The sequence below is a fragment of the Natator depressus genome, chromosome 14, assembly GCF_965152275.1.
Source record: "Natator depressus isolate rNatDep1 chromosome 14, rNatDep2.hap1, whole genome shotgun sequence".
In the NCBI taxonomy this organism is placed as follows: domain Eukaryota; kingdom Metazoa; phylum Chordata; order Testudines; family Cheloniidae; genus Natator; species Natator depressus.
The window spans coordinates 34309542-34544741 of NC_134247.1; the positions used below are offsets into that span (position 1 = coordinate 34309542).

At 46.8% G+C, this 235200-nt stretch overlaps 5 protein-coding genes and 1 long non-coding RNA gene across 7 annotated transcripts in view; 3 read left to right on the top strand and 3 right to left on the bottom strand.

The window, feature by feature from the left end:
- Positions 1-13250, top strand: part of LOC141998735 (zinc finger protein 620-like) — a 22124-nt gene extending 8874 nt beyond the window's left edge. The window contains exons 1-4 of one of the 2 annotated variants that reach the window (XM_074971724.1): positions 7921-8368; positions 9810-9936; positions 11027-11140; positions 11511-13250. In XM_074971724.1, the coding sequence (XP_074827825.1) occupies positions 8171-8368; positions 9810-9936; positions 11027-11140; positions 11511-12154 (1083 nt within the window). In that variant the 5' untranslated portion in view covers positions 7921-8170 and the 3' untranslated portion in view covers positions 12155-13250. Of the gene's footprint in view, positions 1-72; positions 566-7920; positions 8369-9809; positions 9937-11026; positions 11141-11510 lie in introns of those variants that run through there. The other variant, XM_074971723.1, reaches the window with a different exon arrangement.
- A 36452-nt stretch (positions 13251-49702) lies between these two features.
- On the bottom strand, positions 49703-79805 carry LOC141998855 (uncharacterized). The gene is made up of 9 exons (XM_074971828.1): positions 79604-79805; positions 76950-77036; positions 75400-75633; positions 74527-74549; positions 73656-73768; positions 73321-73353; positions 72419-72532; positions 70511-71306; positions 49703-50438 (listed from the first exon to the last, which is right to left on the bottom strand). The coding sequence occupies exons 2-9, from the start codon at positions 77031-77033 to the stop codon at positions 49703-49705; spliced, it is 2133 nt and encodes a 710-aa protein (XP_074827929.1). The 5' UTR covers positions 77034-77036; positions 79604-79805.
- On the bottom strand, positions 50443-58242 carry LOC141998774 (uncharacterized). The gene is made up of 3 exons (XR_012641921.1): positions 58112-58242; positions 50947-51147; positions 50443-50640 (listed from the first exon to the last, which is right to left on the bottom strand). It is a non-coding gene; the product is annotated as an uncharacterized LOC141998774 (long non-coding RNA).
- A 5915-nt stretch (positions 79806-85720) lies between the features above and the next one.
- Positions 85721-216841, top strand: LOC141998856 (uncharacterized). The gene is given in 11 exon segments (XM_074971829.1): positions 85721-85824; positions 86128-87694; positions 97070-97236; positions 104904-104992; positions 110471-110597; positions 111955-112068; positions 112494-113271; positions 215110-215290; positions 215293-215417; positions 215419-216124; positions 216836-216841. Coding segments are annotated over 11 exon segments (3939 nt in total). The 5' UTR covers positions 85721-85745.
- LOC141998761 (butyrophilin subfamily 1 member A1-like) lies at positions 142826-204140 on the top strand. The gene is made up of 11 exons (XM_074971762.1): positions 142826-142957; positions 152589-152687; positions 153217-153327; positions 164232-164579; positions 185535-185816; positions 186692-186808; positions 189541-189561; positions 192200-192220; positions 194023-194043; positions 194156-194182; positions 203390-204140. Exons 3-11 carry the CDS (start codon positions 153228-153230, stop codon positions 203923-203925), a joined length of 1473 nt encoding a protein of 490 aa, XP_074827863.1. The 5' UTR covers positions 142826-142957; positions 152589-152687; positions 153217-153227; the 3' UTR covers positions 203926-204140.
- Positions 216842-228762: 11921 nt separating the features above from the next.
- LOC141998706 (uncharacterized) overlaps positions 228763-235200 on the bottom strand; it is an 11637-nt gene continuing 5199 nt past the window's right edge. The window contains exon 5 of the mRNA XM_074971665.1: positions 228763-234917. Coding sequence (XP_074827766.1) covers positions 233425-234917 — 1493 coding nt within the window. The 3' untranslated portion in view covers positions 228763-233424. The remainder of the gene's footprint in view (positions 234918-235200) is intronic.

The following is a 235200-nucleotide window of genomic DNA, read 5'->3' on the forward strand; positions in this document are numbered from 1 at the left end:
ATTTAGGCTTGTTTCACCCTTTCCTTGGCATTGGAAATGACTCCTGACTGGATTCTCTCCCTGTCCCAGCAGGTGACTGGATGGTGAGTGAGAATGAGGAGGAGAATCCCCTGCAGAAAGCTCATAAACAAGTGGAGTTGCATGGAATGCTATTGGGAAGATCCACAGTGGATGCTCCTGCACAGGGAGAAGCTGGTGGGAGTCAGCTTGGATCAAAGGGGAAGAAGGAAAACCATGCAGGGAAGGGACAGAGCAAATCCACTCCCCATGAGGGTGGTTCCAGAGACGTTCACAAAATCACGGTCCAGCAGACCGGAGAGACACCAAAAATATGCCAGTACTGCGGGAAAATCTTCAGCTGCAACTCACACCTCACTAGACACCAGAGAACCCACACGGGGGAGAGACCCTATGAATGCCCCGTCTGTGGGAAAAGCTTCGGTCAGAGCTCGCACCTGATTGTACATGAGAGGATCCACACGGGCCAGAGACCCTTCAAGTGCGACGAATGCGAGAAAAGCTTCAATAGCAGCACGCGCCTCGTTGGACATCAGAGACGCCATAGGAAGAAGAAACTCTCTAAATTCCCTCTGTTGGCTAGAGCAAATACCGTATTTCCCAATTCCTTGAGTATCCAGCTACCTCTCTCTGGGGTCAGGGGGCAGCTGCAGGTGCCTCTGGTCTGCTCAGTGAATCTCTGGGTCTGCCTCCAGTAGTAAACCCCAGGCTGTGGAGAAACCCCGATCAGTTTTTCCTCATTGCTGCACTGCCAGCCAGGTGCGGGTAGAGGAAAGAAGAACCCAGCTCCCCTAGCAACTCCTCTCCCTGGACTCAAATCCCTTTCCACTAACCAATTCCTTGAACTAAGCCACCTTTCTCACACCAGAGACCTGTCTCTACACCCTCTACTGGGTCTTAGGCTGCCCCCTCCCCCTTATTGGAGCTATTTCTGGTGGGGTGGGTGTCCCAGAGGCCCTTCCCTTGCAGACTGTGGGAGGAAACCAGGGAGATCAAATGCTGGGGATTTAAGGTCAGAAGGGACCATCATGATCACTTAGTCTGACCTCCTGAATATTGCAGGCCACAGAACCACCCCTCTAACAGTCCCCTAACCTCTGGCTGAGTTACTGCAGTCCTCAAATCATTCTTCAATCCTTCAAGTTACAGAGAATCCACCATTTACATTAGTTTAAATCTGCAAGTGACCCATGCCCCACGCTGCAGAGGAAGGCAAAGCCCTCGCAGGGTCTCTGCCAATCTGATCCCAGGGGGAAATTCCTTTCTGACTCTAAATAGGGCAATCAGTTTGACCCTGAGCATGTGGGCAAGACCTACCAGCCAGACACCTGGGGAAGAATTCTCTGAAATAAGTCCGTCCTCCCCATCTAGTGTCCTATAACCGGTTGGAGATGTTTGCTGCTAGCAGTCACAGATCAGTGATGTACCATTGTAGGCAGGCTCATCATACCATCCCCTCCATTAACTTATCAAGCTCAGTCTTGAAGCCAGTAAGGTTTTTGCCCCCACTTGGAAGGCTGTTTGAGAACTTCACTCCTCTGGTGGTTAGAAGCCTTCATCTAATTTCAAGCCTAAATTTGTTGATGGCCAATTTATATCTATTTGTTCTTCTGTCCACATTGGTGCTTAACTTAAATAACTCCTCTCCCTCCCTGGTGTTTAGCCCTCTGATGTATTTATAGAAAGCAATCATATCTCCCCTCAGCCTTCATTGGGTTAGGCTGCTAAAGCCGTGCTCTCTGAATCTCTTCTCATAAGGTAGGTTTTCCATTCCTCAGATCATCCTAGCTGCCCTTGTCTGCACCTGGTCCAGTTTGAATTCATCTTTCTTAAACATGGGAGACCAGAATAGCACACAGAATTCCAGATGAAGTCTTGCCAGTGTCTTGTATAAGGGTACAAACACTTCCCTGTCTCTACTGGAAATACCTCACGTGGGGCATCCTAGGACTGCATTAGCCTTTTCCGTGTCACATTGGTGAGTCATAGTCATTCTGTGATCAACCAATACACCCAGGTCATTCTCCTCCGCTATCACTTCCAAGTGATAAGAGGGATGAAGTGTAGAGGAAACAATGTTTTTGAGCAAAAGGAAGATAGTAGGTGGGCAGAGGGATTTGAATCAGCCAATGATAAGGGGCTGAGACTGGAAAACACTCTACGCTAGTTGGTTATAGCTCTTTATTGCAGAGAGGAACTTTGGGCAGCATGAAGAGAACAAGGGAAGGTACTTTGTGCCAGGCAGCACAGGGACTGCAGTTAGTCTGCAGTGATCAGACAACCCCTGAAGCTGTCAAGTAGACTCTTCTCTCCGAATTCAGAGTTGCAGCCCTGACCAGTTTGCTGTTTCTGATGTTCAGCTGAGACCACATCAGAGCACAGTGAACTAAAAGGGTAACTTATGAATAACCTGGGGCTCTACCTAACTGGGAATCTTCCAGAGAAATTGGAGATCAACTTTAAAGTCAACAAATGAAATTTCAACAAATGAAATCTGCAGCGGGTGGAAGCGGAGGACTTTGGCTTAGGTATTTCCTCTGAAATAAATATAAGTTATTTCAATAAGAGCAATTATTCTGATTCCTCTGAATATCTATTTTCAGAATGGCTGTTGGTCACAGTCACTGCCAGTCAGAACTTCTCATTGTCCTCTTGGAGGACTACAGCTTTTGCTGACTAGGCTGCAGAGAAGCTGTGGCTGTGAGAACATGCTGGTGATGGGATGTGGTAAACGAGGTTATTGTTTCTTTGCTGTACGGAGCCTCTTTCAGGTGAACCCTTTGTTCCCTCTCCCAGAACAATCCTGAGATCACGTTTCGTCATGCCTCTTGGGGTGAATAAAATTTGTGTATTTAGAAACTGTTTGCAGTCTGATTCCCCCCCACTCCCCATTCCTCCTCTCCACTTGTATACTCTGCTGCTCTCATTACAGTGACACCCAGCTCCTCTTCTCCCCTCACGTGCTGGCTTTTCTTTCATCGTGCCTATGCTTCCCCCACCTCTCAGACCACCCCAACCCCTCCCCCCCTACACACACACTCTCTCTCTCTCTCTCTTTTTTCTGGGCCTAAAATACTCCTCCACACCTTTGCCACTTCCTGCCTTGACTGCTGCAGCCTCTTCTCACTACCTTCCCTTCCCCTAAGCTCAAATTCCAGTTCTTGGTCCTGCTTGTACCCCAGTTTTCACATCCTACTGCTCTTTGTTCCCTTGTGACAGTGTTGCGGCAAGACTAAGCAGGGCGGAGACCCCTAGGCACTCACTGCAGGCCCCCAGCCCTTGAGTTCCTCCTGCCAGTTGCACTCCAGTGGTGTATGGTCTACACTTGGGAACTGCAAAGGCAGCTGCCTACTTACTGTGTGTGAAGGGACTGGTCAGGGATTTTGCAGGGAGCCAAAGGGGCATATCCTTGAGGATCCTTGCAGGGTGTATGTGACAGTCAGTCAGGCCCTAGCTGAGGAAACCACTTCTCAGCCTGGATGGGAGACAAATAACTTCATTCTCAGGCCGCCAGGGGGTGACTGGGAGGCAGGACTCCTAGGTTCTATTCCCAGCTGTTCCACTGTCCCTCTAACTTAATCTCAAGGGGAAAGAGCTCCACCCTTTCCCCCCCCAGCCACATCTCTCATCCCACACCTCTCCAGCTCTGGATCTACACTAGTCTTGGGCACTCCCAGAAACATGATGAGAAAACCTCCCCATGCAGGACCTTCCTGCCTGCCAGCCAGGCTGATGGCTCCTTAATGGGAACCTTGAGAACCCAGCTGTCCTGGGATTGTGGTGGGAGGGGATGGATATAAAGAGCTTCATGGAGGTGGGAGTCCAATGGGATGGGGGTTGTCTGGAGAATCCTGACAATAAAAGGGACATGAGAACCTAGCCAAAGAAAGGCTGCTGGGAGCCCTGCATCACATTTCTCTCTGGCTTAGTTTACACACAGCTAAATTGCTACAGATTACAAAGGGGGTTGCACTAATATAAACTAAGGGCTTGTTCATGGGTGAAACAGTGGGGAATAGTTACTCTGTAATAGCTCTCTGTGTTGACAATTTCATTGTTAACCACAGGGGGAGTTAATCATAGAATAGTAGGGTTGGAAGATACCTCAGGAGGTCATCTAGTCCAACCCCCTGCTCGAAGCAGGACCAACACCAACTAAATCATCCCAGCCAGGGCTTTGTCAAGCCGGGCCTTAAAAACCTCTAAGGACGGAGATTCCACCACCTCCCTAGGTAACCCATTCCAGTGCTTCACCACCCTCCTAGTGAAAAAGTGTTTCTTAATATCCATCCTAGACCTCCCCCACTGCAACTTGAGACCATTGCTTGTGAAATAGCAATCATCCGTTAAATTCACACCCAGGCTTACTTTGCAAGAGAAACTGGAATGATTAAAACAAAACTATATGGCACAAAACAAATGAATTAAAAACTGGCTAACAGACAGGTTTCAGAATTGTAAATGGGAAACCATCACTGAGCAGGTGTGTGTATAGGGGGACCCTGCAGGGATCAGCTCTTGGCCCTACCTACTTCACATTTTCATCAGCAAGCTGGGAGAAAACCAAAAAGTATCACCCATAAAGTTTGCAGATTGCAAAGGGTGGGAGGGAATCACGAAGAGGACAGGTTGCTGACAGAGAGCAGTCTGAGTCACTTGGTGAGCTGGGCACAAGCAAACAATTTATGGTTTAATATGGCCAAATGCAGAGTTATGAATCTAGAACCAAAAACTGTAGGCCACACTTGCAGGATGGGGCGCTGTCTCGTGGAAAGCAGGAACTCTGAAAAAAGACTTGTGGGACTGGTGGATGATCAGCTGAACCTGCGCTCCCAGGGCAAAGCTGTGGCCAAAAGGGCTGATGTGATCCTTGGATGCACAAACGGGAATATCCAAGAAGAATAGGGAAGTTATGTTACCTCTGTATTTGGCTGTGGCATGACCATTGCTGCACACTATTGTGTTCAGACAATGATTAAAGGACTGGAAAACAAGCTGTACAGGGACAGAGTGAGCTTCTGGGGTCGATTTTACTTTGCAAAGGGAAGGTTAAGGGGTGTCTTGCTTATAGTCTATAGGTACCTACGTGGACAACAGAAATGTGATACAGGAGGGCTCTTCATTCTGGCGAACAAAGGCATAAGCAAGTTCTAATGTCTGGAAGTTGAAGCCAAATGCAGACAAGAAATAAGGTGCAATTGTTTAACACTAAGGATTATTAACCAGTGGAAAAAGTTACTAATTTTTAAATCAAGATTGGATATTTTTGGGAACCATATGAACTAGTTCAAGCAGGAATTAATTCAAGGAAGTTCTATGGCTTGTGTTATAGAGGAGGTGGGAATAGGTAATCACAATTGTCCCTCCTGGCCATGTAATGGATGAATCTATGCAAAGCTTCCCCATAGAGACAAGCCCTGGCCTAAACCTATTTGGAAATCAATGTAGAACTTGTCTGCACAGGAAGTAAATATAGCATCCTTCTCTGTGAATGACCATAGTCATAAAGGGGTTTAATGTGCTTTAACACCTGTAGCTAACTGGATTTAATTTCCCCTCTAGACAAGCCCTGAGAGTTAAGTCAGTGCGATTTATGTGTGTAGACCAGTTCTGTGCCTGTCTCTGTCTTGTTTAGGGCTGCCCTTTTGGTTGGACTATTCCAGGAGGTTTAATTACGTGACATAATCTTTACTGAATGATGACTCTTCAGGTCCTGGAGACTCCAGGGCAATGCTGGAGGCTTGACACCTCTGGCTCTGGTTCGTTTTGTTGCTACCACCAGAGGGCCCACGGTTAAAAGAGGGGAAGCTGGACTCATTTTCTTGCTTTCTGTCTCTGCTGAACTTCCTAGGTCAGTTGTTGCTGCTGCTTCCTTCCCTTGTTGTGACTGGGAGCCGGGGCTGAGCAACTGCTGCAAAGGGCTCTGTGCGGGGAGAGCCCTGCATTAACGCCGCTCTGGGCCCAGCCGGGGGGACTTTCTGCGGGGGCTGGAGCCAGCCCCTGGGGCAGCTCCGGGCTCTGCCGACACCAGCCCCGGAGCCGGAGCCTGCAGGTGAGGGGAGAGACCCGGGGAAAGGGCTGGGGCCGGGCAGGAAAGTGACTCTGCGCAAACAGCCCAGGGAGGCTCAGATCTCGCAACCCCTGGGAAGCTGCTGGGTGAGAGAAATACCAGGGAAAGGGGGAGCCTTGCGGGTTCTGTATTTTAATAATCTAGCCCCTTAGACAAGCCAGGAGGGGCCACTTCCCTCTGCAGGGGTGGGTAAATCTCCCCAGGATCCCAGTGCAGAGAGGGATGGGTTCGCTGCGTCCCCCCCCTCCCCCCCCACATTTGTCATCTGCGCAAAGTGACTCTCACGGGCTCTAGATAACTGTGGGACAAGAGGCTCCTGGAGAAATATTTGTGCAGCCAAGGCGGGGGTGAGAGAGAGAGAAGCTTTGGGGCTCACCAGAAGCTCTTCTTCAGGGTTGGGAATGAACTCGGAGCATCACAGCTAAATACAAGGTGGAAGGGATTGTTTCATGTAAGTAGTTAACACCTATACAGATATACACAGAACTACGTACGCTAAACAGCCTACTCCATCTAGGGTGACCAGAGCTCCCGATTTTATAGGGACAGTCCCAATATTTGGGGCTTTGTCTTATATAGACACTTATTACCCCAACCCCCCATCCTGATTTGTCACCCTTGCTGTCTGGTCACCCTAGCCCCACCTTGTATTTAGCTGTGAGTAAGTTTCCCAGACCTGGAGCAGAGCTCTGGGTGAGCCCGGAAAGCTTATCTCTCTCCCCAACAGAAGCTGGTCCAATAAAAGATATTCCCTCCCCCACCTTGTCTCTCTACTATCCTGGGACCGACACAGCTACAACCCCACTGTTTCATTAACTAGGTCTCTATTTGATGCTCTCATGATATGTGATCTTTTTTTAAAAAAAATCTTTTCCTGGGAAGAGAGAGGCCTTTCAGATTTCATCCAAAACGGGCCATACTGTGAGTGCATCACCCTTCCCAACAGCATTTTATTAGTGTAAATAAATCGTTCGAATCAAGCCTTAATGTAGGCCACACTTGCAGGATGGTGCGCTGTCTCGTGGGAAGCAGGGATTCTGAAAAAAGACTTGTGGGACTGGTGGATAATCAGCTGAACCTGCGCTCCCAGGGCAAAGCTGTGGCCAAAAGGGCTGATGTGATCCTTGGATGCACAAACGGGAATATCCAGGAAGAACAGGGAAGTTATGTTACCTCTGTATTTGGCTGTGGCATGACCATTGCTGCACACTATTGTGTTCAGACAATGATTAAAGGACTGGAAAACAAGCTGCACAGGGACAGAGTGAGCTTCTGGGGTCGATTTTACTTTGCAAAGGGAAGTTTAAGGGGTGTCTTGCTCATAGTCTATAGGTACCTACATGGACAACAGAAATGTGATACAGAGGGCTCTTCATTCTGGCGAACAAAGGCATAAACAAGTTCTGTCTGGAAGTTGAAGCCAAATGCAGACAAGAAATAAGGTGCAATTGTTTAACACTAAGGATTATTAACCAGTGGAAAAAGTTACTAATTTTTAAATCAAGATTGGATATTTTTGGAAACCATAGGATGCAATTTCTGTAAGATTTCCCTTTCATCCTTCAAAAGCTGCCTCCCCATCTGTCCCTTGCCTTCGTCCAGGCTGGCAGTTTCGCAAGGCTAAAAAACCAGAAATTGTTGCAAGAACTCACAGGCCAGAATTCACGCCTTCCTTGGCATGGTGTTTTGAAAGAGAAGCAAAAACCATGGGCATAATGGCAACGTTTCCAGCTGGGTGTAAAATCTGAGCTCGGGGGGGGGGGGGTGATGGGAAGGGGCAGCAGGAGCAATGAATGGGGAGGGAGACTCCCAGCTCCCAAACCTGCCCAGCTCCATTCACTGCAGCACTCCTGGGCAGACTGACTTTCCTGGGGACAAGGAGAGAGGAAAAAGCAGTTCTTGCCTCTGCCTGCGCCCCCTGCCTGCTGAGGGAACATGGTGCCCTCAGGAATCCTCCAAAACAAGCATCTCCTTTGATTCGGCTCATTTCTAGCATTTGGTTCACAGACTCGGATACTGGGAGGTTTAAAGATGTCTCAGTCCTGCTAGGAGGGGCCAGGTCTGTGCTGTAATAAAGTGACTATGGACTTTCCCAGCTTTGCAGAGTCAGAACCTCTGTGTGCAGGAGACAAACCTGGGGGGAGTCAAGGTGTGAAGTGGACTAAAACCCCCTCTGACGCCTCCCCAATCACCTCTCTCCCTGGCAGGCTGCAGAATAACATCCGTCCAGTCCAGCCACGTCTTCCCAGAAGCGAAATGGCTTTAGCACAGCGTATTCAGGTAGGGGATTTTTCAGGGAGCTGCTGCAGGGTTTGTGCTGGACGGGGAGGGAGCAGGGCATACACAGGAGTAGGGAGTGGGAGGTGGGGTTAGAGTGTGACAAACCTGCTGGGACTCTAGAGAACAGGGGGAATTCCCCCGTCTGTGGACCAGGAATCAAGCTGCGTGTCCAGGCACTGAAGAACGTATCGGACTCCTGCTAGCCACAGCCCTGAGCTTCCTAGCCAGAGGTTGATACAAAGAGGAAAGGGGGCAACCAACCCTTCTTCCCATGTTCAGCTGCTGGAATTCCTCCTGGGAAGCTGTCCATGGACAGTACTCATGGGCTCCATTTCCAGGATCTGTCTCTTATCTAGTAGCCACACGATGAGGTCTGAAGCAGTCTGCATGGGGAACTCTGCTATCCAATCCCTTCCCTTTCAGTTCTGGGGCGTTTCTGCCTCCCCCCCCCCCCATGAATAACTCTCGTGTAGCTTCTGCTCCTGCTCGGAGTTTCACAGTGGGCAGCAGCAACAGCAGACCATTTCTGATGCGTTTCTCAGATGCTCACAGCTCTGAAGGGCAGCCTGGAACTGGCCAGCAGCAATTACTCCGGAGCTGCCTATCGGCAGACTAGGAAAAGCAGCACAGCAGCATCTGGGGACGCAGGCCAAATCATTTCTTATCTTCCAGACTGGCTGGGAAGAGCATTCATCGTCATGATGCCCTGGCTCTCTGAAGCCCTGTCTGTTTTCGGGAACCCTGTTGCACTGGTGAGGGCAGTGCCGGAGGTTCCCATGTATGCCACGGTGGCTTGTGTGGCTCCTTGAGCAAGGTTTTAATTCCATTTTCATATCCGTCTCTTGCTACGGTGTGTGTCTGTGTGGTGGACCCGGTAAACTCCCACACCACATGCAGATCTCTGCCGCTTGAGCTAAAGTAACTCCATTAGCTTGTGAGGGCAGTAGCCTATTGCATTTTTGAGGGCCAGCTGCCAGAGGGGTGTATCTAATGTATTGGCCCAGCGGGTTGCAATAGCAGGCACAGATAGAAATCTGATCTATTGGACCAGTAGCAGGCACAGGTAGAAATTCAAATGATGCTAGTGAGTTTCTCAGGCTCTGCAGAACAACTCTGCAATGAACAAAGTTCTCTTTAGCTTTCTGCTGCTACTAGGGAAGCTCTGAGCAGTGCAGAGGGGCCAAAGCCGGCTGTCTCCTGGGCAGAAACACGGCAGCATCCGACCCCCCTTCATAATCCTCCTCTCAGCCGGACAGGCTGGGAGCTTCGCTTCCCTCTGAAACGAGAGCTTTAATTCTGCAGCTGTGCCTCTCGCTTGGCAGGGAAAGGGCTCTGCTCTCTGGGGCCGAGGTGGATTTTTCCAGCTCTACCTGTGACTGAGCTGGTGGGACTCTGGCTGGGGCAGCAGGTTGTGAGCGGGGGACTCTTGTTGTTGATACAGATGCCGGTGACCTTCGAGGAGGTGGCTGTGTATTTCTCTGAGGGGGAATGGGCTCTGCTGGACCTGGGTCAGCGAGCCCTCTACAGGGATGTCATGCAGGAGAACTATGAGAACGTGACCTCACTGGGTAAGGATTCCTGTCTCCTAGGCGTGTTGAAATTTGAACTTTGCATCGCCTGAATTGACCTCTGCTCACAGTTCTTCCCGGTCTCTTAGATTTCAGTGGGATCAGCCCCACAGCTCCCTTTTTATCTGGACTTTACATTCTCTAGGGCAGGACTGTCTTTGTCTGTGCAGTGCCCAGCATAAAGGGGCCCTGGGCCTTGCTGAGGTCTCTAGGCACTATAGCAATCCAAGTCATCAACCGAGGATTTAGCAGCTATAATTACAGTGCACACTAACTCCCAGGCCTTCTCCGCACTCTGCCGGATTTTAATACTCCCTCTGACTCACCAGGTTCCCTACCTACTCCAGCGTTCTTGCCTGACCTCTTCATACCCCGGAACTGCTGCATTTGGTGACACCGCTGCTCCCTCCCACCCCTTAAGGCACTGAATCCTGCTCGCTTGTGCACACTGGTCCCAGCTTCCCTCTGACTCTCCCCAGGGCCCTCGCTGTCAGCGAGAAGGGGATCGTGGGTGGAGTCTCTGCTCTCTGGGACACAGAGCTGCCCTCTCTTGTCTTTTAGGAACCTCTTTTGAGGAGTCTCTCGCTGGCTTTGTTCACAGCAATAGATAGTCTTGGGACCAGTCTATCCCCCCCCCCCCCCCCCCGTGCCATAGAGCCATGATTGCAGGCTGTGAGGGGCACTTTGGTACAAGAGGTGGGGCTGGCGGCTGGGCATGCTCTGTTAGAGCCCTGCACCCGTTCAATTCGGGTCCCTCACTAATTGCTCATGGCTCAGAATAATTGCAATAACCAATCATGGTTTGCAGGAGCCCAAAAGTCTGTTAATTACGCTTCCCCAGCCCATATGGATATGGGGGAAGGCTGGGTAGCAGCGGAGGGAGACCCTAGAGGGGATTCCTGGTTGGTGGGGTATTAAAAAGGAACCACCTCTGAATATTTGACTGTATTCGTTAGCGGTGTCCTGTGGCTTTGAAAAGATGGCTCTGGAATTATACTGTTTTAACTGCGCTAGAACGTTACATTTGAACCTTTGTTACCCAAATGTGTAATTCACCCTCCTCTTACAAGGTTAATTTTCCCTGGAGCAGGATTTCTGATGTCCAGACCTGACTTGATCTGTCAGCTGGAACAAGGGGAAGAGACATGGGTCCCAGATCTCCAGGGCTCGGAGAAAAGGGGGATCCGGAGAGGTGCCTGCACAGGTGAGGATTTGGTTCAACTGACGTGTAAACTGTCCATCTGCGAAGGAAACAGCTGGGATTCCCACTTAGGCCCTCTGAACTCCTCCAGTTTTGCCTCATTGTGAACCAGATCAGGAGGCTAGCCAGCAAGTCGTCCGCTGTCATTCCCACCCATTCTAACTGACACCTGGCAGTAGCTCCTTCCCCTGGAGTGTTCACATGGGATATGAGAGTGGAGTCGGTTCACTCTTCCCTTATCGGAGGAAGGGTTTAGGGGGATTTGGACCCTAATATTTCAATTTCCCCAATAGCTATTTTGGTTTGTTTCTGAGTTTGCTTTCCCCCGGCACAGGGACTGACTCCGGTCTGGATTCTCTCCTTACCCCAACAGGTGACGAGATGTTGTGTAAGAATGAGGAGGAGAATCCTCAGCAGGAAGGGCCTGCGCAAGTGAAATTGTATGGGAGGGTATTGGGAGGATCCGGAGGAAATGTTCCTGCACAGGGAGAAATTGGTGGGAGTCAGAATGGATCAAAGAGGCAAAAGGAAAAGGACTCAGGGAAGGGACAAAGTAAATCCACTTCCCATGAGGGTGGTTCCAGAGACAGCAACAAAACCACAGTTCAGCAGACCGGAGAGACGCAGAAAATATGCATAGACTGCGGGAAAATCTTCAGTTGCATCTCGCACCTCATTAGACACCAGAGAACCCACACAGGGGAGAGACCCTTTAAATGCCCCGATTGCGGGAAAGGCTTCGGTCGGAGCTCGCACCTGGTTGTACATGAGCGGATCCACACGGGAGAGAGACCGTACAAGTGCGACGAATGCGAGAAAAGCTTCAATCAGAGCCCACACCTTATTAGACACCAGAAACTCCACCTGATGGACAGACGCTGTAAATTACCTGCCTGGGGTGGAGTGAATGCTGCATTTCCCAATTCCTTGAGTATCCAGCTGCCTATCGCTGGGATCAGGGGGCAGCTGCAGGTGCCTCCAGGCTGCTCAGTGAATCTCTGGCTCTGCCTCCTGTAGCAAACCACAGGCAGCGGAGAAGCCCCGATCAGTTTTTCCTCATTGCTGTGCTGCCAGGCCCCTCTGCCACTTGCCAGCCAGGTGGTGGTCAGGGAAAGAAGAACCCAACTCCCCTAGACACTCATCTCCCTGGACTCAAATCCCTTTCCACTAACCAATTTCTTGAGCTAAGCCACCTTTCTCAGGGCAGAGACCTGTCTCTGCACCATCCTCTGGGACGTAGGCTGTGCCTCCCCCACTTACTGGCGTTCATGTGGGGTGGGTGCCCCAGAGGCCCTTCCCTTGCAGACTTTGGGAGAAAACCAGGGAGATCAAATGTTCGGGGGACTAGGAGAGGAAGAATGGGCAGGGAACGGGTTGCTGGGAGTTTGAATCAGCTGACTGAATTAGCAAGTGATCAAGTGCTGAGACGGGACAACTCTGCACTAGTTGGCCAGAGCTCATTGCTGCAAAGAGGAACACCAGCTCGAAGGAAAGGAACAAGGTTTTGTGTACCAGGATCATGGTTACTGTCTGCAATGAACTTCCCACCCCGTGAGCCACCAGCAGCTCTGAGACCAGCACTCAGGCACTTCAGTCGGTCAGTGCAGAGTCGCAGCCCCTAAGGGTCAATTTCTGATGTTGGGTTAAAATGACCTCAGAGCACCCTGGTAACTCAAGAATTACAGGGCGGGGGGGTTCCTCACTGGGAATCTTCGAGAGAAATTAGAGACCAGTCATTTCCTATGTGTATTTGGGGTTTGCAACAAGCAGTGGATGAGTGGGTGTTGGGAAAGGAATGTGTGACTTATATTTATCTCTGGGGAAATCATTCGGGTATTTAACAGTAATTATTCCAGTTCTTCAGAATGTCTAAAATTAGAGTGACTAGTATGGGTCACTGACAGTCCAGATCTTTGTCCTTCTTAAACGAGTGGAGTAGGGCTCAGTGAGGGGTCCTGCTGTGATGCCACTCTGCTCACTGGGGAATGGGATTGATTCTTTGATGCCCATTGCCCATTTCAGGTAACATTTCACCCCATCTGCGCTAGTTATTCCCTCTCCCTGAACTATCTCTCTGTTGCACCTCTTTATTTCTATTTTGGTAAATAAAACCTGCACATACAGACGCTGTCTGGAATCCTCTGTGTTTTGTTTTTCACTGAGAGACCCTGCCATTCACGCTGATTTGAGAGAGGGGCCTGGGCTGCAGCGACATCGCCTCTGGGATGCACACCCAGCTCCTCTCTGCCTTTCTACCTCATGTGCTGCGGGTGCTTGCCTGGGAATCTCAGCAGCCTGCCTTCCCTCCCAGCCTGGGGGCTCAAACACTTCTCCTCCACCGCCTGCCTTGGCAGCTGCAGCCTCCTTCCTCTCCCCTGTGTTTTTTCCCCCACCTCAGATCCCAGCTCCTGGGCCTCTCCTTAGAAGCCCTGCCTGTACCTCTGCTGTCATTTCCAGCTGCTCCCTTTTTGCTCGGCCTGAGTTCACCTTGTATTGTGGTGCCAGCAGGAGCAAACAGCACAGAGCCCAGCAGGTGGTTACCATAAAGATAACCCAGCAGGGATCCAGACCTCTGAGGTCCCCCTGCTGAGAGGGTCATGACAGTGCACTCTGCATGGACCTGTCCACGGGGACCACTACCAGGACACAAGGCAGCAGCCCAGCCAGATGCCCCGTTGCTAGTACATTATTCCTGCACCCCAGCAATGGCCCTGGCTAGGAGCTGATTCCTGGGGCAATTCAAGTGACAGGTTAATCTCTAAGGCCCTGAATGGTTTGGGTCCTGCTTTCCTCAGAGCTCCTCCTCTCTCCACATGCCATTGCGCCAGCTGAGACAACAGAGCTCATATCTACTAGGTGTACCTAGGAAGGGGACTCCCTGCAGGGCGTGCTCAGCAATGGAGGGCTCAGATTCTGGAATTGGCTTCTTGCGGCCCAACAGAGTCCCTGTCCCTGATGGTTAGGTTCCATGCCAGGCCCGTGTTGTCTCCCCAGCGGCTGGGCAGCGAGGGTGTTGATGGGGCACTGATCAGCTCTGAGGGGAGGTCACGCAGCACTCGCAGTTTGAAGGATTCAGCTCTTCATATTTTAGTCTCCCAAACAGTTCTTCTAGTTTTCACCCTCTGAATCCCCTTTTACTCTTCCCCTTTCTGAGGTTCCCTTTCTCCCTAGCACAGGGACTGACATGTCTGGATTGTCCCTTTCATTCAAACAGATGACAAGTCAGGGAATGAGGAGGAGAATTCTCTAGTTACACCACAGAGATCCAAAGGGAAAGTTTCCAAGAGTCTTGAGCAGGTGAAGGGCAAAGTCTGTGAGAGCCAGCGCAGGTCAGAGAGGCTACAAAAAAAGCAGTCAGGGAACAGACGGGGTCAGTTCTCTCCTAAGGGGACAGGTGACACACACCATGACAGCAAACACCACAGATGAGGAAGGTGAAAATCTTATGTGTTGAATGTGGGAAAAACTTCAGCAGGAGGTCAGCCCTCTTCAGACCCAACCGAATCCACACAGGAGAAACCCCACCAGTGCCCTTACTGCAGGAAAAGCTATGGTGTCCACTCAAGCCTCATTGTCCACCAGAGAATCCACACGGGTGAGAGTTCGAAAGCAGCTTCAGGACCAGCATGACCCTCACTAAACACCAGAAAACCCACACAGGAGAGAAACCGTACATCTGCTCAAGTGCAGGAAAAACCTCTGGGCAAACTCAACCCTCACTATCCATTGGTGATTCCATACAAGAGGGAAGCCCTACAAATGCCCCAACTGCAGGAAAGGCCTCAGGGACAGCTCGCTGACACTGAGCATCGGAGGAGAAATTGTGTCAGAGTCCTGTCTAGGGCTGGCTGGAAGGAACGATAGAGCTGTTGATTCCCCACAAATATCAGTAATGTTCAGCTCTCAAGTGTCTGCCTGGGAGACGGCAGAAGCTGACCTGTAAACTGATTGCTAGACCGAGAGGTTCATCAAACCCCATGCAGAGGAAGAGAAGTCCCAATTGACACTTGGCTGCACAGCTGCTGAGTTTTTCTGTTTCCTGCCAACCTTTCCATGGGAGGAGAGAGAAGGGGCCTTCCCATTGTGCTCTCTGCACTGAAACTCCTTTCAGTGTTTCTAAGCTCTCTTACCTGCCTCTCGGGGTCTTCTTTTCTGAAGAATCCTCAGAGTCCAGGACACAGGGGTCTTCCTCTTGGTCCATGTGGCAGATGGGGTCTGATTTGGGTCTTAGGGATTCTGCTCATCAGAAGGAAACGGGTGAGATCAGTGGGCTAGGTCGCCATTCAGCATTTCCCACAAGAGAGCAACCCATAACGTCACACCCAGCCCCTTTCTCTGCAGGGAGGACATCTGATCCTCACAGATGGGGAACATGTTCATGAGACCCCGTGGGAAAGCCTAGTGCCTGCAGGGAGAGGTGCCGTGTGTCTCCTGGAGTAAACTCATGGATCCCCAGCAGCTTATTATCTGAGAGCAGATAAGCTGCTTGTCACAACACCGCAGAGGGGCCAGCGACCCCAGGGATGGAACCAGAGGCACCAGAGTGTGGGGGGGGCATGACCCTCCCACTTCTTACTGGCTGAAAGGGTGAGTGAGCAGGGGCAGGGTGCAGAGAAGAGCGAGCGGGGGACGGTGTCGCAGAAGCAGAACCTCGGGAGAAAAGGTGGTGCTAGGGTGGGATCTCTGGGGCGTGGAGGGTGGGGGCGGGGCCACAGTTCGGGCACCATTGGCCCCCCCCCACACTTTTAGGAAGCTTCCACCGCCCCTAAATGGAACCAGCCCCAGACAGGGGACAGAGGGAGTCACTCTCTTTTGAAACCCTGGGGATGTCCAGATTAACACTGAGTCCTGAGTTTCCGTCCCAGTGGGATGAGGTGTGGAGGTGACCCTCTCTCTCACACAGGGCCTAGGACCCGCAAGTGCTGATCACCCCAGATATCTAAGGGGCAGGGGCTGTAGGATCCTGGAGCTGAAGCTGACCTGCAGAGACCACCCAGATCCTAACACCCAAGGGGACAGGGATACTTACTCTGCGAGGTCACAGTCTCCTAATTCTCCTGCATGACTAGATGACCTCCTGAGGTCCCTTTCAACCCTGATATTCTGTGAGTCTATGACGTCCCTGTGGAGGGCTCTCTAACAGGATCCAGCAGAACCCCCTGCCCCTCGGTAAAATACACAGCCACCTCCTCGAAGGTCACCAGTCCCTGACACAGCCAGAGTCCCCCTCTCAGAACCTGCTGCCCCCGCCACAGTCCCACCAGCTCACTCACAGACATCTCTGCTCCAATCTCAACTGCATTATGCTTTTCAATGGCACTTTTCCATCCTGTGATCCCTGGGATAGACTGACCTCCCAGTAATTCCTCTCCCTTCCCACTCAGACCTATTGCTTTCTCCCTGTTGTTATCCCATTGCCAGTGCCCAGTCAGGTATCTAACACGGTCGAAAACACTCTACGCTAACAAATGAATTCAGCCTTGAGTTCCCAGTGCTGTTGGTTCTCCAGCCTCTTTCCTCAAGAGCTGAGTAGCCACAGAGAGAAATAATTTTTTACTTGATAACATTAGAAGTATCCGGAAGGGTCTCACAGGGGCCTAAGTCAAATACTATTTAATATTTTCATTAACGACTTGGCTAATGACGTGGACACTATGCTTATAAAAACTACAGATGAAACCAAGCTGGGAGGGGTTGAAAGCACTTTGGAGGCCAGAATTAGAATTCAAAACGACCTCGATAAATTGCAGAATTGGTGTGAAATCAACAAGATGAAATTAAATAAAGACAAATGCACCATAGTACTCTTAGAAAGGAAAAATCAAATGAGCAAATACAAAAGGGGGAATACCTGGCCAGGCATTAGTACTGAAGAAAAGCATACAGGAGCTATAGTGGATCCCAAGCTGAACAGGCTGCAACAATGTGAAGCCGTTGTGAAAAAGACTAGTATCATTCTTGGGTGAATGAACAGGAGTGTCGTATGTAAGACACCGGAGCTAACTGTTCCACTCTCCTCTGCACCCGTGAGGCCTCAGCTGGAGTACTGTGTCCAGTTTTTAGCATCACACTCTAAGAAAGATGTGGACAAACTGAAAAGAGACCAGAGGAGAGCAAAACAAATGATAAAAGGTTCAGAAAACCTGACCTATGAAGAAAGGTTAAATAACCTGGGCATGTTTAGACATGAGAAAAGAAGACTGAGGGGGGACCTGATAACAGTCTTCAAATATGTTAACTGTTGTTATAAAAAGGACGGTGATCAGTTGTTCTCCTTGTCCACTGAAGGTAGGACAAGAAGTAATGGGCTTAATCTGCAGCAAGGGAGATTGAGATTAGACATTAGGAAAACCTTGCTAAACTATAAGGATAGTTAAATTCTGAAAGAGGTTACCTGGTGAGGTTGTGGAATCCCCATCACCAGAGGTTTTTAAGAACAGGTTGGATAAACACCTGTCAGGAACAGTAACGTATACTTGGGCCTGCCTCGGCACAGGGGGCTGGAGTAGATGACCTCTCAAGATCCCTTCCAGCCCTATATTTCTGTGATTCTATGACTGGTCATTTATTTCTTAGGAGTGGTAAGAGAATCTATCCATTCTGTGGTGGTGATCTTTCGTGATATTTAGTGTGATGAAGCAAGAAACTTCTAACCAGCACAGCAAGGGTTAAAGAAAACCTGTGGGCCCAGCTAGCCCCATCCTGCTATACCTGCAGCCAATGCCAGGCCTGGAGGGGGGATAAAAGAAGGGAGCTTGGCTCAGTTCAGGGCTGACTGGGGAAGAGACAGGAGTGAGTTGTCTCCCTGCCTGAAGAGATGGCACACTGGCTCCCCAACCAAGGGAGGCTGTGGAGGAACCTCCAGCCTGGGAAGTAACTGGCTGAGTGAACCCCAGAGACATTGTGTGGCTCAACCTCACCAGTTTGTGGCTGTCCTGCCTGAAGGAGTCTGGGACCACAGCGAGGTTCTGTCTGCACTCCAGAGGGAATCCTGTGGGAAGCAAGCTGCCTGGTAGATTGGACTAGAGGGGCCATGCTGCAAACTGAATGGACTGGTAATAAGTAGCCCAGGACAGTGCCTTCTCCCTGCCGGGAGGGACACCAACCCCACTGTTCAGGGTTTGACATACAGGGCTCTGGGCTGGGACCTGGTGAAGATGGAGGGCCTGGATCCCCCTATCCTCCACCCAAGCTTAAAGGCTGAGGCTACTCAGCCAGCAGGGGGCTGAGATATAGTGGATATAGTGTATTTAGATTTCAGAAAGCTTTTGACAAGGTCCCTCATCAAAGGCTCTTAAGCAAACTAAACTGTCATGGGATAAGAGGGAAGGTTCTCTCATGGACTGGTAACTTGTTAAAAGAGAGGAAACAAAGGGTAGAAATAAACCATCAGTTTTCAGAATGGAGAGCAGTAAATAGTGGTGTCCCCCAGGAGTCTGTACTGGGACCAGTACTGTTCAATGCATTCATAAATGATCTGGAAAAAGGGGTAAACAGTGAGGTGTCAAAATTTGCAGCTGATACAAAACTACTCAAGATAGTTAAGTCCAAAGCAGACTGTGAAGAGCTTCAAAGAGATCTCACAAAACTGGGTGACTGGGCAACAAAATGGCAGATGAAATTCAATGTTGATAAATGCAAAGTAATGCACATTGGAAAACATTATCTCAACTATACATATAAAATGATGGGGTCTAAGTTAGCCATTACCACTCAAGAGAGAGATCTTGGAGTCATTGAGTGAATGTTTTCAGAGAACTGTACACAATGTGCAGCGGCAGTCAAAAAAGCAAACAGAATGTTGGGAATCATTAAGAAAGGGATAGATAATAAGACAGAAAAGATCATATTGCCTCTATATAAATGCATGGTACACCTGCATCTTGAATACTGCGTGCAGATGTGGTCGCCCCATCTCAAAAAAGATATATTGGAATTGGAAAAGGTTCAGAAAAGGCCAACAAAAACTATTAGGAGTATGGAACAGCTTCCATATGAGGCGTGATTAATAAGACTGTGACTTTTCATCTTGGAAAAGAGATGACTAAGGGGGGACATGATCGAGGTCTATAAAATAATGACTGGTGTGGAGAAAGTAGATAAGGAAGTGTTGTTTATTCCTTCTCATAACACAAGAACTAGGGATCACCAAATGAAATTGATAGGCAGCAGATTTAAAACAAACAAAAGGAAGTATTTTTTCACAAAATGCACAGTCAACCTGTGGAACTCCTTGCCAGAGGATGTTGTGAAGGCCAAGACTATAACAGGGTTCAAAAAAGAACTAGATAAGGTAGTGGAGGATTGATCCCATCAATGGCTATTAGCCAGGATGGGCAGGGATGGTGTCCCTAGCCTCTGTTTTCCAGAAGCTGGGAATGAGCGGCAGAGGATGGATCACTTGATGATCACCTGTTCTGTTCATTCCCTCTGGGGCACCTGGCATTGGCCACTGTTGAAAGACGAATACTGGGCTAGATGGACCTTTGGTCTGACCCCAATATCGCGGTTCTTATGTTCTTATGTAACCACTAGGCTGCCCAGTCACCCAAGCCCTGTTCTAGTCAGTAACAGTATTTTTTGTAATTAAAAACTTAGTAACTGATAAATTACTAATTAAAAACATTAAGTCTAACTACTTGCTGTACAATTATGGGAAATTACTAAATAATTCACATACTTAGTAGGGCAGTCAAAAGATTAATTGTGATTTAAAACAATTAATTGCAATTAATCACAGTTTTAATTGCACTGTTAAACAATAACAGAATACCAATTTAAATTTATTATAAATATTTTTGGATGTTTTTCTACATTTTCAAAAAAATACTGATTTAAATTACAATGCAGAATACAAAGTGTAGAGTGCCCACTTTATATTTTTTATTACAAATATTTGCACGGTAAAAAATAAATGAAAGAGTGCAATATACAAGTCAAAGTATGAAGGGGCATACAAATGTTTAGCATATCTGGCATGTAAATACGTTGCAATGCTGGCTAAAAAAGTGTCACACGAACACCTCACTTTCAGAGGACATCGTAAAGAAGTAGCAGGCAGCATTATCTCACATAAATGTAAACAAACTTGTTTGTCTTGGCGATAGGCTGAACAAGAAGTAGGACTGAGTGGACTTGCAGGCTCTAAAGTTTTACATTGTTGGGTTTTTTTGTGTGCAGTTATGTAGAAAAATAATTCTTTAGTTGTAACTTGCACTTTCATGATAAGAGGTTGCACTTCAGTACTTGTATGAGGTGAACTGAAAAACACTATTTCTTTTGTTTCTTTTTTATAGTGCAAATATTTGTAATAAAAAATAAGAATATAAAGTGCTGTACTCTTTGTATTCTGTTGTAATTGAAATCAATATATTTGAAAATGTAGAAAAACATCCAAAAATATTTATAATTTAAATTAGTGTTCTATTGTTTAACAGTACAATTAAAACTGCAATTAATCATGACTAATTTTTTAATCGAGTTAATTTGTTTCAAGTTAATTGCTTGAGTTAACTGCGATTGACAGCCCTAATTCCAACTGAGTTGTGGTAAAAATGAGAAAGTAAGCAATTTTTCAGTAATTGTGTGCTGTGACACTTTTGTACTTTTATGTCTGATTGTGTAAGCAAGTAGTTTTTAAATGAGGTAAAACGTAGGGTTACACAAGACAAATCAGACTCCTGAAAGGGGTACAGTGATCTGGAAAGGCTGAGAGCCACTGCTGTAGGCCTTAGGGAGTGCAAACCATTAGCACAGGTCATACTTTAAGATACTATGGACAATACCAACCCATCTAAATTAAAAAGGTTTACACAAAAGATGTAAAGGGCTGTGACTGAAACCAGGAATTGCCAGGTGAGGAGAACACACAGCTACATGTTTTACAACAGGGATCAGAACAGGAACAACTGGAACTAGTCTGATCCACTCAAAGATTTCTCTGCCCTAGCCAGGATCTCCAATCCTGTCATTTTCTGGGCAGACATCTGCATGGAACACCACTCCAAACACTACAGCCCTAAGGAAAGGGTAACTCTGGTTGTAAGTGCATGGAATAATTTCAGCTCCTTTCACTCTAATCCATCAGAAATTGTTTGCCATGGGTCAAGGCAAGGGAGAGGGTGGGGGATGCAATTTCTAAGGCATTTGTGACACCCTTCACATAGTGCAGCCCCCACCTTCCCTCAGCTCTGGTCTGAGGGATGCAAATTCTGAAGGATGAAAGATTTCAGAAATTGCATCTCCCTCCTGCTTTCCACCATGGTGCGGCAAGATGGTGTCTCAATTTTTGGCTGGTATCTTTGGCTCACCAGATAAGTCCTTCTCCTCCCAAACGAAGAGAGAATTTGGTATCCACTATTCAGCTCTAAAAGTTGTAAGACCTCATTTATATTTTAGAAGATATTCCACCATATTTAGACCATCTCTTTGATCCCAATTAGATTCCCGTGGGGATCCTTTTAAACCCTGGCACCTCTCCTAAGTCTCACAGGGCTCTCTTAATAACTCTCAGACAGCAACCTCCTCCATTGTTATTGACATAGGTGGGCAAATGATTCTCAATCTGAGAGGAAACTCAGGTAAGGACTTAGAGCAAACATTTCCCTTCCAAAACCAAAAGTTCTTGCAGTTTTAAAGGGGGACAAGAAACAAAAACAATCAGAGGATTGTATATCAATTAGATAAATACAAAGTATTATTTCCCACCTGCTTGCCATTCACACAGGGAGCCCCACATGATGCTACTTTAACAGGAATAAGGAGGGGATGGAAGAGCCAGAATATTCCAGAAATGTCCATCTCCTGTTGCTGGCAAAGAATAGCCAATATGTTCCCAGAAGCAGCCATGGCTCAGCACTGGGGGAATGAAAACCCCCACGGAGACCATTTGTCCTGAACTTTTAGGATCTCTCAGGGTGAAAGTGGTCATGAGAACGTGAGGGGTTAATATACAGGAATATAGGATTGTTATAAGTGATGGAGGTTTTCAGCCACAATAAAACAATCCATCAGGGTCTGACCAGCTGCCTTGTTAACAGCTGGGAGACACCGTACCCCGAAATGGGGAAGCACCTGTTTTTGATGTTTGTTAAATATTGAGCCAGTAGCTTTCATCAGGAAACATGTCGATTTTAGGAGGTAAAAGGGGAAACAATTTGATTCTCTAATGTAAGCGGGGAAAGTTGATCAATGGGGAGTTTAACTCCCCCCCCCCCCCAACCAGGTGGTGCCACAGGACAAGAGTTTCCCTCCAAAATAAGAAATTGCTTCTGTTAAAAAAATGTGGAAAACACTAAAATCTGAGGACGTTTTATAGCACTACTTGTAAATTAGATGGAAAATAGAAAATCAATTGAGATTTTATAATTAAAAACCAGCAGAAAGAAGGGGCAAAATCTACGGGGGTCAATGTTCAGTAGCTAGAGGTGACAATGGGTGAAATCAGAGAGGATTTGAAATCCATAGTAGAGGGTTGGATTAGATAGAAAGTGGCACCATATGAGGAGATTTTATACCAGTGTTTATACAAGTATCAAAATGCTTGGTACAAGTGTTTGATACATGACACAAAATCTGAGGAGATAGAATATTAGTAACGGAAAATAAGAGTGTCCCCATCAGCCACAGACATTCACTTTTCATGGCCTCTCTTTTGGGCCTGCCATGCCCTGTCATTGACAGAGAACAGCCAGTCACCCCATTCCCTCTTCAGAGCTGTCTGCATCTCAATACGGACGGGAGCAAGTCCCATACCATTCATCTGTCACAAGTATTTGAGACCCTTTGGGGTGAAAGCAGTGATGGGAATGTGAAGGGTTAATCCGGTGGGATTGTTATAAGCAATGGGAATTTGTGGCAACTCCGGGAACTGGGATAGGGACCCAGACAGGAACAGAACAACCCCCAGTGGAAGGATCACCTATAACCCCTCATTCTGCTCTATCTACAAAGCAGTCTGCAAAGGGGAGGAAAATTTGATTCTCAGATGTGAGGGGGAAAGTTGATCATTGGGGAGTTCAACCCCTGGCTTCGTTCCCCATGTCTGTTCCCATTGGGGGAATTTAATCACACACCCCTCACATTCCCCATCTGGGATAATGACTCAGTTTCCTTCAAAACCAGGAGAAGCTGCTGTATTCCAAAAGGGTGATTAGAAAAATAAAAATCGGAGAGAGTTTTATATCAATACTGGATGATTAGAGACAAAATTGAAAACTGTGAGGGAATTTTATCATAATATATTTATCATAATGAGAGAGAAAGGAGCAAAATCAAAGGAGAAATGTATATCCTATTTGATAATTAGGTCAAAATGAGGCAAAATCTGAGAGGATTTTATATAAATATTTGATCATTAGTGGGGGGAAAGGGATAAAGCAAAGCAGAATTTATATTAGTATTTGATAATTAGTACTTGATAATCAGGCCAAAAAAATTAAATGGAGCAGTTTTCTATCAAAAATGCAGATTTGTCAAAATCAAAATGTTTTCTGGGAATGTGTCAATTTCAATTAATTTTTGATGGAAAAAGTCAAAATGTTTCATTTTAATGTTTTTGTTTCATTTTAATAATACTGAAACATTTTTATTCCAGATTTTTCATTTCAATCCATTTAGATTTTTACATCTGATTGAGATACTAATTGTAACATATTATATTTCACATAGGTGCCATTTTTATATTTTAACTGGGCCAACTTGTCAGGCTCTACTTGAACTCCCCAGCTGATCAATTCCAAATGTTCAGGTAATGTTCTAGTCATCCATGGGCAGAAGAACCCTATTATTAATTTTGGTGAAAACAGAAAAAACTGGAAGGGGAAAAGCTGAGGACCTAGGGAGCCCCCTTTTCCCTGGTTAGCACAGCCACAGAGCTTCAAGCACCTCTGTAATTCTCTGGCTGATGGCAGACATTATCACCTTCCAGCATAACAATACACCATCTCATCTCTGACCCCTCTGGCTATAGTTTTAACATGTCAATACCCTGAATGACAAAAGGGTGGGAAGGAAGGAGGGAACTTGGGGGGATTAGGAGCATGCAAACAGCCCACGTGGTGGGAGGGGGGAGGAGGGTAATGGGGCTCCCTGGTATGGCAGGAGTGGGGAATGGGGCACAAAGAACCATTAGCAGGGGGGACATTGGGGGACCAAGGTATGCGAGGAAAGGAGGGCATGTGGGAAGGGGGTGCACATGCAGCTGCTGGCCTGAAGGAGGGGGTGGAATTGGGGACCCTGGTATGGGAGAAAGGGATGGAGGGCAGACAGAACCCCTGGGAGGGGGGAGCTTGGGGGACCCTGGTATGAGGAGGATGGGGAAGAGCCCCAGCCATGAGGGAGGGGATGGGGGGTTTTGCAGGGAGTTCCTGAAATACAGGCGGATGGGAGGGTGGCAGACAATGAGCTGGTGGGTGGGGGAATATGGAGGGTTTCAGGGAGCCCAGTTTGTGCAATAAGCTCAGTCTACAGAAGCTGTAAAGGAGTTACATGAGAACATAAGACTGGCCAGACAACTGAGTCAGATCAAAGGTCCATCTAGCCCAGTATCCTGTCTTCCAGCAGTGGCCAATGCCAGGTGCCCCAGAGGGAATGAACAGAACAGGCAATCATGAATTATAATGGAGGTAGGTTTGCAGTTGGTATGTTGCCAATTTATTTAAAAATGTAGGATAGTGTGTGCAGTTTTAATGGGATGCTCATGGATGCTGGTCAGAGCTGAGGCCGCAATATCTGCTGGTTGTTGCCGTGCAGAGCTATAATTTCATTCTTGCAAACATGCACCTGTTTAACTTTCTGCACGTTATTCCCACTGAAATCAATATGATTACTCAGAAGCTTGAAGTGAAACGTCTGGAAGATCAAGACTCATATTTGTAGTAATGGGAATACGAACTTTGAGGAGCATGCCTAAGGATTTAGTTTTCTGCCTGGGTGGTGTTTGCTTTTCTCTGTTTCACATTTGCCTGGGGGTTGCATATAGGTTAACAAAACAAACTTCATTATAATGTAGTTGTTTTATTTTTGAATGTATGTGGATTTGCTTTTCAGGCTGATCCAGAGGTGCTGTTAATGTGTAAATGATTTATTAGATTTTTCAGAAAGCATTTTGGGTCCGGTTTAGTTTCTGAGAATATAAAAGACTTGTATTCACTTGGGGGTCAGTTAAGTTTGTTAGGGAGGTACCCAAGGGGATTGTGTTGAAATATTCAATTCTGTGCACTTGGGGAGAACAGTGGGCCAAGTTTTCCAAGAGGCTACTGACTCTGCTTTCCTTAATTTATGGGTACCTACCCTGAAACATCTTGGGCCTCGTTTCAGAAAGGCTGAGCTGCTACAACTCCTAATGAAATCTGTGGCAATTCAACACTCCCTGAGAATCAGGCCTGTGGTGTCACAAGTCAGACACCCCAAAACTGAGGCATTCAAAGTCAGTGGAAACTTCTGAAAATGGGTGCAAACCCATACTTTCCTCTCTGAACATCACCTTTGAAAGCATCTTGGAGAACATCAGATGGGAATTTCTACTGTACAAAAGAAAATAAAAGAAAATAAATAAAATTAAAACCTTTACAGCTTTTTCTTATTCAAACAAATAATTAGCTAAAAACATATTTTTCCCCTGTTGCAGGTCACATTTAAAAATTCATAGTGCATAGATTCACTGGTTTATCTAAGCTACAGCTCAGCAGCTGTCCAGATTAGGCAGTAGGATCTGGTCATAAGAACATGAGAACGGCCATACTGGGTCAGACCAAAAGTCCACCTAGCCCAGTAACCTGTTTTCCGACAGTGGCCAATGCCAGGTGCCCCAGAGGGCATGAACAGAACAGGTAAATCATCAAGTGACCCATCCCCTGTTGCACCTGTCTGGGTCAAAGAATTTGGTTTCTGATAAACCTCTAAATTAAGGAATACAAATTTAAAAGCACCTAAATCACTCAGGAGGCAAGTCCTATTGACTTTCAACGGGATTTAAGATCTTAAATCACTGATGCATCCGATGAAGTGAGCTGTAGCTCACGAAAGCTCATGCTCAAATAAATTTGTTAGTCTCTAAGGTGCCACAAGTACTCCTTTTCTTTTTGAGGCACTAATCTGACCCAATCAGACTAATAAATAAATTGCTGATGGGGAAGGGGAAAGCGCTAACATAAGAGGTTAATATGTATCCATTTTTGTATTAAATTTGAAAGGCCTTTTCTACTCTGCAAAAAAAAACCCAAAACATTATTTTTAAAGCTATTATAAAGTTGTGTGATTGTATAAAAATATAAACAACTGTTTTAATGGACTTTTTTGAAGCACAAATATTCTAAAAATAGCTTAACATTCAACATGGCCTGGCCCTGCATGTGGCTAGAACCCTCCATATGGAATAATCATAAGCACATAAGAATGGCAATACTGGGTCAGACCAACGGTTCATCTAGCCTAGTATCCTGTCTTCCAACAGTGGCTAATGCCAGGTGCCCCAGAGGGAATGAACAGAACTGTGATTATCAAATTATCCATCCCCTAAAAGAAAAGGAGTACTTGTGGCACCTGTTACCCATTCCCAGCTTCTGGCAAAGAGAGGCTAGGGACACTTGAAAGCATGGTTTTGAATCCCTGTCCATCCTGGCTAGTAGCTGTTGATGGACTATCCTCCATGAACTTATCTAGTTCTTTTTTGAACTCTATTATAGTCTTGGCCTTCACAACATCCTCTGGCAAGGAGTTCCACAGGTTGTCTGTGCCTTGTGTGAAGAAATACTTCTATTTTATTTGTTTTAAACCTGCTGCCTATTAAAATCAGTTTGCTCAGATTAGCAAAAATATTGAGAACCTCTTCCAAGGGACACGCATGGATCATTTCAGGAGGTGTCCATCACATTATTACAGGGAGAAGAGTTTCTTTCAAAATGTTCATAGAAACACAAACAGTCCTAGTCCTTTTAGACCTGTCAAACTCCTGGAACAAACACATCCTTGTCAGGATTTTAATACTGGGGAGGTTTACCCCATCACTGCAGAGTCTGAGGGGAGGTTTGCAAGGGGGCTAGACTTTTAAATGATGAATGAACCCCACCGCTCCCCTCTTTCTGTTAGTCCCCTAAGCGCACAAAGACCGTTCAATCTATCACCTTTCACACCATTTCTCACCTCGCCCTCTCCACCTCTGTCTCGTTTTCCCCTCTTCCTTCCTCGCAACACCTGTGGGAACTGTTCTCAGCCCCTGCAGCCTCTCCTCTCACCTGCACCTCCAGTCTGCATCCTGGAAGGAAAGAGCAGCCGCTTCACTGGTGCTCCTGCAGCTCAGATCCCAGTCCCACAGGTGCATTAATAACAAAGGGGACAGAGTTTTTTCCCAGGGGCTGCAAGAGCTGAGACTCCCGGGGCCCTTTGTGCAGAGTCACTTTCCTGCCCAGCCCAGCCAGCACTTCCCCCAGGTCTCTCTCAACTACCTGCAGTCTCCGGCTGAGGAGTTGGAGCCAGGGGTTGGTTCCAGCCACCGCCGAAAGTCTCCCGGGCTAGGCACAGAGGGGGTTTAGTGCAGGTCTCTCCCGGGCACAGACCCCGCTGGGGAGCAGCAGCGGCTCAGCCCAGGCTCCCGGCTCGCAGGGGCAGCTTGGACCTGCATAGTGTATATGATCCCTTTGTTCTTTATTATTCCCCCTTTCCTATTCCCCTCCTTGAGCTGCAAACTCTCTGCTGCTCCAGCCCCTTCCTGTGCCCCTCGATACCAACCCGCGCTACAACAACTCCCTGGGACCGGGGACTTCCTCAGTCTGCAACATGGAACTAGAACCCAGGCGTCCTGATTCCCAGATCCCAGCCCCCTCCCCGCGCCTCCCCCACTCCGACTCTCCCCCTCACAGCCTGGGATCAGACAGCTCCATTCACCAGGTGTCACGAACACCGCTGACAGGGAAGTGCCGGAGGCACCAGCCAATCCCCGCCAGGGGTGGAGCCACCCCCTCCATGTCCCACCGCAGCCTCCCCCTGCCCCCAGGCCAAGGAGTCCTTTGTAGTGGCAGAGGAGTCATGGCCCAGTGGCTGGGAACCCAGCTTGGAGCATGCAGGACGTGCACACCTGTCCTGGGGGCCTGCTGGGGCATTTCAGTGGGCTGGGCTGTGGGGCAGGTGCAAGGGTCAGAATCAGGAATTGCTCCTTTGCTGTCACTGAGCAGGCTGCATGGATCTGAGCTGTGCTCTTTAACATCTGCTGAAACCCCTGCCCTCACTCGCCATCCCCAGATCTGTTCCCTGCTGTAAACTGGAGCTAATCTGTGCCCAAAACAAAACAGCCCGCAGCGGGGTCAAACAGGTGAAGGGAGGGGAAAGGAGAGAAAGACAATTGGGCACAGAGTGCAGGAGTGGGATTTAGAAAGGGGGGAATGCACTGCCAGACAGGGAAACCCTGGGATAGGGAGGGGTAAGTTACCACGAGTGGGGTGAGCCATGTGCAGTGGTTGTCAGAATAAGGTGTGGACTGGCAGGGGGGCTTGTGTTCCTCACTGGATGGTCCAATTCAGCACCCTCTTCCCAGGGTTATGGTGTTAAAGGTGCAGTGTGGCCCAAAGCCCAGATACAGCTGCTCTTCTCTGCCTGAACTGATGTACTGAGCTGACAAAAGAGACGGGATACAGAAGAAGTTTAGATGCCATCCTAAATATGTTCATCGTTATCATGGTTTTGGTGTTTAAAAGAATTCCTTGTCAGTTTACATAGGTGGAATGTGCCCATGCACATAGCCTCATAGTAGCTCACAGATTTGTCTTATCTGTAGCTCTGCTCCATTTCCTGTAACCCTCTGGAAATGTCCTTTCACTCCATTTATTTTTAAAACACTATTTTTAGGACTCATTGCCCTTAGCACATCATCATTTACCTTGTTTAACGGTGAACAGACAGATGTCGGGCTACTTAATGTATGGTTTTAATAGCATACAAAAACGGAAAATAATAATCAATGCTAGTGGATAACCAATCACATGCCATAGTGTTTTGTAATATAAAATATCCCATTATTGTGATTTTGTAATTTACAATTGTTATTTCAATTTTTTTGTTTTTATTTTCTCTATAGCACACATTTATTCTTTGTTATTATGTAACGTCAGGGGTGTCTGATTTCCTGAGTTGCCATAAAAACTTCTATTTCTTTGGATCTACCAATGAGGACAGATTTCCTTAATCATTATTTTGCCTCTCTCCAGCACTCAGGTAACTTCCAACATAGACAGAGCCTTATTCCCGAATAGGAGTGTCCACCCAGGTAGTTATTCCAGTATAACAACGTCATTATTGGTATAGTTATAGCTGTATGATTCCCTGTACAGAAAAGCCCTAAGACTATGCAGCATGAAGTTACGACAGATGTTAAATGCATCATTATATTCTTAGTGAGATGTTAATTTTGACACTGCTAGTCTGCGTAGCCACCAAATCTCCTTCACCATCTGAGGTATTTGCACATGAATGTCTACAGCCCTCCATTTGTGTCTTTTGTGGGAGTGTCCTGGAAAATGAGCTAAAGCATTTAAAACTTCCCCTCCCTTCCCTTTTGTTAGAGAGGATGTTTTATCAGGGGCAATTTCAGCCAGCTAATATTATAATAAATGGTTTAAAGTTACCATTTCAGGACAAGTAGTTCTGTCTCTCTGCTCTTCTCTGGTCAGCACAACTTTCATGATCAGGATGATGAAAGCCCAATACTGTTATGGTAGATCCTGGTGTGCAAGCAAAGGGTGGTTGCAGCCATCCTGGTGATGCTCACCTATTGCAATTTACCCACCCTACCTAGCTGTACAGTGACTCCCTCGCCGTATATATATATAAAGGGGTGTCACCCTCATTAACCCATTATTCCAGGTTTGGTGATCTCAGCTGCAAAGATTGCCTCTGTTGTGGTTCTAGGATTAATTCATAAGAACATAAGAACCGCGATATTGGGGTCAGACCAAAGGTCCATCTAGTCCAGTATCCTGTCTTCTGACAGTGGCCAATGCCAGGTGCCCCAGAGGGAATGAACAGAACAGGTGATCATCAAGTGATCCATCCTCTGCCGCTCATTCCCAGCTTCTGGAAAACAGAGGCTAGGGACACCATCCCTGCCCATCCTGGCTAATAGCCATTGATGGGATCAATCCTCCACTACCTTATCTAGTTCTTTTTTGAACCCTGTTATAGTCTTGGCCTTCACAACATCCTCTGGCAAGGAGTTCCACAGGTTGACTGTGCATTGTGTGAAAAAATACTTCCTTTTGTTTGTTTTAAACCTGCTGCCTATTAATTTCATTTGATGGCCCTTAGTTCTTGTGATATGAGAAGGAATAAACAACACTTCCTTATCTACTTTCTCCACACCAGTCATGATTTTATAGACCTCTATCATATCCCCCCTTAGTCATCGCTTTTCCAAACTCAAAAGTCCCCGTCTTATTAATCTCTCCTCATAAGAAAGCCGTTCCATACCCCTAATCATTTTTGTTGCCTTTTCTGAACCTTTTCCAATTCCAATATATCTTTTTTGAGATGGGTGACCACATCTGCATGCAGTATTCAAGATGTGGGTGTACCATGGCTTTATATAGAGGCAATATGATATTTTCTGTCTTATTATCCATCCCTTTCTTAATGATTCCCAAAATTCTGCTGGTTTTTTGACTGCCGCTGCACATTGAGTGGATGTTTTCAGAGAACTATCCACAATGACTCCAAGATCTCTTTCTTGAGTGGTAACAGCTAATTTAGACCCCATCGTTTTATATGTATAGTTGGGATTATGTTTTCCAATGTGCATTACTTTTCATTTATCAACATTGAATTTCATCTGCCACTTTGTTGCCCAGTCACCCAGTTTTGAGAGATCCTTTTGTAGCTCTTCGCAGTCTGCCTTGGACTTAATTATCTTGAGTAATTTTGTATCTGCAAATTTTGCCACCTCACCATTTACCCCCTTTTCCAGATAATTTATGAATATGTTAAATAAGACTGGTCCTAGTACAGACCCCTGGGGGACACCACTATTTACCTCTCTCCATTCTGAAAACTGACCATTTATTCCTACCCTGTTTCCTATCTTTTAACCAGTTACCAGTCCATGAAAGAACCTTCCCTCTTATCCCATGACAGCTTACTTTGCTTAAGAGCCTTTGATAAGGGACCTTGTTAAAGGCTTTCTGAAAATCGAAGTGAGCTGTAGCTCACGAAAGCTCATGCTCAAATAAATTGGTTAGTCTCTAAGGTGCCACAAGTACTCCTTTTCTTTTTGTAAATACATTATATCCACTGGATCCCCCTTGTCCACATGCTTGTTGACACCTTTAAAGAATTCTAGTATATTGGTGAGGCATGATTTCCCTTTACAAAAACCACATTGACTATTCCCCAACAAATTATGTTCATCTACGTGTCTGACAATTTTGTTCTTTATTATAGTTTCAACCAGTTTGCCTGGTTCTGAAGTCAGGCTTACTGGCCTCTAATTGCCGGGGTCACCTCTGGAGCCCTTTTTAAAAATTGGTGTCACATTAGCTATCCTCCAGTCATCGGGTACAGAAGCTAATTTAAATGATAGGTTACAGACAACAGTTGGTAGTCCTGCAATTTAACATTTGAGTTCCTTCAGAACTCTTGGGTGAATACCAACTGGTCCTGGTGACTTACTACTGTTTAGTTATCAATTTGTTCCAAAACCTCCTGTAATGACACCTCAATCTGTGACAGTTCCTCATATTTGTCACCTAAAAAAAGAATGGCTCAGTTTTGGGAATCTCCCTCACATCCTCAGCCATGACGACCAATGCAAAGAATTCATTTAGTTTCTCCGCAATGGCCTTATCATCCCTGAGTGCTTCTTTAGCATCTCCATCGGCCAGTGGCCCCACTGGTTGTTTCGCCGGCTTCCTACTTCTGATATATTTAAAAAAAATCTTGCTATTACTTTTGGAGTCTTTGGTTGGCGGTTCTTCAAATTCTTCTTTGGCCTCCCTCATTGTATTTTTACACTTCATTTGCCAGAGTTTATGCTCCTTTCTATTCTCCTCATTAGGATTTAACTTCCACTTCTTAAAGGATGCCTTTTTGCCTCTCACTGCTTCTTTTACTTTGTTGTTTAGCCACGGTGGCTCTTTTTTGGTTCTCTTATTATGTTTTCTAATTTGGGGTATACATTTAAGTTGAGCCTCTGTTATGGTGTCTTTAAAAAGTTTCCATGCAGCTTGGAGGGATTTTACTTTTGGTGCTGTACCTTTTAATTTCTGTTTAACTAACCTCCTCATTTTGTGTAGTTCCCCTTTCTGAAATTAAATGCTACAGTGTTGGGCCACTGTGGTGTTTTCCCCACTACAGGGATGTTAAATTTAATTATATTATGGTCACTATTACCAAGCGGTCCAGCTATATTCATCTCTTGGACCTGATCCTGTGCTCCATTTAGGACTGAGCCCTGGTCTACACTAGGACTTTAGGTCGAATTTAGCAGCATTAAATTGATGTAAACCTGCACCCATCCACACGATGAAGCCCTTTATTTCGACTTAAAGGGCTCTTAAAATCGATTTCCTTACTCCACCCCTGACAAGTGGATTAGCGCTTAAATCGGCCTTGCCGGGTTGAATTTGGGGTACTGTGGACACAATTTGACGGTATTGGCCTCCGGGAGCTATCCCAGAGTACTCCATTTTGACCGCTCTGGACAGCACTCTCAACTCAGATGCACTGGCCAGGTAGACAGGAAAAGAACCGCGAACTTTTGAATCTCATTTCCTGTTTGGCCAGCGTGGCAAGCTGCAGGTGACCATGCAGAGCTCATCAGCAGAGGTGACCATGATGGAGTCTCAGAATTGCAAAAGAGCTCCAGCATGGACCGAACGGGAGGTACGGGATCTGATCGCTGTATGGGGAGAGGAATCCGTGCTATCAGAACTCCGTTCCAGTTTTCGAAATGCCAAAACCTTTGTCAAAATCTCCCAGGGCATGAAGGACAGAGGCCATAACAGGGACCCGAAGCAGTGCCGCATGAAACTGACGGAGCTGAGGCAAGCCTACCAGAAAACCAGAGAGGCGAACGGCCGCTCCGGGTCAGAGCCCCAAACATGCCGCTTCTATGATGAGCTGCATGCCATTTTAGGGGGTTCAGCCACCACTATCCCAGCCATGTTGTTTGACTCCTTCAATGGAGATGGAGGCAATACGGAAGCAGGTTTTGGGGACGAAGAAGATAATGATGATGATGATGAGGTTGTAGATAGCTCACAGCAAGCAAGCGGAGAAACCGGTTTTCCCGACAGCCAGGAACTGTTTCTCACCCTGGACCTGGAGCCAGTACCCCCCGAACCCACCCAAGGCTGCCTCCTGGATCCAGCAGGTGGAGAAGGGACCTCCGGTGTGTGTACCTTTTAAAATACTATACATGGTTTAAAAGCAAGCATGTGAAAGGATTACTTTGCCCTGGCATTCGCGGCTCTCCTGGATATACTCCCAAAGCCTTTGCAAAAGGTTTCTGGGGAGGGCAGACTTATTGCGTCCTTCATGGTAGGACACTTTACCACTCCAGGCCAGTAACACATACTTGGGAATCATTGTACAACAAAGCATTGCAGTGTATGTTTGCTGGCGTTCAAACAACATCCGTTCTTTATCTCTCTGTGTTATTCTCAGGAGAGTGAGATATAATCCATGGTCACCTGGTTGAAATAGGGTGCTTTTCTTCAGGGGACACTCAGAGGAGCCCATTCCTGCTGGGCTGTTTGCCTGCAGCTGAACAGAAATGTTCCCCGCTGTTAGCCACAGGGAGGGGGAGGGTTGAGGGGGTAGCCACGCGGTGGGGGGAGGCAAAATGCGACCTTGTAACGAAAGCACATGTGCTATGTATGTAATGTTAACAGCAAGGTTTACCCTGAAAGAGTGTAGCCAGTGTTTTATAAAATGTGTCTTTTTAAATACCGCTGTCCCTTTTTTTTTCTCCACCAGCTGCATGTGTTTCAATGATCACAGGATCTTCTCCTTCCCAGAGGCTAGTGAAGATTAGAAAGAAAAAAAAATGCACTCGAGATGAAATGTTCTCCGAGCTCATGCTGTCCTCCCACACTGACAGAGCACAGACAAATGCGTGGAGGCAAATAATGTCAGACTGCAGGAAAGCACAAAACGACCGGGAGGAGAGGTGGCAGGCTGAAGAGAGTAAGTGGCGGGCTGAAGAGAGGGCTGAAGCTCGAATGTGGCGGCAGCGTGATGAGAGGAGGCAGGATTCAATGCTGAGGCTGCTGGAGGACCAAACCAGTATGCTCCAGTGTATGGCTGAGCTGCAGCAAAGGCAGCTGGAGCACAGACTGCCACTACAGCCCCTGTGTAACCAACCACCCTCCTCCCCAAGGTCCATAGCCTCCACACCCAGACGCCCAAGAACGCGGTGGGGGGGCCACCGGCCAACCAGCCACTCCGCCACAGAGGATTGCCCCAAAAAAAGAAGGCTGGCATTCAATAAATTTTAAAGTTGTAAACTTTTAAAGTGCTGTGTGGCATTTTCCTTCCCTCCTCCACCACCCCTCCTGGGCTACCTTGGTAGTCATCCCCCTATTTGTGTGATGAATGAATAAAGAATGCATGAATGTGAAGCAACAATGACTTTATTGCCTCTGCAAGCAGTGATCGAAGGGAGGAGGGGAGGGTGGTTAGCTTACAGGGAAGTAGAGTGAACCAAGGGGCGGGGGGTTTCATCAAGGAGAAACAAACAGAACTTTCACACCGTAGCCTGGCCAGTCATGAAACTGGTTTTCAAAGCTTCTCTGATGCGTACCGCGCCCTCCTGTGCTCTTCTAACCGCCCTGGTGTCTGGCTGCGCGTAACCAGAAGCCAGGCGATTTGCCTCAACCTCCCACCCCGTCTCCCCCTTACTCTCACAGATATTGTGGAGCACACAGCAAGCAGTAATAACAGTGGGAATATTGGTTTCACTGAGGTCTAAGCGAGTCAGTAAACTGCGCCAGCGTGCCTTTAAATGTCCAAATGCACATTCTACCACCATTCTGCACTTGCTCAGCCTGTAATTGAACAGCTCCTGACTACTGTCCAGGCTGCCTGTGTACGGCTTCATGAGCCATGGCATTAAGGGGTAGGCTGGGTCCCCAAGGATACATATAGGCATTTCAACATCCCCAACAGTTATTTTCTGGTCTGGGAATAAAGTCCCTTCTTGCAGCTTTTGAAACAGACCAGAGTTCCTGCAGATGCGAGCGTCATGTACCTTTCCCGGCCATCGCACGTTGATGTTGGTGAAACGTCCCTTGTGATCCACCAGAGCTTGCAGCACTATTGAAAAGTACCCCTTGCGGTTTATGTACTCGCCGGCTTGGTGCTCCGGTGCCAAGATAGGGATATGGGTTCCGTCTATGGCCCCACCACAGTTAGGGAATCCCATTGCAGCAAAGCCATCCACTATGACCTGCACATTTCCCAGGGTCACTACCCTTGATATCAGCAGATCTTTGATTGCGTGGGCTACTTGCATCACAGCAGCCCCCACAGTAGATTTGCCCACTCCAAATTGATTCCCGACTGACCGGTAGCTGTCTGGCGTTGCAAGCTTCCACAGGGCTATCGCCACTCACTTCTCAACTGTGAGGGCTGCTCTCATCTTGGTATTCATGCGCTTCAGGGCAGGGGAAAGCAAGTCACAAAGTTCCATGAAAGTGCCCTTACGCATGCGAAAGTTTCGCAGCCACTGGGAATCGTCCCAGACCTGCAACACTATGCGGTCCCACCAGTCTGTGCTTGTTTCCCGAGCCCAGAATCGGCGTTCCACAGCATGAATCTGCCCCATTAGCACCATGATGCATGCATTGGCAGGGCCCATGCTTTCAGAGAAATCTGTGTCCATGTCCTGATCACTCACGTGACCGCGCTGACGTCGCCTCTTCGCCTGGTATCGCTTTGCCAGGTTCTGGTGCTGCATATACTGCTGGATAATGCGTGTGGTGTTTAATGTGCTCCTAATTGCCAAAGTGAGCTGAGCGGCCTCCATGCTTGCCTTGGTATGGCGTCCGCACAGAAAAAAGGCGCGGAATGATTGTCTGCCGTTGCTCTGACGGAGGGAGGGGCGACTGACGACACGGCTTACAGGGTTGGCTTCAGGGAGCTAAAATCAACAAAGGGGGTGGCTTTACATCAAGGAGTATTTCATGCAGGACTTCACGGAGGGTTCCAATAAGAAATGGTGCACCTAAGTTATTGTTCTTATTGGAACAAGGAGGTTAGCCTGGCCTCTGATTGATACATGGCTAGATTTACCTCGCTGCACCTTCTCTGTGAGTGACTGCAGTGTGACCTAGAGGAATGAGTCCCCTAGACAGGGGAGGAGGCAAATGAGTACAAAACAAATCTGGTCTATTTCTTGTTTTGATCCACTCCATCTATCTTTTACATCTTTGGCTGGCAGCAGACGGTGCAGAAGGACTGCATGCCATCCACATCTCATGGCTGCTCGGCAGAAGACGGTACAATAGGACTGCTAGCAATCCATATTGCCTGCCTGCTCACCATAAGATGGTTCAATAGGACTGACTGCCGGACTTAAGAGAATGACCTGGTCAAGTCACTAAAAATTTAGTCCCTGCGCCCATGTCTGCCCAGGTGCTCCCAGCCGACGTGGCCAGGAGCACCTTGGACATGACGAGGACGGCTACCAGTCGTATTGTACCATCTGCTGCCACAAGGCAATGGGTTGCTGCTACTGTGTAGCAATGCAGTACCGCGTCTGCCAGCACCCAGGAGACATACGGTGACGGTTACCTGAGCGGGCTCCATGCTTGCGGTGGTATGGCGTCCGCACAGGTAACTCAGGAAAAAAGGCGCGAAACGATTGTCTGCCCTTGCTTTCACGGAGGGAGGGAGGGAGGGAAGGGGGGCCTGACGATATGTACCCAGAACCACCCGCGACAATGTTTTAGCCCAATCAGGCATTGGGATCTCAACCCAGAATTCCAATGGGCAGCGGAGACTGTGGGAACTGTGGGATAGCTACCCACAGTGCAACACTCCGGAAGTCGACTCTAGCCTCGGTACTGTGGAAGCACTCCGCCGAGTTAATGCACTTAATGCACTTCTGTGGGGACACACACACTCGAATATATAAAACCGATTTCTAAAAAACCGACTTCTATAAATTCGACCTTATTCCGTAGTGTAGACATACCCTAAATCAAGAATTGCCTCTCCTCTGGTGGGTTCCAGGACTAGCTGCTCCAAGAAGCAGTCATTTAAGGTGTCAAGAAACTTTATCTCTGCATCCTGTCCTGTGGTGACAGGTACCCAGTCAATATGGGGATAGTTGAAATCCCCCATTATTACTGAGATTTTTACTTTCATAGCCTCTCTAAACTCCTTGAGCATTTCACAGTCACTATCACCATCCTGGTCAGGTGGTCTGTAATATATCCCTACTGCTATATTCTTATTATTCAAGTATGGAATTACTATCCATAGAAACTCTATGGTACAATTTGATTCATTTAAAATTTTTTCTTCATTTGATTCTACACTTTCTTTCACATATAGTGCCACTCTCCCACCAGCACAACCTGTTCTGTCCTTCTGATATATTTCGTACCCTGGTATTACTGTGTCCCACTGGTTATCCTCATTCCACCAAGTTTCTGTGATGCCTATTATATCAACATCCTCATTTAATACGAGGCACTCTAGTTCACCCATCTTATTATTTAGACTTCAAGCACTGGTATATAAGCACTTTAAAAACTTGTCGCTTTTTAGCTGTCTGCCATTACATGATGTAATTGAATGGGACTTTTTTTCTTTTGCCTGTTTCTCATCAGATCCTACTGTGGCCCTGCCCCCGCTCAGCCTCTTCCCCCTGAAACCCTGCTCCTGCTTGGTCTCTTCCCCCTGAAGCCCCACACGGGAGGGAGGGGGTGGAGAGGAGCATCCACTGGTAAAACTAAAAGTCAACGCCCATGCTACTGGGCACCCCATGGCTAGTGCCCAATTTTCTGATTGCAGGCGCTAATTGTTAGAGGGAATGTTGGTTGGGGGAGGGCTGGGTATGTTTGGAACTGGAGTTGTGGGCTGCGTCTCCACTCCTTCTAGTAGTCCCTCTTTTCCTGTGGACAATCTACCGCTGCCCGCTCTCCAGTCTGCCTCAGTGTAGCTTTAAAAAGCCCTGCCATGGGTATCAGTGAGTCCTAGGCACCTGCAGGGCAGGATTGGGCTGTGAAATCCGGCAGCTGTGAGGCTGGTAGTGATGGCTTGTAAAAACCACACCCCCCTGCTTCGTTCAGGTGGCACTGCAAGAGCCTAGCTATAAAAAGAGAGAGAGGAAGCCAATGAGCAGACCCAAAAAGAGAAGCTGCTGGTAGGTGCCCAGTGTCCACCCCTCTGAGATTTGCCCAGGAGGAGGGTTTGCCTGAGTGCATAGCAACCATAGGGCCCATGCTGCCGGGTGGGTCTGAGCCAGGAAACCATCTGCGTTAGAGCCCAGGGAGGGCAGGGCCAGACACGTGCTGTGTAATGTGAAGCCCCTTGGGCTGCTGTGCAGATGAGTGCCTGTCCTCATATTGGCCTGGAGAGACCCCTGCCCAAGAGCTGTTCTGATATTACAAAAAGAAAAGGAGTACTTGTGGCACCTTAGAGACTAACCAATTTATTTGAGCATGAGCTTTCATGAGCTACAGCTCACTTCATCGGATGCATACTGTGGAAAGTGTAGAAGATCTTTAAAAGATAAAGATAAAAAGATCTTCTACACTTTCGACAGTATGCATCCGATGAAGTGAGCTGTAGCTCACAAAAGCTTATGCTCAAATAAATTGGTTAGTCTCTAAGGTGCCACAAGTACTCCTTTTCTTTTTGCGAATACAGACTAACACGGCTGTTACTCTGAAATCTGATATTACAATGACCAGAGTTATGCTGTAACATGTAGAGGGGAGATGGGGCGAGAGGAGCGGAAATGTGGCCTGGTTGATTGGAGAGTTTGGATCAGCACAAGTTGACGAGGTTTGGGGGAGAAAAGTCCTTTCTGTTGCCAATATACCAGATCTTGCTGCTCACCTCTCCTCTAAGCCCACCATCCTTCCTGGTCTAAGGGCTGATCTACACACAGATTTTGCACCAGTATAAGTATGTGGGTTAGGTGTGTGTGTGATGTCAACCAAAATAGTTATACCACTAGTGGAGAGGCTAACAGAGGGAGTTTGCCTGGGATCTGTCTGAGTGGAGGTATGCTAAGTGCTGCATTACGGGGGCTGTGTTGGTGAGTATCTGAGTGTCTGTTGCGGGGACAGTTTGTCAGTTTGACCATGTGCTTGATTGTTTGAAAAGTGTGAATTGGGAGTGCTTTGTTCCAGGTGAGCCTTGAGTGGGCCTGACTGTTATAAAAAGCCAGTCAGCTGTGAACAGCAGAGTGGCGAACAGCAGAGTGGCGAACAATGGAGATGCTAACAGAGGGAGTTTGCCTGGGTGTTCGCCTGGAGAGAGCCCACTGAGGCTTTCATCTTGCAGGCTTCTCTGAGTAGTTACTACAGCTCCTGAGGAAGCTCATAGAAGGAAGGTAATATGGATGGTGAGCGTTCAGCTGTTGTGACCTGCACTGGATGTGCCATGTTTATCTTTCTTCCACAGGACAGAAGCGACTTTGTCTGTACAAAGTGCAAGCTAGTCTCCATATTGGAAGAGAAGGTTCAAGGTCTGGAGAAACAAGTATCGACCCTGCGTTGCATAAGAGAAACTGAAGATTTCCTGGACAGACGTCAGGATATGCTTCTACGGGCACAATGTTCTGAAGATTCAGAGCAGGCTGCACAGTGAGGACAGAAGGACGGTGAAGAAATTTGGCAGCATGTGACCTCCAGAAGAAGAAAGGGGAGCGTCCATGTATCAGCAATTCAGATACAGGTAAGCAACCGTTTTCATGTTCTCTCCACAGGTACTAATGTGGAGAGTGGACTAGATGATGCATCTGAGGAAAGGGAACAGAAGGAGACTCCATTGATTGGAAGGCATGAGATGCACTGTCCTAGGGATGGGGGTTCCATGACCACCACTCCCAAGAGAAGGAGGCGGGTGGTGGTGGTCGGGGACTTCCTCCTCAGGGGTATTGAGTCATCCATCTGCCACCCCAACCGGGAAAACCGAGAAGTATGCTGCTTGCCAGGAGCTAGGATTCACAATGTGACGGAGAGACTGCCGAGACTCATCAAGCCCTCGGATCGCTACCCCTTCCTGCTTCTCCACGTGGGCACCAATGATACTGCCAAGAATGACCTTGAGCAGATCACTGTAGACTACGTGGCTCTGGGAAGAAGGATAAAGGAGTTTGAGGCCCAAGTGGTGTTCTCGTCCATCCTCCCTGGGGAAGGAAAAGGCTCAGGTAGAGACCTTCGAATCGTGGAAGTCAACGAATGGCTACGCAGGTGATGTCGGAGAGAAGGCTTTGGTTTCTTTGACCATGGGATGGTGTTCCAAGAAGGAATAGTGCTAGGCAGAGATGGGCTCCACCTAATGAAGAGAGGGAAGAGCATCTTCGCAAGCAGGCTGGCTAACCTAGTGAGGAGGGCTTTAAACTAGGTTCACCAGGGGAAGGAGACCAAAGCCCTGAGGTAAGTGGGGAAGTGGGATACCGGGAGGAAGCATGAGCTGGAGAGTGCGAGAGGGGAGGGCTCCTGCCTCATACTGAGAAAGAGGGACGATCGGCGAGTTATCTTAAGTGCCTATACACAAATGCAAGAAGACTGGGAAACAAGCAGGGAGAACTAGAAGTCCTGGCACACTCAAGGAATTATGATGTGACTGGAATAACAGAGACTTGGTGGGATAACTCACATGACTGGAGTACTGTCATGGATGGATATAAACTGCTCAGGAAGGACTGGCAGGGCAGAAAAGGTGGGGGAGTTGCATTGTATGTAAGAGAGCAGTATGACTGCTCAGAGCTCTGGTATGAAACTGCAGAAAAACCTGAGTGTCTCTGGATTAAGTTTAGAAGTGTGAGCAACAAGGATGATGTCATGGTGGGAGTCTGCTATAGACCACCGGACCAGGGGGATGAGGTGGATGAGGCTTTCTTCCGGCAACTAACAGAAGTTACTAGATCACAGGCCCTGGTTCTCATGGGAGACTTCAATCACCCTGATATCTGCTGGGAGAGCAATACAGCGGTGCACAGACAATCCAGGAAGTTTTTGGAAAGTGTAGGGGACAATTTCCTGGTGCAAGTGCTGGAGGAACCAACTAGGGCAGAGCTCTTCTTGACCTGCTGCTCACAAACTGGGAAGAATTAGTAGGGGAAGTAAAAGTGGATGGGCATCTGGGAGGCAGTGACCATGAGGTGGTCGAGTTCAGGATCCTGACACAGGGAAGAAAGGAGAGCAGCAGAATATGGACCATGGACTTCAGAAAAGCAGACTCTGACAACCTCAGGGAACTGATGGGCAGGATCCCCTGGGAGAATAACATGAGGGGGAAAGGAGTCCAAGAGAGCTAGCTGTATTGTAAAGAATCCTTATTGAGGTTTCAGGGACAAACCATCCCGACGTATAGAAAGAATAGTAAATATGGCAGGCGACCAGCTTGGCTTAACAGTGAAATCCTTGCTGATTTAAACACAAAAAAGCAGCTTACAAGAAGTGGAAGATTGGACAAATGACCAGGGAATATAAAAATATTGCTCGGGCATGCAGGAGTGAAATCAGGAAGGCCAAAACACACCTAGAGTTGCAGCTAGCAAGAGATGTTACAAGTAACAAGAAGGGTTTCTTCAGGTATGTTAGCAACAAGAAGAAAGTCAAGGAAAGTGTGGGCCCCTTACTGAATGAGGGAGGCAACCTAGTGACAGAGGATGTGGAAAAAGCTAATGTACTCAATGCTTTTTTTGCCTCTGTCTTCACGAACAAGGTCAGCTCCCAGACTACTGCACTGGGCAGCACAGCATGGGGAGGAGGTGACCAGCCCTCTGTGGAGAAAGAAGTGGTTCGGGACTATTTAGAAAAGCTGGACGTGCACAAGTCCATGGGGCCGGATGCGCTGCATCTGAGAGTTCTAAAGGAGTTGGCGGATGTGATTGCAGAGCTATTTGCCATTATCTTTGAAAACTCTTGGCGATCGGGGGAGGTCCTGGATGACTGGAAAAAGGGAAATGTAGTTCCCATCTTTAAAAAAGGGAAGAAGGAGGATCCTGGGAACTACAGGCCAGTCAGCCTCACCTCAGTCCCTGGAAAAATCATGGAGCAGTTCCTCAAGGAATCAATTCTGAAGCACTTAGACGAGAGGAAAGTGATCAGGAACAGTCAGCATGGATTCACCAAGGGAAGGTCATGCCTGACTAATCTAATTGCCTTCTATGATGAGATAACTGGCTCTGTGGATGAGGGGAAAGCAGTGGACGTGTTATTCCTTGACTTTAGCAAAGCTTTTGACACCGTCTCCCACAGTATTCTTGCCAGCAAGTTAAAGAAGTATGGGCTGGATGAATGGACTATAAGGTGGATAGAAAGTTGGCTATATTGTCGGGCTCAATGGGTAGTGATCAATGGCTCCATGTCTAGTTGGCAGCCGGTATCAAGGGGAGTGCCCCAAGGGTCGGTCCTGGGGCCGGTTTTGTTCAATATCTTCATAAATGATGCGGAGGATGGTGTGGATTGCATCCTCAGCAAGTTTGCAGATGACACTAAACGGGGAGGAGAGGTAGATACGCTGGAGGGTGGGGATAGGATACAGAGAGACCTAGATAAATTAGAGGACTGGGCCAAAAGAAATCTGATGAGGTTCAACAAGGACAAGTGCAGAGTCCTGCACTTAGGACGGAAGAACCCCATGCACCGCTACAGACTAGGGACCGAATGGCTCGGCAGCAGTTCTGCAGAAAAGGACCTAGGGGTGACAGTGGACGAGAAGCTGGTTATGAGTCAACAGTGTGCCCTTGTTGCCAAGAAGGCCAATGGCATTTTGGGATGTATATGTAGAGGCATTGCCAGCAGATCGAGGGACATGATCGTTCCCCTCTATTCAACATTGGTGAGGCCTCATCTGGAGTAGTGTGTCCAGTTTTGGGCCCCACACTACAAGAAGGATGTGGAAAAATTGGAAAGAGTCCAGCGGAGGGCAACAAAAATGATTAGGGGACTGGAACACATGAGTTATGAGGAGAGGCTGAGGGAACTGGGTTTGTTTAGTCTGTGGAAGAGAAGAACGAAGGGGGATTTGATAGCTGCTTTCAACTACCTGAAAGGGGGTTCCAAAGAGGATGGATCTAGACTGTTCTCAATGGTAGCTGATGACAAAACAAGGAGTAATGGTCTCAAGTTGCAGTGGGGGAGATTTAGGTTGGATATTAGGAAAAACTTTTTCATTAGGAGGGTGGTGAAACACTGGAATGCGTTACCTAGGGCGGTGGTGGAATGTCCTTCCTTAGATATTTTTAAGGTCAGGCTTGACAAAGCCCTGGCTGGGATGATTTAGTTGGGGATTGGTCCTTCTTTGAGTAGGGGTTGGACTAGATGACCTCCTGAGGTCCTTTCCAACCCTGATATTCTATGATTCTATGATTCAATTTTTTGTGACACACTGAGTTTGAGTTTGTCCTGCATTTGCCTCCTTAGCACCTCCTTGTGTATTGTTAGTTTAATGCGCTCCTGACTGCTCCAGTTAGTTTCCAACTGAGAAGATTGACCCCCTGCATGTGAAATTTAGGCTGTCCTATTCTCATAACCCCTTCTCTCACTGGAATGTGGCCCAATAGTCCATAAAACCAAACTTACAACTTTATCTCAGTCACACAGCCAACAGTTTTTACTGCCCTCTTTTGCTCATGGGACTGGAAAGATCTCTGAGAAGATAACTTGGATCTCTTGGCTTGGAGATATAAAAACAGGCCAAAGTCTTAACACCAAGGCTGTGTCCACCAATTCCCTATGTGGGGCGGGAGGGAGTGCAACACAGACATTTGACTCTCCATAACCATGTTCACATCTGTTGGAATTTCACACACACATACACACACACCAATGGAAGGGGACTGGGTCAAAATCATGGAAGTCTATGCATGGAATATTCCTCAGATATGTAATTCACTCTCATCTCACCTGTTAACTTTCCCTAGGAATAGGTTTTCAGATTCTTAAACCCAGCATAATCATCCCACAGACACATGAGGAATCTAAAATGAGTTAGAAACCATCAACGTATGAAGGAAAGAGCTGGGATCCCCCTCCCGCAAAAACCCATGAGCTTCTCTAGGTTTGCTTCATTTCCCAAGGTCAGGACTGTGGCCAGCAGGTGTCATATCCTCTTAGAAGACATCACTCATGGCTTCCCACCCACCCTGATAGATACCTTCTCCCTGGGAGTTCAGGTGGGATCTGGAGGCAGAAATTGGTCCCCTTCTCTCTCTCCTCTGGGGAAAGAGTTGAGAGAAAGATGTTGATTCAATTCCAGATTTTTTAAATCTCCCATTAGTTATTGTGTTTTCCTCCCCCGCCCCCACCCTTCCCCAACCTTTCTGAGGTTCCCGGCACAGGGAACGACTCCTGTCTGGATTCTCTCTCAAACCCAGAAGGCGAGAAGGGACAATGAGTGAGAACACAGAGGAAAATCCTAAGCGGGAAAGCCCTGAGCAAGTGGAACGACATGGGGCATTGTGGAGAAGACCCACTTGTGAGTGTCAATGCAAGGAAGCATCAGACCCCCCCCCCCGCCCCCACAGGGAAGAATTGGTGCAAATCCACTCACTTTGAGGAAGTTTCAAGGACCTTCAGGAAATCATGGATCAGCAGAGAGAAAGAAAAAAATGTACCAAGTGTCAGAAACAAAATCACTCAGAGCTCAACCCTTCTTTGATATCAGAGACACCACATGGGAGAGACTCCCTATATTAAAAACATATGAATGGACAGACTGGGTCAGATCAATGGCCCATCTGCCCAGTATCCTGTATTCCAACAGTGGCCAATGCAGGTGCCCCAGAGGGAATGAACAGAGCAGGGAAATTATCAAGTGATCCATCATCTGTCATCTAGTCTCAGCTGTCCTGGCAGTTAGAGGTGTAGGGACACCCAGAGTATGGGGTTGTGCCATTGATGGACCTATCCTCCAAGAACTTAATTATTTTTTGAACCCAGTTATACTTTTGGCCTTCACAACATCCCCTGGCAATGAGTGCCAAGGGTTGCCTATGTGTTGTGTGAAGAAGTACTTCCTTTTGTTTGTTTTAAACATGCAGTCTATTAATTTCATTGGGTGATCCCTAGTTCTTGTGTTATGAGAAAGGGTAAATAACACTTCCTTATTTGCTTTCTCCACACCAGTCATGATTTTACAGACCTCTATCATATCCTCCCTTAGACGCCTCTTTTCCAAGCTGAACAGTCCTAGTCTTACTAATCTCTCCTCATATGGAAGTTGTTCCATACCCCTAATAATTTCTGTTGCCCTTCTCTGTACCTTTTCCAATTCTAATATGTCTGTTTTGAGATGGGGCGACCAGAACTACATGCCATATTCAAGCTGTGGGCGTACCATGGATTTATGTAGTGGCATTAGGATATTTTCTCTTCTATTTTCTATCCCTTTTCTAATGGTTCCTGGACTGTGGTGAAAGCATCAATCAGAGCTCAAACTTTACTAACTTTAATGAAATCCACAGTAGAGCAAGAGAGGAACAGATAGACCTGTATCTGTGTGCATGCCCAGAGGTGGAAACATGGGCACCACGGGAAATTTTAGTGCAAAAACATAGGGGCCAATAGAGTTACAGCTTCACACTGCGAGAACCTTTCACCACTGCGTCCCCTCTGCCGGAGCTGCACACCACGGTGAGAAGTGCGGATGCAGCCTACCTTTCATTGTGGTGTGTAGCAATATGCATAGTACCTGTACTGTACACGCCACCATAAGAGAGCCTCAGTTGTCTTGTTTCTTCTGTTTCCTTTCTTGAATGAGATGAGATGAAAAGGCTCAGTTCAGATGAGAGTGCTAAGAGCTGGTATTTCAACTCAGAGAGATCTGACTTACCAAATTTCAGGCCAATCTGGCTATTTTTATTTATTTTAGAGAAGGGGCAAAAATGGGAATTATTATACACACTCAGTGGCTTTGTAAAGTGTAACCTATAAACCAGTGGTTCTTAACCTGGGGTGCATGCACCCCCTGGGGGTGCGAGATGCCCTTTCTGGGGGTGCGAGACATGCCAGATTTTTTTAGAAAGTAAATCATCGAAAACACACATTAAGCACAGGCACGTAACTACTTTGTTTTATCAAACTTATGTATTTATTAACATTATACATTTAACAACTACTGTAATATACAAACAAAAAATATATCTAGGTTTAAAGAACTGACCTACTTCAATGATTTTTGATAAGGGGTGCGAGAACATATTTTGAGAACCAAAGGGTGCAGGCTGCAGTAAAAGTTAAGAACCACTGCTATAAACCCTTATAAAGAGACTTTGCTGGCAGCCCCATCTTGCCCCATTAAATAAATATGTTTACTCAGGTTCTCACTAGATAAAGGACTCTGGCCTCTGGGGAACTCAGCTCATTTTATTCCTCCTTATTCAAGGCAAGAAAAACACAAATAAAGTATTGCCCAGAAGCCAGTTCAGAACATTGCATTTTGAACTGAAAAATTATAAGGACTAAATGAGAGAAAAGAAATTATTATAGGACAAATGACAATTTGTAAGACTAAAAACCAAATTAGCTGGTGCTATATCCAGACAAAGCAAAATAATAATAATAAATAAATAAATAAAAATCAGAGTATCTGACCAAACAACCTTCAGGAAATAGAAAAACCTCAATTAATAGTTTCCAAGGCCAGAAGGGACCATTGTGGTCATCTAGACTGACCTGACTAACACAGGCCAGAGACCGTTCCTGAATTAATTCCTGTTTGAACTAAAGCAGATCTTTTAGAAAAACAACCAATCTTGATTTAAACATTTCAAGTGATGGAGAATCCATCAGAACCCTTGGTAAATTGTTCCAACAGCTGATCACCCTTGCTGTTAAAAATGTGTGCCTCATTTCCAGTCTGAATTTGTCTAGCTTCAACTTCCAGCCATTGGATCCTGGTATACCTTTGATAATAGATAACCCTTTGCTCAATCTTGTGGCTTTTCTCTGAACCCTCTTTCATTTTATCAACATTCTTCTTGAATTGTGGACACCAGAACTGGACGTGGTATTCCAGCAGCAGTTGCATTAGTGCCAAATAGAGAGGTAATAAAACCTTCCTACTCCTCCTCCTCAAGATTCCCCTGTTTACACCTCCATGGATCACATTCGCACATTTGGCCAGCATTGCACTGGGTGGGTATAAGCTCTTATATGTGTCTCTTTGGTGATTTGCACATTTTAAATGAGAAGGTACAAAAAACAAAAAACAACAAAAGTTCTTAAGAACAATGTAGAGCACTGTGAGAATAACTTGAAATGAGACAGGCTATTTAGCACCTCTAAGTGTGGGACCAATATAAATGAGATGCTCAGAGACTAACTGAGCTGGGGAACAGTGTTCAACAACATTCAGAAGCTAGTGCTGCTGGGCATCAGGTGGGATTCCCACTGCCCACAAAGGTTTCTCTAGGTCTCCCATGTATGGCACCATGGAGATCAGCCTTTCTGAATGGTGCTTTCTCAATTCTCACCCAGTCCATTTGGGACTCCTGTCAGGAAAATGAAGGACCTGTGGGTGACAGCAGATGCTGGGCTCCCTGATGGAGAAGCCCCTTGTTCCCCAGCATGTTGGTTTCTTCAAGCTCTTCCATCTACAGGCTGAGCTCAAGCAGGTGACAGCGTAAAGGTACTTAGGTGTTGCAATGCCTAACCCCTGGGTGCCCCACCACCCAGTGACATGCTCAGCCCTGGTTCCCAGGCTCCTCCAGGTGTTGAGCAGGGAGAGGTAGAGGCAGAGGCCTAAGGAAGGAATCATCAGAAACCGGGCAAGCTGAGCAGAGAGCCACCTAAGCTAGGCAAGAGTGAGATGAAGAGGAAAGGGGTGACATTCCCTAACTCTGATTGATCTGGATCTTGTGCATCTGAGAGGGAACTCACTCCACTCCGAATTCTCAGCCATGAAACCCTCTCCTGGAGTTAAGCACCTGAGCTAGGTCAGCTGCTTAACATGCACTGGCGGGGAAGGGGGAAGGAGAGAGACACAACCTCAGTACATCCAGTAGTCCCCTGGGTTTAAGTACTTGCTCTGCCTCATTTAGAGCAGGATCTTGAACCCATATCCAAGATGGGTCTTCCTCTGTGGACCAATGAATATTTAATGATTTATACACAGTGGCACAACTCTAACAGGAGCGATGGGGAGAGCCGTAGCCCCCTGGTTAGGGCACTCATGTGGGAAACCTGGGTTCAAGTCCCTGCTCCCGATCACAGCAGGGCTTTGAATTTGGGTCTCCCACCTCCTATGTGAGTGTCCTAATTGCTAGGGGAGACACACAAAAGTCACAACCTGGCTGCCTTTTGGTATTGGGTCTTGGGTGTTTGCTCTGAGAATGCCAATGGAATTGGGTCATGCTGGCGAGATAAATGGTGGGAACATCTCGTCTGAGAATCCCATTTCATAGCCACTGGGGCTTTAGCTTTGGCATGGGCTTTGAGCATCAGTGCATAGCCAACTTTGTTCATTCCCCCCAGCAGAAACCGAGGTGCCTGTGGGGTTTGGTGGCAGCTCAGCAGTGGTTTTGAAAATGTCAGTGGTAGCTAACGAGGGTTTTAGGTGCCTAAATATTTTTGTGTCTCTGGCCTCAAGTGGGCCCTAGAAGGAGGCAATCTCACCCCTTCAGAGTTACCCACTCTTGGCACACATCCAGTGATTCCAATTATGGGCACTTCCATCCATTCCTGAAATCCATCAGCTTGTTGCTGTGCCAACCGGGGGCCTCACCCCAAAGACCCCTCCCCCCCATCAAAGTTCTTCTAGTTCAAACACATCCAGTTCAGTACCAGTCTGTCTATCTCCAACTTCTTCTCACTTCATAACCAGTCAGGCTGGACTTTGGTTCCCTGTCACCTTCGTTGAGCAACTAACACCAGCTTCTGCACAGCATCTCCTAGTGTTAGATTCCTCTCCCAGTCACCCTGTTGTCTGAGGAATTAAAGGAGTGGAGCAGGCATCAAAGTTTTTGGGACATCCCTCCCACAGGAAATGGATCCATATAAGTCATGGAGCCCAGCCAGATGTCGCGGTGTATGGAGACGCAGGGACAAGTCTACAGAGTGAGTGAAAGGCCTGAACTAAGTAGTCTTCCCTCCGTCTCTCTGGCTTCATGGATGAGGAATAGGACATGGGAAAGGAGAGCACCCAAGTCCAAGGAGACTTAGCTAATGGGACTCTTTCTCTCCTATTCTCCCAGACATTGTCAGGAGGCAGAAGAACCCAGCAACTCGGCAGCAAGGAGCTGATTAGTCATCTCCTTCTTTGCCTGGGGTTTGTAGGCCAGGCAGAGTCAGAGGTCACTGGTCAGCATGGGGTTGGCTGCTGCTGGCTTGCTCCTGGACAGATATTTGACTGTATCCTGACAATATTTGTGGGATTGGGCAAATGCATTACTCATTTTGGCCAACCTGACTGAGGGCCCGTGGACAATTTCTTTTTCGCATGTGTTCTCCGGTGTTTTGTGAGTCCTGTGCTGGATCTGAAGCTTTTCCCACACTCAGGGCATTTATAAGGTTTCTCTCCTGTATGGAGTCTCCGATGGATAGTGAGAGTTGAGCTGGCCCGGAAGCATTTCCCACACTCAAAGCATTTATAGGGTTTCTCTCCCGTATGGATTCTTTGATGTCTAATGAGGGTCCTGCTGTCTCTGAAGCTTCTTCCGCAGTTGCGGCATACATGAGCTTCATGTCCCATGTGGGTTCTCTGATGGACGACAAGGGCTGAATGAACAGTGTAGCTTTTCCCACACTCAGGGCTTTGATGAGGTTTCACTGACAGGTGTTTCTTTTGATGCTTTTGGAGGGATTCACTCCTGATGAAGGTTTCCACGCTGTCAGGGCATTGGTAGGCTCTCTCCCCACTGTGGATTTTGCGATGCTTATTGAGGGACTTGTTTGCAATGAAGGCTTTCTCACAGTCAGGGCATTTATAGGGTCTCTCCCCCGTGTGCATTCTCTTATGGCTAATGAGGCTTGAGTTGGAGATGAAGCCTTTCCCGCAATCGGGACATCTATAGGGTCTCTCTCCTGTGTGGGTTCTCCGGTGTCTAAGGAGGGATGAGCTACTACAGAAGCTTTTCTCACACTCGATACATACATGTTTTCTCTGTGCCATCTGTATTCCCTGCTGGCTCTTAATGTTGTGGTTTTTGTGACCTTCCCCACTGTGAGTGGATTGAACCCATTTCTTCTCTGGGTGGTTTCGTTGTGGCCTCTCTGGTCTGTCTTGACTCTCACAGGCTAGAGAGACATCCCCTTCTGATCTTCCCGACGACATCTCACCACCTTCCCATTGAGGATCCTCCTCCTCCTTCTCACTCATCATCCCATCACCTGCTGGGACAGAGAGAGAATCCAGACAGGAGTCATTCCCTGTGCTGAGGGGAAGGGAGGAAAGGGAACCTCAGAAATGGGGGAACAAACAAAATAACTGCTGGGAAGATTGAAAAATTAGGAGGCAATTTTCCCCATCCCCAACTCTTTCACCAGAGGAAAGAGAGGAGGGGACCAATTCTGCCTTCACATCCCATCTGAATACCCAGGGGGAGGAAACTACAGCCAAGTCTCAGTCAGGAGGGGTGGGAAGCCATGAGTGACGTATGCCATAAGAATACGGCACCTGATGGGCACAAGCCTGACCTGAGTGAGATGAGGAAGAAGTGGAGGAGCTCACGGGGCCTTTGTCATAATCCCACCATTTTCCTTTCCTCAGCCATTGTTTGAGAATGGGTCTAACGGGTTCTTCCTCTGAGCTTTCCTCGGAGCTCTGGATATCTGGGACCCAGGCTTCTTCTCCTTGTTCTAGCTGAGCAAGCAACTCAGGTTGGTAAATCGGAGATCCTGCTTGGGGGAAAGAAACAGGTGACAACAGCGTGAAGCACAGATTTGCAGAGTGTTTGATACAGAGAATGTGCTGTGATTTTTTCAAACCTAACCTCTTCTTAAAAAAATAAAATCCTCTGCCCACCCACCTGACTGCTCAAAGCCACAGGACCCTCTGCTAAGAGTGAGGATTTAACTCTTCATGTCTCTTCTGGGAACTCACACAGCCAGATGCCCATCATCAAAGGGGTTCCTAAGTTACATAGAAAACAGCTCCATCTCCCTGGATCTGCTCCTTAAAAGCAGAGAGGGGCCTGGTGACTGTGAGAGAATAGTAAAGAGGTTCAGGGCCAGTGAACACAGTCCTTGCCCTGAAAAGTTTGCTATCTAGACAGGGATCAAGGAGTGAGTGTAACAAACAACAAGGGAGAGGGGAGGTTGTGGGAGGGTTACAATGAATAGAACAGGCAGTGACCCACACTAGCAACACCCATGGCCTAAATGAAAATAGTCACATTTTTTAACAAAAGCAACCTCTGTTTAGGAACAAAGTATGTAGGTTACACTGGCAGGATGGGGGACTGTATCACGGGAAGCAGTGACTTTGAAAAGGACTTAGGGGTCATGGCAGATAATCAGCTGAATGTGATATCCCAGTGCAATGCTATGGCTAAAAGGGTTAGAATGATCCTTGGATGTATAAAAGAGGGATATCAAGGAGGATGGGGAATTTATACAGAGTTGATGCGACCATTACTGGACATTGTGTTCAGTTCTGGCATCCACCCTTCAAGCAGGGTGATGAAAAAAATTAGAAAGGTTTCAGAAAAGACCCGTGAGAATGATTCAAGGTCTGGAAAACCTCTCATACTGAGAGAATTAAGAAACTCAAATTGTTTATTTTATCCAAGAGAAGGTTAAGAGGTGACTTGGTCATGGCCTAGAAGCACCAACTGAAGGAGGAGATTTCTGATAACAGAGGGGTTTTCAATCTAGCAAACAAAGGCAGAATAAGGTCCAAGGGCTGGAAGCTGCACTAGAGAAATTTGGATTAGAAATAAGATACAATCTTTTTTTAACAGTGAGGATGATTAACCATTGGAACAACTGGCCAAGGGATGAGGCAGATTCTCCATTTCTTTAGATCCAGATTGGATGTCTCTTTAAAAATGATTTGCTCCAGCCCAATCAGTAGTTATGGACTTAAGTGGATGAAATTCTCTGGCCTGTATTATGCAGAAGGTTGGACTAGATGATCATAGTGGTCCCTTGTTGTCTTAATATCCATGAAAATCTGTGTCCATTTTTGAAATAATCTTTCTTTCTTTCTTTCTTTCTTTCTTTCTTTCTTTCTTTCTTTCTTTCTTTCTTTCTTTCTTTCTTTCTTTCTTTCTTAACCTCAGCCTATTTCTATTATTTTGATAGTAAAGTCTCTGACTCTAATTCCTTGGGAAAAGGACAATGGAAATTCCTCAGGAAAATAAAAATTGGACCATGTCACTCAAAGGTCTAAGTCTAAAATTAACCTGTTCAGGAAAGACGGAAGAAGCTGAACAAGGATACCCAGAGTGAGTTACAGCTGCAGGGAAAAGAGGAAGGTAGCAGAAAAGAAGAATGAACTAATGTACCCAAAGAGGCTAAGGAGACTAATGTGAGATTTTACAAAGCTACCAGGTCAAAAAGGAGCACTGGACAAGTCAGATCCATTAACAAATGGAGGGTAAGGAAATGAATAATGACTCATAGATGACCAGGCACTAAACTTTATAATGGCCCTCTCCAGCAAGTAAAATATGGAGATGCTAGTTGTGGACCCATAGTTAAGATTGACATTAAGGCTAATTTTGCACTTAAAGCAGGATTCCGCCTCAATGTTATGTCTGAAGAACACAGTGTATCCTCCTCAAAATTGCAGCACTTACGTTTTGAACATGGAATCTTTTTTTTGAGAATTTGCTAGTAAATCCATTAATTAGTTTACAAGTTAAAAATAATTAAATAATGGGTCCTTTAAGAAATTTTACCACTTGGTGTCTCACTTTTTTCATTTCAAGTGATTTTAGTAACGTAATAATGCAGACTCTTTAAACTTCCCTTATAGTTAAAACTCACTGGCATCTTCTATATAAGTTAAATTTGAAGGGCTTTTGTGTGTGTGTGTGTGTGTGTGTTTGTTTGTTTTTAAGATTCATGGTCATTTATTGCCGTCATTGTTCATAAATGAAAATTTCTCCTCCAACAGAATAATCTTCAGAGAGTTCCGTGAAGCCCTGCTCTATTTCAAAATGGCTGCCATCTCCTTTTGTTCTCAGTGAGACTAATCCAGCAGTTCTCAAACTTCATTGCACCGTGACCCCCTTCTGACAACAAAAAATGCTACATGACCCCGGGGGGGGGGGGGGGCAAAGCCAGGGCCCCACCTCCCCAGGCAGGGGGCTAAAGCTGAAGCCCACAGGCTTCAGCCCTCAATGTGGGGGCCTGTAACCTGAGCCCCACCGCCCAGGGTTGAAGCCCTCGAGCTTCAGCTTTGGCCCCAGGTGGTGGGGCTCGGGCTTCAGTTTCAGCCCCAGACCCCAGCAAGTCTAACAGCAGCCCTGGCAACCCCATTAAAACAGGGTTGCAACCCACTTTGTGGTCCTGATCCACAGTTTGAGAACCGCTGTCTGCAGGCTGCCCTTAGCAAAGGTGGCCACAGTCTCCATTCATTACTACTCTCTGACTCCTGACAACCTACGGTATGTCTACACTACAATAAAAAACCTGGCACCGAGTCTCAGCACTTGGGCTCCAGCCCAAGCCTGAATCTCTACACTGCAATTTTATAGCCCCACAGCCCCAGCCTGAGTCAGCTGACCTGGGCCAGCCACAGCCATGCTGCAGGTCTTTGATTGCAGTGTAGACATACCCATAAAGGGCAGCTTGGCTGAATTCCCCCTTGAGAACAATGAGAGAGGGCAGCTATTTTGAAAGAGGATAATTTTGTGTGAATTTCTCTGAAAGAGAAGATTTTACTTGCCAGCCTCTGTGGAAGGATAAAACTTTCTGTCATGACAAATAACAGCAAACAGTGACCCGTAGTCCTAAATCTTTATTTTCAAAAGCTGCACATTGCACCACACCAATTCAACCAGGGTTTAAAGTGCACTTCTTCCAAATGGGTCGGACATATTTTTAGTACTGCATTGGGGAGAGAAACCGCTCTGATTGGCTGACTTTGCTACTGCCCCACATCCTGGGGATGGGCAGCCAATCAGGGCTGCTGCAGGAGGCAGGCAGAGCTTTCCTCCCTCCCCTCAGGAACCAGCACTATTCTCACAGTAGCTCAGTTTGGCTCTGCTCCCTTGTCCCTCACCATGAACAACATGACAACTCCTCGGCTTCTCTCCTCCCTCCCTGCAACACCTGGCCTGGAAGCAGGGATGGTGGAGGGGACCATAGTGCCAACCCTCCCCCCTGGGTTGGGACAGGGGTTGAAGAGCCCCAGGAGCTGTAGGAGGGGCAGAGTTGGTATGGGGGGGGTGGGGGTGGGGACAGAAAAGATGTGGGAGAAGAACAGATGGGGCCTGGAGGCCAGAATTAGTGGCAGGGTCTAAGGATAAATAGATGTGGGGGTGATGGTAGACCCCCATTTCAGGTAGGAGGGGAAAACTTTGTGTGTGTGTGTGTGCATGCACTCACACATGTGTGTTTGTTTGAATACATGTGTGTACATGCGTGTGCATGCACTCATGCACTGGGGAATGTGAGGTGGAGGAGGGAGGGAGTGTGTGCAGGGAGTTGCAGAGAGGCACGGGGAAGTTAGGGGTGTTTTCAGGGGACTGGGGGATTTGGGGAGCATGTGTACTGTGGGAAACAGGGATGCAAAGCAGCTGTCAACCCAACTGGACGGTATGCTCTGCTTGCTTTGTGCTGCTCCGAAGTGGTGTAAAGCAGCCACAGCCTACGGCTGAATCTGGCTGGCGCTGCCAAGTGTCGCTTGTCTTGCGTGGCAGCCATGCATCTTGCCAGGCTTGTCTGCACTCCCGACGCCCAGCTGGGGTGTCACATTCAGCAGGGTTGCAGGAATGGGCTGCAATTTTGCCTCATGGCTGCCAGAGGCTCCCGGGGAACCTGCTGAGTGGGCAGCCATGTGGCTTCCATTTCACTGTTTCCCTGCTCATATCCAGCAGTGGGGAGCAGTAAGCAGTGGCAGCAGAGACAGCAGGTCTCAGGCTCCCCCACCCATCAAGCAGCCAGCTCCCCATGAACATTCCCAGCCAACTACTCCCACACCCAGCCAGCGGCCATCCCTGCCAGCTGCCTCTATCTACCCCTGAAGCTCCCAAGCTGCTCCTATCTTCCCCCCTTGATTTGTATGAAAATCTACCTACACTAGCCATCACCAAGCTGACCCAGACACACCCACAAAGCCAGCTGTCCCCAAATCTCTACCCCCCCTGGCACTGAGCTGACCCATCTCCCCCCACCACTAGACACCCCACAAGCCCACCTACCCTGGCTTCCCCCTCCACACACATACAGCCCAGACCTACTCCCCAGACACCATCAGTGCCTGCCCACCTGCCAAGTTTCATGCAACTTCATGTCCTGTCACTTCATGATTTGGGACAAGATGTATTGTCCTCAAGCCTTGGGCGACAGGGGATGGATCACTTGATGATTACCCGTTCTGTTCATTCCCTCTGGGGCACCTGGTGTTGGCCACTGTTGGAAGACAGGATACTGGACTAGATGGACCTTTGGTCTGACCCAGTATGGCTGTTCTTATGTTCTTAAGACGGGGCTTACGGCCACATACAAATTATGCAAATGAATGGTCTAATTTGCATAAAATGTCACACATGGAGTTGTACAAACTTGGCAGCTATGTCTAGCTCTAAATGTTAAAATAAAAATAAAAGATTTGCTGTTGATCCCATGTTTCTTCAAGCAATGAGAAAAAGCCCATGGTAACATTCCCTTTGGGCTTCTTGCTTACTGTTCATGCATGTCATTTTTAATTTAAACAAACAAATACATGTTTTGCTTGGGAATTTCTATGTTAAGAACTGGGATAGAAATTGAGATTACACATCAGTAATGTAGGGTAATTATACATTACATGGAGACTGTAATTATCTCAAATCAAGTATTATAAGACCAGGAAATTCAGAGTTAAATAACCTAAAAAAACAACAAAAATCCAAACATGTTAAGGTATGAAATAGCTAACAGAATGTTGGGAATCATTAAGAAAGGAATAGATAATAAGACAGAAAATATCATCTTGCCTCTATATAAATCCACGGCACTCCCATATCTTGAATACTGTGTGCAGACGTGGTTGCCCAATCTCAAAAAAGATATATTGGAATTGGAAAAGATTCAGAAAACGGCAACAAAAATGAGTAGGGGTTTGGAACAGCTTCCATCTGATGAGAGATTAATAAGACTGGGACTTTTGAGTTTGGAAAAGCGATGACTAAGGGGGGATATGATAGAGGTCTATAAAATTATGACAGGTGTGGAGAAAGTAAACAGGAAGTGTTATTTACTCCTCATAAAACAAGAACTAGGGGTCACCAAATGAAATTAATAAGCAGCAGGTTTAAAACAAACAAAAGGAAGTATTTCTTCACACAATGCACAGTCAACCTGTGGAACTCCTTGCCAGGGGATGTTGTGAAGGCCAAGACACTAATAGGGTTAAAAAAAGAACTAGATAAGTTCATGGAGGATAGGTCCATCAATGGCTGTTAGCCAGGATGGGCAGGGATGGTGTCCCTAGCCTCTGTTTGCCAGAAGCTGGGAATGGACAACAGGGGATGGATCACTTCATGATTACCTGTTCTGTTCATTCCCTCTGGGGCACCTCCCAATATCCATTGTCAGAACACAGGATACTGGGCTAGATGGACCTTTGGTTTGATCCAGTGTGGCCGTTCTTATGTACACAAACCACCTTAACTCATCCCTATGATGACGCCATGGGGGGAAGGAGGAGCGAAATCAAATGTGTCTTTAAAAATCAATTGAAACTGATCTCGGACAATGAACCTTAAAATGCTTTAAGTGTGACCTACTGGGTAGAGCATGATCCTGTCACTCTCAAGATAGAGCTCTGCTGCTGGGTGATTGTGGCCAAGTCACATCATGGCTCTGTGCCTCGGTTTCCCCACCAGTACAGTGGGGATAATGATACTGCCCTCCTTTGTAAAGCCCTTTGCACTCTACTGATGAAAAGAGTTATGGTTATTGTGTGGTCTCACTGCAGGGTGGAGTTAAACCCATCTGGGTGCCCTAACTGTGTGTTTCCAGAGCTTAAAGCGTTTATAATTCTTTTGAGTGTCACACTAATTCTGAATTTCCTGGGCTTGTAATACTTGGCTCTGGGACAATTACAGCATCCCTGTGACTTATTTGACCCTAAATTACTGGTCTGTCCTCTCAAACTTAGCTCCAGGGTTTTGTATGGGAATAGAAAGGGAGTGTGCACAGTTACCTGGAGAAATCTGGCAATGCACCGGTGTGGGAGCGGGAATGGTCTCCCTAGGGTAGGGGTGGGAGCCCCATCACTCAGAATATTTGAATCAAGGACTGGCCAAAGCACTAGAAAATGCACCACAGGGAACAATCTTGCCTCGGCTCAGGGAGATGGATGGCATCGGGATTTTCCTCTCTATCCCTTACTTATCCCATGGAAGTGAGTAAGCAGGGAATGGTCTCTATTAAGAACATAAGAATGGCCATACTGGGTCAGAGCAAAGGTCCACCTAGCCCAGTATCCTGTCTTCCGACAGTGGCCAATGCCAGGTGCCCCAGAGGGAATGAACAGAACAAATAATCATTGAGTGATCCATCCCCTGTCGCCCATTCCCAGCTTCTGGCAAACATGGGCTCTGGAAATGTCTGATCCCTCTTATATCTACAGCTCCAGTAGAGCATCCAGGGCCCTCTAGAGACCCCCACCAGTTCTCCTAACCAAGTGGCGAGGAATCCTTACCCATTGTGAGCACTGTCCTGCAATGCTTTGGCACAGCATCCCCGAAGGGGGCTCTCTGAGCTGGGTCCAGCAGAGCCCACTGCTCCTCTGTGGCACAGACGGTCACCTCCTCGAAAGCCTCTGGCACCTGAAACAGCATCCTCCACTCAGGACCAGGATTTAATTGGGGATTGGTCCTGCTTTGAGCAGGGGGTTGGACTAGATGACCTCCTGAGGTCCCTTCCAACCCTGATATTCTATGATTCTATGACCAGCGCCCGCAGCAGTACGCCCCCAGCTCAGCCATGGGCAGGGCATGAGAACAGCCTCACCCCCAGGCACAGGGTGCAGGAATTCTCACACACACACAAACCCACCAGCAGCTCCCTGAAAATCCCCTACCTGAGCTGGCTCCACCACAGCCATTTCCCTTCCCTGTCCCCTGGGAGGATGGGTCAGTCTGGAGTGAAATGTGGTCCTTATTCTGCAGCCTGTCAGGGTGAGAAAGGTGATGGAGGAGGTTTCAGAAGACTTTGGTCCATTTCACACCCCGATTGCCCCCCCCCCTCCCCCGCAGAGAGACTAGTTCTAAACTCTGTGAGGCTGGGAAAACCCTGGGGCACTTTATTCCAGTGCAGACCCAGCCCCTCCCACCAGGACCAAACCCACCCAGACATTGGTGCCCCCCTCCACCCCCCAGGTACAGAGCCTCTCAGCCAAGTGCAGAACCAAAGTAGCCGCACTGGGGGTCCCCCTGACACTGTCCCCAGGGCAGCGCATCCCCGCAGCAGCGCGGGGACCAGGCAGAGGCAGGAACTGGCTTTTCCTCTCCCTGCTCCTCCCCTTCTCCCCAGGGAAGTCAATCTGCCCGGGGTACTGCAGGGAATGGGGCTGGGCAGGGCTGGGAGCCGGGAACCTCCCTCCCCGCTGGTTGCTCCTGCTGCCCCTGCCAGTCTCTGCCCCCGTCTCCCTCCTGCCCCCTCCCCTCCCCTCGGGCTGGGAGACTCGGTCCCTGGCCCGGTCCTGGGGCGGTTGCTCTCCCGGCGCTGGCTCGGCTCCTGCAGGCGCCCAGGGGGCAGAGCCTGGGAGGGCAGCAGCTCCGGGACTCGCAGACCCCCGCCCCCCCGGGAGCAGAGCTGGGGCGAGGAGGGGCCGTTGGTGCAGAGTCACTTTCCCCCCCGGCCCCAGCCCTTTCCCCGGGTCTCTCCCCTCACCTGCAGGCTCCGGCTCAGGGGCTGGTGTCGGCGGAGCCTGGGGCTGCCCCAGGGGCTGGTTCCAGCCACCGCAGAAAGTTCCCATCTCCCAGCACAGAGCCCACTGGGGGAGCAGCAGCTGCACATCAGGCTCCCAGATCACAATGGAGACGGAGGCAGCGGCAGCAACAGCAGCATCTGACCCAGGAATCCCAGAGACCCCACCTCCCCCCTGCTGAACAAACACAGACAGAGAACGCACAAGGTTGCCCTCCCTTAGCAATAGTCACAGCCCTCTGGTGGCAGCAGGTACTTAAACCTCCTCCCTGTGCCCCGGCCCATCATTGTGCTCCCAGCAGGTGTGGGTGGGGGCCCCAACCATCCACTCCCTGTAAAGTGTTGGTGGGATGAACCCACCTTGCACACCCACCTCTAGGCAGGGTGGCTTTGTGGCTGGGTCATCAGGGTGGGGGCTGGGGGAGGTGCCAGAGGTTGGGAGGGGAAGAGCAGCTGGGGAGTTCCCAGCCCTGGGGATTTTATTGCAAAACTCATGATATTTGTGTTTCTTTAAAATTTTCACGTCGTCCCATGATCGCCAGCATCTGCCTTGCAAATTCTCCCTCAGCCAAAGCAGTCCCCATCCCCCAATTACTTTCTGTGGGCCTGAGTCCACGCTGCTCTCTCAGAAAATGCCTGCCATTCCCCAGGAAGCTGCCCCCCAATAAATAGTTCGGCTGACTCCTGTTGTTCAGTCAATGAGTCTGAACCCAGGCTGTTCATCGGTGAAGACGAGGGCCGATCTATGGCTAGGGATGTGGGGAGCGGAAGGAAACTGAGTGCAGGAGTAGAGGTGGGAGAGAAAAAAGGTAAGGAGAAAGAGTATGTGAAGGAAAGAGAGGGGATAATATGTGGACAGGAGACTGGGGAAGTGGAGGAGGAGAATGTGAGTGGAGGAGAAGATGGGGTGGGGTAGGGTGCCATACAGGAAAGGGAGGAATGACACAATGATAGCAGAGGAGATGTTTGCCAGAAGCTGGGAATGGGCGACAGGGGATGGATCACTTGATGATCACCTGTTCTGTTCCTTTTCTCCGGGGCACCTGGCCTTGGCCACTGTAGGAAGACAGGATACTGGGCTAGATGGTCTGACCCAGTGTGGCCGTTTTTATGTTCTTATGAGACGGAAGGGGTAGAAAGGCAGCTCCCCAACGGCTGGAGTTAGGAGAAGTAAATCCCCTTTGCCCACCCTACAGAGAAGTTTACAAGTTTCCGTGTGCATTTAAATTTTGCACAAGGGCTGCTGTCACACCGATTGGGTGCCAGCAGCTTCATCCTGAAAGCTCATAAATCACAAGGTACATACACACAGACACAAACACACACACACACACAATTTACACTATCTTAAAGGCAGTTTCTTGATTTTGAGTTATAACTCATGAACGTCAAGCATTTGGGGTGGTTAATACTGCAAACAGCCTATAAGGAGCAACCATCTTCCCCAAGGGCAGCTTGTCTTCCTGCCCCTTGGCAATAAGAGGAGGTGCTGATGGTTTGGAGACAGCTGGCTTTGCTAAGAGGATCCCATAGCCGCACTCCCATTGAGAACAATAGGAGATAGAGGCTGCCATATAAGAGATGGCATTCTCTGGAGGAGAACGTTATCCACCAATCTCTGAGGAAACCTAAATTTTCAGTTATGTAGAATACTGTCCCCCAAATTAACATTAATGATAAAAATTCTTTTCCAAAGCTACTTGTCCTGGTTAAGTGGTACACGAGCACCTGGCCCTAATAAAAAGGTTCCCTGAGTTTAGTCAGGGAGGGACTCCCAAGGAGAAGGGAAGCTTCTGAGAAGAGGAGCTCACCAGAGCAGGAATCCTTGGAGATACTCGGCATTCAGGTAGGCCTGGTCTCAGCAAAAGGATCTCCTAAACAGAGGTGGAAGGCTAGGCTGCCAGGAACTATGTGATGCCCTGGGGAAGAGCTGCAGCTGACAGATCTCCACAAGTCATTTAGGAGGACCCACACTGTGAAAATTTTTCACACCCCATGCATTTTTCACACCCCTTCCAAACTTTTCACACCCACCCAGCAAATTTTCACACCCCATGCAAACCTCTATTCACACCCATTAGTGAAGATTGGTCGGGGCGGGGAAGGACACTAAGAGGGGCATGACATAGGTCCGGTCCCCAATTATGGGCTATGGGGCACAGGCATGATTTCTGGTGGTAGCACCTCCTCTCAGTCAGTGCTGAGATGGGTCTATAAATCACAGCCCTCGATGTCCCCCATAATTGCCATGTGCATTCATTTTTATTCCTGGGGTAAGCCAGCCCCCGTGACCCACTCTGCAGCTTCCCCATCCTCGCCTCTGCCAATCTAATCTCTGCTTAGGCCCAACCAGGAGTGTGAGCCAATCAGTATCACCTTGTGGGCGGTGGGACCTCCAAGTCCCAGGCCAACCAGAGAGAGTATCTAAGCCAGAAATCTGGCCTCCAGCACTGAGCTCTTGGTTGGCAACAGCACCCCGGAAGCCCTTAAGCCCTTCAAGTATGAAAGCGGCCATCTTGTTCCAAGAGCACATTTTCAGAAATTGTGGAAAGACAGAGAGGAAACATGGACTCCTTCACCATCCCGGTGGGAATTATGGAATTTGTTTTAACTCCCACAGTGCTTGGACAGCTGCAGAGAAAGTGCTACCTCAGAGACTGCTCTGAGGACAAGGAAGGGGAGGCTGAGAAGAGTCGTTTGGCGAAGTCGCTGCTGAAGTCCCTGGAATCTAACTGGGAGAACCAAGCTATCGTGTTGTCTGACAAGCATGTTGCCTGCCCATTGTCTGAACCCATGGAAGAGGAGACCTCTTTTGAGGCTGGGGGGAGAGTCTCCCTTGAACATAATAGCCATACTGGGTCAGACCAAAGGTCCATCTAGCCCAGTATCCTGTCTTCCGACAGTGGCCAATGCCAGGTGCCCCAGAGGGAATGAACAGAATAGGCAATCATCAAGTGATCCATCCCCTGTCACCCATTCCCAGCTTCTGGCAAACAGAGGCTAGGGACACCACCCCTGCCAATAGCCATTGATGGACCTATCCTCCAGGAACTTGTCTAGTTCCTTTTGGAACCCTGTTACAGTCTTGGCTTTCCCAACATGCTCTGGCAAGAAGTTTCACAGGTTGACTGCATTCTGTGAAGAAATATTTCCTTCTGTTTCTTTTAAATCTGCTGCCTATTAATTTCATTTGGTGCTTTGAACGGCAGAGCCACGTTGCAGGTAAATAAAGTATAAAATATGGAGGGGCTGAGGATGTTGGGGGCTAGGAACAGACCGCAGCTGTTGAAATCTAAAATGGTTGCCTACCAGTTGTTTCTTTTCTGAAAATCTCTCAACAGCAGGATGATGTTTTTCTAGTGGCCTTTGAGAACCTACACATTGGTAGTCCTGTGCGGATGAATTTATCTCATATCAGCTGTCTCAAGATGAGACATGGAGCTCAAGAAGAAATGCTGAGTAAGAACAAACTGAAGCTCTGAATCTGTAATAGTTTTTTTTCTCCTGCTGATAATAGCCCATCTTAATTAATTAGCCTCTTACTCCACCTTTTCATGTTCTCTGTATGTCTATATATCTTCTTACTATATGTTCCATTCTATGCATCTGATGAAGTGGGCTGTAGCCCAAGAAAGCTTATGCTCAAAATAAATTTGTTAGTCTCTAAGGTGCCACAAGTACTCCTGTTCTTTTTGCGGATACAGACTAACACGGCTGCTACTCTGAATCTGTAATAGTATGGCTCATGATGGCCATTTTCCAGGGGCATCTGGAAAAAGTTGTGTTTAACCAAGTGATTAATAAAACTTGTTTTCTGTTTAAATTTTTTGTTGTGAACATGACACCTCCATACTCATGTTAGCAAAAGACACCACAGCTACACAGGCAGCTCTGTTAAAGAAAATGTATTACTCCCCAAGAAGGGTGGGAGCTTTGAACCCTGTTTTTCAAGCAGCCAAAAAGCATACTAAAGCTTTGACTAGAAGGCAAGTCACAATATGGCTTTCAGACCAGGATGCTTACCCTTTAAACAAACCAGAACAACTCTGTTTTAAAAGAAATAAGGCTATCGATTCAGATGTGGATGCATAATGGCAGGCAGATTTGGTGGATATGCATCAGATCTCCAAACACAGTGGTGGTTTTAAGCACATCTTAACGGTGATAAGACATTCTGTCTAAACATGATTGGGCCTTAGGCCTAAAAGACAAGACTGGAGACATAGTATCTAAGGCCTTTGAATCTATTTTTGATGAAGGGCACATACCCCTAATTACAGACTGATCAGGGAGGAGAATTTTTAAACAAGCAAGATAGTCAAAATAGCATAAGAATCACCATTTTGTTACTAATATTCAAGTCAAAGCGGGGATTATGGAGTGATTTAACAGAACTTTAAAATCGAAGATGTGGTGGCATTTTATGATCCACGCCACCTTTTGCTACATCAGTGTGTTACCAGAGTTTATAAAGAGTTTCAGCCAAAACTTTCACCAAACTATTTGTAGCAGGCCTGTTGATGTTGATGAGACCTCAAATTCTCTGAAGGTGTAGGAAATGGCTTATGGAGAGAGTTTTAAATTAAATCACTGTTCCTTCTTTTAGAAAAGGATCTAAAACCAAAGAAGTTGTTGACAAAGGTTTTACGAACAAACATTTACTGATGAAATATTCATTGTGGATGAAGCCTTAACTAAACAAACAAAGGAAATATTTCTTCCCACAACGCACAGTCAACCTGTGGAACTCTTTGCCAGAGGATGTTATGAAGGCCAAGACTATAACAGGGTTCAAAAAGGAACTAGATAAGTTCTTGGAGGATAGGTCCATCAATGGCTATTAGTCAGGATGGGCAGGGATGGTGTCCCTAGCCTCTATTTGCCAGAAGCTGGGAATGGGTGACGGGATGGATCACTTGAAGATCACCTGGTCTGTTCATTCCCTCTGAAGCACCTGGCATTGGCCACTGTCGGAAGACAGGATACTGGGCTAGATGGACTGTTGGTCTGACCCAGTATGGCCGTCCTTATGTTCTTAACCAAGAGACAGAGGCCTGCATACAAGTTAAAAGATAACAGGGATGAGACAGTCATTGGTTCTTCTTACTCTGAAGACTTACAAAAAGATAATCCCAAGGGCAGGATTTAGAAGGCTGAAATGCTTCTAGCTGAGAAAGGAAAGGGGAGAAAAAAAGGGGTTGCTGCTAATGGCCTGTGATGGGATGGGATCTGAGTTACCCAGGAAAGAATTTTCTGTAGCATCTGGCTGATGAATCTTGCCCATATGCTCAGGGTTTAGCTGATCACCATATTTGGGGTCGGGAAGGAATTTTCCTCCAGGGTAGATTGGTAGAGGCCCTGGAGTTTTTTCGCCTTCCTCTGTAGCATGGGGCACGGGTCACTTGCTGGAGGATTCTCTGCTCCTTGAAGTCTTTAAACCATGATCTGAGGACTTCATAGGTGAGGTTTTTCTCAGGAGTGGGTGGGTAAGATTCTGTGGCCTGCGTTGTGCAGAAGGTCAGACTAGGTGATCATAGAATCATAGAATATCAGGGTTGGAAGGGACTTCAGGAGGTCACCTAGTCCAACCCACTGCTCAAAGCAGGACCAATCCCCAATTTTTGCCCCAGATCCCTAACTGGCCCCCTCAAGGATTGAACTCATAACCCTGGTTTAGCAGGCCAAAGCTCAAACCACTGAGCTATCCCTCACCCCTAATAATCATAATGGTCCCTTCTGACCTTAGTATCTATGAATCTATGAAATGGTTGGGCTGGCCCGATGGATTTAACAGTTGGGTGGAAGTCTCAATTCTATGACATTTAGATGTAAAATAAAACAATTACACCTGCAAGAAGGAGTGGGGGGAAAAGAGTCACAAGAGCTTTTACATCACTTTATCTAGCAATGCTTGCTCGGAGGTTTTCCCCCCAAAACATCAGCTTGACCTTTACTATAAGCTAGTTAAATCCCTGGATCTCATAGAGGCCTGGGAGGTGGGTTGAGTTTCTAATGTGCCGGGGGGGGGGCTCCCTCCAGCTCTGCCCCCACTCCATCCCTTCCCCCAAGGCCCTGCCTCCTCCCACCCCCGCTGTGCCTCCATCCTGCTTCTTCCCGCCCTGTTCTGCTCCCTCCTCTGAGCATGGCCCATCCCCACTCCTCTTCCCGCAGTGCCTCTTGCACACTGCAGAACAGCTGATCCACAGCAGGTGGGAGGCACTGGAGCGGGGTGGGGGAGGCACTGACCAGCGGGGCTGCAGCATGTGGGAGGCTCTGGGGGGAGAGGGAGGTGCTGATAGGGCAATTGCCGGTGGGTGCTCAGCACTCACCATTTTTTCCCATGGGTGTCCCGGAGCACTCACGGAGTCGGCACCTATGGGGGGTGCGTGGAAATACAATACCCGCACCACTGGAACAGTATCACTGAAGCCATCCCTTTTGAAGTTACCCATGGAGCTAAGAAATGGAGCTTCTTCCTAGACACACTTATTACGCATCCATACCCAAATTACTGGGTCACATGGACAAAACCGCAGCTAGGCAACTGGTACCGCTTGAGGCGGTCACGAACTATGATCTTGTGGGTAGAAGAAAAGTTAGACTTAACTCCTCTGAGGGCACTTATGCTTTTGCTACCAGTGGGCAGCTAGCCAGTATATTGGAATTGTTCTCTGACGGTAGTATAAAAAGAAATCCCCTTCTCAGCAGACATTGCAGGGGCTTTCAGAGGAGCATTGGTTGGGACATTTGTGCAGTTGGGAGTCAGAGGAGTGAGGGGAAATTTGGAAGGGGTTGGTATAGTGCAGGGAAGAGTGGGGTGAAGAGGGGGCCCCAGTTGTGCAATGGAGGGTACTGGGGATTTCGTCTCTGTCTTCTCCAAACCTGCACATCTACGACTGTCCCCCACATCTGCCACCCCCATCAAAAAATGGCCCCACACACTGCATGCTGCTCCCAGCACCGTTCCGGCATCCTCTCCACAGCTCCTCCACTTGCAGCACCCACAATGATGCGCTTTTCTCCATGGGGAGGACAGTTGGGGATGGACAACCAGGCTCGACAGGCAAAGGGACGGGAGACAAAGAGATGATGCAGGGGCGGTGAAATGACTAACGTGCAGCCAGGGAATTCTGTGGCCAGGATAATCAATGCTAAGGTGCTAGAGCTGGACTCTGGTATGTGGGGGTGCTGAAAAAATATTTTTTATAAATTAATTGCCCCAAAACTTAATTAGTGCAGAGTTAAGATCGCTCTGTGTGGTGCCTGGTGCCCTTGCAGGGTGTGGAGAGTGGCTAAACTGAAACCTCTAAAAATCAGGCAACACAAAGCGAAGGTAGATGCCACCCCAGCAGCGCCATCTCTTTGAGTGATGTCCTAACGCACCATTAACACACTTACTAGCACTCTGCCCTTGCGCTTTGGGAACCAGGGCACATGAACATGCCTGGGGAGATGAGGATGTGCAACAAATATTTTATTATGAATTTATTTGGAAAAAGAGAAACCAATAGAGGGAAAGACTTCCATGAGAAATAGACTCCACAAAATCCGCACTTCCAGAAGAACAAGACCTCTCTCAGCCCCCATCCAGAAACATGGAGAAAAATCCCTCCCAGGGCAGTTAAGGAATCATCCTAGTATGTGACAACATGAGCTGAAGACCCTCCCTGAAAACTGGGACAAGGGAGTCCAGCTATAGTCCTTCCTGTCCACGCAGTAACCTCTCACCCAGACAAAGAGAGCAGGGAAAGAACTGGAGAGTGTCAGATAATAAAATACAGTTGTAACCAGAGAGTCGCACACTTCATTGCTTGTCGGCTGAGCTACCTGCACACACTAGGACAGTGGTCCCCAAGCTTTTGAGGGTCACGCCCCCCTCTTCTCCCTGTCCTCATCTCCCTCACAGCCAGGGCCAGAAGCAGGGCCGCAGCTCTGGGGGGGGGGAGGGGCGGGAAGAGGGGAACATGGACAGGAACAAGGAGGCCAAGGCTGGGGACGCAGCTGCGGATGGGTCTGTGGCTGGGAGCAGAGCCGCAGACGGGCCCCAGCCGGACGTGGAGCAGCAGCGAGACTGGGGCTGAGGTCAGGTGTAGGGCCAGGAGCCAGGGCCGCAGCTGGGGGTGGGGCCAGAGCAGAGCTGGGGGCGGGGTGTGGCTGGGTGGTGCTCCCTCCCCGTCCCCCATGGGAGCTGGCCTGGCCCGCCATGCCCTCCTGAATGTTCCTCCACGGCCCCCTAAGGGGGGGCCACCCCACAGTTTGGGGACCTCTGCACTAGGGGATCCTTGCATCATTCTATTCCCTCTGCAAATTCCCTGTGTGCCTCCCTCCCATCGCCTCTATTTCAGGTTCCCCTGTTCCTCCCACCCCCAAGCCAAGGGATCCCAGGCTCCCATTTTTCCCTCAACATTTTAAACTCTGCTGGGACTACGGGGCTCAGATGGGGGGTGTTGCTAGCTGGAAGGTATCAATAGTTGCCATCAATGAGATTGTAACATCACTCCTGAGTTGCGGAAGGCAGGTGAGAGTATTGTTGTCCTTTGGCTGCATAAGCTCTTTCAGACCCTCAAGTGCACGAATACCATCCCCCATGACTGGAAGAAGGGTGTTATTCTGGCTCAAACTTTGGTGGCACAAATAAGAAGGCCAGCAATGGATACAAACTGAATATACAGCTAGACCACCTTAAGCATCTAGTCAGAGATCAATCTGAGTGTCCCTCAGTTTCTAAGAAGGCCACATTCCTTTGGGATTTGCAATGATCAACCTGTTCTTTGATCTACAGACAATTGGAGACTCAGTAGGGTTTGGCCCAATTGGATGTGGTGTTCAAAAGTTATCGCGTTACATCCAGATAAACGGAGAAATGCCATCAAATTGATTGTCGGTCCTCTCTTTCCTCAGCCAAATAAGGACCTTTCCCTGCTTAGGTACCTGCATCCTTCTTAACACACAGTAATTAGTGACTTGCATGGTTCCCTGGGAGGTGGGAATACAGCAATTACGGACGCATCATGCTGTTGTTGGTCTGGAGGAAAATCTTCACTTCTGTGTTAATGTCTTGAATTAATGAAGCACTTTTGCGAAGGTCACGATATTCACAGTGTGGCTTGAGATCTCATTGTTCCACGATTGACCGGATCTTTACCTCGAGACAGCTTTGTGAGAAGACGGCTGAACTTAATAAGCCATGCACAGCCATGGTACAGATTTCCACCAGCCCTTTGATTCAGTGCACTGAACAAGGCCGTAGGTCTGATGAGGTGACACAGCATCCCTGGATATCCTTGACAGAGAAGCTCTATCATGGAAGGAAAGCTCCGTTGGAGTCAATAGCAAATACAGAGCATGGTGTCCTATATCCACGCAAGTTCAACAAGGCTGAGTTCTGACACCATCGTTGTTCAGTGTCAACAACTGATCGGTTGACGAATAAGATTGAGGAGGCAGAAGTGGGTGGAATTGAGCTGAATACCACTCTGCTTTGAGATCTCAAATACATCAATGACATTGTCTTGCTGGTTCAGTCTCAATTGCACATTGATCTGGTTATTAATCCCCAGCTATTACCATCCAGTGGCCTCCAGCTCCAGATTGCAACCAACTCAGTATTAACCTGTCCAGACAGGAGACTGAGCAAGTGGCAACTGTCATATATTTGGCCAGTGTCATGGACAGGGCTGCAGGATGTTCAAAAGATGGCACTTATACAGTAGCAGTGGTTGCCGTGTTTCGGGCCTTTCAGCGACCTTTTTGGGGATGTTGTGACATCAAGCTTGCTATGAAAATGTGGCTCTAAAGAAGCGTGGTTCTATTAATTCTATTGTATGGAAGTGGGCGCTGGGGAAGACTGAAGAACATCATATTCTCATCATCTGCATAAACTGCTCCTGATCCAGTGGCAGGACAAGATCAGAAATGAGGCTATTTGAAGCCAAACCCAGCAACCACCTCCAACAGTATGGGTTTGGTTTCAGTGGCTTTCTTGGTGTGGACATATTATAGAAAGGAAGACCAATGAGTTCCGAAGTGTGTTTATGAAAGAATGCCACTAAACAGCCAAGGATCACATGGGCACCAGAAACTTTGGTGGCACAAATAAGATGGCCAGCGATGGATATAAACTGAATAGTCCACCTTACGCACATAGCCAGAGATCAATCCAAGTGGCTCTGAATTTCCAAGAAGGCCACATTCCTTTGGGATTTTCCATATCAGCCAGTTCTTTGATCTACAGACAATTGGAGACTCAGAAGGGTTTGACCCAATTGGATGCGGTGTTCAAAAGTTATCGCATTACATCCAGATAAATGCCATCAAATTGACTGCCGGTCCTTTCTTTCCTCAGCCAATTAAGGACCTTTCCCTGCTCTGGTACCTGCATCCTTCTTAATACACAGTAATTAGTGAGGTTGCATGGTTCCCTGGGAGGTGGGAGACTACTATTATCCCCATGGTGGGAATGGGAGGAACAGATACACAGAGAGGAGGGGAGGAACTCAGCTGGTTATAGAACCTAGCATTCCAGCCTCCCACTTCCACCCCCCTGCTCTAATCTAGACCTCCCTCCCTTCTCAGAGCTGGGATCTGAACCCAGGAGTCCTGAGTCGCAATTCCCCCTGCTCTCACTATTACACCATACTGCTCTCACTGGAACTGTGCAATCCCCACAAAGACCCCCACCTCTCCGGGGAATCTCCACCTCAAATCCCCCCAATCTCCAGCCGACTGCCTGTGTCTGCAGAGATGTACAATACACTGAACATGATGCTAAAATTCTGCAACTTCTGATCAGCATCTCTTACCGCCTGGTAACTACAGACCCACCGGGCCTCTCACTGCTTCACTGAATAATGTGCCTCTGCCCCTGCCCAAGAGGTCTTAGGAGCTGCCGACGTGTCTCTGAGACAAACTGCAAGGGAGCTTTAGTTTACCTCTTCTCTAAATTGGAAAGTGTGCGTGGAACCCACAGAAATGTCTCCCCATTAATTCCATCACCTGCTCCTCCCAGACCCTGATATGACACATCTCCCCAGTAGTGCTCCCTAGCGCTCCATCCTATTCTGGCCTAAACCACCATCCACTGGAACCCAAACCATCTAGCCACCTGCTGCCCCACCCAGATCCACCCTCAAATGAAGCAAATTATAGTTTATTGCAAGTGGGCACAGACCCATTGCCCCACAGTGAGAGCTCCCATCTTCTGTGGACTTTTTGATGGGAAATTAGAGCAACCTTCGCCTTGTAGCTTTTCCCACAGTCAGGGCATGTATAGGGTCTCTCTCCTGTGTGTGTTCTCTGATGAACAACCAGGTGTGAGCTCTGAATGAAACTTTCCCCACAGTCAGCACACTTATAAGGTTTTACTCCGGTGTGGATTCTCTGATGAACAGTGCGGTTTGATTTTGAACTGAAGCTTTTCCCACAGTCGGGGCATTTATAGGGTCTCTCTCCCATGTGGATTCTCTGATGTGAAATAAGGTTTGAGCACCGTGTGAATCTGTCCCCACACTCACAGCAGGGATAAGGTTTCTGACCCGAGTGCGTTGTCTGGTGCGAAATGAGGTGTGACCTCCGAGTGAAGGTTTTCCCACAGTCACTGCACATAAATGGTTTCTCTCCTGTGTGCAGTTTCAGATGTCTAGTAAGATTTGATTTGTGATTGAACTTTTTCCCGCACTCAATACATTCATGCTGTTTCTTTTTAGTGCCGATTCTCAGCTGGATCACCGTTTCATTGAGATCCTCCGAGCCTTCCCCTTGGTGAGTGGATTTACCCTGTATCTTCCCTTGGTAGTTTTCCTGCTGCCTTTCTGACCTGCACCGACTCTCCTGGGCTTCTTCCAGATCAGGACTCTGGGAAACGTTCGCTTTGGATATTCCCGATACCATCCCGTGAGGTTCCACTTGCTTGGGACCTTCCTGCTGTGGATTCTCCTCCTCATTCCCACTCATCATTCCATCACCTGCTGGGATAGAGAGAGAATCCAGACAGGAGTCAGTCTCTGTGCCAGAGGACAGGGAACCTCAGAAAGGGGAACAGGAAAGGGGGGAACAAACCCAAATATCTGCTGGGGAAATTGAAAAACCAGGAGCTGAATTCCACCCCATCCCCACCTTTCCCAGAAGACAGAGAGAGGAGGGGACCAGTTATGCTTCCACATTCCATGAGACCACTCGGGGGGGAAGGGATGTACTGCCAGGTTTCAGTCATGATGGGTGGGAAGCCATGAATGATATCTACCAGGAAGATATGTCACCAATCTTCATCTGTAGGGCCCTACCAAATTCACTGTTCATTTTGGTCAATTTCATGGTCAGAGGGTTTTAAAAATGGTAAATTTCATTATTTCAGCTATTTAAATATGAAATTTCATGATATTGTAATTGTAGGGGTCCTGACCCAAAAATAGGATGACCAGATGTCCCAATTTTATAGGGACAGTCCTGATTTTTGGAGCTTTTTCTTACATAGGCACCTATTACCCCCCACCCCCGTCCCGATTTTTCACACTTGCTTCTGGTCACCCTACCCAAAAAGGAGCCGTGGGGGGTGGGGGTCACAAGGTTAGTGCAGGGGGGGTTGCAGTACTACTACTCCTACTTCTGTGCTGCTGCTGGCGGCGGTGCTGCCTTCAGAGCTGAGCAGCTGGCGAGCGGCGGCTGCTGGCCGGGAGCCCAGCTCTGAAGGCAGAGCCGCTGCCAGCAGCAGCGCAGAAGTAAGGGTAGCATAGTATGGTATCCCGCCCAACTCTGAAGTCAGCACAGAAGTAAGGGTGGCAATACTGTGACCCTCCTGAAACTCCCTTTTGGATCAGGACACCCAATTTGAGAAACACTGGTCTCCCCCTGTGGAATCTGTGTAGTACAGGGTAAAAGCACACAAAAGACCAGATTTCACAGGGGGGAGACCAGATTTCATGGTCCGTGACATGTTTTTCATGGCCGTGAATTTGTTAGGGCCCTCTTCATCTGGGTGAGGTGAGGTAGCACTGGATGAGCGTGCTGGGCCTTTGTGGGAATCCCAGCTGTTTACATCAATGACAGATGGTTTCTCCAATCTGTGTGACTCATTCCTCACCTGTGCGGATGTTTCTCAGGATCTCTCTTTCCTTAGAGCATTGGAGATCGGGCACCCAGGGTTCTTTGCCCCATTCCACCCGGGCAATCATGTCAGGTTTTGGAATTAGAAAACCTGTTCCAGGGAAAGAAAACATGTGAGTCCAGGGTTTTACAGAGTTGTTTTCAGATGTGCTGACTGGGTGGGCACACTTGTATAAACCAAACAGATGGGTAAATGTTCCTGGAGATCTTTTGGGGGAAGTCAGATGTTTCCTGGAAGATGTGCCATTGCTCCAGCAGAAGATCCAGGGATCTTTACACACTGGGTAATTTTATAACTCTGGAAGAGCATAGCTGTGCAACCTCTTCCCCATTTCTAACAGTGCTGAAGGCAGAGCTCTTGCCAGGCAGAGAGCTACTCCTGGGAAGGGAGGGAGACATGAAATCTCATTTTATGTGAGTGTGCGCTCATGTTTAATAACACAGAGAGGTACCTTACACCCAGCCTCTCCCTTGGAAGGAATGGGGATGGATTATTCTCTGCATTGTGTCTCTGAATCTCCTCTCCCATGGGAGAGAGCGTGGGGGAGACAATCTTTCTCACATGGGTTCTGGGGGCTATGGGGCGGGAATGTCAGAAAATGCCTCCCCCTCAGAGTTTGCACCCAGGGAGGAACGTTCCTGATTCTCTAACATCTGAGAATGTTTTGCTTGTCTGGTTTGACGTGTGAAATGTTGACATTAACGGGGGTCCCGGATGTAGGTTATTAAAGCAGGAAGGCTTGAGATAGAGGGGCAAGGGGCCTGCTCAACCCCACCAGCCATGCCCACCGAAACGGCCTCCCCTCAGGCCTCCAATAACGTCCCTGGGGTTAAATCTCTGACGTCAGCTCCCACGGTCTGTCAGAGAAAGACACATACCTATGTCGCTGTCCAGCTCCAGTCGCAGAGTCTCTAGGGGAAGGAGAGCACGAAAGAGGTGAGAATTCAGGCCCCAGCATTCATGGGGATGTTCCACTGGGACGTTAATGTAACTGCGCTTTTAATTATGAGCTAGCAAGGCAGCCCAAGGCCAGCAATGCAGCTGCTGCAGACAGGGCAAGCCCCAGAGGGCTATTGCCATGGCAAAGGGCGGTTCACCCAAGGTGGGGAACGCAAGATGGTGCCCGGGGTAAGTGATGTCACGAGAGCCACCGACTCCTCTCCAGGGCGACCGTTAGTCTAACCAGAGATGCCACCACGAGACTCCCATTTACCTTTGAATCCCTGCAGCAGCTCCAGCAGGATGGCACTTCTCTGAGAGAAATCCCCAAGTCTCTTCTCCAGCTCCACAAACCCAGACTCTGGCTTCTGCAGCGTCCTGTCCTCCCTGCTGGAGAAAGGCGGAGGGGTGACAAAGGGACCTGGTCCACAACCCAAGCCCGGCAGCTCCCCAGACTCCAGGGTTATAAGCTTTGTAGACTGAGATGGTGTCACCTGCCTTGAGCCCTGTGCCTTCAGTGGGCCCAGGGCAAAATGGGGACGTGGGGAGACACCGAGGCAAGGAACAGTGGCCAGTTTGGGAGCTTTCTTTGAACCTGGTCCTTTCACACAAAGCCCATAACACTTAAGCTAAAGGAGGAACCCCATTGGCTGTCGGATAGTAGCTGGCTTCTCTCCTCATGGAGGCAGCCGCCAGGGCGTAGACACTTAGCATCCAGGCCCACCCAAATCTGAGCAGGGGTGTAGCGCTGCCACAGCAGCCTGGAGCTTCACTTGGGCACCTGCAACCCAAGCTGGAGCTGTGCACTTGCCCTTCAGAAAGCTATGCTCCGGCAGCTCTGCCTTGCCATTTTCTGAGCTGCTCCATGTGCGTTTCCAGCTTGGCAGGTGAAGTCTGGGGGCACCAAGGCTAGGAAGAGGGTGTGGCGTCAGGGGAGAAGCCGAGCTAGCACCGTCTGTCATTGCCCATCCACCCACAAGTCGGTGCCCACCCATATTTCCACTCCTAGCTATGCCACTGGCAGCCACTAGGGGGAGACATGATCACACGCACCAAGCCAGTGTGTCACGCTCTGTGGGCAGCTGTGTATTCAATGTGGTTTCCAAGCCTGAGTGACCATGAGGGAGACGGAGCCCAGAACTCACCTGCTCCCAGAGCTGCCCACACCCTAGAGAGAGAGAGAGAGAGAGAAAGAAGAGGCAGTCAGAGGATGTATCCCAGGTTGGGGGAGGCCTCTGCTCCTGCAGGCAAGTTGCTGTTGGAGTCTCAGATATTTGGGGAATTTCAGACACTCAGAGAGCAGCGGCCATCCCATCCAAGTGGCATAATTAGGCTATGGCTACACTGGCACTTTACAGCACTGCAACTTTCTCGCTCTGGGGTGTGAAAAAACACCCCCCTGAGTGCAGCAAGTTACAGCGCTGTAAAGCGCCAGTATAGACAGTGCCCCAGCGCTGGGAGCCGCACTCCCAGCGCTCTAAACTAATCCCCTCATGGAGGTGGATTACCAGGAGTGCTCCCGCGGCAGCGCTTTGAAGTTTCGAGTATAGCCGTGCCCTTACGCTCAGCAGCCCCCGGGGAACCCCTGCTGAGAGGTCCTCACTGGCAACCCAGGCACTTCACAAGAAGAAAACATTTGTGATATTCAGCGTGAACTTCGCATGGTGCTAAGAGCCCACACAAGCCCCTCTTCCCCACTTAACCCAGGGGCTGATTTGGGCTGACACGGGCCCTCTGCACTGGGAGGAATTTCACTCTCAAAGAGTAAGGACATATAGACGCTTACAGGGCGGGAGAGATGGTCTTGGGGTTACAATGCTCAGGAGCCCTGGATCCCATTCCTGGCTCTGACAAAGACTCACTGTGTGAGCTTGGGTGAGTCCCTGCCTCTCTCGGCATCTCAGTTTCTCCCCTGTGTAAAATGGGAATATGATCCCAACCCCACCTGCTTTGGGATCTAGGGTTGAGATGCTGCCATAGAATTGCTGTGCATTGTCATTTCAATAGCACAGTCTCACCTGTACAGACTGGCTCAGTGGCGCCTGCTCGTTCTCTCCTCCCCTCTGACCGAGCAGTTCACTGAGCAGAGAAATCTCTCGGGACAGTTCAGAGATGCTCTCGTCCCTTCTCTTGACAATGGTTCTGTCCAGCTTTTCCAGCTGGGACAGCAGCAGCTGCTCCTGCTTCTCCAGAAACCCACGTAGATCCTTCCATTTGCAGAGGATCCTCTGTCTCTCAGCTTCCATCTGTTTCTGCAATTACAGGGAGAGGGTGGCATGGTAACCAGGGGAATATCATACTTTTGTCTCCTAGCAAGATGGGAGAGATATTGGCCAGAGCCAGTATCTCTTGCGGTGCATGATGGGAAGTTCACTTAGAACAGGAAGGATGGAGGGCTCAGGGCAGGGGAGAGCCGCATGTCACTAATGACAATGGGATAGACTTTTCTCTCAACCTCACAACTTGCATTGAACCAAAATCTCCATCCAGTCAGCCCACGTTTTATCTCCTTTTGGTGCTCCACCTTCAAGATTTTAAGGTTAGGAGGGACCATTAGATCATCTAGACCAGTGGTTCTCAACCCGCAGCCCAATGAGCACGCAGCTGCGGCCAGTCACACTGGGTTTACAATGGCACAGGGCCCATACTCAGAAGGGTCCCTGGCACCTGGACTGTAGCCCCACCTCATGCTCTGCCCACGCTCCGTTCTGAAGCCCGGTCCCCGCTCGGTCTCTTCCCCCTGGAGGCCCAGCCCACCACTCGCTCCTCTCCACCACCTCCCCTCCTCACCCCCTGCTCCCTCCTCTCTGCCCCTCCCACCCCGTGTAAGCAGTGGGCAGGGCCTTGGGGGGAAGAGGCCAAGATAGGGCAGGGCCTCGGGGCAGAGCCCAGGCAGAGTGGGGGCAGGGCCACGGAGTGGGGGGCCGTGTAGGGCAGCCCACAATGGTAAATAGGTTGAGAATCACTGATCTAGCTGATCTCCGGTATATCACACACTGTCCAATTTCAAACCAGGGGCTCCTATATTGAACCCAACAACCAGTATCTGACTAAAGCAGGTCTTCCAGAAAGGCATCCACTCTGGATTGGAAGGAATCAAAAGATGGAGAATCCACTGCTTCCCTTGGTAGTTTGTCCTACTGGTTAATCACCCTCACTTTTTTATAAAAGTGTCTTATTTCTAATTTGAATTTGTCTGGCTTCAGCTTCCAGCCATGGGTTCTTGTTACGCTTTTCTCTGACAGTGAAAGAGCCCTTCAGGACCCAGTATTTTCTTCCTGTGGAGGCCCTGCACCACCTTTTACAGGAGCCCTGGTCCCTGTAATATCTGAACAGCTTGGGCAGGGGTTTTTCTGGGCCAAGACGCAGACAGACGCTTTCCTACATGGCAGCCACTCACACTCCGAGGGCATCACATGACCCAACCCCTGACCGATCCTGCCCTTCTGCCTGGGCTGCAATGGGGATGGTTCCCTGACGGGGCTGGCAGGACGAGCCCTGTGTTGCCATGTCACTCAGGGTACTCTGACACCAGGCAAGCCTTGGGGAAGGGTTTCTGGGCACCTACCAGCAGCTTCTCACTTTGCATCTCCTCATCAGCTTTGGCTTCTTCTCTCTCTTTTATCAGACAGGCCAGCCGCTCTTTCGACATATCCTGGAAGAAGCGGGGGTGGGAGTCAGGTGTAAGAGGATTTGATTTTACAGACAGTGTCACAGCTGCCAGATTTCAGGGACCCCTCTGCCCAGCAGTATCCCTGGCACACACTCACACAGATCCTAGGGCAGGATTTGGCCCTTAGCTTTCTTTCTTTAAAGCACCGATACTCAGACTGAGGCTCGAGAACTGCAAGTGGCTCTTCAGTGTGTCTCCTGCGGCTCTTTGCAGCACATGATAGTAAAACACTGTGTGATTTCATTATTAACCAATCTACATTATTAACCAATCAGGATGCTTTTATTATGTTATTAACCAATTATGGTATTAACTTGCACTAAGTTATTAACTTATTTGCTTTGAGAATTATATATGTAAAAGCTCTCCTTGAATTGTAGGATGATTGTCAAATAATTGCAGCTGAGCTGTGGACAAGAAATGGAAAATTGCAGAAAAGTAACAATGGACCTTTATTAACTGCGGTAATTTGGAAAAGCTGGCTGACAGCAGAAGCCCTGGCCACCCATAGCTGATAGCGAGAGTCCTGGCTGTCTGGGGCTGACAGCTGGAGCCCTGCCATGCATGGGGATGACAGCCGGAGCCCTGGCCACCCAGGACGGTCAGTGAGGCTGACTGTTAAAAGGTAACATACATACACCTGAATTCAGCATCAAAATTGTGGTGGAAGTCTAATATTGTGGGATCCACAATTTCCGCAAAATTGTAAATTAAGTAGGGCTATATATATATATTTCCCCTGTCATACTGTTCAAATATGACTATATAGTACTATAGTAAATGAAACAATGAATTCACACAACTGTGGCTCTTTTGGCTAATAGTGATCACTAATTTGGCTCCTAAACCACTGACTATCACTGCTTTAAAGCTACAGCAGATGAGAGAGGGGATGGCAATAAGGGGGCTGGATTGTCCTTACAGAAACAGAGAGAACTGGAAGTAGTAATGATACAGCACAAAAGCACAGCTCCAAAACCTGCCGACCCTCCCCTCCTCAACATCCTCCTCCCACCGCAGTTCCAAACTCCTTCCCAACCCCCTGACATGCCCCCAAGCCCAGCTCCAAATATTGTCACACACCCCATATCTTCTCCAGAGACCCTGGGTGCACACCATCAATGTATCCCGCATCCCCATCACCCCAAAGCCAAATACCCCCCCCAACCAAAATCCCAGCTCTTAAAAACCCCATGTGTTCAATTCCCCCGCCCCACACACACACTGTACCCACACATCCTGGCTCCAAACAAACACCCCCCACATTAAGATGACCCACTATGAATATCCGCTTACTTTCGGAGGTGGGGGTGGGGAGAGGCTGAGACTTGGCACCATGCTCTGCAGTGGGCATTGGGCTATAGCTCCCCACCTCCATCTCCCGACCCCAGCCCCAGCCTCTCCCTGGTTCAGTCACACCCACCCTGCAGCAAGGGCTGTTCTCTCTAGTTTGTGACTAGCCCATCGCTTCTCACCTTAGTGCCTTGGGTTATCCCCCGCTCTGGGCCCCACAGGGGGAACTCAGGGTCCCTGGGGCAAACCACGGAGATGGGTTCCTGATCCCCTTGGCAGGACACTGTCAGCACTTCCCTGGGTCTACCTCATGTGCCACCTCTGCTCGCTCCTCTCCCCCACCCCATGCACTGAGCTGCCTGAAGATTCCCATATGGCCAGGTCTTCTGATTTATTTGAGTCTCATGATCTATTGTGATTTTCCCCCTAAGGCCCCAGAACCTGGAGTCGTGTGACTACACCAGACTCTCAGCTTTTACTTTCTACAAAAATTAAGTTTCTCATCCTTATGGTTGCAACTAAAAAGCATCAACGTGGTGAACCCTCAAGGCTCAAAAGCCAGAAAGAAAATAGAAAAGGGTGACCATACGTTCCGTTTCGGCCGGGACAGTCCCCTTTTTTAAGCCATGTCCCGTCCGTCCCAACATTTTTGGCAAAAGTGGGCTTTTGTCCCATTTGCTCTTGCCAACTTGATCAGATGGCAAGAGCAAACGGGACAAATGCCACTTTTGTCAAAAAAGTGGGGTGTGGAGGAACGTGCGGTGAGGAGACAGGGCTTAGGCAGGGGGCAGGCAGGGCTCTGGCAAGCAGTGAAGCCAGCCTTGGGCGGGGAGGGGAGGGGGCAGGGCTCAGGCGAGTAGCTGGGGCCAGTCCCACACAGGGTGGGGGTGGCTCGGGCAAGTGGCTGGGGCCAGCCCTGTGCCATCTCCCATTTTCCCTTTGGGAATATGGTCACCCTAAAATAAAGAGATCGCCACGTGTGTTTTTTTTTTTTTTTAAAATCTCACGATTCTTAAGTCAATCTCTTGATTTTCAAATGCTTCGGTGGGCAATAGCATCATCCCCACCACGCTCCACAGAGCCTCCTGCAGGGAACTTTGAAGGAGGAGCCAGGGCTCCACAGGAAGGAAGGAAGCACCAGGCAGCAGTCAGTCTGTGTGCACATGGCTAGCATGCCAGCTGCAGCTGCAGCACTTCTGTCAATACTTCTCTGCCTCAGTTTTACAAGCATGGAGTCCAGCTCACGTTATTATTACCCAGTATGTGGCACATGAAACATGCAGGACGGGCTTCTGGCATCTAGGACAGCAAGGGCTCCACTCCGGTTCCTCCAGGGGGTGTGGGATGCAGGCCCGCGGGCAGATGTTGTGCCCACAGCTGGCATCTATGAAATATTCCAGGCACACGGGGCAGGAGGAGAGCGTATCTGGCAGGCTCGGCCCTGGGCTCCCGTTACCGGCCATGGCTGCTCCGCACATACAAAGGGCTCTAGTCTCTGCTGGGGTTGGGGGCGAGGCGGGGGGGGGGGGGGGGTAAGGCGAGGTTGTGGTGGGAAATGGAGAGGCGTCTCCTCGCCAGGGATTGGCTCACGCCTTGGGGGCCCCCGCCAGGGTCTTTGTGACACTGGGAGCATTGAGACAAAAGTCAGCCTGGAGGGGAGAGAAAACACCCTGATCCCAGGCAGCCAGGTCTGCAGATCCATTGGGGGAGCGGGAGGAGAGAGCCAGGCTGGGGAGAAGGGAAGGGGAGCGGCAGGGCTGGGGAGACCGGACGCCTGGGTTCTAACCCCAGGGTCTGGGAAGGTTCGGGTCCAACCCGAGAAAGCCCCAGGGGCGGTTGCAGCCCGAGTAGCTATGGAGGGACGCACAGGAAGGGAGCGGTGTGCGGCTGAGAGCGGGTGGCTGGTGTGGGAGGAAGGGGGAGAGGAAAGAAGAGAGGGATCAGAGTCTCGGCATCATCCCCTTGCCTGGGAGCTGCTCATCAGCTCGGCTGCTGGAAGAAGCGGCTGCTGCTGCCAACCTCGGGAGCCCGGGCTGAGCCGCTACTGCTCCCCTCCCAGCTGCGTCTGTGCTGGGGAGAGCCCTGCATTAACCCCCTCTGGGCCCAGCCGGGGGGACTTTCTCCGGGGGCTGGAACCAGCCCCGGGCTCTGCCGACACCAGCCCCTGAGCCGGAGCCTGCAGGTGAGGGGGGAGACCCGGGGGAAGGGCTGGGGCCGGGCAGGAAAGTGACTCCGCACCAACGGCCCCTGGGAATCTGCTCCCTTGTTTAATGCGCCTGCCGGAGAGATTGGAGCTGCCTTAACAGCAAGGCTGCTGCTGGTCTCAGTCTGCTCTGAGCACTGGTCAGGATCTGTCCTGGGGCAAAGCTGGGGGGTGGTGGCTTCAGATGGGGAAATTGGGGAGGAAGAAGTGGGACTTAAGGGGCACCATCAACAGACTCCCCCCCCCCAAGGGGGTGTCCCCTTTTTGTCTGAGAGAGGGTAGCGTTGTCAGGAAGGTTAAGGGTGAAAAATATGACAGAGAAGTAGAGAGACAGTGTGAAATGTGGTCAGTTTAACCATCTCTGAAGTTAGGTGAACAACAGGGGAGAGGCAAAGGGGTGGCTCACAGGAGAGGGGGGAGTGTGCGTGCAGTAGTGATGGAGGGGATGGGGTGGGGTGGGGTTGGTTAAAGGCGCAGCTGCTGTCAAAAAAGCAATCAGAATGTTGGGAATCATTAGGAAAGGGATCTCACAAAAGTGGGTGACAGGGCAACAAAATGGCAGATAAAATTTAATGTTGACATTCAAGGTAATGCACATTGGAAAGCATAATCCCAACTATACATATAAAATGATGGGGTCTAAATTAGCTGTTAACACTCAAGAGAGAGATCTTGGAGTCATTGTGGATGGTTCTCTGAAAACATCCACTCAGTGTGCAGCGGCAGTCAACAAAGCGAACAGAATGTTGAGAATCATTAAGAAAGGGATAGATAATAAGACAGAAAAAAGACATAATGCCTCTCTATGAATCCATGGTACGCCCACATCTTGAATACGGTGTGCAGATATGGTCGCCCCATCGCAAAAAAGATATAATGGAATTGGAAAAGGTTCAGAAAAGGCAACAAAAAATTATTAGGGGTGTGGAACAGCTTCCATACAAGGAGAGACTAATGAGACTGGGATTTTTCAGCTTGGAAAAGAGACAGCTAAGGGGGGATATGATAGAGGTCTATAAAATCATGACTGGTGCAGAGAAAGTAAATAAGGAATTGTTATTTGTTCCTTCTCATAATACAAGAACTAGGGGTCACCAAGTAAAATTAATAGGCAGAAGGTTTAAAACAAACAAAAGGAAGTATTTCTTCACACAATGCACAGTCAACCTGTGGAACTTTTTGCCAGAGAATGTTGTGAAGGTCAAGACTATAACAGGGTTCAAAAAAGAACTAGATAAGGTAGTGGAGGATTGATCCCATCAATGGCTATTAGCCAGGATGGGCAGGGATGGTGTCCCTAGCCTCTGTTTGCCAGAAGTTGGGAATGGGCGACAGGGGATGGATCACTTAACTTATCTGTTCTGTTCATTCCCTCTGGGGCACCTTGCCATGGCCATGGTTGGAAGACGGGATACTGGGCTAGATGGACCTTTGGTATGACCTTGTATGGCCGTTCATATGTTCTTATTCTTCATTTACAAATATAACCCCACTGCCAACCTCTCTAAGAGAAGCAGTGGGGTCCGCTCAAATTTTGCTTTGATAGATAAACCTCCCTGGTTGTGAAGTGCCAGTAGGGAAGTGTTTGCTCTATCATGCACATCAGGAGTAAAAGGATTTGGACAGTATTACTTTCTTCCTACCTTGTAAAAATGTTACCCACCCATCCCCACTGAAATGATCTGCAGAGATCACTTGGGAGGATGGGGGCATTCAGTGGTTATTCCTTATCAAGGGCACATCAGAGTAGAAGGATCCTGAATGTTCAGCTGTTAAAGGAATATTTCTGCTGCCAGACAGTCTGTATTGTTTTTTAAATCTTTATCACTCACATCACTTCATAATAGCTTCAAAAATAATGTTTGACTGGGGAGAAAGAGCCTATCAAATTTCAGACTCTCATGCTTCAGAAAAGTCTGTGATTCTCTAAATAATATTTCTGTTGGACACACCCATGCTTTCATAACTTCCTGGAAAATAGCAATGTTTCATTGAAGAGACCAGGCCTGTCAGATTTTATCCCCCAAAATATAAATTTCAGACCATAATATGCATACTTTCCCTTTCTCGTCAGCATTTTATTTATTAGTGTCACTAACTAGTGGCAGAGGGATGTAACTAGAGCTTTATCAGGCACATAGTTGTGACCAAATCCTGCCTGACAGTTGCTGAACTATAATTCAGACAAGGCATTAGGTTGGACATTAGGAAAAACTTCCTAACTGTCAAGGTGGTTAAGCACTGGAATAAATTGTCTAGGGAGGTTGTGGAATCTCCATCACTGGAGAATTTTTGAGAGCAGGTTGGACAAACACCTGTCAGGGATGGTCTAGATAATACTTAGTCGTGCCACGAGTGCAGGGGACTGAACTAGATGAGCAAGGTCCCTTCCAGTTCTATGATTCTATGTACCCACAATTTTTAAAGGTTACCCAAAAAAACAGCTGGGTTCGTGACCAATTTCCCCCCCTTGTGCTCAATGAAAAAGGATCTGAAAGAGACTTTGGTTTTCTTCTTTTTTTTTAAATATTAGAAGTACACAAGTATTCTAATATTTTCTAAAAGACTCTATGGACAACTGAAGAACTATTAGGTTTACAAAATTTAGGGAACAGAGCAAAGGCAACATGATTTTATCCCAGGATTTTTTTTTTTAAAGTATCAGTCACTGTAGTTAGAGCTGTGTGAAACTGGAATTTCAGGGAAAATTCTGTGATTTTTAAATTTGTTCCAGATCAGAAAGGAATGTAAAAATGTGGTATTCCCCGTGACTGGACACAATATTCCAGTTGAGGCCTAATCAGCATGGAGTAGAGCGGAAGAAGTATTTCTCGTGTTTTGCTTTCAACACTCATGCGAATACATATCAGAATGATGTTTGGTTTTTTTGCAACAGTGTTACATCGTTGACTCATATTTAGCTTGTGGTCCACTATGACCCCCAGATCCCTTTCCACAGTACTCCTTCCTTGGCAGTCATTTCCCATTTTGAATGTGTGCAAGTGATTGTTCCTTCCTAAGTGGAGTACTTTGCATTTGTCCTTATTGAATGTCATCCTATTTACTTCAGACCATTTCTCCAGTTTGTCCATATCATTTTGAATTTTAATCCTAGCCTCCAAAGAACTTGCAACCCCTCCCAGCTTGGTATCGTCCACAAACTTTATAAGTGTGCTCTCTATGCCAGGGGTGGCCAACCTGAGCCTGAGAAGGAGCCAGAATTTACCAATGTACATTGCCAAAGAGCCACAGTAATTCGTCAGCAGCCCCCATCCGCTCCCCCACCCCTGCTCCCCGCGCCTCCCACCCACCGGCAGCCCTGCCAATCGGCGCTTCCCCCTCCCTCTGTGCACCTCCCGAACAGCGTGCAGGAGGCTCTGGGGGGGGTAGGGGGAAGGAGTGAGAGTACGGAAGGCTCAGGGGAGGGCCCTGGAAGGGGTGGAGTGGGGGCAGGGCCTGTGGCAGAGCCAGAGGTTGAGCAGTGAGCACCTCCCGGCACATTGGAAAGTTGGCACCTGTAGCTCTAGCCCTGGAGTCAGTGTCTATACAAGGAGCCGCATATTAACTTCTGAAGAGCTTCATGTGGCTCTGGAGCCACAGGCTGGCCACCTCTGCTCTATGCCATTATCTAAATCATTGATGAAGATATTGAAGACAACTGTACCCAGATATGATCCCTGTGGGACCCTACTTGATATGCCCTTCCAACTTGACTGTGAACCACTGATAACTACTCTGTGGTGATGGTTTTCCAATCAGTTATGCAATCACCTTATAGTAGCTCCATCTCGGTTGTATTTCCCTGGTTTGTTTATGAAAAGGTCATGCAAGACAGTATCAAAAGCCATATTACAGTCAAGATATACCACATCTACTGCTTTCCGCCATTCACAAGGCTTATTACCCGGTCAAAGAAAGCTATTAGGTTGGTTCTTGACAAATCCATGCTGACCGTTACTTATCACCTTATTATCTTCTAGGTGTTTGCACAGTGATTGTTTAATTATTTGCTCCATTATTTTTCCGGATACTGAAGTTAAGCTGACTGGTCTGTAATTCCCCAGGTTGTCCTTATTTCCCTTTTTATAGATTGGCACTATAATTGCCCTTTTCCAGTCCTTTGGAATCTCTCCTGTCTTCCATGACTTTTCAAAGATAATTGCTAATGGCTCAGATATCTCCTCAGTCAGCTCCTTGAGTAATCAGGCCATGGTGACTTGAAGACATCTAACTCTTCTAAGTAATTTTTAACTTGTTCTTTCCATATTTTAGCCTCTGATCCTACATTATTTTCACTGGCATTCACTATGTTTGACGTCCAATTGCTACTAACCTTCTTGGTGAAAACCGAAACAAAGAAGTCATTGAGCACCTCTGCCATTTCCACATTTTCAGTTATTGTCTTTCTCCCCTCATTGAGTAACTGGCCTACTCTGTCCTTCATCTTCCTCTTGCTTCTAATGTATTTGTAGAATGTTTTCTTGTCAACCTTCGTCTCTAGCTAGTTTAATCTCATTTTGTGCCTTAGTCTTCCTAATTTTGTCCTTACATGCTTGTGTTATTTGTTTATATTCATGCTTTGTAATTTGACCTAGTTTCCACTTTTTGTAGGACTCTTTTTTGAGTTTCAGATCATTCAAGATCTCCTGGTGAAGCCAGGGTGGTCTCTTGCCATACTTCCTATCTGTCCTACGCATATGAGTATCTGAATATCCACAGGGCTTAAATAGACACAGACTCTTTGTGTCCCCTGCCTTGGGCTGGTTCCCTCTCCTGAGGTTCTCTGGTTCCCTCCCCTGAGGTTCTCTGTATTGCAGTCAAGATATACAACATCTACTGAGGTTCTCTGGCCTTCTGCAGTGTTGTGACAAGTGGTTTATTATCTGCTCTCTGCCCAAGTAATCAATGCCCCATGTTTGGGGATCCCTAAGTTTATTCCAGAAGACACACAGCATGTTTCCCTCCAGTCACTAGGCTTTCCCATGGGGTCTTCATGAACATTTCCCCATCTTTGAGGATGAAATGTCCCTCCTGGAAAGAAAGAGGCTGGATGGGACCGGGTGGGATGTTCTCTCTGGGAAATGGTTAATGGAGCTATAACAAACTCTGATAATCACCCCTTTCCATCCTATGAGCAGGACCCTCCCTCTGCCCCCTACCTGCCCCCGACCACCTCACCAGACCTTATTTCCCACATGGACCAAGGGGAAGAACCCAGTGCCCCAGACCCTCAAGATTCTTCAGAAAAGGAGACACTGAGCGACTCCCACATAGGTAAGGAATAAGTCAAACCAAACCCCAAAACTGCCAATGCCCCTGTAAGCACTCTGACCCCGCCTCTTCTCAGCTCAGTCAGAAAAGTAGCTAGCAGGTGTCATAGCCTCATGGCAGACATCACCCATGGCCTGTCACCCATCCTGACTAAGACCAGCCAGTAGTGACCTCTCCTCCACGTTCAGGTGGGCTGAGGAGGAAGAATTGGTCCCTCTGCTCCTTCTCCTTCGCTGGCTGGGTATTGAGCTTATCAGCTGGTTTGGTTTGTTTTGTTTTACCCGTATTTGCTATTCACCTTTGCAGGACAGGGAATGACTCATGTCTGGATTCAGAAGGGAGCTGATGGGTTCAGCAGGGAGAATGAAGATGAGAGACCTCAGCAGGAAAGTCCCGAGCGAATGGACCTGCATGGGATGTTATCAGGAAGCACCAAAGGGGAAGTTTCCCAGAATCATGAAAAGGAAAAAGCCAGTGTGAGTCAGTCTTATAAATGCCCCGACTGTGGGAAAAGCTTCCACTGGAGCTCACGCCTTGCCATTCATCGGCGAATCCACACAGGAGAGAAGCCACATAAGTGTGCCGACTGTGGGAAAGGCTTCAATTGGAGGGCACAGCTTATCACACACTGGAGATGCCACACGGGAGAGAAACCCTTTACATGTGAGGACTGTGGGAAAAGCTTCATGCAGAGCTCCATCCTTACTGAACACAAGAGAATACACACGGGAGAGACACCTTACAAATGTGACTATTGCGGGGAAAGATTTGCCTGGAGCTCAGCCCTCTCTGTACACAGGAGAATCCATGTGGAAGGGGAACCCTATCGATGTAAAGATTGTGGGAAGAGCTTCTGCGTGAGCTCGGATCTTAATAAGCATAGAAGAGTGCACATGGGAGAGAGACCCTATAAATGCCCTGACTGTGGGAAGAGCTTCAGAGTGAGCTCAAACCTCACGGCACATCGGAGGATCCACACCGGAGAGAGACCCTATAAATGCCCCGAATGTGAGCAAAGCTTCCGGCAGAGCTCCACCCTTCTTAAACATCAGAGACTACACTTGCAAGAGAGGCCGTATAAATGCCCTGAGTGCGGGCAAAGCTTCTGTGTCAGCTCAGCCCTGACTGTTCATCAGAGGATCCACACGGGAGAGAGACCTTACAGATGCAAAGGCTGTGGGAAAAGCTTCAGTAACAGCTCATCCCTTGTCACCCACCAGAGGATCCACACGGGAGAGAAACCCTATAAATGCCCCGACTGCGGGAAGAGTTTCAGCCAGCGCTCGGCCTTCTCTGCGCACAGGAGCATCCACAGAGGAGAGAGACCCTATAAATGTGACTGTGGGGAAAGTTTCATTGTCAGTGCTGACCTTCTCAAGCATCAGAGAATCCACACAGGAGAGAAACTCTACAATTGCAAAGACTGTGGGAAAAGCTTCTCTCGGAGCACCAACCTTGCTGCCCACAGGCGGATCCACAGGGGAGAGAAACCTTATAAATGCCCTGACTGTGGGAAAAGCTTCACTAGTAGCTCAACCCTTATTACGCATCAGAGACTGCACACAGGAGAGAGACCCTATAACTGCTCTGATTGCGGGAGAAGGTTCAGTCAGAGCTCAGCCCTTACTAAGCATCGGAGAATCCACACAGGAGAAAGACCCTATAACTGTTCTGACTGTGGGAAAAGCTTCACCAACAGCTCCCATCTTATTAGACATCAGACAACCCACACTGGAGAGAGTCCCTATAAATGCCCGGAATGTGGGAAAAGATTCAGGCAGAGCTCGGCCCTTCTGAAACATCGGAGACTCCACATGGGAAACACTGTAAATGTCGACTTTACAGAGAATGCTCAGACCACCAGTGAAGCCAGGTGGGATGGGAATCCATGATGGACCTTGATTGGAACTCTGCAGCATTAAAAATAATTGCAGTAAACCTCACTCGAGCATTGTGGGGGAGAGGTCTGTCTGTATGGGGGAAGCACCGGAGGGGGGATGATGCTGGGTGCTTTGGGAATGGGGCTGCAGGAAGCAGAGGGAGGCTTTGAGGCGGGTGAATCAGTTGTTTGGTGTTTGTGGGGAGAGAGCTGGGAGCCGGGGTGTGGGGTAGTTCGTACAGTCTGTAATTCCCTGAGTTACCCAAGCTCCTTGCGGCAACATCTGGCAGGAGTGGAGGTGTCGGGCAATATGGGCTTTAGAGTTCTTTCTAGTCTGTACCGGTCAGTTCTGTGGCTAACTAGGGCCAGAGACTGGATTTCCCCTCTGCAGGGAGCTGAGATGCTGAGTCAGGGTGCGAGGGCTAAGAAGCAAACACAGATCTGGACCTGATCTTTTCAGGTGTGACCAGACCCGTCCCTATGGGGGAGCCTAAGAGCCCATTCAGCATTGCCCGTCCATCACACAGTCTCCTGACTCCTGCAATGACCAGAGACCCCTCAACTCCCCCTGTGCTGCCCCTTATGCCTGGTACTCCTGGCCACCCCCTCTGCGTATTCAGAACCCTCCTCGCATCCCACTCCTTCTTAGTATCCCCCAAATCCCACTTGGCTCTGACAGAGACTCCAGGCCCCTCACCATGGGACCCCTAGCAGTAAGTCACATGTGACAAGGGACAAAGCGGAAACTCTGAATCAGAACCACATGGGCCCTCCAGACCCATCCTAGTGAGCAGGGCAAATACCGGGGAGAAGGGTTGGGGGCAGAGGAGGAGAATGGCAGGAAGGGCAAGAGTGGGGAAGGTCCCAGCACTAAGAGCAGAGGGAGAAAGTGAAGCTAAAAATCTATCTGGTCACCCCCTTTCCCCCTTCTACTGCAGTGCTCTGTATGGGGACAATAGAAACTCTGCCTGACCACTCACCCCCCCCCCCCGCCCCAGGATGTCCCCAGGGGAATAAAAGCCTCCGCTGGGATTGGAAACACTGACCCTGCTGTAAATTTACCTCATTCTGTGGTTCCCATGAATCTGAGCCCCCTTGACTTCCTGCGTTTGCTTTGGTGACCTGACCCCAACGTGACACCGGAGTCTCTCCAGACTCCTTTGTCTGGAATAAGGAGTAAAAAAATGGGGTTTAAGGGAGTTGGAGACCTCCTGAGAAGTCTCTTTGAGGCTTCATTTCCCCAAGCCTGGGCTGTCATGTTCTGCAGATGCTGCTGACTTCACTTGGCGCTGTAACTGCCCAGCACTTTCTGAAAATGAGGCTGAAGGTGTTTCCAGCTGGGGATCTCCAGCGCCACCTTCTAACAAACTGGCCAAGGGACCTCTCAGAGGGGAGAGAACATTGGCCTTGTCCGAAGGCTGGAATGATGGGCTCCTGCTGCACATCAGAGACCAGTGGAAGAGACCTTGCCCCTGATCTGGTGCTGGAAAAGACTCAGTCCTTGGGCAGCTCTTACAACTCAGCTGAGACTTCACAGGAGTAGATGGGTTTGTCCCTGGGGCAGCAGTAGCCCTGAGTAGGGCAGGGTCAAGCCAGCTGCTGGAATCAGGGGAGGCACCAGGGGTGCAACAGTCTTGAGGAAAGGGGACAGAGACACTTGTCTCCCCAGGAAACAGCAGCTTGAGCTTTCTTGAGGAGGGGTTCCTGCACCCTAGGCTCTGCACTTGGGCAGTTGGTTGGCTGGGGATGGAGCTTGTGGTTAGATGTTCGGCTGCCTGTGTGTGTTGTTCCTGTGTGCTGCCCCAGCTCTGCGCAGACAGCCGGCATAGCAGACCTTGAGTAAACCACCCAATGACCACAAGATCTGTTAAGGGACAAAGTTACCAGGCCAGGTTTATTGTCGACAAAGCACGGTACTAGTATCCCGCAGACTCTACCAGACCACTAATACATGTATGCCCATAACAATGGACTAGCTCAGTGAATGGGGGGACTTTCCCGCCTCCCTAGCCCAGACAAAGATACTCCCTCTGAGATGCATCTTTATACCCCAATACAAACAAGTTAGTTCTGCCTCTGACAATTAGTTACTACCCCCTGACATGGGGAGTTATTACCCATCACCTTGTACAGGTTGGTTCAATCAAAACATCTCTATTACATACTGTCATCCTGACCTTATCTTTTAAGAGGGGTCAGCGTGTTCCTGTTATCCTTGGGGAATGTTTTTGTACCATATTTGATATCGGGATATTCTGGTACCACTTGATATCGGGATGTGTTTGCGTAAGCACTCTGTAACTAGCACTTCTTAGGAATGTGTATTTCTGCAATATCAGCCCTGTTCTTGCCAGATTCTGTGAGCAGGGCCCACCTCATACCAGGCCTCTGATACAAAGGCTTATGTCTCAGGCTTTCTTCCTACTACATTGCTGAGATGGGTGAGGTGGATATGAAAGGGGAATTTACAGGAGAGTTAGGGTGCATGCCCATTTGCACCAGCTGAGGAAAGGCCCATGGTTTGCAGAAACAAATCAGGTGGGCTAAATGCCAGGATATGATGCGATTTGTCTCTTAAAGATTCTTACTATGACTAGGACACTCTGTCTTAAAGCACCAAGAGAACACAGAGTTATGATCAATAAGCAATTTATTATGGAAGAAAAAACAGATCAAATCAGCCACTAAATAGTGTGTTTACTTTGGTTATAGTCTCCTCTGTGGTGTCTCCCTTGGGGAGAATTTCAGCAGAGAATGCACCATCTGTGACAGTGAGACTGGCTTCCTAAAGGGGGCGCTTTTCTCTAGCAGAGCTGAAACAGGAGACAGCAATTCCCAAATCAACAGGTGGATCCTGTCCAATTAGCAGAGAGGATCCAGATACTTTATTGCTGGCAAAGGAAAGTTTGTTGAGAGCGAGTCTCACTAAATGTATAACTTCTTCTGTTAGCCTTCTTTCAGGGCTCTTTGTTCAAAGGTCCCAATGCTGCAAACACCTGAGTGCAAGTTAGTTAAATCAAAGGGGCAAGTTACGTAGGTAAAGTTAAGCAGATACGTGTAACCCTTCTGCCAGGTGGAGTTGGCAGCAACAAGGGCCGGGTTGAATATCTAGGGGTTCCTTTTAAAAAATACAACACAAAACTGGCTCCAGCCCCTGCCCAGTAACCTGGGACAATTAAATACCATCCCTGGGCATCTCTAAGAGGCAATACTTCCCCTCTCACAAGCACTGAGTCTGTGTGTAGAAAAGAAATTTTTAATAAAAGGAGGGATTCTCCCTGGCATTAATTTGGGAAAATGCTGCAATCAGGATTCATAAACAAAACCATGAGCCAAACCCACCCCAGAGTATGTCAGCAACCAATTCCAGCAACCAAAAGTTCCTTTAACATGCCCCTCCCTTCTCCCTCCAGGGCACGCCACTCACAGTGGTTGTCCTTGGTCAGGGAAGACCCAGAGTTCAGAGATGCATCTGCATGAGCTCACCTCTCACCCTGGCAGGGCAGCCGGCTGAGTGGAGTGGTGGGCGGCTGGTGGAACAGAGCAAGCACCTAGACAGCAGAATGAGCAAGGTGCCCCCACCCCCCAACCACCACCTCGACAGCACCAAGGAAAGATTCAGCTACATGCTCAGCAGATGTAGAATGATGGTTGAATGTGTTTTTGGTAGACTGAAAGGGCACTGACTTTGTTTAATCACAAGATGGGACCTCTGTGAGAAAAATATCCCAATGGTTAGTTGCCAACTGTATCCTGCATAATTTTTGTGAAGCAAAGGGGGAAAAGTTGCAGCAGGGGTAGAAGTGGAGTGACCATCTGCAGCGTTTGAACAGCCAGACACTAAGGTTATCAGAACATCTCAACACAGAGCTGTACAGCTCAGGAAGGCTTTGAAAGAGTGCTTTAATAATGAGCCACAGTAATGTGTTGTGGTGTACTGTGCTCTACCTGGTCCTTCTGTTTTGGGGCCAGTTAGGCATTGTGTAGTGCTTGGTTTACATCTATGAATATAACACTGACAATGCAATTCTGTGATGCTTGCTGTACCTCTGTGATACACTGTGTTTGTTGCTGATCTTATGAGTTGTGTCGCAGTGTACGACAACAAGTAAGTGGGTGCTTTCACTACTGTCAGGCATTGTGCAACATATGTTGGGGACTAATAAAGATGGATTGTTTTCCAAACAATACAATTTTATTGAGCAACGAAAACACTAAAATTTATTTGCAAATTAAAAGCAAGTATGTTAAAACCTTAGCACATTTATAGAACAGAGCTTAAAGAAGGGGAAGGAACATTTATGTCCATTTTAGCTACACATACACCGACCTGTGAGAGGTACAGTTGATGTATGTGACACTGTGGTTGTCCTTAATGTCCCCCAGAGTGCTAGGGCTACAGATGCAGCCCTGATGCCATGTGGAAGGTTGAGGAGGGGTGTAGGGAGGTGCTATCCTGGAGTTCTCCATGGACTGTAAAGGGAGACGAGCCCGTGTTTGTTGAAGTTGTAGGTCCACAAGCTGTCAGAGAAGCCCCAGTATGTCCTAGTGCATCTCCCTCTGCTTTTCCTGCGCCTTTCTCCTGTCCGCTCTTTCCGTCTCCACACAGTATTCATCATCCATGCCCTCTGTTCACCGTTGGACGCAGCGCTGGCTTGCAGGATCTCGCTGAACATGTCATCCTGAGTTCTCTTCTTTCTCCTACTTATCTGGCTCAGGTGTTCTGCAGGTGTGAAAGGGGAACCCCTCAAGAGGGGCAGTAGGTCTGGATAAAACACACAGGCATGATTGTCACAACGGAAAGTGGAAGTTGAGATTCAGAACTCCCTTCCCTCGCTCCCCTGACATTTTAAACAAGACCTGCTTATTGACACTTCTGCTTGGGAGTGCTTGTGCAAAGTGCTACTCACAGCACCGGCCATGGTGCATATGGCCCACCCGGGGAGAGGGAAATGAGGGAATTGCTTGGTTGCATAAAATTATGAGTATAGGGCACTAGCAGTGAATACTGGCACCGTTTTCCACAGACGGGTGTGATTTTAGCTGGTATCTCACTCCTGAGGGTAACAAAACCATCCAGGCCCGTAGGCCACTAGCCAGTTTAACGTAGTAGGACGAAAGTGTCCTACCGTGGAGGAAGAGATAAGATTGACATCCCTAGAAACCTTGGGGAGAGGACTGCAGAGCACCTCCATGAAAGTTTATTCGAGATCTCTCAGGAGGATTCAAGGGATATCTCCATGTACATAAACAAACTGCTCCACTTACCCACCCAGGGGCACTGGAAAAGGGGAGGACCAGGGGGCCATGACCCTCCCACTTTTTACCAGTGGTAAGGGCGAGTGATGGAGGCAGGGGGCAGAGAGAGGAGCGAGTGGGAGGTGGGGTCTTGAGGGGAAGAGGCGATGCAGGAGTGGGGCCTTGGGGGAAAAGGCAGAGCGGGGCGGAGCTTCAGGGGAAGAGATGGTGTGGGAGTGGGATCTTGGGGGAGGGGAAATGTGAGGGCGGGGGTTTAGGGGGAATGGGTGGCACGAGGGTGGAGCCTCAGGGACAGCATGGCGCAGAGGATGGGGGCTCAGTTTGGGTGCTTGTCGCCCCCCCCCCCACACTTTTAGGCGCTTCTGCCACTTCTGTATCCAGCTACCTCTTCTAGCAGTAGTAAATTAATGAAAAGTCAATAGCTGTATCCTGCTAAATTGGGGGTGCTATCACTGTATTGGGAAATAAATTTACACACTTACCTGAAGTTCCTTCCCCTGCATCAGGCTCGACTATGCTTGACTGTTGGGACTCACTGGAGTCTCAAAGAGATCCTGGCTTGTGGCATAGCTGGACCTCCCTGTAGCATGTCCCCTACCCTCCTCCTCCTCCTCCTCCTTGCTGTTCACACCTGGGACCTGGGACTCAGGATGCTCGAAGGTATCCACAGTGGTGTGTGAGGTAGTGGTGGGGTTTCTGCCAAGTATGGCATGCAGCTCATTGTAAAAGGAGCAGGTCTGTGGCTTGGCACTGGATCAATTATTGGCCTCTCTGGCTTTCTGATATGCCTGCAACAGCTCCTTTGCTTTCACGTGGCACTGCTGCCGATTCCTGTCATGCCCATTTTCCTGTATGCCCCATGCAATCTTCTCAGAGATGTCCATGTTTCTCTGGCTGGTCCATAGCTGTGCTAGCACAGCCTCTTCTCCCTGTAGGCCCAGGAGATCCAATCTCTCCTGTCTACTCCAGGCTGGAGTGAGCCTGGAACATGTAGCCGGCATGGTCAGCTGGGCAGTTGCACACAACAACTGAGAGCTCCTAGGTGTGCTCATCAAGATGGACAATAAGGAAAAGGCATTTCAAAAATTTGCTGGGCTTTAAAGGGGCGGGTGGCTTCCCGTCTCTGTGACCTCTAGGCAGTGGAGTTCACAATTGTGACCAGCGAGGTCAGCTCTGGGCATTGTGGGACAGCTGCTGGAGGAGCATTTGGGGTGACACAGGTAACACAGTGTCTACATTCCCGTTGCGTTGACCTCTGGACATCGACCATGGCTCAACGCCACTCAGGGAGGTGGTGTTACTATGTACAGTGTACATAGTACAGTGTAAAGGAGAGAGTACTTTACAGTGTGAAGGAGAGCTCAATTTACATTGGTGGGAGACCAAGTGTAGATACCTGCACAATCAGGTCAACGCAAGGTGGCGTATGTCCATAGGCGTCGACTCCGTGGGTGCTCCGGGGCTGGAGCATCCACAGGGAAAAATTGGTGGGTGCTCTTCACCCACCGGCAGCCAAGCTCCCCCGTCCCCCGCCCCAGCTCACATCACCTCCGCCTCTGAGCGTGCCGTGTCCCGGCTTCACCTCCCAGTGCTTGCTGCCGCAAAACAACTCTTTTGCGATGTAACAAGCTGTGGGAGGGAGCGGGGAGGAGTGGGAATGCGGCACGCTAAGGGGAGGAGGCGGGGAAGAGGCGGAGCCCAGGCGGGGATTTGGGGAAGGAGTCCAATGGGGCAGGGAGGGGGCGGAGTTGGAGCGGGGACTTTGGGGAAGGGGTTGGAATGGGGGTGGGGGCAGGGGCAGGGGTGGGGGGGTCGAGCACCCACCAGCGCCAGGAGAAGTTGGCGTCTATGCGTATGTCAACCTAACTTTGTAGCGTAGACCAGGCTCTGGAGTGAGGCAGTGGCGTGCACGCTCAGAGGCAGTGACTTAAGTGCCAAGGGAATTTTTACTGCAAAAACGTAGGTGCTGAGTGAGTTTAGGTACCTACTGGGTTAGGCAGCAGCTGAGCAGGGGATCTGTGGATGCAATGCCGTCTAACACTGGGATTTAGGCTTCTAAATCTGGGGTGTCTGGGCCTAAGTCAATAGTCCACTGTCAAACAGTATGGCACAGCAAGGAAGGTAACCCAAGATCTCCTGCATCCCAGGTTAGCAATCTAACCCTGGACCATGGGCAGAATAGTTGGTGATAATGAAATTCCCTGTGTGTGTGGCACTCACATTTAAATGAGTAACAAATGAAAAAAACAGAAAACAAACCTAACAGCAACAAAAGAGCATTAAGCTTTATTACCAGTGGAATTGTTTTGCATATACTTTTATGAAATTTCCATAAATGCCTAAATGGTGTTGGAGCATGTATTATTGACTTTGGCTACTAAGTCACTTATGAGCTTTTGAGAATTTTACACTTAGTATTTAAGTTATATATAGGCTTTGCAGAATTAGATTTTTTTTTATTTCAACTGATAATATAGATTTTTTTAAACATGCTTTTAGATTTTTATAGATTTAAATTTTCACAGTTCAGACAATAATTATTAAATGACAGCAGATATTGTGATTACAAAGTTAAAGCTTTATTAACCATTAAAACACATCACATGTCGAAATATACAAAGTAAATATCCTTAAATCACACTCCAATAAGTTATCAAGAAGCATTTTCTTACTTTGCTACCTGTAAATTTCAATAGTTAATGATAGAAATATTTGAATTGGTTTGTGTGTGTGCAGTGAAATTATTTACCAACATTTGTCTATAAAAATCAAATCCATCCAAGCCTATCACATTCTCTTAGGTTTAGTCCCATTTTTTTCCCCTGTATAAATGTGTACACACCTGTCACAGCGTCACTGCAAACTTTCAGTATCTTTGTGCTGCCTTATTGATAGTCATCGTGACCTCTATCAACAGACAGGCTGAACTAGAGCAATCCAAGAATTACATTTCTTGTGGCTTTCCACTGGTATACCAAACATATGTCCAAAAACGCAGGCCTACTGACTAGTTTATGCTGATGAGTAGACAAGATAAATAATTTACTGGAGCTGCAACAACATAGTCACACCACAGCAAAGTGGACAGTGTGGAAAAATTGAGTCATTGATATTTTATGGTGAATGAGTTTTCAAGCAATGATTTAAAATTATAGCAACTTATCCACCCTTAACCAAAATTGCATAGCCTTACAGATCAAAATTTTTACTATTTCCTATATGTTTGACCATTTAAATACCAAAGACTGGATGTCAATAATGGGCTTACATCATGGGTTAAATCAGTGGGTCCGCCACTTGTGGCCCAATCAGCACACTGCTCCAGCCCATGTGACATCCTCAGGGCCATAGAGGTAGCATATATATTGCATGGCTGCAGCCCACATAACACACAGAGAGCTGTGTGTCTGGCCCACAATGGAAAATAGGTTGAGAACCACACTGGGTTAAATCATGTTGTTTGCAGAAGTGGGGAAGGTTTTGCAGGCTCCCCCTGCCCCCATGCTGCTACTTCTAGGGGAAAGGGGAGGCTGAAGTTCTCAGAACAGGGCGGGGGGTCAGAACCGTGCAGGGAAAGGTGAGAGGAGGCAAATTCTGAAAGGGAGACTTTCCTCTTCTGGCAGAATTTGCTACTTTAACAGGAGTTGCAGGAAAAAGGCATCTTCCGTGCCCGTTTTTGCTGGCTAGCAAAGTGTGCCGAGGAAGCAGTTTCTGACTCTATATTGGGGCAGCAAAGGCACTCATCCCAGCGGTCCGGGGAAGCGGGCTGAGGGCCCCCAGGACAGCTGAGCGCATCCTGCAGGCTCCAGGCTGGAGCATGGCTCCTCTGCAAACACAAAGGAAAGCACTTGGGCAGATCCGTCGGGGGGGAGAACAAACCAGCTAGAGCCGTGGGGCCGCTCATAGGGTGTTTGTGACACGCGGTGAATTTAGCTCTGGTTAGGAAAACCCTCCCCAGACAAGAGCCCCGGATCCCAGACGGGGGGAGGGCAGACTCACTGTGGAAGGAGAGTAGGGCTGGGGAGTGGCGGGAGAAGGAGGGGAGGGCTGTGTGTGTGGCGGGGGTGGGGGGAGGTCAGCGTGCCCGGCTTCTTCCCAGCTCTGGAAAAGAAAACTCCAGTCCCTGCCTGGGACGTGCTGCAGCCCGGGTTGGTATCTACGGGCACAGGAAGACGACAGAGCAGCAGCAGCAATCAAAGGCCCTGCAGCTTGTGGCAAGATGTTTCTGCTGCTCTTGCTGCGCCTGCCGACACCAGCCCCTGCAGGGGAGACGCCAGGTGACTGGGACAGAACTGGGGGAAGTGGTGGGGACTGGGCAGGAGAAGGACTCGCTGCACAAGGCAACCCTGCCAGGGATGCTGGGACAATTTGTGCAGTGGGGGTGCTGAGAACTGTTGAACGAAACTGTGAATCCTGTAAGTGATGGACACCACTTCAAGAGCGGGGGTGCGGCCACACCCTTAGTTCCAGCACCCATGCCTGAGCCCTGTTTGTTAATGCAGCTGGGGGTGGGATCTCACTGGCCTTAACAATGAAGTCACTGCCCTCCTCTGCCTGGGGTCTGCTCCAGGAGCAAAAACCAGGGGACTGGGGGGGGGGGGGGGGGGGAAGGGGAGCACAGTGGTTCAGAGGAGCTGCAGTGGGGTCATGAATGGGCTCCCATGCGGGGTTCTCTTTTGTGTCTCTGTGGGGCAGGCAGGAATGTCAGGAAGGAAAGGGGTGAAAAATCAGGCAAGGATGAATAGAAAAAGGGAGGGAGGGAATGGGGGGACAACAAGAAATGTGTCCAGTTTTAACCATCTCTGCACATTTAGGGAAGTAACCGGCAGAGAAGAGTGGGGGGCACAGAGAATAGAGGAGAGGGATTATTTGTAGTTTTAAAAATCTCTCCACATTATCAAGCCCCTGAGAAATAACCATGGGATTAATTCCGATTCCACAGAACCCAGTAAACCTCCCCAGTGTTAAAGTGCTGACCGGTATATGTTTGCTCCATCTGACACATCATGTGTAACCTGGCTTGGACTGAGGGCTCCTTCCTGCAAATCATGTGACACCCCTAAAATGATGCATATGGTTTTCTTGGCAGGATCAGGCCCTTAATGGTTTTGCTAATTGGAGGAAACTAGCTATTCCTGTCCGACGGCCAAACGCAGAGTGAGGGGATTCTGAATAGCCAACTCTTCAGGGAATATATTGTGTTTCAAAAAAAGCCTGTAATTTCCAATAATAAATCTCTGTTTGACACTCCCAGGACTTCACCACAGCTCTACAAATAAGGATGCTTTGCCAGGGAGAAAAGGGCTGCCAAATTTCATTCCCAAAGAGCTACTTTTCAGTCCCCAGTGTTAGCAGGTTATGTTCCCATCAGCAGGTACGAGTAGAACTTTGTGGGAAAGAGACCTTTGGCCAGATCCTGCTGCCTTCAGCCTAATCCTTATAGCTGCTCAACTGCAACTTAGATGAGCTGGTGAGAGGATGCACCCAGGGTTTTTAAGAATGACTTTATAAAACAAAATGAAAAAAATTGGTTTCCTGTTGATTTTGTGCTTCCTTGTGTACATTAAAAAAGACCTGGACGGGATTTTCGTCTTCTTTTTTTAGTATTACAAAAGAGTCTTAAGCCTAAAAGACTCTATGGAGCATTGGAGCATTAGTAAGTTTCTAACATTCAAGAATGTGGCAAATTACCCCTGATTCTTTCCCAGGATTTTTGGGTGAGCGTGTGAGGGCCTGCATTCAACTCGATATTGTTTTCCAGTCTGTCTGTAACACGTTAACTTTTGAATGCTGCATCTGATCGATTCCAGGATTTTAGGGAACGTTCTAGGACTCAAAGGACAGAACCCTATTGATTTGAGTGAAATCTGGAAAACCAAAAGAGTGAAACTGGGGATACAAGGAGTCCTTGGCATGTCCCCATTCTCCTCTCTGTGACACACAGAACCCCTGGCATTGGGGTTCTAGGGAGTCTTTGAAATAGAAGGGGATGGGAGTGTAGAACACAGGGCACTTGTGGGGAAGAATGGATAAGAGCAAGGAGATGCTGGTGTGCAATGAACTTGGTCTAAAGAAGCACTTAAGTGCGTGACCCTCTGTTAGATAAATAGTCAGTTGCAGGTGAGGAGGGGGTCTTTATTTAAAAATGAAAACAATAATTCTGTTTGTTTTTTTCCTCCAGAGACATATAATGGCAGTTAAGTCTTGTCTCCCCTGTTGTTGGTGGGGGCTGTTTTGATGATTCCCAAGTGTAGTGGGAGCTTTCTCAGCTTCTCATTGAAGATTGGGAGTGGGGAGGGGTTGCTGAATCTTATACAAACAGATTTTTTCCTCAAAGCTTTTGGGGCTAAATATTACAGAAATAAACAAATGCAAAACTGTTCAAACTGTCCCAATAAAAAATCACTCCCCTTGTCAATCAAGTCACAGGGGGGCCTGATTTTTCAGAGGTGCTGAGCCCCCACAGCTCACATTGACTTCAGCTGAGTGGTGGGTGCTGCACAGCACCTCTGAAAATACAGCCCCAAGTTACTGCAATCATGGGTGCTAAAAAAAATTAATTAAATTTAAAAAAGGGGACACATGCTATCTTGCTTCTGTAGTAGGAACTGATTGCACATATCTAGAGCTCCTTGCATACCTCAGTTCCCGTCCCCTGTCTCCCTCTATTTCACGGACTCCCTGCAACATTTTAAACTCCATTTGGACAAAGGGCAGAGCTGAGATGGGGCTATTCCTTTAGTGCAGTGGTTCCCAAACTTTAACAACCCGTGAACCCCTTTCACTAAAATGTCAAGTCTTGTGAACCCCCTCTTAAAAATGAATATTTCCAGGGATTTTCTCCTTTACCTGAGCATAAATTATAAAAGCAGTGATCTTGGAAATATAATTTTTTTTTGTGACATGCTTATTGCACACTATTTATTATTAATTATTATTTATCATTACAGTATTTTTATTACATTATGAAAATGGCAACACTCTGCCAAGATCTCACTTTCATAGCTTGTATCAGTTTGGATAAGCCTATTATAAGACAAGGCTCCTATGTTTCATCAAGGAATATCAGATGTGAAACAGCATGAAGGTATTTAAGAAGCCAACTCAAAGAGTTCCTCCTATACAAGCATTCAGGTCTGGAGCAGTCCAGGCAAACAACTCACATTACAACAAAGCTTAAACTTGTTCTACATAATCATTTTAAAAACAATACTAGCTGCCTATTTAATTTTAAAAACAGCAGAAAATATCCACCTCCCTTTCCATTTCTAATAAGGAGTCTTGAAATTTAAATCTCCTCAGTGTGATAGATATGCTTGCTTTGATCTGCTTAGCTCTTGGAAGTCTAGGAGCTCCGGGCTGCTGGCCCTGTGCTGCCCGGGGTCCCTAGGGACAGCTCTGTCCACCATTAGGGAGTTTTTTCCTGAGAACCCCCTGTAATGTTTCGCGAACCCCTAGGGGTTCACGAACCCCAGTTTGGGAACCACTGCTTTAGTGGAAGGCGTCAATGGCTGCCATCAACCAGATCTATAGACAATTACAGTCCTCGTTAAAGTGATGTGTGTGCTAACCAGATGCCATGGGCTCCAATTGTGTGTCTCCTCTTTCCCCCTTCCTATTTTCTGATTTTCATCAAGATCCATATTCTACCCACCGATGTGTAGAATATTTCCTGACATTTTGGAATTGATCGGCCGCAGTGTTCAAAAGCTATTATTACATCCAAACAGAGAAATACCATCATGTTGAGTGTGGGCCTGGCTTTTCGTGGCCAATTATCCCTCTCAGATTTTGCTCTATTTTCTCACTAATAATGCTCAATTCTCCATATAAAATCTCAGATGGGAGAGGACGTTCTACCCTTTTTATCTGTAGCCACTTACCCTTGTTTCAGCAGGAAACTCTTTTCCCATTTATGTACATTAAAATTGACATATTTGCTGTCTTTCCCAGATTTAATGAATATAAAAGCCAGGAGCCTCCCCCTATTCATAGTCTGCCCTTTATCTTCAAGGCACTCAGTCTAGAACCAGGATTCCTAAAGATTGCCTGAAGCTCTGGGATAATGACCATTGGCAACAACGCGGCTCCTCAGGCAAAAGGAGCTGTCTGTGGCAGAGGGAAAGCTCTTCTGTGCATGAGACAGTTTTCTTGGGCCATGGGACAAACTCCCACAGGAGCTCAAAACTACCACAAACATCCCCGATCTGCATTCCCAGTGCCAGTAGACTTCTTAGACCTGCTTTCAGTAACCAGCCCACATACTGCAGCTGGCATCCGATGCCTGAATCCACAAATGGACTTAGGTAACAACGCTGTGATCCCTAAAGCCTGTGTTAGTCCCCTAGGCTCCGTATCCAATCAATGGGGAGAGAGAGGTGCTTAGAATGTGCTCCACAAAAGCCAGACTAGAGCCGCCCAAGTTAGCCAGTGGGAGAAGCTGAGGAGAGGGATGTGTCCTAAACACCACACCTCGCTTGGAGTTCAGCACCTAAGTCCCAGGTGCATGGAGACACCAATCTGCTTGCGATCCACAAACTAGGGGAAAATCAGGGATTCTCCAAATGCAGAGACCAGATCTGGTAGCGTGCGCAGAGGCAAACAAACACCACCCAGAACAGCCAGGAGAGGAGGATTGCCTCTCTTACAATCTTTAGCCCACTGGTTAGGGTACTTGGGAGTCCCAGGTTCAAGTCTGTTACCCCTACGGAGAGTGCTGTAACCACTGGGCTAGGGGACATTCTGATGTGGGCCCTCCTTCCATCTCTCCTAATGAAGTTGTTCCACTTTAATTGAATAATTAATATTAATTGGCCCAGAGAAAGAGTGAGAAACACTCTATAGGCCAGATGTTAGCTCACTTTCCTGGGACATAGAAGACCCTTGTTCAACCCCCTTCTCATCAGGCAGACAGGAGACTTGAACTCCTGGTCTCCCACATCCCAGATGAGCACTCTCACCAGCAGGCTAAATATTATAAGTGAGGGTGTCCTCCCTTGTCCCAACTGAGCTCTTTCGTGTACATATAGGCGACCTCTGCATACACCTACTGGATCAGGCCCTGCATATGATTTAGGCTGCCAAAAGTCTCTTTTTCCCCAGTTAGTGGATCACTCAGGGTGGGAGATAAGGGTCTAGACACCTAGAATGAGGCAGCAGTATGCACGCTCAGAGGCAGAAACATAGGTGCCTAGGGGACTTTTTACTGCAAATCTTCCGTTGAGAGTGAGTTTAGGCACCTACAGGGTTTGGCAGCAGCTGAGCGGAGGTTTCGTTGATTGCAGTGGTACCTAAAATTGAGACCTGGGTGGATCTGGGCACAAATAAAGAAATAAAACATTAAATTTAACCTCCTCTCCCCCCCACACACACTCTTCTCATTGGGGAGAAAGAGAGAATCACTCCTAACAAATGCAAGTTGTGAGGCTGGGGCCCGGATAGACAGTGCTGGGACCCTGTGGGGATGAGAGCGCTGTAAGGACTGAATAGAACAGAACATAGGGGAGTGGCACCACCCGGCTGCTTACGGGGCAGTTGGATGGACCCTGAGTGACTGGGATTCAACTTCCAACTAATTATTAAATCAATAGAACTCCGATTTCATGAAGTATTTTTTATTGAGGAGTTCATAGAAGCAAATGTCTCAATATTACATTGCTTTGTTCATGTCTTTCAAACCATTGCAAAGCAATTTCCAAGGCATCAGAATGGGAAGAGATGTCAACGTGTTCTTCATTAATATCACTTTCATTATATAATTTATTTTTTCTATCAGGAAAAATGATTTCATGTAACTGAACTTTCTTAAGAAGAGGGTTGATAGAATCTAAGTTCTACTGCATGGATATAAAAATCCTCTACAGATTTTGCTCCATTTTCACAGACTTATAGAATATTAACACACCAACTACCCCGACCCCGCTACTACCCCCTCCCGCTGCAATGCCGCCTTCTGGTTCCTTTTCCGCTCCCAATTGCCTGAGACCTTCCAGGTCCATTCTCCCATCCTCTGCGCCTGCTTCTCCTGTTAAAGCACCATCATCCAGGACTCCTGGCTGTCCATGTGAATGGCAGAAGGGTGCAGGAGGGGAGGAGAACCAGCATTTTCTAATTACTTATTGACTACTCATATAAATCCCCTCAGACTTTGTCCCTATCTCTCTCACTATCAAATATGGGTGAGAAATCTCCACAGATTTCCCTCTTGCCCTCTCTTAATTATTCAATATGGACACAAACACGCCTCATTTTGCTCTTTTTAATCTCTAATTATCAAATATTGACATAAAATTGCCTTTAGATTTTGCCATTATCCAGATAATTGTTGATATTGGTAGAAAAAAGCGATTCAGTTTTCCTCTTTTTCTTTCTGTGATTACCAAAAAAAAAAAATTCACATGAAATCCCCCAGGTTTTACCTTTTTTTCCTCTCTCATTACAAAGATTAATGTCAAATCCCCTCCAATTTTGCTATTTCTCCTCTAATTCTCAAATCTTGCTATAACCCTCCCACTCAGATTTGGGGGGTGTCTTCCCGTTTTGAAATGCAGCAAATTCCCCTGATTTTAATTTGGAGGAAAACTGTTGCCCTGAGTCATTCCCCAGGTGGGATAGTAAGATGGTAAGTAGTTGGAGTTTGGGAGAGCACTGGGATGTGTGTGACTGGGAACGTGTTGGTCATTCTCTTTATTTACTGTATATTCATATAAAATCCCCTCCGATTTTTCCCCTTTTCTCTCACACAATTGGAGATTGCTGCTGTTTTTTTCCTCATATTATTGAATATTTAGATTTTAGCCAATTTTCTCCTGAGTGCTCAAATATTAACATATTATTCTCTAAAATTATGCCCCATTTTCTAGTTTGCTATTAATGATTTTGCTTTGTCTCTCTAATTACCTGATATTAGAATTAAATCTCTTCAGATTTTGCACCTTTCTCTCCAATTTTCGAATACTGATATAAAATGCACTCTGATTTTGACCCATCACCTATTATCAAACATTAATATAAAATCTCTCAAATTTTCCCAATCTCTAATCTAATTATTGAATATCATTCTAACAGCTCTCATTGCTTTTTAACTGTTAAACATGAGTATCAAATCTTGTCAAATTTTGCCATTTTCCCTCTAATGATTGAATGTTGATATAAAATCCATTCAAATGTTGCTGTTCTTTTTCTCCATTTATGGACCACTGATTTAAAAATCTTCTCAGATTGGGTACTTTCCCCATGCTTTTTTAACTTTAGCACCTTCTCTTCGTTTTTGAGGGAAACTTGCCCTGAGTCAGTAACCTAGATTGGAGGGCCAAGCAGGGCAAGTGGGTGGAGCAAGTGCCCTAAACTGAGATTGTCCAGCCCCAGTTTTTCCTCTCCCAGCTCCTGCCAGCCCAATACACCTCCCCCCAACCACGAACTGCCAGTCAGTCACCTGCTCCTGCCCCACTGCTGCCCCTTCCAACCATCACAGAACCTTCTGTCTCCATCCTCCTCCCCTCAGCCTTCAGGAAAGTGGTGGGGCCCAAGGTTCCCTGCTGCCCATGTCAATTGGGAATAAGCACTTGCTGTTTATTTACCAAATATTTATATAAACTCTCAGATTTTGCACTTTTCTCTCAAATTATTGAATATTGATATAAAATCCCCTCAAGGACAATGTTGGGGGGGGGGCGGGGGGGATCCCCTTAAGCGGCCTCTGATTCTGCTCTTTTCTAGCATTTGCTTCAGAGACTGTTCCTGGGGAGGGAGGGGGGTTGGTTTAAAAATGTCTTGGTGGGTTTAGTCCTGGTGAGACGGGCCAGCTGTGTGCAGTAGTAAAGTGACCCAGGGTTTTTCCTGAATCGCAGTCTAGAGTGTCTGTCTGCAGGGAAAGACCCTGTGGAGACTAGGGGAGATTAATGGACTAGAGCCCCTTCTGAAACCTCCCTTCTCGCCCTGACAGGCTGCAGAATAATGTCTGTGTTTCACTCCGGATCATCCCATCCTCTTGGGGAACGGGAAAGGGAAATGACTGCAGTAGCGGCGGCTCAGGTAGGGGTTTTTCAGTGCACAGTGGAGGGGGTATGTGCTGGGAAGGAGGTGAAGGCAGTAAATACACAAGGGTGAGGAATGTGAAAGGGGCACTCACACCTGCAGCCCCAGGAGAGTTCATAGAATCACAGAAATGTCGGGCTGGAAGGGACCGTGACAAGTCATTTAGTCCAGCCTCCTGCACTGAGGCAGGACCAAGTCAACCTCAACTATCCCTGATAGGTGTTTGTCCAACCTGTTCTTAAAAACCTCCAATGATGCGGATTCCACAACCTCCCTTGGAAGCTGTCATAAATATAAAGGGACAGATAAACACCTTTAAAATCCCTCCTGGCCAGAGGAAAAACCCTTTCACCTGTAAGGAGAAGCTAGGATAACTTCGCTGGCACCTGACCAAAATGACCAATGAGGAGACAAGATACTTTCAAAAGCTGGGGGGAGGGAGAAACAAAGCCTCTCTCTCTGTCTGTGTGATGCTTTTGCTGGGGACAGAACAGGAATGGAGTCTTAGAATTTAGTAAGTAATCTAGCTAGAGATGCGTTAGATTCTGATTTCTTTAAATGGCTGAGAAAATAAGCTGTGCTGAATGGAATGTAGATTCCTGTTTTTGTGTCTTTTTGTAACCTAAGGTTTTGCCTAGAGGGATTATCTATGTTTTGAATCTGATTATCCTGTAAGGTATTTACCATCCTGATTTTACAGAGGTGATTCTTTTTACTTTTTCTTCTATTAAAATTCTTCTTTTAAGAACCTGAATGCTTTTTCATTGTTCTTAAGATCCAAGGGTTTGAGTCTGTGTTCACCTATGCAAATTGGTGAGGATTTTTATCAAACCTTCCCCAGGAAAGGGGGTGGAAAGTTTGGGAGGATTCTGGGGGGAAAGATGTTTCCAAACGGGCTCTTTCCCAGTAATATACCGGTTAGACGTTTGGTGGTGGCAGCGATAAAGTCCAAGGGCAAAAGGTAAAATAGTTTGTACCTTGGGGAAGTTTTAACCTAAGCTGGTAAAAGTAAGCTTAGGAGGTTTTCATGCAGGTCCCCACATCTGTACCCTAGAGTTCAGAGTGGGTAAGGAACCTTGACAGAAGCCTATTCCAGAGTTTATCTGCCCTTATAATTAGAATGTTTTTCCTAATATCTGACCTAAATTGCCCTTGCTGCAGATTAGCCCATTAGTTCTTGTCCTACCTTCAGAGGACATGGAGAACAATTGATCTCCATCCTCTTTATAAATAGCCCTTCACATATCTGAAGACTGCTATCAGGTCCCCCTTTAGTCTTCTTTTTTCAGGACTAAACATACCCCGTCTAATTAACCTTTCCGTAGAGATCCCGTTTTCATAGAATCATAGAATATCAGGGTTGGAAGGGACCTCAGGAGGTCATCTAGTCCAACCCCATGCTCAAAGCAGGACCAATCCCCAACTAAATCTAAAGCTTTTTCTAAAGCTTTCATCATTTTTGTTGCTTTCCTCTGGACTCTCTCCAGTTTGTCCACATTTTTCTGAAAGCTTGGCACCCAAAACTGGACATAGCACTCCACTTGAGGGCTCATCAGTACCAAGTAGAGTGGGACAATTACCTCGCCTGTCTTACACACAACACTCCTGCTAATATACCCCAGAATGATATTAGCCATTTTTGCAACTGCATCACATTGCTGGTTCATATTCAGCTTATGATCCTCTGTAATCCCCAGATCCTTTTCAGTAGTACAATGCATGCCCAGTTATTCCCCGTTTTGTAGCTGTGCATTTGATTTTTCCTTCCTGAATATAGAATCATAGAATATCAGGGTTGGAAGGGACCTCAGGAGGTCATCTAGTCCAACCCTCTGCTCAAAGCAGGACCAATCCCCAATTAAATCATCCCAGCCAGGGCTTTGTCAAGCCTGACCTTAAAAACTTCTAAGGAAGGAGATTCTACCACCTCCCTAGGTAACGCATTCCAGTGTTTCACCACCCTCCTAGTGAAAAAGTTTTTCCTATATCCAACCTAAACCTCCCCCACTGCAACTTGAGACCATTACTCCTTGTCCTGTCCTCTTCTACCACTGAGAATAGTCTAGAACCATCCTCTCTGGAACCACCTCTCAGGTAGTTGAAAGCAGCTATCAAATCCCCCCTCATTCTTCTCTTCTGCAGACTAAACAATCCCAGTTCCCTCAGCGTCTCCTCATAAGTCATGTGTTCCAGACCCCTAATCATTTTTGTTGCCCTTCGCTGGACTCTCTCCAATTTATCCACATCCTCCTTGTAGTGTGGGGCCCAAAACTGGACACAGTACTCCAGATGAGGCCTCACCAGTGTCGAATAGAGGGGAACGATCACGTCCCTCGATCTGCTCGCTATGCCCCTACTTATACATCCCAAAATGCCATTGGCCTTCTTGGCAACAAGGGCACACTGCTGACTCATATCCAGCTTCTCGTCCACTGTCACCCCTAGGTCCTTTTCCGCAGAACTGCTGCCTAGCCATTCGGTCCCCAGTCTGTAGCGGTGCATTGGGTTCTTCCATCCTAAGTGCAGGACCCTGCACTTATCCTTATTGAACCTCATCAGATTTCTTTTGGCCCAATCCTCCAATTTGTCTAGGTCCCTCTGTATCCTATCTCTGCCCTCCAGCGTATCTACCACTCCTCCTAGTTTAGTATCATCTGCAAATTTGCTGAGAGTGCAATCCACACCATCCTCCAGATCATTTATGAAGATATTGAACAAAACCGGCCCCAGGACCGACCCCTGGGGCACTCCACTTGACACCGGCTGCCAACTAGACATGGAGCCATTGATCACTACCCGTTGAGCCCGACAATCTAGCCAACTTTCTACCCACCTTATAGTGCATTCATCCAGCCCATACTTCTTTAACTTGCTGACAAGAATACTGTGGGATATAGTACTTTGCCCTTGTCTTTACTGAATTTTATCTTGTTGATTTCAGTCTAATTTGTGAAGGTTGTTTTGAATTCGAATCCTGTCCTCCAAAGTGCTGACAACTCCTCCCATCTTGGTGTCATCTGCAAATTTTATAAGCATACTATCTACTCTATTATCCTAGTCATTAATGAAAACAGTTAATAAGGATGGACCTCTATGGGACCCCAGTAGATACATCTCCCCCACCCACCCCCAGTTTGACAATGAACCATTGAGAACTACTCTTTGAGTATGGTCTTTCAACCAATTTTGCACTCCCTTTACAGTAATTTCAACTAGACCACATTTCCCTAATCTGTTTATGACAATGTCGGGACTGTGTCAAAAGCCTTATTAAAATCTAGATATATCATGTTTACAGCTTTCCCCATATCCAGTAGGCCAATATCCCTGTCAAAGAAGAAATTTAGGTTGGTTTGGAATGATTTGTTCTTGACGAATCCATGTTGGCTTATAACCCTATTATCTTCTTGGTGCTTACAAAATAATTGTTTAATTATTTGTTCCAGTTATTATTAACTTTCCAGGCATTGAAGTTAAGATGACTGGTCAATAATTTTCCAGGCCCAGCTTTCCCCCCTTTTTAAAGATAGGTACAATGTTTGCCTTTCTTCAATCCTCTGGGTCCTCATCTGTCCTCCATGAGTGCTTGAAGATAATCACTAATGGTTCAGAAATTGCTTCAGCTAGTTCCTTAAGTATCCTACGATTAATTTTAGCAGGCCTTAGCAACTTGAACACATCTAATTTATCTAAATATTTTTTAACCTGTTCTTTCCCTATTTTGGGTTACATTCCTTCCCCCTTGTTATTAATATTAATTGTGTTAGTATCTGGTCATATTTAACTTTTTTAGTGAAGACTGATACAAAATAAGCCTTAAATGTATCAGCCTTCTTGATGTCATCTGTTATTAGCTCTCCCTCCCAGCTAAGCAGAGGACCTACACTTTCCTTTATTTTTCTCTTGCTCCTGATGTATTTATAGAACCTTTTCTTATTGTTTTTCATGTCCCTTGCTTAGTGTCATTCATTTTGTGCCTTAGTCTTTCTGATTTTTGTCCCTTCATGGTTGTGCTATATTTTTGTACTCATCCTTAGCCATTTGTCCCTGGTTCCACTTTTTGTCAGATTCCTTTTTGATTTTCAGGTCATTACAGAGCTCCTAGTGGAACTATATTGGCCTTTTACTGTTCTTCCTATCTTTCCTTCAGATAGGGATAGTTTGCTGTTGTTCCTTAGATATTGTCTCTTTGAGAGGCTGCCAGCTCTCCTGAACTCCTTTTTCCTTTATATTTTTTCCCAGGGGACCTTACCTACCTGATCTCTGAGATTGTTAAAGTTGGCTAGTTTGAAGTCCATTGTCCTTAGAATCATGAAATCTACCATATCATGATTACTTTCCCACAAATTGCCTTCAAAACTTCAGATTTACAACCAATTTCCCCCTGCTAGTCAGAATTAATAGATTCCAGGGCCAGAAGAGACTATTGTAATCATCCACTCTGACCTTCTGTATAACACAGGCCATAAAATTTCCCCAAAATAATTCCTAGAGCCGATCTTTTAGAAAAAACATCCAATCTTGATTTTAAAATTGCTGGTGATGGAGAATCCACCATGACCCTCCATAAATAATTCCAATGGTTATTTACTCTGACTGTTAAAAATGTATGCCTTATTTCCAGTCTAAATTTGTTTAGTTCCAACTTCCAGCCATTGGATCATGTTATACCTTTGTCTGCGAGAATGAAGAGCCGATTATCACATTTCTGTTCCCCATGTAGGTATTTATAGACCATAATCAAGTCACCTCTTAACCTTCTCTTTGTCAAGCTAAAAAGATTGAGATCCTTTAGTTTTTCACTATAAGGCAGGTTTTCTAATCCTTCAATCATTCTTATGGCTCTTCTCTGAACCCCCTCCCTTTTAGCAGCTTACTTGAATTGTGGGCATCAGAACTGGACACAGGGTTCTAGCAGTGGTTGCACTAGTGCCAAATACAGAGGTAAAATAACCTCTCTGATCCTACTCGAGATTCCCCTGTTTATGCATCCAAGGATCACATCAGCTCTTTTGGCTACAGCATCGCATATGGAGCTTGTGTTCAGCATGACCCCGAAATCTTTTTCAGAGTCACTGTTTCCCAGGGCAGAGTCCACCATCCTGTAAGTATGGCCTGCATCCTTTGTTCCTAATCCTCCCCCCCGTCTCCTCACATCCAGCTGCTGGGAATGGGGGAGGTGTTTGGGTTCCTACTAGGGCTCTGTCCCTGGACCCTGCTGTGGGTCTCTGTCTGTACCAGTATCTGGCTAGTAGGTGTGTGATAAATGCAAATGACCCTCTTTCCCTTTGCTAGGAGTGACAAGGACTCTCTTTCTCCTCACACCCGGAAACCTCCAGGTTGTTCTGCACAGGATGGGATTGTTTTACTGTGCTCCTCCCAGAGCTTTTACTTTTTTTGGCCCTCCTCCCCCATCAATAGTGGGATTGGGGCTGGGGCAGAAGTTACCAAATGGGGGACAATTGTCATTTTCAGGAGCCAGTGACCTTCGAAGAGGTGGCTGTGTATTTCACCGAGGAGGAATGGGCTCTCCTGGACCCGAGTCAGAGAGCTCTGTACAGGGACGTCATGCAGGAGAATTATGATAATGTGACCTCACTGGGTAAGTATCCCTGTCCCCTCGGGAAGTAGAAGCTGGGGGTGGGGAGCTGTCTCTGAAGTGTCCGGTTGGCTTCTGGTCAAGGTTCTTTCCTGGTCCCTTAGATTTAAAGGGGATCAGGCTACACCCCCACCCAGCCTGCCTTTGTGATAGCGGTGCCAGGCACAGCACCGAGGAACTCTTACCAGGGCAACTTCTTTGGTGACTGTCTGCTTCCTGTTAACTTGCCCCACTGCAGGGTTACACCCTCATGTGAGGAACTTTTATTTTTCCCCCAGCATGCTTTCCAACTCTCCGCTGCTGGCTGAATCTCTCTCATGCAGCTGGCATGGGTCTGTTTTCCCTTTGTCGGCGCTGAGGGGATGGCACGCTCTTCGGGTGCCCAGAATTGAGTGAGAGAGACTGGCTTCCTTCTTACCTCCTCCCCCGGGGTTAGGGGAGCCAGATACTTATTGGAGATGCTAATTCTGCCAACCTCAGAACTGTCAAAGGGCAGAAAGGCGGAATTTGCCTGTCTGTGGGTAACACTGGCAGATACTGGTCGTCAGTGGGCAAGATCGAACCTGGGACCTCTGGAGCTAAATGCATGAGCCTCCACCGCATGAGCTAAAAGCCACATTGCTCTTAGCTAAGGCTGTAACAGACTCATTAATCTCTGTAAGTGGTTTCAGAGCCACTAGAGGAGACACAACACCACTCCTAGAAGGTGTGTGAGTTACACGTACTTACACCCCCATGTGCATACAGACTCTCTGTTTCTCCTCCCTTCTTGGCACTGGCTCTACCCAGAGAGAGGTCTCTGGAGATTTAGAAGCAAGCAAAGGACGTAGCATCAAGACTATGTCTTAGCGATCCAATTTCCCAGTGTCTGGAAGTCCTAAAGGTGCAACACCCCTCTCACCCCCCAACACATACATGTAAGGCAACTTCCATCTTTTCATATGCTGTGTATTTATACTTCCCTACTGTGTGTTCCACTCCATGCATCTGATGAAGTGGGTTTTAGCCCATGAAAGCTTATGCTCAAATAAATTTTTTAGTCTCTAAGGTGCCTTAAGGTCTCCTCGTTGTTTTTGCTGATACAGACTAACACGGCTACCACTCTGAAATGTGACACATACATGTGAATCCCAAAGGATCTCTGTGACCATGTTCCTATGCATGTTCCACCAGCACAAACAGTGACTGGGTCAAAATTACTAAACTTTTTATTTGGAACTGTTCTCCACACACGTTATTCACTTTGATCTCATAGAATCGTAGATGATAAGACTGGAAGGGACACTGTAATTGTATAGTCTGATCTCCAGTATAACACAAGCCATGGGACTTCTCACCTATTTACTTTCCCCTTGAGCAGGATTTCCAATTCCCAAACCTGAAGTGATCTCCCAGCTGGAACGGGGAGAAGAGCCGTGGCTCACGGATCTCCAGGGCTCAGAGGAAAGGGGAATCCTGAGATATAGCCATGCAGGTAAAGGTGTTAGTTAAAACCAACTCAGAAAACATTGCTGAATGAAGGAACAGCTAGGATTCTCACAAAGTCCTCATGTACGCTCCTAATTCTGGATTGTCTCCAGTAGGTGTCATATCCACAAGATATGTCATTCATGGCTTCCCACGCTCCCTGACTCACACCTGACATTAACTTCCTCCCTGCTGACCACCCTTTCCTCTGCATGTTCAGGTGGGATGTGGTGGCTGAATTGGTTCCCGCCTCTCTCTCAACTCTGGGAAAGGATTTGCGGGAATTCAACTCCTGAATTTTTCCATTTGCCCAACAATTAATTTGGTTTATTCCCTCCCACACCCCAAGCTTTCCATTGCTCCATTCTGAGTTTTCCTTACTTCTTGACACAGAGAATGATTCATCTCTGGATTTTCTCTTTATCCCAACAGCTGATGGGATCAAGAATGAGCATGAAGAGGTGAATCCTCAGTTGGGAGGTCCTGAGCAAGTGGAACAGCATGGGACACTATTAGGAAGATCCAAAGGAAACATCTGTTGGAGTATTGGGCAAGGAAAAACCTGTGAGAGTCAGTGTAGCAAAGAGAGGCCGCTGGGAAACCAGCCGGTGAAGAAAGTGGATAAATCCACTAATTGTGGGAGAGGTCTGAAGCACCTCAAGAAAACCAGAGTCCAGAGGATCCACATGGGAGAGAGACCAAGCACATGCAGTGAATGTGGGAAAAGCTTCAGTAGTCATTCACACCTTCTTATACATCAAAGAATCCACACGGGAGAAAAGCCCTATAAATGCCCCCAGTGTGGGAAGAGCTTCAACCAGAGCCCAAACCTTGTTACACATCTAAGAATCCACACTGGAGAGCGGCCCTATAAATGCCAGGAATGTGGGAAAAGCTTCACTGCAAACTCCACCTTTATTAAACACCAGAGAATCCACACAGGAGAAAAACCCTATAAATGCCCTGACTGCGGGAGAAGCTTCAATCAGAGCTCAGACCTTATTAGACATCAGAGACTCCATACAGGAGAGAAACCCTTTAGCTGCCCCGACTGTGGGAAAAGATCCAGTGACAGCTCAGCCCTTATTGTACATCAGAGAATCCACACGGGAGAGAGACCCTATCGATGCCCTGTCTGTGGAAAAGGCTTCACTTGCTCTTCACACCTGATAACACATCAGAGAACCCACACGGGAGAAAAACCATATAAATGTCCTTACTGTAGGCAAAGGTGTCGTGTAAAATCAGCCCTTATTATACACCAGAGAATCCACACAGGAGAGAGACCCTATAAGTGCCCTGACTGTGGGAAAACCTTCAGCAGCCGTTCACATCTTAATTCTCATCAGAGAATCCACAAGAGAGAAATGCCTTGTAAAAACCCTGGGTGTGGGAAAAGCTGCACAGAAAGTTCACCCCTTATTATGCATTAGGAGGAGAACTGAATAATTGCCCTGACTAAGTCTAGCTAAGAACTTGACTACGCCTGAAATATATTTTGGAGTATGTTTGTCCACTTTAATCCGGAATAACTATTCTGAAAGCAGTACTACAACTCTGCTTTGTTATGCCAATTTAAGCTCCTCCCCTTTTGAATAATTGAATCTACACAGTGCTGCATTCTGGGCAGATCTACCATGCTACTATGTTCTGCTGCTTGGCTCTGGGTATTCTGGGATTTTCTCCTGGTGCATTGTGGGATAGCTACCCAAAGCCACTGGAATTCTGGGATTTGGGGTCAAACTAACACATTCCAGGATTATTCTCGTGTCATCCCATCATTCATCTGGCTTTTGTGAGCCAGCACCATTTTCAAGCCTCTGGCAGGGAGCATGAAGGGAACATGTGACCCTGACAATCATTAACATGAACAGGCCGATGCACAGGTATTGGCAGTCAGGCAGCTGGATGGGTGGCTTTGGATGCCTTGAGAGACAGCCATGGTCGTGCTGCACCAATATGGGTGATGCAAATAGAAGACGAGGAGGACGAAAGTGAGCAGTTACTTCTGCAAGACCATTTTCTGGAACATTTCCGCAGTAGACTCTTTCTTCTGGGCTTGCCCAGCAAGCAGTGACTTGTGGGACAGGATAGTCATGCAGACCAAGGATGACTAGCAATGGTGGCAGAACTTCAGAATGACAAAGGCCATGTACCTTGAAAACTGTGCAGAGCTGGCCCATGAGCAGAAGTGGCAGGGCACCAACTGGAGAGTTCCCTTCAGCATGAAGTGTTGTGGTCTTCAGTATCTGGAAGCTTGCTAATCTCCCAATGGCTTCTGGGCAACAGCTAACCAGTTCAGTGTTGGTAAATCAACTATTGGGGCTGCCATAGAATCATAGAATTGTAGGACTGGAAGGGACCTCAAGAGGTCATCTAGTCCAGTCTGCTGCACTCACATCAGGACTAAGTATTATCTAGCCTGTCCCTGACACTTGTTTGTCTAACCTGCTCTTAAAAACCTCCCATGACGGCGTTTCCATGTGCTACTATTCAGAGGGTGCTGCTAGGCCAGGTCCTAAAGCATGGCAGTACACAGGAAGTTATTGAATAATTTGAAAGGCTGGGGCTCCTGAATTGTTTTGGGGCCACTAATGGTACCCATATGCTTATTGTTTGCCTCCCTGTACCAGATCTCAGAGTTTGTCAACAGAAAAGGATATTTGGGTACGATGCTGCAAGGTCTGGTTGATCACTGTGGAAAAGTTTGACCAGTATTAATGTGGGATGGTCTGGAAAGTTCCATGATGCCAGTGTTGTTCGACACTCAGGCCTTCTTTTTGGCAACGAGGCCGGAACTGGTGCCATGTGCTGCTATGGATATTCATCATGTGATTCCTCCTGTCACTCTGGGAGACCCAGCTCGCCCTCTGCTTCCCTGGCTGATGAATCCTTTTCCTTGAGGAGAGGAGAAAGGAGCTCTTTAACTTACCCCCTTAGTAGCTGCAGAATGACAGGGGAGTGGGCATCTGGAAGACTGAAGGGAAGGTGGAGGTGCCTCGTGACAAGGCTGGAGGCTGCTTAGCAATATCTGCCTCTTGTGACAGGTGCTTGCTGCATTTCCCACAACATCTGATGTTGGCGAGAGGTGGAAGTAAAGAAACTCTGTGAATGTTATGAACAGCCAGAGAGGCTGCCTCTGCTAAATGCCACAATTGGTCAGGGACACATGGTCAGGGATGAGTTGTTCTCTTCCTTTGAGGCGAAGGGGTAGTGGGGAAAAATGTATGTAACTTTGTGGTAGGATTTTAATTTTGCTTTGTGTAGGATTTTATTGTGCTTTGTGTGGGATTTTATGAAACTTTTCAGTTGTAAATAAATAACAAATAGCCGTAAATAAAAACCTTTGTTGAAAACAGCCCGGCACAAACTTTGAAACAATAAAACTGTGGCAGACATGCCGAAAGTGCTGAGTGTACAACTTTGTGCTGACAGGGTCATAAATATGTTTGGAGAGGGCAGAACCATTCTACATGTCTCGTGGTGTGAGATGGCAAAGGAAAGTCCTGTCCTGTGTAATTGGGGAAGCAAAGGAGTGTTCCCACTGCTGAGTTCTCAAGGGGCCACAACACATGGCTAGGTTGGGGTGGTGGCTGTGAACTTTAGCCCCACTGTTCTCCAGCAGAGCTGTCTGCCGCTGCATCATCTTCAGCATCTGTGCCTGCATGGGCGGGTTGTCTTTGTCAATGTGTTCTTTCAGCAGGTCCCTTTACCTCTTCCAGTCCTCGATACCATGGTGACGGCAACTATCCCTCTACTTCTCAGTCTTCTGCCTGTGCTGGGATGCAGCCACGAAGTCACTGAGCATGTCCTCTGTCTCTGCTCAGAGATTTCCCAGAAGTTCAGCAACTGACCGCACTCTTGTCTGTGGTCAAGGTGTAAGGTGGGGTGTGTGTGTGCTGATCAACAGCACAAGTATTGTCCCAGTTATAGTCTCCATGGCAACAAAGATCAAATGTTGCTTTTTACTCCATTTCTGAATACCATTTCTGTGGGCTCCTCACAGTCGGGGGTGACCATAGGGACGGTGAGACGTTTTCCACCTTCTAGAGCAGGGGTTCTCAACCTTTTACTTTCTGAGGCCCCCCGAACATGCTAGAAAAACTGCATGGTCCCCTTGTGCCACAGCACTGTGTTTCTGCATATAAAAGCCAGGAGCCAGCGTTAGGGGGTAGCGAGCAGGGCAGTTCCGTGTGGCCCCATGTTACAGGGAGCCCCGCAAAGCTAAGCTGCTTAGGCTTCACCTTCAGCCCCGGGTGACGGGGATTGGGGCGGCAGGGCTCCAGCTTTCTGCCCTGGGCCCCAGCGAGTCTAACACTGGTCCTGCTTGGTGGACCCTCTGAAACCTGCTTGCGGCCCTCCCAGGGGGTCTCGGACCCCTGGTTGAGAACTGCTCTTCTATAGGACCCCATATCAATCCTGGTTGTGAGCTGGGGAGGGGATCTGGCTGGCTGGGTGTTTGGGGGGGGTGGCAGAAGGGGGCTTCGTAATTGCATGTGCGACTCTGCAGGAGGTCCTTACATTGGAGGACGATCCCCTAAGGTGTGTCCCCTTAGAGGCAGAGGAGGTTGTTGTTCAAAAAGGCAATGGATAAACTGGGAAGTTCTGTTGCCCTGCAGTTTGCCAGGATGGTGCCCCCACACCTGGAGCAGGAGTGGAAAGGAAACACCACTTATATGGGTAGCCCTGAGAAAGCTGCATTGCCTCGCAATGTGCTTGCAAAAATAGAGCCCTCTCTTTGCCTTAAACTCTCTTGTATAGCAATTGCAGATCAGCACAAAGTGTGCTGTAAAAATACACTTTTTGCAGTAATTGCTCTGTGCCCCAAGGGGTTAACCATGCTGAGGGTATGAGTCGAAATAGCCACAAATGCCTTATAATCTCTATGCATTTTTAAACGACTCTGTAGCCTAATTTGGGCAATTTACCTAATATGTAACGGTAGTGAGAAGCTCAAGGCATTGGTCCAACTGGGAGCTAAAGTACTTTTTTGTGTTGCCTTTTCTCGTTCTGTATCTGCCACTACAATAAACTTGCCTGCCATGCAATGAGGTTTTTGTTTTGTTTTGTTTTGTTTTTAACCACAAAAGGTTAAAACATCTTGAGTACAGGGTGGGCTCCAAGAGGGTGAAGGAACATTAAGCAGCCTGGGAAGAGGGGTGGACGGATGCACATTTAACTGATGATAGTGGAATTTGATATTTCAGAGCAATAAATGCTTTGGAGCTTAAATTTTCTGATCAGGATGCAGTTTTGAGTTGTGTGTTGTAGGCCTTGCCGGAGCCCGAGGCATAACTAGCAGTGTGAACCAAAGGCTATGAAGCAGATTAGACCTGGCCTTGGCAGAATAGTAACACACCAGATACTGGCTAACCAAGTAGGCACATTCCAGACCAGAGAGTGTGGTACAAGAACACCCAGAGTTCTCAAGTAACTACATAAACAAACTCCCAAGAGATTGTACAGGAAGACACCAACCCCTTGTAAGATAAGAATGGGATGACAGGATAATGGATGAGGATGTTTTGTTCGAACTAGCGCATAGCGCAGAGTCAACCTGTGGAACTCGTTGCCAGAGGATGTTGTGAAGGCCAAGATTATAACAGGGTTCAAAAAAGAACTAGATAAGTTCATGGAGGATAGATCCATCAATGGCTATTAGCTAGGATGGGCAGGGATGCAAAACCATGCTCTGAAGTGTCCCTAGCCTCTGTTTGTCAGAAGCTGGGGCTGGTGACAGGATGGATCATTTGATAATTGCCCTGTTCTGTTCATTCCCTCTGAAGCACCTGCCATTGGCCACTGTTGGAAGACAGGTTATGGTGCTAGATGGACCATTGGTCTGACCCAGTATGGCTTTCTTATGTACAAATTATAAGGGTGGTAACTATCAATATCTGGAGTGTAATACTTAACTTGTTTGTATCAAGGTATAAAAGGAGAAGTTATAGGAAGGGTAACTTTCTATCGGCCGAGGGGACAGGATCCTGGTGTCCTGACTGAGCCATGGTCATACATGTGTTAGTGTTCCTGTAACCCATTGGACAGGGTGCTAGTACTGTGCTTTGTTGACAATAAACCTGGCCGAGCGCTTTCGCCACCAAACCGAGCCTGTGGCCTTTCTTTATGAATAACATAAGGTCTGCTGAATCAGTAAACGGCCTTCCCTGCTCGTGCAGCTGACGTCTGAGCTCCAAGAACAACAGCACTGAGCAGCCGTAAGAACCTAGCAGTGTTGCTAACTCTCGTGATTTTGTCATGAGTCTCATGATAATTATTGTTTTCCTTAAAGCCCCAGCTCCTGGAGTCTAGTGGTGATGATTTCAGCCTTCCTTCTGAAAAACAAAGTAAGTTTCTAGCCCTCATACCTGTGGAGAAAGCATCAACATGTGACCCCAGTGAACCCTAAAGGCTCAAAAAGCAGAAGGCAAATAAAAAGACTCCCAAATCTAGTATTTTACATAATCTCATGATTTGAAAGCCAATCTCATGATTTTTGAACATCTGGGGTTGGCAATACTGACTTAGCAGCCGTAACAACTCTCTGCAGCACTCACCTTGATCAATCCGTCCATCAGCCCTCACAAAGACAGCACCGATCACAACACGTCGTTCATGCCAGTCCTTCAACCACCCGCTGGCCAGGCTGTCAGTGGCACCGGACACCTGATCAGCATAGCACACCGCAGCCCAGAACCCCTGAGCTCAAGCAATCCGCCAGCTACAGCCTCCCAAATAGCTGAGGTTACAGGCATGTGCCACCACGCAGCACTAACAGCTGTGATAAAAGCTGAGAGCCTCCTAGCTCATAACCGCCCAACATGGTGGCAGGCCGATGGTTCCCGGAACCAAGTTGTTTAAATCACCCATACAGTTGTATTGCAATGTAGCACATAACACTGACTAGAAGAGGTTCCTTCCCCAGCATTGTCAGCCTCGGTGTCTGTCTCTGCCTTGGAGTTTTGAGTACCAAAGAAATCCTGGCTGGCTGTGACAGTCTCCTCCTGCCTGGGGTCATCGGTCACTTGGGTGCCTTTGGTATAGTCCAGAACGTGCCAGGGTTTGGTGGTGTCCTCTTCTGCATAAACCCAGTCCAGGTCTGCATAATTGTAACAGGTACTGCAACAATGACTGGAAGTCTTGTTTTTATAACTGGCGGAGCTCCTTTCCTTTGTTGGGGCACTGGACCAAGTCCTATAAGTGCCCCGTCTCCTTCGTACGGTCTAATATCTGCTTGTAGATCTTGGCATTCCAGTGACTTCTGATGGGACAGGACATGTGCCTCTCCACCGAGGGGAAGAAAATCCACGACCTCGGCACAGGACCTCCCAGACCAGGGGTGGGCAAACTACGGCCTAAAGGCCACATACAGCTCTTCAGATGTTTTAATCCAGCCCTCAAGTTCCTGCCGGGGAGCAGGGTCCGGGACTTGCCCCGCTCCATGCCGTGGCTCCGTGGGGATCCCGGAAGCAGCAGCATGTCCCCACTCCGGCTTCTACGCGTAGGGGCAGCCAGGAGCTCCACATGCTGCCCCTACCCCAAGTGCCGCCCCTGCAGCTTTCATTGGCTAGGAACCGCAGCACTAACAAGTGTGATAAAAGCTGAGAGCCTTCTAGCTCATAACCGCCCAACATGGTGGCAGGCCAATGGTTCCCGGAAGGTTATCTCTGCAACCACAAGGGCTAGAAACAGGGTGCAAAACTGTGCTGGGCCTCTGGGATGTACAGCACAGAACTCACAGCTCTGGGGGAGGACAGCAAAGGTCATTTGACACCACTTTTGCATCCTTGGGATTCCAGGCTGCTCTGGGGGCAGGAGGGGAGCAGAGCATCCCGCAGTGTAAGGTAGCCAGAGGAGCTACCCTAAGTCACAGGAGCCCAGTGTGGGCCGTCTATGGGAGACGGCACTGTGAAAAATGTCCATAGTGCTAAGAGTATGGACCTACTCCCTCTACCTGCAGCACATTCCCTCCCAGCCCCACTAGCCCCCAGCTGCACTCCCAGCACATCCCTTATGGCTGGGCTAGGGTGACCAGACAGCAAATGTGAAAAATCGGGACGGGGGTGGGGGGTAATAGGAGCCTATATAAGAAAAAGACTCCCAAATCAGGACTGTCCCTATAAAATCGGGACACCTAGGTGGGGCTTCCAAAGGGCCATTTGACACATAGCCTACCTCTGTGTTGCACAGAGCTTGTATGGTGGAAATTCTTCCCCAGCAAGATACAGATTTTAACGGCCCCTGTACAGTGCCACAGTGGGCTGGGCCAAGAGCTCAGATTCTGGATGCCGAGGGCACAGCCGGAGTGAATTTTCTGGCTGTGAAATCTTGGGATTCATCAGGCCCTGGCCTTGCTGCCTTTCTGCAGAATGTCACTGCGAGTTTGGAATGTGAAACTATTTCATGGGTTACCAAAGAATTGTGGTGACCGAGGCTCAGACACAGATCCAGCAGGTGGGGCGTGACCTTTGGAATGGCTTCCCTGTGTGTCTGAAAGAGGACACATCTATGTGTAATTTTCTCTGTCTGTATTTGGTTCTGTTTGCTCTGTGTGCACCTGGAGTCTATGCATGCTGTGGGGGGTGAGTCCATAGATAGAAAAAGTTTATAAAAACAAAATTTCTGTGTTGTTAATTTATTGACTGCTTCAGGTATGGTAATAATACTAAATACTTATGGGTGAAGCATTTTGGAGCTCTGGAGTCTTAGGGGAAATATTTATTTGTATGAACTTCTCCTCATCTTTTTATAATTCTTTGCAAACCACTCAGACCGGATCTCTGGGCTGTGAGTCAGACATTGACAATGGCTTGTTGGTTACAGTCAGGATCTTTTAAGCAGGTATCTGAAGAGATCTGCAGCTTTCTGATTCATAGCCTACAATGTAAATACCTCCAACTGACCTGAAATGCTCAGAGGAGTCACCTCTTTGCTTTGGGTTGTCTAATAGTTGGAAAAGAACTTTTACTTCCTGTCCCTGTATTGGGACCAGCAGGCAGGAACCCCCCATCCATACCGAAGCAGGGTGCTGCATTCTGCCCTAATGAAGCGGACTTCAGCAGATGCCCACGGCATGCAGGGAATGCAGATCAGAGATGGGAAAGACGCCCCAATTCTGATGGCTCTACCCAGTAAATACAATGAGAAAATTTCAGATGATGCAGCATGTGGCAGCCCATCTTCTACCCAACACTGGGGATGTGACCCCATTACCCTGCCATTCCCACACCCTGCCTGACTCCCACTGAGCCTCACTGCAGGGGTCGGATCCACAAACGAACTGGGCCCCAATTCTCAGAACCCCCTTCTCTCCCCATGCACCTGACCTACCGCAGCAGCTGGGACCACTGAATTGGGGACAGGGCCTGCTCAATGACAGAAGCCCACCTCTGGAATCCCCTTCTTCCCCCACCCCACACAACGGCCTTGGAGCATGTGCACAAACCTAACCACTGTCAGAGCAAACTGCCTGGCCCAGCTCTGCACAGCAGCTCCTCACAGCGACCCCGAGGGAAAGGGTAGGCCGTGTGCGCTAGTGGATAGGACACAACACTGACAATCAGGTGTCCTGGGCTCTGTTCCCAGCCCTGGCTTCACTTGCTGCTCCTCAGAGGAACAAGCTTCACTTGCTGCTCCTCAGAGGAAGAGCCACTGCACAGGATGGAGGCAGTCACTGGTCATGGAGGAGTCTTACAATGGTGATAAATTTGTTTGGGCAGCCAAACTTTGACATGATTTTCCACAGAGCCTGACAGAATTGACAGAGTCAAAGGCTTTGGTCAGATCGATAAAGGCCATATACAGCTCCTGGTGTTGTTCTTGACATTTGTCCTGGATCTGCCTGGCTGCAAAAATCATGTTGGTTGTGCCTCATGATGTGAAACCACACTGGGACTGTGGAAGTACTTCTTCTGCAAGAGGGAGCAGGCGATTCAGTGAGATTCTAGCAAGAATCTTCCCAAAGTTGGAGAGGAGAACAATGCCTCGACAGCTGCCCTGTCTCCCTTCTTGAAAATGGTGATGATGTTTGCAAACTCTTCCAGTCTAATGTTCCAGCCACATTGGGTTCTACAGGAACAAAGGACTGGAAAAATCTGGCTAGAAATCTGGCATGCCATGAGAAGGCAGCAAATCACCAGAGAGCATTCCATAGGTGGACAGAGCTTGAGATGAGACTTAGGGTATCTCTACACTACAGAATTAGGTCGAATTTATAGAAGTCGATTTTTAGAAAGCGATTTTGTACAGTCGATTGTGTGTGTCCCCACTAAGCGCATTAAGTTGGCGGAGTGTGTCCACAGTACCGAGGCTAGCATCGACGTTCAGAGAGTTGCACTGTGGGTAGCTGTCCCACAGTTCCCGCAGTCTCTGCCACCCATTGGAATTCTGGGTTAAGCTCCCAAAGCCTGATGGGACAAAAACATTCCTGCAGGGGGTTTTGGGTACATGTCGTCAGTCGCCCCTCCCTCCGTGAAAGCAACAGCAGACAATCGTTTTGCACCTTTTTTCTGTGTGGGTGCCACACTGCTTTCAGCAGACGGTGCAATAGGACTGCTAACCGTCATCATCGAACCACCGCTTCCGCTGCCACTCTGCTCTCCTGCTCTTGTCTCGATAGCGAATTTCTTCATGTTGTCTGTCATGGGCTCCCGCTTCCGCTGCCACTCTGCTCTCCTGCTCTCCTGGTGGTCTCGCAGGGCCGCTTCCGCTGCAACTCTGCTCGGCTGCTCTTGTCTCGCCATAACATGGCAAGCGTGCAGCCCGCTCAGCTGTTGTGTCCTGGCAGCAGACGGTGCAGTTGGTCTGCAAACCATCGTCATTGAACTACCACTTCTGCTGCCACTCTGCTCTCCTGCTCTGCTGCAGACACCACATGACGGCAAGCATGGAACCCGCTTAGATCACCACAGCAGTTATGAGCATTGTAAGCACCTCTCACATTATCTTGCAGTATATGCAGAACTGGTATATGCAGAACCAGAACCTGCAAAAGCAGGCGAGGAGGCGATGGCAGCGTGGTGATGAGAGTGGTGAGGACATGGACACAGACTTCTCTCAAAGCACGGGCCCCAGCAATTTGGCCATCCTGGTGGCAATGGGGTTCATGCCGTGGAATGCTGATTCTGGGCCCGTGAAACAAGCACAGACTGGTGGGACCACATAGTGTTGCAGGTCTGGGATGATTCCCAGTGGCTGCGAAATTTTCACATGCGTAAGGGCACTTTCATGGAACTTTGTGACTTGCTTTCCCCTGCCCTGAAGTGCAAGAATACCAAGATGAGAGCAGCCCTCACAGTTCACAAGCAAGTGGCAATAGCCCTCTGGAAGCTTGCAACACCAGACAGCTACCAGTCAGTCAGGAATAAATTTGGAGTGGGCAAATCTACTGTGGGGGCTGCTGTGATCCAAGTAGCCAACGCAATCACTGAGCTCCTGCTATCAAGGGTAGTGACTCTGGGAAATGTGCAGGTCATAGTGGATGGCTTTGCGGCAATGGGATTCCCTAACTGTGGTGGGGCGATAGACGGAACGCATATCCTTATCTTGGGACCAGACAACCAAGGCAGCCAGTACATAAACCGAAAGGGGTACTTTTCAGTGGTGCTGCAAGCACTGGTGGATCACAAGGGACATTTCACCAACATCAATGAGGGATGGCAGGGAAAGGTACATGATGCTCACATCTTCAGGAACTCTGGTCTGTATGAACAGCTGCAGCAAGGGACTTACTTTCCAGACCAGAAAATAACGGTTGGGGATGTTGAAATGCCTGTAGTTATCCTTGGGGACGCAGCCTACCCCTTAATGCCACGGCTCATGAAGCCGTACAAAGGCAGCCTGGACTGTAGTAAGGAGCAGTTCAACTATAGACTGAGCAAGTGCAGAATGGTGGTAGAATGTGCATTTGGATGTTTAAAAGCGCGCTGGCGCAGTTTACTGACTCAGTTAGACCTCAGACTTCCCATTATTATTACTGCTTGCTGTGTGCTCCACAATAACTATGAGAGTTTATGGTGGGGTGGGAAGTTGAGGCAAATCTCCTGGCTGCTGATTAGGCACAGCCTGACACCAGGGTGGTTAGAAGAGCACAGCAGGGTGCGCTGTGCATCAGAGAAGCTTTGAAAACCAGGCTATGGTGTGATAGTTCTGTTTGTTTCTCCTTGATGAAAACCTGCCCCCTTGGTTCAGTCTACTTCCCTGTAAGCCAACTCCCCTCCCCTCCCCCCTTCGATCACCGCTTGCAGAGGCAATAAAGTCATTGTTGTTTCAAATTCATGCATTCTTTATTAATTCGTCACACAAATAGGGGGATAACTGCCAAGGTAGCCCGGGAGGGGTGGAGGAGGAGGGAAGCACTGGGTGGGGTGGGGGAGGAGGGAAGGACAAGGTCACACTGCACTTCAAAACTTATTGAATGCCAGCTTTCTGTTGCTTGGGCAGTCCTCTGGGGTGGAGTGGTTGGGTGCCTGAAGCCTGCCCCCCCCCCGCCCTGCGTTCTTGGGCATCTGGGTGAGGAGGCTATGGAACTTGGGGAGGAGAGTGATTGATTACACAGGGGCTGCAGTGGCAGTCTGTGCCTTTCCTGCACCTCAACCATATGCCGGAGCATATCAGTTTGATCTCCAGTAGCCTCAGCATTGCATCCTGCCTCCTTTCATCATGCTGCCGCCACCTCTCCTGTTGCTCCAGCCATCTATCCTCTCACACGTCCCTCCTGTCCTCATGTTCATTTTGTGCTTTCCTGGACTCTGCCATTGTCTGCCTCCACACATTCTGCTGGGCTCTTTCAGTTTGGGTGGACTGCATGAGCTCAGAAAACATTTAATCATGAGTGTGTCTTTTTCGCCTTCTTATCTGCGCTAGCCTCTGGGACGGACATGCTAGTTGCAGTGTTGAAACATTTGCAGCTGCAGGAGGAAAAAAAGGGAGATTAAAATTGAAAAAGACACATTGGCCATTTAAAAGGAGGGGCTGATGTTTTCGGGTTAAGTGCAGCACAAACCCAACTAATCCCCCCCCCCCCGAATTCTCTGGGATGATCGCTTCACCCCTCCCCCCACCGCCTGGCTCACAGCAGGGATGATTTCTTTTCAGCCACAGGCAAACAGCCCAGCAGGAACGGCCACCTCTGAATGTCCCCTGAATAAAATTCCCCTATTTCAACCAGGTGACCATGAATGATATCACTCTCCTGAGGATAACACAGAGAGATAAAGAACGGATGTTGCTTGAATGCCAGCAAACACCGGGACCGCACGCTGCCATGCTTTCTTATGCAATGATTCCAGACTACATGCTACTGGCCTGGTGTGGTAAAGTGTCCTACCATGGAGGACACAATAAGGCTGCCCTCCCCAGAAACCTTTTGCAAAGGCTTTGGGAGTACCTCCAGGACAGCTTCATTGAGATGTCCGTGGAGGATTTCTGCCCCAACCCCAGACACATTAACAGACTTTTCTAGTAGCTGTACTGGCTGCGAATGCATCCCAAGTCTTCAGGGCAAATTAATCATTAAACATACTTGCTTTTAAACCGTGTATTATATTTACAAAGGTGCACTCACCGGAGCTGCCTTCTCCGCCTTCAAAGTCTGGAGCCTGGGTTGGGAGGGTATTGGCTCCAGGGTGATAAACAGTTCCTGGCTGTCAGGGAGAACGGTTTCTCCACTTGCCTGGTGTGCACTTTCTTCAACCTCCCCTTCCTCATCATCTTCCTCGTCCCCAAAATCCTCATCCCTCTTGCATGAGACTCTTTGCAGGAGTCCACGTACAGGTGTGGGGCCGTGGTAGGGGCACCCCCTAGAATTGCATGCAGCTCATCATAGAAGCGGCATGTCTGGGGCTCTGACCCCGATCAGGTGTTTGTCTCTTGGGTTTTTTGGTAGGCTTGCCTAAGCTCCTTAAGTTTCATTAGGCACTGCTGCGGGTCCCTGTGATAGCCTCTGTCCTTCATGCCCTTGGAGATTTTTTCAAATATTTTGGCATTTTATCTTTTGGAATGGAGTTCTGATAGCACAGATTCGTCTCCCCATACAGCAGTCAGATCCAGTACCTCCCGTTTGGTCCATGCTGGAGCTCTTTTGCGATTCCAGGACTCCCCTCTTCTGATGAGTGTTAGGGGGCTTATTCATAGAATCATAGAATATCAGGGTTGGAAGGGACCTTAGGAGGTCATCTAGTCCAACCCCCTGCTCAAAGCAGGACCAATCCCCAACTAAAGCATCCCAGCCAGGGCTTTCTCAAGCCTGACCTTAAAAACTTCTAAGGAAGGAGATTCCACCACCTCCCTAGGTAACGCATTCCAGTGTTTCACCACCCTCCTAGTGAAAAAGTTTTTCCTAATATCCAACCTAAACCTCCCCCACTGCAACTTGAGACCATTACTCCTTGTTCTGTCATCAGCTACCACTGAGAACAGTCTAGATCCATCCTCTTTGGAACCCTCTTTCAGGTAGTTGAAAGCAGCTATCAAATCACCCCTCATTCTTCTCTTTTGCGGACTAAACAATCCCAGTTCCCTCAGCCTCCCCTCATAAGTCATGTGTTCCGGTCCCCTAATCATTTTTGTTGCCCTCCGCTGGACTCTTTCCAATTTTTCCACATCCTTCTTGTAGTGTGGGGCCCAAAACTGGACACAGTACTCCAGATGTGGCCTCACCAATGTTGAATAGAGGGGAACGATCATGTCCCTCGATCTGCTGGCAATGCCCCTACATATACATCCCAAAATGCCATTGGCCTTCTTGGCAACAAGGGCACACTGTTGACTCATATCCAGCTTCTCGTCCACTGTAACCCCTAGGTCCTTCTCTGCAGAACTGCTGCCTAGCCTGTCTGCCTAGCCATTCGGTCCCTAGTCTGTAGCGGTGCATGGGGTTCTTCCATCCTAAGTGCAGGACTCTGCACTTGTCCTTGTTGAACCTCATCAGATTTCTTTTGGCCCAATCCTCTAATTTGTCTAGGGCTCTCTGTATCCTATCCCTACCCTCCAGTGTATCTACCTCTCCTCCTAGTTTAGTATCATCTGCAAATTTGCTGAGAGTGCAATCCACACCATCCTCCAGATCATTTATGAAGATATTGAACAAAACCGGCCCGAGGACCGACCCTTGGGGCACTCCACTTGATACTGGCTGCCAACTAGACATGGAGCCATTGATCACTACCCGTTGAGCCTGACAATCTAGCCAACTTTCTATCCACCTTATAGTCCATTCATCCAGCCCATACTTCTTTATCTTGCTGGCAAGAATACTGTGGGAGACCATGTCAAAAGCTTTGCTAAAGTCAAGGAACAAGACGTCCACCGCTTTCCCCTCATCCACAGAGCCAGTTATCTCATCATAGAAGGCAATTAGATTAGTCAGGCATGACTGTCCCTTGGTGAATCCATGCTGACTGTTCCTGATCACTTTCCTCTCCTCTAAGTGCTTCAGTATTCCTTCACCCACTTACTTCCCTGGTCCTTCTCGCATGAACAGAGAGCAACAATAAACGAAGTCCAAAGGTGCAAACAATTTGATGTTTATTGGGGTGAACTTCCAGCAAGCATGATTCCAGTTTCCTTCCTTAGTGTCCCCCTTCCCAGTTCTGACACCACAGAGCCTTACCTGTGTCCCTGTTCCCATTCCCCCGATTAGCAAAACATGATTCCAATTTCCCCACCCCATTCCCTGTTCCCATTTCCCCCCCTTTACTTCCTGATTGACTGCAGACTATATAGTAAAACTTGAGTTCTGCTTAGCTATACCTTAACCAGTCATTTTACTGAAATGTAACTAACCAATCCTAACATATTGTAACATGATTATTTAACCAGTTATATCCCACCACCTTAATTAGTTTGCACCCAGCAAAATTAATTATGCAGCAGACAGAAACAATCACAGAACCAGACAGAGATTATACAGACAAACAATAGGGAAATGGGGACTACAGTGATAGAACAACAAAGCAATGAGGATTTCACATCCCAGCTATTGATAAGTGAGTTCTTGCCAGACAGGATGCTATAAAACTAAGTTTCTTTTCACATCTTCTAGGCACTTCCCTTTCTCTGCAGGTGATAGGCATTATCAGGACAGGATTGTATTCCTAACAGCCCAATAGCACCTTATTTCAATGTGACTAGTTTGGAATGTGAGGATGTGACTGTTCACTTCCCAGCTTATGGCTGCCTCTGCTGCTTAGCCAAGACCTTAGCATAATAACAGGGCCTCAGACTGTCACAGTAAGAGGAGGCCCTTACACTGGCAGACAGTGATTTTGATTCTTTTATACCTCTGTAACTAGCTAAGTGATAAGAATACACCTAAATTAGAGTATAGGCCTTTACAGACAGGCCTGAATATCTATATCCTAACAATGAGCTCTGCATGGTCACCTCTGCTGATGAGCTCGCCACACTGGCCAAACAGGAAATGAAATTCAAAAGTTCGTGGGGCTTTTCCTGTCTACCTGGCCAGTGCATCCGAGTTCAGAGTGCTGTCCAGAGCGGTCACAATGGAACACTGTGGGATAGCTCCCGGAGGCCAATACCGTCAAATTGCGTCCACACTAACCCAAATTCGACCCGCCAATGTCGATTTCAGCACTAATCCCCTCATCTGGGAGGAAGACAGAAATCAATTTTAAGAGCCCATTAAGTCAACAAAAATGGCTTCGTTTTGTGGACAGGTGCAGGGTTAAATTGATCTAACGCTGCTAAATTTGACCTAAACTCATAGTGTAGACCAGGTCTAAGGTTAAAGGCCACCATAGATGATCAGCACCAAGAGAGGATTGCATCAGAGTCTCTTTAAAGGCTCATTGCCATTGTGAGAATGCTTGCTATCCAAAACCTAGCACTGTGTGGCACTTCAGATCAGCTGTATGTGCCAAACAATGGAAACTTCCTTAAAATTGTAGAGCTGATGGCTGAGTTTGATGCTGTACTCCAGGAGCATCTAAGAAGAGTCACCACGCAAGAAATGTACACACACCACTATCTTGGAAAAACAATTCAAAATGAGATTATACATTTACTGGCAACAAAAGTCAAACAGAAGATTGTGGCAGATCTGAAGTCAGCAAGATATTACTCTGTTATTCTGGACTGCACACCTGACATCAGCCATATGGAACAAATGACTTTAATGGTGCGTTTTGTAACAACAACAGAACCTAGTGAAAATATCCCAGCAATGGTGACTGTCAGAGAGCATTTTCTGGAATGTATTGACATTGATGATTCTACAGGAGCTGGTATGACAAATGTGCTTCTTAAAAAGCTGGAAGATACAGGAATTGCGATAGCTGACATGAGAGGTCAGGGCTACGATAATGGTGCCAAGGTGAGAGGAAAGAACAGAGGAGTGCAGACATGGGTCCGAGAATTAAACCCTCGAGCTTTTTTTGTCCCATGCAGTTCTCATTCATTGAACTTGGTGGTCAGTGACGCAGCATCAGCTTCTAGTGAGGCTGCTGAATTTTTTAATGTAATTCAAAGCATCTATGTATTTTTCTCTGCATCAACTCATTGATGGAAAATTTTGAAGCAACATCTGGGAACATCCTCTCTGACACTGAAACCACTGAGTGCCACATGATGGGAAAGTCGAGTGGACACGATAAAGCCTATCAAACACCAAATTGGGAAGATAGGTGATGCCATAGTTGCCTTTATGGAGGATAATGCTATGACAGGAACTGTTTGTGGGAGAACAGTGGCAGAGGGAAATGGAATCACCAGAAACATACATCACTTCCAATTTCTGTGTGGCTTAGTGTTGTGGCGTGACATACTGTTTGAAATAAATGTTGTAAGCAAGAGACTCCAAGGTGTTGACCTTGATATATCTGGAGCAATGGAACAACTGGACAAAGCAAAGTCATACCTACAGTCTTACCGGTCAGATGAGGGATTTCAAAACGTTCTGAAGAGTGCACAGAAGTTGGCAGAGGAACTTCACACTGAAGCTCTTTTCCCACCCATTCAAGAATACAAGAGTCACCGAAGAAGACGACATTTTGATTACGAAGCACGGGATAATCCCATAAGAGACCCCAAACAACAATTCAAAGCTGAATTCTTTAACCAGGTGCTAGATTGTGCAATACAGTCAGTTGAAGAACGTTTCATACAGCTCAAGGAACACAGCAGTATATTTGGGATGTTGTATGATATTCCCAAACTCCTCATTATACCTGAAGAAGACCTACACCAGCAATGCAGGGCACTAGAGACAGTGTTGACACATGATGACATACGCAATATTGATGCGAGTGATTTAGGTGATGAACTGAAAGCCCTTTCAAGATACATTTCAGCAGGATCAACTCCAAAGGCTGTTCTGGAATATATGTGCAGAAATAAGATGACCACCCTCTTTCCAAATGCTTTTGTTGCTCTGCACATACTTCTAACATTTCCTGTAACAGTTGCCAGTGGAGAATGCAGCTTCTCCAAGCTGAAGTTCATAAAAACACATCTACACTCCACAATGACACAGAAAAGGCTGGTCGGCGTTGCAACCATCTCAATAGAGCATGAGCTGGCTCAGACTGTGGACCTTCAGCAGGAAGCAGTTCAAATCTTTGCACCCAAGAAGACACGGAAAGCACCACTTTGATTATTCAAACAGATAAACATGCCAGTGTTTACTATGCAGACAAGAAAAGTTACATTTGCTGTTCAGGCTTTTGAAAGTTAAGTAAAAAGAAAAGGAGTATTTGTGGCACCTTAGAGACTAACAAATTTATTAGAGCATAAGCACATCGATGAAGTGAATTGTAGCTCATGAAACCTTATGCTCTAATAAATTTGTTAGTGTCTAAGGTGCCACAAGTACTCCTTTTCTTTTTACGGATACAGACTAACATGGCTGCTACTCTGAAATCTGAAAGTTAAGTGTTACTTAAAATTTTTGAACAAGGCATTTTAAGTTGTTAGTTCTCCTTTATTGGGGTAGGTAGCAGAGCGGTACCATGAAAGGAGTAGAACAGGAAAAAGGCAGAATTGAGATCTTTCAAAGTTTTGGCCCTAGCGAGGGGGCACGGGGGCGTCATTTGAGTTCCCTGCCTCAGGTTCCAAAATGTTGTGGACTGGCCCTGTCTACACTACAAAGTTCAAAGCACTGCCATGGGCGCCAGTGCTCCTGGTAATCCACCTCGACAAGGGGCTTAGCTCCGAGCACTGGGAACCGAGCCTGTCCACACTAGCGCTTTAAAGCACTCAAACTTACTGCGCTCGGGGGGTGATTTTTCACACCCCTGAGGCAGCAAATTAGAGTGTTTTAACTTGCCAGTGTAGATAATCCCTGAGAGTTAATTCAGTGAAACATTTTACATATACCCCCTCAGAAACAAAGAATCCCTTGTCTCTGCATCTGACTGCATAGAGTCGCCTAACAGTTTCCCAAGTTGTCTTCTCTGCTGCTGGGATTCCCTGAGCTCCCTAAATTTTTAACTCTAATTTTTTCTTCTTATTTTTAGAGCAGATGTTTATTCTGTTGGATCATCTGACTTCCACTCTGACTGAATTTCTGGCCTAGCGTCAAACCTTTGTTTTGATTCAATCCACCAATGGGGATTGCATTCTTGCAACTGTTATTTTGCTTCTCAATCCAGCCCTTAGTGTTTTTCCGCATGCCATTGCTTATGTGTACAACTTGATTCTCAAATATTCAATAAAGGCAGTATACTATCTCCTATGACATCTTTCTCAAAGGCAAAAATCTATTGTAATTTTTGGTGAACATTAGAACTGCCATAGTGGGTCAGACAAATAGTCCGTCTAGTCCAGTATCCTGTCTTCTGACTGTGGCCAGTGCCAGGTGCTTCTAAGGGAATGAACAGAACAGGAAATCACTGAGTGAACCATCCCACTGTCCACTCCCAGCATCTGGCAGTCAGAGGATGGTTTAGGGACATGCAGAGCATGGAGCTGCATCCCTGATTATCTTGGTTACTAGCTGATGCACCTATCCTGAGGGACTGATCTAATTCTTTGTTGATCCCATTCATAGTTCTGGCCTTCAAAACATAATGAACACACATCTACAACCCCAGGATACCTTGACAACCACAAGAATTCTAAAAACATGAGTTATACACCCTGAAGTCAGGACATTTTAATAAAGACATGATATTTTGTTTTTATGCGCCTCTTTGTTCCTGAGCCCTTAGGGTGCAGTATGGCCAGTTCCACCAAGGCTGGAGTCTAAACAGCTGAATGAATCTTAGTCTACCCTCATCGTTTTCCTGGGCTAATTGAGAATATGAAATAAGAGAAATCCAAAGTATGACTGCAACCGGTTCCCTTGCATACAGGTCAGTTGGCCCTTTGAATTGGTGGAAATGGATTTAATAGGGCGATTCCTTGCAACAAAGGAGGGATACCGGTATATACTGACAGCCACAGACTATTTTACAAGATGGGTTAAAGCATTTCAACTTTGAAATAAGCTGGCATGTGAGGTTTAAAAAAAAAATGTACGAAATTATACAGCGACTTGGATGTCCACAGTATATACTGACAGATCATGGGCCAGAATTCAATAATGAGGTAAATACTTTTTTCTGAGTCTGTTTTTGACTATGTCTTCAACCACACTTTCAGATCACAGATAGTTGACAGTGAACATGGGCTTCATTGCCCTGGTGAGTTTTTCTTTATGGGCATTTTTGCTGACAAGTTTCTATGAACTCCCACTCAGCTTTGGCAAGGATTACTGCTGGTCACCCCATCCGGGTTGCTATAACATTTTATTCTTTGGTCTCTTTTTACCCACCAAACCTGTACAAAGGAAAGTTTATGGCATAACATTTTTTCTTTCAGTATAACCTAGACATTTCCAAAAAATTGGGAATATAGCGTAGCTTCACCAGCCCATACCACCCACAAACCAATGGATTGGCTGAAAACACAAAAAAAATCCATCAAAAGGTAATTTTATGGCTGGGAAAATTACAATATTAATATCAAGGAGAATGCACTATGACAGAAGCTACAAACTGCTTCAAAATTGTAGTACATTGCAAGTCCACTTGTCTTTTATTTCAAGAAAAATTAATTGTACCAGTAAACTAGAATGGCTTCTTTATGCCTTTTTATGCCTTTTGGATTACACCCTGTGGTGTAAGAAACTGCTCTCTGTAGGAATTAGCTACATCAGATAGCAGTTTTTAGCGAAGTAGGACCTGTCCCTGCTACAGGTAGGAAATTCCTACAGAGAGCAGTTCTTACACCATAGGATGTGTGAAACTGCTCTCTGTAGGAATTAGCTACATCAGATAGCAGTTTTTAGCAAATTAGGACAACAGCAAATAAGAACAACCTTATGTTCTTGGTGGTGATGGGGGACTTCAACTACACAGACATCTGTTGGGAAAATAACACAGCAGGGCACAGATTATCCAAGAAGTTTTTGGAATGTATTGGAGACAATTTTTTATTTCAGAAGGTGGTGAAAGCTACTAGGGGACAGGCTGTTCTAGATTTGATTTTGACAAATAGGGAGGAACTGGTTGAGAATTTTAAAGTGGAAGGCAGCTTGGGTGAAAGTGATCATGAAATGAAAGAATTCATGATTCTAGGTAATGGCATGACAGGCACCAACAGCCTTCAGGCCACAGCTTTATGTGGCTGCCTCAACGATTGAGGCCCTGAACATGGTCCACTCAGACTTAATGTCCAAGACCTCACCCAGAATGCAGGCAGAGTTCTTCTGGAGGTGAGAATTGAATTCTTTCCACACAGGCTCCTCCACCAGATGTTTCCAGCCGACTCGCACTGTTCGTTTGGGCCTCCTGTGTCTATCCGGCTGGCGTCCCATGCGTCGGATCCAACTCACCACCAAGTGGTGATCGGTTGTCAGCTCTGCCCCTCTCTTTACCCAAGTGTCCAGAACATATGGCCCTAGGTCCAACGAGATGACTATGAAGTGGATCATTGATCTTCAGCCCAATGTGCTTTGGTACCAAGTACATTTATGAGGAACCTTGTGTTCAAACATGATATTCATTATGGACTACCCATGAGTAGCACAGAAGTCCAATAACAACTCGCCTCTTGGGTCCAGACCAGGAAGGCCATTCCTCATAATCACTCCCCTCCAGGTATCTCCATTGTTCCCCACATGAGAGTTGAAGCCCCCAATAGAATTACAGCTTCGCTAGGTGGCACTCGATTGAGCACCGATCCCACCATTGCCAGAAAGGCCGAGTACTCTGAATTGCTGTTAGGTGCACAAACAGCAGTCAGGGTTTTCCTCTCTGATACCCGAAGTCTCATCAAGGTGAGCCTCTTGTTAACTGGGACAATCTCCAACTGCACAGCACCCAGCCAGGGACTTGTGAGTATCCCCACATCTGCCCAGGGCCTCTCACATGGGGCCACTCCTGAGTAGGAAAGAGACCATGCTTAGTTGAGAAGTTTGTTTCCAGAGCCAATGCTATGTGTGGAGGTGAGGCCAACTATATCTAGTCAGTACCTTTCCACCTCTTCCACCAACTCCGGCTCCTTTCCCACCAGTGAAGTGACGTTCCATGTCCCTAGACCCAGTTTCCATTGTAGAGGGCCAGTTCATCATGGTCCATCCCTCCTGCTGCCATTCTGGCATCGCACCTGACCCTCAACCTTTGCCTTGCGGGTGGTGAGCCCACAAGATGGGTCCATGTCACCTTTTTGGGCTGAGCCTGGCTCAGTTACATGGGTAGCTCAACCACCAGATGCTCACCTGACAACACCACCAGGGGTAGGTCCCAGTATTCCTAGTCCAGATGAGGTTCACATGGTCATTTTTGGGCTTTCATGAGGGTCTTGAGGTGGATTGGTTTTAGTCTGGAACCTCCCTCCAGAGCTATTCATCTAAGGTGACTCTACCAGGAGCACTAGTCTCCAGACAACATAGCCCTGGTGTTTGCTGGAACACGCAAGCCCCTCCACCACAACAAAGTAACGATCCTTAACATTGAATTTCATCTGCCATTTTGTTGCCCAGTTATCCAGTTTTGTGAGATCCATTTGTAACTCTTTCCAGTCTGCTTTGGATTTAACTATCTTGAGTAATTTTGTATTGACTGCATATTTTGTCAATTCACTGTTTACCCTTTTTTCCAGAGCATTTATGAATGAACAGTACTGGTCCCAATACTGACCCCTGGGTAATCGCTATTTACCTCGCTCCATCCTGAAAACTGACCATTTATTCCTACCCTTTGTTCCCTGTCTTTTAACCAGTTACTGAGCCATGAGAGGACCTTCCCTATTATCTCACGACTGCTTACTTTGCTTAAGAGCCTTTGATGAGGGACCTTGTCAAAGGCTTTCTGAAAGTCTACTATATCCACTGGATCACCCTTGTCCACATGTTTGTTGACCCTCTCAAAGAGTTCTCATAGATTGGTGAGGCATGATTTCCCTTTACAAAAACTATGTTGACTGTTCCCCCCAAAATTGTGTTCCTCTATGTGTCTGATAATTCTGTTCTTTATCATAATTTCAATGAATTTGCCTGGTACCGAAGTTTGGTTTACTGGCCTGTAATTGCCAGAATAACCTCTGGAGCCTTTAAAAAAAAATGGTGTCACATTAGCTATCCTCCAGTCAACTGGTACAGAAACTGATTTAATAGAGACTGGGAGTGGTTGAGTCATTATACTAAGTGAAACTATTTCCCCTTATTTATTCCTCCCCCCACTCCCAGTGTTCCTCAGACGTTCTTGTTAACTCCTGGAAATGTGCTGGAAATGGCCCACCTTGATTATCACTTCAAAAGCTTTTCTCTCCCCCCACCCCACTCTCCTGCTGGTAATAGCTCATCTTAAGTGATCACTCTCCTTACAATGTATATTTTTTCATGGTCTGTGTGTATATATAAAATCTCCTCACTGTACTTTCCACTTTATGCATCCGATGAAGTAAGCTGTAGCTCACGAAAGCTTATGCTCAAATAAATTGGTTAGTCTCTAAGGTGCCACAAGTACTCCTTTTCTTTTTACATACCACAGTTAGCAGTTCTTCAATTTCGCATTTGAGTTCCTTCAGAACTCTTGGGTGAATACCATCTGGTCCTGGTGACTTATTACAGTTTAGTTTATCAGTTTGTTCCAAAACCTCCTATAATGACACCTCAATCCTCCTATAATGACACCTCAAGTTCCTCAGATTTGTCACCTAAAAAGAATGGCTCAGGTTGGTAATCTCCCTCACATCCTCTGAAGTGAAGACCGATGCAAAGAATTCATTTAGTTTCTCCACAATGGCCTTATCGTCCTTGAATGCTCCTTTAGCATCTCTATCATCCAGTGGCCCCACTGATTGTTTAGCAGGCTTCCTGCTCCTGATGTACTTAGAAAATATCCCCATTCTGATAATCTAGTCTGGCCTCATGTTTTTGAGCACAAGTCAGAGAACCTCCCCCAGAGATTCCCACATCATACACTTGTGGCTGAGTTAGAGCAGATCTCTGAGAGATACCCAGCAATGATTTAAAGACTCCAAGCGATGGGGAACCCATCACAACCCTTGGTAGGTTGGTCCAATGGTAAATCCTTCTCATAGTAAAACATGTGAACCTTATTTCGAGCCTAAACCTGTCTAGCTTTAACTTCCAGCCATTAGATCTCACTCTTCCTTTATCCGCTGGATTAAAGAGCCTCTCCCAGACCTGCCTTCCCTCTGCAGGGCTCATAGGATCAAAAGGCAGAAAAAACATTTCTTAGTAACTAAAACCGGCAGCTCTGAGTCTGGGCTCAGTGAAGAATTCACTTTGACAAATGAGGGAGATCCAGAGAACTCAGACACTCCAACATGGCATATGGAAAACCAGGACAGAGACTGTATTGAAGGGGGCTGCTCTCAGAGCAAGAGGGGCCATCGACCACCATATGCCAGAAGACAAGGCAGGAGCAAGAGAAAGCAGGAGGGTCTCTGCCTTGCCTGAAATGCTGACCAGACCTCAGAGTCACTGAAGGGGTGAGATCAGACACAGGAGGTTCGGGGCAGTTTGTCTCAGGACAGTTTGTTATTTTGCGAAGATCTATAACTCTCCAGTACTTTTCACAAGTACAAATGCCATGGGTGGCTGGTATAATAGGCCAGGGGAGGCTAAGCCTCCCCAGACAGGATGCTGCGCACGTCCCTTTTGAGGCGTGCTGCCAATCCGCTGCCTTTGTAGCGCTGCCACTGAAAGCATGCCTGGGCCATGGCCCCACTCATGCTCCGCCCCCAGGCCCCACTCCTCCTCTTCCCTCCCCCACTCCACCCCTTCCCCCAAGGCTCCCATCACCTGCCGCTCACTATTCGCTCCTCTCCTTTGCCCCCTCCCCCAAGGTCTCCATCATTCGCCGCTCGCTCCTCTCCTCTCACCCTTCCTCCAGTGAGCGGTGAGGGCTTTGGGGGAGGGGACAAAGGAGAGGAGGAAGCAACGGCAGTGGGGGCTTCGGGGGAAGAGGCAGGAGAGAGGAGCAAGTGGCATGTGGTGGGTGGGAGGCCTTGGGGGAGGGGGCCTAGTGGGAGCGGGGCCAGGGGTGGAGCTAGGTGGAGTGTGGGCAGGGCCTCGCACCCAGCCTCCCCAAATGCTGAAGTTACATGCCACCCATGTCCTTTGCTTAGCAGGTGTTCCCAGCTCACCTGTGCGCGCAGAGCGAGCTGGAAATCTGCCAGAGTGTGTATACACAACTGGGAGCTTGGGAGGGTTGAGGCACTGGTTCTGGGGGCTAAGCCAGCTGGGGTGCAGAGGACATACCCCAAAGAAGGGTGGCAGACGTGGGGTCTACAGCTGGGAGTGTATCTGAGAGGCCCAGAAGCACCTGGGATCTTGTGGTTAGGCCCACTCAGAACAGACTGGTATCTGCCCAGAGAGGGTGTGACACAGAGCCCTGAAGGGATTTAATTAGCCAACAATAACACCCTACCTTGGACTCATGGGTAGCCTTTGACATGGGAATCACAGTGTGGGAGAAGTGAGCTTGGGATTCTTTGCAATCCTCACAAAGAGCTTTGGCATCCTCCTTACAGAACCATGTGAGCTCCTTCCCATGTTATTCACTGACATTCCCTTTCCTTCTCCGTTGTCCTGGCTTTAAGGACAGCTGTGTGATGGATGGTACTATGCTGCCCAGCTGCGTGTTAGACCTGAAGGGTCTTTTCTGGAATGTTTCTTCACACTGAGGACAGGAGTGTCTCTCCACTCCCTGACAGCGCTGGGTGATGTAGCACCGGCAGAAGTTGTGCCTGCACTGTATCGTCACCGGGTCTGTCAAATAATCCTAACAGACGTAACAAATGGCATCTTCTAGGCCTTTCCCAGGTAAAGACGCTGGGGCCGGGGGTTCCAGACCCTCAGCCTTACGTTTCCCATTCCCTGGTGGAGCAGGTGTCCCCATGGCTGCTGGGCTCTCAGTCTGTCTGTCTCCTTCCCCTGCACTGTGTGTTCTGGTGTCACTGGTGGGAGGTGCCTGCTGCTGATCTCTGCCCTGCTCAGTGCAGAGTGAGGTGGAGGGAAGGGAGGGGCCTGGACGGGGAAGAGGTGAAGGGAAAACAGAAGAAAGGGGAGGAGGAACTGACTGGGACAGGAGGAGGAATTACAGTTAGAAAGGGGGGAAAAGCAGCTCTGCCAGATGCCCCCTCGCCAGTGAGCAGGAGCGTGGAGGGGCTTTAGCTCTGTATTCAACACTGGTGAGACGGACTCTGGAACACAGTGCCCAATTCTGATATACACATTTGGAAAAGGATGTTCAAAAAAGGTGGTGAGGGTACAGAAAAGAACTACAAATGTGATTTGAGGGCTGGAGAAAATGCCCTATGGAAAGAGACTGAAAGAGCTCGATCTGTTCAGTTTATCAGAAAGAAGAGTGAGAGGTGACTTAATCATGGTGTTTATGTGCCTTCACAGGGAGAAAATCCTGGGCATTCAAGAGCTCTGTAATCTAGCAGACAAAGGCTGGACAAGAACCAATGGCTGGAACCTGAAGCCAGACACATTCAAATTAGAAATAAGGCACCATTTTTTAACAGTGCTGGTGATTAACAAACTCTCAAGGGGCTGGATTCTCCATCCCTTTATGTCTCCTGGTCTAAACTGAGGCCTTTCTGAAAGGATGTTTTAGTCAAACACAAGTTATTGGGCTCAGTAACCAGGTGAAATTCACTGGCCTGTGTTATAAAGGTCAGACTAAATCCAATGGTCCCTTCAGGTTTAAAATATATGAATGTATGAATTCCGGCTGGGCTGAGATCACCCGAGGCCTCAGTCCTGGAGAAACAGCATGAATAATACCACACTAAGTAGGTTGTGGGTAAAGTGTGCCCATCCCTAGGAGCTATCCTGCAGGTCCTTGAAAATGCAGGCAGAAGCTAGGGAAGAAAACTCATGAGTTTGAGGATTTGAGACTAGCACAGTGCTTCCAAGGGGACAATGAATGTTCACTGGCCTTTGTTTACACTCAGTTTCCATCCAGTTGTGATTCTGTGTACACATTTAGAATAAAACATTGATCATTGCACCGTGACCTGAACCTGTAAGAACATTCTGTTATTCCGTAGTGCTGGGGCCTGGTTTTCCTGCTCCTAAAAACAGACAAATAAGTGTGGTCAGTGCTCACAGCCAAGTTTGGTTCAGTGTTTCCTCACCCTCCCTGCCCACACCTGTGCTGGGAGTCTCTGTCACTCCTTTTGTGTCTGTCGTGTAGATTGTGAGCTCCCTGGGCCAGGGACGTCTCTTTATTACACATCTGTGACTGGGGTTCCTAGGCACTAACACACCATCACTGATACTGATAACCATTAACAGCAAACAGGGCAATAAACAAATGTGCTGACTGTACTATGGCCAGGCTGGTTCATTCATCATTAACTCACCTCAGAGTAATACAGCACCACCCGCCACTCCTGAACTCCCCAGAGAGGGACCCCAGGGGCCACCGGCACAGATGTGGACAGGGGAGCTGGGTTGGGCAGAGGGAAGGTATTGGAGGGATTTACTGAGCTCCCGGGGACAGACACGTCCAGCTCAGCATATCGTGGGGAACAGGAGAGCGCAGGGAGCCATTAGCTCAGTTGTAAATAGGGCAGAGATTTCCTGCTCTAACCACTGGACATGCTGCCTCTGCCTAGCCCCTTTCTAGCAAGGTCACAGAGAAAACACACATGGTGACAGCACAGCCTGGTACACCCACTCTGGCTGCCTCCCCACCTCTTCCCCTGGACTCTGCTCTGCCTTGCTCCTATTGAATGTGGCAGCTGCGTTATAGACACACATGTTACAGCTCAGCAATAACGCCTGTGTGCCCAGCACCACATGTACCTGTTGGGCTCCCCGCTGAACTCCTCTCCCTTCCCTCCCTCCCTCCTGCTGTTCTCTGCTACCCCTGACGTGCCCAGCATGTGCCCACACACATCACAGTCATGCAGGGAATATGGTGTTTTGCAGTTTGTTATTGTACTGCAGTCTGGAGTTGATTTCCAAAGAGCATTGTTTTTCATTTACATTATACAGATAGAACTAGCTACCTCCTTCAAATCTACTAAACCTATCTTACCATTTGTTTGAGTCTCTGTATACTCCCTAAAATTTTCCCAGAGCCTGCGTGTCTCTACTTTACAACCTTGGTGGTTACAACTCCCATTAGGGACATTCCTGAGATGGGGGTGCTTTATCAGCAGCAGGATATTCTTTTTTTCTATTTTAGTGGTGAACTCCCTGAATTTCACCCAAGGCTGGTTTACTATGGGGAGGTCGGTTGATCAGATCCCAGGCCTATATCCTGGTCCATGTCCCTACCCCCCATGGCATGCTGCTCAGGGCAGGTACAGCGTTTGGGGTTCCCCACAGTAGCCCAGCTCTAGCTTCTGATCTGGCCTGGGGAGGGGACCTCAGGGGGGAGAGGAGGAGCATGGGGCAGGGCCTTGTAGTGAAGCCCACCTCCGCCCACCCACCCCCGGGAAGAGGCTGGTGCAGCCCCTGAGCCTTGGGCAGGTGCACAGCAGTGCCACAGGGAATCCAGGACAAATGCTGTCCTGGGGTCATTCAGCCAGGGACTGGGACTTGAACTCTGTCTGTCAGGACTGTCCCATCCAGTTCGGGATGGGTGGTCACTCTACTTTATTAGTCAATGCTCTTTGAATGTTACTGCAAATGCTTGGTGAGGTGTCTTAATCCCTGAAGAGTGGACAAGTCTCCATCAGGAGTCTATCTCAGCTGGATTCGCTGAACAGGGCTCCTGGTGTGAAGCAGGAGTGCTGAAGGTCCACAGGTCCAGTCTCAGGAGGCAGTGAAGCCACGTGTCTTACCCTGGGGGAAGAGTGAGACCTCTAGGGGTCTGGCACATCAAAGGGCTTCCTCCGAGAGACTGTTCCAAAGCTGGAGCATGGCACCAATCCTATATGGATCCATGAGAGGAGGAGAGGGGACATCAGGGCAGCTCTGTGCAATGACCCCTGCTTGCTGCAACAGGAGGGGCTCTGGGGGATCTGTCCATGTAGTCCCAGCCCTGGGTCCTCTGCCAGGGCCTAGCTGGCCCGTTGGCTCCTCTCCTTCCCAAGGAGCCACTGAAATGGGTTTCTTCCGTAGGCACTGGGGAGGGGGGCAAAGGGCCATTGCCCCCCCACTTTTGAGAGGGGAGCAAAGGAGCCTCCTTGGGGGAGCCCAATCTCCTGGGCAGGCTGGCTGAGTCATGGGACACTTCTGGTTGGGGGAGATGAGGCAGGAGTTAAAATAACTGGTGTCCCCTGGCAATTCTGACACCTCCCCTAGAGGAAAACATGCAAGACCAGTTCTGTTATTTACTATTAGCCTTTCTTTAGAGTAAATTACCAATAAAATACCCCTCCAAAATGCTCTGGGTGCCTGAACAATTCATAAGGGTCACAACAGCTCATGACGCCCACCCAGCAGGAAAACATTATCCCACACAAATGATGAATGAAGTCAGCCAGCCAATAAATCAGAGGAGCCCTGTTCGTCCCCCAGGAACAACCCTCAACCTTCCCCCTGTAAGTCTATCAAATAAAGAAGGGCCTGTTAGGCTCAGCTGAAGGGGCTGGTCCCTTCTCGCGTACCCTGGAGATAGAGAGGACCTTTCTGCTTGGAAGCCAGCTCTGGAGGTATGAAGATATTGGTTGGGTTACAGCACATGCAGTGGGAGCATGCCAGCTGCGGCACCCCTTTGTAGGCTGCCCTGCCCTAGTCTTACCAGTACAGGGTGTGGGGGGACTTTATGTAGGCCATGCAAGGAGGGAGGGAAAGCCTCTCTGCGCCCTCTGAGCTCACACTAAACACCTGCATGAAGGCCAGGCAGAATATGGCTCTTGGTGTTTATTGCTCCACTGTGAAAGGAGAATGTGGCCTATCTCTCAGAGTTTGTTTTATTTTGCACCAGAAAACTTGTGAATTACTTGGAACCCCAGGGAGGCCTTTCCTGCCTTGGCCAAGGGCTACTACTGAGGTCTGATTATTAACTCTGCACCCTGGCACACTGCTTCAGTCAGAAGAGTGTAGTGCTTGCGGGGACAGAAATACAACTGATTGTTATGACAGTGACTCTGAGGGAGCAGGGAAAAGCCTTAAAAACTAAAACTGTCACCTTCCAAACCAGGGAAAATTGCATCTGCTTTCCCTGAAATTGTCAACTCCCTGGGACTGTGTGTGTGTTTCTTTAAGTCTTTTATCTCTGCATACCATAAATGGGCTTCCTGTAACTTTGATTTAACTTTCATTCAGAAGCTGATAAAATTGCTGTAAGTTAACCAGCAATAGCTGATTGAACAGACTAGATAGAGTCAGACGTGCCTAGTGGGAAATGCAGCTGTAAATACAGAGAAGTTCGCTTGTAATGCAGACCTGGCAGTTCTGAAGCTGGGAGCCCTTCCTCTGCCGCTAGCCTGTGCACTTGCCTGTAAGATCCATCAGGCAGGTGAGTGTCAGCCCTCAATTGCTGTGGGTGAGGCTCTATTATTCTTCTCGGGAACTGTTTCTATGGCAGGGAGTCCGTCCGGGGCTCTCACTTTCCTACTTTAAATATTGCTGCAGAAATGTCTAAAATGCTCAGAGATCTTTGTGGCCCTTTTCCATTACCCTGTAACACAGGCTGAAATAGTGTCTGTTTATTCGCTCTTCTGCATGATATCGTGGAATTACATTTACACTCCAGCACTTCTGCTCTGGTGACTTTCCTGCAAGCTGTCGTCGGAGAAGTTTGTGCTCTCTCGTTCTCCTTCTCCATTGGCTGTGTGTATTTGCCATCAGCTCATGCCACTGAAGTTCTGCTCTAAGAGATTAGAAGAAGGGAAATGGCATAGGCCAGATTAAATATGGCTGCTGCAGAGAGGGGTTGGGCCATGAAGACCTTTCTGTGCCAGGGAGAGGGGGGAGTTACCCAGACAGAAGGCGGATGGTGTTACTTCTGCTGCTGTCCTTAGGGTTGTCCCAGAATAGGGTTCAGATTTAACACCTGCTAGAGCCCCATCAGCAGGAGTCACTGAGTGCAGGGGTTGAGCCAGTGCATTCCCTGGCAGCCCTGGTTGTACCCACTTCCCTGGGCGGCACTGACCCTCAATGGCTGTCTGAATGCAGGAGAAATTAGAGATCCTCAGTGCTGGGGTGTACTGAGGTCCAACTGTGTTGGATTGCCAGCTATCGCTTTAAGGTGGTCGGAGGAATTCCATGGTCCCATTTCCAGGCTAGAGGGCTCTGCAGCTAAGCATGTAACTGTGCCAGCAGTCACTTTGCAAACAGACAGCTTAAAGTGAGGTGGGGAGAATTGCAGCTCTCTGTTTTAGGGAGCAGACTGCTTTGTCTCTCTTCTTAGTGTTGGGTTCTTGTGTGTTCTGAAATCTAAGAAAAAAACTTACATTTTTATTTAACTTCTCTGTGTGTGTGCTGTGAACACAAGAAGTGCCACTGTAACCTGGATTCCTGGTAAACCCTCCACCATCAGAAACCCTTACCAGGATATCAGCTGGCATAAATCGGCGTGAGCCCTGGAGGAGAGCTGGAGACATAGGCAGTTTTTGTTTAAAGCCAACTTTTGCATCCTGTCTAAATTTCAAAAGATAAGTCAGCTCAGCCTGATGGTTGTGGGGGGACGGATGGGGGGAAGGAGGGAGGGAAGTGAGATCAAGTTTGTGGGAAAATCTGGAGTTATTTGAGCTAGAGCACCTTACAAGTGAGCTGATTTCAACAACCCACAAGTCTTTGAATACTTTTTTACCTACATCACAGGAAAAAATGTAGACCCCTCCTGGGACCCCCCTGATCCCCAAGAGAGGGACAGCCCCTTATTCCTCCTGCTTTGGGAGCTCTGTGACTCAAGCTAGGACCAATGGGCCCTGAGTTCTTTGCATGTGGTGCCTCCATCTTGTGTCAAGGTGCATGTTGGCCAATATTGTCTCATTTCTTAGTGCTCCCCAGTTTGTTTGTCTGGCAAGTGTACTACGTGCTGAAAGAGAGGAGGCACTTAAACTCACGTCACTGGACTCCCACTGCTGAGATCTACTGTGTGGGTGTGAGGCAATGCACCCTGTGTTTACACCCTACACACTATTGTAATAATCTTTGTACAAAATATGTCTTGTGAGGTATCATTTGAAAACAACTCGATGGTCAATAATATCATGGTGAAATGTATGTTGTAACATTATATGTAAAGTTATGACATCCCCCTGTATTAGCACATGTTCAAAACCATAGAGACCAGCCTATACAAAAGTTGTTCAAGAGGTCTGTCTTAAACAAAGTAATGTGTGATTACCTCAATTTACAAAGTAGTGTTGCATGTCTGAGTTAATGACTCAAGATTGTCGAATAACAGGCTCAGCTGGAATTATTTAATCTAAGATTATCAATCAGAGATTAGTACAGCATTATACAGAATTCAGAAAGAAAGAAATACATTACCACTCTTTGTTGTTAGACCAAGAGCTGGATCTGTGTCTCTGCTTCACTGTATCTGGTGGGAGGCTCAGTTTTCACTCTCCAAGTTCCCATACCATTTGTCATGGAGTGCACAGGCTCGGTGCTCTGGAACCACTCTGAATGAAGTTCAGACAGGACTTCTTGTAGTGTGACTCCCCTTAGGGCGCACTCTCACTAGGGCAAGCCTCCTTCAGTGCTTCCTGGATCTGACCTCGGAGCGTTCAGCACCCCTGTTTCACACTGTGAGCTTTCCATAGTGAGTCCACCTGGGGAAGCCTTACACTCCCCCCGAAGGGGCCCTGCACCCCAATTCTGCAGTCAGCAGTGACTCTCAGCCAGTGTTATAAAACAGAAGGTTTATTAGTTGTTGGGAACACAGCGTAGAACAGTTCTTGTTAGCGCAGAAAGTAGGAAGATTCAGCAAAGTCCATCTTGAGGGGATCCAGAGCTCAGAGCGCTGGGCTCTCTCCCCGAGTCCCAAACAAGACTGTCCAGCTTCCAGCAGCCCACCCTCAGTCACGCCCTGTTGCCCCTCCTCTGTGCTTTGTCTCTTTCCTGGGCAAACTGGTCACCTAACCTTCACCTCTCACTTTGTTCTCCAACTCCTTCAGCTGGTTCCTTGCAAAATATGGGGCCTGGCCATCAGTTGCCGGGATACAGAGTGTCCAGCTGTTGCCTGGGCCCAGGGAGCAAGACAGAAGCCACACCTGCCCTCTACATTCTCTGCAATGATCACATACCCTTATTCCACCACCTAGATACTTATGCAACACATAGAGGAAACTGAGGCACACACAGAGTATTCAAACAAAACATTAAGAGAATCCCCACTTCATCACTCCAGTATCATTATATAGGGTTGTAGACAAAGAAATCCTCTTTGCCAAGACTCCCAGAAAAATATGTTGTGATGTCATTTCTATATATTTTTATTTTACCTGATTTATGTGTGAAGGCATGATTATTTACATCCGAGGGGACTAACAATTCTTCAAGATAACATCTCTCAGTGGGTCATTCTCACCCCGCAGTCATTCTTCCCTGGGGATTCCCCAACAGAAAACATCTGCTGTAACAATCATCCCTTATTAGTTTCCCAAGTTTATATATGCTTATATAACCATTATCTATATTTATTTATAATGGAGGTGGTTTCCAAGAATATCTGAAGTTTTATAGACATGAAAGTGCCCAACATTGTTAAAATATAGCATAATGCATAACATTCCTGAATATGGTTACTTATCAGTCAAGGACCAATATTCTGGACCTTAGAGTTCAGACATACTCTGTTGAAGACAAAGATTCTAAAGATTCTAAGAATAGAATCATAGAAATGTGAGACTGGAAGGGACCTTGGGAAGTCATAAAGTCCAGCCCCTTGCACTGTGGCAGGACCAAGTAAACCTAGACCATCTCTGACAGCTGCTTGTCCAACTTGTTTTTAAAAGCTTCTAATGATAGGGACTCCACAACCTCCCTTGGAAGCCTATTCCACAATTTAGCTACCCTTATAGTTAGAAAGCTTTTCTAATATCTAACCTAAATCTCCCTTGCTGCAGATTAATCCCATTACTTCTATCTATAAATGAATCAAATATACAGAAATAAAGAACTAAAAGGGTTAATATTTACTAATAGCTACACTAATAAAAAGGGTCCTCAAGACCACAAGGGGGGGAATGGCAGGAGACAAGCCAAATCTGCATTTCAGCAAACACAGGTGAGAAGAAAAAGCATGGCGCCTTCTTCACCCCAGACTCTATTTTGCCTTCTTTACTATTTGACCAAACTTTGTTTTGAGGTGTAATCTTCTGAAGAATCCACTTCAAGGGGTGTCAGGACTATAAAAAAGGCAAAAACATCCCAGTTTGTGTCTCTCTCTCCCACCTAAGAAAACAAAGGAACTAGCCCTTTGACATTCCAGGTAGAGCCTGACGTGTGATTTTGTTCATTCCTGTTGCTGGGAATATGTGGTAGGATTTTACCTTGAACCAAGTCTAGCTTGTTAAGTTTTAGCTACTTAGTAAGCATTTTATCTTTATTTTTCTTATAACCATTTCTGACTTTAATGTCTTATATTTGTACTCACTGAAAATTTATCTCTTTATAGTTAAATAAACTTATTTTATTTTTAATTTAAACTAATCCAGTGTTGTGTTTAAACTGAGCTGTTTGGTAACTCCAGTTAAAGTTATAAAATGTTGTGCACTGACCCCTTACAAGGGCCATGAACTGCCCAGGAGAGGGGTGGGCAGTGCCGAACACACATTTTTGGGAAAGTATGGGACTGGGAGTGTGTTGGGGTCACTCTGCAGGTAGTAACCAAGGCTAGTGGAAGCCAGTGTGTAGCTGGAGTGTTGCTGCTGGGGTCGCAGTTGCTGGACCAGGGCTGTGGTGATACACAGACACTCAGGGTGTGACCTGCATGTTGGCAAGCTGATTGTGAGCAGCCCAGATTGGGATCTGCAGCAGAAAGGCATTGTGAAGTACCCCAGGATGCAGAACAGGCAGTGACATACCTCACTGGTATGGACTGCACCCTGGAATGTGCCAGTTGGACCTGAATCAAGGACCATAATTTAAAATAAGAAGCCATTATTCCTTATTTTTCAAACCGCAGAATGAGAAGGCCCGGTGCTAATCCTTAAATAGTACAGAATCTCAGCTTTTGTTTTCAATAATTCTGTTTTAAACCTTTGTGACATATGAGGGTACAATCCAGATCAATGAGCAGCAGCATCACCCCTGCCCTGTAACCTGGGGGCCCTCTACAATGCCTTGCTGCTGTAGCCTCCAACCTGGACTGCTCACAAACAGCCTCCAGTGTGTAAGTCACTCCCAGCTATGTCTGTGTGTGCTGCAGTCAGTCAGCCACACCTTGGCTGTTACTGGCCTTAAAATTTACCATAGGGTGATCCTGGCATACTCCCAGTCCCAGGCTGCCTCCCAGAAAAGTAATGCCCAGCCCTCTCCTGGACAGTACAAATATACTATGTCCATTATTCCTTTAAGGGAATAATATAGCAGTTTATTACTTTAAATAGAGTTATCCAGACACTTCAATGTAAACACACTGGATTAGGTAAAACATTAAAACAAGCTTATTAACTACAAAGAAATAGATTTTTAGTGAGTGCAAGTAATGAGGCATAAAAGTCAGAAATGGTTACAAGAAAAATAAAGAGAGAAAGCTTACTAGTGTCTAATTTAACAAACTATATTAGATTCAAGCCAAGTTTTTCACCGATGCTTTCAGCAGTCTTACAGACCAAACTCTTTAAGTCAGGACCCCTCTCCCAGAGTCCAACAGTTGCTTCCTATGTCTTTTCAGGTATAGAGAATGTGATTGGTGGGGGGAGAGAGAGAGGAGGGACCCTAGGGGTGTCTATCCCTCCTCTTTATAATCCTGTCCCCCCTTTGAGAAGCATTTCCAGCTGGGAGCAAGGCGACAGGCAGTCTGTGGATGGAACTGCATGCTTTTTCTTTGCCAGGATGTAGATTTTTGTCCTGCCCCTTTGCCTGCCAAAGAATGGCCACTTAGCAGGTAATTGTCCATCAGCCTTGTTTTCATCTGGCCAAGGCATCAGCTTGTCCTTTGTCTCTGAGGAACTGGTTTGGCCACTCCCCAGACTTACCTGGAAAACGTACTTTTAGTTATGATTTTAGTTTATGCTGATAACTTCACATGTAACGCTCCTATGTGCTGTATTTTGCCATGATATGATTGATCAGCAAATGATGAGTTTTTAAACGACACTTCAGAAGGCATGCCTTGTACAAACATTTTTGCAATGGTGTGTAGGGTGTGAACCTGGGGGTCATTTCTGTCATTACCTTAGCATTAACTATTTCACCACTGTCCATTTTAGCCACTGGGATAGGGAAGGGGGTGGGTGGGAAGCTGTGGAGGTGAAATGGTGGTAGCTGATGGGAAATAATGCTGAGCAAGGACAGGAGGAGACATAAAAAGTAAGGGAAGAGAAAGAAAAAAGAAAAGGGAGGATGGGGAAGGAAGAGGAACAACAGACAGAGAGAATGGTGGTCACAGTTGGGACCGTTTTCCCCACTGAGTGATGCTCAGCATGATAACAAGGCCCTGAAGAAGTAACACACTGTGATGATAATGAAAAGTGAATTTACTCTATAAAGGCTGCATTCTGCTCTTAATATCTCATTGGGGTTGGTGAGGGCGCCACTCTGGAAGGAGGAGAGTGGTGAGTCCTAAATGGATGCTCTGGCCCAGAGATCATAATAAAAATGGAATTTGGCCAACTGCACAGAATGAGTTTAACACCCCTAGGCTAGAGGGAGGTGTACTGGGCTGGGAGCCAGGAGACCATGTGGTCCAGTCTCACTCCTGATGTTAATATTCCTCTACACTTCACAGTCTGAGTATTGATCAAGGCTGCATGTGCTAGATTCACAAAGGCACTTAAGGGCTGTGACACTGAGCATCACAATGCCTAACTTTCAGGCGTCTAGAAAATCACAGCAACACACTACAATTCACAAAGCCTGAGGTAGGTGCCCGGGTTCTGTATACAATGAATGGGGAGACACCGGCACCTTAGAATGCGGTTCATAACGCCAGCACGCTTGGTGGGGAGCTGCCTAAGCTAACCAGTGGGGGAAAACTAAGAGGGGTGTGTGCTAAACCCTTCTGCAGGAATGTGTTTATCTCTGCTAGTGATTCTCAGCTGAGGGAAGATAAGTGCTTCTCCGCCTAACTTGGGGTGTGGAGCTAATCTGGGCTCAGAGGCTGCCTAGTGCCACACAAAACAATCATTAGCCCAGGAGCTAGGGAGACTCACCTGGAATGTGGGAAATCCCTGGTTTACATCCCCCTCTCTGCTGGAGGAGGAGCAGGGAATTGAACGTGGCTCTGCCATCTCTCAGGGCATGCTCTATCCACCATAGAGTGATTGTCACACTTTCCTCTGGCCCAATTAATATTTAAGTGGAACAGCTTAAACTAGAATATACCATAGCTTGGAACAGTTATCGAAGACTTGGTCAAATCTCTACTCTTCTGGCAGAGGGGGGATTTGAATTGGAGGTCTCCCATACCCATGATGTATGCCCTAACTATGGGGCTAAACATTGTGAAGGAAATGAACTTCCCCCTCCTCCACAACTGCTTTGTGTGGAGCTAGGGAGCCTCTCAGCTTGCCTCCCAGATCAGGTCTAATACACGAGATAGGTGCTCCTCTGCCTATCTTTCCCCAGGTTGTGGATTGTTTTGGGGGTTAGCCAGGAGATAGACATCTGGAAACCTTGGGGGAGTCAGCAGTGCACATGAACGGAGGCAGAAACTTAGGCACCTGGGGAATTTGTGCTGCAAAAACTTAGGTGCTGAGCAGCCAAGTGAGTTCAGGCACCTACAGGGTTGGGCAGCAGCCAAGCAGCGGTTTTGTGGGTCATAGCAGTGCCTAAAAATGGGACTCAGGCACCTAAGTACCTTTGTGAATACCACCCCGTGTCCTTCTCCTCGGATGCCAACAAATATCATTCTCCCCCTTCTAATTGTAACCCTTCTGCCAGGCCAAGTTGATAGCAGCAAGGGCCGGGTTCAGTACACAGGGATTCCCTCTCATCAAATGCAAATCTCCTCTCATCAAATCAAATGCAAAACTGGCTCGAGGCCCCTCTCGCAAGCACAGAGTCTCGATGTAGCAGAGAATCTTTAATAACATGAGGTAAACGACATCAGCATTAAATTGGGAAAACACCACAACTAGCGTTCATTAACCAAACCATGAGCAAAGACCCACCCCAGCAAATTGGGCCACATCCTTTCCCTCGGGTTCTTGAGTCCCACAACCCAAACGTCTCTTGAGTCCAGCAATCCAAAAATCACCCCAAATCCAAAAAGTCCAGCCCCAGAGTTCAAAAGTTCATCTGCAGAGTGTTACTCCCCAGTCCAGCTAAAAATGTGCCTGTGTGTGGGGGGAAAGAGGTAAGGGGCACCTTACGTGACCTAGAAGCTGACTGCCCCACAGGGCTCTGCCCCACTGTCTCACAAACAGCTCAGCTTGCCATCTCATGAACACTCCACCAGTCTATCCATGAACAGCACCACTGCACTCTAGATCTTCCAGCTCCCCGCTACTTGACACAGTCCTCAGTGATTTCAGTTCATAGTAGCGGGAGCCTTACTACTGGTGCACCATAAGGCCAAAGTGAGCTCAGCACAGTACCTGTAGGGAGACTCTTAATAGACCAAAAATTAGCTCTGACATTCCACAGGGGCGGGGGCGGGGGCGCACGCACCAGGTACTAATACCTATCTCAAGCCTCTCTCAATTCACAGAGTTTTGGAACCCATGTCCCTTGCCTAGCGACTGCTACTTAGTTGATGGTGAGTCCCTCCATCATACAAAAGGCCAAGTACAGTTCCACTGTCCTTGACTCCCATAATCAGGGTAATAACAATTTATTCTTCCTGCCCCAATAACAGAGACACTGGGGATCCCACAGCAGCCAAAGTGACCATTTGGGCAGCTTTGGCCTCATTCTAGACGGGGTGGGTGAGCCTATGCAAATGAGATCAGCCCCTGAAGTTCTTTTCCACAAGTTGCCACACCTCACCACCAGATGTCAGGGTGGAGCTCATCCTGACTCTGCTTACATCATAGGGGCAGTAACTGAGGACCTGAGATATTACCTAAGGTCAGTTCTAGCAGAGTTAGGAAAAGAACGCAGGTCTCTCCTGGGGCAGACCCAAGTCACTCCCACTTAGCCACACTGCCTTTTGGAATGAGTGTGCTAAATCTGTGTGCTTAGCTATGCTGTCTGTACAATGGAGTTACCTCTTCCCAACCATGTGAACAAGGCAAGAGGCTGCAGGAAGAGCCAAACATTGGGCAAGTCTCATAAACCAGAGTGTTCAGAGGATTAGAGTAATGGGGGGAGGGTTGGTGCTGTGCCAGGGATGGGGTATGTGGGGCAGCCCCTGAACCTCTTCTGTTGAGCGTGGGGGGAGTGGAAGGGCCAGGCAGCCATAAGAAAATGGGGTTTGTGTTTGTTTTTATGCTATAAAGCAGCAAAAAAAAAGATGTTTTTAAAACTCTGGTGACCCCTCTTTTCCAGGTTGTTATAATTCAGCAACCACTTGTCCAATTCACATCAAATTTGGTAGAAATAGTTTACCTCAGCCCCAGACTTAATGTTCCAATTTTGAGGCTGATAGGATCTTCCTGTAGTTTACAGATGTAGGGTCAAAAACCAGGGTTATAAAGGAAACAATTACAGTCTTAACTATGGAATGACTACCATCATTCCATCATGCCAGGGTGGAGCAGCCTCTTCCAAAGTGGGAATGACTCTGCTCAAACCGGGATGTGCGTGAGGCTAAACCTGCTGGGTTTAAGAGAATAAGCACATTCTTGTGTGCAGGTTTCCATAAGGCTCTTTAATTTCATATCACCATCTAAATGATAATGGTGGCTTTCTGCTTTACAATTTCACTTGCATCTTCAATCTTGCTACGTGCAGGAGAAAAGAGTAAATTCTGCTGCTATTTAAAAAGCATTATCATAAAATGGCACAAGGACAGACGATACTGAACTGAATCTCTTTTCCTAAATGATTTTTGCTTTATAACGTAACTTGAATTCTTTCATTGTAAGGCACCTCCTGGATTAAGGGTCCATTTCACTGACCGTAGAGAAGCTGGAAATGTCCCAGTGATCCTGTAACTGCTGAGAAGTTTCTCCTGGGCTCATGAGGTAGATGGTAGGAAGTTCTCATCCTTTCATTTGTTTTTAAAATGCTAATTTTTCTACTTGAAAGGGTGCATTAATTACTTTAGATGATCTGTATTTATCCAAGTGACACAGACCCAGAAATTGCAATGCCTTTTCTCATACTGCAGTATAAAAATAGATACAAAATACATTAAGGGTTTTTTTTTCTTCTTGGCGACTTTCTCTTTGTCATTTTACAACCAGACTGTTACTCTACAAAAGTTAGTGATTTTTGTCATAATATTTTTCAAGGAATTTTGAAAATGCTAGTATTAAGGCCTTTGCCCAGAATATTGGACTGTAATTTGAGGTGGTGAACGGGGAAGCCCAAGTTTTGTTTTGCCTTGTAATGTCTTATGATAAAAACAGTAGCAAACATGCACATTTTGATGCAATTATTAACTAGCACAAGTCCTAGGATTCATATTGTGCTCAACGAATTTTGCCCAAATTACAGCACGTTGTTCACTTGTATTTGTTTTTTCTTTTCCTTTCTGATGTCTGGATCAAGGTACAATCAAGATGAGGATTTCCTTCCACTCCCACTGTGCAATGGGCAACCTCTCTCTATGCAGTTATATCATTTTCTTTTTTACGCTCCATGTTCCTACACTGGAATCAGGTAGGAAGCCTCTTGTCACAGTGTATTCTACTGTTTTTCAACAGTTTTAATACCTTGATCTTTTGTTATTTTGAAACAATTCATAATAAGAGCATTTTATGTACATTTGAGAAATAAAATCCTATTTTTGGAGGGGAGGCAGGGAAAAGATATTGATTTTTCTGCCTTTTTACTCCCCTTGGTCTCGGTGTAACGTGTACTCAGTGGACTTTTACATCATATTTCACCTTAAACTTTCCTCCTGCCTCATCGTAAACTTCTGCAACTCTGCCTATCACTATTCAATATTTTCATTAATGACTTGGATAATGGACTGGAGAGTATGTTGATAAAATTTGCAGATGACACCAAGCTGGGAGAGGTTGCTAGCACTTTGGAAGACAGGATTAGAATTCCAAATGATCTCCACAAATTGGAGAATTGGTCCAAAATCAACAGGATGGAATTCAATAAAGACAAGTGCAAAGCACTTCATTAAGGAAGGAAAAATCAAGTGCACAACTACAAAATGGTGAATAAATGACTAGGTGGTAATGCTAGTAAAGGATTGGGGGCTGAAAAGGATCTGGCCTTATGGTGGATCATCAATTGAATATGAGTAAGGTTATGAATCAGTGATGGAGGTCACAGCTTCCATGATTTTACGAGACCTCCATGACTTCCTGAAAATTATGATTCCGCTCAGGAAGAGCTAAGGCTCCAGCCCCGCATGGCGAGGCTTGGGCTTCCATGATTTATTGTTTATTGCCCATGTCCTGCCTGTGACTTTTATTAAAATCTTTTAATTAAAAGCCATATCAAAATCTTAGTTTTAAATATGAGTCAACAATGTGATGGAGATTACAAAAAAAAGGCTAATGTCAGTCTTGGGTGTATCAGCAGGAGTGTGGCATGTAAGACACAGGAGGTAATTGTCCTGCTCTGGCTGGCACTGGTGAGGGCTCAGCCTGAGTACTGTGTCCAATTCTGGGTGCCACATATTAGGAACAATGTGGACAAATTGGAAAAAGTCCAGAGGAGAGCAACAAAAATGATGCATGGTTTAAAAACCCTGACCTGTGAGGAAAGGTTAAAGAAACTGGGTGTTTTCAGTTGTGATAAAAGAAGACTGAGGGGGACATGATAGTCTTAAAATATGTTAAGTTCTGTTATAAAAGGACTGTGATAAATTTTTCTCGATGTCCAAGGTAGGTGTGACATACCAGGGTACCATCCAGACGAATGAGTAGCAGTGTCACCCTTGCCCTGTAACCTGGGGTGCCATTACAATGCTTTGCTGCTGTAGCCCCCAACCTGGACTGTTCACAAACAGCCTCCAGCATGTAGGTCACTCCCAGCTACGTCTGCGTGTGCAGACTTAAAGATTGGCTCTTACCAGCCTTAAAGATTGCTACAGGGTGACCCCAACACACTCCCAGTCCCAGATTTTCCTTCAGAAATGTATGTCCTAAAATATTGTTTGTTATTCCTTAAAGGGAATAATATACACACAACTTGTTACCCCACATAGAGATACCCAGACACTTCAACTCAATCGCACTAGGTTAGATAACACAATAAAAGAAGTTTATTAACTACAAAGAGATATACTCAATGAAGAGCTAATTACTGAGGCATAAAGGTCAGAAATGGTTACAAGAAAAATAAAGAGAAAGCACTCAACAGTGCCTAACTTATCAAATTACATTAGATTCAAAGCAAAGTTTTTTCATCACATGCTTTCAGCAGTCTTAATGACCAAACTCTTCAGGTCAGGACCCGTTCCCTAGAGTCTCCTGGCTGCTTCCTTTGCATTTTCAGATGTAAAGAATGTGATGGGCAGGGAGAGAGATGGGGTCTCTTGCGGTGTCTGCCTCTCCCCCACTTTGAGAAGTATTTTCAGCTGGGAGCAAAGCAACAGGCAGTCTAATGAAGAAAGGAAACTCCACAATGTTTCTTTGCTAAGATGTAGATTTTTGTCCCGCCCCCTTTCCTACCAGAGAATGGCCACTTAGCAGATAATGGTCCATCAGCTTTGTTTTTACCTGACTGAGGTGTCAGCTTTCTCTTTGTCTCTGAGGAATTGGCTTAGTCACTCCCCAGACTTAACTGGAAGTTATGATTTCAGCTTATGTTTATAACTTCACATGTAACATTCCCACATGTATTTTGCTATGATATTGATCAGCAAATTGAGTCTTTAAATGATACCTCACAAGGCATACCCTGCACCAAGATTATTGCAATAGTGTGTAGGGTTTAAATACAGGGATGTATGCCGTTGTAGCAGGACAAGAAGTAATAGTCTTAATCTTCAGCAATGGAGATTTAGGTTATGTATTAGGAAAAACTTTTGTAACTATAAGTTCTGGAATGGACTTCTAAGGGAGGTTGTGGAATCCCCATCACTGGAGGATTTTAAGAACTGGTTGAAACACTTGTCAGGGATGTTCTAGGTTTACTTGGTCCTACCTTAGCACAGAGGACTGAACTTGATACCCTCTAGAGGTCCCTTCCAAGCCCTATATTTCTCTGATTCTATGGTTTTTTTCAAATTGAGCTTGTATGTCACTGTTCCACAGATCTGTATACAAATCTACTTTTTACTTAAAGAATTGGAGAGATACAAAAAGAGAACTCAGAAAGAACAGAAAATAAGGTTATTCATACATTCATAAATGATAAGACCAGAAGGGACCATTGTGATCATTTAGTCTGACCTCCTGTATAACACAGGCCAGAGAACTTCCCTGAATTAATTCTTGTTTGAACTAGAGCAGATCTTTTAGAAAAACATCCATCTTGATTTAAAAAATTGCCAGTATTGGAGAATCCACCATGACCCTTCATAAACTCTTCCAATGATTAATTCCCTCACTGTTAAAAATTTGCACTTTATTTCCAGTCTAAAGGCTGGGCAAATTCTATATGTTTTACAAAACTTCTTCAAAATTACATATAAGAACATAAGAATGACCATACTGGGTCAAACCAATGGTCTATGTAGTTCAGTATCCTGTCTTCCAACTGTGGCCAGTGCCAGGTGCTTCAGAGCAAATGAACAGAACAGGCGATCATCGAGTGATCCATCCACTGTCATCCAGTCCCAGCTTCTGGCAGTCATAGCATGCGGTTGCATCCCTGACCATCTTGTCTAATAGCCATTGATAAATGTGTGATATATCACACACAAGTAGCAAAATGTATGCTTCCCAATTATATATACAGCTGCAATTCAAGAAAATAGACCATTGGAAGAGATATCTAAAAGCCACAAGAATTAATTCTTAGCTTCATAGATTTCTAAATTCCAAGACCAGAGGGGATCACTGTGATTATATACTCTAACCCTCTGTAAAATACAGGCCAGAGAACTTCCCCAAATTCGTTAAAAACAACATACCCTTTTTTAAAAAAAAAATCTTATATTGATTTAAAGATTCCTAGTAATGGAGAATCCACAATAGCTGTTGGTAAATTGTTCCAATAGTTAATTACTCTCACTGTTAAAAATGTACACCTTATTTCTGGTCTGAATTTGTCTACCTTCAACTCATAGACATAGAGTCACAGACTCATAGACTTTAAGGCGAGAAGCGATGATCATGATCATCGAGTCTTCCCTCCTGCACATCACAGGCCACAGAACCTCACCCACCTTCTCCAGTAATAGACCCATAGCCTCTGGCTGAGTTACTGAAGTCCTCAAATCATGGTTTAAAGACTTCAAGTTACAGAAAATCCACAATTTACACTAGTTTAAACCTGCAAGTGGCCCATGCCCCTGCTGCAGAGGAAGGCAAAAAACCTTAAGGGTCTCTGCCAATCTGACCTGGGGAGAAATTCCTTCCCAACCCCAAATATGGTGATCAGTTAGACCCTGAGCATGAGGGCAAGACCCACCAGCTAGACACCAGGGAAAGAATTCTCTGTAGTAACTCAGAGCCTTCCCCATCTAGTGTCTCATACTGGCCGCTGGCGATATTTGCAACTAGCAGTCGCAAATCGACTACATGCCATTGTAGGCAGTCTCATCATACCATCCCCTCCATGAACTTATCTAGCTCAGTCTTGGAACCAGTTAGGCTTTTTGTCCCCATTGCTCCCCTTGGAAGACTGTTCCAGAACTTCACTCTGATGGTTAGAAACCTTCATCTAATTTCAAGCCTAAACTTGTTGATGCCCAGTTTATATCTATTTGTTTTTGTGTCCACATTAGCACTTAATTTAAATAACTCCTCTTCGTCCCTGGTATTTATCCCTCTGATGTATTTATGGAGAGCAATCATATCTCCCTTCGGCCTTCTTTTGGTTAGGCTAAACAAGCCGAGGTCTTTGAGTCTCCTCTCATAAGGTAGGTTTCCCATTCCTCTGATCATCCCAGTAGCCCTTCTCTGCCCCTATTCCACTTGAATTAATCTTTCTTAAACATGGGTACCATTACACACAGTATTCCAGCTGGGGTCTCACCAGTGCCCTGTATAATGGTAATAATACTTCCCTGTCTCTACTGGAAATACCTCGCCTGATGCATCCAAGGATTGCATTAGCTTTTTTTATGGCCACATCACATTGGCGGTTCAAGGTCATTCTGTGATCAGCCAATTAGACCTTTCTCCTCCTTTGTCACTTCCAACTGAAAAGTCCCCAACTTATAGCAAAAATTCTTGTTGTTAGTCCCTAAAATCCCAAAGTGCATGACTTTGCACTATTAAATTTCATCACATTTCTATTACTCCAGTTTACAAGGTCATCCAGATCTTTTCGTATGATATTCCGGTCCTCCTATGTATTGGCAATACCTCCCAACTTTGTGTCATCCAAAAATTTTATTAGCACACTCTCACTTTTTGTGCCAAGGTCAGTAATAAAAATGTTAAACAGGATTGACAAAGCCCTGGCTGGGATGATTTAGTCGGGGATCGGTCCTGCTTTGAGCAGGGGGTTTGACTAGATGACCTCCTGAGGTCCCTTCCAACCCTGATATTCTATGATTGGTCCCAAGACTGATCCCTGAGGAACTCCACTAGTAACCTCCCTCCAGCCTGACAGTTCACCTTTCAGTATGACCCACTGTAGCCTCCCCTTTAAGCAGTTCTTTATCCACCTTTCAGTTCTCATGTTAATCCCCATCTTCTCCAATTTAACTAATAATTTCCAATGAGGAATTGTATCAAATGCTTTATTGAAATCCAGGTTGATTAGATCTACTGCATTTTCTTTGTCTAAAAAATCAGTTATCTTCTCAAAGGAGGAGATCAGGCTGGTCTGGCACAATCTACCTTTTATAAAACCATGTTGTATTTTATCCCAATTACTGTTTACTTCTATGTCCTTAACTACTTTCTCTTTCACAGTTTTTTCCAAGACCTTGCGTACAATTGAGGGTCAAACTAACAGGCCTGTAGTTTCCCAGATCACTTTTTTTCTCCAATTCTCCAGTCAAAGGGTATGACCCCCAAGTTTACAGATTCATTAAAAACCCTTGCTATTGGGCTTGCAATTTCATGTTCAGTTCCTTTAATATTGTTGGATGGAGATTATCCAGGTCCCCCAGTTTAGACCCATTAAGCTGTTTGAGTTTGACTTCCACCTCAGATGTGGTAATTTCTACTTTCATATCCTCTTTTCCATTAGCCACCCTGCCACTACCCCTAAGCTTCTCATTACTCTTATTAAAAACTGAGGCAAAGTATTTGTTTGTGTTAGGCCATACCTAGATTATCTTTAATCTTCACCCCATCCTCAGTGCTTAGTGGTTCAATTTCTTCTTTCCTTGTTTTCTTTTTATTTATTTGACTATAGAATATTTTACTATTGGTTTTAATTACCTTTGCAAGCCCCAACTCTGCTTGGATTTTGGCAGTTCTTACTTTTCCCCTACACTTTCTGACCTCATTGCTGATTGTGACAGAGATCCCTGGAACTGTGGGACTGCTGTTCCACCTTAACTATTTAGCCTGGGTTGTCTCTCATAAAGCTATGCTAGTGAGAAGCAGCAACACGCCTCCGGGAACTGTGATCATTCAGCTGTCAGCATGTGAAGCTCTACACCCAGCTGTATTACATGAATGCTCCCTGAGCTACTCATGAATCATACAGAGAGAGGCACCAGTCAATCACCTCAGCCCCCTAGCCTTTCACCCCAGAAATATACTGTCTTACACTGCTTAAGGCTCCCTTGGGCAGTGCAAGCTCATTAATAAGTTCCCCACTTCCTCGTAGGGAAGTGTATATGCACCAGCCTTTGTAGTCTGAGCTGAGATTTCCAAAGCACTTCAACCAAAACCACACTGTTTTAGGTAAAGTATAAAACATTTATTAACTACAGAAAGATAGCTTTTAAGTGATTAAAAGTAGCAGGCACAGAGATCAAAGTTGTTTACCTAAGTAATAAAAATAGAAACACAGTCTAAATTTTAACTTTAAAACACTAAATAAGATTTGAATCAAGCAGTCTCTCACCCTAACAGATGTTACAGGCAGCTCACAGTTCCTCAATACATGGACTGGACACCCTTCCAACCTGGGACCAATCTCCCTAGTTCAATCTCACTAGTTCAAAGTCTTTTGTCTTCCAGATGATCTTCCAGGAGTTGAGATGGAGATGGCAGGGAGAGAGGTCAAGTGATGATGTCACTGTCTCTCTTTTATACTTTTTTCCAGCTGCTAGAAAGATCCTTGCTGTGACATGGGTTAGGCTGCCCCATTGCATACATGCCTTCTCTGAGAACTCTCTGGGATAGTGGGTTGGGTGTTGATGAACCATTAAAAACCTGTCTGGCCAGTGACAGGTTGCTCTTTTGTCCTTACTGAAAGGCCAGCAGTGGGCATCTCCCAACCTCACAATATATTTCAGTAACACATATAGCAATGCTTCATAACTTCACATCCAATGATGAACCTTAATATGTTGTTGGATTTTATGTACTAACAGATCCAGACTTTTAAAATGATACCTCACATGGCATACTTGTACAAAACAAACCATAATCATATGGCAGTGGTGAATATAGGGGTTCCAGGGTGCTAATTTGAAGTACAAAGTGTCACAATGATTCATCCCCTCTTCCATTCCTTGTAGCCTTTCTGCTTTCTTTTAATAGCCTGTTTGAGATGCTTGCTCATCCAGCTTGGTCTGTAACCCTTCCCTGCAAATTTTTCTCCTTGCTTGGGATTCAGGCTTCAGATAGCTTCTTCAACTTTGAACTGGTAGTTCTAGTTCTTATTCCTCTATTTTGTTACACAGGCTCCTTGCATTAACTGTTGCTGCTTGGCTTCATTCAGATTCCTCACCTGATTGAGTACAATTATTTTACTTACAGTATTGCCTACCTGACTGTTAGCTTCATTGGTATTGGCACTATCTTTCCTCTTACTGTCCACTCTCCTACCTACTGCTCTTCCTTTCTCCATTGGTGTATTCTCTCTTGATTTTCTTCCCGGTCAATATTAGGATAAGGTGTGGGGATTACATGAGCTTCTCCCAGCTGTCTACCCCCAAGTTCCTAGTTTAAACTCTGTTAATCAGTTGTGCCATCCTCCATCCCAGAAGTCTGTTTTCCTCCCTACTCAGGTGGAGTCCATCCCATGAGAACAGTCCTCTGTCCGTGAATGTCTCTCACTCATGAAATATCCCAAAGCCCTCCTTATAGCACCACTGCGTGAGTGTTAGCCGATGGCCAGGGATGTTTGGTGAGGTGCCAGCTATGCCTGTTTTATACCATCCGTGACTTTAACCGCTAGGACGCACTGTCCCTTCGCGGCGGGCAGCCCGGGCTAGGCTGACGGATGCCCCAAGGTCCTAACCACCCGTGACTTTAACTGCTAGAACTCAGAGCTCCTTCGCAGCGGGCAGTCAACACTGACTGACAGGTGCCCCAATGGCAGCACTAAGAGCCTCTCCACACCCGTGACTTTAACTGCTAGAGCTCAGAGCTCCTTCGCAGCGGGCAGTCAGGATTGACTGACAGGTGCCCCAATGGCAGCACTAAGAGCCTCTCCACACCCGTGACTTTAACTGCTAGAGCTCAGAGCTCCTTCGCAGCGGGCAGTCAGGATTGACTGACAGGTGCCCCAAGAGTTTGCCCCGTGGAGGCGGCACAACTCAACGCTAGGCTCTTAGTACTCTCACCTAATGGCCAGGCTTTATAGCCAAAACGGCTGAGGTTCTTTAATTGTGTTGGCTGCTTTACAGTAAACCAGAGAAACAAGTCAGGCTTATGCATAAATGGTTACCAAAATTTATTAAACTAGATTCTAATCATGTGGTTACAAAATTGCTAGTGCCTACTTATTTAAGTGTAGAGATGTTACACACACAAACAAGTTACAAAACTGAAGCTACAATCCCAAAGAAAGAAAACAAAGTATAGAGCTTTATTTCAAAATATGTGTACACTAAAGATAGGAGATCAGGTGTGGGTGCTTCTTACCCTCCTTGCATCTCTCGATTCCAGCGGTGCCAAGCCAGGATCGGTCACTCAATTCCGCGGAAAGACGAATAAGGGACAAGGCTTAGGGACCCTCTTAGCTGCAGAAGCCTTGGGAGGCTGTCACTTATCTGACCAGCAGATAGATAGTGAAAAGCACTCAAAAATCATGGTGCTGTAGGTCCCCTACTTATACCTCTGTACTCCTTTATTCTCTTTCTCCTTTCTTATGCCAAATTGGGGCTGGTCTGTCGGGGTGACGCCAGCTCTCGCAAGAGTAGTTCACACTTGCAAGGGAGAGAAACAATAAGTGTCGACTACTGGACATTCCTTTTATTAGGGTAAATATTTTCCCACCTAGGATGTTGGTGTGTGTGCATCATGCTGTTTTAGTAGGGGCTAAGAGCCATGTCTGTCACAGCGCCTCTGCCTGCTGTGAGCCCAATTGTTGTATATGTTCCCAGTGGCACATTCTAGCAGCACACCTGTGCTTCTCTCAGCTTCAAAGGCTGTGCTGGAATTCATGTTAAGTGCCCTGTGGTTTTTTTGGCTCCCGTGTGTTTCCAGCAATGCTGGTCTGAGGGGGGGGGGGGGGGGGGCTGGCTGTCTGGCTACAGTGAGCCATCTGTTGATCATAATCTTGTCTTGCCTTCCCTCTCCTCCTCTAGGGACAGGCAGAATCTCACTGAAGATCATCTGAGCCTCCATTTCTATAAGCGTCTTCCCCAGCTTGGCATAGTCTCCTTTGATGCGTTCCAGTGAGAATCTAGCTGTGTCATTTGTTCCCACATGAAGGACAATCAGTGAATTCTTTCCTGCTCCCATTAGAATCCTCTTCAGCCTCAGATCCATATCCTGTATCTTAGCTCCTGGCAGACAGCACACCTTTCTATTCTCTGGATCAGTTCTGGTGACAGACCGTTGAAACGGATCTTTAATGGCCTACAGCTGGGCAGATTGTTACCGGCACCAGTAAAAATTTAGAAAACAATATGCTTAATGCATAGTAATTTATTTGAGAAAGAATAACATAAGCAGTAAAGGTTACATAATGCACGTCTCCTTAATAAGCTTCAATTCCTCAAGCATAAACATTCAGTAACTATGTTGGCCTTACACAGTATCCTGATTAGCAAACAAAGCAGGTATAGCTACTGATTCTAGATGGAGACTTCTTTTCTTCTGTTCTTTCCCCTCTCAGGTACTTGGTCTGTCAAATGTCCCCCGGAAGCAAGGTCTTGGTTACCCTGAGGCCCTCTGGTTCAAAAGTCCCTCGAAACAGCGTCTTGGTTACCCCGAGGTCTTCTGTGTCACAGCATCATGAACATCTTCAGATGTTAATTGGGGAACTAACTTAACTAATTTACTTTGCGTTTATAACTTTTGCTCTCAAAGGAGTCACATGTCCCAGAAATATGCCCTGTGGGCATTCATTACTGGTTTTCTCTAATTAATATTTTAGAAGGGACTGCAAAATAGGCACAGACCAAAGATCAATCAATTTTTATCTTCTCATTAATCATTCACTTAAGCTTTTAGCGTGATGCCATCCAAAAAGTGTCATTTTGACCCTGTGTCAGCCTGTGCCAACTCCACTGATCGCATGATTTTATGTCTTCTTTACTTCGGTGAGCTGGTTGCCCTGGCTGATATATTCCAAAGTTTGATGTTGAAGCATATATGCAGCTAGAGCTTTTATTAACTATTTAAGTGCAGTTCAGCACTTCCAGTACATTTTCCACACCATCTATGTAATGCTAAGCGAATGCTTCTCCCAGAATCCTCTAGCAAATTCAGACATACCAAGCCATACCAAACTCATGCTTGCCACATTTATTCATATCAGTCACAGCAATTCATAATAATTCAGCACCGTCCCAACACAGGCCTGTCTGTTCTTCTTAGTAGGGAGACCCAATCATATAGACCTGCCTTTTCCTGGTGTTGGTGTGATTTTCCAGCCTTCCTCCTGTTCCTTCTGGCTGCGAGTCCTCTTGTCTTTTGTTCTCCCTTGCAATCTTAGCACTTCTTAGGAATGTGTATTTTTGCAATATTAGCCCTGTTCTCGCCAGATTCTGTGAGCAGGTCCTGCCTCATACCAGGCCTCTGATACAAGGGCTTATGTCTCAGGCTCTCTTGCTACTACAGGTTCCAGTCTAGCAAACAGTCTTCCACAGGTTAATTGTTCTGGTTGCAGGCATTAGCCAGGTCACAAAATTTAGAGACAGAGCCCACCCATTTTTTAATCCTCTCTGGATTGGTCTTGACTAGGAAAAGTGTCTGAGTTTAGTGCAGGGTCAGCTAACACGTGCTAGCTAAGCCTGTCCTAACTTGACCCGTTTTCCAGTGCAGATACAGTGAGACACCATGAGTTCAGTTTTAGCTGGTCAAGTTGCAGTCTAGGCGGTTGTGAGAGATCAGCATGCATTACCTATGAAAACAATCCAGCTCCCCTCTGGTCTAACTTTCTGTGTGTCTCGGTTCCCTTAACAGTGAATTTCAAGGTGATTGGACCTGATCATCCCATCACGGTCTCTGCAGGGGAAGATGCCTTGTTACCCTGTCACCTCTCCCCCAGCATGAATGCTCAGGAGATGGAGGTGCGCTGGGTCCAATCCAAGTTCTCTGAACTTGTATATCTGTATCAGCATGGAAAAGATCAGACTGAGCTGCAAATATCAAAATATCGGGGCAGAACAGAGCTGCTGAAGGATGGTATCGTGGATGGAAGAGTTGCCCTGCATATACGCAACATCACCCCCTCTGACCAAGGACAGTTTATCTGTTTCTTCCGATCACCCAGCTTTCATGGGGAAGCCACTCTGGAACTGAAGGTGACAGGTCAGTAACTTGGCTGCTAATTTGAGTTCCCAGAAGAAGAAGAATTTATTTTGAGGTGTAACTTAATGTGTCTCATTTTCATGCCAGTATCCAGAATTCCCTTCTATCTTTCTGGCAAAGAAAGGTGTAATACAAGCTAGTGGCTGGAAGTTGAAGCTAGAGAAATTCAGACCGGAAATAAGACATAATTTTTTAATAGTGAGAGTAATTAACCATTGGAACAATTTACCAAGGCTTGTGGTGGATTCTCCATCCCTTTCCATTTTAAAATCAAGATTGGCTGTTTTTCTAAAACATCTGCTCTCAGAATCATTTTGGGGGCAGTTCTCTGGCCTGTGTTATGCATGAGGTCAGACCAGATGATCACAGTGATCCCTTCTGGCCTTGGAATCTATGAATCTGTGAATAAACCTATTAAAGCTTTTTTAAAGACTATTAGATCTTTAATCTTCGAGAAAACAGCAGATTTGGGATGAGGGTTAGGGGAATGTTTTTGGGTAAGAGAATGTTTAGGCTCCCAACCCCCTTCTCTCTTACAAGGGGTAAAATGGGATCCTCCCTTCCCACCAGTTTTAAACCCCTCTTCCTGTGGCCTGTCCTCAATAGATGCCTGATTCTGTTCAAAGGCATCACCTAAAAAAACCATCTCATCCACAGACTTTACATAGAATCATAGAATAACAGAGTTGGAAGGGACCTCTGGAGGCCATCTAGTCCAACCCCCTGCCCAGAGCAGGACCAATCCCAACTAAATCATCCCAGCCAGGGCTTTGTCAAGCCTGACCTTAAAAACTTCTAAGGAAGGGGATTCCACCACCTCCCTAGGTAATGCATTCCTGTGTTTCACCACCCTCCTAGTGAAAAAGTTTTTCCTAATATCCAACCTAAATCTCCCCCACTGCAACTTGAGACCATTACTCCTTGTCCTGTCATCTGCTATCACTGAGAATAGTCTAGATCCATCCTCTTTGGATCCACCTTTCAGGTAGTTAAAAGCAGCTATCAAATCCCCCCTCATTCTTCTCTTCCGTAGACTAAACAATCCCAGTTCCCTCAGCCTCTCCTCATAAGTCATGTGTTCTAGACCCCTAATCATTTTTGTTGCCCTTTGCTGGACTCTCTCCAATTTCTCCACATCCTTCTTGTAGTGTGGGGCCCAAAACTGGACACAGTACTCCAGATGAGGCCTCACCAGTGTCGAATAGAGGGGAACGATCATGTCCCTCGACCTGCTGGCAATGCCCCTACTTATACACCCCAAAATGCCATTGGCCTTCTTGGAAACAAGGGCACACTGTTGACTCATATCCAGCTGCTCGTCCACTGTCACCCCTAGGTCCTTCTCTGCAGAACTGCTGTCTAGCCATTCGGTCCCTAGTCTATAGCGGTGCATTGGATTCTTCCGTCCTAAGTGCAGGACTCTGCACTTGTCCTTGTTGAGCCTCATCAGATTTCTTTTGACCCAATCCTCCAATTTGTCTAGGTCCCTCTGTATCCTATCCCTACCCTCCAGCGTATCTACCACTCCTCCCAGTTTAGTGTCATCCGCAAACTTGCTGAGGGTGCAATCCACACCATCCTTCAGATCATTAATGAAGATATTGAACAAAACCGGCCCCAGAACCGACCCTTGAGGCACTCCGCTAGATACCGGCTGCCAACTAGACATGGAGCCATTGATCACTACCCGTTGAGCCCGACAATCTAGCCAACTTTCTAGCCACCTTGTAGTGCATCCATCCAGCCCATACTTCTTTAACTTGCTGACAAGAATACTGTGGGAGACCGTGTCAAAAGCTTTGCTAAAGTCGAGGAATAACACGTCCACTGCTTTCCCTTCATCCACAGAACCAGTTATCTCATCATAGAAGGCAATTAGATTAGTCAGGCATGACTTGCCCTTGGTGAATCCATGCTGACTGTTCCTGATCACTTTCCTCTCATCTAAGTGCTTCAGAATTGATTCCCTGAGGACATGCTTTGTCCCAAAGACATTGCTTTACTTCGGCCTTACATATGCTTAGGAAATGCTCTTAAGCAACAAGATCCAACAAATCCCCCTCAAAACTTGCCACTTTACCCCTCACCCATTTTCCCAACAAATCTTTAATTTTGTTTACATATTCCCCGTTACTCATACCAATATCCCTCTTAAGATTCCTAAATTTAACTCTATATGTTTCAGGAGTAATCTGAAAACTTTGCAAAACAGTATCTTTAAATTTACAATAGTCTAAAGCATCTTCACTAGGCATTCCATTGAATACATTTCGAGCTTTACTAGTTAATTTCACAATCAGGGTAGGAACTCTTTTATCATCCGGAATTTCATGTATTACACACAGACTTTCTAAGGTAGTCAGATATTCAGCAATATCATCTATCTCCGCACTGTATGCAGGACATAAGTGTTCCCATTTGTGGATTTTTGGAGTGATGGGAATCATTGGGGTCAGGGGGTTCTGGTTCTGCTTCTCTAGCAGGTCCAGTTGGTGTTTTCACTCTCTTTCTCTTTCTTCCCACTCTCTTTCTCTTTTTCTTCCATGGCCCTTCTGTGTGCAGCTTCCTCCCTGGCTGCCTCTGCCTCCATAGCCCTTCTGTATGCAGCATGCTCTCTGGCTGCTTCCCTGGCTGCCTCTTTGTCCATAGTTTCCCTGGCCACAGCTGCTTCTTTGAGCCTCATTTCTGCCTGCCACATTTGAAACTCACCCTCTTTTGCCTTCTCTTCTGCTTCCAGTTTGGCCAGCTCTAGTTTTGTAGCTGCCTCACTGGTAGTCATTTTTCTGCTTTCTTGTGCTTATTTCCCTCAACTGAAATAAACAAACAGAAAATAACAAAACTGTGACCTCCTCCTGACTCTTCTTAGCCACTTCACTTAAGGCTTTCCTTTCCTGTCCTTTCCTCCCCCTTGGCTTTGCCCCCCTTCAGAGTCAGGTGAGCTTTACTGAGGCTACATCTACACTAGAAACTTCAAAGCGCAACCGCGGGAGCACTCCCGCAGCAGCGCTTTGAAGTGTGAGTGTGGTCACGCACAAGCGCTGGGAGAGAGCTCTCCCAGCGCTCTGAGCCTGTTCACACTAGCGCTTTAAAGCGCTCAAAGCGCTCAAACTTGCTGCGCTCAGGGGGGTGATTTTTCACCCCCCTGAGCCAGCAAGTTAGAGCACTATAAAATGTAAGTGTAGACAAGCCCAGTCTCTCCAAGCAAGGTTGAGCAATTCCCCTGGTGTGGCTTCATGCAGGTGAGTCATTGCATTGTAGCTCCCTTGTTGGACAATGGCTGTTGATGGTTGTTTGACGCCCTGCCTGGGTGTTGGTTACTTTCCTTGCTGTTGCCTCTGGGGAGCTAATATCTGGCTGATTCCCGCAATTTACAGCATGTTTTAGTGACAACCCGACTACACAATTCTCATAACTTCATATGCGTTAATGATATACATATACGGCTAGAGAAATGCCTTTCAGCAGATCATAACCTTTCCCCTGGTACCTTGCAAGTCATGCTTTATATGTAAGATCACGATTATATGAAAATGAGGAATATGGGGGTTAAAGCACGCTCCCCCAAGGTGTAGAATGTCACAGTGTGTGCATGTCACGGTGGGGCCAGGGGCTGCTGCAGCAACAGTTTCTGAAGTTGCTTGATTGTTGTCTTAATAAACCTTGTTGGATTTCACCCTTTTGGTCTCAGCTTCCACTGCTCAACACAGAGTGAGATAATATTCAGTGAGGCAATAAATACACCATGAGCTTCTCAGGCAGAGCTCCCAAGCAGCTTATGGTGTCTCTTCACAACAAGGCTGACAGAATGTGACTTACTGCTTTCCTACACTATGAGGGCTACAGTGGCACAACCATGTCACTCTAGCTATGACGCTGTAACCCCACAGTGCAGACGCAGACTAAAGAGATGGAAGGGTTTTTCCATTGCTGTAGGTAATCCACCTTCCCAAGCAACAGTAGATAGGTCAACTTCACCTGCGGGGGTCTGAGATTGTTAACACGTAACCTGCTGGCTCAGTCTGCTTCTGCATGTTGTCTCTGTAGACAATTGTCATACAAGTCCTGGTATCATGCTGGCGTGAGCACCTGCAATCCATTTCTTGTGAATTTATTTTCTGGTGGTTCTGATGCAATCTGTGTCTCAGAAGATTTGGTGTCAATTCTGATCTGCATGCTGCTCATTGATTCTTCTGATTTAGATATCTGTTGCATATTTGTTGTTGACATTGTACAGTGAAGTCTTAGGTGCCTTCTATTACATAGAATCATAGAAGATTAGGATTGGAAGAGACCTCAGGAGGTCATCTAGTCCAACCCCCTGCTCAAAGCAGGACCAACACCAACTAAATCATCCTAGCCAGGGCTTTGACAAGCCAGGCCTTAAAAACATCTGTCCCTTTTTCCTGTAGGTGTTTCAATGTGATATGACTATGGCTCCTGTAGTTATTTCCGATGCTGGTTGCCAACCTTGTGGTGTTTCCATGCATGTGGATCTCAAAGATGGAACACAAATAGTGGCTTAGCTGTCCAGTCATTGTATTTCTTCTGTCATTCTTGTAGCTGTTTTAATCTGGTGTGAGCCCTCTGCAGTATTTTGGGTTGTAGCAATGTATGTGAAGATGAAAGAGTTGTTCTTAACATCTTTCCCTTCAGCAACCTTGCGAGACAGTATTCCATACCTCTCAGTGGGGTGTTTCATACTTCAGAAAAAATAAGTAGGAATCTCTACCCAAAGCAGCCATTTTGTGAAACATGGATTTTATCATCTGAATGGTTCTCTCAGTCATTCCATTAGATTGTGGCTATCCAGGACTGAATGAGTGTGTTTCATGCCCCAAGATCTCGCCAAGTTACTCACTTCTATGCTTGAAGACAGAATTTGGTCAATTGCTCACTTTTTTGGGATTCCATGTCTTGCAAATACAGCTCTGAGTTTAGCAATAACGGAATGTGCTGATTTGTCTGACCAATGAAAAACTTCTAGAAATTTGGAAAAGTAGCCCTCCAGGAGTAGATATGAGTCTCTGCCAAAGTAAAAAATGTTTGCAGATATCTTTTGCCATGGGATATCAGGAATCTCATAAGACCATAGTGATTCTTTTTGGTTACTCACCTACGTTCCTGACATACCCTGCATCCTTGTATAAGTTGTTCTATGTATTGGGATGTACCGGGCCAGTACATTATCTGCCTCGATCTTGCTTTAGTTCTCTGAATGCCTTGGTGAGACTCATACAAGCATTTCCTGCCTTGTATTGTTAGCAATAATGATCTTGTCACCAGCCATTAATAAATCTTGTTGTAATGAAACAGTGCTTTGCACAGCCCAGTATGGCTGCACTCTGGGATTCACTTCTCTTCTGTGTGGCCAGCCTTCATGTATTGTACTGTGTAAGGCTTGCATTACAGGGTCTCCCTGTGTGTCCTCCTTCAGTTTGTTTAACAAATCTGTGCTGAGTGTAAAGGTGGTCTCAACTGCATAGATGACCTTTTCATCAGTGATTTCATCATTTGGGTCTGTAGTACATTCCACTGCAGCTCTTGACAGTCTGGCTGGCATTAACATTTCTTTACAAGATGTATGTGTGACTTTTAGATCATAATTCTGTAACTGAAGTAGCACATGGTATAGATTTGCAGCCCCTTTTCCAAGGGGTTTGGAGAATACCAACTCCATTGGCTCATGGTCAAACTGTCCCTCAACCTTGTCACAGTTCAAGGCAACTGCACCTGTATTTCCCCTTAGTGGTCACGCAAGGGCACTCACAATCAAGCTTCTGGTTCCCCAGCCATTGCCTTTCTTGAGTTGAAACCTGTGTCTCTCTCCTTCCTGACCAGGGTATTTCCAGGCTGAACAGTTGCCTGCCTTCACAGTGTATTTCTCAGCAAAAGACAGTCTGCTGAAGCAGACCTGCTTCACTTCTCCCCTTAGCAATGGTGCCCAGTATAATTGCTACAGTTGTAAGCTACCACACAGCACTTCCTATGCAAGCCTAGTTTATTACTAAGTGTGACCGGGGTCCAAGTGGGGAGCCTGCTGTGATCACTCAATTAGGGTGAACTGCAAAGAATGGGGCAGACAATCCCATAAAGCTGGTGGATATTCCAATACTTAGATTTACCAAGCCAGCATAAAACAGCTTCTTTATTACCTTACCGGTAATACTCAGAAGTCCAAACAACACAGTTCTCTTAAAGTGATCCAGCCTCAAGCCTCCATCTGGGTATCCAAGTCAAATATGATGAAAATTTCTGTAATTCTTATTTCATCGTATAAAAGAAAAGGTTCTACCAATCCCAAAGGATCGGACACATTACCTCCCAGGTTAATGAATGTTTCAGATCTTACCCAAATGCATGCTTACAATCAATTCTTATTAACTAAACTAAAATTTATTTAAAAAAAAGAGCGTGGTTAAAAGATCAATATACATATAGACATGAGTTCAATTCATTGAGGTGCAGATTCATAGCAGAGATGATGAGCTTTGTAGTTGCAGAGTTCCTTTAGAATTTAGTTCATAGTTCATAGTCCAATGTCCAAATCTCATATTCAGGGTGTACCAGCTGTGACAAAGCTCTGTCCTTGCCTCCGAGGGTCCCGCATTTCCTGGCGGATTTCGCTAGCCTCAGAGACTCACTGTGACCCTCCACGTAACCCTTCTTTCTCTAGAGACAAGGGTCACAGTCTACTGAGCCATTTTCATCATAAGCCAGCAAGGGAGGTGAGGAGAAGTTATCCTTCCTTGCACAGTCTCTGTTGTCTCCCAGTCTCAGTGATTAATCAGGGGGCAAAGGTGGGGGGGGGGGGAGCCCGGGCCCACCCTCTACTCCGGGCTCCAGCCCAGGGACCCTAATAGTATCAGCTATGGTAGCTGACCTTTTAGAAACATGACATGTACAATTCCCTGGGCTACTTCCCCCACAGCAACCCTCACTTCCTCAAGCTCCACTTCACCCTTACCTCAGGGCCTCCTTCCTTGTGCCTGATATGGTGTGTACTACTCAGCCTCTCCATCAGCACAACTTCCTCCCACAGCTCCTGACATGCACACCCACCTGACTAACTGGGAGGCTTTTAACTAGTTTCAGCCAGCCCCTGACTGGCTTCAGGTGTACCAATCAACCTAGCATTCTCCCTGCCTTCTGGAAAGTTCTTAATTGGCCCCAGGTGTCTTAATTGACCTGGAGCAGCTGCCATTTCACTTATCCTGATACCAGGGATTTGTTTAGCCTGGAGCTAATATATCTATCTCCCACTACTTTTCTATAGCCATCGGGCCTTGCCCCATCACACAGCATAACTGGGACTCAGTCTTGCGACTCAGACTTCCCCTTATGAAGTCTAAGCAGATCTGAGATGACAGAATCAGGGCTCAAGAATCTTTTATACAATTTCATGTCCTCTTTGACAAGTTGGGATTTCCTCGGGGGACAAAAGGTAATTAGGATGACTTTGAAGGAGGTCCATCACCGACACTTAGTTATACGAATTAACATAAGGCCATTTGCTTTTTCCTCCACCATTCACAGTACATTTCAAAGAGAGATGAATACCGGGATATCCCGTGTTTACAATTCATTTAAATGATATCAGAATACAGCATAGACAGGGACTGTTGATTATATTGTTATACTTATACATATGTAAATGCACAAAAACACAAACATTATCTCGACACGTCTTTTGAGAGTTATTAATTTTGCAGGATGTTTAACTCTTTCTAGTCATGCGTCACACTAAGGTAAAAGTATTACAGAAAAAACATATTAACAACAAGAAAATAACTTTTATGCATGCTAATATGCTTACCAAAGGTCACTGCTCCATTTATGCAAAGGCTCTTGGTGTCAGTCATTCCAACCCTTCCCTAAGGATCAGGCCCTCTGAATCTGTCTGTCACCGCAAAGGAGATATCTCTACAACCATGTACGACAGGGATGACTCATGGGCCCCTAGATAAGTGATGCTTTTCATCGAACTCTCCTAGTCCCCTGAAGACTTATGGGTATTGTGCAATCAATTCTTTCTTGCTGGGTGTGTTGGTGTGCAACATACCTGTTCTGCATATTAGGTTGAGCTGTGTGCAAGCTTCTATGCCTAGCAATGGTGTTGTAGATGTCTCAGTGATGAAGAACTGAAGACTGACCGTATCCTTGGCCAGGGCTGCTGTTAGGGTGATGTCTTCAGAGTCTGTTCTGGAACCACCATATGCTGTAAGTACAACCTCACGCTGCTCTAGCTGGATGGAACCTAGTCTCTTTTCAAAAGGTGAATTGATAAAACATCAGCCTCAACCCTAGTGTCAAGCTTGAACTTTACAGTAGTGTTTCCCAACTGGTGTGCCGTGGTGAGGCCCAAACAGATGTGCTGTGGAATTTTTTGAAAGACTATATGTGAGAACAAAAAATCCTTCCCTGGTATTTTAATTAGTGTTGGAGTCAGACTCTGCAGGCTCTACTCATCATTAACTTTATTGTACAGCCTGTGAATGGCCAGGATGGTAAACAGCTTAAACTGAGGCAATAAAAGGGCGAGCTCATTTGGAGACATATGGTGGCATGCCTCAAAATAATGAAATGTATCTGTTGTCAGATGTTGGCTGCTTGTGTGTTCTCTGTGCATGCTGCCCTGACACTGGCCAGATAGCCCATACAGCAGGTTCCGATCAAACTGCCCAATAATCACAGACCCATTTAGTAGTGAAGGCACCTGGCCAGGTTTATTGCCGACAAAGCACCATGCTAATGCTCCAGCTCAATGTTTACAGATACACTAACATATGTATGGCCGTGACAATGATACCTGCTCAGTCAGTGGCGGGACTTTCCACTGCCCCCTAGGCCAGACGAAGGGTTAAGGCGAGGTATCCCAACATTTATAGACTGAGACAAACAATCTGCGATAAATAACTTATGTATCACCTTATGTGTTTTTTGACATGTTTGTTACCTCCCCTTGTACTTTCCTCCTGATATTTCAGACAAAATATCACTATTCATGACTTGTCAAACCATTTTATCATGTGCTTGGTTGTGGTGTTCTTGTGCTGGCCTGCTGGAATGTTTTTACATATTCAGTGTGTTAGCAATGCTGCAGTACTGGTGCCAAGTTTGTGTACCAGACACTGAGTTGCAGGCAAGCATCTGCTTTTGACAGGGCCCGATTTTTGCTCATAGCATAACTTTTGATGACTTTGGTTCAGGCCTCAGGCCTTGCACCAGGCCCATGCTTCAGGATCTCTCTTTCTACTACAGTATCCAGGTGTGCTGCAGCAGAGAAAAGGTTGGGAACCACTGCTTTGTAGTCACATTCCTCATATGCAGTGTACAATACCAAGGTTGTTTTGAATGCGCTGTATGATTTCCATTACCCTGTAATACTGTATCTAGAAGGTTTCAGAGTAGTAGCCGTGTTAGTCTGTATCCGCAAAAAGAAAAGGAGGACTTGTGGCACCTTTGAGACTAACCAATTTATTTGAGCATAAGCTTTCGTGAGCTACAGCTCACTTCATCGGATGCATTCAGTGGAAAATACAGTGGGGAGATTTATATACACAGAGAACATGAAACAATGGGTGTTACCATACAGACTGTAACGAGAGTGATCAGGTAAGGTGAGCTATTACCAGCAGGAGAGTGGGTGGGGGGAGGGAGAGCTTTTTGTAGTGATAATCAAGGTGGGCCATTTCCAGCAGTTGACAAGAAAGTGTGAGGAACAGTCGGGGCGGGGGGGGGGAATAAAAATGGGGAAATAGTTTTACTTTGTGTAATGACCCATCCACTCCCAGTCTTTATTCAAGCCTAAGTTAATTGTATCCAGTTTGCAAATTAATTCCACTTCAGCAGTCTCTCGTTGGAGTCTGTTTTTGAAGTTTTTTTTGTTGAAGAATTGCCACTTTTAGGTCTGTAATCGAGTGACCAGAGAGATTGAAGTGTTCTCCAACTGGTTTTTGAATGTTATAATTCTTGATGTCTGATTTGTGTCCATTTATTCTTTTATCTAGAAGAGAGATTGCTCACATTCTTGTTCAGCCAGAGACGTGTGACTTTGTCTTTTGGGAAAGTTTGTTGCTTTTCACATAGAATAGTGAATTAATTGTCTGTATTTCTGATGCAGACATCACTGCAAAGGCTGGGCAGCCTCTGGGTGCTGTGTCTTACCCCAGTGTGTGCACAGTTTCTTTGTGTGAGCTGTTGGTGAGTCTGCTTTGTTGTGACTCTCAGGTGGCTGGGGCCTGGCCATGCTTTACATCTCTTTCATGTAAGAGCCTGTAAAAACTTGTCAGTGTGTGACCCAGACATTATCTCTGTTTGCATGTTTATGGCTTGGGAAGCTCTGCAAATGTCTATTGCTTTCTGCCCAAACCAGCTCCCTTCAATAGCCTTTAGTCAGCCTTTATCAGGGACACTGAACAAAATTTTCTCTCTCAGCATGTCATTTTCAGTATTTCCAGAATCACACTTTCTTGCTTTTGCCTCAGCTCTGTCACCTACTTGCTCTTCTCCTAGGTGTGGGTAAGGCCAGAACTAGTATAGTTCAAACACAACACTATTATTAGGGTTACATTAATTGCTCACCATTGGGAAGACCTCATCCAAAGTGGGAGCATTTCAGTTGGCTGCGGTAAGAATGTGCTATATACTTCCAGAGCCTCCACACCCATTATGTGCAATACACTGACCATTTTTATGTCCTCTTCCCTTTTATTTGCTCCTGAGGAGCAAATGTGGAACCATGATTCCCGTCTCCTCCAATTCTCAATACTTTCAAGTAAAGATAAAAGTGGTCGGGGAGGAGGCATGCAACTCACCAGTTTTGAGTTTTATTTTTATTTGTTATACTGTTTTCTAGTTTGACTGCTTACTTTGGGTTTCAGATCTGTGTGACGTTCCCCTCTGATATTATCTGGACCAGTGATCTGCTAGGTCACTCCAGTCCTTGACTCTGGGAGCCAGCTTTACCCTGCTCTGCTGTGAGAACCCCCACTCCTGGGCTGTTCTTGCTCAGCCTCTGGCATGTAAGTTGCTCCTTGGATCATGCAACCGAATGACACTAGCCAGTATCTCCGATCCCAGACACAACCGTAGGATCCTCCATCTTGCAGTGTCCAGGTATGCCCACAGACGCTGCAAGCTTATATGAGTTCATCAATTTAACAAAGAAATTGATGTGTATCAGGGTTATCCTAAGGGGAGACTCTGACACGCTTCAAACCAAATGCACTGCTTCAGGTAGAATAAACAAACAAATGTATTAACTGTAAAGATAGATTTTAGGTGATTATAAATCAAAACATAAGTCAGATTTGGTCAAATGAAATAAAAGCAAAACACATTCTAATCTGATCTTAACTCTTTCAGTGCCCTTATAAACTTAAATGCTTCTCACCACAGGCTGGGTGGTTGCTCTTCAGCCAGGCTCTCCCCTTTGATCAGCGCTTCAGTCACTTGGCGTGGTGTCTGTAGATCAGGGGTGGGCAAACTACCACCCGCGGGCTGGATCCGGCCCTCAGGATTGCCAGGCCTGTGGTGCAGAGGGGCTAAGGCAGGCTTCCTGCCTGCCCTGGGCCCACGCCGCTCTCAGAAGTGCTCTCAGCAGTGCTCTGCAGGCACCCCTGGGGTGGATGGGGAACCGCAGCCAATGGGAGCTTCGGGGGAGGTACCTGCAGGTGAGGGCAGCATGCATAGCCCTCTGCCCCCGCCTCCCCCAGGGGCCGCAGGGACGTGGTGTCGCCTGCTTCCGGGATCAGCGCGGGGCCAGGGCAGGCAGGCAGCCTGCCTTAGCCCTGCTGAGTGCGGCTGCCACCCTGGAGCCACTCAAGGTAAGTGGCACTGGGCCGGAGCCCACATCCCGAACCCCTCCTGCACCCCAACCGCCTGCCCTGAGCTCCCTAACCCCCTGCCCTGAGCCCCCTCCCACACTCCACACCCCTGCCCTGAGCCCCCAACGCACCCCTCCCTGCACCTCAACCTCCTGCCCTGAGCCCCCAACCCCCTGCCCTGAGCTCCATGCCGCACCCTGCACCCTTCCTGCACCCTTACCTCTTGCCCTGAGCCCCTTCCTGCACATTGCACCCCCTTCCACACGCCTTCCTGCACCCCAACCCCTTGCCCCAGCCCTACATTCATGGCCCTGCATGCAATTTTCCCACCCAGGTGTGGCCCTCAGGCCAAAAAGTTTGCCCACCCCTGCTGTAGATGTAGGTGGAAGACAGAGGAAGAGCATGACAAATGTCTCTCCCTTTTATCATGTCCTTTCTTCCCTCTTGGTTTTGCTCCCCCGCTTCAGAGTCAGGTGAGCATTACCTCATTGCAGTTCCAAACTGACCAAAGGAAGGGGGGTGCTCACTCAAGAGTCTAACAGATTCTTTTCTGTTGCCTAGTCCAGCATCCTTTATTCCTGTGGGGCTGGGCTGGGTTTGTCCCATACAAACCCTGATGAGGTGTGAACTGTCTCTCTGTTCTTGGAGAGTTTTTGCTTGGGCTTGCTTTAAGCCATGAGCATACATTTTCAGCCTCATAACTATATACATGAAATTATAACCTATAACCTTACTGTAACATTACTAAAACAACAAGGAGTCCGGTGGCACCTTAAAGACTAAGCTGCCACCGGACTCCTTGTTGTTTTCGTAGATACAGACTAACACGGCTACCCCCGATACTGTAACATTACTGTAACAATTACTAGAACATCACTATAACAACCATGCTCAGTGCATCCGGAGCCTTCCGAAGACACCCAACATGACAAACTTTGCAATGGATACCACACAATCATTTTACGAGGATGAACATGGGGGTGTCGGGTGTTCCCCCGAGGTACAGAGTGTCACAATCTGTGTAAAAAGAAAAGGAGGACTTGTGGCACCTTAGAGACTAACCAATTTATTTGAGCATAAGCTTTCGTGAGCTACAGCTCACTTCATCCGATGAAGGGAGCTGTAGCTCACGAAAGCTTATGCTCAAATAAATTGGTTAGTCTCTAAGGTGCCACAAGTCCTCCTTTTCTTTTTGCGAATACAGACTAACACGGCTGCTACTCTAAACCAATCTGTGTACTCTGTCTCAATACTCTGTATCTTCTGCTTGGTTCCTGCAGGTCTGTAGATTGCTGTTTCCTGGCTCTGAGTAGTCATTTTCACTATATACTGATACACTGCACTCCTTATGAGAACTGCCACTTTTCTCTTCATGCAGAATGTGGTAATTTCTGAATCCGTGTCATGCTTTCTAGCATGACCTGGCAGCAGAGAGGGGCTTCCTTGTGAGCCTGCTGCAGACTCTGAATCTCAGGAAACAGAGTGAGACCAAGGATATAAAGTTTAAACCACAATTCTCTCTGTTAGTTACATAACAATATGGCTGCTACAGACACTGAGCCTACAGAGCCCAGAGAGCTCCTGCATCTTGTGAGAGACTCTTTCTACCTGGAGGCCCTCTGGTGATTATGCAGGACTAGATTGAAAGGGACAGTACCACTTTATACTAAAGGAGCTTTTGCCAGCACAGCTGTGTCAGTCAGGACTCATACCTCTTCACACCCCTGGTGGACAGAGCTATGCCAGCAGAAGTCTGCAGTGTAGACTTGCCATCAGTTTCATGGTCATTACACTTAGCTCATTTAAAACATTCCAGGAAGCTACCCTCTATTTAAACACTCTGTAATATTTTATTACTTGCATTTCAATTTTCATTCTTAATCCATTCTGATGGGGTTGATTTCTGTTGTAACCACTTATTTTCCACCAAGGAGACAAAAATAAGACCAGCAACATTGTCAGTGGATCTCAGGATGCAGCATCTGTGGACTAATGGGTCTGTCTGTAAATGAAAAGGGCTTGAATAATGAAGAAGATGGTGAGCGCTTCACCTTCCCTGGTGTACCACAGAGCCAAGGGCTGTGGTGGCTCTCTAATCAGGAATATGTGCAGGGGAGCCCAGAGGAGGGAGACAAGACTTTGGAAAGTGTATTGATGTGCTGGGGTCAAGGCCAATGTCATCAGATGTTGGCTGCGTGTGTTCTCTCTGCGTGCTGCTCTGGCTCTGGCTAGATAGCCCATACAGCAGCCTCCGATTGAACTGCCCAATAACCACAGACCTGTTAGTAGCAAAGGGACTCAGTCAGGTTTATTGCTGATGAAGCATGGTGTTAGAGCCCTATACATGCTACAAGTACACTTAACACGTGTATGACAATGGACGCAACTCAGTCAGTGGCGGGACTTTCTGCTCCCCCTTGGCCAAAGACACTCCCTCTGAGACTTCATTTATACACCAATACAAACAAGTGATGTGTTGCCCCTCTGATGTGGCTAGTCACCCCCCCCATCCCACGTGGTTTGTTACCACTCATTACCTTGTACATGTTGGTTTGATCAAAATATCTCTATCCATCACAGTGTCATCCTGACCTAATCTTTAGAAGGGGTGTGACGTTATTGACATAATCTGGGACGGTATAGATCATTGTTGCAACCAAGGTCCTGTAGTGGCACCAAATCTTGTATAAGGGGGGTCAAATGAGGTGTCTAAGACAAGGTTATGGTTTGCTGGTTATGATTATGCTGTCTGTATGTGTGTATCATTTTTGTAGTTAAAGTTATGAATATTGGCTCTATACTGTCTGTATTTCAAACTTGTGCTATGCTTCTGGGGAACACTCCAGACAAGGTGGTGTCAGCTCTGCCTAGCCTGCTTGATGGCCCATTAAGGACCATCAGCTATACAATTGACCCATTGAGAGAAGGCAGACGTGCCTTGCGACTCAGCAAGGTGTGCAGGGACATGCCTATGGACAGAACTCTGAGGTTTTTCCATGCCAAGTGATGGACAGATTGTCTTTGGGACACAGAAAGAAAGACCACATGGCAAGAGAACATAAAAAGCTGCTGCAGCTCCCCCATCTTGTCTTCAATGCTGCTTCATACCTCCGGAGGGACTTTGCTACACTTAAGCTTTGAACGAAGGACTGAAAGACCCATCCCAGCTGTGGATGTTTTCCAGAGACTTGATTTGAACCTGCAGTTTATTCCATCACTGCTGCAAGCCTGAACCAAGAACTTTGCCATCACTGTATGTAATTGACTCCATTTAACCAATTTTAGCTCTCATCCATATCTTTTTCCTTTTATGAATAAACCTTTAGATTTTAGATTCTAAAGGACTGGAAACAGCGTGATTTGTGGGTAAGATCTGATTTGTATATTGACCTGCGTCTGGGGCTTGGTCCTTTGGGATCAGGAGAACCTTTTTTCTTTTACTGGGCTATTGGTTTTCATAACCATTTGTCCCCATAACGAGTGGCACTGGTGGAGATACTGGGAAACTGGAGTGTCTAAGGGAATTGCTTGCGTGACTTGTGGTTAGCTAGTGGGGTAAAACCAAAGTCTTCTCTGTCTGGCTGGTTTGGTTTGCCTTGGTGTGCATAGAAACCCCAGCCTTGGGCTGTAACTGCCCTGCTTGAAGCAATTTGTCCTGAATTGGCACTCTCAGTTGGGTCCCGCCAGAACCAGCCTCGTTACAGTGGTGTAGTTGTGCTTGGATCCACAGAACCAGGTCAATTAAACTTTGGGTCAGAACCCCACGCTATCCAAATTTGAATTTTGGTATTGAGAGTTTGGTTGGTTAAAGAGCAGTTGCAATGGGTGAGCAAAGAGCATCTGAGGGCCTTGGCGAAAAAGCCCTGGAAGATTTGTGTTCAGAAAAGGGGATAAGCTTTAGAAAGAAAGCTACAAGTCAAGAACTGAGAGATCTGTTAGTGGCCAGTGATCAGGAGGCAGGAGCACAGCCCTTACCTGATTCTACAGAAGCTGCAGAAGCAATTGGAATGCAAAAGGCAGCAAACAAATGGCAACTTGAGCGTGAAAAGAAACTAGCAGAAAGTTGATGGCTGAGAAAGCAAAGAATCACTGCTGAGGAGAGGGTTCACCAGCTGCGACAAGAAACTGCCAGAATTCAGCTTGATGTTAAAAAAGCAATTGAGAAACTGTATCCTCTTGAAATTTCAGTTTATAACAATGTTGGTATGTTATATTGCTCTGACCAGGGGGAGGGGGACTCTAACCTGGTGGGAAATAGCTGTTTGTCTGTGCAAAAGAGCAGTTTGTCTGTGAATGAAGTTTCTGAATTTCTGTCTAATGTCTCAGAAGTGAATCTGGAATTAGATCAAGCATAGAAAGATCTCATTGGTCAGGAAAATGTTTCTCAGGAGCAGATTAAAGTGGATGGTCAGGTTAAAGCCCTAACTGAGGAAAGAAAGGGTGAAATATTGTTGGCTAGTACAGTTTATAAAAATGAACCTGAAAAGGGTAACTGTAAAAAGAGCAGCAGTTTATCTGTTTGGAGTGGCCATGTGCCTGGTAAGGAAAGTTTGGATGAGCCTAGGCAGCCTTGTGAGCTGATGGCTTTGTCTAGTCAGCAGTTTGGGAAGGCAAGGTTAGTGGAAGATGAGTGTCCCTATACCTTACCTGTTACCTGTGTGGAGAATTGTGACAGTGAAGGAAATGTGCCTGTGTCTGTCAGGGGTACTGACTTGCCTATGGAGGGAACTACCCCAGTCTCCAAGCAGTTGTCTGTGAACAGCCCTGTGTGCTGGGACAAGGGAAATGAAATCCCAAGCTCTCTGTCTGCTAAAGGAGAATGTGTCTCCGGCTCGTCTTTGTCTGTGGAGCAGACAGAAGGTGCCTTTCAGTCTGTGATGGTTGAGAGTAGTGCAGTTGGCACTGTAACTAGGTTGCATCTAGTTAGTGTCTATGCAAAATCCCAGAGACCAGACAATTCTGGTGCTTGTATCGTTACAAGGGGTCAGTGTGTTCTCGTTATCTTTGGGGGGTAGGGTTGCCAGGTGGCTGTTAAAAGTCCGATCAGAGGCGCAGTGGGGGTGAGCCAGGCTCCCTGCCTGCTGTGGCTCCACGCGGCTCCCAGAAGCAGCGGCATGTCTCCCCTCTGGCTCCTACGCTTACTGGCTCCGTGTGCTGCTCCTGCCCCAAAGACTGGCTCTGCAGCTCCCCTTGGCCAGGAATCATGGCCAATGGGAGCTGAGGGGGTGGCGCCTGCAGACGGGGCAGCGCGCAGAGACGCCAGGCATCACCTCCACATATGAGCCAGAGGGGAGACATGCTGCTGCTTCCGGGAGCTGCTTGAGATAAGCGCCACCCAGAGCTTGCAGCCCTGAAACCCCCCATGCCCCAACCCCCTGTCCCAGCCCTGATTCCCCTCCTGCCCTCTGAACCCCTCGATCCCAGCCTGGAGCCCCCTCCCGCACCCTGAACCCCTCATTACTGGCCCAGAACCTGCACCCCCAGCCCAGAGCCCATACCCTCTCCTACCTCCAACCCCTACCTCAGCCCGGAGCCCCCTCCCATACTTGGAACCCCTCAGCTCCACCTCCCAGCCCAGAGCCCCCTCCTGAACCACAAAACCCTCATCCCTGGCCCCACCCCAGAACCCACATCCCAAGCTGGAGCCCTCAGCCCTCCTGCACCCCAACCCCCCTGAGCCAGAAAATGAGTGAGTTAGTGAGGGTGGGGAGAGCAAGTGACAGAGGGAGGGGGAATGGAGTGAGTAGGGGCGGAGCCTCAGAGAATGGGCAAGGCATGGACAGGGCCTCAGAGGAGGGGTGGGGCAGGGGGCGGGCCAAGGGTGTTCAGTTTTGTGTGAGTAGAAAGTTTGCAACCCTAGGGGGTGTTCATGCTATACTTGGTATGGGGTGTTGTGGTACCACCCTTCTAGAAAAGTCAAGTAGAGTTGGACCTTGCAAAGGGAATTAAAACCAATAGTAAAAGGTTCTATAGCCATATAAATAAGAAGAAAACAAAGAAAGAAGAAGTGGGACTGCTAAACACTGAGGATGGAGTGGAGGTCAAGGATAATCTAGGCATGGCCCAATATCTAAACAAATACTTTGCCTCAGTCTTTAATAAGACTAAAGAGGATCTTAGGGATAATGGTAGCATGACAAATGGGAATGAGGATATGGAGGTAGATATTACCATATCTGAGGTAGAAGAGAAACTCAAACAGCTTAATGGGACTAAATCGGGGGGCCCAGATAATCTTCATCCAAGAATATTAAAGGAATTGGCACATGAAATTGCAAGCCCATTAGCAAGAATTTTTAATGAATCTGTAAACTCAGGGGTTGTACCGTATGATTGGAGAATTGCTAACATAGTTCCTATTTTTAAGAAAGGGAAAAAAAGTGATATGGGTAACTATAGGCCTGTTAGTTTGACATCTGTAGTATGCAAGGTCTTGGAAAAAATTTTGAAGGAGAAGGTAATTAAGGACACTGAAGTCAATGGTAAATGGGACAAAATACAACATGGTTTTACAAAAGGTAGATCATGCCAAACCAACCTGATCTCCTTCTTTGAGAAAGTAACAGATTTTTTAGACAAAGGAAACGCAGTGGATCTAATTTACCTAGATTTCAGTAAGGCATTTGATACCGTGCCACATGGGGAATTATTAGTTAAATTGGAAAAGATGGGGATCAATAGGAAAATTGAAAGGTGGATAAGGAATTGGTTAAAGGGGAGACTACAATGGGTCCTACTGAAAGGTGAACTGTCAGGCTGGAGGGAGGTTACCAGTGGAGTTCCTCAAGGATCGGTTTTGGGACCAATCTTATTTAATCTTTTTATTACTGACCTTGGCACAAAAAGTGGGAGCATGCTAATAAAGTTTGCGGATGATACAAAGCTGGGAGGTATTGCCAATTTAGAGAAGGACAGGGATACCCTACAGGAGGATCTGGATGACCTTGTAAACTGGAGTAATAGTAATAGGATGAAATTTAATAGTGAGAAGTGTAAGCTCATGCATTTAGGGATTAATAACAAGAATTTTAGTTATAAGTTGGGGATGCATCAATTAGAAGTAACGGAGGAGGAGAAAGACCTTGGAGTATTGGTTGATCATAGGATGACTATGAGCCGCCAATGTGATATGGCCGTGAAAAAAGCTAATGCGGTCTTGGGATGCATCAGGAGAGGTATTTCCAGTAGGGATAAGGAGGTTTTAGTACCGTTATACAAGGCACTGGTGAGACTTCACCTGGAATACTGTGTGCAGTTCTGGTCTACCATGTTGAAGAAGGATGAATTCAAACTGGAACAGGTACAGAGAAGGGCTATTAGGATGATCCGAGGAATGGAAAACTTGTCTTATGAAAGGAGACTCAAGGAGCTTGGCTTGTTTAGGCTAACTAAAAGAAGGTTGAGGGGAGATATGATTGCTCTCTATAAATATATCAGAGGGATAAATACTGGAGAGGGAGAGGAATTATTTAAGCTCAGTACCAGTGTGGACACAAGAACAAAGGATATAAACTGGCCACCAGGAAATTTAGACTAGAAATTAGACGAAGGTTTCTAACCATCAGAGGAGTGAAGTTTTGGAACAGCCTTCCAAGGGAAGCAGTGGGGGCAAAAGATCTATCTGGCTTTAAGATTAAACTCGGTAAGTTTATGGAGGAGATGGTATGATGGGTAATATGGTTTTGGTAATTAAATATTCATGGTAAATAGGCCCAATGGCCTGTGATGGGATATTAGATGGGGTGGGATCTGAGTTACCCAGGAAAGAATTTTCTGTAATATCTGGCTGATGAATCTTGCCCACATGCTCAGGGTTTAGCTGACCGCCATATTTGGGGTCGGGAAGGAATTTTCCTCCAGGGCAGATTGGAAGAGGCCGTGGAGGTTTTTCGCCTTCCTCTGTAGCATGGGTCACTTGCTGGTGGATTCTCTGCTCCTTGAAGTCTTTAAACCACGATTTGAGGACTTCAGTAGCACAGGCATAGGTGAGAGGTTTTTTGCAGGAGTGGTAGGTGAAATTCTGTAGCCTGCATTGTGCAGGAGGTCAGACTAGATGATCATTATGGTCCCTTCTGACCTAAATATCTATGAATCTATGAATGTGTTTGTGTGAGTGTCCTGCGCCTAGCACTTCTCAGGAATGTGTGTGTTTTTGCAATATCAGCCCTGTTCTTGCCAGATTCTGTAAACTTAGAAGCAGGTGTGTTCTATAGCAGGGCCTGCCTTTTGCTCACAGCCTGACTTTCGCTAACTTTGCTTTAGATCAGCAAAGCTTGCCCACTACTTTAGTTCAGGCCTCATACCGGGCCTCTGATACAAGGGCTTGTGTCTCAGACTCTCTCTTTCCACTACAGCCTGTATGTCGACACGCAACAGATCCACTGGCCACAAATGTGTGAGTGAGAGAGAGAGTGGCGGGGGAGGCAGCAGGCCACATGTGCTCCTCTCCCTTACTCTGTACTAGGGCTGTGGAGTAACTGCTCACCTGCTACTGTAGCTTAGCACTTGAGGTGTCTAATCCTCAGCCCCTCATACATTCCATAGAGTCATAGATGTTAAGGCCAGAAGGGACTTTTATGATCATCTAATCTGACATTCTGTCTGACACAGGCCAGAGAATTTCACCCAGTGATTCCTGCATCCAGCCCAGTAACTTATAGGTGAGCTAGAGCAATGTTTTTTGTTTTTTTCGGAAGAGACTTACAATTCTGGTTTAAGGACTACAAGAGATGGAGACTCCACCATGTCCCTTGTTCCAGTGATTAAGTACATGCACTGTGAAAAATTTGCACCATATTTTGTCTGTCTTTAACTTCCTGGCACTGGAATTGTTATTTCCTGGATCTCACAGCCAGTTTAGTTGGGCTGCTCTCTCTGTTCAATGATACAGTGTGTCATTTTATTCCCGATCTGAAATATGCTGTTCACGTTGAGATAGGCTTCCAGCTTTAGGGCTCAGGCAATAGTGAAACACTTCTCATAGCCAGAGCTCAGCAGTGACACAGTGAAAGGCAGAAGGGACAATGATCCACTTTTCCCTTCTCCTGAAGGATTAAATGCTCACCTTCCAGGCTGAAGGGATCCATATAGCTTGTGTAGGGTTCACACATGTCACTCCATTCGCTTCCAGGTCTGGGCTCTACTCCTCGCATCTCTATTGACAGCTACCAGAGCAGAGGGATCTACATGGTGTGTGAATCTGCTGGATGGTACCCGGAGCCCCAGGTGCAGTGGAGAGACCGGAGGGGGCACCACTTACCATCCCTGACAGAAAAAATAACTCAGCATGATAATGGCCTGTTTGAAGCACAAATTTCCATTATTGTAACAGAAACTTCCAGTCGGGATCTGTCCTGCTCTGTCAGCAACTCCCACCTCAACCAAGGAAAAGAATCCGTGATCTACATTGCAGGTTGGTGTCCACGAAAACCACACAGTTCAGCAACTCAGCAAAAATGTGATATGTCTAGGGCTAATTTAAGTATTGGATTTACAACATGCATGTGCATAGAGCTGCTCTGAGGCTATTCATTAAACACAGTATGTGGTGAATTTAGGGAAGGTTAGACTTCATGAACCTGCCTTCCAAACTGCAGATGGAGTATAATGAAACATGACTAATTTTGGTGGGGAGTGTTCAATAGTGTGTTTTATTATTGCTAACACTGTTAACATGCCTGGAGTTGAATTGACATTCACAATGGAGAGGGAGTCTTGAAACATTTCCGTAGTGTAGAAAAGGCCCCTTTGTGCAGCCAGAATGGGCTCTCCAAACTGGAGCTCCGAGGAAAATGGTTTCCTGTCCCATGAAGATTTTCAAATTTTCAAAAAATTGCCTTTTCCCCATGGGGACAAAACTGACACTTTTCAAAAGTTTTCATTAAAACAAGAAAGAGAGACACCCTGCCACACACACACTTCACAATAGCCTGCTGGTCAGGGCTCTTACCTGGGATTGGGGGGTCAAATCCCTGCTCCAAATCAGGCAGAGCAAGAATTTTACTCTGGATATCCCCTGTGAGTGTCCTAGCCACTGGGCTAGTGGCTATTCTGGGGTTTTGCTCCTCTGGTTTTAACTAGAAATCCCATCCTGGACCCAAGAACCCTTTTCTGTAAAATATTTGGCTGTGATGAATTGGTGTTTTCTGACAAAAAACAAAAAAATGTAGTTGAAAAATTCCTGATAATTTCTACTTCCAACCAGTGGCACATGATCACCACAGAAGTCCTACTAGTGATATATTTGTTCTAGCAATGTTTCCAAGTTAATGAGGCTTTGTCTTGTAGATCCTTTCTTCCTGACGGCCTACCCCTGGAATGTGGCTGTGTACATACTCCTGGTTGCTTTGGGTTTGCTCATTTTCACGGCCAGCTACTTCTTCTGGAAGCAACACAAGACGAAAGGTAATGTTATAAGGGGAGAGTACAGTGTACTCAGAGATTTCCTTTAAAATATAAATTAGTCTAGAGTGGAGGTGGCTTCTCTATAGTTAAAGATGCAGCTACATTTTTATTTTAAGCCATATTTTGCATCATCTCTAAATTTCCCAGGAAAAGTCAGATGATGAGGAGTGCGGTGGCACCTTAAAGACTAACAGGTTTATTTGGGCATTAGCTTACATGGGTAAAAAACCCACTTCTTCAGATTTTTTACCCACAAAAGCTTATGCCCAAATAAACCGGTTAGTCTTTAAGGTGCCACCAGACTCCTCATTGTTTTTGTGGATACAGACTAACATGGCTACCCCTCTGATACTTGGTACCATAAACTGGAAGTTCAGGACAGGCCCTGGGGTGTAATTTGTGAGGGAAATCTGAAGTCTTCCATTACTTTTTGCCCATGTCTTGGGAAATAAATGAAGGGCCTAGGAGCCACATGAAACATATCACTTGATTGCCATTGCTAATGTCTAGTGGATGAAACCAAATGCCAAAGCCAATGTTGATCATTTACAATATGAAATGATTAGATCTTCGTTTTAGAAATACAGAGTGCTAATAGAACACCTGCTTAGTGCAGTGAGAGAGACGCTTTCCCGTCAAAATGCCCTTAGCCTAAGAAAGCTGCACTGGCTTTGGGAATAAGAGTTCTGGGGTCACATATGCCACTGATTGGTTTTATGCACGTCACAGCCCTGATCAGAGAGCACAGCCAGGTATTCTACACTAGCAGGGTTAAAGCAGCAAATCTTTTAAGTGAAGACAAGCCCTAGATGACTTGCACTAACTCACACAGAAGGTCTGTGGTAGACCCAGGAATTGAACCATGGTCTCTGACGTCCCAGGCTAGGGTTCTAACCCCTACCGCTCAAAGGCCTGTCTGCAAAGTTTGCCACCCCCTTTCTTAGCTCATCAAGCTTAAAGGCAGAGGACCAATGATTAGCTAAATGGAAACCACTTTAAAAGTAGCACCTGCAATTATTATTTCCATTTCCCTTCCTGCAGCCTGGCATTATTAACTGTCACCACCCAAACCCTGCTCTGCATAGGGAGATATTCATTTCCTCATGGGGTTTCCCATGATGCTCATCACTGCAGCGTCTGAGCCTCACAAATTGCCTGCTAGCTCTGGTAGCGTCAGTCCCATTTTCTCTCCTGTAGCCTTGTTTTTCAAAGAATCTTTTATCCTGCACAAGGGTCAAGCAATCGTGCCCGATCCTATGGGGCTGCTGGGGGTCCCTTCCTGAACCATCAGACAATATGCCAGTCTTTCTCTGTCACTATTCTCCTTTCCAGCAATTCTGTGTTTTTCTGTACTACCAAGTTCAGCGTGGATAGCCATTCTCCAGAGCTGGCTCCCAGTCAGTCACAGGAGGCTGTTCTTCACAGGAGTATTGAAACAGGCTGTGGCTGAAGTCTGGGTAACTGAGGAGATTTGATTGTTTTCATTTTGTTGGGCCTAACTCAGAACCAGTCCAATACAGCCAAGCTGATCTTTATTCCCCAAGTCAGTTGAGGAAGATGCACAAATAATTACAGGGTTTGGGTTCCAATTTTGTTTTAAGAAGTTATTAAGATTCATAATGAACAGAAGAACTTTAACCACAGGCAGAAGGATCGCTATGACAGGCAAGTGCAGGCCCCTCTGAAACACAGGGCAATGGGAGCAGTTATATGGAAGCCTGTTGATACAGTTCATTACCAGCCAACCAGTGCTCTGTAGAACGTGCAGCATTTGTACTGGACTCTCCCCCTTTCTAACAAGTATTTCCTCTTCTCTCATAGCGGCACATGTTGCAGAGAGAGTTAAGGCTCTTCTATGGGAACTGCAGTGGGGGGGAAATCTCTATCTTTGGAACAATTGGCTAGTGCCTCCCAGGCAGCTGTTAGGGGATCTGATGAATGAATGCTCAACTCGGTGGTTATTACATGCAGAACACTTCCTGCCCCACTCCTACCCTACACTGCACCCCAGAGATCCCCAAGGATTGCAGGAGTTTGCCCCACATGGACAGGCATAGGGTGGAAGCAAGTGCATGTTACAGTGACCCTTCACTCTGTCACTGACTGGGGTGCCAACGATGTGAAGGTGTTCTCATTTCCTACTAAGTTTATAACATAACGTTTATGTAGATGGTGGCCGGGGCAGAGTGGCTTGGGAATGGTCAGTCTTAAGGCTTTGTGTAAACTGGACTTTCGTGAGCAAAACTTTTGTTGTTCAAGACTGTGAAACCCTCCCCCCCCAAACGACAAAAGTTTTGCCGACAAAGCTACTGCCGCTCGTTGGGGGTGGAAGTTTTTTGTCAGCAGGAGAGCTCCCTCCTGATGACAAACGGTGGCTACACTGTGCGCCTTTTAGCAACACTCCTGTAGTGGCACAGCTGTGTCACTAAAAGGTGCGTAGTGTAGACATAATTCACAGTTCTGCTTCTGAGGCTTTCAGCCTTTCTGACCTCTTACGCTTGTGTTTTGGTAAATTTTGTCACTAGAACATTATTTTATGGTTTGTTTTAACCAGAGCTTCAACTTCAGCTTTAACTTCAAGTTCTTAAAGTTAACAGCATTTTCCATTTAGGATAATTATCTTTCCATTGACTTTTATGGGACAAGAGCAGGCCCTAAGTCTAAACTCTTATGGGATTATTTATGTGATATGCTATTTATAAACCTATAATATATTCTGTTTTTGTTTTTAGGGAAACTTGTTGCGAACCTTGGTAAGTGTCATAATCCTCTTCCTGTTATAAACCTTGTTCCACCAGGGGATGGAGCTTCCCTGATCCATGCACCCTCCTGACCCGACACTCTGCACCCGCTCTGCCCTTCAACTTTCTGATGGTCACCACTAGCTGACTGACTCTGCCTCTACACTCTTGCTCATGAGTCCCACCCTGGCCCATGATTCTTATTTGCCTATCCACATTTCCATGGCCACAACATTCACTTCCCACGGCCTCCCCAACATTGACCCTTGCCAGCTCCATTCACACCCTACACTTAAACAAAACAAGGACATTCCAACACAAAACCGTTCATTTCCAATTAAGCTCGAGCATTTATATATAAACTCCAAGGCTGAGATCATAGCATTCTGGCACTAATACAGAATGAGGCCAGTGTCATGTCAGTTGAAGGATCACACTTAGTATCAGAGACAAGTATGCTTTAAAACCAATACCAAGAATTCAGTTCTCCACTCATGAACTTTACTCCAGTATTGACTTCTTCAAATTTAAAGCTAGGAGGGAAGAGAGAAATGCAATCCTGCTACTGTGTTAGAGTTCTGTTTGTTTGGGTGACTTAAAAAAGAAAACAACTGCAAACCATACTTCACATTTTTTAAAGTGGAACCTTAAGTTTTAATTTCCATGATTTTAAAAGTTTGAGAGTTTAAAATAGTTTCTTGTTGGGGTTTTCTGGAGGAGGTTGGTGGTACATCTGCTCAGCCTGAACTCCACAGAGTTTTGGGTGGTTATGTGTGCATTGTAATGTTCTTTGAACTGTGCCCAACAGAATGGTATGCAAGATACAAGGAAGGGCATATTTGCATTTTTTGACAAATTGGAGAAAAAACAAGCTGCTAGGCTGAGGCTCTCATAATAATTGAAATAACAGATCAAAGTACATCTACTTACAAAGACATAAAGTAAAACAAAAACTAAATCTAAGATATTCTAGATTCTGACTGATTGTATTGTGGCCTCCATAGAAACGTCTATCTGTGTCACACTGTCAGTCAGTCTCTTGTGGCAAGGCACCTCCTCTACCTTGGCAGGCTCAGCACTTCCCCCTCTGACAGTGGAGGAGCTTGGAGTAAGTCAGCCCCACTCTGGATGGCATTCATTCTCCCACTTGGGGGGTTATTTCCCAATCTTTTCCTGGGAGGTCTTGGGGCAGGCCTCAGAAGTGCTCCTCCGCCAAACAAACAAAAAAGAAAAAACCAGTTCCAACACAAAAACGAAGGGGATACCTTTTCCTACCCCCCACTCTGAGGGCAGGTGGCCTTGTTATTGGCCCTAGAGAGGCAGTCAGTTATGTAGCCTCCCCAGTATGAGGAGAGCAGCCATCCCATCCCATCCCTTCCCTTCCCTTCCCTTCCCTTCCCTTCCCTCTCTCCTCTCCTCTCCTCTCCTCTCCTCTCCTCTCCTCTCCTCTCCTCTCCTCTCCTCTCCTCTCCTCAGGTGAAGCCTTTCTCCCTGCTGCCACTAGCCTTGCAGTAGCTTGTCTCTCCTCCTTCCCCCTCACCAGAGGAGGGTTTTTTAAAGGTCTCAGGCAGCCCTTAATTGGACTCAGGTGTCCCTAGTTGACATGAGGTAACCTGTTCTCAGCTTTCAGGAAAAGGGCCTCTATCATTAGGGCTAACACACTTGCCTTCCCCCACCCTCTTACAGATGCCCAGCCTGACTTTGTCATACTCTTTAATAATCACAGCGCAGTTACATTAAATTGCAGTCTGAATTATCCCCAGGTACCTGGCAGCATGAGATCTCATCTTTTGCCCTTTTCTTTCTCTAGAGCAGGGGTTCTCAAAACAAATGTTTTGGTGTCCTCAGAGTACAGCCACCAACTCTTGCTGGTGGCCGCTATGACAATTTTTCCTAAAATACTTAGTTAACTTTAGGAAAAACATAAAATATGAACATATACACATCCAAATCATACTAATTTATTTATATAAGGGTTTTTTTGCAGACTGAATAATAAAAATAATGTACAGTTGTGTCTATTCTTCACTAGACCTAAACAGAATAGAAACACAGATAAGGTGCATGGCATGTTCTTGTCTTGTTGTTTCTTTTGCTTTTTTGGTTGTATTTTTGTTTTAGACTTGCTAGCTAATTAGTCTGCTTCTGTGAAAAATTATATTTGTATGTTTGTTAATATAACTTCTCACAGCAGACTTCTTAGCTAGCTGGGAGGCAGTGAAAAGTGATATTAACAAACATATAAATATCACTTTTCACGGCAGACGTACTCAGCCTCGGCAAGCTGGCGGGGGATAAATTAAGCCTTGGATGAGGAAGTATGTAGGGAGGCAGTGGGGGCCAGGATCATGTCGTTAATGGGATGACCCAAATATTTTCTATCTCGGGGGACTGTAGACTATCTGTAGAGCTCAGTTTAGAAGGAAGCCAGTATATTTCAGATAATATTTATTTATCTTGCATCATGGAATTTTGTAAGGATGGGATTTGGTTTAAAAAACAAGACAAAACTGAAGCCCTTTTGGCTATATAGTAACTATAGGCAATGGGAGTAGATCTAAAGAAAGGTTGCGGATTGAATTCATTGTTAATAAAAAATGCAGCATTTAAAAACCATTTTTCTCTATATTTCTTTCCTATTTTCTTTTAGAGGAACATCTTGCACAGAAAGGTACGGTTTCTTTGTTCATTTTAATAGGAGAAATCAAAGTTTGCATCAAGTTGCCTATATTATTATTATTATTATTTATTATTTGTATTGTGGAAGCACCAAAAGGGTCAGGGCCCTATTGTGCTAGGTGCTGTACAAACATATAACAAAGAGCTGGTCCATGCCCCAAAGAGCTTACAATCCCAAATATAAGATGCGAGACAACAGGTGGATATAGACAGACCGACGGGGCTCACGAGGGAACAGGGAGACCATTGTGATCAGGGTGATAAGCACCAGTCACAGTTCCCCAGCTGTCAAGTGATTCATAGGCTTCCTGGCAGAGGTGAGTTTTAAGAAGTCTCAAGGTAGCAGCCTCCTACTTCCCAGCTGGCTACTAAGAGATTTTCATATAGACCAGTTACAGCTGCATAAAGGCAAAACCCACCCACACAAGCCCTTAACAGGAAGCAAACAACAAGTGCAGAGAACTCTCTGAACACTGATGCATCATGGTACCCATTCTTTCTAGTAGCCCCCTGTCCCCTCTAACGGACAGGGAAACACCCTGTGTGTGACACAGTCCTCTGACTCACACTAACCCTTAGCCTTGCCCTCAGCAGAGTTAGCAGGTGCTTGCTCTGGCCCAGTGTATGCTGGGGAAAGGGCGAGGCAGGAGTTAAGCTTTTACATTCTTATGCAGAGTGGATTAATCGGGGGGGTGGGGGTGTTCCTTGCCTGGGGAAGGGGAAATGGAGCTCTCAGCCTGAGCCCAAGGAGGCACTGAGAGATGTGCCAGTTCTGTCTCCACAGCCTCACCCCATCCCTGCTCTGGCCATCTCCCCACACAGCATGGACCAAGTCAGGGGAGCCAGCCCTGTCCCCCAACCTATGTTCCCCTTGCATGTTCCCCCATATATCCCTTTCATCCCAAGCAAGGGTGGAGAGGCCTAGGCAGCACTGTCATGGGAGCAGGCAGGCATGGAGGGAGGGATGGAGCTGCAGTTGGAGGTGGTGCCAGGGCAGAATCTCCCAGCTCAGCAGCAGAGGCTTCTCCTCCCTCAGAGGAAGGGGCTGGGCTCCCCAGCTCTGCTGTGCCAGCAGACCTGTCTGCTAAGATTCCTCCCCGTCCCCAGGGGGGAGCTCCAGGGGACACCCCACCACTCATCCATGCCCCATCCCTGGTGATTTTCCCCCGCTCAATAGCATCATCCCTTCCTGCCCACAGCACTGGTCTAACCAGCCTCCCTTAGCTTGTATGAACAGGAGGAAGGGTAGGTGTAGGTATTGCTCTGTCCTTTAATCACTGCTGTGAAAATGTTCTTCACTTGTAGTAATAGTTATAAAATTCCTATGAGGTTCACATTGGCCAGGGATAGAGTAACTGGAAAAATTCATAGATTCCAGTGCCAGAAGGGACGACTGTGATCATCTAGTCTGACCTGCATAACACTGGCCAGAAAACTGCCCAAATAATTCCTAGTGCAGGAAAAACATATCATCTTGATTTTAAAATTTTCATTGATGGAGAATGCACGGCAATCCTCAGTAAATTGTTCCAGTGGTTAATTACACTCACTGTTAAGTTTATGGAAATAAGGAGTATTTTTTTTTCATTTCATTAATTTTTAATTGAGCATTTCCAACCTTTCTGACACTCCTTGTTATTATTAGTCTTATTTAAGTGTAGTCCCTTACAGTTAAAAAAGATTTAATTTGTGATAAGATCATGGGAACTCTTACAATGTAAACCACCCTTTAAAAGTATGATTGTTTCAATAAACTGTCTTACCATATATCTATTTCTATTGATTTGTTTTTAGAGAAGCTCCAGAATGAACTTCGTAAGTGCCATTCCCACCTTCTCCCAATATAAACTTTATTATAAACTATTTCCCCTTCTGAGGGTCTTGTGCACAGGACAGCTCTCATCTCTCTGTATCTACTTTGTTTCAGAATTGAGAAGAGCTCAAATATATCAAGGTAAATTCAGCTGATATTTTATTCATGTCAAAATTGGGGTGATCTTTGCCGCCTTTCCTTTTGCAATGAACAGGCTCATAGCAAGAGTGACAGGATTCAGGTAGTATTTTCAGAGAGATGGGACAGATGTTCTCCTTTGGGTAAAGTGGTGATTAGTGAGAGGGGATTTCCAACCTTTCCGGTCTTACACTGTTCTGACAGGATCATTTCCATTACACTGCTCAATACACTCTGCTGAAGAGCAATTTCCCAGACTCCCAGATTTAACTGTCCATTCCCTTCTAATGGAATATGAGGAAACAAGGAGCATGTTGGTCATCCATGTTGCTGGGGAGTTGGACTCTCTAGGGATGCGGAGGGTCCCAGGGAATATGGTCATCTATTTTACCTTATATTTAAACATTTGCAATGTACAGTGGATGGGGGATTGCTAATCAGATGTGGAGCCTTTCACTGGTAGGCCACTAGTCTCAATGCCACCAGGTGAGGCTGATTGTAGGGATCTTTGTGCAATGAATAGCTGGTGACAGTTCAGTTACAAACAATTAATGGCTGTGCTCATTATCCTGAAATACTCATATTCATGGCTGAACGCACCACAGAGACTCACCTGCCCATTACCCTTGGAAATGAATTTTGCATGTGTCAGGTTTGAGGCAGATTGGCAGGATAGTGTAGGAGAATCTTGCACTGCACCTGGACAATAAATACGGAAAGAGCTTTAGCAGCCAGTGTTTCAATGCTTCTCTCCTTCCCAGAACTACATTCATGCAGCACTCTGGCTCAGTATCTGTCAGCAGAGTGTCAAGCGTGCTCAGAAGAGAGGGTGAGTAAAGGAAAGGAGAGTGGGGTGGAGCTCTCAGGTGCAGTTTAAGTTGTTACCATCACAGAAAGCACCACATCTTTAGGGTTAAATTTAAATCATGATTCTGGAAAAGGAAACCTGGCAGTCGTAAATTAAAATAACACATGGTGGAAAACCCAGAGAGAGAGAGGGATGAAATGGAGACATAGAGAAAATGTATACCTGAGGCTTCTGAAATGACACCTCACAAGATGCCTCAGCCTCCAGTCAAGACCCCATCCACACAGTCATGGAAATGGAAGGACTCAACAATCTGCCCACAAGAAGGGGTGTCTTGGGAGAGGGAAAGCAAAAGGTTAATCTTGATGGAAAGCGTCCATCCATAATAAAAGGAAGTAAGGAAAAAATGACAGGTCAGAAAAGGGCAGTGAAGGATGGTATTTTTAAAAAACTGAAACTAAAAAACCTGTGGTGTTGATTTTAATTTTTAAAGACATAAAATTTTGATAAATTATAGCCAGATCACTGCTAACACCTCTAGCCAAGGTTGCCAAAGTGTTTCCATTCTAGCATCTGAATTCAGTTGCTTATGAAATGTTCACCTCTAGGACTGAGATTTTCCATTCCCGTCTCTGCCCTAAGGTGATACCTTTTTATAAAAAAAAGGTTTCAGCAAAATGGTCCGGCTGGTCTTTAGGAAGAAGTTCGTTTTCCTGTCCCCAAGAAACTTAGGTCTTGGTGCCCCAGTCACTCACTCACACACATCCACTGCACATGTTCCCGAGCAAAACTACTACATTAATAACTTGTGTAACTTCACATGCATTCACTAAATGTTAGTCCTGGGCATTAGATGCCTCCTAGAGGAGTCCAGTAGATGAGGTTTCATCTTCTTTCATTTTACGGTACAAAGTGGTAAATAGATGTCAGGAGACTTTTAGGATTCTGTTTGACAGCTCTGGCAGAATTAAACAGCCCCTTGTCGGATTCACTACAAATGTTCTAGAATTAATCTGTGATGCTGTGAGACCTTGTCTATCAGTGATGAGGCCAATACGACTCTTTGGGAGGATTTTACAGCAGGAGGGAGGTCGGCATGGACTCAGGCTTATAATAAAAATTCAGTTTCAGCCTTACCTATGGAGTGACTAGGGACACTCCCTAATATAGGGAAAAAACAATGTCCTAATGTTTTAAGTGGCTACTGTGTCATTCATTTGTTTCTCATATGATGCACCCATGTCACTCACTCATGACAAACTACGGACTATCGTCCCTATTCCCATGCCAGGTACCTGGGAACCGTGGGCACAACCCACCAGACTTCTCCTCAGGCTGGAGCCCACAAGGGCCTGGCTCTCCTGGGAATGCAGTGAGAGGCAGTGGCAGCCAGAGCAGCAGTGGGTTGGGGGAGCTTCACCTTCAGCGACTTGGGGCCCTTTAACACTGAGCCACCAGCCAGATTCGAAGCTCAATGAAAGGGGAAAGTAGTAGAGCAATGTGTGGGTGTAGTGGGGAAGGTTTTAGCTGCTTTTCAGGGGTTAAAATTTCCCTTAGAGGGAGATACAGGGAAGAGTGAGTCAATGTGGATGATAGAAACCATAAATGGTGATAAGTAGATAGAACAGGATATATCCGTGCTGGCAGGGAGAGTGGGGAGCTGCAGTGAATCTCTGCTCGACCCCAGCAGAGCTCCCTGGGGCCCAGGACCAAGAACCAGAAAACCAGGGAGTGCTCCAGCTGGGACGGGGCCTGTCAAGGTTCCTTCCCCACTCTGAACTCTAGGGTACAGATGTAGGGACCTGCATGAAAGACCCCCTAAGCTTATTCTTACCAGCTTAGGTTAAAAACTTCCCCAAGGTACAAACTTTGCCTTGTCCTTGAACCATATGCTGCCACCACCAAGCGTGTGACACAAAGAACAGGGAAAGAGCCCACATGGAGATATCTTCCCCCTCAAAATATAGCCCCAAGCCGTACACCCCCTTTCCTGGGGAAGGCTTGATAGAAATCCTCACCAATTTGTACAGGTGAACACAGACCCAAACCCTTGGATCTTAAGAACAATGAAAAATCAATCAGGTTCTTAAAAGAAGAATTTTAATTAAAGAAAAGGTAAAAGAATCACCTCTGTAAAATCAGGATGGTAAATACCTTGCAGGGTAAGCAGTTTCAAAACATAGAGAATCCCTCTAGGTAAAACCTTAAGTTACAAAAAGACACAAAAATAGGAATATACATTCCATCCAGCACAGCGTATTTTACCAGCCATTAAACAAAAGGAAATCTAATGCATTTCTAGCTAGATTACTTACTAACTAGCAGAAGTTCTGAGGCTGCATTCCTGATCTGTTCCCGGCAAAAGCATCACACAGACAGACGAACCCTTTGTTCCCTCCCCTCCAGCTTTGAAAATATCTTGTCTCCTCATTGGTCATTTTGGTCAGGTGCCAGCGAGGTTATCTTAGCTTCTTAACCCTTTACAGGTGAAAGGGTTTTGCCTCTGGCCAGGAGGGATTTTATAGCACTGTATACTGGTTACCCTTCCCTTTATATTTATGACAGGGCTGGTGGCTTGGAGTAAGTACCAAGAGCCAGTATTCACATGTGGGAGGGGTTCTAAGAACAACTGCTGCCATCAGTTGGGTGGTTCTGAGCTCATTTATTGGTTTAAGAAGAGCTCTCGGTGACCAGGCCAGGTGTAGGGCATAGGCCATTGGTGCCCCCTGACTCTGGACACCTTCCACATGTGTGGAATGCCAGAGGAGGAGTTTGTGAGAAAGACTAGCTGTAAGTGCAGGTCATGGCTGTATGTGGCATCTGTGTTAGTAAACCCCTTTAAAGACTTCAGGAATGATGTGAGCCAGGTGAGCTCGACAGTCACACCATAGGATGGCCCTAGCAGTTATTACAGCAAGGCCTGGGTAATTACTTCCCTATTTCAGAGTGCCCCATAGCAATGTGAGGGGTTACATTGTGTCCCATCAGAGCGATGAACTGTGACATGGAGTAGAGCACGAACTGACAAGCAGGGCATTACAAGGTGCCTGATGGCTGGCAGTTACATGACCCTCGTTTATTACTGGCCACTAACCTGTCTGTTTTATGGACAAGGCTGCCAGAAGACTCCAGTAAAGTGAAAGGTATTACAGCTGCATGTATCCTGGCTGTTCTAGACTGAATTCACTGTTAACCCTGGTGCTATGAAGAGTAGTTTCAGAGTCAGCAGCTGCGCAAGCCATTCCCCATTGCTCACTGAGCATTGCCTACCTTGTATCACCGGTATGTTTGCCCCTGTGTTGTACTGAAGCCTGGTGCTTAGAGACCAGTGTTCTCCAACTGGTTTTTGAATGTTATAATTCTTGACGTCTGATTTGTTGAAATCAATGGGACTCTTTCTATTGACTTCAGTGGGCTTTGGATCATGCCCATAGTGGATAAAGATAGACTAGGTGACTTGGTTTATTTGTACCTTCAAAAATCCCATACAAGAAGGTATTAAGGAAACTGAGTAGCCATGCGGAGAGATGTAAAGTTCTGGCACTGAATCAAACTGGCTAACAGATAGAAAGTAAAATGTGAGACAAAAAGGGTCAATTTTGATACGAGCTTGAAGTTGAGTGTGTACTACAATGTTCCATACTAATACTGGAGTTATTTACTTTTATCAACTTGAGAAAGGGTCCTGGGTATCATTGTGTGTAGCTCAGTGGAAATCTCTTTTTAAAGTGCAGCAATGGTCAAAAAGCAAACAATGTTCACATGCATATGTATGCAATGGAGAATAATATGAAAAATATTTAGCCACTATATAAATCAATTGAATGCTCTTGTGATGCTGATAGGTGGGGGGGATTGAACCTGGGACCTCTGGTGCTTAGTGCGTGAGCCTCTACTGCCTGAGCTAAAAGCCACCTGGCTGTTAGCTAAGGCTTGTAGAGCAGACTCATTTTATCTCTCTCTCTCTAAGTGGTCCCAGTGCCACTACATGGGACAGAACACCACACCCAGGAGGTGTGTGGGTTACACTCTCACCTGGATACTATATGCATAGGGCCCTTCATTTTTGGTTTTTATTTTATTTAATTTTTCCCAAGAATTTATTGGTGTTTAGTACTACAACAACAAAAACAGGTGAAAATTAGTGGAAAAAACTATTAATAATTTTTCTGGGTAAATATCAGGGTTTATTTTGGTGGACAGAAGGACAGGGGAAGAGAGTATTTGGTAGGTTAATGCTTTGATGAATGGAATTCAATGTGGTTTGCTGCAGACCTAAAACACAACTCAAAACACAATGCCACCTCAGAGTTTAAGAAAACAATACATCTCTAATCCCCAAATAAAACTTTTCATTTGAATAAACAGTGTACTGTTGTAGACTTAAAACTATTAGCCTATAAATATTTACATTTAATAATTGGTCCACACCATTTGCAGCGCATACACTCAACTTCATCCTTTCCTACTGTTTTTATTTTTTAAAATTTTGAATACTTCCTTGTGTTCTGAAACCTATTCTGATACAGATTTTCATTTTCTTCCCATTTTAGTGTGTCATATCTTTAAATTATCTGCTAACAGCTTGAAATGTGTATGTGGTGGGCATGAGATTCATCAGTATGTTCAGATGTGCATGCACTTCAGAGCTTGCGTGTGTGCCTGTTTGTTTATTGTGTGTATCTTTAGACTAGTAAGTAGCTGTGTGACTCATGCCCTCTCATCTGGAGTGCCCTTTACACTGCTTTGCTGCTGTAGCCTCTAGTCTGGACAACCCACAAGTGGCCTCCAGCGTGTATGTCATTCCCACCTATGTCTGTGTGCACTTGCAAACTGCCAGTCACACTCAGACTCTCACTAGCCCAGGGGTGGCCAAACTGTGAATTGCGAGCCACATGCGACTCTTTTACTGCTAAAGTGCGGCTCGCAGAGCTCTGCATGTGCCCTCCTCTCCATTCTCCACCTACCAGACTGGGGGTGGGTGGAGAGCTCGGGACCTTTGCCTTGCAGTGGGGTGGTGGGGTAGGGGCTTTAGCCCAGCAGGGAGGGGGGGGTCTCGGGGTTTCTGCCCAGTGGGGCACACCTGCCTGGGCTCAGGGCTTCAACAGGAGCAGGGCTGAAGTCCTGAGCCCCGTGAGGCACCTCCTGCGGGGCTGAAGACCCGAGCCCCGGCCCCAGCAGGTGCGCCCCAGCTTTTGAACTTCTGAAGATTGTTGTATGTGGCTTGAAGGGCCAGTAAGTTTGGCCACCCCTGCACTATCCTGAATTACAGGCAGGGTGACCCCAGCCCCCTCCAGTCCCAGACTTTCCCAAGAAATGTACATTTTATACTATCCAGCTCTCTCCTGGACAATGCAAGCTTATATAAAGTCTGTCATTTTATTAATAGAAATGTGATGCACAATTCTTGTTATGCCAAATGGAGTTCCCAAACACTTCAATTCAAACACACTGGTTTAGATAAAACAAGTTTGTTAATTACAAAGAGATAGATTTTAAGTGAGTACAAGTAATGAGGCATAAAAATCAGAAATGGTTACAAGAAAAATAAAGATAAAATGCAACTAATGCCTAACTTAACAAACTGTGTTACATTCACAGCCAAGTTTCTCTCATCTTACTGGGCAAAATTCTTGGCCATGAGCCCCTTTTCTGTGTAATGGCTGCTTCCTTTATTCCTTCTGATGCAGTCAACTGATCGACAGCGAATGAGAGAGGAAGAAGAGGAGTGGGTCTTGGGGTGTTTGTCCGCCTTTTGTAGTGTCAGTCCCTCCTTTGAAAAACATTCCCAGCTGAGATTCAGGAGACGGAGAGTCCATAGGCGAGGATGTTTCCTGCTCGTTTTTCGTCACCTGTTTGAGGTTTCTTTGTCTACCCTTCCTGCTTGATGACTCTGTTTACTGCTTACGTGCAAATTAAGCAGATCACACATTGCTTTGTTTAGGACAGACCTGTTTGCCAACTTCTGTTTGGTCAGGACTGTGGTTTGGAATATGTGTTAATAACACTATAAAGTGGAACCTTCTATCTTACATACTATGTTGCCCCACAAATTTTATCAAGAGAATATTGACCAGAATTTATGAGTTTTCAGAAAATACCTCATAAGGCATACTGTGTACAAATATTATTTCAATAGTGTGCAAGTGAGAAATATAGTGGTACAGACTATCACAGCATCTACTATATATTATCTAATATTATTTTAATTAAACTCACTTTATAGGTAACAATTTACGTTTATGAAATAACAGAATTTGGAATTAGAAAATAGAACCCACTAGAACATAAACCCCACCTTTATGCATTCCCTTTTCATTTTCTCAGTTTTCAGCCTCTGTAAGCCCAGAGTTTGGAGGAAAATTTCTTAGGATGTTTAGTTAACCCTTGAGCAATCCTCTTGTGCAGTCTTTGTTTACTGTTTTGAGTTCCAACTTAAATATCAATATGTATTCCTTGGTGTGATGTGGTACCTTCTTGATTGAACAGTTATCCCTCTGCTCCTTTCTGGCTTACAGTTCCTTTGTTCTCTGACAATTTTTCTATTCCTTTCACTTCATCTTATATACCTCAGGATGCTGTCCAGATGTTTTATTTTACAGTCCTTACTATTTTTTCATTTTCACTACAACTCTTTTCCTCCTTATTTCTTACGTCTTTAATTATAGTTTATCTTTTGTTGCAGCTTATTTCATTCCCATTCATTCTTGCTTTACTTAATAGTTTTCTAACAATGTTTTTCTAATAATTTCTTAGATTACATCAAGACTCTAGTTATTTTGCCTCTTGTTTAATTTCACTATTCTTCCTTTAACGTTTCCACTTTTCCCCTTCTACCACTGCCTTTTTTCTTTCAAAGTACTGTCCCTTTTGTCACTGTTCCTACTATTTCTGTCTGTCCTGTCCCCCCTGAACTGGATTTTCTCCCTTCCAGCTCTGTTCCTGGAAACCCTCTGATGACGCAACTCGCCCACTGGGGTCTGTATCCACTGGCTCCCCACTTACTGTGTCCCTTCTTTTCTGGTGTTGGTTGCTGCCTCTTCCGCTACTGGCCTCTCTCTCTCCCAGTACTGGGCAGCTTCCTCCAGACTCCACCAGCCATTTTTGCTGCTGCCCATTTAGCCTGCACTTAGCATTGTCATCCCCCTCCCCCTTTTCCTTCCCCACAACCCATCCCAGCTCCAGCTCACCCCTTTTCAGTTGCCCTGCAATCCTTGGAGTTCTTTTGAGTCTCCCCAGAACAGTTATTTTGGGCTCCCCTCTTTTTTTAAAAAAGAAATTCTAAACCCAATGAGACTGCCTCCGAGCTGCCAACCTGTGTTGCTCCCATCACTCCTTTGACACAACAGTGTCCAATAAAGGTGGGGCAGAGAGTAGGCTGAGTGGGTCACAGGGTGTATTGGGGCAAGAGGGAGGCTGGGGGCGGGGTGCAGAGGATGGTGGGGAGGCAGATGGAGGGGATTGAATGGCAGCTGAGGAAGGGGGCGGGGGAAGAATCCCTTTCCAGCAGCGAAGGAAGATAGTGTTGCCAGTTTTTGCCAACTCATCAAGACTCACAGGATTTTGGCATCTGCAGGGGGAGCTTTTACGATGACACAAGAAGTTCCTCTCGTCCTGTCATTTTCAGGGCAGGCATGCAGCCAGAGCTCTGTGCAAGAGCTGAGGACACAGATCTGCCTTGCCGTACAGGAAAGAGGAGAGTGGGGAGTCAGGGTAGTGGTGCTGCTGGCACCTGGAGAGAGGAGTCCCAGGGCAGGCGAATGGGGAACTCAGAGGAAGTAGTGCAGCTGGGTTCCAGTCCTAGGGCAGTGGGAGACGGAAGTGTTGCTGCTGGGTCATGATAGCACAACAGTGAAAAACAAACCAAATAAAAAACACACAACCCTAGACTAAAAAACAATACTTGATTTTAAGAAAGCCTCATGAGTTGAGGGTCTGGCGCCTGATTTTTGATGTCTTGAGGCTGGCAATACTGCTCGCATGTTAGCACATTCTCTAACAGTGACTGATTTAGTAGGGAAGACAAGCCCTCCCAGGGCACGGCAAGAGGCGTTTCTCTGCAGTGGCATTCTCTTCCTTTGTTCCCTATTATCACTTTCTATATAATCTGATGGGAAAACATAGTAAAGCTGGTTCATCTCTCTGGAGAGGCTGAGGGACAGATAGGGAAGGTTTTGAATCTCAGGCCTGAATCAGTTGATGCTTTTACTCTGCCAGTAGAATGAATCATTCTGGCACTTTCCTGAGCTTTTTGATCTACTCCCTGTTCAGAGCTGGGTAAACTGGAGGAAGAAGAGTCACTAATTTGCTGACAGCTCAGACAGATTATGTCACAGAAATGAATACAACCTTGCCTAGAGCCAAGATCTGCCTCTAAAACTCTGATTTTTCTCTCTCTGCAGCCAGCGTGATTCTGGATCCAATCACTGCTCATCCTGATCTCATCCTGTCTGAGGATCAGAAATGTGTAACAAAAGGAGATACAGCACAGAATGTGCCAGACAATCCTGAGAGATTTGATTCTTCTGTGTGTGTCCTGGGTTCTGAAGGTTTCACATCAGGGATACATTACTGGGAGGTGGAAGTGGGGAATGGTGGTGACTGGTGGGTTGTAGGGGTTGCCAGAGAGTCTATAAGGAGGAAGGGATGTCTCAATTTTAGCCCAGTGGAGAAGATCTGGGCTGTGGAGTGTGACTGGGGTAAATACCAGGCTCTTGACTCCTTTGTGATCCATCTGCCCCTGAATGAGCGACTTGGGAAAATTGGGGTTTCTCTGAACTTTGAAGAGCGCCATGTAGCATTTTATGATACTGATAACATGGTGGCAATATATACTTTCAAAGAGGTCTCTTTCTCTGATGAGAAAATCTTTCCTTTCTTCTGTGTCTGGAGAACTCCAGGAAAATATATCAAACTGTGTGACCGAGAAAAGAGGTAGCCCTACATTTTCAAGTGTCCATTATTTTTTGTGCCAGCTCTCAAAATTAGTGGGCACTTGTGAAAATTTAAAGCAAATTACTTCTCTATGCCCAGAATTTTGTACCTTTCAAAATTAGAAAGCATGAATGGTCGGGAGAAAATGTCAATGGCACAGCATTTACCCAAGCTATTTTTCTGACCTCTAGTATTCTGGAGGCCAAATGTGATAAATGAAGGCGGGTGGGGGCGGGGGCAGGGGGCGAGAGCTCCCTTTTATGAACACATAGCCAGCCAGTTAGCTGTAAAATTCCTCTTGGTAGCTGTTCTCTGCTTGCTTTACCTGTAAAGGGTTAAAAAGTCCCCTAGGTAAAAAAAAAAAAAAGAAAGAAAAGGAGTGGGCACCTGACCAAAAGAGCCACTGGGAAGGCTAGAACTTTTTAAAATTGGGAAAGAACTTTCTCTTTGTCATTCTCTGGGCTGCAAGGACATGGAGCAGCAATGCTCTAAGCAGGAGTGCTGTGTAAGGTTTGAACCAGATATGAAAAAGTATCTTCCATACCTAGAAGGAATCATTTGATAGGGAATGTTTAGATAAACGCAATCAGGTTTATTTCTTTATTTTGTCTTGTAGATCTCCCCAGATGCTTTTGTTTGCTTGTAACCTTTAAGCTGAACCCTATTTTGGGTGCTTAATTTTTGGAATTCCTCTTAAAATCTAGCAAAAGCCTAAGTTCCAGATGTATTTTCTTTCCTTTTTTAATAAAGTTTACTTTTTTTAAGAACAGGATTTGGATTGTTGGGTCCTAAGAGCTTTGTGCCTATGCTGTTTGATTAGCTTATGGCAACAGCTAATTTCCTTTGTTTTCTTCTCAGCTCTCCCCTGAGGTGGGGTTAAAGGGCTTGAGGGTACCCCACAGTGGGGAATTCCCAAGTGCTCCTTCCTGGGTCCAAGGGATTTTTTTTTGCATTTGGGTGGTGGCAGCGTTTACCAAGCCAAAGTCACAGAAAAGCTGTAACCTTGGGAGTTTAATACAAGCCTGGAGTGGCAAGTATTAACTTTTAGAATCCTTGTGGGCCCCCACCTTCTGCAGTCGAAGTGCCAGAGTGGGAATTCAGCCTTGACACCAAGTCTACACAGGGTCTGAATGAACTCTCCCCTGTCCCCTTTCCTATTGACGGGCTGGCAGAAAAGACATCAGGAACAGACCGTGTTTGCATAGACACACCTACTCTGCCTAGGTGCACACCATGATTGAGCTTCCTTCCCAAAATGATCAATTACGGCTGGTTTGGGGTTATAAATGACTTTAGTACTTGAATACAGGGGTAATGAAATGTTGCTATCCTGATTGTATGGGTAAAGGACAGCAGAACTGTTCATAGCATGCCCTGACTGAGGTTTCATTTAGGGTGACCCCCCCGCCCCCCACTAAACAGGGTTAGGGTTGTTAAATCCCAGTGAAAGGGAAAGAGGGTGGGGACAGGAGGTTGTATCTGGTTGTATGGGTGCTGCCTAAAGAGTCCTAGACACCATTCGACTTTCACTACAGAGCTGGAGAGGTAATCCCAAAGGCAAGGGGAAATAAGGTGGGATAGTAAAATGCGGTGTAGATAGGTCTTGGAGAGAGGAATCTGGGAAAGGGAAAAGGTAGGGATTGCCTTTTTTTTCTGGATAAATGTTGATAACTGCAAAGTAACGCACATTGAAAAACATAAACCCAGCTATGCAAAATGATGGAATCTAAATTAGTTCCGTTTCCTTGTGATGCCACATGATTGGAACATGACCATTTATATCATTAATATTGCCACTATTATACAATTGCAACAAATCTTGTACAAAGTATGTCATGTATGGTATCAATGGAAAAGTTACCATCTATCAAATATCACTATCCTGTTTGTATGCACATATCATTTTTGTATCTGAAGTTATGAATATTGACTATATACCTGTATTTTAAATGTGTTTGTTTCTGGGGAAACACCTACAAGGTTGTTTGCACCAATCTAGCCAGCACTAAAATCTTGGGATTAGAAGAACCCTTTATTTGATTAAATTGTTTTTAAATAACCACTCATCATTAAGTCTAGTGTCTGAGTGATGAAACAAGGGTTTGGATACCTAAAGAGACTGTATTTCTGACTTCTTGTTAACCAGTGTGATGAGACAGAAGTTTATTCTTCCATAGGATATGCCAAGTCAGTCACAAAAATAATCAGCAGTTTGGGGTGGGTCTGCCCCATTTCTCGGCAGTTTGTTCTGAATTTTGTATTTTCAGCTGTGACACACTGAAGGACAGTGACATTTGGCATACTTTTTGCAAGATTCACAGAAACAGGTCAATTAAGCTTTGGATCAGAACGCCACGCTATTCAAACATTTTAATGGTTAAAGAGTAATTACAATGAGTGAGCAATGACCATATGACGGTCTTGACATAAAAAACCCTGGAAGGTTTATGCTCACAAAAGGGGTTATCCTTTAGGAAGAAAGTTACTGATCAAGAACTGAAAAATCTGTTCGTGGCCAGTGATCAGAAAGCAGGGGCTCCACTCTCACCTGCCCCAAATGCAGCTGCTGAAGCAGAAGCAGTGGGAATGCTAGCAGCGGAAAATGAACAACAATTTGAGCATGAACAAAAACGGGCAGATCTTCAATTGCAGGAAAAGCAAAAGATAAGAAGCTCATCAAAGGTGGATGGAACAGATGGCTGCTGAGGAAAGGGCTCATCAAAAACAGCTAGAAGCTGCCAGCCTTCAGCTCCAAGTCTTAGAATCATAGAATCATAGAATATCAGGGTTGGAAGGGACCTCAGGAGGTCATCCAGTCCAACCCACTGCTCAAAGCAGGACCAATCCCCAATTAAATCATCCCAGCCAGGGCTTTGTCAAGCCTGACCTTAAAAACTTCTAAGGAAGGAGATTCTACCACCTCCCTAGGTAACACATTCCAGTGCTTCACCACCCTCCTAGTGAAAAAGTTTTTCCTAATATCCAACCTAAACCTCCCCCACTGCAACTTGAGACCATTACTCCTTGTCCTGTCCTCTTCTACCACTGAGAATAGTTTAGAACCATCCTCTCTGGAACCCCCTTTCAGGTAGTTGAAAGCAGCTATCAAATCCCCCCTCATTCTTCTCTTCTGCAGACTAAACAATCCCAGTTCCCTCAGCCTCTCCTCATAAGTCATGTGTTCTAGACCCCTAATCATTTTTGTTGCCCTTTGCTGGACTCTCTCCAATTTATCCACATCCTTCTTGTAGTGTGGGGCCCAAAACTGGACACAGTACTCCAGAAGAGGCCTCACCAATGTCGAATAGAGGGGAACGATCACATCCCTCGATCTGCTCGCTATGCCCCTACTTATACATCCCAAAATGCCATTGGCCTTCTTGGCAACAAGGGCACACTGCTGACTCATATCCAGCTTCTCGTCCACTGTCACCCCTAGGTCCTTTTCCGCAGAACTGCTGCCTAGCCATTCGGTCCCTAGTCTGTAGGTGTGCATTGGGTTCTTCCGTCCTAAGTGCAGGACCCTGCACTTATCCTTACTGAACCTCATCAGATTTCTTTTGGCCCAATCCTCCAATTTGTCTAGGTCCCTCTGTATCCTATCCCTGCCCTCCAGCGTATCTACCACTCCTCCCAGTTTAGTATTCAGCTATTCAGCTATTCTTGGAAAAGGAAAAGAATCTGCCACAGCCTGAAACTCCATCTGCCCTCCACAATAGCAAAAATTGGGAAAGGACTTGTCCCGTTTACAAAGATACTGAAGACGTGGAGGAATTTTTGTCTACCTTTGAACACCTATCCAGTTTTCACAAGGACTCAGATGAACAATGAATGCCTGTCCTGCTAACCAGGTTGACTGGAAAAGCCAGAGTGGTATTGAATGAATTAAGAGCACAAGAAGCATTAGATTATGTGCTCTTTAAAGATCCTGTGTTAAAGTGATTCAAGGTCACTCCTGAATCTTACAGGGTAAAGTTTAGACATTTTAAAATGTCTAATGACTGGAATTTGTGGAATGTGCTCATAAATTAGTGGCTTTTGTTAAAAAGTGGGTTGTGGGAGCAAAGGCTCATGGGAAGTTTGAGACATTTTTGGATTTAATCACTTTGGAACAATTTTTGGGCATTGTAAAATATTCAGCTATTTATCAGCTATTCAGCTATTCTATTATGTCATAATCTGATCTGAGTAAACGTGATAGGACACCTCATATTATGCACTACTCCTAGTAACACTCTCCAATGGATCCCCATCCTCCACCCACCGTGAGGTAGGTTGGAGAGGATCATTATTATCCCTACTTGAAAAAGGGAGAAGCTAAGGCTGAGAAAGGAGAATTGACTTGTCTTAGGTCACACAGCCAGTCAGTGGCAGAGTTGGGAATAGGACCCAAGAGCCCTAATTTTCAAACTAACCATCGGATCTTGAATTTCATACATTGAATGACCTGAATAAAGTGCTCTCAAATGAGATCCAGACCAACAACAGTGCACAGTAATTATTCAGCAAGTATTTTAGGAGAACTGGAATGTTAGAGAGAATCATGAACTGCTCAGAGACAATTAATGCAGAGAAGCAGCAAAATTCGTCAAACATATGACTGGTTAGGACTTATTTACTTGGTCTTAAAAGAGAACAATAAGGACCTGAGTCTCCTCCCTGTCAATAACCCCCTGCTCAGCCAATCAGGGTAGAGATTGAGGACGGGAGGCTGAGGGTTCTCACCAGAGAGCCCAAAGGATGGCCCAGGTCACTGGTGGGGATCACTGCCCGAGCCCTATTTCAGCCACACATTTTTGGGAGGACCTCCCACAATGGGAGCTGCAGAGCACTCCCCAGCGACACAAACACACACACCCACCCCCCTCCTGGTGTTGGGAGGGGAACAGGAGAAAGGACAAAAGAAGCAAGAGAAGAAGAGAAAGGAGGGAGGGATGGATGGAGGAAAAGGTGAAACAAAAAGGACAAACCCTAATGTCCCCAGTGATTCTAAGGGACAAAATTCTAGGTGCAGAATAAAATTCTGCCTCCTTAAGCTCATGTTTTCCACACCTAGAATTCAACTGTCACCAGATGGATCAGACTGAACAGGTTTCAAACCTCGAGGAGGCTCTTACCTTCTAAACAGGGATGTCTGTTTTCTAGTAAAATCAGTAAAAGGAAAGGAGAAAACTCGAAAGAGGTTCCTCCTCGCGCTCACGTACGTGAACCCTAATACTCTCTCAGTCCTCAAAGAGAGACCTGGAGAAGGAGACTTGCTGAAGGAAAGCCACAGGGGTCTCTGAGGTTTCCCTGGCCTCTCGCCCCTGTCCTGCCTGGCTGATGTCAGCATTTCTCTGTGAGGTCACCACCTCCCCAGCACCTTTGACCAATAGTCTGAGGTCCTGCAAAAGGCCTTTGTGATCTCACTGCCACACCCCTCCCTTGCTGTGCTAATGTCCTGCCGCTGGCCAGGCACTTTGGAGTTTTGAGCTGCTCCCTGTTATGATCACCCCACCCAATGAGTGTTCGTTCTAGGAAGCAAGCCAGCTAGACAGTAAAACATCACACGCTGCTCCCCATGCTACACTCAGTTTTTCAGAAATAAGCAGACTTTATCGCCAGAAGAGACCCTTAGAGCATCTAATCTGACCCCCTACGTATCACAGGCCTCCGGTATGACACAATAGCTACTTTTTGGGCAAACACATTCCAGAAAGGCATCTAGTCTTCATTAAATGACATCAAGAGATGGAGAATCCACCACTTTCCTTGGTAGCTTGTTCCTGTGGTGAATCATCCTCGCTGTTGAATATTTGTGCCTTATTTGTAATATGAATTTGTCTCTTTTCACCTTCCAGCCATTGGGTCTTGTTATGCCTTTCTCTGCTAGATTAAAGAGCCCTTTAATACCCAATATTTTCTCTCCATGAAGGCACTTCAACACTTCAATGAAGCCACCTTTCAATCTTCTTTTGATAAGCTAAACAAGTTGAGCTCTTTCAATAGCTCACCAGAAGGCATTTTTCTCCAGCCCTCAGAACATTTGGTGGCTCTTTGCTGCCCCAGCTCCAATTTCACAACATCTTTTTCAAAAGAGGACACCAAAACTGGATGCAGTATTCCAATATCAGTCTCACTGTGACATTATTGACATCATCTTTAACTGTATAGATCACTGTTGCGACCACTGTTTTATATTTGCAGCCAATATTGTATAAGGGTTGTTGTGTAAGGGGTCTATGGAGAGGTTATGATTGGCTGATTATTATTATGCTATCTGTATATGTGTATCATTTTTGTAGCTGAAGTTATGAACATTGTGGGGGGGGGTTCAGAGGTGGGGTTTGGGGGGATATTTGTTTGGGGGGTCCATGTTCAGAGCTGGCACTCTGCGTATGTTGAGTGACTGGAGCTGGGGAAGCTGGGGACAATGTCTGAAATTTAATATTTTGTGTATGTCTATAGAAGTGGTTCTCAACCTTTCCAGGCTACCGTACTCTTTTCAGGAGTCTGATTTGTCTTGTGTACCCCCAAGTTTCACCTCACTTAAAAACTACTTGCTTACAAAATCAGACCTAAAGATATGAAAGTGTCACACAGCACACAATTACTGAAAAATTGCTTCCTTTCTCATTTTTACCAAATAATTATAAAATAAATCAATTTGGAATATAAATATTGTACTTACTTTTCCGTGTATAGTATATAGAGCAGTATAAATAAGTCACTGTCTGTATGAAATTTTCGTTTGTACTGACTTTGCTAGGGCTTATAATATAGTCTGTTGTGAAACTAGGCAAATATCTAGATAAGTTGATGTACCCCCTGGAAGACCTCTGCATACCCCCAGGGATATGTGTACCCCTGGTTGAGAACCACTGCCTATAGTGTGGGGGATGTTTGCAGCTGGGGGTTGGGCCTCTGGCAACAAGGTGGGTTCTGTTTTTATTCGTTTCCCTTTTCACACTGAGATTTTCCTGGGATCACAGTGCCTGGAGTGATATGGCAACCGCAGGGACCCTCCTGCTTGCCTCAGCCAGGAAACCATCCCCACTGGAATCCAGGGAGGAGGGCGGGGTCAAGCACATGGAGGGTACCATGATGCTCTTGGGGAACATTTGCCTGTGCATGGGCCTTGTCTGTGAACTGGCCCAGAGAGACCCTGCCCAGGGGCTGCTCAGATATTATAGTGGCTGGGATTTCTCTGGAGCGTCTAGGGAAGATGGGGAGAGAGGAGAGAAAATGTGGGCTGACTGGGTGGAGATTTTTGGCTCAGTGCAAGTTGATGAAGTTTTTGTGCTGTTGCCATTTGTCTCTGCCCTGGGCCCTCCATCCTCCTTGTTCTAAGTGAACTTTCCCATCATGCACCACTAGGGACCCTGGGTTCTAGCCAATATCCCCCCCCATCTGCTGGGAGGCACATGTAGGATATTCCCCCGGTTACCTTGCCACCCTCTCCCTGTAATTGCAGAAACAGACAGAAGCCAAGAGGCAGAAAATCATCCAGGAGTGGAAGAAGCTATGTGGGTTTCTGCAGGAGCAGCTTCCTGCTGTCCTAGCTGAAAAAGCTAGACAGAGCCATTGTCAAGAGAGGGGATGAGAGGACCTCTGAACTGCCCCTGGAGATTTCCCTGCTCAGTGAACTGCTCAGTGAATGGGAGGAGAGAATTGATAGGAGCCACTGCGCCAATCTGTACAGGTGAGACTGTGCCGCTGTAATGTTAATACACAGCATTTCTTTTCTGAAACTTTTTATTAAGGCAAAAATACAATAAAATGTTAACTTACTATATCATACATGACTTATTCAGCATCATGTTAATATTCAACGAACCTGGCCAAAGATTCTGACTCATCGACTGGCAAGCCCTCCTCCTCTGAGTACGCTACAAAGGATGACCAAATTTCTAAACACCTATCCTCTTTTTGGCACTTCTCTTGTGTTCATACTTGGTGTGAAAGCTGTTCCATTACAAGAAGAGTCCATATTTTACAATACCACAATTCCATAGGACAAGAAGTCACATTTTTCCAATAATATGCAACACTTAGCTTTGCTGCTAACCATTAAAAAAAATTGTCTTTCTTTTTAAAATGTACATCCTTTATTGAACTTTAAGGAAGCAGGTCAGGAGACCTCTGGGAAGCTGTCATTTTGTTATAAGATGAATCTCTTTAATAATTGCCTCCCCAAACTGTCTAGTTCCTGGACACAACCACCATATGTGCAAGTATGTTCCCTTTCCCCACCACCCTTCCAACAGAGTGCATCCCTAGCAGTAAAAATATGATTGATCTTAACTTGAGTCAAATGCCATCTATACAGTAATTTATAAAAATCTTTGTGAGCTACACAAATTGAAGATGTATATGTACATCCCCTTTCCCACTCTATCAATATCAATATCTTTGCCCATATCCCTCTCCCATCTTTTTATCTGGGTTGTTTTCCTATCAACATCTTTTTCAATCAAAATTGTATATATTTTAGAAATTAAACCTTCTGTTCCAGGTTCCTCCTGGATCAACTCCTTAAATGTGGTCAAAGGTCTAGACAGAGACATCTTGTATCCAGATTTCACAATAAAATGTTTGATTTATAAATATTGAAAATATGGGATCTTAATAATTATTATTAGCTGTCTCTTGGCATGATTTCAAATTGGGACCCAGGAACAGCTGTCCAAACTGAGTAATCTCAGCTCTTACCCACAATGCGTAGTCACTTTGATATTTCCTAGTGATAAATTCATGACTAGTAATAAAAGTAGCTAAGGGAGAGGGCCTCAGGTAAAGGAATTTTTAAAAAGTTGCCCAAAGCTACTAAGGTGGCCTGGATGAATGGGCGATTTTTTATTTTTGGTGACCTACATTTCTCTGTAACCTAACAGTTATTATCAATAGCTATATTTGAGATCTTGTCTTGTTCGAGTTTTACCCAGTGTGTGGATGGTCTATTGTTAACGCAATTGATCATGTCTTTGTATTGTGATGCATAATAATAATAAGCCAAATTAGGGAAAGCTAGTTCACCCAACTGTGTAGGTTTATTCAGTACTTTAGAACTCCCCCTTTGTCTTGTATGTTTCCATATGAATTTTAATAGTGCATCCTGCCATATTTTTAAAGCATGTCACGGATACCAACTGGGATGTACTGAAACAAAAATAACAACTTTGAGAGAACATTCGTCTTTTACAAGGCTACCCTACCTAGCCAAGAAATGTAATATTTGTTCAATTTGTCCAACTCTTCTGTTGTTGTTTTTTCCCACAGTGGAGCGTTGTTTGCCTTAAAACAAGTTTTTATTGTCTCTCTACAATATTTATTCCTAAATATTTTAAATAGAACTTTACCCATTTAAATTTATGTGGCTGACAGAAGTTTGTTTTGACCCTTTCAGGAATATTAATTCCTAAAATTTCAGATTTATCGCAGTTTATTTTGAAGCCTGACACCTGCCCAAATTCCAAAGTCAATTCTGTTCTATCATTTTTAATGATGCTTCTGGATCCTGCAAATATAACAAGATATCAGCATACAAAGCTATTTTTGTGTTCTAATCCAGAAGACATTTTGATGCTTTTTACCAAGGGGCTGTTTCTTCCATTTATGGCAAATGGCTCCATTGCTGGAGCAAACAAGGTGAATAAGGGACAGTTCTGTCCCTTGCCCCTAGACAAATTAAAAGTTGGGGATTGATGATCATTAGCCAAGGCAACTGTGCGAGGATGAGTATACAGGGCCAATATGCCTGTAGAAAACTCATTTCCAAAACCATACCTTACCAAATATGTCTGATGTATTTCTCTCCAGCCAGTTGAATGCTTTCTCACCATCCAAACAAAGCAGCACACAGGAAAAATCGCTAGAATTAACATTATAAATGAAGGCTAAATTTATAGGTTTATATTAGACCTAATTTCTGATGCACCGATTTTGGTTAATTGATTTCTGGTCTCACACTGCTGTTGTTTGCTGGGCATGATTTTAACACAGTCCTTGAGTTATAGCAGTAACCTTTTTTGTTTGGACTAAGTCAGTCTTCCTGTCTCTCTCTTGCATCTTTTCCCATCAATGTTTGTTATTATAGGTTACTGTGACATTTTATGAACTTTCACTCACTCTTCATGGTCAAGCTCACAATTAGGGTAAATTATCACAACAGGGGATGACATGTGCCAGCACGTTGCACAGGAATAAACTTTCGCGTTGGGCAGTGGCATGTCCCAGCTGCTTCAGAACCATCCAATAGTCACAGTAACAAGACCTGTAACTTCATACACATTTTCAAATATCAATAACAAAGGCCCTACCAATTTCATGGCCATGAAAAACGTGTCACACAGACTGTGAAATAAGCCCTTCCCTATGAAATCCAATCTCTCCCTGCTTCTTGGAGCACTCCAGGCAGGGGGCTCCTAGCTCCAGCTGGGCTGGGGAGGGACAGGACTTGTTCATCCCCTGAACAACCGCTCTTGGGCGGGGCTCAGACCCACCTCCACCTCCAGGAACCTCCTGTGGCAGGAAGCTCCACAGTTTCTGCATTCAGAGTTCAGCTCTGAAGGCAGCACAGAAGTGAGGGTGGCAATCCCGTGAACCCCCTACAACAGGTTTGCAACCCCCTATACAATTCCCTTTTGGGTCAGGGCCCCCATGGTTACAACACCGTGAAATTTCAGATTTAAACATCTGAAAACGTTAAATTTAGCAGTTTGGTAGGGCCCTATCAATAACTTATTCAAATTAAGAGGCAGATACACCATGTGAGAGTGGGTTTTGTTTAATATAAATTGTTATAAAATTCAATCTCACTTATTTTGTTGACATTTTTAAAAAAATTAAACTTGTATTGATGAGTTGTTGTTGTTGTTTTTTAAATCTTGGCCTTTTGAATAAGAAATTGGGAATAAGGAACCAACCTTAACCTGTGGAATATTCTTTGCATTAATAATTCACCCTCATCTCACTTGTTTACTTTCTCCTGGAACAGGATTTCTTCTTCACAAATCTGACATGATCTCCAAGATGGAACAAGGGGAAATGCTGTGGGTCCCGGATCACCGGGGCTTCTTCAAGAAAAGGGAGATCTTGAGAGGTACCTGTGCAGATGAGGAGTCCTTTAAACCGACTCAGAAACAATTCTTGAATGATGGAAACAGCTTGGATTCCAGCAGAGAATCTCCATGGGAGAGAGAAAAACCACATGCACCGAGTGCGGGAAAAGCTTCAAACGGAGATCAGACCTAACTAGACATGAGAGAATCCACACAGGAGATAGACCCTATAACTGTCCCGACTGTGGGAAAAGCTTCAACGATAGCTCAGCTCTTACTTTACATCAGAAAACCCACACAGGAGAGAGACCGTATAAGTGCCTCAACTGTGGGGGAAAAACTTCACTCGTAGCTCACACCTCACTGAACATCAGAGAGTCCACATAGGAGAGAAATCCTATAAATGTCCCGACTGCGGGAGAAGCTTCAGTGTGAACTCAGGCCTCATTCGACATCAGTGTGCACACAGGAGAGAAACCTTATAAATGCCCTGACTGTGAGAAAAGCTTCAATGTGAGTTCATCCCTTAATACACATCGGAGAATCCATACGGGCGAGAGACCCTAAAGATGCCCTGACTGCGGGAAAAGCTTCAAGGAGAGATCAAGCCTTATTAACCATGAGAGAATCCATACAGGAGAGAGACCCTCTAAATGCCCAGACTGTGGGAAAAGCTTCAACCAGATCTCAGTCATTCTTCTACATCAGAGACTTCACACAGAAGAGAGACCCTATAAATGCCCTGATTGTGGGAAAAACTTCCATGTGAGCTCAGCCCTCATTCGACATCGGAGAATTCACACAGGTGAGAAACCCTATAAATGCCTTGAATGTGGGAAAAGCTTCAATGTGATTTCATCCCTTTGTACACATTGGAAAATTCATGTGGGAGAGAAACCATATAAATGCCCTGACTGTGGGAAAAGCTTCAATATTAGTTCGTCCCTTATCACACATCAAAGAATCCATACAGAAGAGAGACCCTATAAATGCTCCAGCTGTGGGAAAATCTTCAATATTAGCTCATCCCTGATTAGACAACAGAGAACGCACACAGAAGAGCGACCCTATAAATACACTAACTGTGGGAAAAGCTTCACTCAGAGCTCATACCTTATTAAACATCAGAGAATCCACATAGCAGAGACACCTATAAATGCCCCAGTCAGTAGCCATAGTAGAAATAAGGCATTTCCTGATTTTCCTCCTACATCAGTGACATTTGGTTCCCAAGTGTCTGGCTTCCCCTCTCTGGGGTGAGGATACAGCAGCAGACAAACCTGAACTGATGAGTGACTCTCGTTCTGTCTGTCTAGCACACCCCAGGCAGAGCAGAATACCTAATCCACTTTGTCTCTTTGCTGCAGCCCCAGCAGCTGAGCGGATGTGCCTCTCCGCCTGCTACCTGATGGGCAAAGGAAGAGAAGAGAACTCCTCTGGAAATTCCCTCTCTCCTTCCCTGCCCTTTCATGGAGATTAGCAGAAGAAACCTTGGGCCCCGTATTCACTCTAGAGACCTGTCTCCATCTCTCTTCTTCCACCAGCCCATGGGCTGGGCTCCCACACTTAACTGGAGTTGTTCCCTGCAGTGGGGTGTCCCTGAGGGCTGGTAACCCCTTCTCTCCCCAAATCCCCCAGGGTGCTTGGTTCTCAGGGGATCAGATGTTAACAGACCAGGAGGGATGGATGATGGGCAGGGAATGGAGGAGTTTAATGTTTGGGGCTGATGGAGATGGGAACCAGAAGCAGTCAGATGCAGGGTGTTGGGGTATCCAGTGTGTGGGGATCATGGAATAAGAACGGTGGGAAGGGATGGGATTAGGAAGGTACTTCTCCTATAATTCAGCCCCTCTGCCCCTTTCCCTGTCCTTTCAGTATTAAGAAAGCATCACTGAAAGGGACACAAGAACTAGGGGTCACCAAATGAAATGAATAGGCAGCAGGTTTAAAACAAACAAAAAGAAGTATTTCTTCACACAACGCACAGTCAGTCTGTGGAACTCTTTTCCAGCAGATGTTGTGAAGGCCAAGACTATCACAGGGTTCAAAAAAGAACTAGATAAATTCATGGAGGATAGGTCCATCAATGGCTATTAGCCAGGATGGACAGGGATGGTATCCCTAGCCTCTGTTGGCCAGAAGCTGGGAATGGGCGACAGGGGATGGATCACTTGATGATTGCCTGTTCTGTTCATTCCCTCTGGGGCACCTGGCATTGGCCACTCTCAGAAGACAGGATACTGGGCTAGATGGACCTTTGGTCTGACCCAATATGCTTGTTCTTATATGATTTCCAAAGGGACACATGGGCCAGGCCCACCTCAGCTTAGCCTCCAAAGGTTTGTCTAGAGTAAGAAAAGTGGTGAGGGTTAGCTCGCATGTTTCCCTCTGATCCTGACCAAACCTCCAGAACTTTTCCTATCGTAGACCATCCCTGAGCATCTCCTCTATATTGTTGCCTCGTTAGCAGAGTGACTGAGTCGCTCTTAAGATTAAGTATGCTCTTTCAGGACAGAGTGACTCATTCCCAGTTATTCTCACATTGATCTGAATTACTTTTTGTACCCTTTCTTCTATTTCCAAGATGTTTAAATATAACACAGAGCAGGAGCAGGGCTACATAAATGTGTTGTTTCAGAATCTGTGATACCTGAAGGTGATGGGGTGAGTCAAAGGGATTCCATTCTTCCCCCAGTGGCACTGTGATTCCCCTTTTTCCCCAGCAGCATTAAACTCTATGGCTCAGACAGAAGCTATCTTATCTCAGTGCTACCCCTTCACCTCCCAAAGAGTCACATTCCCCAGTGTCCTCAGCTTTCCATGCTTAGGAATCACACTTGGATTTCTCTGATTCTAAATTAGAGTTAAAGCTGGAGATGAATGTGTCACTAACCCAGAGGGGGGATTCAAATTAATCCCCAATGCAGTGTGACCATTCTGAGTTTAAATCCCGGTGTCCATCAACAGAAGTGGCTTCTGGGCTTTTATTTGCCAAACTTGCTTATTTGCCCATGGGAAGGTTTTGTTTATTTTTTTGGTGGGATTTTTTTTCTTCATTACAATGATGCTAAAACTTTTGTAAATAACATGACCTAATAGTGATGGATTGCTGAGTGGTGGCTTAGAGGAGAACATGATGTGAAAATCTATTTTGATTTCGAGTCATCAGATGTAACATGCTCTGGGATGAAATTTTATATGAACTTCATATCCTTCCCCCTGTAACGTGGGTTTCTCTCTCTTTCCTGAAGGCCGATATTAGTTTTGTTTGACAGGCTAGAGCTGATACTTATTATGGTTTTCTTGAAACAAATTAGCACGGGTGAGAATAGTCATTTCTTCTATTTTTTTCCTTTCCCCAACCCTTTGCCATGAGATTTTAGTGTTTTTCGAACAATGGGAATGATAAATAACCATTGGCACAAACACTGATGGGCAAATGTCAGAGTCACCATCTGAAAGGCAAAGAATGACACAGAGCAGGAGATGACTGCATGATCCCTGCAGTGCATGAGATACAGCCAGGTGGGGAAGAGTGGGGGAGATACAGCTCTGGGAAAGTGCAGCGTTTGTACAGCTGATGCTGAGATCTTGGAACTCATTACACAGGGGACAGAGAGACAGGAAATAGCCTTGCGGGGTGAAGCCATCACTGAAATGCAAAGAGTGTAAATAACATGAGAAGAGGGGTGAGCAAGGGTGTGGGGGGCGGCAGGGGGGGCAGGGGTTACCAATTTCTGGGATGAGGTTGGGCAGAGGTGGGAAGGAAACGGGGGTTTTCAACAGGTCTGTGTAGCCCTGAAGTCAGGCCTACCCAGTCACCAAGGCCACAGGGAGGGGAAGACCCTCATAGCCCAGCAGGGAACCCTCCCCATCTACCACAGTGTCCTGTGTTGGGATTAAAGGCACTTAAACATGATCATTGCCTCGCTCATCCCACCCACACGAAGGGACTTTTAGATTCCTCTGCGATCCACAACACTCCCGCTCAGCTTCCACCTAACCCTGTAGGTGCCTAAACTGCCTGGACTCCTATGTTACTGCTGTAAATGTTCCTTTGGTGCCTAAGAGAAGGCGCCCTGCTGCCTATCTCTAGCTGCTCTGGCGCTTATCTCGTGCTGAAGCTCCAAGCCAATCCTCAAATTGAGGGAAGATGGGTGCTCTGCTGCATCTCCTGCCTGATCCAGGGGGTGTGCTCTGAGGATGCCTAACTCCCCACAAAGTGGGAGGAGAACTATCACCTTGCACCCAGGGGTTAGGTTGCACATCAGGCGTGGAAGAAAACCTGGTTCCAGTCTCCCCTCTGTCTGGGGAGGTGAAGGGATCCATATAGGGGTCTCTCACCCCTCCAGTGACTACACCAACCACTGGATTATAGAGTCATTCTTATTCTTTATCAGGACTGGTTAATATTCAGTTATTGAATGAAATGGAAACAATTTCTACAAGAGAGACCCACATCAATTGGGTATTGCTACCCAATTCCTCGTACCTCTATGCATTCTGCAATCTGTGTTTTGAACTAATAATGATACTTTTATTCTCTAAAAGTAGAAATGTATTAAGTGGCAAAAAGCAGTGCAGAAAAACAATGAGCAAAAAAGTGCAGGCAATGTAAACAAAGCTTTAACATCAATTAATAGAGTGGAACTTTAAAATTGGAAATGCAGCAAACGTTTCTGTCCATTTCAGCAAACAAATGCAGGCTGCTGTGGCTACACATGGGCAAACCATGCTTTGCACAGGTCAGTGTACGTGAAGCTGTGGTTTCCCTTGCTGTCCCCCAGCATGGAGTGGTAGGGGTTAGGACGTGGCCTGAGATGCCACGTGAAATGTTGGGGATGTAGGGAGCTGCTAGCATGGAGTTCTCCAAGGACTGCAAAGGGTGGGGAGTCTGGGATTTTTGGACCTTTAGGTCAACCGGTGTCTGCAGCATTTGGATTTGTGGCCTGAGAAGATCTATGATGTCCTGGTTCATCTCCTTCTCCTTCTCCTGCTAGGATTTCTCTCTTCTTTCCTCTCTTTACTTCTCCCTATTCTTGGTCATATTGGCCCTCCAAGCCCTTTGCTCACAGGCCAGTGCAGCACTGGCTTGCAGGACCTTGCTGAATATGCCCTCTCTAGTCCTCTGCTTTCTCTTCATCAGCGTTGGGCATTCTGTGGGTGTGGAGAGGACACCCCTTAAGGCTGCAACGGCAGAAGCTGCTGATTAAACACAGACATGTCATTGGATTTACAGTCACAATGGAAAGGGAGAGAGAGGGCTCAAAACGCCCATCCCTTATTCCCAGAAATGCTTTTAATAAGAAAAATTTATTGATACTTCAGCTGTGGAGCGCCTCTGCACTGCACCGCTCTCCAGCCCCAGTCATGGTGCGTATGGCCCCACCAGTGGTGAGTGAGGAGATGGGGGGAGGAGGAATTTTGGTTCCATGAAGCAATAAAATTTCAGACTCTGGTCCATGGGAACAAGTGCAAGGCAATGCCATTGAAGATTGGCAGGATGTTCCACAGGTGGTGGTTTAAGCTGATCTCTTATTCCTGAGGGTAACAAAGGACCAGAAAGCATAGCTCCTACTGATGTCCTGAAGCTGCCTGGGCCTGTATGCCACTAGCCTGTTTACTGAAATGGTGCCAACTGAACTCATCATGGATTGGCGTGGCAAAGTGTCCTACCACAGAGGAAGAAATAAGGCAGCCCTCCCTAGAAGCCTTTGGGAGAGGATTTCAGAGCATCCTCATAAAAGTTTAATCGAGATGTCTCAGGAGGCTACAAAGGAAATCCCTATGTACATAAACAAAGTGCCCCCCTTCCCCTATGCTTAACCTAGCAGCGGAATAAAAAGCACGTGTCAATTCTACCTCTGCTTGTTGTACCTCTACTTCTTGTATGAATAAAACAATGAAAAGTCAGGACCTGTGGCTTGTTATCTTGGGGATGGGCCAGGCACCATCTTAAATTTAAACACTGTAAGGAAAAATGCATAGTCACGCTTTCCCAGGGTACCTTCCCATGCCTTGGGCCCATCCATGCTTGCCTGGCAGACTGGCTAGACTGCTGGTGGTGTCTTCACCAGGCCCTGGCTCGTGGCTTGGCTGGAGCCTCCTACTGCGTTTCCTCCCCCTCCCCCGACGCCCTCCTCCTCCCTGTTCATGGCAGGGGTCTCTGTCTTGGGCTCCTCTGAGGTATCCACAGTGGTTTTGTGGGGTCTTTTCCAAAGCTGGCATGATGCTCAGTGTAACAGCTCAGCACCAGATCGGGCGTTGCTCTCCCTTGCCTTGTGGTACAGCTGATGCAGTTCCTTTGATTCCATGTGGCATTCCTGCTGATCCCTGTCATATCCCTTCACCTGCATCCCTCATGCAATCTGTTCGTGTTTCTGCAGCTGCTCCATACCTGGACTTGCACAGCCTCTTCTCCCCCACAGGCCCAGGAGACCAAATACCTCCAGTCTACTCCCAGCGGGAGCACATTTAGTGCATGGCACATGGTCAGCTGCACACAATGGCAAGCTCCTTGTTGTCCTTGCCAAGGAGGACAATCAGGAAAAGGCATTTCAAAAACACGTGGGAGGTTTTGAAAGGGGTGGTGGCTTCCAGTCTCTGTGACCCTTGGGCAGTAGGGTTTACAACTGTGACCATATCTGTCACTATCATAGGGAATGGGGCATTCTGGGACAGCTGCTGGAGGACTATGAGGTCGACAACAGGTCATGAAACAGAAAATATCATATTGCCTCTGTATAAATCTATGGTACACCCAAATATTGAATACTGCATGCAGATATGATTGTCTCATCTCAAAAAAGATATATTGGAATTAGAAAGGGGCAACAAAAATTATTAGGGGTATGAAACAGCTTCCATATAAGGAGAGATTAATAAGACTAGGACTTTTCAGCTTGGAAAAGAGACAACTAAGGGGGGATATGATAGAGGTCTATAAAATCATGACTGGTGTGGAGAAAGTAAATAAGGAAGTGTTATTTAATCCTCAGAACACAAGAACTAGAGGTCACTGAATGAAATTACTAGGCAGCAGGTTTTAAAACAAACAAAAGGACGTATTTCTTCACACAACACACAGTCAACCTGTGGAACTCTTTGCCAGAGGATGTTGTGAATGCCAAGACTATAACAATGTAAAAAAAGAACTAGATAAATTGATTGAGGATAGGCCATCAATGGCCATTAGCCAGGATGGGCAGGGATGGTGTCCCTAGCCTCTGTTTGCCAGGGACTGATTACTTGATGATGACCTGTTCTGTTACCTCTGGTGCACCTCACACTGGCCACTGTCAGAAGACAGGATACCAGACTAGGTGGACCTTTGGTCTGACCCAGTCTGGCCGTTCTTATGTTCATGCAGTGCCTACACTCACACTGTGTCGACTGCAATAGGCTGATTATGGCTCCATGCCATTTGGGAAGGTGATTTACTGAGTCACTGTGATGGGGCACTTACGATGGCCAGAGACAAATTTGAGTGTAGACACATGCACAAATGAGTCAACGTAAGGCGACTTGAGTTTACCTAACTTTGTAATGTAGACCAGGCCCTCCAGACAGAAGTTGTGTTTTCTATCTTTGTTATTCTTTTCTCTCCCCTTTTTTGTGTATTTTGTCTGAAAGGAAGCAGAATGAAATTCCACTGACATGCACCGCTTCAGCCCATCCCAAGTAACATGTTTTCTTTTTCACCAAAGGGACAATTAATACCATCTTTAATACCATCTACAAATCTATCAAATAGAGGATTTCCCCTATAAAAGACCCTGTACAGCTAAAGGGAATAAAGAATATTGTTACAATGGAATTAAGCCAGCAATAACTTGACACCAAGCCTCATACCACACAGTCAGGGCATTTAAAGGGCTTCACCTGTGTGTGGATTCTCTGATGTCTGATAAGGTTTGAGTTGTGACTGAAATTTTTTCACACTTGACAAATTTATGTGGTATTGAGGCTGATCTCTTGTGTGGTTTCTTTCACGTGAAAGAAGATCTGAGCTCTGGATGAAGCATTTCCCGCAGAGGAGGCATTTACAGGGTCTCTCTCTCTGATATTCTCTGGTGCTTAATAAGGTTTGTACTGTGACTCAGACTTTTCCCACACTCTGTGCATTTATATAATGTTTCCTATGTGTAGTTGCTGATGTGTAGAAATCTCTGACCTTTGAATGAAACATTTCCCACAGTCTAGGCATTTGTAGGGTCACTTTCCTGTGTGTGTTTTCTGATGTGTAATAAGCTCTGAGCTCTGCATGAATCTTTTCCCAGAGTCACAGCATTTATAGGGTCTCTCCCCAATGTGTGTTCTCTAATGTCTAATCAGGTGTGAGCTCCAACTGAACCTTTTCCCACATTCGACACATATTTTTTCCCTCTTCTATGTGGTTTCTCTGCTGGCCTGTGGTTTTCTTGTGGTTCAAGGATCCTCTCCTACAATGAATTAATTTACCCACTTTCTTCACTGAGTGCTTTCCCAGCTGTATCTTTAAGCTGTGCTGGTTTCCCCAGACTTTTCCCAGTGCACAACTGCTGGGACACAGAGAGAATTCAGACATCAGTGTCAGAGTCCCCAGGCAGTGCTCTTGAACTGCTCCCTACGAAGCCAGTCAGGACTCGGGTGAGGTCTCCTCTCTGTGAGCAGACTGTCTTCAGGAAAAACAGCTCACACAGCTTCCACCTTCCTGGGTCTGACCTTGGAGCATTCAGCATCCTCTGCCCCTCCGTGCGCTTCCCACAGCGAGTCCGCCCAGGTGGTGTCCTGGGGAAGCCAGAGGGCCCTGCACCCCAACTCCGCAGTCAGACGTGACTCTCAGCCAGCCAGTAAAACAGAGGTTTATTAGATGACAGGAACCTGGTCTAAAACAGAGCTTGTAGGTACAGAGAACAGGACCCCTCAACCGGGTCCATTTTGGGGGGCAGTGAGCCAGACAACCACATCTGCACTTCACTCCATGTCCCCAGCCAGCCCCAAACTGAAACTCTCTCCAGCCCCTCCTCCTCTGGGCTTTGTCCCTTTCCCAGGCCAGGAGGTCACCTGATCTTTTTGTCTTCAACCCTTTAGCTATCACCTTGCAGGGGGGAAGGGCCAGGTCATCAGTTGCCAGGAAACAGGGTGTTGGCCATTCTCTGTGTCCAGACCCCTGCACACACCTGCCCTCTAGGGCTCTGCAATGACCATACACCCTTATCCCGCCACCTAGATACTTAAGAACTGCATAGGGAAAACTGAGGCACCCCCACAATATTCAGAGAAAACATTAAGAACAGTCCCATTTCATCACAGTCATTGCCTGTGCCATAGGCACCAACTCTGTGGGTGCGCTGGGGCTGGAGCACCCACGGGGAAAAATTTGTTGGTGCTCTGCACCCACCGGCAGCCAAGCTCCCCGCCCTCACCTCCTTCTCCCCCCCCAGCGCGCCATGTCCCCACCCCTCCCCCTCCCTCCCAGCGCTTCCTGCCCCTCTGTCCCCTAACAACTGTTTGGCAGCGCTTAGGACTTTCCGGGAGGGAGGGGGAGGAGCGGGGACGCAATGCCCTCAGGGGAGGAGGTGGAGAAGAGTCAGGACAGGGGCGAGGACTTGGGGGAAGGGGGTGGAATCAGGGTGGGGCGAGGGCAAGGCAGGGGCGGGGCCAGGGGCAGTCGGGGGGTCGAGCACCCACCGGGCAGAGGGGAAGTTGGCACCTATGGCCTGTGCTAGGGTTAAAGGAAAGAAAAGGGAAATTGCAAAGAAGGGAAACAACATAATACCTGTTGGGGAAACTGAGAAATTAGATTCTGCTTCCACATCTCTTCCAAACACCCAGAGGGAAGTAAAGTTGGGAATGGAGATCCTGGCAGCTGTCAGTCGGACGGGTGGGAAACCATGAGTGACAGCTGCCAGAAGACACCACACTATAACTAGTGCAAAGCAGACAAATGGAGCTGATGTAGCAGGGGGCCAAGCATCAGGATGTCTCACGTGAATTCATAACTTACCAGCGATAAAAACATTAAGGCTCTAATTCAGAAAAATGGCCTAGTTTGGGGCACCTGCATTTCTCTTTCCCAACTAGAGAACTGCAGGGCAGGTGCTCCAGGGCTGTTTAGCATCCACAGCTGCAGGTGGAGTCAGTGGGAGCTGCAGGTGCCCAGGCCCCTGAGAACCAGGCCCCAGGTGCCTAAAGGTCAGCACCCAATATCTAGACCCTAAACTAAAGGCAACTTGTTAAATCTGGACCAAGCCCCTCACTGTGCTCTGGTCCTGTATGGCAGCTTGTCTGGGCCAAATGGGCTGTAGGAAAGGAGAAAGCCCCTCTCCCATGCTGAGAGTTCCCTCCCCCACAGCAGCTGCAGGCACAAGGCATGTTCCTGAGAGGGCTGGGAATGAAGTGGGGGTGGTGAGGGTGGGGTGGATGAGGCATAAAGGGACATGGGCAGTGTAAAGCTGGGCCTCTGGTACTCTGCACGCTGGCTGAGAAGAATGGGGGCCATTGTCATAGGGATGTAACTCTGGCTGGCTTCAGAACTTCCTTAGCCTGAGCCAAGGTCTGCACCGGCCCCTGCAGGTACGGAACAGCGGAGTCACAAATTGCCTCCCCTCTCTCCTTTAGCCGGTACAGGGCAGAATCTGGCCCACTAATCTAGCTTTCCCCCGCCTCAATTTTCACATTGATAAAATTATTTTATTATTATTCCTATTTCTGCGAATGGAGGACGAGGGCCCCATAGTGCTGCTCTCTGTAGAGACGCTGAGTAAACAGACCCAACGGCTCACAATTACAGCCAGGATTTCACGAACACTTAACATCCCGTTAGTGTCAAAGGGACCAAAGAGGTTAAAGTTACTTTTATGCCAAAGTCTTTGCAGGTTCTGGGTCTAGGTTATGACAAAAAGCAGTAAGTCAATGAGACAAACCAACCGGGGTCTGAATGGTGTGTGTGTGTGTGTTGGGGCGGGGGGGGGAGATGATGAGGGAAAAGTAAATCTCTCTCACAGATTGTTTGTCCTAGGATGGTTGTGATGCTCATGGATATTGGTTCCATTGCTGGGAGGTGCCTGAATGAGAAAGGAAATAGAAGGTTTTAGACCTTTTTATATTAAATACCTGAGTGTGTCTCGGTCTGTTTCTGTGTCATCATTAAAACGCAATTCTATGAGTTCAGAGTGGTGATGCTGTTATAAATATGAAAGCCTGAAATCTCGTCTCTTTTATCTGTCCCCCCTGCAGACACTCTGCCGTCTGCACTGGAGACAAAAAGAGGGGAACCCCTAGGAGCACACAGAGCGGGTGAGATTTCAGGTGGAGATTGTCTTAAAATTATGAGAAAATTCCAGTGAAAACATCTTCATGAGATTGCAGCTAAAGTTACCAACCAAACCGACAGCGACCATGACACACACAAGCCCTAAAAATAACACATTAAACAGTAAGGAGATCCAGGGGCACTGGGTGAACCTGGGGGCCATGCCCCCCCCCTACTTTTAAAAGTGGGATGGTCAGGCCCGACCACTTTTTAACATCGGCATAGTTTGGGGGCGGGAGGCCAAGTTCCCCTCCCCCCCGTCCCAAACGGCAAGCCTTGGGCAGGCATGCAGAGTCATAGGCAGGGGCTGTGCTTCATGGCAGGGCAGCTGTTCAGCTTCCCTCTGTGAAGCGCAGCCCCTGCCCATGGCGCCAGCCTCTTCCCAGTGCCGGCCCCTCTCAGTGGCTGCACCCCTCCTCCTCCACACCCAAGGCCCTGCCCCCAGCCAAGCCAGAAGCCACAGCTGGGCTGCCACCCAGGGAGCCTGGGCTGCAATGGGGAGCCACGGTCCCTCCACCTGCCCTGGGTGGCACACTCCAGCAAGCGGGGACATGCGCCGGGGGCTGCTCTCAGGCCCCCCAGAAATCCACCCAGAACAGGTGGAGGGTCAGGGGGTCTCCACAGCAGCCACGGTTCTCAGCCTGTCCAAGGGGTGGGGCCTTGGCAGGAAGAGGAGTGGGGTGGGGCCATGGAGGGGGCGGGGACACAGGCAGCAGGACCTGGTGCCACCCCCAACTTCCACCAAGGTTCTGAAACTCCTGGGGAGATCCCAAGTTGAAGTCACATAAACATAGGGTGACCAGATGTCCCGTTTTTAAAGGGACAGTCCCTTTTCTGGGACTTTTTCTTATATAGGCACCTATTATCCCCCACCCCGTCCCATTTTTTCCACAGTTGCTATCTAGTCACCCTACATAAACACTCCTGACACCAACCTTAGCGCTGAGTTCATGCCTATGCTGATGAACAGAAACACTCTCCCTGAGCAGCACCTGAACAAAGCTCTCTGCCCTGAGGGCTGACATCCCTCTGCTTTACCCCGGTACTGGGGGTTGCCCCATCGCTCTTCTCCAGTATACTACCTTTCCTTTGGACTGGGCTGGGCTCTCCCAGTGGAGCTGCTCACTGCTTCCTGGATTGGGGAAATGCTGCCAGCTGCTCCCGTCTCTCTAGGCTGGGGACGGGGCCACGCTGTGGCGACGCGTGGGTGGGGCATGAGTGGTCACACGTCCCTCCCCACAACGCACGGGGGGGCAAGGGGCCAGCAGGCAGAGCCGGAATGGAAGAGGCGGGGCCAGAGCCTTTCCTCTTCCGGTTCCAGCCACGCTGCCTGCCTTGGACACTGCCCAGTACAGTGCAGTGGCTGGACTCTCCCGGGCAGCTGCTGCACTGCACCGGGCAGCATTCCAGGGAGGCAGCATGGCCGGAGGCTGCCTGGGAGAGCGAGAGGCTGTAGCAGCAAGGGGGTGGCTTGGACTAGCTGCTGTAAATGTAGACAAACTTGTCTGTCTTAACAGTTGGCTGAACACGAAGTAGGACCGAGTCGACTTGGCGGCTCTAAAGTTTTATATTGTTTTGGTTTAGAGTGCAGTTATGTAACAAAAAAAAAAAAATCTACATTTGTAAGTACAACACTCATGATAAATTTGTTAGTCTCTATGGTGCCACAAGTACTCCTGTTCTTTTTACTCATGATAAACAGATTGCACTACAGTACTTGTAATGAGGGAACTGAAAAATACTATTTATTTTATCATTTTACAGTGCAAATATTTGTAATCAAAAATAGTAATATAAACTGAGCACAGTATACTTTGTATTCTGTGTTGTAATTGAAATCAATATTTCAAAATGTAGAAAAACCATCCAAAATATTTAAGAAATTTCAATTGATATTCTATTGTTTCACAGTGTGATTAATCATGATTAACTTTTTTAATCACAATTATTTTTTAGTTAATTGCATGAGTTAACTGTGATTAATCGACAGCCCTAAAATAAACCATTAAAAACAACAACAAAGTTTTTTTTAAAAAAGCAAAATAGAAACAAATACAAAACACACTGAACTACAAAGTTCCCCTCCCCCTGGATCGGCTACAGGATTTGAATCGTCTCTTCGGATCCCCAACGCGCACCCCACCACGTCAGCTCTGGGAATACAGTAGTTGCTGTGCTGCGTGTGGATCAGCCACCAGCAGGGACAGGACACATGCTTTGCCAGTGGGTTACACAAGTATTTGCTAGTCATCAGTAGAACATTTTTGATCAGGACTCTCGGTTTCTATTGCTGGCTCCTCTGTGGTGGAGGCGTGAGGGAAGCTCCTTAAACAGTAAGGAGTGGGGGGGGGGGGGGCGGGGGGCCCGACACCGGCACCTGAACCATCACCCCTCCCCCTGCACTGCCCCTTTCCTGCCACCCCTTCCCCTCAAGCTCCCACTCTTGCAACGCCCCTTCCCCACGAGGCCCCACCCTTGCCTGCCCCTTCCTCCATGAGGCCCCCTCCCACTGTTCCTCACTCTTATGGCCAGTAAAAAGTCTTTTAAAAGTGTGGGGCCGTGGCCCCCCTATTCTGGTACCTCTGGTGTGGTGTAATGGTTAGCAACAGGAAAGCCAAAGAACATATATTTGACACTTTGAGACTAAAGCCAATGGGGATGAGTAGCTAATACCTGGGGCTTCCACACTAGAGACCCTAGTTCTAGTCCCCATTTTGACCTTGTGCAACTTCTCTGTTAACTTATTAGCACACTGGGCTGCAAAGGTGTCCAATACTAGATTGCATTCTAGGGCTGGAGATAAGAAGTTTTGGTCAGCCATAAGAGCTGGGAAGTGCCTGCAAACACAAACAGCACTCATTAGAAGTGAGATGATTTTTACTCACGGCTTCTGGCTTGTTTCACTGTACCACAGCCCACATGTTTTGTCCTTGTCATTGGAGAGCATCCCCACTCCCCCATCCCACTGTTCCACTAAGCAGTCTGGGAACTGTCTCATTGGCACAGTCAGCTGCAAGTCAAGTGGACTGAGGGATTCATCTCTCCAGCCTCCTCCTCAAAGCTCCTGGAGGCCACTTCTGTTGGCCAAAAGTAACTACATGTCACATGTTTCTGACTGATGACTACAATTCTCAGGCAATACGTTCACCAGCTAAAAAAAACCCAGCAGCAGTGAGATCCTCTGCCTGAGCTCATCCACCAGAGCGGACAGCCTCTGACTGCCAAGAAGCAGGAAGACTGACTGGTTAGAAGGAAATTTACAACCGTGTAACCAGTTAGCCTTACATACTCATGACAATGTGTCTCATCACAGCATGAGTCAGGATCTGTAACAATATTGTATCCGATTGCTCATGAAGTAACCAGCTGCTTCCCCAGCAGCATCTCTGCTCGGCACGCCTTTCCCATTGCAGTTGCAGCTCCTGTTCTGGTTCCAGAAGGCCACTCCCCAGATTCACTGTTCATCTGATCTCAAAGCCACTTTGCTGCAATAGACTCTTGGATGCAGTGCCTAGCCCTGAAAGAGCCGCAGAATGAAGGAGTGTGACTGATGGCTAGAAATCTCCAGCCATGCATTATCCAGCAAAACAGGAGCAGTACTGGCCTTCCTCTTAAAGAAAATAATTTCAGTTCACACCATCCAGCTGCAAAAACGTATGAATTCCACAGTGCAATGCATTAAATAGCTGCAACATTGTACCAGCTGTATGGCAGCCCTTGTAACTAACCACATCCCTGGCAAGTGCTCCATTCTCACCACAGCTGGAGTTCCCTTTCTGGTCCAGATGGCTGCTCCCCACAGTCACCCAGGCCCCCTCTGTCTGTCCCCAGATCTCCTCCTGAAGCCAGACTGGACAAGTGGCCTGAGAGCCTTGGGGCCTGGAGTTCTCTGGTTAGCCCATCCCCTGTACAGAGTAGGAGCCCTAGGGCCAGCTCCCTGCACATCCGCTGCCATCTGCAAAGAGCCAGGAGTCCACAAGAGCTGGGGAGACTGTGCAGGAAACCGAAGCAGTAGCCACCAGGCTAAGAACAAATGTGACAGCTGCCCTCTTGGCCAGCACACCCAGCCCTGAACCAGGGACCCCTACAGCTCTCTGTTTATCCCACACCCTGTGCAGTGCAGGACCCCTAGTGCAAGATCCCCTCACTCCCACTGCCCTTGGCTATTGGGCCCCAGCCCTCACCCAGGGGACAGGAGCTTGGTCTCCGTGGGCCAATGAGTCCCTGGTGTCTCTGCTGGGGCTGACAAAAAGGGAGAAAATCAGTGCGGGCCTTGCTAGGTATGGTTGTGTGAGATGGGGTCACCTGCCCCACTAGGGCCCAGGCTGAGATCCCAGCACATTCCAACCTGGCCCCCAAGCCACTATCAGATGGACATTCAGCCTCTGTATGCTGGTGCAGGAGGCATTGGGTCATTGCCCTGGGGGAAGTTGCTGGGGGAGGGAGATTTCCTGCTCACAGCCTCAATGGTCTGGTTTTACTTTAATTCCCCACCAGATAAGGAGACTGACAGAGATTGTGGGTGAGGGAGAAAGATTTGTGTCTGTTTCCTCATCCCTTCCTCCACATTCTTATTTACGTCACCAGAAAATGAGAACAGGCATTTGCATGGCATTTCTGTAGCTAGCACTGCAACGTATTTACATGCCAGATATGCTAAACATTCGTATGCCCCTTCATGCTTTGGCCACCGTTCCAGAGGATATGCTTCCATGCTGATGACACTTGTTAAAAAAATAATGCATTCATTAAATTTGTGATTAGAACCAGGGAATCCCTAGTGGAGAAGCTGGCCTAGGGAATGCAAGCAGAACTGTAGGGAGATGGGAGATGTGTCCAGTAGGTGAGCACAGAAAGCAGCTGTGTATTCAGAGACAGCCTGAGCATTTTAGAGCAGGCCTGAAAAATGACACACTTTCACTCCTGTCTACTTCTAAAGGGGAATCTACAAACCCCATACTGAGGTTTTTAGGGGGAGGGGAGCCCCTCCTGCCTGCAAGCAAGCAGCCTGATCACACCCCAACACAGCTGCCTCTACTACCAATAACAGAGGCAGGCTCCCACAGCTGCAACCAGTAAGGGAGACAAGACCTGCTATAAAAGGAGAGAGCACAGAGACAGTGGGCAGGCATGGGCAGAAAGGGCTGGGACAATGGAGTCCTCTTGCTATTGGGCTGTCTCTAGAGACACAGCCCAAAAGAACAGATGCAGACTGCTAGGCCTAATTAGATCCTAGGGGCCAACCGAAACAAGCCAATCGGGGGTAGTAGAGATCCCCTTGAAAGACCACATCAGGGACTGTGACATCACCATTATCAACTAACTCTGCACAGACTGACCTAGTGACTGGGGGGAGGGTCAGTGAGATGATAATCAGAAAAATTCTGTGCGTGTGTCCATCTGTTCCCTAAGCTTCCTTTCCCAGGTTCTGGCTGCAGATTTTCCCCAGACGCTTCACTCAAAAGCACACTGGTTCAGATGAAAACATAAAACAAGATTATTAACTACAGAAAAATCGAAGTTGATTATAAATTATATCAAACAGATCAAAGCAGATTACCTAGTAAATAAACAAAACCTCAAACTAAGCCTAAAAGACTAGAAAGTTTGGATATGAACTAACAATTTTTCATCCCGACTGATGATACAATCAGACTTACAGAGATGCTGAAGGCAAAAGCTGCACTTGCTTTGCAGCTTGAGCTCCCTACCCCTGTTCCAAGTCATTTTCTTTCGGAGCTTCTTTCAGGTCTTCACTCTCCCACTGCTGAACAACCACCAATGAGGTCACTCCCTGCCTTACATAGCTTTTCCATATGGCAGAAACCCTTTCTTTCAAACTTGGTTCCCAGACCAGTTTGTGGAAAAACACAGGTACCCAAAACAGAGATCAGCGTCATGTGGTCTGGTCATATACCCTTGCATACCTTGCTGAGTCATAGCACCCATTACTCATAGGCTGTCTGGAGCGTTCTCAGGAAGGCTCACCAGGTGGGGGATAAGATTCTCCCAAGGCCTATTGTTTCCCCTGATGGCCCATTACCTAATATAGGCCCTTCCCAACGCGCTGTCTAGACTGGAAGCATCTTGCCTAGTGCGTGTCACCCAAGTGTAACTACATTTGAAATAAAGATACATAGGCTTTGTCTACACTAGCAACTTCAAAGCACTGCCGCGGCTCTCCCAGCACTCTAAAAAAAAAACCAACCCCACAAGGGGCATAGCTAACAAGAGCGCTGAAACTTGCATCGCTCAAGGGGGAGCTTTTTCATACCCCTGAGTGAGAAAGTTTCAGCGCTGTAAAGTGACAGTGTAGACAAGGCCATAGTCACGATTCATAACTTCAGATACCAAAATGATACATGCATACAAATAGGATCCTCATATTCAGCAAATCAGAACTTTTCCAATGACACCTTACATGACCCATCTTGTACAAAATGCATCATAATTATGCCATAATAATATCATAGTAATGTTACTATGACGAATATGAGGTGTAGTGTCACAGGCAGTTTCTCTCTCCCTTCCCCCAGCAGGTTCCCAGGAGGCAGGAACGCCCATCAGTTCAGCAGCCAGGGCTGCAGCAGGGTGGAGGGGCTGACTGGGACTTCTCCTCCTCTGCCTGGGGTTTGCTTAGACCAGGCAAAGCCAGAGGGTCACTAATCAGCTGCTGCTGGAACCTGCCCCTAGAGGCAGGCAGTTGGAAACCTGGGAGCCAAATGCCACTGCTGTGTGTGGGAATTAGGAAATGGAGTTTTTACTGCGGCCAGCCCTAGTCAGGGCACTGAGAGAATTTCTCTCCAGTGTGGAGGAGTCTCTGATGTCCAATATGGTGTTAGCTCCAGCTGAAGCATATTCCATGCTAAGGACATCTGAGAGGCTCCTCCCTCTGTGGATTTGCTGATGCTTGATGCCCTGTAAGCACCAAATGAAGCTTCCCCCACATTCAAGCTCTTTCTTTTGTGAACTATCTGATGGGGAATAATGCGTGAGCTCAGACTGAATCTTTCCCTGGAGTTACTGAAGCTTTTCCCACAAACCAAGGGTTCTCTCTCTTATGTGGACTGTCTGATGTCAAGCAAGGTTTGATCTTCAATTGAAACTTTTTCCACAGTTAAAGCATTTATAGATTCTGGCCCATGTGGATTCTCAGATGTTTATGAAATTATGAGCTGGGACTGAAGCTTTTCCCTTCATCCAAGCATTTATGGGGTTTCTCTCTTGTGTGGATTCTCCCATGCTTAATAAGGCTTGAGCGCTGACTGAAACTTTTCCCACAGTCCAAGCATTTAAAGGGTTTCTCTCCCGTGTGAATTCTCCCATGCTTAATAAGGCTTGAACGCTGACTGAAACTGTTCCCACAGTCCAAACATTTAAAGGGTTTCTCTCCCGTGTGGATTCTCCCATGCTTAATAAGGCTTGAGTGCTGACTGAAACTGTTCCCACAGTCCAAACATTTAAAGGGTTTCTCTCCCGTGTGGATTCTTTCATGGCTAATAAGGCCTGAGGTCCGACTAAAACTTTTCCCACAGTCCAAGCATTTATAAGGTTTCTCCCCCGTGTGGGTTCTGTGATGTATAATAAGGGCTGATGGTGCACTGAAACTTTTCCCACACTCAAGGCATTTATATGGTCCCTCTCCTGAGTGGATTTTCCTATGGCTAATAAGGCCAGAGCTCTGACTGAAACTTTTCCCACAGTCCAAGCATTTATAAGGTTTCTCTCCCGTGTGGATTCTCCCATGCTTAATAAGGCTTGAGCTCTCACTGAAACTTTTCCCACAGTCCAAACATTTAAAGGGTTTCTCTCCCTTGTGGATTCTCCCATGTTTAATAAGGCTTGAGCGCTGACTGAAACTTTTCCCACAGTCCAAGCATTTTAAAGATTCCTCTCCCATGTGTGTTTTCTGATGTATAATAAGGGCTGATGGTGCACTGAAACTTTTCCCACACTCAAGGCATTTATATGGCTGCTCTCCTGTGTGGATTTTCCCATGGCTAGTAAGACCAGAGCTCTGACTGAAACTTTTCCCACAGTCCAAGCATTTATAAGGTTTCTCTCCAGTGTGGATTCTCTGATGTACAATAAGGGCTGATGGTGCACTGAAGCTTTTCCCACAATCAAAGCATTTATATGGCCTCTCTCCTGTGTGGATTCTCCTGTGGCAAATCAGGCCTGAGAGCTGACTGAAGCTTTTCCCACACTCAAGGCATTTATAGGGTCGCTCTCCTGTGTGGATTCTCCCGTGGCTAACAAGGCCTGAGTGCTGACTAAAAGTTTTCCTACACTTCAAGCATTCATAGGGTCTCTCTCCTGTGTGGATTCTCCCATGCTTTATAAAGCCAGACAGCCGACTGAAGCTTTTCCCACAGTCCAAGCATTTATAGGATCTCTTTTTTTTGTGATTTGTCTGCAGGGCTGTGGTTTCCTTGGGACCATTGCCTCCTCTCCCACATTCAATGGATTCATCCACTTTCTTCCTTGGGCTGTTTCCCAGCTTTCTCTCTGACCTGTGCCAATTACTCCAGGCTTTTCTCTGTTCCAAGCACTGGGAAAAATTACTGTCAGATCTCAAAATGGTCCACTGCATTTCCACTTGCTCAGGACCTTCCTGCTGTGGATTCCCCTCCTCCTTCTCACTCACTGTCTTGTCACCTGCTGGAGGAGAGAGAGAATCCAGTCAGGAGTCATTGCCTGGGCTGGTCAAAAGGACAGAAAGGGGAACAGCAAAGAGGGAAAACACAATACAGTAACTGTTGGGGAGACTGAGAAACTGGATTCTGACTCCACATCCCATCCAAACACTCACAGGGAAGTGAAGTCAGGGAGAAAACTCCTTACAGCTAACAGGGTGGGTGGGAAGCCATGAGCGATATCTGCCATGATGATATGACACCTCCTGACCACAACCTGACCTGGGTGAGATGAGGCAGAACTGAGG

Coding starts and splice junctions, on each gene's coding strand:
- LOC141998855 (XM_074971828.1), bottom strand. CDS start 77,033: ATGTCGAAAGAGCGGCTGGCCTGTCTGATAAAAGAGAGAGAAGAAGCC. Junction 75,634..76,949: donor TGCAAAGTGAGAAGCTGCTG/GTAGGTGCCCAG, acceptor CTGTAATTGCAG/AAACAGATGGAAGCTGAGAG. Junction 73,354..73,655: donor GCTGCTGCAGGGATTCAAAG/GTAAATGGGAGT, acceptor TCCTTCCCCTAG/AGACTCTGCGACTGGAGCTG.
- LOC141998761 (XM_074971762.1), top strand. CDS start 153,228: ATGAGGATTTCCTTCCACTCCCACTGTGCAATGGGCAACCTCTCTCTA. Junction 164,580..185,534: donor TCTGGAACTGAAGGTGACAG/GTCAGTAACTTG, acceptor ATTCGCTTCCAG/GTCTGGGCTCTACTCCTCGC. Junction 194,044..194,155: donor GAAGCTCCAGAATGAACTTC/GTAAGTGCCATT, acceptor ACTTTGTTTCAG/AATTGAGAAGAGCTCAAATA.